Raw genomic sequence first — 280,664 nt, forward strand, 5'->3', positions numbered from 1 at the left:
GTCTAACATTAAAAAATCCACATTATTACCAATATCATCAATTATCACATGCTATTAATAATACAAATAACTACAGATAACATTTGAAAGTCCATGAAAATGTGCAAAAACATCAAACAAGTATCCATAACAATTTGCACATAATTTTTATGCAGTTATCATATTTTTGAAACCTCGAACTAATCGAAAAAAGTGAGGGCACATATGTCAAAAATATTAAAAATGTCAAGAATAGTCATATATAATAAAAGAAAAAAGTATAATAAATCTAAAAAATGCTATGTGCCATGCAATGAATAGTTAAAAATAACACATTTTATCCAAAAAATGTATCAAGGTGACATGCAAATTTTGTCACAAAAAAGACGGTACCGACTTCTGAAGTATAATTATTCACCGAAAATTGTCATTTTGGTAAATAAAGAAATTAAATATCGATAATGTATATTCGTTGGAAATGGAGTGAATACCACCAATATACCAACATTTTATACAAAGGAATACAAAAACGTTTTTTACATCAGCTCCCCTGATTGTTTACTACTTACACCGCCATTTTGATTTGGTTCCCGTATTCCTAATACTTTTCGATTGCACGACGGGCACCTGGTTTAGCTGATACCGGTCTCTTTTTGTAGAAAAGAGAATGAGGGTACCAGTCTAGTTTGCAGGGTCAGTCTTGAATGCCGGGATATGTGTGACGTTACACGGGGTGCAAACATGTGGTGTAGCTTACTATTGGATGTAGGGTAAAATGACTTCGTATGTAAATGGTATACTTTCATTATTTTTCATTATTTTGTTCAATAAAACTCACCAAATTGCAACGGTACAACTATACTAAGAGTAACACGCAATGTTTGTCATAAAAAAGGCAATAACGCGTTAAATACACATAAGCAGGTACTTGACGCCCCACATTCACGTAAGTAGTTCTGTTGCTACGCAGGTGGTGTGTATTAATATATTCATGTTCAATATGTCGTGTCAGGCGACTAGTCGCGTTTCTGAAATACCGCTCTCTAAAGACTGTCGGCTTGCAACCGACAGTCTAAAAACGACAGTCCCAAACCACCCAAACATATCAACAATGGAAGAAGCAACACAGACAAGAAACCTGTCGAGGAAACTGGTCGGACAACGCAGGAAGTTGATATAGGAGGTCCTTCCGAACTGGTTCCAAACACATCCAGTAAATGCGTTCCAAAAGCCGAATTCGGCTATCCAATTTGCTGCACAGGTGGCCAGAACCAGGATGGTGGAGTCGGACAGGGGTTGACGCCTACAGCTCCACTGCTCGTCAATGATGCGCCCGGAGCTGATATTGGCTCGATCCGTTCACACATTGCACCGACAGCTTAAGTCGAGACCCTAGGTGACAGCCAGATGGTCTACAATGAATCTACGAACGATATAGCTAATCGGATTGCTCGTTATAAATAACGGACCTTTGTATACAGTGAATGGAATCAAGGATGAATGACCATAAAATGGACTTAAGCTGAATATTGAATGCCACCCCAGAATTTTATGTGGTCGTCAGACATCTAAATTTGGCATTGAATATTGCAAATAGCTTGATGAAATAACAAACTGAGTTGAATATCGGATACATGAACTGAAGATGACAAAATGTGTGTGCATTTATACTTTCCATGTTATGTTTTGTTGAAAGTTTATAAAAGTGTATACTTTGTATAATGTTCATCGTTATCCAATAAATGAACATGTATATGATAATTTTGTATTTGGATGTACAATCAAACTCCGTTGGGTCGAACTCGCTTGGCTCGAAATTCTCGATGGCTCGAACTGGATGTAAAGGACCATTTCTTTATACTTAAAGTAAGCATACCCATGTCGGTTCGACTTTTTTAACGTCGAGATATTTAAGCCTGTCCCTTGGAGTTCGAGCCAACGGGGTTGGACTGTACTTAAATGTTGACTCGGTATAAAGATATTGTAGTTAATCTTGGTTTTCTTTCAAAAGAAACTAATCTGCTAATTTATTGCATTCACGTACATCAGCGTGATAATGCTATGCATACCACAGATTAGATTTATCATTATCAAACCCTTTATGAATGAGAATGAATTAATGTCGATATTTCAAATAAATAAAAAAAGAGCTACGTGTTCAGTTATGTTTTCGGATAATACATGTACGTCCATTAACATTAATTACTTAACCTAATCTTTGACCTATGAAAATAACCTGACACTACACTATCTCTACAATAAATTATCTTTGAAAACCTGTAACGTGAAATTTGTCTCGTTTGAATATCGCCCAAGGTCTTCACATCGGACTTTGCACCATGTGTTAAGCAAATCGTTACTCTTCTTAACACGGTTGAACCAAAAAAAGCAAAAATGAATGACGTATGTGATTTGGACGACGTGATATAATGCAGTTAGTATTGCAATGATTGGAGTGTTGAAAAAACAAGATAGCTGCATGTACTTGTTCTCTCTGAAATCAGGTCATTCTCCAGTGATAGCGTATTTATAATAACTTAACATGATGCGGGATAAATACAACTGGATGAAGTATTGATGTTTAAAATTGATCTGTACTTTATGAAAACTGCCTTTACATTCAGAAGTGCACGTTTGAAAGAGCTGTGGATTATATACACGTGCAGATGGAAAATAAGTGTGAAGAAATAACAGGGAATACACAATTACTATCTCGCAGTAAAGATAATAGATGAAAAAAAGGAGTCAATTTTAGTTTTCTTAAACGATGTTTGGTCGTTGGTATTAGATTTCAGCGAGTTCTGGTGTGTTTTGTATGAGCAGGAAAAAAAAAACATTTGAGAATAAGAAAGATTCGTTTCAAATCATAAGGGTGTAATTATATGTAATTTGATTCCGTGATGTGGATGTAATATGGTCTTAAATACTTGCGTTGCATACAAAGGCGCAATAATCGTTATATAATTTAAACTTGCATCAAGTGGACAGGTACTGATGAAATATCATGCCTTATATTAAATAGCGGGTTTATTGTACTGAGGATAATACGCGTACGTGAGCCAGTTCATACAACGCGCAAACAAAATAAACAAACGAGGTGACTAAGATATAAAGTTTCAAGAGACATACATCATCGCAACCTGCAGAGGAAAATATATGTTACTACGGTACTAAATGTATAAAATGTAATACTTGCACAATAAATTATATTCAAAATAAAGAAGTTTATGGAAAAAACCTCGATAGAGTTATTTACGAAATTAAGGTCCAGATACTAGGTATAAAATCGTATTCATTACGAAAAAGTATAACCACGGATTTCGTGCTGGCAAATGCAGGTGGTGACAGAATTGTATATACAATACGGACGCGATGAAATAACTGATTAGAAATATCATGCCGGAAAAGGACATTGAGGCTGAGAAGCCCCTGCAAAAGGGCGCCCGCGAGCCGCGGGGACGGCGGTGCAATATGGGTGGTGTGGATTTCCGGTGGGTGGCGGCGTGCGTCTCTCTGACCCTGATTGGCGTTGCTATAGGCTATTGGGTGGTCACGCCTATAGGGGCGGGAGTACCGCCCATTTGTCATTGTGAGAATCTACGCTTCTGTGAGCGGGTTACGGATACAACGAGAAAAGAGGTATGACAAAGAGCGGCATGAGAGAAATATCACTGGCTGAGGTAATGGCCGTGTTCTTAAATATGCACTCTTACTCCAAAATAAGAATTACCACAATTAATACAATTGTTTTAATATACTAAAAAGGATGAATAAAAGTAAAAAAAAATGGTTTTTATGAAGGATACCTAGTTTAATTTGAGATAAAGGTGCAAAAAACATTGTAATTCTACCGTTACGGTATGAGACGATAGTAAATATTTTATCACTCAATCAATCATTTAATATTTTTTGCGTTTTCAGCTATTAAATACACAGTTACAATCATTAATTCATATTTTTCATAAATGCATTATTTAGTAAGTAGTTAAATGTTTATCACTCAAATTTATGTTTGTAATACTGTGTAAGCATAGATTTTGAATAAGAATGTCACTTTAAGTTTTTGATTTGCACGTTCTCATTGCGGTCATCTGCGACCGATTGGGAGTCTGGATTTTAACGGTCGTATATCTAGACGTGGGTTGTTCCATAATATAACTTATCGTTTGTACCATGTCGGGGCTTGATTCAGGTGTTTCAGGTGTTCATGATTTCATTGTGGCGATACAAACCGCGCCTGTCGGGAGCGCTGTAATTGGAAGAAAGTGACCACGGTCGTAATGGTCGGATTTCTGTATGTACGGATGCTCCATGTTGTTACTTCTCGTATATATACCATGTCGGGGTTTGTTTCAGGTTACCATGTCGGGGCTTGTTTCAGGTTACCATGTCGGAGGTTGTTTCAGGTTACCATGTCGGAGGTTGTTTCAGGTTACCATGTCGGAGGTTGTTTCAGGTAACCATGTCGGAGGTTGTTTCGGGTTACCATGTTGTGGCTTGTCTCAGGTTACCATGTCGGGGCTTGTTTCAGGTTACCATGTCGGGGCTTGTTTCAGGTTACCATGTCGGGGCTTGTTTCAGGTTACCATGTCGGAGGTTGTTTCAGGTTACCATGTCGGGGCTTGTTTCAGGTTACCATGTCGGAGGTTGTTTCAGGTTACCATGTCGGGGCTTGTTTCAGGTTACCATGTCGGAGGTTGTTTCAGGTTACCATGTCGGGTCTTGTTTCATGTTTTCAGGTTTTCATTGCGGGCGACTGCGACCAGCTGGAGTGGAATGGCCACTGTCCATGATTATGATTGGATATCTGTAGACACAGCTTATGTTTTAACGTATCGCGTGTACCCTGTCGGGGCTTGTTTCAGGTTTTCAGGTTTTTCATAGCGAGCGACTGCGACCAGCTCGGAGCGTGGAGTGGAATGGCCACTGTTGTTATTATCGGATATTTGTAGACATAGCTTGTGTTTTAACGTATCGCGTGTAACCTGTCGGGGCTTGTTTCAGGTGTTCATGTTTTCATTGCGGGCGACTGCGACAGACTGGCAGCACTATGATTGGACCAAAGTGACCACGGTTGTAATGGTTGGGTATCTAGACATGGGGCTTGTCTGTCTCGCCCATGAACATGGTGCTCGGGCTGTTATCATTGGTGAGTTGGAAATAAAGTTATACTATAAACCAGAATCCCAATGACTTTGTTGTATCATACATACGGTGACTTATTTATGTTTATAAAGATCAGCGTTTGAATAATAAAGTACACTGTCTATTAACTTACATTTTCCAAGTAAGTAAGTACCAACGCTTGACCCATTAAATCTATTTTACACCATAGTAACCAATGTCTTCGTTTGACCACTATTGTACACCGTAGTAACGTATGTCTTCGTTTGGCCACTATTATATACCGTTGTAACGTATGTCTTCGGTCGTCCACTATTGTTCACCGTAGTAACCTTTGACTTGGTTTGACCACTATTTTACACCATAGTAACCAATGTCTTCGTTTGACCACTATTGTACACCGTAGTAACGTATGTCTTCGTTTGACCACTATTGTACACCGTAGTAACGTATGTCTTCGTTTGACCACTATTATATACCGTAGTAACGTATGTCTTCGGTCGTCCACTATTGTTCACCGTAGTAACCTTTGACTTCGTTTGACCACTATTGTACACCGTAGTAACGTATGTCTTCGTTTGACCACTATTGTTCACCGTAGTAACGTATGTCTTCGTTTGACCACAAGTGTTCACCGTAGTAGACTATTTCTTCATTGACCACTGTTATTAGACCACCGTTATCTGCCTTACAGGCGACGTGTCGGCGGACGTGTTTGTGAGTCCGGACAAGCGGAAGTCATGGATCGCCAAGCAGCTCGATGTCGTGGACCGCCACTTCCTGGACGGCCTTAATTTCGACTTCGAGAGCCCCATTCTTCCGAGCCAGTTTGACCTGAGGGACGGATATACCGCCCTCGTGCGGGAGACGCGCGCGGCCCTCGTGGAGAAGTTCCCATTTGCCATGGTAAGACTTTCTTTCTTTTTGCTTTCAACATATGCTTATTTTTTATTTAAGTGTGAACGTGTGTTGTGCGCCTGCCTTAATATAATCGCGTGTCATAGAACAATATATGCATGTCCGTTTAGAACGCTCATGGTTTTGCCATTCTGTACATCTCCGGCCCTTTCTTGACTTCAGACCCTGGGCAAACTTGGCCTTTTTAGACCACATGGCATTAGCGTTAACGTTCAATATTAATTTGAGCATATCGATGTGCACCGTGGTCTCATTTGACCCAGAATCGGTTAACACTGTTCCATTTACCGCCAAATGGACGTTCGCCATTCTGTACATCTCCGGCCCTTTCTTGACTTTAGGCATTCACCAAAGTGGGCCTTTTCTGACCACATGTCATACGCGTTAACGTTTACGATTAATTTGAACATATCTACGTGCCACGAGATCGCATTTGACTTAAAATCATTTAACACTGTTCCATTTACTACGAAATGGATTTTATAAACAAAAGCTGACAATCTACGTAGTACGTGAACCGTCTTATGTATGTGTGTTAAAGTAAAGTAATTAATTTATAAGAAAATGGTCATTTTCAATAGCCATACATCCCTTTAACCATTAAATGTCGTCCATTTGTGCAAGATGAATGATTGACTGTCTACATTATTAGACTCAGACTAATTACCAGACAGAACTTATGCAAACCGCGCACAAATTGTGTTGACAGAAACGACTTTTTTGGGTGCAATTAATTTGCGTTTCAAACAGGAGTACGTGACAGTAATTCAAAAACAATACACAAACAGTATACGGAACACCTACGTGTCTTATTTTCCATTTCTATGACAAATTATTTTGCCTTCTTAGACTTAGGCATACTGGGGCCATGTGACAGAAGCATTTTAAGCAGCTCAAAGCGACAAAGAACGCAGCCAAAACGAGGCTTTCTTTCATGTAGTGTATAAGATAATTTGCGAACCAAAGAGAATCGATTTTTTTTTATTTTTTGTCAAAGTGCGCTTCCGGCCCAGTCATGTCAGAAATACATTTAAGCAACATTACAATAGATCAAAAGCGCGTTTGGGAGTTCTAGTCACACGAGACATTTCGTGGAAAGTAAAAACCCTCACAAAACCCTCGCCGATTGTTTAATTCTGCTGCTGCTGAGATTCCTCCAGAAATTGAAGAACTGACGAACATTTCTTTTAATGATTTGCCTGAAGTTACAAATAAAAATGAAAGTAAAAATGAAAGTTTAGATCTAGGGCAACAGCTGAAAGTAATGACATGCCAACCATTCATGAACATAAACCACAGGGGCAGGTTGCGTTGTTTTGACACCGTTTTTTTTATAATCATTTTTAGTAAGAATATAATGTGGTTACTGTCACTTGTGATAAATGGCATTTTTTTTTATTCTATTATCTTTGTCATTATCAAAGATAATACTTCACGTGTCCTCAAGTCGACGATGTATTCATACGCGTGGGAAGGCTACATGCTACTTGGAATTATCGAGTGATGAATTGCGGTTCTTGGATAACAGCAAAATAAAAATGATCTTTTATTGTTTTATAGTTGTAATTATAAGTATTTAATATTTTTTTTGTGCGTTTCATTGATGTATGAAGTGTTGGAAAAATTATACATAAACATCTTTATGTTCAATTTACCCTTCCGTGTCTTACCTGCGCTCAATATTATTCCCCTGCAGGTTTCCGTGGACGTGGCATGGGGCGCCCAGGGCGTTGATGAGAGAAACTATGACTACCAGGGGCTGGCGGCGGCGGCCGACTTCCTGTTCGTTATGGCATACGACATGCAGAGTCAGATCCGGGGGTCCTGTGTCGCCGGGCCCAACAGTCCCTTCCCAAGTGTCATGGAAGGTAGGGAGATATCTACGAGGAAAAAGGATATAACAGGCACATATAAAGGATTGCATTTCACTAGGATTTCACTTTCATTTCACAAAATTATCAGACTATCCGTGGCTTTTGTAAGGGGGTGGGGGAATTAATGTATCTTACATAACCTACAACTACGAAAAGTTCTTGTTGTGTTTTTTTTTTAAACTATGCGAGTAAATTAGATAGTTATGTGTCTATATACGGGCAGACCTGTATCATGTCGGCAAAAAATGAATGACCAGTATGTGTTTTTGCAGGTGTACAAAGCTATCTGAATGCCAGTATCTCCCCCGACAGGCTGGTTCTGGGTCTACCCTGGTACGGCTACAACTACTCTTGCCTCGCCTTGTCCACGGTAGGTAACGAAAGTATACAGCTGGGGTTGTCCTATAATTATATGGCCTATGACATGCTTTCTGACAACTGGTTCATCTGAACCTTCCTGTCATATACAATCAAATAGACAGTGCTTTAATTGACCAATAAAGTTATTAGATTAGATGTTCTAATTTCTCAGAAATATCTGTTTGATAATTCGAGCGTACGATACGCGTGTTCATAAGATGGCCTTTTTGTGCTAAATCGCGGTAAAATAATAATAGCCCAAAAAGTTATAAATTTTGTTTTAGACGTAAGTTGTTATTTCGGCACATTTGAATTCATTACAGGAAAACGTGTGTTCCATCCGCGCCATCCCGTTCCGGGGCGTGTATTGTAGCGACGCGGCCGGTAATGAGATCAACTTCAATATCATTTCCAGTCTGCTCGAGTCTTCCACTTCCGGACGACTCTGGGACGAAGAGTCACAGACGCCATACTTTAACTATGAGGTGAGAATGTACATACTATTAATTACTTTAGTTATCATTTTTCACTTTGACTTGTCCGTGCAATATGAGATTTTTAAAATTACTAAGCTCACGACATTTCTCGTGTAACACCCATATCAGTTGGTCAACGGTTAAGGTCACACTAAGTCTTAAGGTCAACGGTTAAGGTCACACTAAGTCTTAAGGTCAACGGTTAAGGTCACACTTAGTCTTAAGGTCAACGGGTAAGGTCACACTTAGTCTTAAGGTCAACGGGTAAGGTCACACTTAGTCTTAAGGTCAACGGTTAAGGTCACACTAAGTCTTAAGGTCAACGGTTAAGGTCACACTAAGTCTTAAGGTCAACGGTTAAGGTTACACTTAGTCTGAAGGTCAAAGGTTAAGGTCACACTAAGTCTGAAGGTCAACGGTTAAGGTCACACTTAGTCTGAAGGTCAACGGTTACAGTCACACTAAGTCTTAAGGATCATTGGTCAACATTCCTTGTAATTTGACTTGTTCGGGCTTTAAGTTGGCAATGCAATTTGGAATTTTCAACAACCTTGTACATAAATGTTTACTATAACATGGGGGCATGTCACATGCAAGACTCATATAGGTGTGTATGTTTTAATGTTTTGTTTGACAGCACTCGCATGCAAATATACCAATCCACATTCAAACAATTACATTTAAAGTAATCAAACAACCTATCTCTGAATTGCTTCACAATTGTTACAGCAGCGGGCTCATCATTGTTGTTTCATTATAAGACCTTAAAATACTTCTGTTTCCGGTCACCCGACCCTACCTACGAACTAGCCGCCTTCCCTAACGGTTTTTATAGTCCGTCGGCTAAAAAAACACTGTTCGTATTATCTATGTTACGAAAAGTGTTAATATGTTTCTTAAAAAGAAATATATTTAAGATTACTTGTACGCCGCGCCCAATGATGACAAAAACGTTAACATAAACTAAATAAATCCTACCTACCCTTCATGATTTTGGACTAAACATTTGTTTTGCTTAGGTTGTTTTCTGATATGCCCTGGTATTGACCTGAACGTTGCGCGTATACAAAACATCCGTTATTCTAATGCCAACCTTGTTTCACAACATTGAAGCAAGCCCCTGGCTGCACTATTTGCTGATGTGTTAACATGTGCTGTACAGATCGTACATATCAACTTTGACCACTGATTTAACCATAGCCCCATAAACTTTCCTGGTACTAACGTAATTTAACTGCACCTGTAACCAGATATGGATGCTTGCAACATTTTAATGATAAGGAATCGACGGAGTCAGCGTAGCAAACGAGCCCTTCGTAATCATTCAGAATACTACTTCATTGGCTAACAGATTGTCAACACAAAATGTATTTCGGATAAGTGGCAGATTTTTAAACAACCGCGAAGGTCGGAGTCCCTAATGACTAAACCAAGTACTTAATGATTGACCCTTTCTGATATTTGTAGTCCAAGTTTACGATATCATTTCTGTTTTTGCAGATGCACGGCGAGTCTCTGCAGGTCCGATATGATGACCCAAAGAGCCTCACAGTGAAATATCAGTACGCGATAGACGAGGGGCTGCGGGGCGTTGGGGTGTGGAACACGGAGGCACTGGCGTACAGCTCCCAAGCGCCGCGCGACATCTGGGACGTCCACGAAATGTGGGCCGCGCTGCCTGACTTCCACGAGAATCAGCCTCACAACCACCGGAAACAATCGACGCGGCACGTAGGGCGTGATTAGACACAAGTGGTGGACATACGAACGGAAAGTAGAACCGGGACTGACTGTAATCGTAGATTGGTGACTCATTAATTGAACATGGTGACAATGATCGTGGATTATTTGGTGCTGCTCCCGATATCAGGGGAGATTGCGGGTACATTCGGAGCTCCTCGGCCATTTTTATCGAAAAAACCCTCGGATGTATCTGGACGGTTAACATACTCAGAAAGCGGTACGTTTAAGTCCGCTGCAAGTAGATCGCGTAGTAATTTTATTTAGAAGTTAAACTTCATGACTCAACTCTTGGGAATCTTAATTATGTTTGAAATAATACACTTCACTGGCAATGAATGTAAACCTAGATCAATAGATACAACTCTAAAGCTCTACATTCAATTAATGATATAATTAAAAAATACGAACTACTTCAACTGATATACCGGCATACATCCGAGGTTGTTTTCGATAAAAATGACCGAGGAGCTCCGAATGTTGTTGATACTGATGAAACAATGGGTCGTGGCATTGGCTTTTACCATATTCTGGAATAATAGTACACTTACGGTGATATACAGGCGACATTTTGGATCTAGGGCTTAATTATCTCTAAGTCGTGGCTACGACATACTAATAATATATGCCATATTTTTCGGTTTCCGATTAGATCCGTTGCCAGGTAACGAGGCTTGAGTTAGTAAGTCGTTGTCACAAGATAAGGAAGACGTTATTATGACGTAGTCATGAAATACCATATGTAACCTCTATGTTACCGTATTCTACATTTGTCATGGTAACATATTTGAATATTTTGTTCGAAACTATTAGTATGACACCAATATACTTACATTCCAACACGCTGTTAGTGTAACATTCATGGAAATTAGTCATTTGGATGAGCAAGCCTAAGTGCTGACACTGGTGCTTGGCATCACTTTTTTAACAAGCCCTGCTGTATAAAGTCAAAAATATAAGCAAGCCCCTAAGCAGCTAACCAATGCAGGGCTTGTGGCTTGTGGGTTGTGCTAATTTTGACCACTGAACTGTGCATTTTATGTATTTATTCTATGTGTTACGGTGCTATTCGTTTGGAATATACCAAATATTAATATAAAAGCGGTGGCATTCATTTCGCAAAATTCATCAAGATTTGTAATAATATATACTATGCATTATAATTAATGTATCTATTTACATGTATAAATTGCTCAAGACAGAATTGTTTGCGCATTCATTGTTTAGGGTTGTCAATGACATTTACACCTCGCTGGGTGCACCCATCCTCCCCGGTCCCATCTGTAAACTCAATATATAATTGTGCACATTTGACACTCATGTTATGTTTGTCTAAGTTCCGGTGCGCTCTCGTCCACCTAAAATCGTCCAAGTTGACCTTTTATTTCAGTGTAAGAGACAAAAAGTAATAAAATACGCCCAAAATGTACCATTTCGGACTAGAAATTGTTGAACCTAAACCCCCATCCGAACATATTTCGGTTCTGATGAAGGGCTACAAGTCAAAATGTTACGCCCCATAGTTACGCCCCCTCTACCGTCGAATCCTGGAGCCGCCACTGTATATTTAATACTATAACTGTAGTATATACATTTGTTTAACTCTCGGGAAATGCCGAATATGTATATATCGTCACCCTAGTGCAATAACTCAATAACTGCATATAGAAATAGAAGCAGATATTAAGTTATTGCACTAAGGTGACGATATATATTCGGCTAAATCCCAAGAGTGGAACATGACATTGTCACACCACCTGCATGAGGGATAGGCAGTGTTTTCACTCCTTTATAGTTATCATACTTCACTTATGATTGGCCAATGCGAGTCATATTATGCAATTGTGTTGTCGTTAAAAATATATCTGCAATATTGTATTGTCGTTAAAATAATCTGGGATACCAACATGATGAGTCCAGCCTATAAACTGGAAACCCAGACCATATGTTTCATCAGAAAAACTCCAGTTCATGCGAGGAAGCGGAGAAGGATAGACGACAGTGTCCAGCATGAGTAAGTTCTATTTATTTTCAATCAATTTGAAATTCCTTGTGCCTTCATTATAGAATGAAATTTAGATGTATATCGGAAGTATTGGACTATATATAAGTTGATTTCGTAACATTTTCACAGTCACATTAAAATAATTGTATAAGGTTGTGTGTTTTTTAAAGTATGAATTTTTTTATATTCAATAAAATAATTGAAGAAAAAGAATATTAGATACTATTAAGTTATTTTATCATATGACCAGTAAGGTACTTATATAACTTGACTTTAGATATGAAATGACTAAAGCTGTTAAATAGGCCTAAAAAAAAATGTTTGGTTAGGGTTACATCCTTTTCAAAAATAGGTAGGGTAGGTAGGCTTTTTATTTTTTTTATTTATTTTTTTATTAGGCTTTATATAAGAATATCATTTTCATCATTGGAGAATGGTGTTAAAGTTATCTTCTGTATAAGCATTTAAGGTTTAAACTACATATTGAAAGCAATTAAAAAAAAAAAAAAAACGAATTTTTTTTTTTTTTTTTTTTTTTTTAGTTTTTCCTTCTTTTTTCAAACTGACTATAAAAACGGTAGGGTCGGCGCCTATTCCGTAGGTAGGGTCGGGTAACCGGAACCAAATGTATTTTTTTTAGGCCATACCGGCCCAGGATTGTATAATTAGTTCAAGTTTCATTTTAAGTCACGATTCAAACAAGAGCTTTAAAAATGATGAGTGCTTTATATATATTATGCTTTCTGAATATAATTTATTGACACTGACATTTAGTTGTCGAGTCGAGCATTTTGTATAATAGTTTTGAAGAAATTATTTTGATAAATTTAGATAAACTTTTATAACAGAATTGGAATGAGGGAACCCACGTGACGTAAGCCTGCGTGTAGGTATTTTTAGAAGCGCTGTGTGAGGGACGTTCAATAAATAATGATACTTCCATTCAAATTTTCATACGGATGTGTTTACATAAAATATACAAATATAATTATCTACTTTAAATACTGAAAGTATGACCTTTTTACCACATGTTCTAAACATGTTGTCGTCAATAAATAATGAATGTATGGTACTTTGAATTTAATACGACGTATAGTGGACTGATTTCCAATTTCACTGATGAAAAACATTCAAATTCTTCATTTTCTTTCGGCAGCCATTTCTCAATTCCGAAACACTTTGTTTAAATGGTGAAAACGTAATGAAGCATAACAAATTATAAAGATGAATCGCAACCTCTAAAGAATAATTCTTTTGGAATAAGAAAAATAGATAAAGGTAAATTTGTGAATGCTTTGTCAGAATTTTTTCCAGAATACTTATTAACATTAGTCATTCTTAACTGCCAGGCTAAACGTCATTAAAAAGCATGGACGTCATTTTAGAATGACTAACTTTCATATACACTAAAAATGGCCTCATAAACCACTTTCAAGAATAATAAAATTTCGAACTGTTTAGAGTTTAAAGAAGATTGGTTGATTTATAAAATCAGTTTTAATATACCAAAGCTTTGAAATATTTTCGGAATCGTGACACCATTAAAAATATTGAACGCCCCTCGTCATAAAAAATGTGATATGATAACGCTTTGGGTTCCCATTTGGATAACTATCTATTAATAGTGCTCTAATTACGATATCTACTTTCAATGCTATAATAATTTCATAGTCATGTTTATTTGTCATATTAAACTGACAACTGATCTCATGGCCTCATTTTCCATTAAAGTCAATAAACAATTAGAAAATCTTGTATTAATTATGTGACCAAGGCAAAACAACGAACACAATGTGAGTTTGTTTGTAATTATTAGGTTTACCTTTTTATTTATCTTCTAGTCTCTTAAATATTCTATTTAAAGCATTTACGTCAATTCAAACACAAAGCTATCATAACTGGGACCAAAATATATAACTCGCCTGACCAAACTTTTAAGAAACAATGCCCTTATAACATGATCAAGCTAAACTCACTTTTATGTTTTAGAATAGTTTATTCAATATTCTTAATTTAAAGGGACTCGCTCATGGTTTGTAAAATGCACTTTTTTATTACGAAATAAAATATGGCAGATCATTAGTTGCGTTAAAACTAAAGGTACTGAGAGCTGGAACCCTTCAGCAAATGTTGATATTTGCTAAAATATCGTCTTTCAAGACATCAGTAGCGTTACTAACGGGGTTCAGCGATTCGTTGTTGCGTTATAGGTTGATTAATTTTATCCCGTAAAGCATTAGTTACGCGATTCAGTGAAAGGCTGCAGCGTGATTAGTTAATTGACATTATCACTTGATGCTACCAATAACGGTTAAAATATCCGTCTTCTAGGGTGCAAGTCCTTTTGGGCGAGTAGATATGGTAGCAGTTTTCGATATTTTCTTGACTGTTCCAGACGTGGGTTCGCTACCCATTTTAACCCGGTTTTATATTATACTTTACGTTTTATACTATAAGAGGTATCTTTTTCTGAAACTTCGGTATTAAAGAGTAAAATAATCACTATATAAGCGCTTTAAGGTGCATAACCGGGCACACTTATTTTTGGTCCGAAAACATGAGCAAGTCCCTTTAAAACCATTTTTTTTTTGTAAAATCAAGTTAAGTAATTTAAGAAATTTTGAGGAAATTGAATAATTGTTAAGGGAGGGGACTCTTTCTCATTGCCGAAGGTTCAGTTGTCTGCGCTTTTTTTATTTTGGCGCCTTTCTCACTTGTTCTTTAGTTTTAATCTGGTTCGTACGTGTGTTTTCGGTTTTGAAAACGACGATTCTTGACCCCTGAACTCCGTCATTGCGCCAACACATTGCAACAAAAATGGATGACCAGTGTTGATAGGAACCAAAATGGAGGTTATACAAATTGCATAGATTTGGTGTTTATTAGATCCGTGCTTGGCACTGGTGTTCCTTGTTTTTTTAATTAACATATGCAAATTAAAAAGAACAAAAATACAAAAGATTTCCTATTCAGTTACTGTAAGTGTTCACCGGCGTCTGATATTATTTTCAAAAAGTAGAATAACGTTTTCTTTATTGGATTTTGTTAAAGGAATGTGTTTGGCTTAATGGGATTTAAACACTAGATAATTTTGTGAATAGAATACAGGAATGGTATGTCTGACTGATTTGACTGATTTAGAGACAAATATTAAGACAGCTTGGTAATGGGATTCCAGCATATGACGTCATACAAGATAACTATACAATATATTATATATTATTTTAGGATATGATCCGATTGATGGGATTCCATCAAGTCCTTAAAGTAGATATATTGTATTTATGAATGAAAGTCTTGATTCGTTTCAGATAACATAACCTGAGCAACTGTCAAACGTGTTTTCAATTCAGCATGCAATCGTAGCAACTCGGCCTTCTCCGGCAAGCTTCGAGATAATCAATTCTGTCGGATACTGGCCGAGGTGTTCCGATTGTTCAGCATGTTGATTCTCGGCATTTTGTTCACTATTTAATAGACCTTTGCATTCAAAATACGTGTAAACACTTTTAATAGTAACACTAATTGTATCTGATTGTATCGTATGTAAATAACGGTATGGTTTTGGTGCGGAAAAAATAGCTTTGCATGTTTTTTTTTTTTTTTTTTTTTTTTTTTTTTTTTTTTTTCATGACATGGCTTTCAGTATTAACCTTTATTAATATTGACCCTTAACTCTCATAACTTCTTCGCTGCGTCACTAGTCAGCAACAAGTGAACATGTTTTGTTTTTGTTTTCTTATTTTTTTTCGTTTTGGCCATTTTGCTAGTAAGTAATTCATCTTGGTGTGTGTTTTGTATTATTTTATCTTTCTGTTTCATATAAAGATATTTTCCAAGCATTTCACACGCATATATCACACAAATAAATAAAGATTTGTCAGAATTATTCTAATACGAGTTCCTTCCATTACTTTAATTTCTTGAACACAGGGTGAAAAAGTCCAACACTTAATATAAAAATGAATTTATAAACTAAGCTTTAAGACTTAAATAACATTGAGTTACGTTTCATTCAAAGCTTTGGCGTCCCAACTTCCCTGGTTACCATGGATACTAGCTGTTTTTCTGCGGGTGTCACTGGGCAGTGTGGTATTCAGTGGAACACCCTGTTACACGGACATCTGTTCCACGTAAGTTAACTATGATGATTTATATCATTATTGTTATCACTCATTGCATTTGATGGTTTTGTTCTTGTTGCTTCTGTTGATATACATAATGCTAGTCGAAAAATTGTAGTTGTTAAATTAGTAATAATAGTATCAACCGTAGTAGTAGTAGTAGTAGTAGTAGTAGTAGTAGTAGTAGTAGTAGTAGTAGTAGTAGTAGTGGTAGTGGTGGTGGTGGTGGTGGTGGTGGCGGCGCGGGGGCGGCGGCGTGGTGGTGGTGGTGGCAGTAGCAGTATCAGCAGTAGCAGCAGTAATAGTAGTAGTAGCAGTAGTAGTAGAGTCGGAAGAGAAGTAGTTCTGGCTTCCATAACTTTAATGTAGATATTTTTATTTTTTGAAGTTTACAACATATTGAACACGTCCCAAAAGGTAATAAATAACGTGTTCGCTGACGTTCTTTAGCTAGAGGAGAAGTAGAGGTGGAGGAGACGGAAGATGAGTAGCAGTAGTAAAAGCTAACTAGTAGGAGAAGTAGTTGCGGTAGTGATAGCGGCAGCGGTCGTGGTAGTTGTAGTAGTATATTCTGCTGTTATCATAAAGCTATGATCTAGGTGATGGTTTCTTCCAGTGAGAAGTTCTGTGATGATGGAGTGCGGCACTGCCGACTGTGTGACGACATCCGGGATGACTGTATGAAAACGTCGCTTCCGGCGGACTGCATGTCATGGTGTATAGGTGAGTCATAGGAATTGTTGATGTTGTCAAGACAACGAACGAATCGCTCGTCTCGTAATTATTGCTTTATATAGACGCATTATCGGAACACTTCGGCCATTTTCAAACAAATATAATATATCTCGAAGCTTGCTGGAGATGGCCGAGTTGTTCCGATTAAGTAATTGGAAGGATTCATTTGATTGTTATACCACGTGATAAATTACGTCATAAATGTAACGTCGGAAGGCAACATTTTGCTTAATAAAGACTTAAAACAATGATAGATTTTCTTTTTCTTCATCATTTTAAACGGAACAATGGGCAGTCTATGCCACTTAAAGAGCTCCGCCTTTGTTTTATAACTTAGTTTGATTAGGTGATTGGTTTCCTTAAACACTTTGTCAAATATGTTTCCAAAATGATGTTTTAACAGTGTTCCATCAGGCGGCGGTTTTGTGAAAAGGTTTCATTTGTTTTAAGAAAGTAAACTCTCAATCAAACTCTGGTGAAATACCGAAGGGGCTCTGTAAGCGGCGTAGACTGCGCTATGTTTCATTTAAAATGGTAAAGAAATAGTAAAGTTATATTTGTATAAGTGTATTTTCGAAGCAAAGTGTTGCCTTCCTACGAAGCATTTATGGTGGTTAGCGCCCCCGCTTCTCGCCAATGCGACCCGGGTTCGATTACCGGCCCGGGCGCATGGTTGTTTGGTTGGTGGTCACCAGGACAGATTAGTAGGTTTTCTCCGGGAACTCTAGTTTCCCTCACAACACAAGACAACACTCTCGCGCGACATCGTACCAACGAGAGTGACTAAGTATAAGTTAATGTAACTTTCTTCACAATCGTTGTAAAATAAATCAAGTTTAAACGAAGCACTTATGACGCAATTACACTGTTTACACTTTCAGGCTATTTGACGAACAAAGGCGTGGAATCTATCATACAAAGAAACAAAGGTAAACTACGTGTATCTCAATCGTTTGTTTCGCTCATATAAGATACGTAAAAAATGTATGTAAAAGATGTGCCATTTGAATATTAAACCTCCTTAAACATATGGTACGCGGTATTCATTTTTTTCGTAGGGCGAAGGGGTAGGCAGAAAGTAAAAATGGACAAAATATGGTATACGCAGACTTTTTAATTTCTTTTCGCTGTCTTTGTTGTGAATTTGCATTCGGAACTCCTCCATCGAAAACAACACGGATGTATATGGACGGGTTAACAATGTCAGAAATATTAACACTTCAACTACGCTGCAAGTAGATCGCTTAGTAATTTCAATTTAGCAGTAAACTTAGTGACTTAACAAATGGGAATCTTAATCATGTTTGCAATAAAACGATTCACTGGCAATCACTTTAAGCTTGGAGATTCATATACACGTTAAAACAACTCATTTAATTAATAATATTATTTGAAATTTTACGAACTACTTCTGTGCCGGCATACATATGAGGTTGTTTTCGATAGAAAATGGCCGAGGAGTTCCGAATGGTGAATAAGGGGACGTAATTCGACCCCTGCAAGTTCGTCAACTTTGCCACAAAAATATTTCCCTACATTGTGTCAATGTTCCCCTTCAAACGTTTCTGTTACATGTGCTAATGGAAAGCAACTGACAAACATCAGTAGAAAGCATTAGAGGTGGAGATAGAGGCATTTTACTTGATTAAAATTACATGATTTAAGTAATATCATTCTCCTTCATCAGAGGTTTGATAATGATAAATCTGTAGTACGCATAGCATCATCACTCTGGTGAACGAGAATGAGTATTATTTGCCTGTATTCAAAATTCCCTTTTCTCCGGCCATAATCGATCTTGGAAGGGCCCCGGGCCCATTCCCCTAAAGCCAAGAGGCAGTCCTTAAACGATAGGATTGATTGATTCACAAGTCAAGAGAATAATACACCCCGCCAATGCATATGTGACTATAATTACACATCTTATAATTTATACGTCTCAGTAAAATCCTACATGTGTTCTTTAAATACAGTTGCCGACTGTCCAGACCTAGGCCCGCTTGAACATGGAAACTACATAAATGTTTCTAATTATCGTCACGGAAATACCGTTACGTTTACGTGTGATGAGGGATACCGGCTGGTCGGCATGAACACGTCAACGTGCGAGGACTTCAAGACGTGGTCCACTCCTGTGCCCGTGTGTGAAGGTACGTGGCATTCACATACTTGGTTGATCGCTAACATGTAAGAGCGTTTATCCAACCAATGTAGATTATAAATTTACGAGTCACATGCTGATCATGAACAAACGAATACACATGGAAATGGATTCAAAACATTTTTTGCTGATCAATTAAGTTATGCACCAGTCAATTGTAACCACGCCCCCCCCCCCCAGGTCCGGGGGTATACCGGGGATAGCCGGGGAAATGGGCCGTGATTTTACCTTTCAGGTGGCCCCGCAGTGCCGGGTGAATGCGGTGGTTTTGTATTCGCTTTAAATATAGCGGGGAATGGGCCTTACTTAAAGGGTCCCTGGGGTGCGGGGGCATTTGGCTGGGATTTTACCATCTGTTCGTCACCGCAGGGCGGGGATTTTAGCTGGGGTTGGTTGGACCGAAAGTCAAAGTCCCCGCTATTTTCCGGACCTGGGGGGGGGGGGCGTGGTTACAATTGTCTGGTGCATTATTATCAAGGGCGGTCCTAATCCGATTTAGGGTCATATAAATTCTGTTCGCAAACTACAGTCACGTTAACCAAAAGTTGTTAACAATACGAACATTATGGGCATGCCACTCAATGGACATCACACTCTTATGGCCCATGTATTGTCTGTGATTACTTGCGTATCTGGACATCTCTTTAACCAACTCTACTTGGTGCGCCGTGTGTTGAGTCCGTATTTGTATTTGTATACTATGTAATCGTTAGATGACATAAATTTAAATATCAATGGTTTAGAATTGGCGGAGTAAGCGTACCGAACTAGCCCTTCTTAATCAATAAGATTTAATTCAGGTCATCTAAATGACTTAGAATACAACCTCATTGGCTGATACATTGTCAACGCAAAATCTAACGTAGTGATTGTGTATCGGATGAGTTGCTGTGGGCGGATCTCTATACACCGGCGAAACGTGAAATTCTCAATGATGAAGCCTATCTGCTTAAATGATTGGCTATCTGCTATAAGATTGGCTGTAAACGTAGGTTGTATTTTAAGAGTAATTCGAACGTTTTTTCATCAACAATGTTTTCCTTACAGTTAATTTTCATTTTCAGAGGTTAAAGTGTTTGTTTCCGCCGGCTGGCGGAATGCAACGATCGTACAGGCGCCTTTCATCGTTATCCTTCTGATTATTCTGATCCTTATGGTGTACTATATTGTTCGTCTGCGCATGCGACAATCTCCGAAGGATGAAGAAAGTGCGGTCAATGGGGCAGCCCTCAACGCCGACAAAAGTGCGGTCGGTTCTGTAGTTGAACAAAAAGAAACGGATACAAGAAGTTATTCTTTGAAATCAAATAGTAGCGAAGATTCTGGGATTGAGAGCAGCCGGGAAAGCCGAACTGTTAGTGAAGAAAGAGGTGGTGCCATAGGAAGGGGCCTTGACACGGAGCGCGATACCTTATCTGGAAGAGACACACACGGACCCCCCAGCAGAGGAGCCGCAAGTGAACCAAACATAGATCAGGACGGCGGGATAGGGAGTGCTCCTTCAACGAAGCGCGCCGAAAGTGAACCCAATAGGGAGTCCCACCCCCGCACAAGAAGTTGTCACGCAGGCGAACGTCATTCAGGCGAAAGTGACACAGGTGAAAGTGACGCGGGCGAACGGCACAAACCCACACACGGCAACACCGATAGATCACAAGGTAAATATTATAAGTATCTTCCATGGTCGTGAGTGTAAGGTAGGTTCATTCCGACCCGAGCGTAGAGTGTTTTGCGGAAACGAGGTTACTTATCTTACACGAGCGGCTATGGTAGATGCTTTTTCTCCCACCTCAGTTAAACAAAATTAAGTAAAAATGTATTTTTTTGCTGGAACTCTTTTGTGCTTAGTGAAAATAATTGCGTACGGATATGCGATAATTCATGGTTGTCATGGATATTCGCGCAGTGATTCAGAGTATGTAAATGGTTTGATCGGTCTTTAAATAGTTCTAAGAAAAGTGAAGCATTATTTCTTGAAAGGTGCGTGAAAACTGTTTTCTGGTGACATTTGAAGCGAGAAATAATTAAATAGCGATCTAAATGTTGCCACAAGACAAGGTTTCCATGATGCGCTACAGACGACAGTCTTCAACAAGGGAGGTAATAACAATGTGGTGCCCATTAAAAGAAGTTCCATACGGGCATTTTATCTTCGCCCGTGGGCAAGATAAGAATTTCTAGCATGGTTAAATTAATGGATCTACTTATCTGAGTTGGGAGAAAAGAATATCTAGCATGGTTAAATTATTGGATCTACTTATCTGAGGTGGGAGAAAAATATGTATGTATTGTTAATACCACTGAGATAGCAGAGTTATATAACTTGGTTTTTCATTTACAATTCAATTGAGTATTTGTTTCTATTGTATTACTCTACTCTTTAGTATTTGCTTTATTTACGAACTCATAATTTAAACACTCATTTTTATTTTCTTTATCTTTTAGGAGATGGAGTGCCATACACGTATAATATTATTGATAATTCAACGACCGTTAGCAGCGTGGCGTTCCACGTGAATAGTAATAATATAGATATCCGTGAAACATTAAACTACAAATCAGGTGATAGAAATTCTTCGTCTGTGGCGTATAAATCTAACAACGACAGTAACAACGTCAGAAGCAACAACACCGAGAATGATAAAGACAACGTTGGACCTCGCAAATCGGAAACAGCGGCCGCTCCAAATGACGCATCTAGCTGCACCGGCCGAAACTCGCCACAAACCGGAAGTGTTGATCTCGCACGCGCCGCTAAGAACCAAGTTCCTGCAGACGATATTAAGTTCGGAACTCCGGAATCGAATCTGACAAAGTGCCAGCAGCCGGAAGAGCAAGGTGGGCCGTCTGAATTGATCACAAATTCAGAAAAATGTTACCACAGTAAAAGCTCTCCTACTCAGCTGAATGTCCAGCTAAGCGACGCGAGTGCCGCCCTCGGTGATAACGCTACGGATCCAGACAATTCCGAAAGGGACCCATTGCTCACACGCTAGCAGCGATGGCATTGTTTCACAGTTATTTATAATCAACCAATCCTTCTAAGTTGTGTGTATTCGTTTTATTCTATTCTACTTGCAGTGTCTTATTTGGTTCTTTTTTGAAATATCAGTTTCCTGTGATCGCCATATATACCCAGTTTTTTATTCAGCACTTTGTAGTGATTGATTTTTGCTTATATTGAAATGGTTTGAATGTTGAACTCCCATTTTAGTCTACACATTTTGTTCAAAGCTATCTGTGATCAAAAATATGTATGTGATATTTTTGCTCATTATGTTCAACTCACATTTTATATTAGCATTTTTAGTTGGTGTTGTGTAATTGTTTGTTTTGTTGTTGTTTTTTGTTTTACTTTAATTTTTCATTCCATTAAACCATTATTCATGTTCGGGCAGTTAATTCTTGTACCCCTCATTTGCTCAACAATAAAAATACACAATAATATTTATATATATTTGAAACACTTGATCGCGTGTAGCTGTGAACAATTCTTTACCTGGGACCGTAAAAATATCATCGAGTCAAGCAAACAGAATAAGTGTGAAATTCTTTCAAGGGACCACGAAAATGATCCACGAGAAATTGAGCCATCCAATCGAATTTTATATTGCTGCTGCTGATGATGATGATGAAGAAGATGAAGATAAGAATGATAAGATGATGATTGAGATGATGATGAAGATGATAGCGTTTTCACCGGTCCTTGGGAGTTCGATTGTATTTGGTTTGTTATTTTTTTCCAAAACTTACACATATGAGTAATAATTCATTTATATATTTTCATTTGTTGATTACTGATCTATCGATCTCCATGCATTTTATGAACTTTTTTTATATTTCGGCAATGATCATGGGTCATTTTGACCTAATTCATTGCGTGCATGTCATGTGTTTAGTTTGAAATAAGCGTCTGTTCTGTGACATGTTAACGTGCCAGTTAGACATAATCACACGTCGGTTCAACATGATAACATGCCAGTTAGACATAATCACACGTCGGTTCAACACGATAACATGTCAGTTGGACATAATCACACGTCGGTTCAACATGATAACATGCCAGTTAGACATAATCACACGTCGGTTCAACATGATAACATGCCAGTTAGAGATAATCACACGCGGTTCAACACGATAACATGCCTGTTATAACATAATCACACGTCGGTTCAACATGATAACATGCCAGTTATAACATGATCACGCGTCGGTTCAACATGATAACATGCCCGTTAGACATAATAACGCGTCGGTTCAACATGATAACATGACCGTTAGACATAATCACGCGTCGGTTCAACATGATAACATGTCAGTTAGACATAATCACGCGTCGGTTCAACACGATAACATGTGAGTTAGACATAATCAAACGTCGGTTCAACACGATAACATGGTAGTTAGACATTATCACGCGTCGGTTCAACACGATAACATGTCAGTTAAACATAATCACGCGTCGGTTCAACACGATAACATGTCAGTTAGACATAATCACGCGTCGGTTCAACACGATAACATGTCAGTTAGACATAATCACGCGTCGGTTCAACACGATAACATGTGAGTTAGACATAATCACGCGTCGGTTCAACACGATAACATGTGAGTTAGACATAACCACGCGTCGGTTCAACATAATAACATGCCCGTTAGACATAATCACGCGTCGGTTCAACATGATAACATGTCAGTTAGACATAATCACGCGTCGGTTCAACACGATAACATGTCAGTTAGACATAATCACGCGTCGGTTCAACACGATAACATGTCAGTTAGACATAATCACGCGTCGGTTCAACATGATAACATGTGAGTTAGCCATAAGCACGCGTCGGTTCAACACGATAACATGTCATCAGACATAATCACGCGTCGGTTCAACACGATAACATGTGAGTTAGACATAATCAAACGTCGGTTCAACACGATAACATGGTAGTTAGACATTATCACGCGTCGGTTCAACACGATAACATGTCAGTTAAACATAATCACGCGTCGGTTCAACACGATAACATGTCAGTTAGACATAATCACGCGTCGGTTCAACACGATAACATGTCAGTTAGACATAATCACGCGTCGGTTCAACACGATAACATGTCAGTTAGACATAATCACGCGTCGGTTCAACACGATAACATGTGAGTTAGACATAACCACGCGTCGGTTCAACATAATAACATGCCCGTTAGACATAATCACGCGTCGGTTCAACATGATAACATGTCAGTTAGACATAATCACGCGTCGGTTCAACACGATAACATGTCAGTTAGACATAATCACGCGTCGGTTCAACACGATAACATGTCAGTTAGACATAATCACGCGTCGGTTCAACACGATAACATGTGAGTTAGCCATAATCACGCGTCGGTTCAACACGATAACATGTCATCAGCCATAATCACGCGTCGGTTCAACACGATAACATGTCAGTTAGACATAATCACGCGTCGGTTCAACACGATAACATGTCATCAGACATAATCACGCGTCGGTTCAACACGATAACATGTCAGTTAGACATAATCACGCGTCGGTTCAACACGATAACATGTCAGTTAGACATAATCACGCGTCGGTTCAACACGATAACATGTCAGTTAGACATAATCACGCGTCGGTTCAACACGATAACATGTCAGTTAGACATAATCACGCGTCGGTTCAACACGATAACATGTCAGTTAGACATAATCACGCGTCGGTTCAACACGATAACATGTCAGTTAGACATAATCACGCGTCGGTTCAACACGATAACATGTCAGTTAGACATAATCACGCGTCGGTTCAACACGATAACATGTCAGTTAGACATAATCACGCGTCGGTTCAACACGATAACATGTCAGTTAGACATAATCACGCGTCGGTTCAACACGATAACATGTGAGTTAGACATAATCACGCGTCGGTTCAACACGATAACATGTGAGTAAGACATAACCACGCGTCGGTTCAACATGATAACATGCCCGTTAGACATAACCACGCGTCGGTTCAACATGATAACATGTCAGTTAGACATAATCACGCGTCGGTTCAACACGATAACATGTCAGTTAGACATAATCACGCGTCGGTTCAACACGATAACATGTCAGTTAGACATAATCACGCGTCGGTTCAACACGATAACATGTCAGTTAGACATAATCACGCGTCGGTTCAACACGATAACATGTCCGTTAGACATAATCACGCGTCGGTTCAACACGAAAACATGTCAGTTAGACATAACCACGCGTCGGTTCAACACGAAAACATGTCAGTTAGACATAATCACGCGTCGGTTCAACACGATAACATGTCAGTTAGACATAACCTCAACACGAAAACATGTCAGTTAGACATAACCACGCGTCGGTTCAACACGATAACATGTCAGTTAGACATAATCACGCGTCGGTTCAACACGATAACATGTCAGTTAGACATAACCACGCGTCGGTTCAACACGATAACATGTCAGTTAGACATAACCACGCATCGGTTCAACACGATAACATGTCAGTTAGACATAACCACGCGTCGGATCAACACGATAACATGTCAGTTAGACATAACCACGCGTCGGTTCAACACGATAACATGTCAGTTAGACATAACCACGCGTCGGTTCAACACGATAACATGTCAGTTACGGTTCAACATGATAACATGCCCGTTAGACATAACCACGCGTCAGTTCAACACGATAACGTCGGTTCAACACGATAACATCTCAGTTAGACATAATCACGCGTTTGTTCAACACGATAACATGTCAGTTAGACAACACGATAACATGTCAGTTAGACATAATCACGCGTCGGTTCAACATGATAACATGTCAGTTAGACATAATCACGCGTCGGTTCAACACGATAACATGTCAGTTAGACATAATCACGCGTCGGTTCAACACGATAACATGTCAGTTAGACATAATCACGCGTCGGTTCAACACGATAACATGTCAGTTAGACATAATCACGCGTCGGTTCAACATGATAACATGTCAGTTAGACATAAGCACGCGTCGGTTCAACATAATCACGCGTCGGTTCAACATGATAACATGTCAGTTAGACATAATCACGCGTCGGTTCAACATGATAACATGTCAGTTAGACATAATCACGCGTCGGTTCAACATGATAACATGTGAGTTAGCCATAAGCACGCGTCGGTTCAACATAATCACGCGTCGGTTCAACATGATAACATGTCAGTTAGACATAATCACACGTCGGTTCAACACGATAACATGTCAGTTAGACATAATCACGCGTCGGTTCAACATGATAACATGTCAGTTAGACATAATCACGCGTTGGTTCAACATGATAACATGTCAGTTAGTCATAATCACGCGTCGGTTCAACATGATAACATGTCAGTTAGACATAATCACGCGTCGGTTCAACACGATAACATGTCAGTTAGACATAATCACGCGTCGGTTCAACACGATAACATGTCAGTTAGACATAATCACACGTCGGTTCAACACGATAACATGTAAGTTAGACATAATCACGCGTCGGTTCAACACGATAACATGTGATAACATGTCAGTTAGTCATAATCACGCGTCGGTTCAACATGATAACATGTCAGTTAGTCATAATCACGCGTCGGTTCAACATGATAACATGTCAGTTAGACATAACCAAACGTCGGTTCAACACGATAACATGTCAGTTAAACATAATCACGCGTCGGTTCAACACGATAACATGTCAGTTAAACATGATAACATGTCAGTTAGACATAATCACGCGTCGGTTCAACACGATAACATGTCAGTTAGACATAATCACGCGTCGGTTCAACACGATAACATGTCAGTTAGACATAACCACGCGTCGGTTCAACACGATAACATGTCAGTTAGACATAACCACGCGTCGGTTCAACACGATAACATGTCAGTTAGACATAACCACGCGTCGGGTCAACACGATAACATGTCAGTTAGACATAATCACGCGTCGGGTCAACACGATAACATGTCAGTTAGACATAATCACGCGTCGGGTCAACACGATAACATGTCAGTTAGACATAATCACGCGTCGGTTCAACACGATAACATGTCAGTTAGACATAACCACGCGTCGGTTCAACACGATAACATGCCCGTTAGACATAACCACGCGTCGGTTCAACACGATAACATGCCAGTTAGACATAACCACGCGTCGGTTCAACACGATAACATGCCCGTTAGACATAACCACGCGTCATTTCAACACGATAACATGTCAGTTAGACATAACCACGCGTCGGTTCAACACGATAACATGTCAGTTAGACATAATCACGCGTCGGTTCAACACGATAACATGTCAGTTAGACATAATCACGCGTCGGTTCAACACGATAACATGTCAGTTAGACATAACCACGCGTCGGTTCAACACGATAACATGTCAGTTAGACATAACCACGCGTCGGTTCAACACGATAACATGTCAGTTAGACATAACCACGCGTCGGTTCAACACGATAACATGTCAGTTAGACATAACCACGCGTCGGTTCAACACGATAACATGTCAGTTAGACATAACCACGCGTCGGTTCAACACGATAACATGTCAGTTAGACATAACCACGCGTCGGTTCAACACGATAACATGTCAGTTAGACATAACCACGCGTCGGTTCAACACGATAACATGTGAGTTAGCCATAAGCACGCGTCGGTTCAACATAATCACGCGTCGGTTCAACATGATAACATGTCAGTTAGACATAATCACGCGTCGGTTCAACATGATAACATGGTAGTTAGACATAATCACGCGTCGGTTCAACACGATAACATGTCAGTTAGACATAATCACGCGTCGGTTCAACACGATAACATGTCATCAGACATAATCATGCGTTGGTTCAACATGATAACATGTCAGTTAGTCATAATCACGCGTCGGTTCAACATGATAACATGTCAGTTAGACATAATCACGCGTCGGTTCAACACGATAACATGTCAGTTAGACATAATCACACGTCGGTTCAACAAGAAAACATGTCAGTTAGACATAATCACGCGTCGGTTCAACACGATAACATGTCAGTTAGACATAATCACGCGTCGGTTCAACACGATAACATGTCAGTTAGACATAATCACGCGTTGGTTCAACACGATAACATGGTAGTTTGACATAACCACAAGTCGGTTCAACACGATAACATGTCAGTTAGACATAATCACGCGTCGGTTCAACACGATAACATGTCAGTTAGACATAATCACGCGTCGGTTCAACACGATAACATGTCAGTTAAACATAATCACGCGTCGGTTCAACATGATAACATGTCAGTTAGACATAATCACGCGTCGGTTCAACACGATAACATGTCAGTTAGACAGTCGGTTCAACATGATAACATGTCAATTAAACATAATTACGCGTCGGTTCAACATGATAACATGTCAGTTAGACATAATCACGCGTCGGTTCAACATGATAACATGTCAGTTAGACATAATCACGCGTCGGTTCAACATGATAACATGTCAGTTAGACATAATCACGCGTCGGTTCAACATGATAACATGTGAGTTAGCCATAAGCACGCGTCGGTTCAACATAATCACGCGTCGGTTCAACATGATAACATGTCAGTTAGACATAATCACGCGTCGGTTCAACATGATAACATGTCAATTAAACATAATTACGCGTCGGTTCAACATGATAACATGTCAGTTAGACATAATCACGCGTCGGTTCAACATGATAACATGTCAGTTAGACATAATCACGCGTCGGTTCAACATGATAACATGTCAGTTAGACATAATCACACGCGGTTCAACACGATAACATGGTAGTTTGACATAACCACAAGTCGGTTCAACACGATAACATGTCAGTTAGACATAATCACGCGTCGGTTCAACATGATAACATGTCAATTAAACATAATTACGCGTCGGTTCAACATGATAACATGTCAGTTAGACATAATCACGCGTCGGTTCAACACGATAACATGTCGGTTAAACATAATCACGCGTCGGTTCAACACGATAACATGTCAGTTAAACATAATCACGCGTCGGTTCAACACGATAACATGTCAGTTAAACATAATCACGCGTCGGTTCAACACGATAACATGTCGGTTAAACATAATCACGCGTCGTTTCAACACGATAACATGTCAGTTAAACATAATTACGCGTCGGTTCAACACGATAACATGTCAATTAGACATAATCACGCGTCGGTTCAACATGATAACATGTCAGTTAGACATAATCACGCGTCGGTTCAACACGATAACATGTCAATTAGACATAATCACGCGTCGGTTCAACACGATAACATGTCAGTTAGACATAATCACGCGTCGGTTCAACACGATAACATGTCAGTTAGACATAATCACGCGTCGGTTCAACATAATCACGCGTCGGTTCAACATGATAACATGTCAGTTAGACATAATCACGCGTCGGTTCAACATGATAACATGTCAGTTAGACATAACCACACGTCGGTTCAACATGATAACATGGTAGTTAGACATAGTGACATTTCATTGAGACATGAGGCATAATAGCATATCCGTTAGACATAGAAACATGTCTGTTAGTCATAATAGTATGCCATTTAGACATAATACTCGGTGCCCCCACCCCTTAAATCGTCCAAGTTTTCTTTTTATTTCAGTATAGGAGAAAAAAAGGGAAAAATACGACCAAAATGCAACATTTTAGACTAGACACTTTATTTTTTTAGTGAGAGTACCCCCAACCCCCTTCCCTACACTTCAAACCCCAAAAACAGGTCCTGAGGGAGGGGCGCAATTCAAAAGTTTCGCCCCCTTTAACGTCGACTCCTGGTACGCCCCTGTAATAGCACACGATGTCCTAAGATAGACAGTCGGGCGCTTCATAGAGATGCATTGATTTCTTTCCTGATTTACAAATTCCATATTATTTTTCACTTAAAGATGCACTATTACTACCAAATAAGATTTACTATATCGTCTAATATTGTTTTAATATCGCAAAAAGGATTAATAAATGTTAAAAACAATGGTTCTTATGAAGGATACCGAGTTTTATTTGAAAGAAATGAGCCTACAACATGGTATTTTACTTTATGAGACTATAGTATAGTAGATCACAGTAAATCTTTTAGCATTCACCAATCATTTAATATTTTTGCGCATTCTGCCATTAAATACACGGTTACAATCTTGTTATCAGTAATAACATGTTTGCCATAAATGCATTATTTAGTAAGTAGTTGAAGATTTATCAGTCAAAATTGATGTTTGTTTTACATGTGTATGTATCGATTTTGAATAAGAGTGCCACTTTAAATGTACCAGTCCTCAGATTGAAGTCAATGATATCAGCTTTTAATACGTTTTACAATTAAAACGTCATACTTGGGTTTCCCGCCTGGTGATGAAATATTCGGTTAATTGAACATACATGTATTGTCAACGTGTCCACCGGGATCCCGTATCAAATTGGAAACCCAATGTTACATAACTTCATCGTCTAAAGCATTCTAGAACATTTTTCTTTGCGTGACAAAATTCATTTTCTAGATCATTCGAGAGCATTTTTCTCTTCCGCGACGGACTGAGAACTATCAAGTGTGTGTGTGGCGGACTTGGAAACATCTATACGGAATGGGTAAGTTCTTTTACGTTAAATTGGCTAGCCCTTTAATTATTACATGACTCACTGAATTACGACTCCATTTATAACTCGCGTGTTATCACACTATTTAATAACACTTTTCGGTTTATGTAAAATGATGTTACTCTTAAACCAATCTGTCATTTTCGCCAGAAACTACCTTTGCTATCCAGTCGAACCCCGCTGGCTCGAACACCCAGGGACCGGCAAAAATACCTCGAGCCACGGAAAATTCGAGCCAAGCGGTAGTGCTAACCTTCAAAAGTAAAGTATTCGGTCCTCAGTTTTAACATCCAGTTCGAGCCAAAGAGGAATTCGAGCCAAGCGATTTCGAGCCAACGGGATTCGACTTAATTTAATTACATTTGTAGTGGACGAACCCTAAATTGATGTTGATGGTCGCATTGAATTGTTTTTATTTATTAATTATTTTATACCTGGAGATATTTGGAGAATGTGTAAGATTACGTGTTGTTTTTTAAGCTGTTGGGATCCCATTTTTAGGTGTCTTACCCTGGGTAATAATAATTTAATGACGTGATATGTGAAATTTGATCTTTTGTTATTTTTGCTTGCACAGCAAGTGCATGACAATCTTTGTGGCTTTTTAATTTGTTTATGTGCATACTATATATAACCTGACCCATAACTGGCTAAGCTGATCTTAACTTAGCTTCTTATAACGACATTAGTTGAGTACCTGGAGTTGATCATTCCCCTTTTCCATTACGACCCTTCATTGAACGATATTTATCTCTTGTTTTAATTACATTTTGGTAATTTTATGTTGTTGTGTTGTTGATGTTGTTGGTGGTGTTGTCATTGTTGTTGTTGTTGTTGTTGTTGTTGTTGTTGGTGGGGTGGTGGTGGTGGCGTCGTCGTCGTCGTCTTCGTTGTTGTTGTTGTTGTTATTGTTGTTGTTGTATATCCTTCCCCGTATCTAAAGGAACCCATGGATTGCGCTGTCACTAACACATAACAAACAAAAATTAGATGAGATAATTAACTTACACGTGAAGTCGACTGATCATACTGATTGCTGTGCATCTCTAGATATTTCTAAATGTCTATATAATAAAAAAAAAAGCCTGATATTAAAAGTTGTATGTATTTTCATTGACAGCTGTATAAATCCCACAACGAAAGTAAATCATTTATTTCTGAAGGTCGATCGGCGAAACTTTTCCTGGCGCCATGGTGTCTGGGGGTCGTGCTGGTGTCGGTGGTCAGATCTGAATCCACCAGAACCATCTGTCATGTAGACATTTGTGCCGGGTGAGTGAAATACTAGTATAAACTTTTAGACATTGAGTATATGCACCAGTCAATGGTAACCACGCTCTCCCCCAGGTCCGAGGGATAGCGGGGACTGGTGCATGAATGTCACAGAGATCTGATGATAACGAGAAAAAGATATTTATGTTTTGGTAAGTGATGCATTGATTGAAACCACCAACTGCCAATTAAGCAACACGCCCGGTTGTTCTAGTTGTTGTCGTTGTTGACAACTATTCACAAAAGACAGCGCCAGTTCAAATAACTAGATGTTGTTGTTCATATTGTTTTTACTATATTCTGTTTATAGTGACGAGTTCTGTGACGATGGAGCACGGCAATGCCGACCGTGTGACAACATCCGGGGTGACTGCTTGAAGGACTCACTTCCGGTTGACTGCCGAGCATGGTGTATAGGTTGGTTGACCTTTCCTGGTACTGAAATTTATTGGTAGATTATCGCAAATGATGTGTTATTCAAAGGCAGATATATATCACGTTCGAGTCCGAGGTCGTTTCTCCATGTTAGAACCCTGGGCTCATGTTTACTGACGTCATGGGTCTGTGTTTGAGACTCGGACTCAGAATACTATATACAGTCAAACCCCGTTGGCTCGAACTCGCTTGGCTAGATCTCCTCGTTTGTTCGAACTGAATGTAAAGGACCGATTTCTTTATCCTGAAGGTAAGAATTCCCGCTTGGCTCGAATTTCCCGGGGCTCGATGTATTTTCGCCGGTCCCTAGGAGCTCGAGCCAACGGGGTACGACTGTAAAATTAAAACGTAACTAATTTTGATAAAAGATTGATTATAGGACAGATTACTTGAAGCAGACAACACTTATCATTGTATTTGCTCTAGTAATAATGTGGTAACAACACAATAACAATTTTGCTTAAACTCAGACACAAGGCGCTATAAAATATGAACCAAGCGTTTAGTGCTCTCCGCTTTGTTATATATTTCAGGCTTTTTGGCTAGTGAAAAAGTTGACCAAGTCTTGCAGAGCAAAAGAGGTAAAACGGATATATATATATATATTTGATTTTGATCTAGCATGAGTACCAAATATATCTTGTTGTTGTTGTTGTTGTTGCTTTAAAATCCTTCAAGTAAGATAGTTAAAATTGCGTTTGATATGTAATCAGTTTGGAATAACTGTCAATGTTTGCTTTTTTAATTATCATGAAGGATATTAAATTGTTTGATTATTCTTTCATTATGGACAACTCTGTTTGCTTTTAACTTGTATACTTATTGAATTATCGCCCTTTAACACTTCTTATCAAACTCGTTTTCAGTCGAAGATTGTCCAGACCCCGGACCGCTTATAAACGGAAATTATACGCATGTTCCTAATTTTCGTCACGAAACTACCGTTACGTTTACGTGCGATGAGGGACACCGGCTTTTCGGCGCCAACACTTCAACATGCGTGGACTTCAAGACATGGTCCGCCCCTTTGCCCGTGTGTGAAGGTTAGAGGCGTTCACATACTTGCCCGCTTTATTTCATAAAAGTGTTTTAACATCCATACGCACTATAATAAAGACGAACACATGTTTGCATGGGGCAAGACTTCGATTTATTTTGGAACAATTTGGAGCAAAGAGGCACACACAAACTCATACAAACAATAGTTTTCCATTAAGTCTGAATTCTGCCGACCCATCCGGCACATGCCCTAGCTGACCAAACCTGTTGACCACCACTGACCACTGGGCATCAATAATAACAAATAGTTTCAAAGGTATTCTGCGTCTATATTGCGCCTCTTAATTCTTACTAACGGTGAAACAGGTTTCATCAAATATCCTTCATAGAAATGACAGCCGCACACATTATTCGTACGTTTCAGCAAAAACCTACACGTTTTCTGTCAATACAGTTACAGATTGTCCAGACCTCGGTCCGCTTTACCATGGGACCTACACACATGCTTCTAAGTATCGTCACGGAACTACCGTTACGTTTACGTGTGATGTGGGATACCGGCGTATCGGCCCCAGCACGTCAACGTGCGGTGACTTCAAGACATGGTCCAACTCTTTGCCCGTTTGTGAAGGTTAGAGGCGTTCACACACTTGCCCGCTAGTTTACATGAGAACGTTTATCTAATCTCTAAAAGACGTTTTTGACATTACTCCAATCCAGCCTACCATCCTTATATAAATATTTACTACACATAATTTGATTCAGCAAAAACTTACACGTTTTCTTTTTATACAGCTACAGATTGTCCAGACCTCGGCCCGCTTGAACATGGAAACTACACATATGCTTCTAATTATCGTCACGGAACCACCGTTACGTTTACGTGTGATGAGGGATACCGGCTTTTCGGCGCGAACACGTCAACATGCGGGGACTTCAAGTCATGGTCCGCCCCTTTGCCCGTGTGTGAAGGTTAGAGGCGTTCACACACTTACCCGCTATCTGACATGAGCACGTGTATAATATAATCTCTACCAGACGTGTTTGACATAACTTCGATCCACCCTACCATCCTTAAAGTTATAAACATATTTATTAAACATAATTCGTACGTTTCAGCAAACAATATACACGTTTTATTTTAATACAGCTACAGATTGTCCAGACCTCGGCCCGCTTGAACATGGAAATTATACACATGCTTCCAGTTATCCTCACGGAACTACCGTTACGTATACGTGTGATGTGGGATACCGGCGTATCGGCCTCAGCACGTCAACGTGCGGTGACTTCAAGACATGGTCCGCCCCTTTGCCCGTGTGTGAAGGTTAGAGGCGTTCACACACTTGCCCGCTAGTTTACATGAGAACGTTTATCTTATCTCTAACAGACGTGTTTGACATTACTCCAATCCAGCCTACCACCCTTATATAAATATTTATTACACATAATTTGTACGATTTAGCAAAAGCCGACACGTTTTCTTTTTATACAGCTACAGATTGTCCAGACCTCGGCCCGCTTGAACATGGAAACTACACATATGCTTCTAATTATCGTCACGGAACTACCGTTACGTTTACGTGTGATGTGGGATACCGGCTTTTCGGCGCGAACACGTCAACATGCGGGGACTTCAAGTCATGGTCCGCCCCTTTGCCCGTATGTGAAGGTTAGAGGCGTTCACACACTTACCCGCTATCTGACATGAGCACGTGTATAATATAATCTCTACCAGACGTGTTTGACATAACTTCGATCCACCCTACCATCCTTAAAGTTATAAACATATTTATTAAACATAATTCGTACGTTTCAGCAAACAATATACACGTTTTATTTTAATACAGCTACAGATTGTCCAGACCTCGGCCCGCTTGAACATGGAAATTATACACATGCTTCCAGTTATCCTCACGGAACTACCGTTACGTATACGTGTGATGTGGGATACCGGCGTATCGGCCCCAGCACGTCAACGTGCGGTGACTTCAAAACATGGTTATCTCCTATGCCAGAGTGTGAAGGTTCGTTGAGAACGTCCATTAGGTTGCCTGTTCTCTCACGTTTGTTAATTAACGGTGACTGGTCGAGGCTACGTTGACCTATTCCCTTCTCATACGCAAATGATGTTTACCAGAATAGCATACACAATAACAATCGGTAACATGAAGCATGAGATTAAATGACATCAGCTACTCTGAAGTTACGACATGAGACTCACAATGCGGGGTTATTCATCTTGTTTTATGTTGAGTAGACTTTCGTCTAAACGGTTTTCCCAACATTAGTACATGTATCATTTTCAGAGTCAGATGTGAACCTAGTCATCCCCTGGGAGATTGCCACCTTAGTACTGGCGGTTGTTGTTGTAATTCAGCAGGCCTTCATCTGGTACAGGAGGCTCCGTCCGCGCAGGCGACAGAAGGATGAGGATGACGAAGAAAGTGGCCCCGGAGGTTCCGCAAACTCTCAACAAACAAAGATGTATATCGGACGTGAAACTCCCAACTTGGATTCGAGTAGAGAGTCTGGCATTGACACCGCAAACGACAATGATAGCGGGGACGTTAGCGGAGACGATACTGCCGTGAAGCGTGTAAGCGGAACCGGAACGGTCCCGAGTAAGGAGCGTAATTATTCAAAAGAAAGGGCTTCTAGCAGCCACAACTACGGAGTTGAAGGGAATGACGTCACTGCAGAGCGTGGCGCGGGTACCGGCAATGGTTCTGAAAGCGCAGAAAACGATGGACGCCAGCATAACGATGGAGGCCAGCATAACGATGGACGCCAGCATAACGATGGACATTATCAAGGCCCTCAAGACAACACAAGAAGATCGGCAGGTAAAGACATTGTTAAGTCAATGCTTAACTGATTTATAAGTTATATCTTTATAATCTATATTGCCAAAAAAATATTTATAAAAAATAATGTTGATGATGTTATACTTATTTACATGTATCAATATTCAATTTCTCTTGTCCTATTTCAGGAGAAGGCCAAAGTGTCGTGATTAATCATATTTCAACTACAGTTAACTATAAATCAGGCAATGGGAATGCTTCTACTGTAGCATATAAATCTAACAACCAGAGTAACAACGTAGAAAACAGCAACAACACCAATAATGATAACGACAACAGTCATTTTGTTGATGCATCTCGATCAAACAGCAAACCGGAACCAGCTCCACAAGACGCATGCAGCGGCACCGAACGGAAGTCCGGAGAAACCGGAAGTGTTGATCTCACGCGCGCCGCTAAAACACAACTACCAGAAGAAGAAAACAAGTTCGGAATTCCAGACTCGGATCTGACGACGGAGTGTCGTCAACCGGAAGAGGAAGGTGGAGGGTATGAGTTGATCACAAATTTAGAAGAGTCTTATGACCTGAACCGCTCTTCCAGTCTGCTGAATGTTCGGTTGAGCGACGCGAGTGGGGACCATTCCGACCACGAGGGGCGCCCATTGCTTTCACCATCATCTATCAACGATGGCTGATATGGGTGAACGCATTTTGATTGTTAACAAGATTTTCAACGAAAATCGGGTTATAAGAATGAGGATGCCGTTGGGCATCCGGAGCTCCTCGGCCATCGAAAACAACCTCGGAGGTATATGGACGGTTTCAATGTGAGAAATCGGTACACTTTAAGTCTGCTGCAAGTAGATAGCGTAGTAGTTATGTCTAACCCATTCATTGTTTTTGCCCTGTCCGTCAGTCAGTCAGTCCGTCAGTTCGTCAGTCCGTCAGTCTGTACGCCACACTTCGTTTCCGCTCAATAACTAAAGAACACTTGCACCAAGGAACTTTATACCTGGTATGCCAGTTGATCTTGACTAGTAGATCACCCCTATTGATTTTCATGTCAGTAGGTCAAAGGTCAAGGTGAACTTGAGGTAAAATAACGTTTCCGCTGATTTACTAAACAACACTTTGGCCCAGGAACGTCATACTTGGTTTGCTAGTTGGTCTTGATTATTAAATGACCCTATTGATTTTGAGGTCAGTAGGTCAAGGTCAAAGTGGCCTTCAGGTAAAAAACAATTTGTTGGTCACCAGTCTGTACGTCACACTTCTTTCCTCTCAATAACTAATGAAAGCTTGAACCCAGACACTTCATAGTTGGACCCAGGAACTTCATATTTTGTATGCGGTTTGGTCATAACCAGTATAATAACCCCTATGTTTGTTCGTCTCCAGTCCAAAAAATACGAATTTCATGTCCATCATTGAGTATTTCTCACCTACGACCAAACAATGGGGGAGACCAGCGCTTTTTCAAAAAAGCAATCTCTAGTTTTATTTAGCAGTTAAATTTAATGACTTAACTCTTGGGAATCTTGATTATGTTTGCAATAATACACTTCATTGGCAAACAATTTAAACTAAAATCAACAAATACAAGCTAAAAACTACATTTAATTAATGATATAATTCAAAATTTTACGAACTAATTCAACTGATGTGCCGGCATACATCTGAGGTTGATTTCAATAAAAATGGCCGAGGAGTTCCGAAAGTGTCGTTTGGGTTTGTCAATCCGGTCGTCTGCTCAACACTTTAGTTCGGATAAAAAATGTTTTTAGTATAAGTAACCTCGAACTTGATCCCACAATCAAAAATGCAATCCTAAGGTAAGTCTCTTAAGAACCTGGCATGTCGCGTGCTACTGTGAAGACTTTCCTTGGGATTGCGTTTAGAATATGTTGGGTCATGGTCAAGGTCACTGCTGATAAAAATAAAAAAAAAACGGTTTCAATTCAATAACTTTAGTTAGGAGTGACGTAGAGGGATGAAAGTTGGTATGTAGCAAGCTCACGTGATGACATACATTGGAATTGTATTTTGGGTATGTGGGGTGAAGGTCAGGATTTTGGTTACTAAACATAGAAAAACGAGTCTTTCAGATAATTTTAGTGATGTGTAAAACATAGTGATGAAACTTAGCATGTAGCGGGTCAAGTTGGAGATGTGGAGAGGTAATGCATGTGGGGTCATTGTCAAGGTCACTATTAATTAAAAGGAACGGTTTCCGCTCAGTCGCGTTAGTGAAGAGTTACCTGTAATCATGAAATATGGCATGAAGTAAGCACATGTGGAAACACACAGTGGGATTGCGTTTTGTCAAGGACAGGTTTCTGTTTAATGCCCTTTAGTCAGGAATGGCAAATGGTGAAAAATTTGGTGTGTACCAGGCTCATTTAGATGTTAGCTGGTTATTGGTTGAATTGAGGTCAATATTTCTAATGCCGAAAATGGAAGATTAGTTATATGACGGTAATATATAGCCACTGGCGTAGCTCAATGTGCCTGCACATGATTTTTCAAAAAGGCGTTCTGGGCATATATGCCTCAGAAACAAGATATGTAATCCCGTCTTTCTTTTTAGCGTTCTTTCGATTGTTTTTGAATTTGTTGTTTTTCTATTCTAAGATGAGAACAAAATGCTTCTCAACGTACCCTGCATTAAAAAAGCCAGGCCTGCGCATGAATTGTGGTCTTGGTACGCCTCTGATAGCAATTTTAGTATTTTATTTAATAATATTAGTCATGTTTTTGAGAACACAAACTGTCTATTTAAAGAATGTATGATAGTTTTATATTAAAACCTGGTTTCGTCGCATTGTGGCGTTTCTAGCTTTATACTGTATTTACTATTCCATCTGAATTTCCAAAGTAAGTCTAATTTTGTTTAACATGCAATACTGTGTTTGTTTCCTTTTTAAAGAAACCAATTTGTATTGTTGATGGATTTTCGAACTAAACAAAATCAAGATGTATGAATATAGATTGGGTTTTGTGTATTTGTATTTTTTCCATATTACTAATACTGTTACACCTATCACTTGTTAATGTTATCATATTAGTCCCCGATTTTACCTATCATTTTAAAGTCATTAATTGCCATTAATTGCTGATATAGATTGGGGTTCATAATATATCTTTTACTATATACATTTTTTTCAATGCCCTTTGTGATCATATATATATATATATATATATATATATATATATATATATATATATATATATATATATATATATATATCAGGTCATATTGTATATACTCAAGTTAAAATTTCGTTTGAAATATTACAATCACTCAAGTTAAAATATCGTTTGAAATATTACACACATTTTTTTATATTAATGTGTATTTTTTCTTGTTGTGGATGTTTGTACAGATTATTTTTTGTGGTTGTTTGTACATGTTATTGTTTGTGGTTGTTTGTACATGTTATTGTTTATGGTTGTTTGTACATGTTATTGTTTGTGGATGTTTGTACATGCTATTTTTGTGGTTGTTTGTACATGTTATTGTTTGTGGTTGTTTGTACATGTTATTGTTTATGGTTGTTTGTACATGTTATTGTTTGTGGTTGTTTGTACATGCTATTTTTGTGGTTGTTTGTACATGTTATTGTTTGTGGTTGTTTGTACATGTTATTGTTTGTGGTTGTTTGTACATGCTATTGTTTGTGGTTGTTTGTACATGTTATTGTTTGTGGTTGTTTGTACATGTTATTGTTTGTGGTTGTTTGTACATGTTATTGTTTGTGGTTGTTTGTACATGTTATTGTTTGTGGTTGTTTGTACATGTTATTGTTTGTACAGGTTATTTTTTGTGGTTGTTTGTTTAGGTTATTGTTTGTGGTTGTTTGTACAGGTTATTTTTTGTGGTTGTTTGTTTAGGTTATTGTTTGTGGTTGTTTGTACAGGTTATTTTTTGTGGTTGTTTGTTTAGGTTATTGTTTGTGGTTGTTTGTACAGGTTATTTTTTGCGGTTGTTTGTTTAGGTTATTGTTTGTGGTTGTTTGTACAGGTTATTTTTTGTGGTTGTTTGTACATGTTATTGTTTGTGGTTGTTTGTACATGTTATTGTTTGTGGTTGTTTGTACATGTTATTGTTTGTGGTTGTTTGGACAGGTTTTTTTGTGGTTGTTTGGACATGTTATTGTTTGTACAGGTTATTTTTTATGGTTGTTTGTTTAGGTTATTGTTTGTGGTTGTTTGTACAGGTTATTTTTGTGGTTGTTTGTTAAGGTTATTGTTTGTGGTTGTTTGTACAGGTTATTTTTTGCGGTTGTTTGTTTAGGTTATTGTTTGTGGTTGTTTGTACAGGTTACGTTTTTGTGGTTGTTTGTTTAGGTTATTGTTTGTGGTTGTTTGTACAGGTTATTTTTTGCGGTTGTTTGTTTAGGTTATTGTTTGTGGTTGTTTGTACAGGTTATTTTTGTGGTTGTTTGTTTAGGTTATTGTTTGTGGTTGTTTGTACAGGTTATTTTTTGTGGTTGTTTGTTTAGGTTATTGTTTGTGGTTGTTTGTATAGATTAATTAATATCGAGTTCTAGAAAACGTTTGAAAAACAGGAGAACCATTTTTCTCCCACCTCAGATAAGCAGATCCAATAATTTAACCATGCTAGATATTCTTATCTTGCCCACGGGCGAAGATAAAATGCCCGTATGGAACGACTTTTTAATGGTCACCACATTGTAGTTACCTCCCTTGTTGAAGACTGTCGTCTGTAGCATCATGGAAACCTTGTCTTGTGGTAATATTTAGAACGCTAATTAATTATTTCTCGCTTCAAATGTCACCATAAAACAGTTTTCACGCACCATTCAAGAAATAATGCTTCATTCTCCTTAGAACTATTTAAAAATACCGATTTTGCTATTAACATAATCGTTATCAATGCGCGCATATCCATAACAACTACGAATATTCATACGCATTATTTTCACTACGCACAAAAGAGTTCCAGCAAAAAATACATTTTTACTTAATTTTGTCTGTCCGACTTAGGTGGGAGAAAAGCATCTACCATAGCCGCTCGTGTAAGATGGGTTCATCCCGACCCTCGCGCAGGGTGTTTTTCGGAAACTCGGTAAACCTCGTTTCCGCAAAACCCCCTTACGCTCGGGTCGGAATAAACCTATCTTACACTCTCGGCCATGGAAGATACTTATAATCTAATAATCGTAAAGTCATGTTTATTTATAAATATATATTTATTAAAAATATGCAACATTTTTTAATTTCAAATTATTCTTTTGCAACATTTTCTGGTTTAAAATTGATGTGTTTGGTTTTGGTGAAGGGGAAGTAATTACACTTGATTTTAAAAAGTAGTTCTAGAAGTTGATATATTTACTCCTTAGTTTGCAGTGAAAATATCAAATTGATATTGTCACTGTCGTTATTTCACTGATCAAACTCCATATTTCATCGAAAAGCATGAATAAACATTGTTATACCATGATGAATCGATATAAACAGTCGGAAAGCATACCATAAATTAAGGATGTGTTTGAAATGTCTTAGCCTCATTGAAATATCAACATCATTTATTAACATTTTAGTTTTTTGTCGTGTAGTTGTGCTGTGTTCTGGTTTCGGGAACAAATTTTGTTATTATTTACCACTGATTTAATGCTCACCATTGTTTTGTTTTACTAATAAAAACATAAACTAGATCTGTACTCACTTTGTTCTTGTGTCCTTCTGTTGCTCGCTAAAATATAATAAATGGAATACGCCAAAACACTGTACTAAAGCTGCTCTCTCACAGATTGACCGTATTGTCAACATTGTTTTTATTTCTTGAATAGGAATTCGCCCAATTTTTGCTGACAAAAATTCGGATCGCAGATTTTCATATTTCCGTCCAAAAAAAGAAAAATGCATAAGACGTCAATTTTGAACTTAAATATACAAATCCGCGATCTAATTGTTTGTCAGCAGTCTTATATGACTGTTGCCCATGTATGTTCCCATAAATTGGCTCGTCAAAGACACAAATAAAAGTTGTCAAAACGTTCAATCTGTGAGAGTGCAGCTTTAAAAGACGTCGCTGACATTGAATCCCAGCCCTTTCAGCCCTGATTTTTATTTAGGTAGCAAAATGGGCTTAAATTTCAAAGCAAAGTAAATATCAAATTGATATTTCAACTGTTAATCCTAATTTCACTGATAAATCTCTATACACGACCATAAAGCATATAATGAAAGAATCTGCAAACATTAATTACAAAAACAAGGATCGTGTGTAATAAAAACTCTAATCAAACAAGGCACACGGAACCACAATATTATTAAAATCAGATCCCAAATACAAGTTGCACGACGTTAAATTCGTTATTGGCGTAATAAAATGAAGTGAACGTCACGAAATGATTTTAATGATATTGACGTTGATGCATATGGAAGCCACCTTGCTTTTTATGGTAATCTGTGTTATTTTTAACTTGAAGCCTTTGCAGGTTTGTTTTGTTTCCGTTTTTCACGGAACTCATTTGGAAACCACTTTCACTGATTTGCGGGGGGGGGGGGCATCCTGCCTCTCCTTCACCATTTAATTCTCTAAGTTTACTTTTCATGTCAATATCGGAGAAAGAAGTAATAAAATAAGCTTCAAATGGACCATTTCGCATGTCAAAGTCTAAGGGAATGGAGAGTACCCCCCCTCCCCCTCCAGCCAACGTTTTAAACCATTTCAATTTCGGATCTGAGTGCCAAAAGATTATCCCTAAGTAACGACCCGTCTAACATAAATTCATGGATCCTCCCCTGGATATGCGTCTTGGTCGTAATCCGTGTCAAAATCCACGTGTAGCCTATGTAGGTTTGTAACGTTTTCTTTTTACAATTAAACGAATTACATTTGTAATCAGACCCACAGAGATTCGATTCCATTAAGCAAACATGATTTGAAGATTGACATACATTTATGTAAAGGCTTATCAGACATCACAAGGAGCCACTTAAAAAATCCCCAGAGCTTCTGTCATATCCAAATGCCAACCGAACTAACCTTTTCACTAAGCACGATTTTAATTATTTCAATATTTATTTTAAACAAGACAACTATGGATTGGAGAAGAGTTGATGGGCTATTGGATATACAGTAAAGTTCAACTGACCGTTAAGCGCAGAATTCAATAGACGCATTCCACTTTATATGTTTGTTTTATATATACATAAATATTTTGTCAACGCTTTATCGGTAACTTTACAAGTTCTCTCAATAAATACTCAGTTTTAACACTCCAAATGTTTAAAACCCGATAAGGTTTTAAGTAGAAAGTTTTACTCCGAGTGTTTTATAAGCCAGTGTGTGCCCTGTGACAGGCCGATTTTGTGTTTAGCCACTCAGGGTGTTGCCGAAATCTTGGTTGAAAAGCCCTGGCGTAAAACAATGGAATTGGTATGGATTTGAGCTCCTTAAATTCTTTCTTGGCAGGAATTAAGACAATCGTAAACCGCTGAAATCAAGGTTGTCTTTTGTGTAATGAAAAATCGGCTTAAATAAATCGCAAGCCGATCGGAGGAATTAAAGAAACAATTTTGTGCCGTTCATGAAATAGTTTAAGCATAATACGAATTAAACATGTATAACTTCAAAAGATCATTTGATTTGCATAATGAAAGTATATTTTCGTGTTTTAGACGTGCTTATAATGTTTAAAAGCAATCGGATATCAAACCTAATTGATAACAATGAAATAAATTGATCATTTGTTAAAAATTGTTAAGGTGAAATTGCCGCAGTGATCTACTGACGGTGTATTCATACTTGGATAATAGGTGCCTTTTAAAAACTGGAAGGTTAGTTTTATACTTCAAAACCGATCAATGTTGTGAAACTTCTGTCACTCTTTCAGTGTATCGCTCCTATTTGTCGACATACAATATATGGCAAGATCGAGTGAAAGAATTTTTGAATAATGAACAAAATTTGTAATTCTTCTTCATGAGTAAAATCTAACAAATCGAATGAGATATTGAATAAGTCTTTGCAATATTCGGATTACTGTTCTCAAAGGCTCCAGTGTCGCTCCAGTGTCGCGCATTAAACAGAAATGTTCCAATTAGATTCACTGGATTTGATCAATTGGACGTTATTAATGTTGTAACTGAACGATGTAACAGCAGCTGCCTGGTGCGCGTGTGTCGCTAAGCGCCGGAAGTTGCTTGTACCGGAAGTAGCGCCAATCAAGTGATCAGTCTCTGCCAAAGGATTGTCGCTTGAGTAGTCAGTGTCAGTACAAAGAAAACTGCAGCAGCAGCAGCAGCAGCAGGCACAGCAGAGGCTGCACGAGCAGAAGCAACAACAACAACAACAACACCATTGTTCATGACTTTACCAATGGTAATTTAGCGATTCATTTTTAGGTTGATATTTAATAAAATAGAAAAGGAACTCAAACATAGATGTTCACCGTACAAGACTCTGTGCTGACTGCTTCAAAACCTCAGTTAAAATCAACTGTTGGCGGACGGACGGAAAAACGTACACGTCAACGTAAGGTATGTAAAGACGTACAATGCTAACTTAAAGTCTTAAAAAATCACGATCAAAACTTCAAAATGTTTGGAGGGTAAAGTGTTACTGTTGTTCAAGGTTAAATTAACTTAGCGTTTGAAATTATATCTTGTCCTACGGGATAACAGTATTATTCAATCCTGCCGTGCATTTAATTTGGAAGATCAGCAATGATCCGTTCTTGATCAAGTGAATCATTATATTTAAACAGAGGTTAGGCAAGTAGACAAAATATAATATCGAACACTTACATGGTTGAAAGGTTAATAATATGCATTTACCAAATTGAATGGATATGTTGACAGTTGAACGTAAAATTAACTTAATACAATCCATATAAGAAATTTGTGATTTTTATGACTGGTCGAAAAATCGTTTATTTTACTCGATTCAGAGATTTAATACATCTTATTCAATTCAATTCAGTTCAATCGCTTTATTGCTACCTATTAAAGCATATTGAATATGATAATATAAAACAAAATAAATGTTCATACATTTACGAACGTGCTAATATATTGGCAACATATATAGATGATAAATTAAAAAAAAAACATGTTATATATGCAACAAAAAAATCAAATTCAATTTAATTAAAATTATAACCTACATTTCCAGCCAATGAAATCGCCTATCGGCCTTCAATTAGTACTACTTAAGATATGACGTCATACATACGTTCTCTGCAATATTGAAGTCATCACCGTGAGTGAGCCCTTCTAAATCATTAGAGTTCGAACTATTGCAGTATTACATGAATATGATTGATTTTGGACAAAATGAGGTTGAGGTATATTGCGAACAATATATGTTTAAATAAACACAGTTTTAGATATGTTTGTGAGTTATTGAAAACATTTAAATTGTATTCAAAGTATTCATTATTAATGAAAATAGTGACAATTGGTATGCATAAACATAGAATTGTTAAAATGTGTCAAATGCAGATTGATTGAAAAGTAGAAAAAAAAAGAAATACACATAAACAGACATTCAGGCAGACAGACAAACAAACAAAGGCTATGCAAGATTGACAGACGTACGAACTAGCAGTCGAGCAGATGTCAGTATGATTGGAACGACGGACGGACGGACGACCGACAGACCTACCGATCGACAGACAGACAGACAGACAGACATACAGACAGACAGACAGACACACGGACAGGACAGACAGACAAACAGACTGGTATACAGTCAGACAGACACACCGACAGACAAACAGACTGGCATACAGTCAAACAGACACAGACAGACAGACAGACACAGACAGGACAGACAGATAGACAGACAAACAGACAGGACGGACAGGGCAGACAGACAGACAGACAGACAAACAGACAAACAGACTGTCCTACAGTCAGAAAGACACACCGACTGACAGACAGACAGTAAAAAACGTATATAATAACACAGTCGGCAGATGTCAGAAGGTACGGAAAAACAGTCAGACAGAGAGACAGCCATCCCTTTATTTATAACAGACATACAGACGCGGACTGCACAAGATGACTAAGACGTTATCAAACTTGAAGACAAAATTAAACAATAAGTTGTGTCGGAAGTTTTGTTTTGACTGACAATAAATTGTTACATTAGAATGAAGAAAATAGTTTGATATTCAATGGTAGACCGTATAGAGCATGTATAGAATTTTATTTTTTTGCGAAGCATATCTAAGAGCTGATTGTTCAGAACTTTATTAAAGTGACACTCTTTTTCAAAATCAATACATACACATGAACCACGAACATAAATTTTGAGTGATAAACCTTCAACTACTTACTTAATAATGCATTTTTGGAAAATATCAATTACTGATAACAAGACTGTAACCGTGTATTTAATAGCAGAAAGCGAAAACATATTAAATGATTGGTGAATGCTAAAAGACTTACTGTGGTCTACTATCGTCTCATAAAGTAGAATACCGTGTTTTATGCACATTTCTTACAAATTAAACTCGGTTTCCTTCGTAAGAACCATTGTTTTCGACATTTATTCATCCTTTTTGGAATAGTAAAATAATATTATAAATTGTGGTCAATCTTATCTGGGAGTAAGAGTGTATCTTTGAAGTTAACAACGTGATTATGGACCTAGTTGTTTACTTTAAAACGTAAAATATATGGCGATGTGCTCTCATATTTAAATACATTGTATTAACAAGTACAGCTGGAACAGTTGTCTCAAATCTTGTAAGGATTTCATAATTTAAGCCCCATAGGCCCCAATTTCTCGAAACGTCTTAAGTCCCTTATAACAGGAATAAGCTAAACTCACTATTTTTGCTGTTCTATAATATGTGTTATATTTACTTTTTTTTTACAGTTTTTAGAAATTATATAAGAACAATCTGTAGGCTAATAACAAGAAACCATTTTTCTTTTATCAAAATTCATTTTTAGTTTGAATTTTGGCTAATTGAAATAAGCGACTTAAGCCTGTTAAGCTTAAGAAGTTTCGAGAAATCGGGGCCTGAGCAGTAACGATTTGAACATTAAAGCTGCACTCTCACAGATTTAACGTTTTGACAACTTTTTTATTATTTGTCTTGGAACGAGCCAATTTTTGCGAAAATCCATGGACACCAGATTTATAAGACTGCTGACAAAAAATAGATCGCAAATGTTTATATTTCAGTGCCTTATAAAAATTGCGATCTAATTTTTAACGTTTAATAGTAACGGTTTAAGCCATAAAACATTAATTTTCGAACGGAAATATGAAAATCTACGATCTGATCTTTTGTAAGCAATCTTATATAATTGGGTTGCAGATATGTACGCTCAAATTTGCTCTTTCCAAGACAAAAAATAAAAAAGTTGTAAAAGTGGTAAATCTGTGTGAATGCAGCTTTAAAGTGGCACTCTTATTCAAAATCAATACATACACATGTATAACATACATCTATTTTGAATGATAAACCATCGACTACTTACTAAATGATGCATTTATTGAAAATATTAATTACTTATAACAATAGTATAACCGTGTATTTTATGGCTGAAAACGCAAAAATATTAAATGATTGGTGAATGCTAAAAGATTTAATGCAATCTACTATCGTTTCATAAGCTAGCAATACTGTGTTTTCTGCACATTTCTTTCAAATTAAACTCGGTATCATTCATAAGCACAATTGTTTTCGAGATTTAATCATCCTTTTTGGTATATTAAAACAACTGTATTAAATATGTTAAATCTTATTTGGGAGTAATAGTGCAGCTTTAACAATGATGACGTCTACAATATTGTTTGTTAGCTTGTATAACGTTCTGAACAGCCAGCCCATAAAAATAGTAGCTCAAATTATCAAATGAAGCATAATTGGTCATTCATACCAGTATAATAAAAATAAGTAGACAAATAGACGTTACATAAAATCTCTTCAGACATGGTTTAGAATTCCTTATCAGACACGATCGATCCGTGCAGGTATGATATCATAATATTGGCAGTGGAATACGAAATATTGTCATATGATAACGTTGATACTATTTGAATGGAGGGTATTACAGCAATTCTTGTTTCTCCAAATACCTGGATGTGTCAGTGGGGTGTTAGTGGTGTTTGGTAGGCATTTATGACATATTTGAGATTACCGAAAACATGGAAAGAGTTTATTTAACCGCTTGAAACAAATAATTGAAAATTAGCATTCTAATAGTATTGACAGAAGTCATAATGGACGGATTTTATGGAAAGCATGCTGGAGTTCTTGCACATTCATTTGTGCTGTTATGAACGGTAGGTTCTGACCTGGTCTGTATTTGCAAAATAGGTTTTGATTGTGAATTTCAGTATATCAATAACTTGTAATACATCTTATGTGCAAGAACAACTACATTTATTTGTTTCGCAAGTAAACAAGGTGATACCATATTCTTTGTAAGTAACGTTTTGGTCAAGTTTTAAAAAGGGCAGGGTGCTGCAGAAAAAGGGCACATTGAATTCGGCTGGATAAAATTTGGAACATTATAACTGTGACAGAAAATGTAAGCAAGTGATATTAAATTTCAACAGCCAAACTTGTAAACTGTGTGTGTTTATCTATAATTATATCATTCCATAAGGGTAGAGGCTTGAAACAAACCGTTGTGTAGTTTTACTTATATGTGTCCCCACCCCATGGAAGTTTTTAGACGCAGGTCATCATTCTTTTAAGGTACATGTATATATATTGAATTTTCCATTATTTTAGATCGTCAATAATGAATAAGTCATAGATCTTAGCCGATAATCGCTGAAAACACGAAGTCAAAGCAAATCTTAATTTCCCGAAGGTGTTTTACCAATGCGATAATCCCTCAACGTCAGGCTAACTAACTTGTTATCTTAGCTAATAACAGCCATAATTTATCTTGTTGTGCGTGCTGCACAATATAATGCTGCCTTATCTGATATTTTAATTCCGACAGGTCATGTTTTGTGTTTGTTTTCCTAGGTGTGTGGGTTTTTTTCTCAGGCGAAATTTTAATAATTGCCAGTAACGTTATTATAGGATTGGTGCGGATACGGATTTAAAATCTTAAAAATTCTTAAACAGACCTGGTCAGTATCAAAATGAATTTGCAATCCTTTTAAAATGACTGTACAGCAGATTGGCACCAAAACAGTTTTTTCTGTAACGAATCTCAGGACAATAACCTAATAGAATGTGTTGCGCTTTGATATTATAATTGTAAAAAAAGTACCAAAATGTAAAAAAAAATGTGTCAGAGACCGGGTTCGAACCTGTGTCGCCAAAATTGCAGTCCAGCGTCGTATCCACTGAGCTACGACGCCTTACTCTTTTATGGTGACATAATTAAGCTATACACCTACCTCGGTAATATCACGTGATAACACCGACTAGCCAATCACGCATAAGGAATGAATTCTACCTGGTAGACATACCCAGTAATCTTTTTTTTAATGTAAAGTACGAAATAACTGCTGAACTTAAATAAATTGTAAACTATGTGGTACTTCAGTTAGTAAGTTTCAATGCATTGTACACATCGATGTCAAGTTTATGTCAGTTTTCGATAATTTTCTCTTTTTTCGCTATTTTATCATACGGAGTACAGCCCCTTTAAAGGTCATTTCTCTTTTTCGACTATACTGGATTTTAGAGTTTATGCTCGACAGCAATGACCTTAATGGTCTAATTGATATTACCACTCTGTTTCATATATGCATACACGTTGAAATTGATCATTCATTATGAAGATATGTGTTGTTGACGATGTACATTGTACAAGTCGAAATAAACTGTCTGTCTGTATGTCTGTCATAAGGCACATACATTTTTAAATGTATTTTTTATTATATTATTGATCGCCGGCCAGAGGGTGGCGACTCTGTTTTAATTCCTTTTTCATTTTGCTTATTGTAGGCGACGCTGTAATTCATACGATTACAATAAACTACATTTAATTGCCCCGAGTATGTAAACGTTTGTCTTTGTTATAAAAATATTTGTTTATGTTACATATTGTAATGCTATATATCGGATAATGCTTTGGTGTCTGTGATAACGGTTATTTTTAATAGTTTAATAATATTCAATTAGCGGTCATTGTTATAAAACGCAGAAAACATGCAGATATAGTAGCGCAGATTAGATTGCAAATACTTAAGAAACATGCACAAAGATGGTAGTGGAACACGCAGATATCATTTCTGTCTGTTTATTTGTCTCAAGTCAGTACTTTATACATGTACATTGTAGTTTTAATGTTAATTAAAGACCTCTTGATTGAAACACATGCGCAGTTTTCTTGCGACATTGTTGCCATGTATCAACTTTCTACGTGAAAAGGGTAGGGGGAATTGACATTATCAAGACTATTAAAGAATATTTTTGTCAATATGTTTTTGCTCAACAGTTACGAAAATTATTTGTTTCCGAATACGTTAACAGAAAAAAAGGCTAATGAAAGAGTTATGCTTGAATTCAAAATTTCAATTAGGCATAGGTGACTTTTTGTTATTGTTTTTATCCGGTAGATTTGTTGGCCTCCATTCAAGTGAAATTTCGTTGTTGTTTTTTTTCAATTATACTTTTATTAAACCATGTGTTGTTTTAACCAAAATCTAAGCAGGGTTTGACTAATGTGTGGACGATGTGACCAATATACGTACGATTCTTGGTACGTGGTACGTTTTGACAAATCTAGGTACGTTTTGACCAATCTTGGTACGTGGTACGTTTTAACCAATCTAGGTACGTTTTGACCAATCTTGGTACGTTTTGACCAATCTTGGTATGAACAATCTAGGTACGTTTTGACCAATCTTGGTACGTGGTACGTTTTGACCAATCTAGGTACGTTTTGACCAATCTTGGTACGTTTTGACCAATCTTGGTACGTGGTACGTTTTGACCAATCTAGGTACGTTTTGACCAATCTTGGTACGTGGTACGTTTTGACCAATCTAGGTACGTTTTGACCAATCTAGGTACGTTTTGACCAATCTAAGTACGTTTTGACCTATGTTGCAGGTACGATTTGACCAATCTTGGTTGACCAATCTTGGTACGTTTGACGAATTTGACAAATCTTGGTACGTTTTGACCAATTGACCAATCTTAGTTTATGGTACGTTTTTACCAATCTTTGTACGTTTTGACCAATCTAGGTACGTTTTGACCAATCTTGGTACGTTTCGACCCGATGACGTTCTGATTTTCGGACGCTTTGTCCAACTTTATGACGATATGGAGCACTTTGAGGATATATCGGTCGGGTTCTAACTCAAATCGTATTCCTGAAACTTTCACAAACATTTGATAAAGCGTTTTGAATAAAAGGGCGTTTTCCTTACAACAATTCTTTGAAACAAAAAAAAAGTTTAATCATCGGCGGTTTACAGTACGGACACAGACGAGTAATGACAACTATCGGTGCCAAAACAATACTATTTCAATGTCAATCACGCGTAAAAATATTTGAGAGAGGTAGTCAATCACTTCTATGAATATTTCAGATATTTGTGGGGAGCCGTAACTTTGATAGTCAAAACGCAGACATGAATTACTAATCAAAGGCAGGGCTGTCAGTTAATGAACAGATAATTAACACAAAAGCTTCACTGAGTTAAAACAGGCAGGACAATTAAGAGATTAGTTGATCTTTTTACGCTACACATTTGTAAGATTATCGCGAGAGATTATCTTGAAAAAGTCCCGATCAGTATTAGCAGTCGTTTAATCCCCTGTCAGAAATCCGCTGTAAGGAATTAGGCAATGTTCGCAATATATGTTAGTATTTGTTGACATGTAATTTTTCATTGAACGAAATAGATAACTGGGGATAATTGATTAGTTGATTGATTGATTGAATGGTTGATTGATTGTTCGAATGAATGAATGCATGAATGAATGCGTGAATGAATAAATGGACGAATGAATGAATAAACGAATGAATGAATGAATGAATGAATGAATGAATGAATGAATGAATGAATGAATGAATGAATGAATGAATGAATGAATGAATGAATGAATGAATGAATGAATGAATGAAAGAATGTATGAATGAATGAATGAATGAATGAATGAATGAATGAATGAATGAATGAATGAATGAATGAATGAATGAATGAATGAATGAATGAATGAATGAATGAATGAATGAATGAATAAACGAATGAACGAATGAACGAATGAACGAACGAACGAACGAACGAACGAACGAACGAACGAACGAACGAACGAACGAACGAACGAACGAACGAACGAACGAATGAATGAATGAATGAAAAAATGAAGGGACGACCGGACGGACGGACGGACGGACGAACGAAACGAATGATTTTATTATTTATTTATCGAACTAACGAATGAACGGACTATTAATTGAATAATCAAGCGGACGGACGAATGAACGGAACGAACTGGTTGGTTGAAAGATTGATTGACAGATTTATGACTGGCGGCACGTCGACAGACATATAAGGACTGACCGACCGACAACCAGATTAACCAATCAACCGACCGACTACCGACCAAAACACAGACCGGAAGACCAACTGGAAGAACAATCAACTGATATGTCGGCCTTTTCATTTCCCTTTCATATGTACTAACAGATAGGTTGGAAAACAGTTGGTCGGTTGATCAATTTGTTTATCGGCCATGTTGGCATTTTAATGAACTTAAGTTGGTATTTTTAAGAGCGTTTTGTTCTCTTCTTTCAATAATTAATAGCGAAAATCACATTCAAATCTAATTTGTATTTATGTTTCATTTAAATTTCGGTACATTGAAGAATGAGTCATTTATTTTTTGTTTAATATCTGTACCTGGGTGATTTATATACATTAAAATGACAAGAAATATTCATCTCATTTTTACAGATGTAAAAAAACGGTGCGATTTATAATTTAAATTTCGGTTCATTGAAAAGTGAGTCAGCTATTTTTTGTTTAATATTCTTTACCTGGTTGATCTAAATTCATTGAAATGACAATTAGAGTATATTCATTTCATTTTCGTTTTTGTACAGATGTAAAAAAATACGGTGCGGTATGAAATCATAAAGTATGAACACTCTTGTGAATGTAATCACCCGTACTTTGACACAAGAGCTTCAGTTATCACCGGTATATCGATGGCGCTTTGTAAACGAAATATAAAACGGTTTTACAATTAACATGGGACCCTTTAACCTACGTTTTCTATTAAAATTATATTAGAATGCAGTAATACCATAATTCGAAATTCACTCAAAAGGCGCGAGTACTAAAAATTCAGTGGTGCATTATTACGTTTTTTTGCAATGTGGTTATTTGTCATAAATCTTCTTGAACACAAAATTTTGTAAAGGCATTGAGCTGGCCTGTAAAGTTTAATTAAACTTCACAAAAGGTTGTCGTCATAAACGGAATGATAAAAGGAAATCATTGATAATTCAAGTGCGATTTTATTAACTTTCGAACAGATAAAACGGACCAATATCGCTTTTTCTGGATTTAAGGATTTAAGGATTTTTGTTCATTAAGTGCATTTTTGAAAGCACCTGTTGTGGATTGTTAAATGAATGTAAGTTTATTTTTTGTTCAAAAATATCATAAATAAATAGTGAAGTAAATGATTCTAGCTCAAAGCCACTATAGGACACTATCATTTTCAATGTCAACGTACACACAATCGAACCCCGTTGGCTCGAACTCCTTTGACTCGAATTTCTCGTTTGCTCGAACTGCATGTTAAAGACCGATTTCTTTATATTGAATGTCAGCATTCCCGCTTGGCTCGAATCTTCTGAGGCTCGAGGTATTTTCACCGGTCCCAGGGAGTTCGAGCCAACGGAGTTCGACGGTATGCAGTTCAATTTTAACAGACATACGTACAATATTTGTAATTGTAATGCGTACAGCTAAAGGATATTTAAGATTTTTATATATATATATATATATTAAAATTTCGTGACTTGCTTAATACGGTAGTTCTATTTGAAAATTGCATTTTGAAAAAAAGTTAACCAAGCGTAATGCGTACAGCTAAAGGATATTTAAGAATATTTTTTTTATATAATTATTTTAAAATTTCGTGACTTGCTTAATACGGTAGTTCTATTTGAAAATTGTATTTTGAAAATAAAGTTAACCAAGCGTAATGCGTACAGCTAAAGGATATTTAAGATTTTTTTTAATATATTTTAAAATTTCGTGACTTGCTTAATACGGTAGTTCTATTTGAAAATTGCATTTTGAAAAAAAAAGTTAACCAAGCATCTACTGAAACAGTTCGTTTCTAAAATAAATATAACGGTTACTGTTGATATTTGCTCAATAGTGTTTTAAAAACAAACACAATTAAGTCATATAACGTTAATTATGTATTTGTATAGGAACGGGGCCAGTGGGATACAAGCCGAAAAACCTGCCTATTTTTCTTACAGTGAACTCTTATTGCTCGTTTTCCTTGTTCTATTGATAGATTTATCGCCACTTTATTTGAAATATTGATAAAGATAAAGCCTTAAATAAGCTGTCTATACCTTGGGCGAATATTTCGGTAGCCTAAAACAAATATCCACTGTTTGAAAATGCAGAAATTTAGAAACTTAAGCCCAAACAGTAAATAAAGTGAGTTTCTATTAAGGACGCATATGTTGACTCTTAGGCCAAACATTGCTGGTCATGTGAGTTTGGTTCATGTCTGAATGTTCGAAAGCCCATAATTTAAACCTCGTCCAATAAACGATCGAAACGATCTTGTATCAATATACATAAGCTTCCTTCCCTGTCATTGTTAGACAAAATAATACGAAAAAAAAAACGTAACTAAGCAAAAAATGCTGCCGTGAATTCGATTCTCCAGCTTATGACAATACATGACTTGAGAAATGAGTAACGGATTTGTTCTATGGTTTTGCTATGTTTTTTTATTGAAGGCGGGGGGGATGATGATTGAGGGAGGGGGTTTCATTCCTATGAGGGAGGAAGGACATATCGGTACTATTAGGGACGGATGGGCTATCGTGAAAATAAGGGAGGGGAGGAGGGAGAGGATGGGGGGTATCTGTACCATTAGGGAGGGAGGGGCTATCGTCGCTATTAGGGCGGGAGGGTGGCGCTATCATTGCTATGAGTGACGGGAGGGAAAGATGAGTTTTCGGTACTATTACAGAGCTCCTCTCCGGCTAACGTTGCTACGATGGAGGGGAGGGAATGGCTATCGTTGCTATGAGGGAGGGAGGGAAGGGCTATGGTTGCTACGATGGAGGGGATGGAGTTAGGAGTTATCGTTACTATTACGGAGGATGGGGGGAGGTATGGGTAATACGAGATATTTAGAGACGGAGGGGTTTTAGTTTTATGAGCGAGGGATGTAGGGGTATCGATACTATAAGCGGGGGGGGGGGGGGAGGGGTAGGAAATGGGTATCGGTACTCTGAGGTATGATGGGAAGGGGTATCGAGGCTTTGTTTGAGTGATGATTGAAAAGATAGGGGGTATCGTTAATATCAGGGTAGGGGTATCGGTACATTAAGCGAGTGAGGAAGGAAAGGTAGGGGGTGGGTAGAGCGATGGGGTATCGGTACATTGAGGGAGCAAGCTCATGAATTACATTGGGTTCGCCTTTGAAAACAAAACCTGTTGCTGAGACGCAGACTTTGACGTAATCTAAACTTAAATTATCAATATTTGATTAATTTTAGACCTTTCATGAACTTACAAGTCAAACAATTCAGTTCAAACATCAATGACTTTCAGCTAGGTAGCTACTGTTTACAAACTAAATTTAGAAATTTGAATCGATTTTACACGGTTAATAAATAATTAGTGGGCAGGTGTCCTAACTTTTTCTATGGCTCGGAAAAAAGTAGAACTGTCTAATGTCGTGTACAATAAATATTGTTTTGAGAAGTGATCGTTATATACTCATAAACTACTAAAACACTTGTTTTATTCAACTGCAGGACTACATACATAATGACAATATAAATATAAATTAGAAAAAAAAATCATTCAATATTCCAAAATTGACGAGTGATTATACATAGGTGTGAAACTCGAATCTACATAAACAGTTGGTGATGATTTCTTCTTTTTTGCATACAAAACAAACGCCAAACAATGAGCATTCATTCTCAAATGTAGTTCTTTAAAACCTCAAAGATATAATACTTATACTATGTATTTAAAAACTGATTCACCGCCTTATAAACTAGCCAATATGATGTTTTCTTTTTCAGGGGTGACGTTGACCATTTGTTGCATGATCTGCTCGCCAACAAACCACTTCCTGTGAGCTTATGAGACAAAACCGGAAGTAGCGCATGCGTCATGACCCGGAACTCGACCGCAGTGAGTCACGTGGTCAGGATGAACCGCCGATCGAGCACCGGAAGTGGGTATCCCCTGTGGATGCGGACGCTTGAAGAAAAGTACCAAAAATTGCACAAGAAAATCACAGAAAATACCGGAGCGACGCGATTCACAAGTTATGTCGGCCGCTCGGTTTGTGACGCCCGAATTTCGCAGGCTATTAATAAGTACAGAGCGCTGGCACAGAAAAGCGCATTGCGAGCGGTGGAGCTCAAGGCTGGGGGAACAAACAATAATGAAAATAGTGATCTACTCTTTGAGAACACAAAGCACGATTTACAGAATCAATATTTGGATAAGACTGATACAAACTGTTGGGACAATGAAGGATTTGAAAACTGTGAAAATGGTGACGAAATAAGGCCCATGTCGCCATGTGAAAGTCAAGCAAATGATCAAAATAGGGTGGAGTGTTTAAGTGAGCAGTCGAACATTGACGACGATGAGCGGATATATGATGAAAATGACGTGGAGTGTATGAATGTAGAGGAAGCTGATGCGGAAGTAGTTGACGTAGAAGAAGTAGAAAACTTTTCTGCGGGCTTTGTGCCAGATCCTAAGGTGTTGGTGGGGCGTAATCTTGATAAAACCAGAACTGTCGTGGAAGGTGAACAGAACAAAATAAACAACGAGCGATATGATCGCCGCCATTTGCAGACATCACTGAGTAGGGCTAGTAAGACCACGTCCAAATCGTGCCCGGCGAAGATACAGAACCACCATCAGATTCACCACATTCACAAGCATCCGAGCAGCCACGGCCACGTGATCGGTGGCCAAGGGCACATGCACAGCGGCCAGGGGCAAGCGCAAAAACAGCTCCTGGCGACGCGGAGCCGGAGCGTCCACCGCCACAGGATGTTCACGCCCATGTCAGCGGAGGCGAAACACGCTATCACGGAAACCATTCAGGAAATGAGCATATCAACCGGACGTACCGAGATGGACGCAAACTTTGTGCCCAGCAGAGGGCGCGTTTGTGTGAAAAACTGGTCAAGTGGGAAGAAACCTAAACAAGCTTACAATACAAACGCTGTCTTAGACAATGCATCGCATTTTTTGAACAATATGAATAATGTGGAGAGTGCAAAACCTACGGAGAAGCCGCCTTCGTTAAACGGATCATGTCGCTCCTCTGCAGGGTCAGGGACGCTCCGGTCGGAATCGCGACTTCCGGAAATCCAGAACGGCAGTACGCGCGACCGTAGTAACAATGACAGACGACAATCTTACATCATCCCCGGTATCGGGAAGTACAAAATCTCATCGGAAGAGCCCGTCTTCGAGATAACGCCGCCGGGATTTGACATCCGGTACACGGACGTGGAGCCGCACGAGGAGAGGGAATCCGAGACGCCACCACCGGATATCCGGCAGCGCGCCATCGACAAGTGTTCCGAGTGGCTTGTGAAATATAACAAATGAGGGCAGTTTTATTCTTTCACCACGAGTAGGTTGATACAAAGACCTGGATTACGCAATCGAATGGGCATCTAGGAAATATTGAAGTGACACTCTTATTCAAAATCATTACATAAACATGTATAACAAACGTAATTATTTAGTGATAAACCTTTAACTACTTAATTAATAATAATTTATGGAACATATTAATTACTGATAACAGGATTGTTACCGTGTATTTAATAGCAGAAAACGCAAAAGTATTAAGATGATGGTGAGTGCTAAAATATTTACTATGATCTACTATAGTCTCATAAGGCAGAAATACCATGTTTTCTGTATCTTTCTTTTCAAATTAAACTCGGTATACTTATTAAACAAGAACCATTGTTTTCGAGATGTATTCATCCGTTTTGGAATATCAAAACAATTGTATTTATTGTGGTTCATCTGATTTGGAGTAAGAGTGCATCTTTAATTCAGTGCACGTACACACTACGGCTATAAGTGATTTATTCATGGGTATTTGAGCGAACAAGTGCTGTTTGTGGCGTAGGGTTTATAGTCTAGAACGTTTTTTTCTCTCAATAAAACGTGATTGAAGTAGCACAGCTGGCTTGGGTTGTTTAAGGTGGGCTTATCATCTTGTTCGAGGTGGGCTTATTCTTGTTCGAGGTGGGCTCATCATCATCTTGTTCGAGGTGGGCTTATTCTTGTTCGAGGTGGGCTTATTCTTGTTCGAGGTGGGCTCATCATCATCTTGTTCGAGGTGGGCTGAGCATTTTGTTCGAGGTGGGCTTATTCTTGTTCGAGGTGGGCTCATCATCATCTTGTTCGAGGTGGGCTGAGCATTTTGTTCGACGTGGGCTTATTCTTGTTCGAGGTGGGCTCATCATCATCTTGTTCGAGGTGGGCTGAGCATTTTGTTCGAGATGGGCTTATTCTTGTTCGAACTGGGCTTATCATCATCTTGTTCGAGGTGGGTTGATCATTATGTTCGAGGTGGGCTTATTCTTGTTCGAGGTGGGCTTATCATCTTGTTCGAGGTGGGCTTATTCTTGCTAGAGGTGGGCTTATTCCAGTTCGAGGTGGGCTGATCATCTTGTTCGAGCTGGGCTGATCATTTTGTTCGAGTAGGGCTTATTCTTGCTGGAGGCGGGCTTTGAATCTGTACAAACTCTTACTTCATTTATAAGTTATAGTTCACATGTAGTTATAGATAAAATGTTTCATGAAAAACGACACTACTGCTTCAAAAATACAATTTAATCATTTGTGTTATTATAAAAAATGTGTTATATAGTGCAATGACCCATTTTCTGCCTCAGTTGATTATGCAATAGTTCCATTTTTATCAAAATGTCTCTCGAATTGAAATTAGATTTAAAGCTGCACTCTCACAGATTGAACGTTTTGACAACTTTTCCAAAACAAAATGTTAAAAGAAGCCACTTGATTTGTTAAAGTGCATAGAAACGAGTGATATAAGACTTCTGACAAACAATCAGATCGCAGGTTTTCATATTAATGTTGAAAAATTGATATTTTATGCATTATTTTTCGGGTTAAAGCGTTATAAACGCTTTTGGCCATAAAAGATTGATTTTGGAACGGAAATATAATCATCTGCGATCTGATCTTTTGTCAGCAATCACCTCTCACCTCTATCACTGGTGTTCAGATATTTACGCAAACATTGGCTCATTTCAAGACAAAAAATAAAAGAAAAACTTGTCAAAACGGTAACTCTGTGGGAGTGCAGCTTTTATTAAGTCACCTTGTAAAAGAAATAAACACCTTTTTAACGTTGTCTTATCTATTTTATATGACTATTTTACTATGTCTTATGGGTTTATGTCCTGTAACAATTTTCTTTTTTAAAAAAGATCCTCGTTACACGGTTAACACCAGAAATAAATATAAATCAATTTGTAAGGAGCTTTTTGGCCTTTCGATTTCTAGCCAAAATCCTCCATATTATAAATATGTTTTTTTGAATAACTGTAATAACTTGAATTCAATATGTATGTAACAGTTTAACAATAGATAAATCATTTGATGACATTTGATAAAAACAACAAGTATTATTTTGGGGAATGTGTAAAAGTTGACATTCTATATCTAAGGGAATCATATAAATCGATCTGGTTAATCCGATTAATTAATTTTAAGATGAACATCAATATTCCGTTTCATATATTATATATATATATACACACACACTAGCTGAATTAAGAAACCGTGCATGAAAAAACATACTAGTTATGAAATAGCCCCAGAAATAGAATTGATTTTAAAGATTATTTAATCCTGAGAATTATCACAAGCTTTGAGGTAGTACCTCCTGAGAATTATCACAAGCTTTGAGGTAGTACCTCCTGAGAATTATCACAAGCTTTGAGGTAGTACCTCTATCTATTACAGTTACATTTATGTCTTAAACAGTTGAGGTAAGCCTCATTTTATCACCAAAAGGCTTGACGTTATTTTAGACCAATGTCGATTGAAGCATGGTTTCTTTGTTCCGCTGGTATAATTATATCCTTAGTCTAAAACAGTATTACAATATTATTGTTGTTTGTTTAATGTTTTACTTTTCATTCCGGTATTCAGCCGGCTGAGTGGACGTTGGTTTACATGTCTTTGCGTATTTCTGGTGTTGTCTAATTGTGATAAAATTACTACTCCTAAATCAGCAACAACAACAACAACAACAACACCAACATCGTTGTTAGTGACGTAAACCAATTTTCTTTGCATTCATGTTTTAACAACATAGAAAATGACAAATTATGATAAATGACAAATTATGATACCTATGCAACATAGAAAATGACAAATTATGATAAATCTGACTCAAATTGTGAATGTTCGTTGTCTGCAAAATATTTAGATTCAGTATTCAAATGTATATGGGCAATACAATTTTGTTCACGGGTGGGGACCATTGCCTTGCCTCGGGTGTACAGGGTCATCTTGTCGACGAATGTACGGCAAAACATCGTAATGTCAAGAATGTCAGATCAATATTAAATCATTGAATGGGGTTATTTTGTGAATCAAGTTAAATTAACCGACCTATACTTTACCTATGTATACTGACTGGTGGCCTAGTGGATATGGAGTCGGTTTTCTAAAAAAAAAAATCTTGACTCTACCGTAGTGGGTTCGCACCACACTAAAACCAAAATACTGTTTAATACTATAATTATATATTTTTTCTGTAATTTCGATATCACGGAGTAAAACAATTATAAGTGTTTTCAATTGTATTTACGGGGAAATAATTTTGATCCAAAAACATGCGCGAGTTTTTTTTTAAAAGGGACTCGTTCTCATATTTAAATGTGCGACATTTTCTTTCAAACATTTTTGAAAACATTGGAGGATGCTCGTTTAAAATAGTATTTTGTAATTCTGAGCCTTAAATCGTCCAATTTGCACAAAGCGATACTTACGCTTTTTCAGCGAAATATTATAAAACTATAAAGCTCTTGTTTGATTTTTCGATGAACTTTTATCATTTTACAAGCAATTTGTTTACATCTGACACTATCATTAGTTTTGTTGTATGACCCTATAGAACGTGAACAACTCCCTTTAAAGCTGCACTATCATAGAATTATCGTTTTGACAACTTTATTTATTTATTTTTTGATCTTTGAATAAGCCATTTTTGCGTAAGTGTCCGGAAACTAGTGATACAAGACTGCTGCCAAAAGATCAGAACGCAGTTTATCTTATTTACGTTCGAAAAATGATGTTTTATGGTGAATGGCGTTACTTACGCTTTAAGAAAAATGGAACTTGCTGCAGTTTACCAAACAGTTGAGATCTGTTCTAGTGTGATTTATCTAATATGATTGAATTGAAGGTACTGATGCCAATATCACCCGATTCCGTGACAAAAAACAACAACAAACAAAACAAAAAGTGTCAAAAGTGACAATCTGTGAGAGTGCAGCTTTAAATGACAGTAACTATTTATTTTCATCCAATATCCATCATTCATGTATTTTATTGTATGTTCTCCATGGTTCCATCTTGAGCTCATCATCTGTTGAATTTGTTTTATTATTTGTTATATTTTCATATTTTTCTGGTTGTTATACAAACTTCTGTGATATGAGGCCAATTGTTCACAACTTCGTTAATGTAAACGACCTTGTTAACGGATTCGTTGTTAACTTTCAAAAGTAAAATATTTATGATGCGCTAATATATATTTTAGTAAAACAGGCATAGCCGAATCAGGCCCCAATTTCTCGAAACTTCTTAAGCTTAACAGGCTTAAGTAGCTTATTTCACGTAGCCAGGATACATTCTTAAATTTGATTTCGATAAATGAAAAATTGTTTATTGTGACAATCATAGCATAATTCTTATTTAAAGTCTTAAATCTGTAAAACAAAATCGTTAAATAACATAAATTATAGGGAAATAAAAATAGTAAAATCAGCTTAATCCCTCTATAAATGCCTTAAGAAGTTTCGCGAAATTGAGGCCAATAGTTTAAATATTTGTATAAAGTACCGAAAATCACACGTGTGTCCATGAAAAACCTTCAGCGTATAAAATATTTGAAAGTTAACAACGACTCAGTTAACAACGTTGTAAACTTTAACAATGTTTCAGACAAGCGGCCCAAATTGTGTTTTGTAGACATATTAAATTAAATAAATATGAACCGAACTTAAGACTTGTGGGTTTTTTTATAAAAGTATATATACATGCATTTTCTGTATTCATATTGATTTGAACGGTTTTTGTTCGTTCAAGTAAGATTAAATGAGTCCATGTTCCGATAATCATTTAAGGAAAATCTGTATAGAAACTTCGATATGTCAACGGATAAATGGCCCTTTTCTGTCAAGGCAATGATAATAATAATGATGTGAACTGTTCCTTCTGAAATATTATTGTGAGATCTTCAAAAAAAGAAAGAAAAGAAAAAGGAATGTTTTGTGTTTCAAATCTCCATAGACGTAATGTTTTACATTTCATAAATAATGCCTTGATGAATAATTCTATATAAGTTTTACAAATATCATAATGCTATCGAACTATTTACTTATATTCAGTATGTCAATATCCCAATATCAATTTACGATTTTCTGTCATACTTATCAGACTTCGGAACAAATATTGTCGTTTTTTGACTGACCCCCATTCAAAACTCTTAAACCATAAAATCGGTACTCTTAAACCAGCCCACCACCTTAAACACATTGCACTGTTTGTATTATGCTAAGATTATATTGAAAGTGTCTTAAAATGTTTAATAGAATTTGATGTCTTAAGATATTTAATAGAAATACGAAACACTGCATAATCACGCTTGATCGTATAAGTATAAAGAGTAAATCTGGCTGATTCACGCAATCCTTTGTGAACGTTTTAAAAACCAGGTGCACATGAAATTGAGTTGATTGAATTGTACCCTGGTTACTTTGATACTCCAGAATTATAACGTTAAGTTGGTTCTCAACAAAAATAACAATCCAAAAGGCAAAACATACAAAAAGCTGAAAAAAATAAAATAAAAAAACCTAATCAATCGGAATACATCGGCGAATATCCAACATAATTGACTATCTCGAAGTTTGCCGGAGATGGCCGAGTTGTTACGATGGACAACCAAAATGTTATGGGTTATGGTACCCACGTAATATGGTAAAAAGAAATTAAGGATATTGCTATAAGTCGTGATAAAGCATTAAAGCCAAATCTAGCGCATTCATACAGAGGTCGATATGACAATAGAACTGCTCTCGTAAAAGCCATATTGACCACCGGTATACACTGACCTAGCTCTGACCTTGTGTAAGGCGGCCTTTAAAAGTCACATACCATATGGGCACAATAAAGAGGCTAATACGCCTCGCACATCAAGAAGTTTAATATATGGACAACATAATGTCCATAATGACTGTACAAAGTACCAAGATGGTAACCATTACTGTCCACAATGACCACACCAAGGTGGTAGCCCTTACTGTCCAGCCCTTACTGGCCACAATGGCCATACCAAGGTGGTAGCCCTTACTGTCCACGATGGCCACACCAAGGTGGTAGCCCTTACTGTCCACGATGACCGCACCAAGGTGGTAGCCCTTACTGTCCACGATGGCCCCACCAAGGTGGTAGCCCTTACTGTCCACGATGACCGCACCAAGGTGGTAGCCCTTACTGTCCACAATGGCCCCACCAAGGTGGAAGCCCTTACTGTCCACGATGACCGCACCAAGGTGGTAGCCCTTACTGTCCACAATGGCCCCACCAAGGTGGAAGCCCTTACTGTCCACAATGGCCACACCAAGGTGGTAGCCCTAACTGTCCACAATGGTCCCACCAAGGTGGTAGCCCTTACTGTCCACAATGGCCACACCAAGGTGGTAGCCCTTACTGTCCACAATGGCCACACCAAGGTGGTAGCCCTTACTGTCCACAATGGTCCCACCAAGGTGGAAGCCCTTACTGTCCACAATGGCCACACCAAGGTGGTAGCCCTTACTGTCCACAATGGTCCCACCAAGGTGGAAGCCCTTACTGTCCACAATGGTCCCACCAAGGTGGTAGCCCTTACTGTCCACAATGGCCACACCAAGGTGGTAGCCCTTACTGTCCACAATGGTCCCACCAAGGTGGAAGCCCTTACTGTCCACAATGGCCACACCAAGGTGGAAGCCCTTACTGTCCACAATGGCCACACCAAGGTGGAAGCCCTTACTGTCCACAATGGCCACACCAAGGTGGAAGCCCTTACTGTCCACAATGGCCACACCAAGGTGGAAGCCCTTACTGTCCACAATGGCCACACCAAGGTGGAAGCCCTTACTGTCCACAATGGCCACACCAAGGTGGAAGCCCTTACTGTCCACAATGGCCACACCAAGGTGGAAGCCCTTACTGTCCACAATGGCCACACCAAGGTGGTAGCCCTTACTGTCCACAATGGCCACACCAAGGTGGAAGCCCTTACTGTCCACAATGGCCACACCAAGGTGGAACCCCTTACTGTCCACAATGGCCACACCAAGGTGGAAGCCCTTACTGTCCACAATGGCCACACCAAGGTGGAACCCCTTACTGTCCACAATGGCCACACCCCTTACCGTCCACAATGGCCACACCAAGGTGGAAGCCCTTACTGTCCACAATGGCCACACCAAGGTGGTAGCCCTTACTGTCCACGATGACCGCACCAAGGTCCCTTACTGTCAACAATGGCCACACCAAGGTGGAAGCCCTTACTGTCCAGCCCTTACTGGCCACAATGGCCATACCAAGGTGGTAGCCCTTACTGTCCACGATGGCCACACCAAGGTGTGGAAGCCCTTACTGTCCACGATGGCCACACCAAGGTGGTAGCCCTTACTGTCCACGATGGCCACACCAAGGTGGTAGCCCTTACTGTCCACGATGGCCACACCAAGTAGGTAGCCCTTACTGTCCACGATGGCCACACCAAGGTGGTAGCCCTTACTGGCCACAATGGCCACACCAAGGTGGAAGCCCTTACTGTCCACAATGGCCACACCAAGGTGGAAGCCCTTACTGTCCACAATGGCCACACCAAGGTGGAAGCCCTTACTGTCCACAATGGCCACACCAAGGTGGAAGCCCTTACTGTCCACAATGGCCACACCAAGGTGGTAGCCCTTACTGTCCACAATGGCCACACCAAGGTGGAAGCCCTTACTGTCCACAATGGCCACACCAAGGTGGAAGCCCTTACTGTCCACAATGGCCACACCAAGGTGGAAGCCCTTACTGGCCACAATGGCCACACCAAGGTGGTAGCCCTTACTGTCCACAATGGCCACACCAAGGTGGTAGCCCTTACTGTCCACAATGGCCACACCAAGGTGGAAGCCCTTACTGTCCACAATGGCCACACCAAGGTGGAAGCCCTTACTGTCCACAATGGCCACACCAAGGTGGCAGCCCTTACTGTCCACGATGACCCCACCAAGGTGGTAGCCCTTACTGTCCACGATGACCGCACCAAGGCGGCAGCCCTTACTGTCCACAATGACCTCACTTTAAACACAGGTAACTTTTGTACAGATAAATTAAGTATTCATTATGGTTATTAAATAATCTTAGTACATTTTTGCCTTAATCGATATTGATTATTTGGTGGGGGCTTTGGTCATAGGGTAGTGGCATGACCTCTCCCCTGTACCAGAGTACCAGAATATAGACATATATGCATGGATTTTTCTTTGAATAATTCTTCTTAATTTCATCGGATTGTATAGCATAGTGGTCAAAGTTGAGGCTCGAAGTCTTCCTGGGGGTTTTACACATTGCAACCGAACCAAGGTGACATGCACAGTGCCCTGTCGGTCCCCATTTGACCGGGACTGACCATTCTTCCTTATCTTTTCTCGCTTGTGTAACACTTAAGATGACTTTCATCGTTGTTAAACAGCCACTGTTTAGGGGGTGGATTATTATCTTTGGCATTAAACCTTGTTCAATAATGAGCCTGATTTTCCTCCATTCAGCTACAAGGTTCCTCTTGGCACTTCACAAGGGATGCGGTGGAGTACGTGAAGCTATATGCAGTCAGCGGGCACGGGCAGACCTTAAAACAACTCCCTTCGAATGCGCCTTTCCGTATTTAATATGGGCCCAAATGAACCAAATTCGAGTACCCAACGATTTCATTGCGTACATTTGTACCTTATTTCGATTTATGAGAATTTCCATTTAACAAACTTCCCAACGAGAAGATATATCTCTTAAGCTGTTCAAATATTGAATATGCAATTCAATTATTCGCTAATTTGTTTGTTTAGTTGTCTATCAAATATTTTGAATTAAATCTTTAAGCGGACAAAACTAACTGGTTACCCAATTGACGTAAAAGCAAATCGCCCCTCGACAACGGTGTTTGATCATTTAATACTCTGATACGAACAACAAATAATAGCAGGGCACTCCGAACAACAGCTATACAGTCGAACCCCGTTAGCTCGAACTCCCAGGGACCGGCGAAAATACCTCGAGCTTCGGAAAATTCGAGCCAAGCGGGAGTGATTACCTTCAGTATAAAGAAATCGGTTATAGTTCGAGCCAACGAGGAATCGAGCCAAGAGAGTTGGAGCCAAAGGGGTTCGACTGTATTCCCGCCGCATGTAAGGGCGTTATGACCTTGAAATGGCATGGTTTAAACATGGGCTTTACATATTGTTTTCATGACTAAAACACGTAAGCAAAGTTTCATCACTATTTTTAATGCGTAAAAATATAGAACGGTCACAAAATGCAGGGCTTGGATCGGTATTATATGTGTACGGTCGCCGCTATCCGCGTCCGCAATCCACGTAAATTAAAATCCAACCAGTTTCATACTGTTGGTATAATCCGCCAACTTGAGCTTCCAATCCGCGTCCGATTTATGCACATATACCTGCAATGACAATCGTAACAACTCGGCCATCTCCGGCAAGCTTCGAGATAAACAATTATGTTGGATAATGGCCGAGGTGTTCCGATTGACGCAGTAAGTGAATTCAGCGGTTGATGACGCATAACCGGATAATTAAAATAGAAATAGTGCCAAAACCATTATTTCATTAACAATAAATGAATTTTAATGCACACAACACATTAAAAAAGAAAAACATCCGGATAATGAAACTTTAAAATGTAAAGTTTGTTCAATTGATCGTTTTTCAACATGGAAATGAAACATTTAATACAGCCTTTGCTATGATTGCATATTTAAACATTAAGTTTAAGTTTCTGTAAATGTGAAAACAAAAATGATTATTGAAATCAAATGAACAAATAATTAGTTTATAAATTTCTGAATAAAAAATACCATTATCTGTAGAAGAACTGGGGCACATGGAACTTGGAAGATTGTTTCTATTTTGTAATGCGGGCAGCGGGCAGTGGGCGCCGACAGCGTACTCTCTGAATACCGGCCTTAAAACTCTTGACCTTGTAAAGTGACCGTGACATAACTAGCGTCCAACGTGGGATATATTCGTCGCCTTGACGACGTAAACATGCTATCCAAATACTTGTTTGTTGATATATGAAGATCTATGGTGTTTATAAAGTGTATTTCATAGTTATGAAACAGTAGCGTGCTCGCCGAATTGAAATAACCCGAAATCGATGGCAACTGAGCCCAACATCCCAACCCTTGACTTCAGATAAGAAGCGGGAACGAAACCAGGGCTCAAACGCGTAAGCTTCTTTTAAAGAATAAAGGCTCAAATCCGAGTACATGTATATTGTTAAGATAGTACATGTGAGCAACAATGTTTTCCACTAACATTGAGTCATTGTTATTATATTTGGACAAAACATGATAAGAATTTTTTTTTTTTTCACATTTTTTAAACCATGAGATATGATTGGCCAATGGTAAGAGCGCCGCGGAGCAAACGAACGACAGCGATTATTTAGTGGTTTATATTAAGTCAATTTTTATTGTGCGTTTCGTCTCTGGCAACATGTGTACACGTTTTTCTTGAACGGTTTAAGAGTTATGGCCAAGGTCAACGTGCCCCTGTGGCCAAGGTTAGTTTTACATGACAATACCGACGCTATACCAATACCGCAATTTTTATTCTTCGAAAACGAGCTGATAAAGAATAATTTTATAAACATTCAGCCTATCATGATATTAATATGGATTTTAACTGTTGCCTTCATCAGTAGAAATTGTGAACAAATTTCATTTGAATCATTTAATATATGAGGTAACAACTCTCTAGTCTTATGAGGTGACCACTCTCTCGTCTTAAGAGGTGACCACTCGCTCGGCCAAATGAGGTCACCACTCTCTCGCCAAAATGGGGTGACCACTCTCTCGGCCAAATGAGGTGACCACTCGCTCGTCTTATGAGGTGACCACTCGCTTGGCCAAATGAGGTGACCACTCGCTCGGCCAAATGAGGTGGTCACTCTCTCGCCTTATTAAGTGCCAGCTCACTCAGCTAAATGAGGTGACCACTCTCTCAGCCAAATGTGGTGACCACTCTCTCAGCCAAATGTGGTGGCCACTCTATCAGCCAAATGTGGTGGCCACTCTCTCAGCCAAATGAGGTGGCCACTCTCTCAGCCAAATGTGGTGACCACTCTCTCAGCCAAATGTGGTGACCACTCTCTTAGCCAAATGTGGTGACCACTCTCTCAGCCAAATGTGGTGGCCACTCTCTCAGCCAAATGTGGTGGCCACTCTCTCAGCCAAATGTGGTGGCCACTCTCTCAGCCAAATGTGGTGACCACTCTCTCAGCCAAATGTGGTGGCCACTCTCTCAGCGAAATGTGGTGGCCACTCTCTCAGCCAAATGAGGTGACCACTCTCTCAGCCAAATGTGGTGGCCACTCTCTCAGCCAAATGAGGTGGCCACTCTCTTAGCCAAATGAGGTGACCACTCTCTCAGCCAAATGAGGTGGCCACTCTCTCAGCCAAATGAGGTGGCCACTCTCTCAGCCAAATGTGGTGGCGACTCTCTCAGCCAAATGAGGTGGCCACTCTCTCAGCCAAATGAGGTGGCCACTCTCTCAGCCAAATGAGGTGGCCACTCTCTCAGCCAAATGAGGTGGCCACTCTCTCAGCCAAATGAGGTGGCCACTCTCTCAGCCAAATGAGGTGACCACTCTCTCAGCCAAATGTGGTGACCACTCTCTCAGCTAAATGTGGTGACCACTCTCTCAGCCAAATGAGGTGACCACTCTCTCAGCCAAATGTGGTGACCACTCTCTCAGCTAAATGTGGTGACCACTCTCTCAGCCAAATGAGGTGGCCACTCTCTCAGCCAAATGTGGTGACCACTCTCTCAGCCAAATTAGGTGACCACTCTCTCAGCCAAATGTGGTGACCACTCTCTCAGCCAAATGAGGTGGCCACTCTCTCCGCCAAATGAGGTGGCCACTCTCTCAGCTAAATGTGGTGACCACTCTCTCAGCCAAATGTGGTGACACTCTCAGCCAAATAAGGTGACCATTCTATCATCCAAATGTGGTGAACACTGTCACAGCAAACTGAGGTGACCATTCTATCAGCCAAATGAGGTGACCACTCTCTCATCCTAATGAGGTGACCACTCTCTCATCTAAATGTTGTGACCATTTTCTCATCAAAATGAGGTGACCATTCTCTCTTCTAAATGAGGTGACCACTCTCTCATCTAAATGAGGTGACCATTCTCTCTTCTAAATGAGGTGACCTTTCTCTCATCTAAATAAGGTGATCACTCTCTCTTCTAAATGAGGTGACCACTCTCTCATCCTAATGAGGTGACCACTCTCTCATCTAAATGTTGTGACCATTTTCTCATCAAAATGAGGTGACCACTCTCTCTTCTAAATGAGGTGACCACTCTCTCATCTAAATGAGGTGACCACTCTCTCATCTAAATGAGGTGACCATTCTCTCTTCTAAATGAGGTGACCACTCTCTCATCTAAATGAGGTGACCACTCTCTCATCTAAATGAAGTGACCATTCTCTCTTCTAAATGAGGTGACCATACTCTCTTCTAAATGAGGTGACCACTCTCTCATCTAAATAAGGTGACCACTCTCTCTTCTAAATGAGGTGACCACTCTCTCATCAAAATGAGGTGACCACTCTCTCATCTAAATGAGGTGACCATTTTCTCATCAAAATGAGGTGACCACTCTCTCATCTAAATGAGGTGACCACTCTCTCATCTAAATGAGGTGACCACTCTCTCATCTAAATGAGGTGACCATTTTCTCATCAAAATGAGGTGACCACTCTCTCATCAAAATGAGGTGACCACTCTCTCATCTAAATGAGGTGACCACTCTCTCATCTAAATGAGGTGACCACTCTCTCATCTAAATGAGGTGACCATTCTCTCTTCTAAATGAGGTGACCACTCTCTCTCTTCTAAATGAAGTGCCCATTCTCTCTTCTAAATGCGGTGACCATTCTCTCATCTAAATGAGTTGACCACTCTCTCATCTAAATTAGGTGACCATTCTGTCATCCTAATGAGGTAACCACTCTCTCACCTAAATGAAGTGACCATTCTATCATCTAAATGAGGTGAGCAATTTGCAAATAAGGTGAGCACTCTCTTAGCTAAATGAGGTAAGCACTCTTGTTCAAAATCGGTGATCACACTCTGTCAAATGAGGTGACCACTCTCTTAGCCAAATGAGGTGACCACTCTATCAGTGAAACGAGGTGACCTCTCTATCAGTGAAACGAGGTGAACTCTCTATCAGTGAAACGAGGTGACCACTCTTTCATCCAAATGAGGTGACCATTCTCTCTCTTCTTGGCCTGTGTCAATAGAAGATGTTGCTGAACAACGGTAAAAAAAATATAAATGTTAAAACGAAAGAAATCATCGGTTCATACTTTTAATGAGTCACTATGCATATGTTATCATACATTGTACATCTTATGTGCAAATCTATATACAATGTACACAAAAAATAAGTTAATTTCAATAAGTAAAATGCTACATGTATATACATATAAATACACATCTAAAGTTTTATCAATAGGCTAAACATTTCTCATTGTAAATTCACTTTATAAGGAACAAAGTGATAAAAAGTTTTAGGCCAAAGTTTTATAATCCAGAAAGTTCTGAAATGCAACAAATAATTCAATAGGATCAAAGACACCTACTTAGTGCAGATCTATAAAATAAAAGTTTAATGCTCTGATGTCTAATGTTCAACAAATCTAATGGAATATCATGTATATTGTAGAATCATAGGCCTTTTTAAAGGATACAATTTCAGACAATTATCAAGATAGATAGACAATCATAAAATATTTAAGGCCTTTCTTGAGATATTTGTTTAGGAATATATGATGGAACTATATCGACATATATAATTGAGACTAACATTGCTAAAGAAAAACAAAGCTGCATAAAATATATGGACGGATTTCAATTCTAGTCAACATCGCTTAAGACAAAATACAACATATGTAAATCTCACAAAAACATAGCTAAAAAATATAATAAGTTTCCACTCAAACTTAACGTTACAGTGTTTTTCAATTTACATGTACATCCATTGAAATATTATCTGTACACACAGCCATGCTGAGCACAGTAATGGTTAATACAACAGCAAAAATACTTCTGTAACGATAATTTATGGCATAATCAAAGTGGCAGTTTAGGCTCATAAATATTACTGGACATATTGGCCCCTTGCTCAAACCAATAAATGTGACATTCATAAATTAAGAAAAAATGTTTTCAATATTTCCTACACCTAACACAAATGTCACCTAGTACAACTCTAGAACTACTTTCTAAGTGCAATAATCTAATATCACAGTTAAAACATTTCATTATTCTATAAAACATTATGCCAAATTTCTTGAGACATAATTTGTGTCCAAAATAACAATCAATTGTTCAATTCTAGAACTTTGACACACAATAAAATAAATGTTTAGTCTCTGCTTAAAATAATATGAACAAGAAAATCAAAGAATTTGATCCCTAGAAACCATCCACACTGTCACATGGTCACTAAATACAGCCATTATGGCTTGTTAACATTCAATTTGTCCTCCTTCCTGAAGTCAAAATGGTTTCGGGTCATCATTATAAGCACAAGGTGCCATACAGGAACCTGATACAACCTATGTATCCTAGCAACAACTTGACAGTATCTCCTAGCAACAAGATGTTTCTTGTCTCCTAGCAACAAGTTGCGCTTTGTCTCCTAGCAACCATTTGTATCTTTTCTCCTAGCAATCAATTGGCATTGTCTCTTAACAACTAGATGATGCTCGTCTCCTAGCAACAAGATGCTTCTCGTATCCTAGCAACCAGATGTTTGTTGTCTCCTAGTAATCCGGTTTCCTTTGTCTTTTTGCAACAACTTGAAATTGTTTCCTAGCAACTAGGTCACATGACATTCACATGACCCCAGGTGAACACAGTTATCTCCAAGCCTGTCTCCAGCTTGTCTTCTTACCTGCAAAATTAAGAGAATGTTTGTTTTATTTGTTAAAAGAGAATAATATCAAAGCAATTTTTAGTTACTCTGGTAATTCCACAGGGGATCTTTAGGCAAGAGCAAGAAAAACAAATTATTGTATAAGCGCCAATTTGAGTAGTTGAAGAAACTTGAAACAGACTTTAGAAACAGATATAATGTTTTGAAACAGAAAACAAATTAACAGATTTCAAAGTACATGAAGACAAGTAGACATTAAGCATTGAAGGTGACGACAATTATTGAACATCATTGACAGGGTTAAACCAAACATAACAAACAGTTTGTTAGTATGTGAAATATAAGCCATCTTAATTATCTGTAATCCCACGAATCGCAAGTCTAAACATATAACAAATATTAAAACTGGTCCCAAGCGTGAAACACTACTTCTGAGTGACAGGTAATAGAGAGGCGTCTTAAATAGCACTGTGACATTGTAATGCGTTTTTGAACGAGGTGCATAGCAAAACAATTTCAGGGATGTGACATTCTTTGCATCTGTCAATGTTTTCATGGTTCATGAACAATTTGGTAATACTTTTTGATAGTATACAAATCCAACAGACTTTTAAGGATTATAAAATATAGCACATGTGATTAACAACAATATGTAATCTTTAAGGCACACAACATATAAATTAATAGAAAAATATTAACAATATATTTGAGTTTCTTTCTCCTGGAGAATTTGTGGCCACGCATCCATTAATTGAAAAATACTGTACATAAATGCTAATATTTTATTATCTGTTAACAAAACATTTGCTTTTCTTTCTTTTGCTCATGAAAGTGAAAAGATAACATAATAATGCATTAAAATTAACATTTTTTTTACCATAATGTCAAACGCGTAAAACACAATAATGCGTTTAAATAAATATTTATTTTTTTGACATCAACCTATATTGATTATAAAAGTGAAATGAGTAAATCAATATTATTATTACCTGGTAATTGAAATAAACAATTTTTTTTTTTGCATCAACCTTTATTGTGCCAATTAAAGGGGATTTTAAGAGAGGAAAGATAAATCTTAAGAAAACATCACAATAGATACCCTAATTACCTCCCTTATCACATGAAATATTGTTTTGGTTTAACCTTCTTATTACATGTACATACCCTTGAGAGTTAAATTTTGAAAGTTTGAAGACGGTTTTTGAAAGGTAATATCATGGACAATTCACTTGTAGGATGAGAACTAAGTTAGCTATATAAACATGACAATCATTGGCGTTCTTCATATTGCCCTAAGCAAGTTTTGAACTTTGATATTTAGGTACAGAAAAGGCCGAGGATAATTTAGTAGGAGAACATTGACAGATGCAAAAACAGCTTGGGTCTATACACGCCCGGGAAACACATCCCTAAATATATACCAGTGGCAATAGAACTGGGAGTTTAGAAGTGTGCGCCACGCCCGTGTTGCTGAAAGTCATATATGCACAATTTAACCTTGCAAACTTTCCCATATCTTAATAGTCGTGTGATGAAAACAGGAAATGTAATGTACAAAGAGATATCAAAAGTAACAGTCCAAACTTATTAGTTTTCGACTCTTGTTAAGCATTTATTTATCACTCCAAAGAGAGTGTCATTTTGTCATATACTAGCAGAAAAAAGCTGAAAACGTCTTTAAATTTCTTGTACAAAACTACTTAAGAAATGAATAATCTTTAAAAAAAAAAAAATCTTACTTCAGAGTAAAATATGGTAAATATTTTTTGTGTGTGTTGCAATTCGGTACAGGTGCACTGATGCTTAAACTCTTGAAAATGAAAAGATTTGAGATTTCCCAGACTGCGAAAATATCATTCACTATTTTCTGTGAAATTCTTACCATCTATGGAAATAATTAGTCCTAGCTCTAAAACACAGTAATATAACTCAACTACCCTTACATTTAGATTCAATATTGTTAACTTAAGACATGCATTCAAAGATTTTAAACCATGCTGTTATTTCTGACACAATTATAATTAAAACAGGAGCGTGCGGAGCGATCGCTAAACCTTCGTCAATATTTTTACAGTCAAACAAGGGGCATAACTCAACAATTACTCAAAACCAGAGTTATAGGCCTTGCTGTTCATGTGGCTATTATCTCTGGCAACATGTGTACAAAGTTGCATTGAAATATCTTGAACAGAGGTTGAGATAAGGCGAAGATTAAACTTTCTTCGAAAATCAGACGAGCTTATAATGACCGTACTGACTCCATTTTAAATTTTAGTGGCATGCAACCATTGGTTAAAATCTTTTAATACTTCAGCCGTATTTCCAACTGTTAATTGGTGCTACACGCGTCTTTCTCTCAGAATATTCTACATCTACAGCCCCCAATATCACAAAAATACTTCAGACGTTTCTCAATTTCCATCTCAACTCATATTTTCCACAGAACAACATAGCAGGATTCAAAGTTAATTACGTCTACTTTTTAAGCTCATTCTATTATTTGTTACGTTAATAAACATCATTTTTAAATATTCCTTAAAGGGACAAGACACAAGATGGTCACTAAATCGGTAAATGCAATATTTCCACCAAACAAGCCTAGAATTGTCAATACACATATACACATGAGATATTTAATAAATTTGTGCTGTTTTGTGGTAAAATGGGTGAAAATTGAGAAACTGTTTATATATTTTAGTGATATAGAGTCCTGGAACCGTAAAAACATTTTCTGCTGCCATTATCGGTGTTATTTCTGTTTTTACTACCTACAAACTTGCCAATACATACCTAATGGCCTACAGAATTAAATTCAAAGTTTGAAAATGTGGCAATAAAATAACACCAGACTTCTTTATCTACCCTATACACATTCAGTAAACATTGAATACACAAGCCATCCATAAATCAACAATAAAAACCCTATATCTATGTCTAAATAAAATGAAAAAGGAAAAAAATTCTAGCTCAGCTTACTTAAAACGTTATGTTAAGCATGGAACTGCCTGAAAGCCGAAATACTCACAACGCTGGGTAAAAATGCTTAACATAATTTACTAGAAATTCTGCTAATAAGATGTATAAAGAATTAGTTATATTTTTTTCAAGCATTGTACAGTCACACTTATTTATATTTGTATGTGTAAGGTTAAAATCATTTTAAAACCGAATAAAGATGCAATATTCTTACAACATAGACCATGCAATTTGCTATAATACTGCTTATATGTATACATTTAACATGCATAATGGGAATGGTTTTACCGAAGGCAGCAAAGTAAATCTTTTGTATTCAAAACTATACTGATCATCTACTTCATCAACAAACAAGACATTTTAAATATGTCACTATAAGGCTTAATTCTGAGGGTTGCTGCCAATAAAATAAGCTGTAACCCAAGACATTTTTCTGGAATGATTAACTATTAAATTTATGAAAACATTGAAAGAAACCACAGTATAATGATGAATACAATAGATTAACCCCCTACTGCCCATCCACACTTCAAAAGCCTTGCAAAGCTAGCCTACCATTCTGCAGAGTGCCTAGACGAGTCTGCAAGCTCTCTAGCCGATTGATATAGTCGTCTGAATCACCTAGTGAGTCTCGGCCCTCGTCTGGTGTGAATCGCACCCGGCCAGATGAGAGGGCTCTACTTGGGGCGGGGATGCTCGCTGACGTTAGGATTTTCCTGGAAATGGTAAGGTACATTTATGTTACATGTTGAGGTGCCACTAATTTACTTCTTAATTGATGATGATGGTATTGGTGTTGGTGGTGGCGATGATGATGATGATGATGATGATGATGATGATGATGATTACAACAACAGCAATGATGATAATGTTGGTGATTATAATGATAGCAATGGTGACCATGTTGATTATGATGATTATAATGGTAAAGATGATACATTCATTGTTACAGGATGTATTCAGCAATATAGAATAATAATGTGATATAGGTTTAATGATATAAATGAAAAATATCAAGTTTAATTCTAAACTGTAGAATCACTGATATTTTTAAAGGTAAAACACTGTAAAATTAGTTAACAAATGCAAAATAGTTTTTCAATAGATCCTGATGTAAATTTCAGCATGAAGCCCAAGGGTCTTTCTTACAGAATACCTCAAAGTCAATTGAAGTTATAGTTATTGTCAAAAGGGGCAAAACTCATCGAAGATTGTTTTGTTTGTGTGATAAATGTATCTATTTCCAAAGCAAAAGATGTATAAATATTATCAGTTAAAACATAGTTTATTTGATTTTGCAAGCGAAACATTCAATTTGATTCGTAATGCTGACAGAATTTTTAACTGAAATTCTTTATCATACGATATTTTGTATTACGCTCTTTGAGAGATGGTCCGTCACGTAAGAATAAATAACGTAATGTTGCGTACCGTCTAGCACCGGATGAGGGTGAGGTATATTTGGTTGTGCTGCTGTAGTCTTTGGTGGGTGGGGTACATGGAACATTCGTCATAGAGAATGGCTGGTTGGACTGGTATGAGGACGATGAGTAACCGTCTACGTCAAACCTTGGGCTCAGGAAGCGACCTTGGTCTGAACTCAATGAACTTCCTGTTCAATGCAAGAGAAAATTATGCGATTTTATAATATAATCTCAAATCCTTGTTACAAATAATAAATTGTCCGCTTCCCATACTTAAGGTACTGGTTTCGATCCCCATCAAGGCAACTTTCTCACGGCCTCTCAAAATGGAAACAGGCTTAGGTTTCTACCCAGGAAACATACCCGAAGATGATTCAATAAGCTATCAACTTTCGTCAAAATCAAGATAAAAACCATTAGTGGTAACTTATCATAATATCAAGTCTATCAGACTGTTGAAATTTTAAAATTACATGCACAACAGTTATATTTTTCAAATAATCCTTTATAGTTATTATATGTTCTTTCAAATAACAACCTAACCATTTTATGCCACATGCATGGTGGTCATTCATACCACACCAAAACCCCTTCGAAGAGAGGGAAAATATGGGTGTGGAACATGTGCAAATGTGAACAACTAATGGGTCAGTTGAATATAAATAATTTTAGAGTAATTGATACTTTCTTTAACTGATCTCTTGCTGTTCTACCAGGAATTAAGTTTGTCCCGCAAGCAACTCGATGTGCAGGGAACAAGAGCTGATAAGCATCATAAGTGGGAAAATGGGGAATTAATATTTGAAAAACTAACCTGGGCCTCTGGCATGGTGGTGGTCACTGGTCCCATTATACTCCCTTGCTGGTGACGCCGTACGCGCTATGGCTGGTGATGCTGTTCTGGCAGGGGACATGTGACGGTATGCTGTATGGGTGGGAGGTGATGACGATGATCGGGCGTGACCAGGTGTAACACGAGAAGCATGCCCGTTACGGGGTGGAGAGTAACTAGCCGCATTTGGCACATAACCTGAAACAGTTTTAAAAATTAGGTAAATCTTGTTAGTTATTACATCAATTTTTGCAATCAGTTTTTGTTAAAAAAAATGTTTTCTTAAGCATTTGTAAAAATGTAGGCCAAATCTCTTTTGCCAACATATTTTTTTCTAACTTGACAGAATTACAAATTTAATACTTATATTCAGGATGTGTATCACAAAACAAAGGTCAACACCTACCATTGGACTGGTCCACTGATCCCCCGACAACTTCAGAACCAACCCTCGTAGCTCTGCGCCACTTCTTTACTAAGAACCTCATCCTCTGTATTGCAATAACAACCCTGACTGCTCCCCTGAATTTAGTGAGTGGCCGGGCATTATCTCTCAGAGACGAACGTTGCCGGGAATCCACTGCACCCATGCGCGATAGTAGTGCCAGCGTCGTTTCTTCTGTATCCTGGAACCCCCCTAGCAACAACAACAAGTATTTCTTCTGGTAGACTAACGCTTTCCGGAAACTCTCCGCTCTTAAGAACTTTCCGTACAACCTCTGGATTTTGACTTTGTCGGTATCCTTGGTTTCGGTGTTTCCCGCGGCAACACGTCTCTCCCGTTCTACACGTAGGTCGGTTTGCAGCAACCCAATTTCACGTTCTGCAGAAGTGAGCGCCATCTGCAGGGAGAGTCGCTCCTTTGCCCAATCTGCTCTCTCAGACAAGATCTGGTGGTCGGAGACCTCATTGGTTCGCTGCATTGCCTGGTAAAAAGATCAATTGAAGAATTATTTTAAATCAATATTAGACTAAAATCATACTGTAACAAATGTTTCTGATAAAAAATTTAAACCATAAATTAGCAAAATAGTTTCAAATACAATTCTCAGATACTGTTTCTCATTTCAAAATTGGGAAATTTGTTAAATTTTGCAAATTTTGTATAATATAAACTTAAAATACTCATGTCTTGATTTTAACTTTTAAACTATAAACATGTACTTTCCTTTACATGGAAAAATTACACAATTATGTAACATAAAAAGAATACAACAAAGCTAAGAAAATGGGTCTATCACTAATTATACTACTATACACAATAGTTATTACATAGTTTTTATAATGTATATGAAAACATATAAAATACCATGATGAAATGAAAAAAAAATGCCACAATATCATTATTTCAGTGCATTTTATATTACCTCAGGTCTATTGACTATACTGATAACTATTAAAACAATTCAGGACCATCTTGCATCTGTACCAAAGTAAGCACTTTTTATTTCAATGAGCAAAAATGATTGTGAGAACACAACTAAATAAAAGCATCTTAAACTTAAAGCAAAAACAGCATACACGACTGACTATTCTGCTGCTTTTAAGTTTAAGAATTGCAAAAGTTTGGTGAAACATGCATGGATAACTGTAAAATTTGATTACATGCAAAACTTTAACCAGAATTTATAAGCCAAATACCGGTAATGAAGGGGATTTTTTTGCATTATATGCAAGACGGAGTTATCATACTTGATTGTATAAAGTTTCAATGCATTACATCGAGTAGTTCCTGAGTTAGTGACGTATATCTCAGCTTACATGTGAAACCTTAACCAGCATTTTTAAGTTGAATAATAAAAGGGCAAATTAAATATTTTATGCAAGATAGAGTTATCAAACTAAATTATTTAAGAAGGTTGGATGGTTGGAAGGCCCTGTATAAACCAAAGTGTGAAGTTGATGCCAGGTTGAGTAGTATACAGCTTTCCCTATTCTTAAAATATTTGAGCTAAAAATGATTTTTTAGAAAAACTAAAGGCAAAACTACCATGAAAACTAGAACTGGGAAATTATACTTTTTGGAAGAGCCCCAAATCCTCCAATCCTATTTGGCATTAAAAATTGTAACAAGGCCAGGCATCTGAAATTCTGAAATAATTTGAGCAAGCCCTGCAAACATTTAACCACTGCAAGACTTTTGGGCTTGTGCTTTTTTCGACCACTGCTCCCTCATAAAAATGTTATAAATGATAAGCAAATGAAACAACAAACTTATACCAACCTGATATTTTGCATCCATCTGCCGATATCTCCATATCTCTTCTTCGAGCCTCGTCAGTGTGTTACGTAGCTCTGTTTTCTCCTCGCTGATCCTTGCAACGTAATTTGTCAACTCCTCGTTATGTCGCAAGACACGCTCGTTGACGGTTGACGAGGGGTGTGTCATGAACCCTCCTTCAAGTTCCTGGAGCTGTTTGACCTCGGAGAGGAGGTCGCGCAGTGAGCGCTGAAGCACGTTGTAGTCACTGGACTCGCCTGACCTCGATCCACTGTGTAGCAAGAATATAAAGTTTACAAAGAATCAAATACAAATTTGTTAACCTCTTCATCAAACTCAACACATGCAAGATTACAGTAGGGGCGTACATTAGCCTGATGACATATCAAGCTTAATAAACATCAAACTTATATCGGGAGGGTTTCAAAGTTTCGTAACATTTTCCTTAGTTTTTTTCAGCCACCCAAACCTGGATTGCATAACTGAGCCTTTTCTGACACACCAATTTTGAGGTAGTAATGGCTCTGACATATAAGACATTATATTTAATATTTTATCAATTAACTAAAAGTGGCGACAAGTTTAGAAAAGAAAAATCCCATACCTATGGCTGGCCATATTGAGCTGTTCGCGACAACGCAGTACCAGATAATGTAAACTCTGACACATGGACTCCAGTTGTGAGCGGTACACAGACATTTTCTCACGCTGCTCAGACGTATCAAGATCCATCGAGCTATCAATGCCTTCACCTCTTCGTGGGGACGTTTGGGCAGATACCTGAACACATTTAAAGACACCTTCGGTAAAAATGTAAACCTTTTTAAGCGCAAAATAGACTACATTTTGAAAAGCTTTCCATGAAAAAAATGGACTCCTTTTTTTAAAGACTTACCATGAAAAGTGCTTACTTTTTTAAGGCTTACAATGGCAAATGGACTACTTTTCAATGACTTACCATAGCAAAGGACTACTTTTTTAATGGCTTACAATGACAAATGGACTACTTTTAAAATGACTAACCATGGCAAATGGACTACTTTTTAATGGCTTACAATGACAAATGGACTACTTTTAAAATGACTTACCATGGCAAATGGACTACTTTTAAAATGACTTACCATGGCAAATGGACTACTTTTTGAAAGACTTACCATGGCAAATGGACTACTTTTTGAAATGACTTAACATGGCAAATGGACTACTTTTAAAATGACTTACCATGGCAAATGGACTACTTTTAAAATGACTTACCATGGCAAATGGGCTACTTTTTGAAAGACTTAGCATGGCAAATGGGCTACTTTTTGAAAGACTAAGCATGGCAAATGGTCTACTTTTTGAAAGACTTACCATGGCAAATGGACTACTTTTTGAAAGATATACCATGGCAAATGGACTACTTTTTGAAAGACTTACCATGGCAAATGGACTACTTTTTGAAAGATATACCATGGCAAATGCGCCAGTTTTTTAAAGGATTTCAACGGCAAATGGACTACCTTTTTAAAGGCTTAAAGTGGCAATTGGACTACTTTTATTAAACACTTACCATGTTGTCATGATGTGACTGATGTTCATCAACCTCCAGGCGCAGTTTCTCTAAATCTCGTACAGCACGAAGCTCATGTTCTTGGCTTGTTGCCAACTGATCTTCAAGACGTGATGCTTTCTTGGATAGGCGTTGAACTTCTAACTCTTGCTCACGCTAGAAAATAAAACAAAATTATAACATAAAAAAATTGATGTAATTACTTTCTGATATGAAACAAAATCCTTTTTTTCTCATCAGAAACAGATCTATCCTTTATCCCCACCAGAAACATATCTATCCATTTTCCTTGCCAGAAACATATCTATCCTTTTTCCCCACCAGAAACATATCTTTCCATTTTCCCCGCCAGAAACAGATCTATCCTTTTTCCCCATCAGAAACATATCTATCCATTTTTCCCGCCAGAAACAGATCTATCCCCTGCCAGAAACAGATCAATCCTTTTACCTTGCCAGAAACATATGTATCCTTTTTCCCCACCTGAAACAGATCTATCCTTTATCCCCACCAGAAACATATCTATCCATTTTCCCCGCCAGAAACAGATCTATCCCCCCCCCCCCCCCCCCCCGCCAGAAACATAAATTATCTATCCATTTCCCCCCGCCAGAAACAGATCTATCTTTTTTCCACGCCAGAAACATATCTATCCTTTTTTTAAGAAACACATCTGACTATGACTTAAATGGTAACACCCAAGCAGTCTTAATTTAAGAAACACATCTGACTATGACTTAAATGGTAACACAGAAGCAGTCTTAATTAAGAAGTCTGCCACTTGATCCAGATGATTTGTTCTTTCCAAAGCAATGGTTTTAACTGATTTCAATACAGCTGTTAAAATAGCAACATAATTACCTTTGTGATCATATTCCTTGCCCTAAGCATTAAACCAAGAAAAAAAGCTAGTGTTTCTGATGGAGTTTAAACCAAAAAAGGAATAACACTAAAAAATATCATTTAGAAGTCCTGCATCTTACAAACTAAGTTGGTTATGAATTACTGAAGAGTGTTCAAAGAATGTTTGTTATGATTTGGGAGTTAAATCTAATTACCAGTTTGATCCTGGACTCTTCACGATCTCTGTCCACCTCGCGTGCAGATTGTCTTCCCTGAAGCCTCTCCTCCTCCCGCCGATGTTCCCTCTCAGATTCCCGAGTCCGAACAGTCCGCACCTCCTCTGTGAGGGCGTCACGTTCACCCTTCATACGGGCGTACAGGTCACGCTCCTTTTGTAAACTGTTGATTGCTTCCAGACGCTCAAACTGGAAAATGTTGGTTATACATGAGGTATTTTAATATTTTAAAACTATTTTCTTTCTTATGCATCAAAACAAATGATTAAAATAATTATATCAAATCCCTTCTAATATTTCCAATTCACTTATTACATAAAAACACATGGGATATCAATTTCAATAAATACCTTCATCTTTCATTGAAAGATCGATAAAAATGCTTTTGGTGAAAGTTCCATTGAATGATTTTCAATGAAAACTATTTATAAAGACATATTTAAAAATATATATATAAACATGAGTGTTAAAAATTACATCAACATTATCAAAAATTTTAATTTCAGATTTAAGTAGTGGTTGTATTTAAAAACATAATGCAAAATTGTTTTAAATATCACAATATTCATTTTATAATAATAGTTCTGGATGAAACCTTTGAAATACAGTATACATGGTCGTTCTCACCTGAACTTTGTCCAGCTCATGTTTTATTTCTTCATTCAGCTGCCGTTCCTGACCAAGATGTTCCTTCAACATCCGTCTCTCTCCCTCCACATCTTCTCGAGCCCGTGTTTCCCGTGCGAGGGCGGCACGTGTGTCCTCCATACTCGCTCGCTCCGCCTCCAACTGAAGTGTCACCTCAGATACGGACACGCGATCTCTGCCAGCCTCGCGTTCTGAATCCAAGCTCTGTTGCAGCTGTTGGATGAGGGCTCTCTCACGCTCCAATGCCCTGTAAAGAAACGTTAAGTAAGCAACCATTTTTATTTTCTGAGCTTCGTAATGACCCACAATCCCTTTACACTTGAAGCTCAAAGGCCCTAGAAGAAATTTTAAAAGCATACTTGCTTTTTTTTTCTCCTAAAACAATTCAAATTTTGTTTTCACAGCAGCATTAAAACAAGAAGTTGAATATTAATGGATTAAACAACAAATGTTTATTAATATATTTATTTGAATGGTGAAATGTTAAACAAAATCAATGCAATCATACATAAAATGTTTAATCTATAATTATATATTTCACTCCTCCATCAAGCATTTCATACCTGGCAGTATCAGCCTGTCGCTGTTCTTCGTTGATTAGAGCCTGCTGCAGCCTGTTGACCTTGGCTGAGAGCTCAGCCTCAACGGCATGCTGGTGTCGCCGCGTCATGTCCACTTCCTGTTGCAGGTTGCCCACGGTAACAGCATCAATCTCATGCTGGGATTCGGCAGCACATCGACGGTCTCGCTCCTCCTGGAGTTCTGACCTCAACTCCTGGTGTGGACAATACATGATGTTTTGAATCATTGAATGAAAAAAATCTTCAAAAACTATTGAAGACTTTTATAATCAAAAACAAATTTGTGAGGTTTTACAATTACTATGTACCATCAAGTCATGATCTCCTTGGTAATTTTTGTATGTTTGGTTATCAGACACTATTTTTGCATTGATTCACCCTCCCATGCCCCGGGGGTCAGTCAGCCCCTGTTGTTCCGACTTTCAGAAGGTGAAGCCAAACGGGCCCTTTACTCATCAAACAATACATAAAATCATACACCTACCTCAATTGCCCGGGGATCAGCCAGCCCCTGTTGTTTTAGGGCCTCCAACTCGGACTGTACCCGCCATAACGTCTGGCGCTCGGAGTCCAGAAGGTCTGATAGGTTCAGGGACTTGGATTTCTCTTCTTCCAGGGCATTTCTGTAATAAATAACTTAGGTAATTTGATGCATAAATAAGCTTGCAAGTGTTTTGAGCCATTCACAATAATGGTAAATTTTGATTCATGGTGACCCCATTTAACTTTGGTATCAGTTGAAAGGGTATTTCTCACTTGTATTATTATCAACGATAAATGAATGAGGATACATTACTGATAAAAAAAAATGTAGCGCAATTTTGCAATATTTTTCAGAATATGTTTTACAATCATGTTCTTTCTCTTCTACTTAATCTGTTTCAAATGATATCAACGAAATATGAAGTCACTAGGCATCGAAATTGGCATTATTGTACACAAGATACCTTAGAGGGGCTAGACACCAGATGGGCCAAAATCGGCAAACATGTTATTTCCACAAAACAAGCCTAGAATTGTCAGCACAAGCTAGTATGAAGCTGATAATATATCATTTTACATGATTATAAGAATATTTTGTCGCTATCTCAGATGAGGTATCCTGTCACGTTATTAGTACAGATACATATACCCAAACTATTTTTATATTTACTGGAATTTAGGTGGTCGACAAATCCAGTAAATTTTGAATTGGAGAAATACACAAAATTGCCAAAGATACATGTGTCTTAAACTAATGATGTCATGCAATGTGTTGTACACAATGATATCAATTTTATGTAAGTTTTTGACAAATTTCTTTTTTTCTTACAATGGCATCATTTGTTATCTAGTCCCTATAAAAACAATTCTGTCATGTCTATATATGGTCACTGGTTATCATTGGTCACCAGCAGCCAATAGAATTAAATTGGTTAATTCTTTGGATTGGTCAAAGTTAGCCAAAGCGATTATTGATTGGTCACTATTTTTCAAATTATGACTATCAACCAATCAAATCATTCAAACATGCATACTAGCCTAATAATAACCAGTAGACAAAATATCATCGTTTTTACAATTGACTGATGGATGATATTAAATTATATTTTCAGTTTGTTCACTTTTTGCGGGAAACCATCAGTTCTCCATAACGTTCTGTTTAACTGTAATGCACCAGTCAATTGTAACCACGGCCCCTGCAGGTCCGGGGAACCACCGCATTCACCCGGCACTGCGGGGCCACCTGAAAGGTAAAAACACAGCCCATTTCCCCGGCTATCCCCGGTATACCCCCGGGCCTGGGGGGGCCCTGGTTACAATTGACTGGTGCATTAGTGAGCTTTGTAATATTTTAACTTGACAACCTAGGTTCTAAATCAATTTTATTGTTCATAACAATTTAAAACAATTATGTAGGTCAGTTTTTAGGACAATCAGTTCATGATTTTTTTATATTGTTCCAACATACCCATTACAAGAAATAAAGATTTGCAATGATAAAAAAGATTAAACATACTTATTACAAACCTACTTAAGATGTTTTTAATCCATCAAGATTATAATGAAAGTATAATCCATGACAAAACAACAGCAATTAGCAACACCCTTCATAGGCACATACTTGGACCAGAACCCAGTTTAACACTTCAATGTACTTAATTCGTTAATAGATTAATCCCCCTGAATTTACAAAACATACTGGAAACAATTGACTATTCCTTTCTGAACTATTTGCAACATTTTAGATTTGAATGAGCCAATTTTGCGTAAATGTCTGGAAACCAGTGATATAAGATTGCTGACAAAAAATCAGATCGCAGTTTTTCATATTTACGTTCAAAAACTAATGTTTTATGCAGATAAACTTAATTTTCTTAAAGTGTTAGTAATGCTTTTAGTCATATAACATCATTTTTCGACTGTAATTATGAATAACTGCCATCTGATTTTTTGTCAGCTGAGTCTAATATCCAGATATTCACAAACAAATTGACAAATTTCAAGACAAAAAATAAAAGTTGTCAAAACAGTCAATCTGTGAGAGTGCAGCTTAAAGGGTTAAACAAACTTGCAAAACTTAGCCTAGAATTAGCCACTACCTTTCTACAGCATTCTGAAACTGCAGAAGCCTACACTTTCCCTCATAAATATTTGCCGTACACGCAAAGTATATTTCCGTAGAGTCCTGTAACTCCCCATCCGATGATGTTTCCCCAGTTACCCCATCCCCATTTTCCCGTGGTTGGTGCTCACAGATACAGTTTATATAGTCACATTCCTCGCAACGCGGCTGTTCAGTAACTTCCTCCGAACTCATTGTGCAAACTTGCGATATTCCTAGAGTCATGAGCGATTCTGTGGTTCATAGTTTTCCCACACTTCTTGTTCTTGTCACCCCAAGCATCTGTACTCAAAAATCTCTTTCTAAATTCCTATCAAACTTAATTTTCAAACATGCCATGACAGTGGCATTGTACATCTTTGTTTCTGTCCTACATTCTACCTTTCCTAATCTTCAACATTCTCAGAATTAACAACTATATTATCCTTTTTTGTTCAAACTTCTGTCTCTAAATTAAAATAGCACACCAGTGAAACAGGTCATTCTTTTTTCTTGGGGCAAGGGTAAAAAAATATTCCCAAGTTTTCCCCCTTAATAATTCATATACTCACAAATTAAATGCTACTTTATTGTCAAGGAGTATTTTATATTCTGGATCAATACCTAATCACTCTGTGCTTCTCTAATTATGAACAATTACTTTAGACCTAAATCTCCATTTGTAATGCTTGACTCAGTTAAATTACGCTTTTAGTCCAATTCAGTCCTAAAAGATGCAAGTCACATACACTAATTTGAACCGTATTTTACTGCAAACATAAGATATTTCCGCATTTAACAAACACACCACCATTTTCTATTATTTCCAACAAAAGCATTAAGGATGACACTTATACAAGTTACTACAAAACAAGACGCTCTTAAGAACAAAACTTTAATGACATAGGGCCAAATATTACTGTTGCCAATTTTTTGGCTAAATCACAGATCAGCACATTATGGAATGGAATAATAATCTTTTCAGCGCTAATTCATCGAGAAATATTTAAATCTCTTCAGCAGACATGACTGTCAGCCTGCCAAATTCCTGAGCATAGTTGAGTTAAGCTGTTAAAGCGGTCAAAGTGTAATACAATTAACTCCCAGTTTTTCTTTATCTTGATTAGGCTATTGAGGACATTCCCGGTTTTTCTTTATCTAGATTAGGCCATTGAGGACATCTATGTGCATTGTCTTTTGTTTTTTGCAAACAGCTCAAAGTGTCCTTGTAAGTATTTATTGTTCGAAAAATGTCATAATTAGAAGATATAATTGTTCTTTTTTAATAGGATATGTACTTTTTCAAAAGGGTTTAACTTGACCAACATTTGAAAAAAACTAAATATTTATAATTACATTGCTGAATATATGTCGGACGCATATCACACCTCCAACATGAATAACGCAATGCCATTGGTCCAAGACTGATCACGCGGTGACCCAATATTTGGTCACTAATCTTTATATCGAATCAAAATTAAGTATTTTTTCTGATTCTGATGAATATTTTAATGAAACATTTATCGATTTAAACAGATTGTTGACGTGCTATATATGTTACGGGAATAATACATGACCCGATATGGGATATACCGGGCAAAGCAAACCATATTCAGATTCGAGCTCTCACCTGATATGGTTTCCATTGCCCCTTTTATACCATATCAGGTCACCTTTTAACCCCTAACTTATAATATATGTGCGTATCATCATTTTGGAAAACTGACAGAAAATGATTACAAAATTTCTTTACTGGTAACTCAGGTCTACCTACACCCATGATACAAATAAAAAATATAACACCCCTTAACAACATGAATAACACAATGCCATTGGTCCAGGACAGGTCATGCTGTGACCGCATATTTTCCAATACAGGGTCATAATTCTAATCTTTATATCATGCCTAAATAGATATTTCCGATTAGGATGAATAAATGAAACATTTCCCAGGTAAGGTTGGGGATATTGATAAATGTAAACTGGTTGTTGTTGTAATATAAACATTACAGGGTGCTCTGTATATTCCATATCAGGTCACATACTAACACGGTTATTTACAATACCTAACCACTTTGGATTTAATATTAATAAAGGATTAGATACTAATCAATCAATTCACATTGATACATCAGGTTTTCATTTTTAAATCTTTCAAAAAACAGCAATCAACCACCACCAAATATCCAAACTGCAAAGTATCAAAACAAAGTTTTTAAGATTTCTGGCAAAAACAAATAACAACCAGAAATGTAACTGCAATTTGCTGATTCTGGCAATCAAGAAAAGCAAGTGCTGATATGTACAGCCAGATGAAATACCATGCCTTAAGTAATGTCAATACAGTTTTATTTGAAACCATCTTACTTTCTACATTTTTTACATTTGAAGCAATGTTGAGAATATCTAACTTGTTTGCATTTTTAATTACTAAACTTGGTATTTCATAAGCAAAATTGAATATGACATACATAATACATATGGCAGTGACATGATTATAACATGTGATATTATACCGTTAACCCAAGTTTGTGAATTATATTTTTTGGTTATGAATACGAACTGTGTAAAGGTAGAATAATTACATTAGCAACCTGTGTTTGCAGATGCTATAGAATTATCTTCCTTTTTTTAAATAAATGACATGTGATGATATATTTACTTGTACATGTATAATGTCCGACTCCCTGTCAAAGTGCAAAAACTAACTTCATCGGTACCCTAAGGATATATATTTGAAATGTTTATTCTAAAAAAGTTTCTTTTCTTTTTTTAAATATGCAGTTATTTTTTTCCTCTTTCTTTTCAAGATGGTGGACAAAATTGCCGCAATTTTTTTCTATAGAATTGGGAGCCGTACATTTAAATTATTATTCATTATTTATAGAGTAACAGGGATGACAAATATTTTTAAATTTTAGACTGGTACAAGAGTATGATAGGTGAAAACACTGAAGAATGCTTGGCAGCTTTAAGCCAGTCAAACTTACACCAATGAATTCCACATAAGCCTGTGTGGGTGGGGAAAGCAAAACATCTAAAAATCTAGAAAATCTAAATAACTTACACCAAAGTAATGAAAACATTTTTTACATATGTATCTATATATTGTGCAACTAAAACAGTTACTAAGCTAATATTATGGCAAATTATAATTTAATTTGTCACATTAAGACATTATACATTATTGTATGCCTTCCTCAATGACCTTAGAGGAACTTGTTCACGTTTCTACGGACAGACACAGAATTTTTTTTTTGTGTGAAATAAGAACAAAATGTTTGATACGTTGATAAAAAATTTATCACTTGATCAGATAAGAGCATCTTGTTTATAATTCTTTAAAAATGTGATGGAAAATGCTCATCTCTGCCAAAAAGTATGTGTATATATATATATATATATAATTTAAATGAAATTATGTTTGTCTCGTAAGTAAAATTCTCTAAGTAAGTGCCTTTAATAATATCTAAGAATGTTAAACAAATTTAGAACCGACTTTATGAAAAATACATAACTATTTTTATTTTTTATTTTATAAAACATGAAATGATTCACAAGCTTTGATTCAAAATAATCATTTAAAAATTACCTTAAAAGTCTCGTTCTGTACCTAATTATCGTTTTAATTTTCCTTAAATCCTTGAAAAAAGGCATTGCCTCAAAAACACAATTTGAAACTATTTAAAGTATTATCAAACAGATACTGATAGAATCCACTCCGTCCAAGAAACCATCAAGGCTGATTAATTATTGAGAGTTGATGGATATTTGAATACTTGAGGAGTTTCCAGCATCATATTTTATTCACCCTGAGTAATTCAGGAAATCCATTTGAGTATTAAGCAATAATTATTCATGCACTAAGATAACTACTGAAGAGAAAAAATGCCATATCTAAAAAAAAATGTTTTAAGATGACGAAATTTGGACATATTTTACACAATATTGAAAATAAAACCCGTCATCATATTTAAAATGTGTATCAATTATCTTGTATAAAAGGTTTTGGATGAATCTTATTTTTAAAGAGCCTCATTCATGCATAAGGGTTCATCGAAAAAAAAAATGTTTTGCTTGAACTGTCCACAAAACTCTGTTCTAAAATGCCAGTTCCTGTTTGGTGTTTGTTCATAAAAGTTATTCACCATTAAATTTTGTAAAATATACATTTTAAAATGCAATGCCTTCTTTCAATTCAAATCACATAGGAAAATATCTGTACTGAACACTGTAAACTACATGTATGTATGTGAAAAGATAAAGGTCATGTTCTTGATTAACAGAAGCTTTAATATAATCTTTAGACTCTGACTAAGCACAAACTGTCTCGTGTAACTTACGTGATGGAGACATATCGACTCTGTTCCCGCTCCAGTCCCTCCCGCAGTTTCGCGACCTGACCCTGCAGAGTCGAGGCAGCCGTCTGAAGGTCAAGATTGGTAACCTTCTCACGAGAGAGCTGACCGGAGAGGTCAGACGTGTTATGCCGCTCCGTGTCCAAGCTCGTACGCAGGTCTTCTTGAAGAACCTTCTCCTGTTGGATCTTGAACTCGAGAAGCTGCACTGTAATACATACACAAGGGAGAAGTATTAATACATGGGTTATTGGTAGTAGGAAATGTGCGGAAAAATTGTCCAATCAGAGGAAGAATAAAATATGCAATGGGATTATTATGTACACAAAATTAATTGATATGTGCAAAATTGAATTAAATACCAATTAAGCTTCAATTGCATGCCTCATGTGAAGAATCTGAATCAAACTGCAATGTTTTGTAAAAATTGGAAAATGATAATTTTATTTCCTTTGCAAAGCGTCCATGGCTAAAAACATTAAAATGATAGTATATACATAAAATTCTACGAATCACATTTTTATGAAACAGTATCAATGGAACAAAATTATCATCATCAATCGCTAGTCAAAAGATTTAACAGTTTAAAATTACGGTAGTGCCAGATGACATGGTGTTCAAGATCGCGCGTCATGACAACATTTCCCCCGGTGATGTCTTTAACAACTTGCGTCAATGAATCAGAATCCCCACTCGGCATTTTGAGTGCCGAACTCAAAACTTTATTTCCTAATAATTCATTTTACAAATTAAATTTATTCTCTTAAAATTTTATTCATTTAAAGTAAATCCTTCATTTTAATTATAAAATGAATATTTCATCCCAAAGTCTTGTTTTCAAGAATTGCTATTTAATCATCACATTAGCCTCCACTTTCCTTTAGTAGTCTAAAGCAATTTCCTCCACATTTTTGCTGGGTAGCTTCTAAATGAATTTTTTATTCACCAAATTGTTATTTCATCTACTAAGTAACATGGCTTTCTTATCAAGCACTTAACAATTCCTAAGCAAGTTCTATTTGCTTTATCATCTTCATTTTTTTCACTTTAAATCCTCTGTTTATGAAATATCAATTATTAACACCTAATTAGCTGTAAAAATACAAATTATATACTCTAATTTTGTACTTTTTTAAACTAATTTTGAAAAAAATTATTTAACAGAAAAAAAAGACACAAATTAAAACGGAAGGAAACATGGTATCATATTGATTGCTAACAGCTTGTGATCTAAGATTTGAAGCAGAAAAATGCTAAACTTAACTTTGTCAAAACATTTGAAAGATTTGCTTACAAGATTAGTTGAGCATGAAAAAGATCGCAATAAATCTACGATCAACATCGCTGACAATAGGTTCAACTTGTCAATACATAAAACAAACAGTCACCGACTCCGTTTTCCGAATTTTCCATATACCAGGCCTAATGAAGATTCAATAATAGTTGATAAACTGATCCCAAAATCAATTTAGTGAGAGAAAAAATTGTTACTTCAAACGATTAAGAAGATATAAGTCATTTGTGTAGAATTTTTAATATATTCTATTTGAAAGAGTGTTGTTTAAATATAGGCCAATATATGTATCAAATATTAGCACAGATAAAACTTTCATACAGTTATTAGGAAATATTCGAGACAGTTAATTTTCTCTTCTGGGGTATAATACTTTGTTATCAATTAATTATAATCTAACGTGAAAATATGGAATAAAACCACAAAGTGATTATTAATTATGATACATTTAACATATTAAACATTCATATTTCAGATTAACTAGAATTCTACTACATGTCTGTGTGTCTGTCCGGAAGGCGAATAACATTTCTAGTAAAGGTCACTTATAATGACCTTGACTTCTGACCTACAGACCCCCTTATGAATAGGGGACCATCAACAATATGCATACCAAGTTTGGAGAACAATTAACTAAGTTGATTGGAAACGAAAGTTGACACGAAGACATGAATGACAACACTAAACAAAGAAATCCCTAATATGACAGCCATGCTTCGGATTCGACCAAACATTTTAAAGAGTTAAAAACATTTTAAAGGTTCAATTTTGCTAACACTTTCTTTTAATACACATATAATACACATATAAAACACATATAATACACATATAAAACAAATTTGTTTCCTTAACACAAATACCCAAACATCATAGCCTGCTATCTGTATACCCACAACTGCCTAAACATAAATTTTATGACAAAAACACCAACCACAAAGTTAGACTGTGCTACAAAACACCACAAAAATGTTGAAATTTCAACCCCATACCTATCTTCACTTAGTGTTTGAGCTACCATAAATACTGAATTAACTATGGGCCGATTGTTCAGAACTTCATTGTTAACATCATCGTTGTTAACTTTCAAATCTTTACTTTTCTGTGAAGTTCCAGAACACACTTGAGATCTACAACACTTTTTACCATTCTTGATGCAAATTTTTTCAGCTCTTGTATTGTTCAAGAATATCAGCACATTATAATAAAAGATTTCACTTTTAAAATTGAACAATGATGCAGAAATAACCACATTGTTCACTTCGCAGTTCAAAACAATCAGCCACCTGAATGTAAATTTTTCCCTTTTTTCCCGCTACATTTCTATTCGTCAAAACAATCGACCCACTGAATGTTAATTAAACCCTTTTTATCTCCTATATTTCTATTTGTCATTTATTCTATCTATTCAACCGATTCAACTGTTAAACTTTTCACACCAATGGCCTATCTAGTAATTTCAAAAACCCTGATACTGTACAAATTGTCTCGAAAAAAATGTCTAAGCTATTAAGCGAAAACGTTCGCAAAAACAGTTTACCCTACCCATTCGTAATATAGGCAGAGGCTCTGCTAATCCTGTTTGATAGAAAGAGTTCAATGGTTTGAATCATTCACTACCATATTTCATTTCAACAACAAAGTCATTCATTACAGAAAAATGTTCACAGCAGTGAGAACAGTTGCTATTCTTTTTAACTACAAAGTGAAACAATTTCCTGCCTCTGAATACTCTTCAACATAGCAAATAGAGGTGGGGTGCACAATTCCCTGCCCCTGAATACTCTTCAAAATATCAAACAGAGGTGTGGTGCACAATTCCCTGCCTCTGAATACTCTTCAACATATCAAATAGAGGTGGGGTGCACAATTCCCTGCCCCAAAATACTCTTCATTATATCAAATAGAGGTGGGGTGCACAATTCCCTGCCCCCAAATACTCTTCATCATGTCAAATAGAGCTGGGGTGCACAATTCCCTGCCCCCAAATACTCTTCATCATATCAAAAAGAGGTGGGGTGCACTCCTCTTACCTCCTGCAGAGATTAAATCAAGCGGTTCGGGTTCTTCAGGCAATTCTATAGTCAAAGAAACGCCAAATTGTTTGACCATTGAAAAACTTACAATTTTAGAAAAGAAAGTACTAAACAGCTAAATTCTTTTGTAGTTATGTAAGACTAAGCTTCAGAATGGCTCAAGGTTTATTTGGTATTGGGGGAAAATACTTTATAATTCATTTGGATTTACTTTGCAGAAAATTATATCGAATGTTAATATTTTACAATTATTTTTTTACTGAAAAACTGTGTGTAACCTACTGTATAATACTTCAATTGAAAACATAGCATTCTGTTACTATATATTACAAAGTTTAAGTGTTAAAGGCAAATATCCTTGAGCTTGGTTTTTCTTTTTTCTCTTATGAAATCACAATGTTTTCATAGTTTACGCACACAAAGTCCATGGTCATAATATCTGCACAACTCTGTGAGGTCCTTTAAAGTCTATTTGCAGATCAACTTGTTTGATGGTCATTAGCAATAATCTGTGTCTATTGATTAATAAAAGATATCTTGATAAATTAACTATGAGGGCCTCAACCATTTGTATCAATGCTGGGCAAGATATAGCTAACCCTTTCCACAGTCCTAATTCCTTGCATCACAAGGGATATTTGCCTCTAAATCATAGATTGACAGTCTAACACTAATTCTGGGTCACCACGTAATCGAGAACTCAAGATTGATAAAACATTAATAATTATGTATACACATTAAGTTAAAAGGTAATATGAACACAAAATTTAGTAATAAAGAATTAAGATTGAATATACTAATAGTAAGATGAAATGAAGTAATATATTAATGATTAAGAATGGGTGGAGTGAGGGTAGTGAGCCATTCTTAATCATTAAAATATTACTTCAGCTCATCTGACTGTCTTAGAATACAACCTCATTGGTCGAACACATTTTCAACGCAAAATCTGACGCTTGTGTATTGGATGAGTTACAGAAGGCGAACCTTTAAGCACCCGCGAAAGGTGATTTTTTAATGTTTAAGCCCAGTTCTTAATGATTGCATATCTGCTATTTCATTGGCTAAAAATGTAGGTTGTATTCTAAATAAATGATTGTATGAAGGTATAGTAGATTTGAGCATTAGAACATACAAATACATGTAGAGTTAGAGGAGGGTAAACTCTTGTGACCCTTACCTTGGTATTCAGACAGACTGGTTTCTTCCGAGTCTTAAATTTACATACAGTTCCATAATACTATACTTTAGATACTGGCAAATATGATGCAAACTTGAGTGTCAATACTATCAACAAATAAAGTAAAAACTAAAAGCAACTAGTTTACTTTAATCACTTAAGAAACAAATATTTGTTTTCTTTTTTGGTCCCAGGAGCCATTAGATTAACGGAAATCCTTGGACAAATAATATCTCTGTATTATACACTAGAATGATTTTTCTTTTCTAAGTGTTTAGTTAAAAACATAACGTATATGTAGGATTGTTTTATGAGATGCCAGTTAATACAAAACTTTATGAAACAAAATTTAGAAAAGTTATAAAGCGATATAGATTTTGTTAATTTTTCGGTAAAATTTTGACACTAAATTTGTAGAGCAAAAGAGAAAAAAACGCCAATGTCAAGTTGTATTAGACTAGTGTATAATAAGAAAATATGTTTTGACTGTATTACAAACAAAAAAAACAATGTTGTGCAAATAAATTACATACAATATGCAGTTAAATGATATGAATTCTCAAGTAACTAACAAAAAAAAAAAGACAATACAATAAAGTGTCAAAGCCATACAACACAAATAGTACATTTTTTATCAATGATTAAGAAAGTCATAGTTATCAAACTTATCTGATAATAATCTATCAAAATGCACCCTAAAAACTTCGTAACTCCAACAATGATTCTCACCTTGTCGTTTGAGCTGACGTTCCTTCTTCAGGGCGTTGTCCTCGGCATGTGCGAGTTTCTCGTGCAGCCGGTCACGCTCCTCCTGCTGTTGGAGGCGGGCAATTGTGGCATGTGCACGGAGATCTCGTAACTCCGCCAGCAGGGATTGTCGGTCCGCACTGAATATCTGCTCCTGGGCTGATTGGTGCTGGGACTCCTGGAAAATATTAGATGTGTATTAGAAATAACAAAAACTCTATAAATGTCATCATTCAAGTGGAAAAATTGGTGGAGTCAGAACCTCATACAAAAACATTGGATTAATTTTCATCTGCTTCAGGCTTTCATACTTGAAATAAATCAATTTTACAGAAACCACATCAAGTGGGGCCAGTTCTTTTTCACATTTAAGACATCAAACCTTTGTTGTAAATCTTATCTACTTATATGTATCAAGTCTACGACTACAATGTACTAAGCCCCGTCTCATACCATATTCCTGATTTTCTGTTCAAGTCTCTGCACCTCGTCGATGTTGGTTTCTGGGAATGCCAGGACGTGAGATCGGAGTTGGGCAAGCAGCGTCTCACGCTCCTTGGTGAACACATAGCTGATGGCACGTAGAAGCTCCGCCCTCCAATCAGATCCCTCCAGGCTCTGTAACAAGAATTTTCATTGGTTAAGCAAGGTTCTGTAGTTTGTTACAAGAGTTTTCATTGGTAAGTCATATTTAAAATGTCATGCAAAATGAACTTTTCAGCATTTCCAATTGACCAATCACTCTTATTTCATTCATGCCACCTATATATGTAGTTAATTGGGATTTAATCAGAAAAATAATTGTGTTAGGTTTTTTTGTGATAAAATTTTGTACATTTTTCTTGCGCTGCCTTAGGCTGTAAAGGATAGCTATTACATTCATAACCCAAGGAGATATGTATTTAATACATAGTATCGTCTATATTGTGTGGGTGCGTAATGTTACTGCCGCTACTAAAGCATGCATACATTGGCCAATCATACTAGCTAATGTATCATTTTTTTACATAATACTTTAAACATACTAATACATAACTATAATACTTTAAACGTTCCAATAAATAAGTTTATTAGGATTAAGCGAGTTGTTTATGTTACAACATACATGCATTTAAAACTTGAACAAAAAACATGATATTTATAATTTATGGATCGAAATTTGGATACAAACATAATGAAAGGAGCATGCTTGCATATCAAAGGATTCAAAGGTTAAAATCATTGCCCTAATCTCCATATATAACACTCCAAAAAATACACACAACCAGTAGACCCCTACAATGTATTTCCTCAATAAGAATATTACTAGAACAGCCTGGGTCAGTTAATGGTAACTTTCGCTCATTATAGCTAAAGTGAGCGAGTTGGTTCCACGCTTGCAGAGTATGCATTCCAATGAATCAGGGATACAAATAAAGTTAGCTAATGTGAGGGACAGTTAGCCTCAACTGAACGCATGACTGATCTTTTGTGCCAAAAGTAAATAAAATGCTTTATTGTTCTACAATATAACATTTAATATAGCAAACTTTAACTCACAAAATTGAATGCAACGAAAAACCCAAGTTTATACAATTAAAATAAAACAGTTTATAAACTGCACAAGTTAAACAACAGCAAAGCAATTCAAGCAAAATATGTGGGTGTGACACACAACGAGGAATGTTCTTTTAAAAGTGATCATATTTCAAGTATTCTCATACAGCATTTCTTTCTGAATGGAAATGTGGTCAAAATTTGAAATATTTTAACAATTCTAAGGGCCCAGCTGCTGGCCCCATTCACAAAAAGGTGAAAAAACACTGTTATATAATCTTCTTCATTTAAACAAGGGCTATAACTCCACATTTATTAGAGCTGGAGTTATGGGCTTTGCTATACATCTATGTATTGTCCCTGGTGCAGTTCTACCAAGTTCCATTGAATTCTTTCGAGCTATGACCAATTTAAAAGTTTTTGCACATCAAAACCAACGCCGACACCAAGATTATGACAACACCACCATTTTTTTCTACAAAGATAGATGAGCTTATGTCGTAACTCGAACATTTAGACCAGCTGGATTGTAGCTACCGGTATAAGCTGATATGAATTATTCCCAAATCAGTTTCCAGTATAGCAACCAGTACAAATGTCCATTTTGAGTGTCCATTAGAAAGTGGCTCTGTTGAGGCTAGATCCACGACCTTTTGGGTGAGAGGTGGTTACACACATTTTTGTATACCACTAAATAGTCAATTGTGTGTCACTAGGCAAGTTAAAAATAAAATTTATGAGAATGACAACTATTTAAAATGCATATGTTGGCAAGCTGTAGAACAATTAGTAGACAAAATTGCTTGATCAGGAATAAATATCTTAATACCGTTTAAAAAAATAATAATTTGTTTAAATTGTGTGTCACATGGCAGGTTAAAGCATTGGCCGGTATTTATAAAACACCTTCAGCTGTTTCTGAACAGTTGTTTTCCTAGCTCAAGTATTTCACTGGTCATTTATAACTTCGTAACATCTCAGTTACATTATCTTCATTGATATTATCGAAAAAAAACACAACTCTTATTCCAAAATCACTTATACTTTTCTTTTAATTTGACAATGAAAATTTTAATAAATTGACTTAACTTAAGAAATGTCTTAAGATGTTTTATTAATACCGGCCATGAGTTATGACAATGTTCAATATTATGACTGTAAATGTCGGCAGGTAGTGGAACAGTGAATTTTACGTACCTCGTCCTCATCATCATCTCCGTCCTGTGTATGTGAAACACGGTGACGTTTATAGGATATATATGTACACATATATGCATATGCCGGATACATTATACACACATAGGACACCATGCTTTTTATCATCATGGGTGATGAAACTAACAGATTTTTGATACTGTTTATTTGTATCAATTTCTGTGATTTATTTGTTTTTACAGAGTATTGAATTTTTGTCAACAGAGGCCTTTTGCTTGATGGAGGCCTCTGCGAAGCAAACTTTACATACAGCAGGTGTGACATTAGTGCCAGCATTTAATTTTGAAACAAATCTTTGAAATATAACAACATGGCATTTATTTTCTGTTTAATTTGATATTGTTAAGAACTGATATAAGCAACTTCAAAGATGAAACATATGAAACACTAAAGAAGTATATGAATGGAGGGAAAGGAAGGCAAGATGCACAGAATGCTCAAAATGCAGATACATTATATTCCAATGTAATTAATCAAATCAATAAGCATGTTAAGGCAAATATCCCTCTTGTAAAATGGACTAAACACCAGATGGTACAATTGCATGAAATAAAGAGAATTGTCAAAAACTTTCATAAAATTGATATTGCTGTGTACAGCGTATTGATTCTTACTGATGTATCACATTGCTTAGGACATATCTTTCGCAGTTTTTGCTTATTTTTCCAATTCAAATTTTACTGGTTTTGCCTACCACCTTAATCCCAATAAATTGAAAAATAGGTTTGGTATATGTATCTGTAGTACTCATGTGACTTTAACATGCAAAATATAGACACTATAAACTCGGAAACCATTATGCACATTTTTAAACAGGTAACCTCAGCTAAAAGAGCGACAAAATATTCTTTTAATCATGTAAAACTATGCATTATCGGACTAATACTAACTTGTATTGACAATTCTAGGCTTGTTTTAAGGAAATAATGAAAATTGCCGATTTTTGGACCATCTGGTGTCTAATTCCTTTAAAAGGAGCAATGACATTCTCATGGATTAGCTGTACTTCACCCATCACTGTTTTTTTCACATATTTGGGCCTTGACAGTTTATTTATAATATAAACATCTCTTTATTACTGAATGATCACAGCTTATTGACAATGTCTTTTACATAATTTAATCGATTAATATATTGTATCAAAGCATCAAAACTTGTGCTGCAATTATGATCATTGAACTTGGGTATCTAAAAGTGAAAATTATGCATACATTATTTCATTAGAAATAGAAGGAAACACAATCTAAGGGATATTTGCCTTTAAGCCAGTCTACAAACTCTCCACTCTCTGTCCATACAAAGAATAGATAGAAGAAATCATTATTCCAAGAAAGAAACAAAACCCTAACCTTATCGAGCCCCCTGAGTTTGTGTGTCTGAGCAAGCAGGTCCTTGAGGGCCTGTATGGTTGAGATCATTGACTGGCGCTCGTTCTCCCACCCAGCACGGAGTGATTCAACATCCGCATCACGGGGAAGGCTTGCCGAGGACTGAGAACGGTTCAGATATTCAAGCTCAGAGATTGTTAACACCTGGACGCCCTCGCGGTGGAGTTTTCGCAGTATGCCCTACAAAAAAATAGGGATATTTGTTTATTCAACAATATTGCCAAACTACTAACGTAAAATAAGGTTCTAGTTGAAAATAAGGACATGTAGCCGAGTTCTAGCTGACAGGACTTCTGGGCTATGTCAATAAAATATTCCAATCGCATTATCAATTATTTATTTCATGAATATTCCTGGTATATTATTTACTTTTGCTGTAAATATGGCATTTATATAACTTGTATATACCTGTAGCTTAGCAGACATGGGCTCAGCTCCGTGTCCATTAACGAGCCCCATCTCTGCCCCCACCCCGTCCTGTCTCTGCCTGGCTTCCCGCTCATGGACGGATGACTCATCTAGGAAAGGAATGGGTGAAACTATTAATAAAATGTTGATTAAACATGTATCAAGAAGCATTTTACAGGACTGAAAGAAAACAGCTTAGTTCATAACTCAAGCCAATATCAAACCCGCATGCCTTAGATGTTAATTTTAGAGGGAAATAATGTACAAGATACAATAATTTCAGAAATGTGTCCATTTCACATGCCATGTATTCTATTGACAAAATTAATCGAAAGAAAGTAAGTTTTATACTTGCTATTCAATACATGCTTAACCTTTTAAAATGATTATATTTATCAGCATTTTTTAAAGCCAAACAAACTCATATATATATAAATAGTCACAATGAATATGAAAAAATTAATATTTAAAAGAATTTTTTTCTAAGCCTTACCAAAGTCGAGCCCTGCTCGTGACTTCAGGGCAGTTATCTCCTCCTGGTGTTTAACCACCAGCCTGTTCGTCTCTGCCTTGTACTTGCGCTCAAGTTTCTGCAGCTGGTCATGTAATTTCTCGTCCACCTCCCGACCATGAAGTCGTTTCAGATGCTCTATTTCATCGGTGTATTTAATACGGAGGGCTGCTAGCTGAGCTTCGGTGTCCTGGCTGGCACGCCGGGTCAGTTCAGAGATGTGACGTTGATGTTCTGAGCTTAGCTCGTCTTTAAGGCTCATAACCTTCTGTAAGTTGTGTTGATAGATAAACATTATTTACACACTTTTGCGTTTATAACGTTTAAATATGGTGAATATCACAAGTAAGAATTAAATTAAGCTTAAATCCATTTTTCAAGTATTAATTGGCAGAAAAAACAAAATACAAACAGAATCCAATCAAACACTCCACAAAACTAGTTAAATCATCTTAAACATTAGTTGCTAAAGCATTATAAGTTAGAAACACACAATTTAAATACAAATCCTTAAAACTGTAAAATAGCTGTCAAGAATTAGTGCAACCAAACCCTGCATTTAAAGAATGAAGACCCTGCCATTAATATCTAAAATTTAATGAACAAGCCATGACCCTCACACTTGCCTGCACAAAATCTCGTGCCGAGAGGTTTGTGGAAGTCCTGTAGAGGTCAAGTTCTTCCTGAGCCTTTTCTAGTCTTTGTCGGACACTGGTCAGGTCAAGGTCATCAGATAGTGGTTCATACCGGAGTTCTGCCTGTTGACTTGGAGCACTAGTGATCCTAAAATCACCCTGACCCTGATCTAGAACTCTCTGAGTTTCCATGGCAACTGGATATAACCTTGGACTGACCTCATCTGCAACCTCAAGGTCACGACCTTCAGGAGGCTCACCTCCATCAAATCTCTCTCCTCTTTGTATCTGCATAAGTGCTGTTTTGGTGATGAGCAATTCTCTCCTTAGTTGTTGAATGTATTTTTCAGCCTCTGAAGACAAGCTCTGTGCCGCCTCTGGTAAGACCTGATCTCTCTGTGAACTTTGATCTTCACTCTGACTCTGGACCCCATGTTGTACCTCAGTGGGTTGGGAATAGCGAGGTCTCAGATTGCCATCTCGATCATACAACTGTCCATCTTCACCAATGTACCTCTCAGATTCCCCAGCTCCCTGCTGGCTGCTGGGTACATTGTATACCAAGTTTTCTGTGTCAAGGGTGAAGGTTCCTACCTCTGCAGTTCTTCCATTGGATGACCTTCGGCTTGAATTTGACCTCTGGCTTGGAGATGACCTCTGACCTACTAGTGTGGAATTCCCATCTCTCGGAGAACTTTTCCTGGAAGAGTGTCCTTGGCTATCACTTGGTGACCTATGACCATCTGACCTGTGACTTTCACTTGACGACTTGCGACCTTGCCTTAGAGCTTTGTGGAATTCACTAGGTGACATATGGCCTTCTGTTGGTGTTTTGTTACCTTCAGTAGGTGTTCTGTGGCCTTCAGAAGGTGTCCTGTGGCCTTCCCTCAATGACCTATGAATCTCACTTGGTGAGATGCGGGATGTTGGCGACAACCTTTGACCTTCAACCTGCTTTGACCTTTCATCTTCACTTCTCTGGGCATCCAGTTCAGAGTGACCTTCACTCGGGGTTCTCCCATTCTGTTCTTCTGCATCCACAGGGGAGCTGCTCTTTAATGATGACCTTGAACGGGCTTCGCTTGTCTGGGTGACCATCTGGTACTCAGGCCCGTCCCTGGTAGGAGGACTGGGGCTTGCCGCCATGTAGGCTGGAACTACCTCCCTTTGTAAGATCTCTACCTCCTGTGGTCTCAGTTGTCTTGGTGACAGGCTTTGACCCTCAGGGGACTCTGACCTTAAAAGACTCCGTTCTCTGGTGCCACTAGGCTCAAATGACTGGTGCCCCGAATCTTCCTGGTCCTGCATAGTCTGTACCGCCTCAAGGAAAGTTTGTCCTTCAGTACGGAAACTCTCATCTGAAGCCCTTCTGGTGGCATCACCAGGAAGTAATGACACGTCAGGGGAGCTTCTGAAATCTGCACCATCTGTTGGTGAGGGACGTCTTCCCTGTGACTCTCCAGATCTATGACTTTGACCCGTCTCTGAGCCCTCAGAACTGAATTTCTTCAGTTTAGTCAGGGCCCGTAACTCTTCCACTTCTATTTGCAGGTTAGAAATCTGGCTGTGCATAGCAGAGACAGTTTCTGCTTCCTGAGAGTGGGTTTCGCTGGCTAGGTGATGAATGTCTGAGATTTCTGTGTCACGCTCCTGCACTGCGGTCCGAGCCTCATTCAGATTAGTCTCAAGGGAGATAATTACTTCTTCCTGATTCTAAACAAAATAACGCCACAAAAATGTAAGATTACAAAAACCCTAAAAACCACTGAATTCATAATAAAATGAGATTGTGCTATGACCGAAAAACAAACTATTAGTAACTATGATCATCCACTGCGTGATTCCTGCTCTTTAAAGAAAAATTATTTAAGACCACTACAAACCATTGCATTGTTTTGTCTAAGCCATTAGTGATATCTAAAGTTAGAAGCCTAACCATAAGCCAATTTTTTTCAAATAAGCATGTACCACTTCAAACACATGGAAAAACCTGAAACCCCATCAGTTAAGTACCTAAAACCCAATCAAATTTCTACAGCACACCACACCAAGAGAGACAAATCTGCCTACCTGTAGCTGAGCTCTCAATGTAGCAATAGTAGTGGTCTCCCCTGACTGCCTTGTCTGTGCAACCTCTTCCTTCGCCTTGTTGGCTTCTTCTGTCACCTTGATAACTTCTTTCTGTCTTTGCTCGACATCTTGTTGAAGTTTCTTCATTTCTTTCTCTTTTTCTGTGTCATTTTAAATATTTAAAAAAATGAGTAATCTTTCAATGATATTGAATGAAATTATGAAATTCATACAAACAAAAGAAAATATACAAGAGAAATAATATTTTCTTTACGATTTCTTTATATTCTGAGCATCGCTGAAAACAATATTTATGCACCAAAGAATAAAGACTACTCAATCCTATCACTCAAGCATGTTTAAACATAAAATGATATCAACCCTGAATTTGAAGTCCATAGGACCATGCATATTTAAATTGCAATACAGTGTATAGTAAGTAACCCACATTTGTTTCCTTCACTGGGTCTTAGTTAACTACAGCGGGTGACAATTTTCAATGTTTCCCCCTTCTCATTACTTACCTTTTAGTTGGTTCTTCTGTTCCCTGATAAGTTTATCCTTCTCCTGCATGGAAGCCTGGATGTCCAGTTTCAGCTGAACAAACTCCTGGTCCTTGCTTTCAGCCACCGACATCTGTTGTTCCCCCATTTCAACAGCTTCTCTAAGGCTCTTGCCAACCTAGGGGAGGTAATTCATGAATCAATGCATAACAGGACAGTAATTCTACACACAAAGGCAAATAACTCCTGGTCCTTGCTCTTGGCCACCGACATCTGTTGTTCCCCCATTTCAACAGCTTCTCTAAAGATGTTGCCAACCTAGGGGAGATAATTCATGAATAAATGCCAAACAAGGGCAGTAACTCAACACACAAAGGGCTATAACTCCTGGTCCTTGCTCTCAGTCTTGGACATCTATTGTCCCCCCATTTCCACAAATTCACTAAGGCTCTTGCCAACCTAGGGTAGATAATCCATAACTGAATGCCTAACAAGGGCAGTAACTCTACACAAAAAGGGCAATAACTCCTGGTTTTGCTCTCAGCCACAGATATCTGTTGTTCCCCCATTTCCATAGATTCTCTAAGTCTTTGGCCAACCAAGGGGAGGTAGTTCATGGATTAATGCATAACCAGGGCATTAATTCTACACACAAAGGGCAACTACTCCTGTTTTTGCTCTCAGCCATGAACATTTGTTGTTCTCCCATTTCCAATGCATCTCTTAGATTCTTGTGAACATATGGGAGGTATTTCTATGATAAATACATACCAAGAGCATTTCTTCTACATACAGAGGGTTTTAAAACCTTGTCATTATTCATACATAACAGGTTAATTAACTCACAAAAATGCAACCTACTTCATCTAGTTCTTTCTTGGTGTCTGCCAGCTGGGCACGGAGTCTGTCAGCCTCCTGTGTGGTCTGTTCAAGTTCCTGATCCCTAGACCTCAGCTGATCCTGTAGTCTCTCTACCTCTTGTGGGGATATATTGCCGGACTGTTGATAAATAAATGTACAGTTTTGATTAAGCATGTTTAATAAAACTAGGTGACAATCAATTGTAAAATCAATTCTTAAGACATTGTGTCTTAGTTTGGTTGCAATATGTCAACCTTAACTTATTTAGTTTTTCAGTATGATCTGTTTTTTAAAAAAATTTAGCCAAAAGTTACGTGACCCTAGGGGCCCAAAATGCAATCCCTTGCAAGGTCTCTATATGTCAAACCTTACTTAAATTATTCAGAACCAAATGTAAGTTTGACGTTGCCTGCCTAAACAAACAACAATGTATGTCATTCTAATAACCAGGTTTCATTTTTTCAAAACCTGGTTAATAAAAACTTATAAAAAATAACTATATCACTGTAACAGTAATGTTCCCGCATTCACTAGAATTACCTTCACTATAATGTAATTATAATATAACCAAATACTGACAAAAACTACTTCAGAAAATGAAGTACTAAGTTACACAAAATAAACCTTGATCAGAAAATTGCTTAAAAAGGTATGTTAAGTAAATGCTTCACTTTGTTTTTCTTTGAAACAAAGTATCAGCTTGTAAACAAAATGGCCTCACCTGCTCAGCTGGTGGGTGTTGCACTTCACCCTGCAAGTGGAGAATTTGATCCTCCCGTTCTGACACCTGCCCCAGCGCCTGCCGCAGTCTCTCCTCAGTCTCCTGCAGCTTCGTGCTTGTTGCTGACAACTGGCTGGACGTCTTCCACAGATCCTGCTGTAGACCTCTCATCTCGTCTTCCCGAGCTGCTAAGTCTGCACTCACTTGCTTCAGACTTGATTCTGTTTCAGCGAGATGTAGACCAGTTTCAGCTAGTTGGTCAGATGTCTTCTCAAGGCGATCTTGAGTTGCATGAAGCTGGGTCCAAACATCTTTGTCAGGCTGGGTTTTGAAAGATTTAAGTTGTTCTTCCAGCTTGCTCACTTCTTTCTTCATTGTTTTCTGTAACTGTTCATGCTGGATTTCTAGCTTCACAAGCTGAGATTGGTATTTCTGTTTCTCACCTAGAATTTCTTTCGCCTTATCAGCATGTTGCTTGAATTGAATAACCTGTTCTTGCAGTATTTCCACATCATTAGAAAGTTCAAATGATCCCTGAGACCTCAACTGTAGCGACTTTGGACTAGTTCTTGCTTCTGCACCAGTTCCCTTGTCTTCTATTCCATACTGCCGTTTGATGACAGTCAGCTCTTCATTTAGTTGCTTAATTTGAATATTAAGTTGTTTTTCTTTAGCCATCTTTTCTTCCAAATCCTGTTCAAGTTCCTGAATTGTTTTAAGTGATCCTCTTCTTTCTCTTTCTTTCCTTTCTCTCAAGTGTTCCAAATCATTAATTGCTTCAACAGTGTCTAATCTCTCTCTAGCTAGCTCATCTTTAGTAAGTTGCAGTTCTTTTTCAAGAGATTCAATCTGTTCATTGTCAGTTTTCCCTTGCCTCTCTCTAGTAAATGTAAGCTCTCTCTTCAATTCTTCCCTCTCTTTTTCAAAAATTTCAGTTTTAGCCCTCAACTGTTCATTCTCTGCTCTGAAGAGTTCAACCTCTTCTTGTGCATCCTCTAGTTTTTCACTATTGGCATTCTCCAGTTGCTGTTTGATAAGATCTATCTGAACCTGCAACTGTCTGGTTTCAGAACACTTATCTTCATATTGCTCCTTGTAGAATGACATACTCCTAACCAGTTGTTTAGGGTCTGATTTTTCATCAGTTTTGTCCATTTCCAAACTTTGAGACAAACTGCTCTCTTCTCTGCTTCTGTAAGTCTCCAATTCAGCTTGAAGTTCCTCAATTTCATCCTGTTTTTCTTTCAGTTCTATTTCATCTTCATAAGCTTTAACCTCTTTGGCATCTTCCAAAGCTTCTTCTAACTTCTTAACCCTTTCTTCCGCTTCCTTTAATTTGTTCTCTTTCTTACTCATCTCAACTTCTTTTTCCTGGACACTTTCTTGCAGTGAAGTGGCTGAACTTGAATTCAAAGAGTCTAATCTAAGTTTAACTTCAGATAACTCTTTCTTCAGAGTCTGAACTTCCATCTCTTTCTCTTCAATCACATTATCTTTTTCATCCTCACTCATTGGTGGAAGTGGTGGTGCAATTTGTAAAGCAGCTTCGACTTGTTTCTTCAACTTAACAATCTCTTTCTCTTGCTTTCTAATAACCTGAGATGCCTCATCTTCAGTTCTAGGAACACCAGTTTCAACTTGAGTTCTTAACACTTCAATTTCTCTTCTCTGTTCATGTATTAGCTGTGTCTTTTCATCTTCTTCCATAGGTGGAGAGGGAGGTCTAATCTTCAGGGCTGCATCAATTTGCTTTCTAAGAGTTTCATTCTCTAGTCTGAGATCGCGGATTAGAACAAATTTATCATCTTCAGTAAGGTTAGCATCCATAATCTGCTGTTTAAGTTTTTCAATCTCAACCCTTAATCTTGTAATAACATCAGCTTTACTTTCTGTGAAGTTTTCACCAGGAGGTGATGGAGGTCTTCCAAGCATAACAGCATCATCTATTTCATCCTCAGACTTTGGTGGAGATGGTGGTCTTCCAAGAAGTTTCTGAACTTGCTCCTTAAGATTTTCCAACTCTTCTTTCTGTTCTTGTATTATACGAGACTTTTCGTCCTCAGAGGCAATTTCAATTTCTCTCCTCAGTTTCTTTATTTCTTTGTCCTTTTCAAGAATCTGTTCATCATTGTCTTTCACCTGTTCCTTGTATTTGGCAATGTGCTGTAATAAATGAGTGATGTACTTTTTTAAATCAAATTCTTCAAAATTTTTAAATGATCTGGATTAAGTTGTATCAGCATGTTCAAATGTATTGACTTTACATAAATTACAAATGTAAATGTTACTTAAGTTGAAATACTTATTTGTAATGATAATAATGCATTAACTGGTTTGGACAAACCATTTTGATTATAAATTATTGCATATATAAAATTTTTACTAAAATAAATTACCTTAATAAGAGACCCATTACTATACAATAAAGCTTACTACAAAAACTTGAACACTGGCAAATTTTACATAAATAAATTCTTCTTATCCATGAATAACAGGTTCCAGTTTTCTCTACCTGTAAAATTACAAGTGGAAATACCACAAAACTGCCTACAGTAAGCCATCTAATCAATCTACTACAGCTGTTTCTACACCTAATAAGCAGCACTCACAGATTCAAGGAGTTCTACTTTATCGCTAAGTTCAGCTAACTCCTCAAGCTTTTCTTCAACAACGTTATCTTTCTCCCGCAGGTCTCTTTTTAGGCGGGCAATCTCCACCTCGTGTTTTATCTGTGGGTGGGGAAAGTATACAAGTGTGAGGGGGCGGGGCGTGTCTTGTTAGCACAGCAGATGTTTGTTAAAAAACCAATAAATCGGACAAAAATGTAATTGGTCAATTATTGAATATTGAATATACAATTGGTTTTATATAATAATATCATAGTTTAAGGGATATCTTTACAAAACTAGTGGATGGGATATTATATATTGTATTTGTGTATGTGATGTTAATATGTTTGTGTCTATAGTTCATTGTTGTTTGGGCCCTTGCCTTGTGTCTATAGTTCATTGTCGTTTGGGCCCTTGCCTTGTGCCCATTAAAAAGGATAATTTTTAAATTTTTGACTTCTCAGCTTGTCCCTGTATTTTTCATTGTATTATTGATATTAATAAGAGCACCACAAGGGGATGCAAGCACTCATTTTCTTTTCTCATTTCAACAATTATTAAACACAGTGTTATAGGCCTGCTACACATATCTCTGGCAACATGTGTAATAAGTTACATTTGAACACCTACAACAGTTTTTGAGTTATGACCACCATTAATAACAATAACACGGCTATCACAATACCTCAGTTTTTTCCCCCAAAATAACAAGCAAACAAAATTAAATTACTGTCATATTGCAGACATCTATAAAATTCAATGATGAACTGATGAACCATTCATGTTTCAATGGGATATGCTATGATCAGCCTATACTTGTGCACTCTCAGAATAGGCCTCTTTGCGGGTATTGTTCAAAAGTGGAATTTTCATCAGAATCCTACAAAGACAGTGTTTAAAATGGCGAGCTCAGCGACTCAGGGGAAGCTATGCAGTGTCACATATGACAATAGGCAGTGTCCGCAAAAAGGACTATTGAAAGCTATGACTTTACACACATTGGCACAGGTTAGAAACAATTCAGCAAGTGTTAACATAGCAACATATAATGAACAACCTCAACCACTGACTGTGTTAGATCAGCAATAATATCTTATGGATTTTGAGACAACATGGATTTTGGGGAGTATTCCATCTAAATAGGTATTTTTTGTTTGTTTAAAAACATCATTGTAGAAAATTTGAAAATACAAGAACCTTCACCCATTGCCATAGTAATGAGAACAACAATTATATATGATATTGAAAAACAATTGAAATTACACAAATCCTCCACTTGTTAGATGAAACACACATGAGAATCAAACTATTCCACAAAATCCCCTTGTCTCAACGTGATTACTGTAATCATTGTGATGTAACGCTAGATATATTGTGAGGTTCGCGTACCACGAGAGCATGTTCCTCGGACGCAAAGTCGGGGGGTCGGTCTGTAAGTGACTCGTTTTCACGTATTTTGTCTTCCAGCATCGTCTGAACTGTCTCGTAATCCTCTTGGAGTTTTAACTAAATAAAACAAAAGGCTTACAAATATAAAAATAAACAATATATATTTAAGAATGCACTTATACTCTTAATTCAGCAAGTCCACAATTTATACAATTGTTGTAATTTACCGAAAAGGATAAATGAATATCATAAACAATTGTTCTTATGAAGGGTACTGAGTTTAATTTGAAAAAAGGGGGCAGAAAACACGGTATTTTCACCATCTGAAATGATATATTTCATTGATATAGACTCACCATTCATTTTTAACATTTGTGTGTTTTCAGCTTTTAAAGACATGGTTACAATCTCGTTACCATCAGTAATTGATGTTTTCCATAAAAGCATTATTCAGTAAGTAGATAAAGGTTTATCACTCAAAATTGATGTTATAAGTTGAAGTTATATTGATTATAAATACGAGCATCACTTTCAACACGAGTGCTGCATTCCAATGAAGCTGTGAACATGTCCAATGTTTTCTTCTTTAAGGAATCAAGGGGCACAACTCAATAATTATCAAAGCAAGAGTTATGGAACTTGCTACAAACATATAGAATTTACCGTTGTGAAAAATGTCATATGTACAAAAGTTATGATAAAAGATGTCTAACTTCATATTTTTTTGACAAAGGCAAATGGCCACACAACGAACATGTTGACATCATCACCAACACAGACATTATTTCAACTTTTTCTCCTATGAGAACATATCTTAAAGTAGACCTACATGTACCTATCCAAAATATTTAAGGCAAAAACTGTTACAGTATAAACAGGGACTTAATGGGTCATTCGAAACATTGGATCACTCGAGGTTTTAGCTCGGTCCCCAGCGTCCTCGAATGATCAGTTTTACTGTATACAAAAAATCATTTTTTGGAAAAAAATCATTTTTTGGATATATCATGTTAAAGGCAACAATTCCAATTTTAAAGTTTTGCGGTCAAAAAAGAGGAAATCAGCTTAAAAGAGGAACATAGGCATCCCTCAACTGTCTGTATTGCATATGAGCTCAAAACAATCGCTCCAAATACCTGGAAGTCGTGAAGGTCAGTGATCTCGATCTGCATGCTTTCCACCTCTGCAGTGAGCTGTCCAATCATCCCCTCCTTCTCTGCAATAGATGCTTGCATATGGCTGGCCTCCTCTAGGTCCAAACCCTCCTGTAATAGTTTCTTTAGTATAAAGTATAATTAATTAAGCAAAACTGTCAATTGCCACTTAGCTATAACATTACGAATTGCGCTATCTAGTGTTGTTCTGAAGATAGCTTAAAATCGAAAATCTATTAAAACAATAATTGGCTACTATTGACAATGATTTTGTCTGAAACAATTATTGACAAAAGAACCTTAAGAGTCATATATAGACAATTTGATCTCATTTGTTGTTTCAAAATTGATACTTGCTCTTAGATTGACTTGCTCTTTTTAAATTTATTGAATTTATAATCAAAGCTTTATGAAGAATGATGATAACATTGTGGTTATAAAAGAATGAATCCAAAAGGCAAATCATATCAAATGTGATAAGCATTCCATTGACAAGGCATTGGTGTCATCAAACTTGGCTAGATTGTTCTCATACTTGAGGACTTTGTCTATAAATGTCAAAGGTTAATAAAACCATGGACCTATAAACCATGGATTGGCAACTCTCATCTGTGTTAATGCGATAATCTCAAACTCACGCGTGCAGCGGGAATTCATTCCGAGATCTTACCGTGTGGTCATTTTCGAGACGTCCGACATCGGCCAAATATATACATGTAGGAAAACATTAATCAAAATTGACTCATATGCGCGGTACTTTCATTTGAGTTGATAATAGTCCAATTGAATCTGATTAAAATCACAGTTATTAATTATAGTTAAATCTATAACGAACAAGGCATTATTAGCAGAGTTATAACCAAAGATCGCCGTTAATCACCGACCGGAGATTCGGCAGAGTTTTCCGATATTTGCCGAGCGCGCGCTAAGGATTGTGGGTAATGCTTTTTTTTTTATACCTGTACAGGTTTATGTTGCAAGGCCTCAATTAGCTCATCCTTCGATGTGACGTCTTCTTTAAGGGTAGCTAACTCCTCCTTCAAGGCAGCTAACTCCTCCTTTAAGGCGGCTAACTCTGTCTCAAGGGAAACAGCCAGGTCTTCTTTTGTCTGCACTTGGGATTTAAGGCTCTGGACCTCAGCTTCTAGACCAGCGGCCACACGGGCTGTCACTGTTTCCTCCATTTCTTGGGCAATACTTGCCTGTAAATATGGATAATCAAAATATTTCTTCAAGGGAGATAACTGACTCAAAAATTTATCCTTGCTTTGTCTCAACAAGAGATTAAAGCTCCATTCTCACAGATTGACTGTTTTGACAACTCTTTTAATTTTTTGTCTTAGAATCAGTCAATTTTTGCATTAATGTCTGGAAACCAATGATACTAGACTGCTGACAAAAATACCCAACAGAATGCAGTTTTTCATATTTATGTTTTAAAATTGATGTTTTAAAGCTAAAAGCGTTAGTGTTTTTCGGCAGTTTTCCAAACAATTGAGATCTGTTCTAGTGCAAGTTATCTTATGTGACTGAATTGAAGGCATTGATGCAAAAAAAGCTGATTCCGATAAAAAAAAAATCAAAAGAACGGTCAAAACTGTCAATCTATGAGAGGGCAGCTTTAAAGGTGTGCACCTCACTGTGAGACTGGCGGCTACTCGAGCAGACACTATTTCCACCATTCTCTGGTCTATACTCACCTGTGGTCAAAACTAATGTGTTAAGTGGAGATTAAACATGCATTGTGTTATTACTATTGGAAAAGATATAAGTAGAACTAGAATTATGTTAATGAGACAAAATGACATAAAACTATAGTTTTTCTGCCATACCCAACAAATATACAATAAAATCAAATCTACCACACGATTTGCTAACTGATGTTAATTAACCATACCCATGCATATTTGTCATTCATGTTTTAGTTCATTCAGTTAAAAGTGAGAAGGAAACAGGACTAAAAATGTTACTTCTAACAGATGCTTCTATCTATCGTTAATTATATCATGCTAAAACTGTACAAACTACATGCATTAAAACTAGCATACAATTTTTATGAAAGACTAGCAGCGACTTATGTAATTCACAATTGGTACTCCTCAATATCCAAGCCTTACTATTTTTGGGAAAAAGTCGCCAAATTGAAAAATCATGTTTAAAATAAAATTAAATTTGATTTTTTATAAGTCAGATGTTGTGTATTGTGGATTATGATGTCACTGGAGTCTTTCATTTATTTTGTTGTCTAATGAAAGTGTTTCAATGATCTAGCTTTTGTCCATCAATATTTTGGCGAAAATCTAAAGTGTGAATCATGAATATTCTCCCATACTGGTGCGTATTTGTACCTTGTCCGTAAAAGATGCCCCAACATTGAGCAGACTGGAGTCAGGGGTTAGTGAATTGTCTGTGAATGCTGCAGACACGCGGACGGATGATTGCAGCTCCATGATCTCTCGATCCTTCACGCTGACTTCCTCACGTAGAGCTTCTAACTCGTTATGCTGTTGGGGTAGGGGGCGATGAGAAAGGGCTTGGTTAAAGCTCTATAGCCAGGTTAATGAACTTATGGTGTCTAGCCAATACTTTTTATCTAATTTTTTTTATATATTTACTCTTTTTTTTCTTTTTCTTTTTCAAAATATCAAATCAAAGCACTGAAAGTGCTGAAAGACAGGATGACAGATGAATATGAATGTCTCTCACATTTTACAGGACAAGATCGTGTGTAATGTTGACAAAATGCATGTTTCAATGATAAAACATTCCAAAAGTTCAAATAAGAGCACTACACTTAATACATACTTAAAATTGGGACAGAAAATGCTTTACATTGTCAAAAAGCATAAGAAGTCCTTTTGAATTTTGTATAATTGTTAGGTCTGATTTAAAAAAAAATATGTTCAAATGAGTATGTGCCAATTGCTGTTTAGTGTTTAATCATAAAATTAAGTAAATTAAATCAATTTCAACTATGTTTAAAAAAAATTTGGCAACATTAAAATTGTGATTGAATCCCTTTAATCAAGATCATTATCTACAATACGATGGCAAAAAGAAGAATTAACAACTGTGTCACTTGCAGTGTTGATTCTTTTTTTCGATTAAAAATATTTTGGTATCATTACAAATTGAAAGAGTTACAGATATTTAATCCTGTTGTGCTTTCTCGACCACCATAGATTCATTTGCCTGGCTTTACACTAATTCATTTCCATTTGTTAGATGCAATTGACATGTTATATGCGAAATGCAAAGATGAAAGATTCTTTTTACAAAATGCAAGCATGAAATATGAGGCTATATATGTTACTACTATTATGCCGATTTCAAGATGCAGCATATCATTATAATAAAGCCTATACACCAAAGCACATGAATTCAACAAATTGTTACACATAAACAGTTAGTATGACAAGTACATTAGCTTGTACATTCAGCATTCAGTCATGTAAAAACTATGCATTAAACCATGCACATGCGTTAAAATGGTTATTTGCAACCCACAATTACTTTGCAAACACAATGTTTGAGCTTCAAGTCACTCATAGAAAAACAACTTAATCAAATAATGGTACATTGACGATATAGTTAAAACTAGATGTTCACTGAAAACTGATACTTCAACTCATGCATTTAGTGACATATAAATTTCTACTGTCTACTATATAAGAAAATAAAATATGGACAATCAGAAAACCTTTTTTCAGCTTACAGTCACACTGACCTTGACCTTTGACCCACTGACCTCAAAATCAATAGGGTTCATCTGCTGGTCATGACCAATAAGCCTACCTAGTATGAGGTCCCTGGGTCAAAGCGTTCTCAAGTTATTGATCGGAAACCGTTTTTCATGTTAAGGTCACACTGACCTTGACCTTTGACCTCAAAATCAATAGGGTTCATCTGCTGGTCATGACCAATACACCTACCAAGTATGAGGTTCCTGGGTCAAAGCGTTCTCAAGTTATTGATCGGAAACCGTTTTTCATGTAAAGGTCACACTGACCTTGACCTTTGACCCACTGACCTCAAAATCAATAGGGTTCATCTGCTGGTCATGACCAATAAGCCTACCTAGTATGAGGTCCCTGGGTCAAAGCGTTCTCAAGTTATTGATCGGAAACCGTTTTTCATGTTAAGGTCACACTGACCTTGACCTTTGACCCACTGACCTCAAAATCAATAGGGTTCATCTGCTGGTCATGACCAATACACCTACCAAGTATGAGGTTCCTGGGTCAAAGCGTTCTCAAGTTATTGATCGGAAACCGTTTTTCATGTAAAGGTCACACTGACCTTGACCTTTGACCCACTGACCTCAAAATCAATAGGGTTCATCTGCTGGTGATGACCAATACACATACCAAGTATGAGGTCCCTCGGTCAAAGCGTTCTCAAGTTATTGATCGGAAACCATTTGGTATTCCGACCGACCGACCGACAGACAGACAGACCGACCGACCGACCGACATGTGCAAAACAATATACCCCACTTTTTTCAAAAGGGGGCATAACTACCGTATTATATCATGCATAGGACGCACTTTTTTACCTCCAATTCTTGTCTTAAAAAGGGCCTGCGTCCTTTCTATGCTATTAGAATTGCATCTGTTTTTTTCCAAGTCCATTTCAGGTCGAAAATATCGGACCGGGGAAGAACACGGTAAAAGTAAGTATCTGTACTGCGTCACCGAAGAGAACAACTGACATAGGTAAAATCACACAAGTTAACACACGCAGAAATGTTTACTTTAAAATGATTTATTAAGAAATAAATTGAAAACAAACATGAGTGTTTACTTTTTTACAAAAGGGACGCTACTCACAAAAAACTCGATGTGAGTCAGCACTTTAACTGGTTTGAGTTATAACGGCAACGGAAAATCGGGAAAGGAGGTAAATATCAATTAATCGTTGTTCATGATTTTAATGTTTCGATATTTTACAAAACATTTTGTTGTATCTTACTGTTTTTAAAAAATAATAAAAGAATGTGCATAACGCAAAGTAGCATTATTGTCACTATCAAATCTTTTTCAAATGTGCGAAGGTGTGAAAAACACCCGCTGTCTGTCATTAGAAAAACATCCATAGAACGAACTATTGAGATGTTAATACCGTATGGTTGTTTGTTCGCACTTCGACATGCTTTAATCCGCGCAGCGACAAGCCTTATCAAAACAATCATCAGTTTTGACAATACACAGTTTTGCAACGGTTGCAACGGTTGACTGTCATTCAGAACGCATGTCGGAACTATTGCAACGGTTGCAACGGTTGACTGTCATTCAAAAGGCATGTGGAACTATTGCAACGGTTGACTGTCAGTCAGAAGGCGTTTCAGGACTATTACAGCATTTGTATAAGTCTTATAATATGCGTGAATGTTCTCAAAATGTCAAGACTTATATCATTGTTGTGTACACTAAATTACCGAAATACGACGATAATTATCGAAATACACAAGACAGTTATCGAAATATGCCTTATATACATTTTTTTTTACTTCAATATATGTTATAAATACTTTACCAACCTCAATTTTTCGGCTCCGATTTTGACATTTTTTCGCTGCGTCCTATCTTATATATTAAGGGTTTTTACCCGTTTTTTCAACTATTTTTTTGCCTGCGTCCTATCTATGCTAGCGTCCTATACATGATATAATACGGTAACAATTTACTTTTAAATACATGAAGAAGGGTTTCAAATACATATTTTCATTTGTTTGGGAAAAAAGCTTATAGCTTGAATAAATAGGCTAAATCTGTGTTGCTTAGATATCTAGATGTGTGTCATTTAAACACCAAAAAGGTGGAGCCCGCCACTATCACAATCACTTATGAAAGAAGTTTGTTCATTGACTTTCACAGTAATTTATTTTAAATCCCCCAATGCATGGCCATGTAACAACCCAAACAGGCTGATATTGGGCAGACACACTCTGACACATCTATATACACCCCCATTGTGACTACTATGTAGAGCTGATGGCAAGCAGGTTCCACAAAAACCATAACTGGATAAAATCAGCTCTTGTCTCTGTATAAAGACTGCCCTTTTCACCTGACAACTTCTCTTTAAGCTTTCACAACGTCTTACACAATCACATACCAGGTGTTCAACGCCTCGTTCTGCCTTGATGTCAGCAAGGTCAGCCTGTAGTCGGGACAGTTGGTCAGATAATTGGTCTATCTCCGCGTTCTTCTCTTCAATCAGACCTTGGCTCAACCCTGACATGTCACCAGCAAAACTGGCCTCAGCAAGCTTCAATCGCTCCTGTACAGGACAAAATGTGAATTTGAATATTTGCATGAATCTATCACTATTTGTAAATGAACGAGAGCTCTTTAAATGTACTTTGCTTGCCTCTACAAGAAATGACTTCTCCTGGACAGGACAAAATGAATGTGGATAATGTTCTTTTTCTTAATGAAAACACCAGCCTTCTTAAGCTTCTTAGACTAAAACACACAATTTGAATAAATGTGGATTTAGTAAAATATTTAACCCATGAATTATATGGTTGATGTTTTATCCAGCAGAACATATTAACAGGGAAACAGTTTTTTGAGCTGCTTTACAATTAATGTCACTTTTGATCATATCACTTTCTTCCCTTGGTATATTTACGTATATAAATTTCATAAGAAAATTAAACAAATCATTGATGTCAATCTGCTGAAATAAATTTAAGAACAACTTTGTTTATTGGTTATTTGTAGGGATGCAAACGAATATTCGATCGAACGTTTGGTATTCGAATGTCAAAATAGGTATTCGAATTTTCGATGTTTTTGTTGAAATAATAAATTAATACACTTTTTGCCTACAACTGTCATCTTCGTCTGTCTTGTTTTTACAACGACCCCTAATGCCATAGGTGTGAACTTGATGACACTATACACGCGTCATATCGGATATATCGCCGGGAACTATAAACAGTCCCCGTAATTTTGCATTTACTGGCTGTTAGACAAGTGACATAAAACACATTCCAATTATTTTGGGTACATTTAAATGACCATGCCAATTAAGGGTTTAAGAGATCGGCCTTTATACCAATGTTTTGTCTTCACTGCTAATCAAGCTTGGCGATATTGCTCAAATCGCCTTGATGATACGAAGGACATGTGCTAGTTACTGTTTCCATGTTTTCAATATAACGCTCTTGCGTACAAAAATTAACTGAAAGTGTATGGTTTAACGTTTAAGGATATATGTCCTGTATTGTTGTACAATACCTAAGACAAAAGTGACGTTTAGACATGGTGTCGTTTTCTATAAATATATTTCGTAAACATCAATCCCAGAACGAGGCTGCAAGTCCCACGTTGGCGCATATCGTCATTTAACCGGGACAAACGCAATTCCCTGATCTTATTTTGCATTTTTTACAAAAATGAACGCAGAGGTTTGTTTTTTTGTTAAAGATATATTGCTTTTTCTTGGGATATATTTTGTAAATGGGAAATTCAGAGGCTAATTTGTGGAACAATAAGGGTCCGTCGCGTGTACCGAATACGACCAGGAAGGGTAACAGGGCCCCCACTATTACTTTAGTGAATAATAATAGTTTACTACAATTCTTAAAGGTTCATTTTGGTGTTCGAATATTCGAATATTCGATCGAAAGAATTACCGAATATTCGAATATCACTTTTGCCATTCGTTTGCATCCCTAGTTATTTGATTTGTCCACACGTTCATAACCACAGTGCTCAATCAGTTTGTCCACATTGTCATTACCACATGTGTAGACGTACCTTAAGTTGTTTGTTCTCCCTGTTGAGTGCCTCTAGTTGTCTCTCTGTGTCCCGATCTCTCTCGTACTCCAGAACGCTCTCCGTCGGTGATGTGCGATGGCGCGCACGCTGTTCTCGTAATTGCTCAATCTGTTGGTCGCGATTACCTAAAGTCTCCTTTAGTTCCTCAATTTCTAGATTCAGCTCAGATATCTGCAAATAAGACAATTGAAATACATCCATAAAAATCTCCACCATTCCTGTCCCTGCCATTTTGCATTTCAATTGTCATTAATAATTAATAGATTTTACAATTCCGTGAAAAAAATCTCAGAATTTGTTTTATCATCTTAAAGATGCACTCTTACTCACGATTACCATATACCACAATGAATAATTTGTTTTAGTTTTCCGAAAATGATGAATTATCATTGAAAACAATGGTTCTTATGGAGAATACCATTTTTAATTTGAAAGAAAGGTGCAGAAAAAACGGTGTTTCTACCTTATGAGTCAATAGTTGATCACTGTAAATCTTTTTGCACTTACCAATCATTTAATATTTGTGCCATAAATCCATTATTTAGTAAGTAGTTAAAGATTTATCACTCAAAATTTATGTTTGTTATACATGTGTGTGTACTGATTTTGAATAAAAGAGTCACTTTAAATGAAAATCATTTCTCTGAATATAAAATGAAGATCAGTACGACACTGTTTTAATCACTTAAAAAATTCATTTAATTTCTTTTCTTTCAACAATTTCCATTTACAGTTGAATAATAATTTATTTCACTTGAAATCATCTTAACCAATCCTACCTGTTTATCTTTTTCCTCTGACTTTTCCCTCTCTGCATCTAGACGTTTCTCCGAGTCTGTTGGTTCTCCTATCCCGCGTCGATGCCGCATCTCATCCAGCTGGTTACGTAGGCTCGAGAGTTGTACAAGGTTGTCATTAACAGCACACTGGAGGGTGAATTTCTCCCGGACTAGCTCCTAAATTACATGAAAGACAGAATAATATAAATGTGGACAAAGACCATATAATCATTCATTCCATCAATGATTTTAAACATGAATCTTGGTGAAGAAGGCTGCAAGCAGAAATCACCGAACTTTTCACTGCGGCCCCAGGGACCCCTTTAAACTAGTGAATTTGAAGAATTTTAAGAGCCTAACATTGCATCTAAAGATATCTGTTATAGTTATTTAGACTTAAAAAACACTCGATTCTTTTTGAGTGGTGTTGGAGGCCCAAAAATATTCAGAAAATTAGCGAATCTGCAGAAGATTCACGACCCGATGTATGCTCACATCAATAACAGCTGGTAACGAGATTCGCAAAATTGTACCTTTCTGGTATAATCTGCTTAAGAACCTTCTACAAAACATAGTTTACGCATATTCAATGTCCTATTCAAAACATCAAGTATACAAAAACATAGAATAACTATTGTACCTCCTAAGTCTTGTCAATTGCCTGTCATATCTCCTCTTCGACAGTCATGCAAGCCCTCATACAAGCATCTCAATCCCCAACAACTAAAATGAGACTGTATTATTTAATGTATAAAATGAGTACATTACCTCCTTAGTTTTGTCAGCGGCTTGTCGTATCTCTTCTTCAACAGTCATGTGAGGCCCTGATCTCTCATTGCGTCCCTCAATTCCTGACAGCTCAATCGAGTCTGCAGGACCCTGAGGACGGGCCTCAGACTTCCCACTGTCTGATAACTCATCATCCTGGAAATCTCCTGTACCCAATGTAGCCTCAAGCTTGGAAAGTTTCTGCAGGCAGGATGATAGAAATATATGTAGTTTAAATAAAATCTTTGTTTTCTAAAAGACTGGGATCACATGATTCTCTAATATATCTTAAAATATTACTGCCTATATAAAACTGGTATAGATGGAGGCAAAGTAGAAAAAAATTCAAACAAAATCAAATGAAATTTAAAAGCCAATGAATAGCCAATATCCTTAAACCATTGCATTTTAAATACCGAAGACCAACATCTGTTGCCAATACATTCATGAGTTTTACTTTAACTTAAAGCACATCATCTCCTTTACCTCTTTAAGTCGTTCAACCTCCAGACTCTTCTCCTGTAAGTCAAGGTCAAATTGTTCATTAAGAGTCTTCAGTTCACGGACAGACAGGTCCCTTTCCTTGAGCGATTTTTGCAGACGGTCAGACTCCTGGATTGCCGTCTCGTGGAGGTCAATACGGGCCTGGAGCTGTTCGGTCAACTCATCGACCTACAAAGTGTAAAAGTTGATTGTACCAGCATTGTATGTTTCATACAAGGATCTGATGGCTTTAAAGAGGTGAAGGATGATACTTATAACAGTCATCGAAATTAGACTTTAGGATGAACAGGCCGAATTCTTAAACTGGAATCAAATTTTTTAACAAGAATTTGAGCGAGCCCAGAAGACCATTGCAGGGCTTGTGGGCTTGGGTTCATTTCGACCACTGTTATAACCTAATAGTCTGATTTTGTATAGATCATAAGATGGGTTATAGCGGTCAATAAAAGTAGCTAAAAGAATTATAACTGCTTAGTGACATGGTTCTCATTTGCACATAGTCCTTGGAATCATACTATTGCTTTTATTTGGGGCCCACACTTTTTAAAAATTCATACCAAACAAAGAAGGATGCATATTTTAAAATATTTACATTCACACTGGATTTTCTGAATATTAAATTTGCTTTTATGTTGCCAAAGTTTCGCAAGAAAGACCATGGCCATGCATATGAAAAACATGAATTAAAAAAATTTGATAATTTTTTTTGATTAACATGAAAATTAATAAAACAAAACAACAAATAACCAATAAACCAAAACCATTACTTCCATAAAATATAATGTAAAGAAAAGGGGAAAATATAAATATAAGGATTTATTTTTATAATTGTAAGTTCATGAAGTATGAACACTCAAATGAAATTGTTCAAATTTTCCAAGAAGCACTAGCACATGGCTTTGCAAAATCACGGCAGAGCGCTCATACGGCATGAACTCACTAAAATTAAATATTAATCCTTAATTCAAGTGAGAACCCTGTCTTTTGACTTATGATTTTATTGGAGTAAACAACTGAAGATAAAACTTACAAAAACCTAATTGAAGACTCTGTACTGAATCAGACGTAATAGAAACGATCAATTAAACAGACATTCTATATAATCACAAAATGCAAATTTGTTGAGTTCTACATATAAGCAAACTGTATACGTCAGTCTGAAGTCGTGACTCGGAGCCGTTGTGTTTCTCGAGATCGTGCACGTTTTTCCGCCATTTCTCAATTTCCCGCTGGTACTCCTCATGCTCCTGTTCACGCTCCGCCGACTGCTCCTATGTAGGGGAGAAAAAAATTAAATATTTCTACTCTTTCTTTATGGTATAGTTTTCTATTAACAAGATAAGGGTTTTATATTAGGTTGCTGCACCCTGTTTTTTTCTGGTAATGCTCTTCTGCCTTTATGCAGACCAGCTTGTGCACCCTTCTGCCTTCAGATATTTAAATGCTTAAGACAATCAAATATTGTACGTCCTTCTTTTTGATTATAAATACAAATTCTCCTTATTTGTCAGTTGAAACCTAACATTACTTCAATAAAACACAATTCCTAAGTTTTTTGTGAACTGTTCAAATTCTTCACAGCTCGATGCAATGTGCCCGTTGTCTTCATTAACATCATATCCTTCCCCTGCCCTTTTTAAAACGGGGCTAAAACCCTGAGGTTTTTGTTTATTGACAGCTTAGTATGTTTAGCTACTGTTAAACATGAAACAAAATACAACCAGCTTCTGGTTAAATTTTAACTAAGGATTCATAACTCGATGTAGCTTCAGAACTTTTTATCTTTGTGGTATATTCTTCAATTATGATTACGACAGTTTTATTTCTAAAAATTGTTATCATAAGATTCTTAGAGCTAAGAGTGCTATGTTTTTCAATTTTGACAGTTTTATTTCTTAGGATTAGTTTGTTAAAATTCTATATGCTAAAAGTGATATTATACAGGGACCTCTTTCAATAAGCCTAATTCCTTGACCTTACGCTACTGAAGAGTGACCAGGTACAGACATTAAGTAAAAGCCATAATCTATGCGAGAAATGTCCTAACGATATATTTATAGAAACACAGTTTATGTCAAAGACTGAATTACACCTGGAAATTAAGGATCTTAAGCCTTATGATCTTTATTGAAACAGGGCCCATGCTAGGAGATTTTTTATTATTTCAATACTGATGTCAATACCTCAATAAACTGCTTCTTTGCCTTCAGCTGTTTATCGAGGGCATCAACCTGCAGACGAAGGTCGGCCACTTCCTGTTTCTTGTCGTCAAGGAGTTTTCCATAGTGATGTTCCATATCTTCTCCGCTAGTCTCCAGTTCGCGGACACGATACTCGTAACGCTCGTGAGTCGTGCGAACCTGCTCCTCCCGCTCACGATTCTCGCTGTTCAGCCGATCAACCTCCAACAGGAGAGCTAGATAGAAAAACACATAATAAGGTGTGTGTTAGTTCAAGGTACGTGTAAATGATGTTTAAATCTATTTTAAGCATATTTTTCATGATTTTGAAAATGATTTGTTCGACACATTGAATAATCTTTTGCGAACACTAGCTGGAAACTACCCATCATGGATCGTGCTGAAAGAAATGTTATTAGCATCTTAATTACAAACATAATTCTATTTCTTAAGTGATATTATGTTGTTAATCTGAAAAAAAAGAACATAAAATGATGTAATTCATTATTTTTCTTCAATTTAATAAAGGCAGTCTCACAATGCATGTTATTCACGGCATTCATAGGGTAAACATACCGGATACAAACTTCAATTTATAAAAATACACATACGATTATTAACTGCTTAAAACAAAGCTTTAACTTGAGTTTAAAGATGTCAAATTATATTACCAGATTTTTAAAGCGTTTACATAAATTTAATGACAAATTTTTGTTGTCTGAGTTATACTGAATAATAAGACAACATATTTAATTTTTCAAACATTAGTTCATACCTTAAATGAACAAAATCATCCATACTTTTGCTATTGCCATTAATCCAATTTGCAAACACCTTTACACCATGGCACACTTGCAATCAACTAGCCACAATAGTAAGTACTTCCGAAAATAAGCTAATTCCATTTGTATATCACGTCTTCATTGATTTCTCTTAATTAGTTTGTTCCTAAAATCACTGAATCATACTTTGATTTAAATCAGAAAATCATTTTTGTTATTATTACTTTTAAGAATTTCATTTTGTCATTATTATTTTTACAAATTTCGGTCTTTTTTTTTAATCATGAAAAAAATGTATATATAGGTGATTAACATATCCTATACAGCAAACGTAATGTCACTTATTGTTTTAAGAAATTTAATCCCTTAAATCTTAAAAGTGAAAAACCTGATATTCAATGACTTACAAGTGAAAACTCGCTAGCAATAAGATACTGGTATGGATAGCCTATAAGTCAAGAAAATCGGGCCATCTTTTGTCCACACCTCAGCCATAAAACAATGCCACTAATCGTTATTTGTCAATAAACTTTACAAGGATAATTGTGCACAGATAATAGCTAAATAAACAAAAAAGGCTTGCGTGCATATATCTTTATTTAAATCTATATGTAGTCAAAATTCTATGATTTATAACAACTTCAAAATTGAACCATTTAAGGTCAAGTGTTTTGGGTCATTAATACTTTGTTTAAGGTCTTCTGTTCTTATTTGCATTATCAATAAAATCATGACCTTTAAAAGCATCACACTGATTAATTCTGATTTAATTTATTTGATAAATGATACACTTTTCTTGAAGACATAATAAATGAGTGTTGAAGAATAATTATCAGTTTAAACAGAAACTTTGTAAGCCCTAAAAGACATGAGAGTAAAGGTTTATATGGCTACCTCTTATGATGGTTTATGGAGAAATTAGTTTATTTGCTTTTAAAGTTTTGAGTCAAGACAGGGCCACAATAAATAAAGACTTTGGTTGGCCTTATCCAGGGCGGAAAACAAAAAAAAACTTATTTAGATTGTAAAAAAAAATACTACAAGGAAAATCTGAATACAGGGATGTGATTAATTTGACCTGGCAGCTCAAAGGCTGATACCATTTCAGTGATGGGTGTAGGGGTTCTGGGGCCACTTTCAGGCTCCAATGGGGTGAAGCCCTGTCCAGATACAAGCTGGCTTTTTAGGAGGCTTTAATTGTTACAAATTAAAGCAAACTCGGATGTCAATCAATGCAAAAACAAATAAGGTAACCATAAGCATTCAATTCTATTTATTGACCATTCCATTCTATCAGGGATGCAGATATTTTTTGTTTAGTCAGTTGATAAGGCAAATCAATCTACTTATTAATTTTGACCTTATCTTGGTTTGGGGTCCCTTGGGAGAAAATATTATGATAAAGACCGCTCTGCTCACGACTCGCTTTAGGCATTCATGTCAATAAGGATGTATACGGTAAAACATTAAGGTACAATTTGTGCCATGTATTACTTTCTAGAGCACCCCGAAAACCAAATACAATATATCTTGTGTTCTATACAGAAAACCACATTTAATAAATTCATTTTTTTCTAACAATTAACTACATATTTTAACCAATTCCAAACTATTTACATATTCAATATCTATTATCATTCTAGTTCTACACTTGTGCGAAAGTTACCCATAACGTTTCCTGCAGAAAAGAAATAAGAACACATAATCAAAACTTTACATCAAATATTTAGACTTAAAACACAGGAGAATTATGAGTCAAGAACTAATCAGCATTCAAGTGCTCCAGTACTGAATTTTACTGTAGATAGTTATATACTCTAGGATAAATAATATGCATAGGGGAAATAGTGGGAAAAATCGAGTCAGAACTCTTAATATTATTTTTATTACACAAAAAAACAAACTGAAACAATTTATTCCAAGTTTGTTATCTTCATCTTTAAAACGCAGGCAATGATTTTAATCGTATTCTAGGGAGAATAACTATCTATTGTAAAATTCAGTAATGCTGTTTTGTTCCACAAGATTTGGAGGGTACACACACATGCAAAAGGTATTTTGTGATTAGCATGACATGGTCAAGGATGACACTTACTCATCACTGACTTAGTTAAGTATTAACTTAATGCATACATTTTTCAACCTTTCCCTGTAAACAGTCTGAACAAATTGAGGTACATATTGGATTATTCCATATTTATTATATTTATATCTCCTCATTACAATACCAAAACTGGCTTACATTTATTGTCCCGTATTCAATATTGATCTTATCCTGGTGTGGTATCCAATAAGCAACTTAGATTAAAATTAAAATTAAGACTAGAAACTCAGTGTTTTGATTAGACTGTATAATTAGCTGACCAATAGGCTGAATGAAATCACTGAGGCATGTATAAGGATAAGGATAAGATCAATATTGAATACTGGCCCTTATCCTAAGACATGCCTCAGTGATTCCATGTAGCCTATTGGTCAGCTGAATCAAATTATCTAAATTTCTTAAATTAAAGTGCTTATTGAATATGGCCCGTGGAAAACACAATCAAGTGCATGATCAGCTGTCTGTGTCAAATGAGTAAGCTCAAACCCCCTCATACCATACTAATCACATTCATTTGTTGGAACCATGCAAAAGGAATGTTGGGGTGGAGCCATGCTTTCATCCATGCTTACACGGCATCAGAATATGTGCTACCCTGTAAATCTAATATTCAAATTATTTCGATCTGGAATACAATATGTAATCCAAATAAATATCATGTCCATTTATATAATCATGCATTTCTGGCAACACTGCAAACATTTCAACAGATTATAAATATACATGTTGTTTTTTTCTTCCATTTTCCATGCAACTGTTTCCATTTTTCATGCATGATATTGCATAAATGTGGTATTTAAATAAATACATGTACATGTAATGATATCAAGTCATAATCATAATAATGCATCTACCACAATCGTTCTAGCATTCAAACGCAGTTGCAAACCATAGCTGTATTCTAATCACATTCTATTTATAGACATTCTATTTTTAGACCAACCTTTGCCACCAGATGGCGCTATAGTTGAATCTTCAGCCTTGGTTGCTGCATAACAAAAATCATGCATATTAAATATGGAGGCAATTTATGCTAATTACTTATTTCAATCCCAAAATGCACTTAATTTCCATTCAAAGAGAGTATTTAAAACAACTGTCTTGTTTATTACATAAAATGCAATAAATTTAATTTATAATATCTTCTTTTCTTAACTTAAGTTTTAGAAAAAGAAAAAGATTGAAAGAATTGTTACAGCTCGTAGAGACTAGAAAATTTATTCTAAAAATAAATAAAATATAAAACAGTCAACTGAGATGTTTTCAATAAATGATTTCAAAGTAATTTGTGTTAAATTTTCTGTATACATTTAAGAAAAAAACTGAAAAAAAAACCAGATGATTAAAAACTGTGATTGCGTTACAAACTTCCGTTAAAATGACCCCAGTTATTTGAAACGTTCATGCAAATTCCTGCATGCTTTTCCCGTGTTAATATTCTGTTTATGGATATATACATGTATGGTTGATGTATATATAGCCACAATCTGTTAATAAGAAAGAGAAATGCTTCATTAAAAGAGAAATAGGTACCTGAGTACCCAATCTATTTATAACTATTACTCCATTGAATACCCTTGGCAAAATGACTGCAGAAACCATGTACTAAGTCATGAATAATTAATGAGATGAAATCCGCACATTTGATTGGAAGCCTATGACACCCCATAGAAATTTCCAAGAAGTTACGGTAAAATTATGAATTTTCATGCATAATAATGGTTCGCTAGCCTATTTTCCCCATGGTATTTTCTGTAGTGTGAACAGAATAATATAGTCTGGGTCCGCTGATGTAGAAAACTCATTTAATAGGATACTCATTAACAGCAGAGCTTTAACATTAAATGAATTTTCTTTTTAACTATCAGGAATAACAAGAAAAGATTGCTGACATCCTGACTGTGATATACATGTAGTTAGAAAAAATAAAATTGAATACCATACAAAAATAAAATCCAAAATAAAATTTGATTTTCTGAGCTGTGATCCATAGTCAACGATTTCTTGCCTTTATTTTTTATTTTTATTTTGTTTTACAAACTTGTATTGTCATATGTAGCTGAATCTATTCTTGTAGTTCCTGTGTTTTTAATAAAAGAACTTTAAACAGGAATTTGCCACGTAACATAATATATAAAGAAGGAAATATAACAAAGAGCTCGACAGATGTGTCATAATACAATTACATACAACTACATGATATATCACACCAATATCTGTTTATTAATTATGTTATATGGCAACCTTAGAATACAACCTACAATTTCAGCCAATGAGATTACAGATAGGCAACTGTTCAGTAGTAAACTTAATCATTAAGAATTTCAACGTTCGCACGTGTTTAAAGATCCGCCTACTGCCAATCATCTGATACACACTACCTGCGTCAGATTTTGCGTTGACAATGTATCAGCCAATAAGGTTGTATTCTAAGTCAGTTAGATGACATGAAGTGAATTCTTAATGATTAAGAAGCACTCGTTTGCTTCGCTCACTCTGCCCATTCTTAATCATTAAGACTTTGCTTCATGTCATCTAACTATTACTTAACAAAATAATTCTAACATACAAAGGTCTATTTCACATAAAGAAAATATACACAATATACTGGTGTAATTAGTGAGGTTCAATATGTAATGTTCTGTTATTTTTGTTATTTTTTGTTGTGTTTATAGGGAAAAATAAATGAAAGGCTTAAGCTTTTAGCTTTCTAAATGAGGTTTTAATAGTGAATTAATGTAGAGTTTTGTATGTCAGGATGGCCAGACCAATTTTATGTAAATGCTTAGTTTTTTTAAACTAAAATACAGGAAAAAGTCTCTAAAATATCAAAATTTTGGGAAAAAACTAACCTCACTACTAAATTGGCCTGGCCTGAATAAAACTAAGAAATTATACAACAGTCACAGTATAACAGCTAACTGGAAACAGAAGTTGACATTAGTAAGAAAAATACAAACTAACATTTAAAAATAAAGAGTCAAGTAAACAACTCAAATTCAGATATATCTGCATACATAATAGTAAGTAAAAATCATATCATAATGACCATGTAATGAAATAAATATATTAACAAAATCTCTAAACTGAGAAATGACTAGTAAATGTGCTAAACATTTTAACCTGGAAAAATACTTATTGCAAATGTTTTATTTTTTAACCTTTAGTAAATAGCATTAAATTAATGCAAAAAATGTTTTTAAAACATTTTGATTGTCAATGAGAAAAATTAAAGAAGTATTGAAATATCAATTTGAAACAGTGTTGTTTTTTCTCAACCATTTTGGAAAAGGGGTTGGGGCATATTTCTTATCAGCAAACATTTGTCAATTTGACTAAAATTGGGAATTCCGATGTTGCCTAGAAATGAACAAGAATGCTTTAAAAGGCTGAAAAGGTAAATTAGTGTGATAAAAGTTTGTTTCTTTAAGAACATACTAATTATTCCATACAAAACTGGTTTTGTGGTCCATTCTTTATGAAATATACATAAATATATATAACTATTTATTATATACTATTAGCTGATGTGCAAAAAAAATATTGGAATCTTGTTTTCACTTTTGGGAAGAAAGTATATGTTTTAGCATTGGGAATATGATCAAACTTTGACTCCAAATTGGTCAGAAAAAAACACACTGTAACATAAATGAATAACAACACCCACATGCAGGACATCCAAACAAAACAGAAACAGTGATTATAACAAGCATTAGCAAGGCATTAGAGATTAAACATGCATTTTCCCCTTACTGCCGTTACAAAGAATACCCACAAGCCACGAGTTATACAGAAGGTCCTGCAATTATTATGTGAATTAATACAGAACTTTTTTAGGTTTCCCAAATGTACTTCCATCTTTACCCGCGTGACATCAGCAAGAGATATTACAAGCATTTGCCCTCAGTGAAGTTACAAAGAAAACCCACAAGATATACAGAAGGTCCCTCACAATTATCATGTGAATTAATTAAATGGGTAACATTTTCAGGTTTTGCCAATTCAACTGCTAAACAATAGCCAGAGCTTAAAAATTTAAGTCTTAGTTTTGAAGATAAGATTTGAAATTTAAATTGTTTCAAAAATTATATATACAAAAATATTTACAGACTTTCAAAAACGAAATTACTTTAAACGGTTACAAATTAAAACCATAGCTCTCAAAATTTAAACTCAGGGATCCCGCACCTTTCAAATGGGTTAATTCAAAGCAATACTTATCTTTTTTACATTCAGCTAAAGGTATTTTATTCCTTGTTCGAAGACATCCTATTTCCCTTCTCATTTGGACTGATCTTGGTGCTCAGAAATGCATTACTAGTGTTTTCAGATGAGCTTAGCATTTCAAGTATTTGAAGCATTGAAAGAACATTGCCTTAAGTCTGCCCAAATCTGAATTTCAAATAAAAAGCAGCATCTATTGCCAGTCGATCGATTACCAACATCAAAAGGAATGGACTGATGTCATCAACAATTTGGCTTATATTTTGACATTAAACTGATTTCTCAAACTAGTATTTGGCGTTGTTGCACAAACATTCATATAATTTTCTGATTTTTTCACAACTAAAGTTCCAACATAATTTTCAACATTTTTCTTACATCGCTAAGCAAATCTATACATTTTAAGAGGAAAATAAACACTTTTTTAAACACATTATTTTTCATTCAGACAAACCATTTGCTATGTTTAATGTTATGGAACTAAAAGGATAAATATCATAATGCTTGCCGAGCAGATATAGCTGATTTTTGCAACAATTTGGTCAGCATGTTATGAAGATTATTTTTCATTTAGCATCCGTGGCCGAGTGGCTACAGCGTTTCCCTACGGAGAGGTCGATGGTCTAAGACTCACATGGACCTTGTTCTTTTAAGGCCGGTTGCCGACGGCGACCTAGCAGCTTATTTAAATAATGGGTACCAAATGCCTTCCTGCCCGGCGCCGGCATATATGATAGGCATTTGGAGTAACGATGTTCATAAATCAAGGTGTATCATAAGTCCAGCAAACTTGCCCTTAATTGAGCAGGGTAACAATATAATAAACAAACACTTTATACTTTACATAAATGATATCCCAATAAGCACAAAACAGTTTTACACACATATGTTGCTGCAGAAAAGTCACATGCTAATGCTTGCTATAATCACAAACAGGCTAGTTAGAAAAGTAACTGATATACAGATGGAGATTTTTTAAGAGTTAGTAAATTTAAGTCTTTGACTAAGATTCTAGTGATACACAACACAAAGAGACTAGTGCATTCGCTTTTCCATTTTATCCAGTTTAAATGTCATCCCAGACTGATTTTATGTGATTATTATTAAAAACCTGAAAATCAATCAGTAATAATTCATTTGATAATCATTTTAGATTTTTAAAGTTTAACCTTATGACAAAACAGGAAATGCTGAGATTTTCTGTTAGGATCATACTCATAACATTATAGAGTCTGGGTTTTTTGTCCTCTAAGCAATAATTAATGTTTGATTAAATACATTACCCCATATTAACAAATTTGAAACTTTCCTAAATTACATCAAAGACATAGAAAAGACCCAAAAAAGGTAACAAATTTCAATCCCATTTGGTATAGACCTTGAAGCAACCAGCACTCAAGACATGAAAATGACCCCAAAATGTAACAAATTTCCATCCCATTTTGTATAGACATTGAAGCAACCAGCACTTGAACCATTGATTTCAAACAGTTATATAAATAAGTCAAACAATAACTTTTAACTGATTTTAAATTGACAAGTACACAACTTTAAATGACCCAAGTCCCCTGCCCCATACAGAACATTGCCAGCATTTCTTACAACTATAAATTACCTAAGTCACTCCCCTCCTCCCAAAAAACCCCATAACAAATCACCAGCATTTCTTACAACTCTAAAATGCCCCCGCCTCCAAAACCCCCAGCGTTTCAACACTCTGATGTAGAATAGAAAAGTCTGTGTAAAAGATAACAGCTAACTACGACAGTTAGAGGCACAACATAGCGTCGGAAACGACGTAAACCTTGCGCTTCGTCGCCAACGTTTGACGTCATCAGCTCGCGCTGCTCTTTCATCTCTTGTCGCAGTTTCTCATTCTCAGATTTCATAGATTCAAGATCGTGTAGTTTATTTTTAGTAGTTTCAAGGGAAAGAACCAACGTCTCCTTCTGCTCTTCAAGGTCGCCTATCTTCAGTTCAAGGGTTTCGCGTTCCGACACATATCCTTCGATCAGGCCTGTGTATAAAAAGTGGGGCATTCCAGGAACGTGAAATGAACATGCAGATCGAACACCATAAATGAATCAAACCCATTTCATGTTAGTTAGAATGAGTTTGTTAAATGATTTTGATCAACAACAAATTAAAATTCATCTTAAACTGATGGTGATTCAAACACAAGCATTCAATTTAAATTCCAAATATCACAAAGTTTCTGCATTCAACTGTAACACAGTAACGAACATCATCGCACCATTTTATCATGCAAAAAACATGTTTAATCATATTAATGCTTTGACAACTAATACACAACGCTCAAGATGGATTCCGCAATCACAAGACCATTAAACCATGTCCATTCAAGTTTGAAAAAAAATATGCCACAACAGATTTCTTTACAAAAATAGCAAAGACCAGGCCCCAGTTTCTCAGAAAATGCTTAAGTAATTACTCAATAATTAGCTCAACCTATTTATTTAACCCAAATACTTGTGTGATTACTCAATAATTAACCCAACACATTTAACACAAATACTTAAGTGATTACTCAATAATTAACCCAACTCATTTAACCCAAATACTTAAGTAATTACTCAATGATTTTACTCCACCATAACCACAATCTACTATGTTGATAAACATTGTTCTTCAATAGTAAAAAAAAGAGGACTTACTATTACTCGAAAAATAAACATTGACCTTCATTGGGTCCTGGGCTCTCAAAACAACTGGAGTCCAATTAGTAGCAGGATTAAGCTAAGCTCAAATTCTTTTGTTTTTATTATAATTTGTGCAATGTTAACATTCTTAAAAGTTCAAGGACTTTAAAAGGAAATTATCCTTATGAATCACAATAAACTAATTATAGATTTAGAGTAGGAAATCTGGTTTAAAGAAAGAAGCTATTTAAGCTTGTTACACTTAAGAACTTTCGTGACATTGGGGCCAGAAGGAATACAATATTTTCCGTTCTTAAATGGTAACATAAGCAAAAAGAATTAAAAAATTAAATATAGAAAGAAAGAAATTCCACTCATTTTGCATTATTCACTGGATTTAAAAAGTGTATTCAGTCGAGTAAGTACTTGCGAATATTAGGGAAACTGGGGCCGGAACTATTACAGCTGGATTTTTAAAACTTGATCCTAATCCAGCCAAATATAGGAACATAACAAGGAAAACCTAAATCTCTAAAAAAGTATCAACTTCTCATGTACATAGTATGACGTCCTACCTTCTGCCTTGTGTAGCTCGAGAGCAAGGAAATCTTTCCGCTCAACTTCCTCTCGTAATCGATCCTCGAGGTCAGCACAGCGGGCCATGAGTGATGAGAGGTCATGACCCGTCCCCTCGACCGTGTCAGCAAGTTGCGCCTGGGTGGAGCGTGTGTCAAGAAGTTGGGACGTGGTCTCCTCAAGGACTTCAAGTAGGTGGGTGACAGAGGTCCGTAGTCGACTTCCAGAGTCTATATGGGAAATTTTGTTATGATTTTTTCCATATTTTTCCAATTATAATTCATATTTCTTTTTAATTTGCACAGAGATGTTTTTTTCCACAAAAGCCCAAAGGATAATTGATTTGGTGAGGTTATTTAGTCATCTTTCTATATAGAAGCAGTGGAATACACTCACAGATTGACCATTTTTACAACTTTTTATTATTTTTTAAGAAATAATTGTAAACCAGTGATATAAGACTGCTGACAAAAAATCAAATCACAGTTTATCATATTTATGTATGAAAATTGATGTAATGCCGCTAATTTAATTTTTCTTGAACATTAGTAACGCTTAAAACATCAGTAAACATGAATAATTTGATTTTTTGTCAGCAGTTTTATATCACTGGTTTTTATTATCCAGACGCTCACGAAAAAAAATGGCTCATTCCAAGATAAAAAACAAAACAAAACATGTCAAATTGGTCAATTTGTGAGAGTGCAGCTTTTAAAAACATAACATACATCCATACAAACGTAACACCATACTAACCTGGAAAGTCTATCACATCATTTTCATCACAAAAGTAAAAGTTATCCATCACAAATTAATTACAAGAATAATGATTGTGAACACAGCTGGTACTAAAATGTTACAGTAAATTTACTTCCTCAAAAATATTAACACACGTCATATCTGCTCAGAGTCTGAATTTCTCTCGTTGAACAGGATTGACAAGTAATAATCATATTTTCTTGACAAAAAGGTTTAACACAGCACACCAACGCTGGGAAATCTCATTGCTTGAAATATCACACTCGTGAAAAGTAATCCCAAATCAGCTTTCCGTTTAAATATAACACAGATGATGCTGAGTTTACTGTTAAATAACTCAGTATGCTAAAGGAAATAGAAATAAGGCCAAACACAGATAATGTTGTGGTTCCTGTTACATGCTTAAAAAAAAAAATAGGCTAGGAAGGTAGGGAAAATATTTTTGGAAAATTATTGTATAGTGTTAATGTTTGTTTTAAGTATTTATCCTTGTGCTGTTTATATACATGTATGAATACACATTCTGACATTACTGTTGCCAAGAAAGTTACAAAATAAATATAAAAGTAAAATCTATCTCCTTACACAAATTATAGTGCTACATGGATTATATTTAAAGGATGTATGTTTTTTTTAGGGGTGTTTACCAAAAAAAAATAGAGTCCGCATACTACAACCACAGCATGTTTTTTGTCTGGCCTAAGCCACTTATGGAGATGAAGACACTTAAGTATGGGGGTCACAAAGTGAGGTAAGGGCAGGATATTGCTCACATACTTTCATATTCATTGTGCGCTTGTGTTGTTATTAAAAAACCTAGCACTAGAGCCAATTCTTAACCGGGTGTCAATCATTTGTATGACAGAATGACAGTAGAAATATATACATCCCAAATTTACTGCTGTTTGCACATGAACTTAGCATTACAAGAGTTTAAAGCATTAAATAATCATTGCTTTTGCATTGTCAGAATATGGTGGGTTCCAAGTTAAGTCCAACATCTTTAGCCTGTAAATCAATTTCGCACATCAAAGAAAGCCGACTGCCACCATCAGTGATTGAGCGATTGTTTTATGTGTCAGACCAGGAGACACTCAAACTGAAGAGGCTCAAACAAACTAAAATCATCCATACATGTACAGTATGCACTGGTCTCACATCAACCGGCCAATTATATCACAGCCTTAAATTATGCTCACAAGATCGCATGGTGTGAAGCGAATGTTTTAGAAATTTTGCAACTGAATGCCACATTGAGGCGGTAAAAATTAACCGTTTCTACAGTGTAAAATGACAATGCGATCATGCTTTCTTAAACTGATGGATTAGCAGGTTTCGCTAAGTTAATTTGCAAACAGTAGTATAACAAAGACAAACTTAGGCATTACTTTTTGAGTCGAAAAAAAAAATCAATTTACATTGACGTTAGTTCTTAGTACACTGATTAAAAAAATCTTACAAATAGCTTGGGTATGAAAAAAACACCTTAAATTGTTCTCAAGTGCTGGTAGTTATTTCACAGAAAAAGGGGGGTAACTAGTACAAAGCTTACATCTTATATAAAGAGAGAGAACTGTTGTTTCATCATCATTATCCTTTTTAGCTAAAATTTCTGAATACAGAGAAAAAATATAAAAGTATTGAACAATTGCTTAGGGAGAGGCGAGTATATAGTTATTTCATAGGATTATATAAACAAAACATGATGCTGAAAGAATGGTGGAATAAGTGACATGTTATCAACAAATGTATTAAACATTCGATTTTCAAATGGCTTTAATTCTTAACAGTAATGAGAAATGTTTTGATACAAAAGGGATATTTTTCTTATATCTTTTTTTAAAGTTCAAATCTTAATCACTTTTCTGACAATTGCTTAATAATCAACAGAATTTCTTTATCTTACAATAATTAGTTATACATCTGTTGATAACGTGGACCCATTATTAACATGTAAATAGCACGGAAAACAATCGAAAATTAAATCTTACTTTTACTTCAAGGGAGATAACGTTGCATGCAAGTATTTAGTGGATACAAGAGAGGAAAAATATATGAAAAGCCAAAAGGAGAAATAATCCACTATCAAAAGTAGTTTCTACACAGACTGTATTTAAAAGGTGATTATTTATTTTTACATGATGTCTTTGAAAGTGGAAAGAAAGTAAAAGAGACATGAAAGACAGATAATTTAATTTCATATCTATACAAGGGAGATGACTCATGAATTGTTAAAAAAGGCAGTAACCTGTGCACCTATAAAAAGTTTATCTTGACCAATCTAAAAGGTTTACTTTCAATGCATTCTTTTTGATGAAAATGAAATAAGATATAAAAGGGAGATCATTAAGTTTAAAGTATAAGGGAGACAACTACATGTTAATAATCAAGGCGGGTAATTCACGCACCTATAAGCAGTTCCTCCTCCTCTGATGCAAGGTCGGGACCCTGGAAGATGGAGTCACATATTCGCTGGGAGAGATCTAGGCCCTCGTCAGTAATATTGGATAAGATAGAAGTCTCCTGGAGATTATCAGCATCTGTAATATAATACATTAAATTTTGAATGGTTAATCAGAGGGATTAGTTTCCTGGTAAGATAAAGGCACATATTTGCTGGGAGAAATCAATCTCATGTCTGAAATATGGCGGTCTCCTGGAAATTGTCATCATTTGAATGGCAGATCAAATAAGTCCTATTGTTTCCATGCCTGGGCAGAAAAACCAAAGTTTCACATGTTGAAATAAATACTCTCCGTATCTAGAGACGTGATTGACTTTTCAGCTGATTATGGCAGAAACCATTTTGGCATTAGAGCCCCTTTGGCTATTTAGAAGCCCATTTAATGACTCTCCTGGCTTCTAATTTAAAGCAAACTGTAGTGGCATTTTTTAGAGCTTATAATTTAACATCCTGTTTGTTGTTGTTGTTTTTGTTGTTGGGGGGTGGGGGGAATTACAGGAGCCATTAGATCCACAATCAAATTACATCCTTGATATTTAAGACAAATTCTGCAAAAATGAATTGTTGGAATATTTTGTTTTTACCCTTAATTGGCTCTGACTAAGCTTACCCTCTGCTCTAGCTGGACTGAGTCTCCCCGGGGAGGCACTGGGTGACTTCTTCCCTGGAGGTGGGGTCCTCTTGCCTGACCCTGGGGCTGGAACTTTGACGCCTGACTTCTCCATCATAGTCTTCATGCGTCTCGTGATACCCTCGTCCACAGTCATGTATGTCTTTACGGAGTCGGATAACAGGCTAAGAAGGTGCTCGTTTGTGGTTTGCATAGCCTCCCTTAAATGATGAATATTCCTTATAAGCCATTGGCTGTCTTTTAATTTGAAGATGATGTTGCAGACATCAGGGCCATTTTTTCAACATGCAAAAAAATATTTTATTATGGTATCATCAGAAATGTTATTGAAAGTTTTACTTGCAAATTTAACAAAACCTTTTTCTTTCCGGTTCATATTTGAATTTGTTTCAAAATGCATGATATCTACTCAGTGAAACTGATTTTAATAAAAGTTATTGAATGAAATGATCTTAGATAAAAGGGTCCCTAATTAGCCCAGGGTCCAATAAAATTAAAACTGCATAAATATCACAAATTATAATATTTTTTTTTATATTTTAGGATTTCATCTCTTATTTTATATTACCGAAAAATTATTATAGCTTTATTATGAAGACAGGTAAAGCTGTATAGCTGATATGAATAACTCTTTTCCATTTTCTGGGTAGAAACCAGTACTGGCGTCCTTTTTGAGAGGCCATGAGACAGTACCCCTGCTGGAGATTGAACCCACAACCTCTTGGGAGAGAGGCAGAAACCTATTCCACAAGACCACTCTCAGTCTGGTGGGGCTGAAACCACAACCTCTTAAGAGAGAGGTAGACAACTATTCCACTACATCCATCCTTTGGGTTTTATTTTCAAAAATCAATCATTCTTCTTGAAAGAGTATGCTTTTATTGAAAAACTTTTAAACAGTTATATAAAACTGAATTCTCTTCTGGTTCAAAACAGTTGTACTTAAGATGGAGTTTTACCTAATCAAAAACGATTATCTCACACACCTGTCACCATTGAGTCGTTCAATGTCCTCTCGTAGCATGGCCGTCAGGTTTCGCTCCTCCTGTTTCTCACGATCAATGCGTTCAAGCGTATCCCCTTGTCTCTCTAACTCCGCCCCCAGCCTGGCTCTCAGGTCTATCACCTCTGCCTCCAACTAAAACACAAAACAACAATAATACTGAAGTTTTGTTCTGTCTAATCTTCATGCTTTATTCATTCATGCATGCTATCCTGGCATTCTAGGTCATCCCATCACCTGGACAGCCAGTGTTCTTAGTATTTTCTGAAACACATATTGGTAAGCTTTAATTCTGCTCAACTCTCAAATCTCTTTTCAAAGGCTGTTTGCAAATGAATCATTACATATTGATGCACGTATTTAGTAATGTTCAGATGATCAATTATAATCGAAAATTGATTGGTTGGGCTTGAAATTGGTGACAATCATTTGTATTTGGTCATAATTGATCATCGATTCAACCAGCAAGTTGTTTTTCAGCTTTTCTCTCGTTAAGTTCTGCCAATTTTCTCCTTTTGAGTTCATTTATACATTCGGAATTGTTAAGTTGATATGGTCTAAAGCAACAATAACACTACATAATTTCAAACATAACATTCAGTTGTTATCATCAACAATATGGCCAAAAGCAACAAAAACACTAAATAAATTCAAACATACACATAACATAAGCATAGTTAAGGTTACGATTTATTGCACAAGAATAATACTACAAATAAGGTGTTGTCAAAAAATATTTCTACTATCGATAATCGGTTACTGGAGTGGAATGGATAATCGATAGTCAAATGGGAACCGATTACTAACACTACCTATATCCTCATTTATAAAACTCACGATTAAATTTTGAATCACATTGTTTTGGTAGACAGTGGTATTCTGATAAATGTTCTAATGGAGGTCTTACCCTAGCAATTTTTCCGTTCATCCTGAACACACGATTGTGCAAACTGACCTGCAGACCATTCATTTTCTGAGCTTTGCTTCAACCCATTTCCTAACTTCCTATCATTTCACTCCAACCCCACCACTACCATCTATATCCAAAGGATGCAACCGTCCATTTCTCAATTTCCTCTTTAGTTCATAACAATGCCTTAATTAACTATGCGCAGAGAGTTACAGATGCCAATATGAGAGAAAGATGGGTTTTTACATCAGCCAAAGAGAAGTCATTGATTAATTTTAATTATGCATAACAGCAACTTGAATTATAAGCTAAGAAATTTGGGTTACTAGTAATACCCCGCAAAACTCCTTGAAAACTTTCTTTTAGTCCCAATTGCTATTGTAAATACTTAAAACTGCTGACTGTCAATCTTTATTGGAATAAAAGCCATGAGATTGTTTTTTCTATCTCATTTTCCATATCTAATGAAAACAATGGGCAGATTGTTCAGAACTTTGTTTGTAAGTTAACAACTTTTTTAAATATGATGGTTGTTATTTTTTAAATTTTTACTGCTCTGGAAGTTTCATAGGGACAGTTGTTATCTGCAGTACTTCTAACATATTTAAAGACTACCATTTCAGCTGTGCCAGTTTTATTGAACTATATGAGCACATAATACAATATTTAACAATGATATTGTTAACAACGTCGCTAACTGTAACAATCTGTTGAACAAAAGGCCCCATATATACATGAATTTTACTGTTTGACCACCAGTTCCATGATCATAACTGAGGCACACTTTTTAAGGCCTTTCAAAAAATATATGTTAAGGTTAACTTTTTGAAATACATTGGCAATAACATTTGTCCATCGCTTGATAAAAAATTATCTGGATAAATGAACTGTGAGGGCCTGAAATATTTTTATATGTGATGGGTGAAATACAGGTTATTCATAAGACGGTCTACATTTCTTTTATCAACATGGTTATTTGCCTTCCAATAAAATAAGGACAATTCCTTCTCATTTAGAGCGAACCTAGAAATCTTAATTAATAGCCATAATGACCATCTTAATTCTAGTCTCTGTTGATTTGAGTTAATTCTCGTGCTCAGTCAGGCTAGGAGTCAATTAATCGGGAGCTGTATCATTTATAATTCATGGAGACTTGCAAAAGTCAACAAGCAGAGATTTCATGCAGTACATAAAGCCAAGAATCTGGTTCAAATCTATTGTGTTTTAATACAATTTAAGACAATTGCAAATTTTTGGGTGTAACACATATTGAGCTTGTTATTGTCAAAAAACATTCGTTGCAAGAATATTCGCAAATATTGGCTATGAAAAATTCAAGTTCCCAAATTTATATACAGCGAAAAACCAGAATTCAATTATAAAGCTTTACTTTTAATATTTAGAAGCAACTTGTCATGCAACAATAATTCTGCAAATTGAATCAATAACGTCAGCATCGAGCATGCTCATCATAAATGAAAATAGCTCTGACAGTAAATATTCACAGGTAGAATGCATGCTACTGGAAAAATGTTTTCAAACCCAGCAACAATCTTTTTTTTTTTAATATTCAAATACATACATATTGTCCTTTTCTAATTGGTCTTGAATCGGTTCCAGTTTGACTATTAATTATAGATTACACTCAAGAAACCGATTACAGATAGTACAATCGGTTTTTGACAATACTTAATTGTAGATTCATTCTTGTACAATAACACATTCTTCTTAACTATGATTATGTTATGTGTATGTTTGTAGTTATTTAGTGTTGTTGTTGCTTTTAGCCAAAATATTTTGTTAATGATATTAACTGAACACTTCCCAGCGTGTACAAATGAACTTAAAGGAGAAAAATCTAGATTATAATCGATCATCAGAACATCACAATTTGTAGCCGTACCTCTTTAACCCTGGCCTGCAGCTCCTCCCTATCTGTTCCCCGGAGGGACGAGTCTGTTGTGTCATCGAGGGATTTCACAGTTGGTTGAAGTTCGGTGCCGTACCCCAGGGTCTGTAACATCACGGGAGGGGTGCTACGCCCTGTTTTTCCCGTGTCACCAGCTATGAATAAGGCATAAGTAAGGTATTACAACTGTGTATTAGTTACCTAAACAAAAGCAGAGCACTGCAGAACGAGCACCATCATACAAACAAGAGGCCTAACTCAATTATCAAAGCCAGAGTTATGGACCTTATTTCGCATGCTAGCAACGTGTATATAAAGTTTCAGTTGAATATCTTGAATGGTTTTTAAGTTATGGCGAAGGTTCAATTTTTGGCACAATGAAAACACTGACGCTGCAAACAATCAAACCAAGGCTATCAGTTAAATTACACCCTTTTTCAGCAAGGTTAAGTATTAACACTGCCATGATGCAATGAACACGTCCATATTCACAAAAGGGAAATCACAAACTATCGCAACTGCAAGTGAGAATAAAATTATGCACGAAATTTTGCAAGTATAGAAACTCTCAAGATGATAGTCATCATGAGTTAAAGGAAACACAGAACTGACTTTGAGATACTAACCATCCTGCATAGACCTGTCTGTCTCACTGGTCTCCTCGTCCTCCTCCTCAGAGAAATGTATAAGCTCTGTATCAGCTGTCGTGTCCACACCCCGCAGCGTGCCTCGTGATTGGTCAAGTGAGGTGTCAGCAAGGGTTGCTGGGTCGACAGACGTATCCAGGGAAACAACCCCTATACCCTCCAGCGTACCACCAAGGGAGGCTCCACCAATGTCAGAACTTTCAGTGATCTCCTCTTCCGCCTGGGCTTCAAAAGCCTGTTGAAATATGAAATTTAAGTAAAAATGTTTATTTTAATACCTTTTCTGTTTCTTTGTAAAAGAATAGGCAGAATATTTTTTGTAAAAGTTTAAAGTGCAGCAACAATTTTGGCTTATGCTAGTGTGACATTATGGAGAGGAACAAACATAATACATGGGCATAGATACCTGAGACGGTGTCAGAATGATGAGGGGGCTGGAATGCTCTGACTGAGACTTTAAAGCCACTATTGAACACATATCTGACTTATTTTTTAGATTGATTCATGAGTATACATACCTTGGAATGGTGCTCTCAAAAGGATGCAAGAGCTCTGACCTGGGCTCACTGTCATTAGACACCAGAATTAAATCAAATCTAACCCTGATCTTATTTCACCTCATGGGCATACATAATAAGTCTGCTGGTGTCAAAAGGATGCCAGTTTTGGAAGGGCTTTGACTTGGGCTCGCTGTCAAGGGACAACAGGCTCCTAAGACAGCATTAAATCAAATCTAACTTAGTTCTTAAAATATATCACGAACATACATACCAGGGTCTAGGAGGTCAGAAGGATGCCAGGCTTGGAAGGGCTTTGATGTGGATGACTGTCAATTGACCACAGTCCTTAAAGCCAGCATTAAATCTAACCTAACCCAATCTTATATCAGCTCATGAGCATACATACCTGAGTCTCGATGGTGTCTGAAGGCTGATGGGCCTGGAATGGCTCCGACTTGGGCTCACTGTCAGTCGAGGACAGGCTTTCTCGGGCCATAAAGTCTTCCTCATCCTGCCCTTCCGTGATCTCTCCATGGAACTAAAAATAGGGTAGAAACATTGAATAGGGGCTACAAATGCTAGTTTAGAGCACCTTGTTTGGCATAAGGCCGATTGTTTAGAACTCTATTAAAGTTAACGATGTTGTTAACAGCATCATCGTTAACTTTCAAAGGTGATATATTCTAAGACATGCTCAAAAACAAGATGGGCTAAAATTGTTCTCGCACATAACCCGAGTAGTAACGATTTAAAAGATAACAACATTGGCCAATTTTCCATTCAAAACTCAGTTAACGTTAACAACGATTCACTTTTTATCATTAAACAGAGCTCTCACAAAAGCCTCTGACAACACACAACCACATTAATTTCTTTTCAGTCATTAATTAGTTTTAATTATTAAGTGGGTTATGTAAAAGTTTGTGCATGTGTTCAGGCTAGTATAGAGACATTCTCCGCTGAACACTAAGAAAATTAGTATTTATTGAAGCCTTCTAAACAATAATTTTTTATTAGACCAAAAAATAAAACATAACTGTAACAAAATGTTTGCAAATAATTACACACTCACAGAGAACATATTAAATCACACCATTTCCCAAAACTGAATACTCAAGCTCAGCTTGGCTTAAAGCACTGCTATAAATGAACACAAATTCCACATTTATTTCATGTTAAATGCCATAATGCACTTATAACCACTTTTTCTCCATAGATAACCATAATTGCACAAAAAAAACTATCTACCAAGCATACAATTGACATAAATGACGCATAGAAATCTTATACAAAATATTGGAAGACAAAAATATTTCTCTCTGATTTTTATATACATAACTATAATTTGAAATATGATCCTGGCTTTAACAATATGGTCAGGAAGGCTTGAGAAGTAGACTCAATATAAATATATAACGAACAATCGGTGCATTATACATGCACTCGAGGAATGGAGCTCAACTTTATTAGGCCTAATAATAATAATTGTTTGGTTAGGGTTACATCCCTTTCAAAAATAGGTAGGGTAGGTACGTTTTTTTTATTATTATTAGGCTTTATATGAGAATGTCATTTTCATCATTGGAAAATGGTGTTAAAGCCATCTTCTTTATAAGCATTTAAGGTTTTGAACTACATATTGAAAAGCTATTGAAAGTTTTTCATTTTTTTCCAAACTGACTATAAAAACTGTAGGTTCGGCGCCTATTCCGTAGGTAGGGTCGGGTAACCCGAACCAAATGTATTTTTTTTAGGCCTTATGATTGATAAGCTAGATTACAGTTTAATGATAAAATCATGCTAAAGAGTACAGAGTGATTCTTATTTTTGCAATAATTCTTTTATCATTTATGATATAGGTATGTTAGCATTTAAATCTGAGACTGACTGTCTCAGCTCTGTAAGAATATCATGGAATGGGCGAGATAAACAATGACCTTCGATCATTGGAAGAGATATACGGTGAATAATGACTACCCTTGTTGTGCCATCAAAAATGCAAATATTAAAGAAAAAAAAAAAAAAAGGACAGTTGTAACTTTGTAAGAAATAATAAATTAATATGACTATAATTATATAAGTCCCAGGGAATTCAATTTGAAAAGGTGTATTTAAAATATGTTCAATAAGCTGCACACAAATTGGGTCTTTTCACAGATATCATTTTTAATACAAATTTTGCATTGAAGTTGCTACAAAGACTGTCTACATCCGGATGATTCCAAATTGTGATTTCATTTTTTTAAACTGGGAGCAGATGGTCATTGAAATTGAGATTTTTCTTCAACCAACTGGAATAATATATGTTCATATAATTGTATGTTTTATAGAACAAGCCCACATATATATACATATACCAAAACGTAAAACGTAATCCAATCCTAGGGTTGATTTACGTTTGCAAACTTTTGTTAATTTTAATCACTGAACCAAACTACCCAGGCGAAAACAAGTAGAGTAAAATGTATCAAGAGGCAGTTCCCGCGAAAAGAACAAAAAAATAACAAGTTGATCTTTGTTTATAAGGAAGCAAGAATTTTTTGAACAAGAAGCATGACAGGAATACTGCCAACAAAACTGTACATATTATGGAGCAGATGGTAGGAATTGATTCCTTGACTAATCAATCCAGTCAATAAAGAAGATCGACCAAAATCAGAAGCAAGGCTGACCTCTACCAATCATTCAGGCCATGCAATATTGATGCCTCTCTTACTACTAAGGGAATGGTAGGAAGGTCAAATTTACTACTTATTTAGCCATCAATACTGAGAACTAGTTGGGTTGTTTTTTTTTTGTAAACAGTGCAATCTGAAGTTTTGGATGATCTTTTAATAACGGAATTTCACTTCTTATTTCAATTTTAATTCAGGTGATTAAAAAGTTCACTTAATTTGATTGAAGTCTAACTTAAAATAATTAGTTATTTGCCAGATAATTGTTGTAAAACTGATTTTTACTTCAGTACAAAAATAGCGGGGTTATAATAATCAGGAAAATACAAAATATCAATGCAGCAAAAAACATTTAAAATTATCAATTTTGCAAGTTTCTAAATACACAAATCTTAGAGCCTATGACCATCCATTCATTCATGGAAAGAGTTCAAGTTTAAACTAGACTTATACCAAACAAAAGAGCTGCGGACTGAATAAGTCTTTGCTGTGTATGTGCATATGGTCTCTTGGAACATGTTTACCATGCGAGTTTCATTCCAATATTTTGAGCTATTTTTTTTTAACTATGACCAAGGTTTTGCACACCGCAACACTGATGAAACTGAGGCTATGACAACACCTCTTTTATTCTTCAATAAAACAGTGTGCTATAAAATGTGCTCAAAAAGGATTCTATCTCTTGAAAATCCCCTCCCAAGAGCTAAACAAAACACCTAAAATGCATGCAATCTTGTGCATGAAAATTTAAATTATCTGCAAAATCCTTCGTGAAATGTCAATCTAAAAAAAGATAAAATATCTTGTAATCACCTCCCACGAGATGCCCCATTAACAGTGTGTGTATACCACGTAATAAATTGCGTCATAAATGCTACGTTGGAAGGCAATATCTTTATTTGAAAAAAGACTTTAAACAAAGATAACTTCGCTATTTCTTCACCATTTTAAATGAAACATAGCGCAGTCTACGCCACTTAAGGATCCCAACCTTTGGTCTTTTACCAGAATTTGATTGCGAGTTTAGTTTCTTCAAACACTTCCACAAACCTTTTCACAATACGGCCGTTTGACGGAGCACCGTCAAAACATTATTTTGGAAACAGGTTTGTCTAAGTGTTTAATGAAACTAATGACCTCATCAAATTTCGGAAATAAAAAATGCAGGCTATTTAAGTGGCATAGACTGCCCTTTGTTTCATTTCAAATGGTGTTAAAATGAAAAGTTATCTTTGATTAAAGTTTTCATTTTAAGCAAATTTTTGCCTTCTGACGTAGCATATTATATGACGTAATTTATCACATGTTATACACACACTGTTGATCATTTACACCAACAATTCATGTAATGTTGTGCCAACATGCATGACTGACTTACAAATTCCTTCATAAAAAGTCAGGTATTGAGAAATCCAATGTAAAACTCAGTGATTTTTGGATCCCTGGTGACCCCATATTAATTTGTTATCATTTGGACAGGGGTGATATGTACAAAAAGAATAAGTAAAAATTATATCTAAAATAATGTAACAAACAGGTTCTTTTGATTTTCAATGATTGCATCAAATTCATCATTAAGGTTAAAAACAAACAACCCTTAAGCAAAGTTTTTGGCACAGGAAATAGAGCTATCAGAGAACTAGCTTATTTTTTGGGTCATATTTCTTAAGTTATTACTAAGATTTCACTCACACTGGGAAGTCTTGGGCTGAGGGTATCCAGGGATTTCTGGGTTTCTGCAAGCTGGGATTTAAGTTCTGCTATCTCTGACTGAAACAGGAAAATGTTGTTATGAATACATTTCAAATAGTCCAATCTATACAGCGGCTGTATTCAATATCCTTCTTTTCCTTGTCCTTAGACACACCTCAGTGATTCCATTCAGTCCCCTGGTCAGTTATTTTTACAGTCCAATCAAAACACTTTGATTCTTATCAATTAACTTTTTTTTATCATTCATGACTATGCTGGGCCGACCCTTTGGCAAGCTGCAAGACCAGTAACTAGGCAGACCTTGGTACTTGGTACTGGCTTCTGCACATGCCCTTGGGTCGGGTATATTGATCTGCCCTCCATACATGTGGAAGACACTTAAATTCGGTTACTTATCAAGAGGAATGAATCAGTCTTATGCCGTGTCATTTGACTTGCTGCACAATCTATTTACATGCATGTTGTCAAAGACTCATGCCAACCTCGGTGATAAGTTTTATGCCTGTGTATCTATAACTGCCTCAAAGAGACTAGACACCAGATGATACCATTGCAAGAAAAAAAAAAAAAAAATTGTCAAAAAATAAAGAAAATTGGCATTGATGTGCACAACGCATTGAATCATGCTAACTGATGTATCACATCGCTTCAACACATGTACCTTTTGCAGATTTTGCTTTTTTATCCAATTCAAAATTTACTGGGTCTCTTAACCACATATATCCCAGTAAATTCAATTTGCAGATTTTGAGACCATCTAGTGTCTAGTCCCTTTAAAGTAACGACCAACACTTCATCAACTTTTAATTAAACATGTTTCAACTCGACCTCTTCCCACCCTTGAACTTACAGCGTGTCCCACCCTTGAACTTACAGCGTGTCCCACCCTTGAACTTACAGCGTGTCCCAACCTTGAACTTACAGCGTGTCCCACCCTTGAACTTACAGCGTGTCCCACCCTTGAACTTACAGCGTGTCCCACCCTTGAACTTACAGCGTGTCCCACCCTTGAACTTACAGCGTGTCCCACCCTTGAACTTACAGCGTGAGCCTTGTGTAGACTGTCCAGTTTAGATTGGTACTGTGTCTGAGCATTGTTCAGCTCATTCATGTGCTTGTGAACCAGTCTGTTTTCCAGGTCAGACAACTCCTGCTGGTGGGCCAACTCAAGGGCTTCAGTTGCTTCCCCTGGAGCATAGAATTGAATGATATAAAGCACTGAATTTCAGGTAGTTACCTGTTTCTTTCATAATAGTTCATAGGAGCAATGAAACAAATAAAGAACTATATAAAATTAGGTCATCAAAATGTTCCCTTTGAAATTCATGTATATGTATATATTTTGTTTTATTTTAACAGGTAAAGTACTTGTTAGAAAGCCGTTGTTTTAATATTCATTAAATTTAAAAAAAAAGACAAAGTATTAAAAGTCAGGGAGAGAATTTTTTTTTCAAATAATGTCTTTTTTGTTGTCTAAATATTCTTAACACATCTCTTAGATTTCTAAGACTTCAAGACAAGTAATTTGACAGTTACCGGTAACCATGTGAAAAGATAATAAAGAAAATTGGCATGATTATGTATAATTATGGGTGTTTGTTTTATTTTCAGAATGATAGATTTGCTGACGTACATATCTGACATTGAGAATGCTTTTTCTTAAACATTGATCTAGAAAAGATTTTCAATTTTTTATTTTTGTTTTCAGTAGAGATATTTTATTGTAAGGAGGTTACAAATTAATTCATTATTAAGTAGTCATTTTAATTCAGCAAAAAGGTGTTTGCTAGAAATGTTGGAAAGAAGATATTTAAGCCAAGTGGGTTTAGCAACTGCAAAGAAATTCTAAAAAGAAAAAAAGTCCCTCCAAATCAGATCAAATGTTTTTAATTTGATTATTCAAGGCATAAAATAAAAGTTGTTGTCCAGCCGTGAGTTAACTCAATCATGCATAAGCCCCAAAAAAGTTTGGTTAGGGTTACATCCTTTTCAAAAACAGGTAGGGTACCAGTAGGTAGGCTTTTTTATTATTTTTTTATTAGGCTTTCTGTAAGAAGGTTATTGTCATCATTGGAGAATTGTGTTAAAGTTTAAAAGTACATATTAAAATACACACTTCATTTTTTTTTACCAAATATCTATGAAAACTTTAGGGTCCGCGTAGGTAGGGTGGGGTAACCCAAACCAAATGTATTTTTATTTAGGCCTTATCATTCAAACAACTGTTAACAACAAGACAAGAGTACAGAGAAGCCCATGCTGGTCTCTTGGTGAGTAATTGTTCTTTTTTTTCATTTGAAAAAGGTGCTTAACTATAATCATTAAAACCAGAGTACCGTAATGGACCTTGTTGAACTTGTTCGTATTGTTTCTAGGTTTTCATCTTTTCTTTTTTTAAAATGTCAATGTTGAAGTTTTTGCATTTTAAAATACAGACAAGCTAAATATCATCAAATGCCCCATAGTGATACCTTCTCTGAGATTTTCTATTTCCTCATTCAGTGTGGCAATCACGACCTCGTGTGAATGCTGCAGTTTGGCCTCCTCTTCCATATGTTGGCCTTCAAGGGCGGATAACTCCTCTGTCAACTGGCGTATCTCCTCGGCGTGCTGGGTTCTCAGCTCAGAGATCACAGCTTCATACTCGGCAGTCTGTGAGAGAAATACATGTATATTGCTACATTCAATAAAACTTAAAGCTGAACTCTCACAGATTGACTGTTTTGACAACCTTTTTTATTTTTTGTTTTGGTATGCACCAGTTCTTGCATAAAGATCGCAGTGTTTCATATTTATGTTCGAAAAGTTATTTATGGCTAAAAGCGTTACTAACACTGATGAAAAATGGAATTTTCGGCGTTTTTGCGAACAATTGAGATTTGTTCTATTGTGAGTTATCTAACATGACTGAATTGAAAACAATGATGCCCACATCCGCTGGTTCTGAGACAAAAACTAAACAAAATGTCAACACTGTCAATCTATGAGAGTGCAGGTTTAAAGTGATACTCGTATTTAAAATCAATATACCAAACATCAATTTTGAGTGATAAACCTTCAACTACTTACTAAATAATGCATTTATGGAAAATATCAATTACTGATTACGAGATTGTAACCATGTTTTTAATAGCTGAAAACGCACAAATATTAAATGACTGGTAAGTGGGTCCTAAAGATTTACGGCGATTAACGATAGTCTCATAAGGTTAAAATACAGAGCTTTATGCACTTTTCTTGCAAGTTAAACATGGTATTTTTCATTAGAACCATTGTTTTCAACATTTATTCATATTTATTCATCCTTTTCAGTAAATTAAAACAAATGTATTAATTGGTGTACTGTTTATTTGGGGGTAAGAGTGCATCTTTAAATAAAATGCAAAAGCTTTGAAGCCCATCAAAATAATTCCTTTTTCATCCATTTCCTTACATGTATATCATTATAAGTTTTTATTATTCTAATTTGATTGAAAAAAATGCTACTAGACTTTTCCCCAGGTAAAAACAAGCAGTGCTGTTATTTAATATCATTCAAGGCTTCAAACAGACAGGGTTAGAAATCAAGGGATTCCAAATGTCAGAGACTACTAAATTTTGTCACAAACTCCTAGATTTTGGAGCTTTGGAGTCTATCAGACTCCAACTTGAGGCAAAAAAGACAATATCAATGAATGTTATTCTGGATCTATGTGTTCTTGGGAGTTTCTAGAACCTTCAAAAACTTTCTCACAACTATCCGGTATTATTATGAAGCTTATAAAAAAAAATGTTTAACATTGAAATTTTCCTCATGCTCTTGAACTCCTTGATTTTGACTCGGTCTCCTATAATTTGTAAGTGGGTAGTCTGATGAACTCCCTCACACAGTTGGCAATTAATTGTAGAAACTTTTTAACAATACTTATTTAATTGGCAATGTGCGCATAAAAAAAAATAGAAATGGGGAAAATGGAGTATTAGATTTGAACAATGTGTTCAATGCCTGTATGGGATTAGTCTGTATGTTGAAATTTTGTCATATTGAACCATTTTCTCCAACAATTCATTGTGAATTTTGGTATCTTATACTGAAAAATATATACTTTTTGGCTATGTCAATGGGCTGTAAAAACTCCCCTCAACCAAGTCTCTTGTGACATATACATCCCCAGACCCCACTTTGTCCTGCCCCACCCACCTTCTTTTCCAGCTGCTGTCTCAGTTCAGCAACTGTGTCACCAACCGCCTCCCCTGTGGTTGTGTCTGGCTGGTCACCGTCTGAAAAAGAAACAAAGTTAGAGCAAATGTAATACTCCATTTATTAGTTTGTAAATGGATATCTGTGGATACACATCAATCTTCAATAAAAGAATGTATACAAACTGAGAGGGACAGATCCCTGTTATTACAAGTAGATAGGACAGGCTCATGTTTTAGTTGAATTTCACCTATCACTGATACAAATATTTGAAGCCCTCCTCATTATTTTATTTTAATTTTTAGATATCTTTTAAATAATCAATCGTTCCAGCTGATTGCCATTGACCTTCTTACAAGATGGTCTACAAATAGATTTTATCATAGCTTAGTTTGCAACAAAAATGATCCTGGAGCTTGTCTTTTTACCAGTTAAAACTATGTATATAAAATAAAGATACATGTTTTCATTAGCTATAGCAGGAAACCCAATATTAGGGTGATTTACCTTCCGGAGCTTGTAGTAGATAAACAGCACCAAATCTTAATCAGAGAAGATTTGAGGGAACTCTGAGTATAGCAATGCAGAAAAAAAACTACTGAGTCAAGATTTAAAAAAAAATAACCATTGATTCCTACCTTGCTCATGAGAAATGTCATGCTGTTCCACCTGCAAGTCCTTGTTGTCTTGTGTAGAGTTGGGTGTTACTTTTGCTCCACCCGCTCCTCCATCTGTGTCATCATCCCCATCCCTGTAGCGCCCACCCGCTCCTGTGGTATCCACGTCTTCCTCCTCCTCATCTTTCTCACCTTCATCCATCTTTGTGGAGTCAATAGATGCAGTCGACCTCACTGCTTCACCTTGACTGCCTAGTCCAATCTCGTGAGTCCTTTTCAAATCACTTAAATATTCTCCACTATCAACACCAGTGTCTTTTTCAGTGTCTTTCTTCTCACTAGCAGACTCACTAACACCTTGTGCCAGTTCAGCAGCTTCTAGATTATCTTGGAGTGCCTGTATAGCAGCTTGGTTACTACTTTCCGCCTCTGCAAGTTGGGCCTGGTATTGTTGTAGCAGGGACTCACGGAGTTCAACCATCTGGGCCTCATACTTGGCACGCTGTTCCTCTATCTCTAGGTCTTTCTCTTCACCAAGACGAGACTGGAATAAGAGTTTTACAAGTTTATAGATCAATTTAAGAATTCCTTCAGGAGTAAGAAAATACTCACCATCATTTGAAACATTTGTATCCAAATACACCAGTTCCTACAACTATTCCTAAGTGCAATATTCTAGTACGTTATGAATAGGAGGTCATTACTTTAAGAACCAACAACATTCACTTATTAATTTACATATTTTTGTGCACATATTCTAATTCTAAACATTCTTTTTTCCTTTAATTCCTTATTACTTTTACCAAATATCATACAGTGTTTCACCATAGCACACCCATAAATCCAGGAATTATAAATTCAACAGCATTTCCCAAAACTCTCCAAAAACCCTCCCAATCCAAAAAGTAACCAACCACCTAGTGCCATGATTGCAGTCTCGAGTCTGACATCAGACTCAAGTGGCAAAACTGCAAACCTTCATTTCATTGTAACTTTTCTTCTAGTTGAGTATCGGTGCTAAATTTCATTACTATTTGAAATTGTCAATTATTGTGAAAGATGATTCTTCGTAAGTTAGAGAAAAAGCTGTTCTGGGTCTATGTCTAGACTCTGCCTTGAGACATTTCGTAATCTTGGCCCTGGTGAGCATCTAGTGTCTTCTCGCTCTCGTGAGATCAAGGCAACATTTCTCTGAACCAATGACTCCTTCACAATAAATATATTACTTTTTAAGGGAATGACCCTTTATTGTCACATAAACACCTACCAGCTCAGCATCCAGTCTCCTCACGCTCCTGAGTTATCAGGGACTTGGCCTTTTCAAGTTCAAGGTCATATCTTACAGAACAAATCACCCCTCCCCAATCTATATATTACTACTCAAGGGAATGACTCTCTATTACCACAAAAACACCTACCAGCTTAGCATCTAGAGTCTCCTCACTCTCCTGTGTTATCAAGGACTTGGACATTTCTAGTTCATATCTTTCCGAACACAGGACCCCTCCCCAATCTATATATTACTTTTTAAGAGAATGACCCTTCATTAACACAAAAACACATACCAGTTCAGCATCCAGTGTCTCCTCACTCTCCTGTGTTATCAAGGACTTGGCCATTTCTAGTTCAAGGTCATATTTCTCCCGAACCAACTCAGCAACCTCGGGTGTTTCACCTTTACGGAGGCCTGAAAACACCACAATTCTATCAATCTACAGGCCTCAAATCAAATCTCAATCTCAACCCATTTCACCAGTATGATTCAAAATCTTGCATGTTTTATGATAAAAATTAACAAGCTAAAAATAATTTTCTCATAGAATTGTTGATTTTGTCAGTTTAAAAAAAAAATCTTGTTCGGACTAACTCTAGACCAAAAATTATATTTGAATCATTGTACTCAAATACCTTTTGGTTATAGAATATTTTTACCCTTGGAATCTTGATCCAAGGTTTTATTATCAACATATCTTATTGTACAGTGCACTTTTAAACGGAGTGTCAACATATATAATTTTCAATCAATTTCGAGTCTTTGTGGTAATGTGGTATTTATATAATGAGTTGGGACTGAGATTGATATTTGAGCATTTTTGGGATTTATGCAATCTAATGCCATCATGGTAAAATCTATCATCTATGATTAAGATACAATTATCTGTAGAAATGTTCACATTTTTTTTATTCTTCATGAAGTTAAGGTCACAAGTTTTAACTAGTTGGATTTCAAACTCTAGTTAGGTACACACCATAATGATTAAGGTATTTGCATAGTTTAATTAGTATTAGAATTATCCTGGAAAGAATTTGTACACGTTGTGTCAATTTTTTCTTGTTACAAGATGGTTTTCCTGTTGAGTGTAAATTGGCACAATCTATAGGTTGATGCATAATAATAATAATAATAATAATAATAATAATAATAATAATAATAATAATAATAATAATAATAATTTCATTGCAATATCATTTTTAACTCATTTGACTTTATTGATAAAAACAAAACAATAGTATATGATTAAAGTTAGTATAGAAAAAAATATTAGCCTACATTTATAATAAATAGGGTTATTGATTTTTTAGCTATGGGGCCCTAAAATCCCCAGTTAAAATAGGGCCGAAATATACCTTATATTTTTAATCTGTACCTAAATAATAGGCATTCTTTTTGTTTGGTCATTAAAATCAAATGAGATTTAAAAACATGATAATGTATTAAATTTAAAATCATTAAATTTTGCATCAACTTATATTGTGTGCCTTTAACAATTCCAGTTCCAATACTTACTTTCCATAAGGTTCTCATATCTGTCCTCTGTGTCAGCTATCTCCCGCCTGTGCTCCTGCTCCATCCGCGTCCGCTCCATGTCAAACTCCTCCTGTAGCTCCTCCTGGTACAGCTCCATCTTCTCCTCATACTCCTTCCGCATCGCTGATATCGCCTCATCATGCTTGTGCTTCATCTGCGATGTCACCTCCTCATGCCAAACAAACATGTCTGCTTTCACTTTCTTCTCAGCTGCAAGTTTATCTGATTTGGATTTTTCTAATTCTGTGTTTAGTTTGCTTACTTCTTCTTCATATTCTAATTTAAGTTCTGCTATCTTTTCTTCATACTCTGCTTTAAGTTTTTCAATCTGTTCCTCATATTCTTCACTGATTTTGTTTTCAATATCACCCTGTGTAGCACTATCAGACTGTAAGGCATTTAATTTATCAGTAAGTTCTTCTAATTGAGCTTCATAGTCTTCCTTTAACTGATCATAAGAAGCCTGGAATTCAGCATGGATTTCATCATAAACCTGCTGTCTTAACTGGGGTGACACAGCTACAGAACTACCTGTCACTGAATCTGGACTAGCTTTCAAAGCTTTAGTTCTATCACTGTCTGTTGTTGAACTAGAAACAACTTGAGCTTTTGAAGTTAAAGACAACAATGGTGACAAAGGCACTGGTCCTACGCTGGATTTATACTGGGCTATCTCTCTCTGTAGGGAATTTATCCTATCCTCATATCCTTTTCTGATAGTGGATACAAAGCCCTCATAATCCGCTGGAAGTTTGGATCTATCCTGAGAAGGCATACGATCAAGAGATCTTGATCTAGCAAGCACATATGGTGGTGAAGATTGTGTTAACTGCTTAGTAGTAGCTTCGTTTTCTTTTCTTTCACTTTCTTTCTTACTATCAAGTATGCCCTGCAGATGTTTCAATTTTGTTTCATATTCATCAGTCACATTCTGCAGTTTATCTTTAAACTCTTGAGCAATTTCTACTCTTAGTTTTTCCTTAATGTCAGATTCATCTTCACTTTCACTAGATTCAATCTTTTCTTTGGTTTCCAATGATTGCAGTTTAGTGTTAAGATCACTTATCCTTTCTTCATACTCATTCTTAAGAGAGTCAATTGAATCCTCATATTCTTTAAGTATTTCAGCCTTCAATTCTTCCCTCAATGTTGCTTCAAGAGATTCTCTATCCATCGTTTCAGTAGGAGAAACCATTTGGACTTCCATAGTTTCCTGGACTTCAATTGTTGGTTCCACCACTCCTTGACTTTCGCTTTCATACTTTTCCTTCAGTTCATTCAGTTGTTTCTCATGCTCTGTTTGAATTTCATCCAGTTTTTGTTTCAGCTCACTCTCGGTCTGTTTAAACACATTAAGCTCCTCAGCTTGTTGTCTTAATTCATCTTGCATTTTATTGTCCAGCTCTTCAGCCTGCTGTTGTAATTCTTCTTCTAACTGAATCTTAAACCCTGCTTCCAACTCTTCAATTTTGATTATATTCAAGTTTTCCATTTCTTCTTTCATTTTGACAATAGCTTCTCCATGTTCATAAGACATCTTATTTATTTCATCTTTGATTTTAGCATTGGTTTCCTTACTAGCACTTAGTTCATTTTCCAGTGTTTTAATTCTCTCTCTCAACTCTGCTAAAATCTTATCACCAGACTCAGACACACCTGTATCCTTTTCACCCTTTTCTTCCAAAGCAGCTTTCTCACTTTCCAAATCAATTATCTTTTCAACTTTCTCAGCCAATTCTTTCTTGAGATCCTCAATTTCATCAGCTCTTGACTTCAAAGACTCCTCCATGTCTTCTAAAGTCTTGTTACTATCCAACAGCTTCCCATGTAAATCTTCCGCACTAGTTGTTTCAGCTTCCACTCTCTTCTTCAACTGATCAATAATCTTCTCCTTATCTTTAAGCTTACTCTCAAGGGTTCTAAGTCTGTTTTCAATCATACCATCATCTCCCCCACCAGTGGGGGTCGTCCCAGGGGTAGGGGTGGAGGGCGGAGACTCGTCCTCGTCTGAGATTGCTGTGAGGGTTGTGGTGTGTCGCACGTAATCGCGGTGTTTGCCTGGGGACATATGGACTGTGGATGGCAAGTCAGATCCGCCATTCTCCTGCTGTAGGCGAGACAACAGCTCTGCATGCTCCTAGATTTTAAGAAAACATGATTGAAATATTGCTCGTTAATTTTCATCATTATACATAGAATGAATCACTATAACTGAAAGAGAAACCACATTGTGCTTTTTAGATCATATTGTTCTGAACATGAGTAATTCTCATATATAAAAATGCCTAAAAGATGCTAAAGAAACTAGTTATTTTAACAGCATTGAACAAAATGTATAATATTCTGAAAAAAATAACAACATTTAGGCCTTTTTTTATTTCAACTACCTGTTTTTACATTTCTAAACACACAAATCATAAACCATAATTGAAGCTAAGTTGTTGGTCTGGCCTCAATTTTATGAAACTTCTTAAGCTGCACAGACAGTAGCTTTTGTCAAAAAGTCATAATACATACTTAAAAACTCTCAAAAAAGTTAATATTAAGCAAACTAAAGAAAAACAAGTTTTTGATCGTAGCTTTATGCAGCTTTAAAGCTGCACTCTCACAGATTGAACATTTTGACAACTTTTTTTGGGAGGGGAGGGGCTTGGAATGAGCCAATTTTTGTGAAAATGCATGGAAACCAGTGATATAAGACTGCTCACAAAAAATCAGATCGCAGGTTTTCATATTTATGTGAAAAAAAAAATTGTTTTAAGCAAGATTTCTTAAAGCATTAGTATTGCTTTTAGCCATAAAACAATAATTTTCTAACAGAAATATGAAAATCTGTGATCTGATCTTTTTTCAGCAGTCTTATATCACTGGTTGTCATATATTTACGCAAAAATTGGCTCATTCCAAGTAAATCTGTAGGAGTGCAGCTTTAAGGGACAAGAAGATACGAGAAATTGGGGTGTGGGTAGGAATTATTACCTCTCTAAGCTGATCCATATCTGTGGTGATTTCAGACACTTTGGCCTCATAATAAGTTTTCATCTCCTCGAGGTCACGTGCGTGTGATGAACCCAGCTCAGAGCGTACTGCAGACTCTGAAAAAGATAACGAATACATGTCAGACTTATTATTATTATTTTGAGACTTTTCTATTTGAGCATTTTGTTAATTTTTATCAAGCTGATGTGCATGTGCCAAGCCCAGCTGTAGAAGAATGGCCCCCTCTCAAAAAAAACAAAAACTTAAGTTATTGGGCATACACCATTGATTGACGAATTCCGCCCACCCATCCAAAGACATCCTCATTCTTATAATCTGGTTTTTGTTGGTTAAATATACAAGAGCTAATAGGGGACACCATTTGGCTCCAGCCTTGGAAAATGCAATATGTTTCATGGCACACCCCATTATGAGAGGCAAATAATCATGTAGTGACTTACACTGAAAATAAGGTTTTGTACAGAAATTTAAACCCAGACATATGCTTGATATTATGCATAATGGTAAACCAGTTGACATTCAGTAGGTAGAAGGGATGTTAGAGTTTCTAAACATGCCTTTGTTTGAAAGAATTGTGATAAACAACTTAGTTTACATTTTGATGTCGTAGCACAGTGCTTTATAATGCAAAGGGAAGTAAGCGCTTTGTGGTATTTTCAATCGAAAGTTCTGCATTAAGGATCAAGACCATTATGTATGTAAAATAAATGTATGTTTGTGATTCAATGTGCGAGTACACTTTATTGAATGAGAACAAGGTGTACAATACACTTTACAAAATAACATAAGAGCGTATAATACACTTTAAGTACAACATTATCTTAAGCACTGTATACCTTTGTCCTCTGATGCCCAGTTTCGATTCTGAAACTCTCGAAATTCTTTCATGAGGTAATCCATTTTGCTCTCAAAAGCTTTGAAGACTTACAGGCAAAGCTTTCTTAAATTGTCATAATCATATTGTAAGTCTCCACAATTCTCCAAACTCCTCTTGGTACTGCCATGTGTGTTATGGCGACAAACTTATTGCGAAATATATTCTTGAAATTCATTCTACACAATGCGACTTTGCGCCTTTTTAGAAAATGTTCACAGATCTCTGTAACATAACACAAAGAACCATTTGAAAAGAACATTTTTTTCCCAAGAAAACTGAGAAAACTATAATTATAATGTGAAAGAAGATATGTGAAGCATTAGTCCATCAATAAAACACACATAACCCTTTAAAATCTTGAAATGACTCCAATTTCAAGAAAATTAATGTCTGAACGTCACAAGATAGCACCATCAAATGACCGCTAATAGTCAGAATTTCTCCAATTTTATTCCACATCAAGCTTGGGAAGACGAGAACAATATGACCTGAGTCAGAACTAAAGTGAGTAATTCCATCTCAAGATGTCACCAGAGTTAAGTCTGGAATCATTAGCAAGCATGCTGAATCCTGTCATTTGATAAAATGAGATCATTAACATGCATGCAGGCACCAACATCTACAGATTTTTACTTTGATGACCTTTCCAATCATATCATGTTGTTGGAGTTACAGTAATTATTTGTAGATTGGAAATTGACAAATAGATCAGTTAACTGCTCTTGAACATTCAGATGAAGGAAAAAAATAGTATTAGTATAAAAAATGATGTTTGCTCCCACCTTATAATCTAGAACATAACCATGCCAAGAAATAACTGTAAAAACTGATTTTTTTTTTTACTTAATCTCCTTGAAGAAATACTGATAATCCAGTTAGCTTAAATATGAAACACTAAAAAGTTATAGAAAGGGGGTGCCCTCTGTCCTTTTTGGGGGTGCACTGCCTTCTGCCCTCATTGAGATAACATGGGAAGCCTTCTGTCAAATATATCTTCAGTTTTGATTAAAACTTACAATACAATTATAAATACATGCAAACTTCACTTAACTTGCAGCTAAAACCTAACAATTAAACATAAGTCCGAACTTTTTCTGTCAAATTCATCATGTTCAAGTTCTTCACAGGCCAAAACAAAGTGCCTTTTCTCCCTCAGCACCCTGTCCCTCTTATGTAGTACCCTGTACTTTTTTAAAACCTAACTTAAACCCTAAAACACGTTTAAAAGTATAAGCAAAGCACTGATCCAACATAAGCGTATCCAGAAGTTCTGATTTATCTTGAAGAAAAGTGAAACAAACTAGCTGATCATTGGTGGAAGCCTTTGAAATCTCTAAGTCTAAAATTCTACTACATTCTGATGGTAAAGATTGGTATTTTCCTTTAATAAGATACAACCTTGAAATAGATATAAAAGTTTGATAAGCATAATAACGATTCAAAAGGAATAATCTTTTGCAAAAGTATTTGCCAGTTTTATTTATTTAAAACACTGATTTAAACAATATTCTTTATAAATGTAATAAAAACAATATTTTATTAATAATTTTATTGTATTTTTTGTGTGTATATTCTTAACAAAAATATATTTTCTGCTTTAATAATTCCTAATAATGTTTTTGAATAAGACTTTATTATTATTATGTCTGCTCTTAGATATATCTTAAAGGGACATCTTAACTAAGCTCATGTTTTGTAAATTGCATTTTTCTTATAAAGAAATAAAGTATGGCAAATCATAAACTATATAAGATACAGACAGCTGGAATCTGTCAACAAATGTTCATATATGCTCGAAATATTGTCTTTGAGGGTTCAAGACTTTGATAAGCGTTATTATCATGCATTTTAGCAAAAGGCTTAACGATTAAATTATTAATCAGGAGATTAAGTAAGAGTCCTTGTGGACGAGTGGTTTTGTTGTCAGTTTTCTAATTTTTTCTTGACTTTACTGACATGGGTTCGGCATGGGTTCGATCCGCACTAAACCAGGTTTTGTACTATAATTGTATTTTTCTCTACAATTTCAGTATCAGAGAGTAAAATAATTAAAATATAAGTGTTTTCATATGCATTACCCAAAACATGAGCAAGTCCCTTTAACCAAAAAAGATAATAATCATTGATTCCCATGTGAAAATTGTATAATACCACAGACAGCCTTTCTATGCGGATTAATTAATTCCAAATAAATCAAATCTTTCAATCGAAGAGTCAAAAGTTCAAACCCAAACTGTCATTTCCTAAATAGAAATGTTGCAAATCACAATTTCAAATTACATGTTATCTACAATACCCTGTAATTTATATTCAAATTTCTTAATTGCAACTGTAATAAACTCATTCCAGGTTTACAATAAAGCTATTATAGGGCATTAATATGAAGAAAAATCTTCATTTTTATTTCAAAAATCAATACCTAAATTTTTAATTCCACTTGAAAATTATTTCAATACCCTGAGAAAAACACATTACATGAATCTCAATCTTTGACAATTGACTGGCAGTACTTTAATTTAATTTTCATAAGTATAATGTTCCATGCGAGAGTGTATCCTTTGTTTTGCCTATACAGTAACTACCATAACAGAACAGATACAAGTAGGCGGAGCTTAACCGTTCAATAACTGATGTGTGCATAAATTAGGCTATTCTCATATAAATACCCCATGTAAGTTATTGAACATTGTCCCTGACAACATGGTACAAAACAGTTACCCCACCCACTACCCTCATGCTTGCACCACTCATGTATAATTTCAATAACTCAGGTTGTGGGTGCACATGCAATAACTATTACAAAACAGTTTCTGATGAAATCATTTATTCTGAAGTCACGGGTTGAAAATGTGCAGCCAGACAAGGGCTCAAACCCAGGACCCCTTGCAGACAGGGGTGCTCTACCAACTGAGCTACGTGACCGCTTACGTACCCACCTCCTCAACACCATCAACATCACTAGGTAACAAGACCCTGACAATTATCTCAACATCAGAGTCATATTAACAAACAAAAAAACTTATGATCCATATTCACAGAATTCAACAGAAATAATAAATTCCAAATTCCAAATTCCAAAATTCAAAGACAGAAGACACTGAAGATCAAAGAAACAACACATAACAATAACAAAGTTAAATTAGTATTCAACACAGAAGCCCACCATGTATGTATCCAAAATAAAGCCAGAACTTATAATTTCCTAATCAGAATTACACAAAGCCTTTAACATTGTTCAACACCTTTTGAACTTTCTCAAAACACAAGAATGAAAACACTATAATCCATGATGATGACCCAATTCCAACTCCAAACACTCTCCATAGACTATACAGTCAAAGACTTGTACATCAACACTGTATATACTAAACCAGTTCAGCAAATACATGGGAAAATTCTAAATACAGCCATTTACCAATACTAGTGAGCTGCCATTTTATTAAGAAACATTCTTGCACTGTATGCCGAGTCAGGTAGTGGCTTGTTTTCCTGGTTTTACCAATTCTGAGTTGACAATAGACGAGCCTATTTTCTAGCATTGGACGTAATTTCTACATGATTGATTTGCCGTCATCAGGGAAAATTGACTTGAATTCATATGAAGTGCAACTGCACCTTTATTGATAAAATAACACTGATAAAATATTCAGGAAATACAACTGCTGCTTTGCACATATTGATTAACTGTTTATTGTGACATGTTTGGATTTTCTCGGAAATTGTACCCTAACGACACAACAATGTATTGAACATTTTTTTACACTTTCAGAAAACATAAAAATTAGGAAGATTCTTAGCAGAAGAAAGGTTAATAATATAATAATAGGATGATGGTTCAGAACTTTGCCAAAGTTAACCCGTTGTTAATCACATCATTGTTAACTTTTAAAGGTAAACTAACCAGTGATGTGCTCATGTATTTAAATGAAACGACTACAGCTATAACATAGTTGTCTCAAATCTGGTTAGAAATACTGTAGTTCACAAGCATGTCTTTGACACTTCAAGAGCAGTATAGTTTAAAGTTAACAATGATCACGTTAACGATATTGTTAACTGTAACAAAGCTCTCAGAGCAATCGACCCAATGTGTTTAAAATATGACATTATATCTTTCAATAAATTAATTAGTCTTACCTACATTGTATAATTGTTAGAATTCTTGTAAAATTTCAAAATATGTTATTTGCATTAACGACAAACAACGTAGTCAAAATATCCCATTAAGGCGGCCTTTCTGGTTTTTCCTTAAAAGATACATGAATAACCAACTTGCAAGTATGTAATTTAAGGTAAATCATTATAAGCATTCAAGATTTAATCTTTGATAAAATCTTGTCTCAAAACAACTTTCCCTGAAGACCTGTGATTGCTTAATCAGAAGCCAGTTATCCAATAACAGATGCTAATGTGATTAAAACAGGGGCCAGATGGCACAGAAATCCTTGGAAGACTATGAGTAACATAGAACTAATGTGCAGCTGCCGGGATGCTTCATTGCATTTTCTCATTTATTTTATCATCATTGCAACATTTCCAGCTTGGGAGAAGGACTACACTATTTAACAATTAACAAACAGACACAACCCTATGCATGGGGGCATCCAGGAATGCTGTTAGTGGGGGGCATAACTTAGGGGCGCAACCTTTTAAAATGCACCCCTTCCTCAAAACCCAAATTTAAATGGTTGATAATGCTACCTAAGACTCCATCAAGAATTTTATTAACAATTCTAGTCAGAAACAGTGGATATATAGCATATTTAATTACCTTTTTTCTCAAAAATTGACATTAAAAATAGATTATGACAATTTTAGGGGGTGTGCATACAGATAACTGTATTTTAGTTCAGTCGCTGCATAGAAAATGGGCATCAAAGTGAACTGTAAAAACATGTGCATATTCAGGAGGCCGGGCTTAATCTTACCTCCTTTTTTGTATTGGTTGACTTAATCTATTTTAAACCAGATAAGGTTATTTTGATTAAGGTCACTGCTTAGATAAACAGGGCTCTATATGTGATACTTTGAGATACTGCTATGCCGATAGGGGCGGAGGGGGGCATAAGAGGGGCATAACAATGTTGACCCCTGAAACAGTCTACAGAAATCTTTAACAAGTTTTCCCAAAGTATACAAAGGCTTTGTTTGTATGAAGCAGTTGGGGAAACTATGTGTCAGTACATACCAGGGATATGAGGGGAATGTCCATTTACACCGTTGATGCCATTCACACCATTGACCAGCTGACCGGGGCCATTTACACAGGAGCGAGCTTCATGCTTTTCTTGCAGAAATCGATCCATCACATAGTTTACCTTATACATTGTGTGTGTTTTACAAGTTGAAACAAGGTCAAGGTTTTTTTCTCCACCAAACTAACACCATGTCCAGTCAAAATTCCACCACTACGTTGCTTAAGTTACAGTATATCCATCAAAGTATGCAATAATCAAATTAAGTTTCTTTTAACAAATCTCCACAACTCTCTCTTTGTTTTCTGTTCTACACAGACATATCTAAGAATATTCAAATATTACATTTCATCCCACTCGAAGATATCAAGCCTTCACCATAATATGCAAACATGTTTATTTCTGTACACTCACTGAATTAGCACTTCAACATTTCTTCATACGTCAAGTACATGAAATATTCCTCAGCATATCAAAAAGCTGTCAGTCAAGTTTTCACTGTTTTCATTTTTTGCCTTAGCATTCAAACGGTTCTACGTTTTCTACTGGTAGACCACAAAAACAATGAAGCATCCTGAATTTTCACAAATCATGAATATTTGCATATCTTCATAGTTCATGAATATGCTCATCCAAATATAACCTCAAATTCTAATTTAAACATTCACTTATCCATCAAATAATAACCATGATAATCAGTCTCCAAACAGTTTTATCAAATCCAGGTCAGGGTTTCCATTGTTTTGGGAAGATACAGAAAATGTTACTGATATTTCTCCACATGTCAGAAATTAGTCAGTGCATGATAAAAGTCTGGCTCCCAGCTACCCAACTTAGCTAGGTAAACAGCCTTGGGCTTATCAGTTAGGAATAGGCTCCAGCAGCTGGCAAGACAGTCTTAAACTGATCTTAAAAATATGAGTTAACTTCTTTGTATAAATAGTGTAGAAGAAACAACTTAAAAAGTAAAAAAAAAAAAAATGAACAAAAAAAACAAAGCTTCATAATACATCTTAAATATTGCAAATAAATTCATATTCTGTTGTTTGCAAATGAACTTAGCATTTCAAGGTTCTGAAGCATTTAATGATAGTGTCTTTTGCTACATCCAACACCACCAAATAAATTTTGAATCTAATGCAACATCCTTGGCCTGCAAATCGACTTCAACCGCCCAGTCAGCAATTTGGCATATTCTTTTACGTAGCAATTGTAACTAACTACTTAAGAAGTGATCTCATTACCCACTAAAGCATCCATGACATTCAGTCAGCCAATTAAGATTATCCTCACAAGAATGATACACAAAACACTTTGAATCGGTGAAACTGGCCATTGAGGCGGTACAAACCGACTGTCTCTTTGGTGCAAATGGCATTACAGTCGTATTTTGTTTAACTGATTGACAAGCATTTTTAGATTACTAAGTGTATTTGACAAGAGTTGTAAAACACAAGAATATAGATCAAGAAAAAGACAGCAAAGTGTGAAAGAAGCCAGTCTATAAATGTAAAATATAAGATTAAAATCTTACATACAAAAAGGGGAATTTTATCGCTGAAGAAATTGCCATTTCACTTAACTTTTCAAAAATCTGATCAGGGGAAAGGATACCCCGGGGACTTTGGGGGGTTTTATTGGACGTTTTAGATTTACAGACTGATTATAAACTGTGAAAGCAGTCTACTCTGGTGAAATGTTGATTTTTTTTTTAAGAAAAAGACAGGTGAGAAAAACATCCAAAAATATTCTTGCATACACACATGGCATATATGATTAAAAATCCGCATAACTCTTAAGTACCATGATATAAATTGTAGTAACCTGGACAAATTCACTGTTGATGATAATGATATTATTGCTGTTGATGACTTCGTAGATAACACTGACGATGTTTACCAAATCAGTGGAGAAATGCAATAATATTTTTTCTAAAAATAAAACATTTTAAAAACAAAAAAAAGTTCTTAAAGAAGCATAAATTTATTCTAAAATTATTGATTTACTTCAGACACCATAATTCAAACATATAATACACCCATAAACAATTTGTAAGTAAAAGATGATAACAGACTGGAAATCTAAGGATGAGTATGGAAATCAAATCAAGGTTAAAGGGCATAAACCCCTGTTGAAATTGTTTTTAAAGCACTAGTGGATTAAGATGGGTGCGCACCCTCTTATGTTATTCCAATATTCGAGAAACAATAAGGGAATGGAATTGAATGCACTATAATTAGTACATATTTTAATGCTGACGATCTCAAGCCCATTTTACCCCTGTATTGTTAGAATTCCTTGGGAAGGGGGTGTACGTCCCTATATGCCCTCCCAAACTGCGCCACCCTCTAAAGCGAAAACCAAATCTGCTCCTGCAAAGCCATTCATATCAATTTCAAGGCACTTCTTACATTTTCTTATACTATGGCCAGCAAAAGAACAAATGACTAATAGTCTGAAATTGAAATCTTCCAATCCTGATTTCAGAAGAGACACTTCTATTTCTTTCCCAACCATCACCTAACATCAACCAGTCTGCCCATTAAATCACACTTACCAGTCTGTTGTTTGACTTTGGTCTCGAACTCATCCATCTGTCCGGCGTAGTCGCGCTGAATGGTCTCCATTTCTCGCTGGAGCTGCTCGACCTCCGCAGACTGGCTAGACATTACCTCAGCGCGGACCGACAACATCTGTTGGTACTCGTTTAACATGCGGGCACGCAGGGACTCAATCTCCTCAACCTGGGCGGCCAAGCTTCTCTGGACATCTGCAGAAAGATGAGTGGGATAGAAATCAATTAAAGAGGCACAGTATAGGTTGATGTCCAAAATACCATTTTTAATGCATTAATGTATTTAAATCATTTCACTTCTATGATTAAAACAAAAAAGCATATGTTTCTCGACTGGTGAAAGAAAAAAAGCAATATTTTGGCGCTTTTTTAAGTGCCAAGGAATTTGTGACCACATACACATGTAGCTTAAAAAAATCAAACTTCATAATCCTATATTTTTCCCCTTAAACCCTTTCTTTCATACACAGATAGACAGACTGAAATGTTTATTGTCATAAAAATGTTATAAAACACACTATAATATGCTTATCCCTTCATAACATGTATAGAGTAACATCAGTTGCCTCGTGTTAATCCCCTTGTAATATAACTTTAGGGTAAAACTATGTATCCATGAGGCTATGTATAGAGGAGTAAAAAGGCGTACCTATGAAAGAATGTGGTAAGGGAAATTAAATTCAGATCCCCCCCCCCCGCAACCTCCCCACCCATTTCTGATTTTATTAAATTTGTGAATTCTCATTCATCCTAGAAATCAACTCTTCAACCCACCTTCAGCCTTATTCAGTATGGCCTTTTTCTCAGCAGAGGTGACAGGCTCCGACGTGACACTCACAGTGTCCTCCCTGTCTGTCTGTCCATCCTTTGACCGACCGCGGAGCTCCAAGTCAGCCTCTATCTGCTGCAGAAGAACAGGAGTCAGATGTTTAACACAGCTGAGTATTTGAATTATTGTTAATAACTGCCATTTTATGGCATCATGCAAGGCAACCTTTAATTTAACCAAGGGGCATAACTAATAATTTGAGCCTATAGAGGCTTAAGTTGTTGTAAATATGACATTTAGCCAATTGTTTAATATTTTGTTTAAGTTAACAACATTGTTAACAACATCATTGTTAACTTTTAAAGGCAAGCTATTTTATTTATTTATGAGCTAATATATTTAGATAAAACAAGCATAGCTGAATCATTTGTCTCAATATATGTGACAAGTACTGCTGATCACATGATCGAGTGTACATGAAACATTTTGGAGTACTGAAAATTTTACAAAAGTTTACTGTCTAATTAACAACATTGTTAACTTAAACAGAGTTCTGACCAACAAAGTTTGCAGTGGTCGAAATTAACACAAGCCCGCATTAGCCCTGCACTGATAAATTTTTTTTCCTGTCTTGCTCAAATTCTTAATTTTATACAGCAGGGCTGTTTTCAAAAACTTGATGCTAAGCAATAGTATATGCTTCGGGCTTGTTCATCCAAAAGTCTAATTTCAATGACTGAATTTGATGTGAAAGTGTTCATATATAATTATTCCATAAAACGCAATGATGTCAACATCAATGGTTGCACAACAACAACAACAACAACAACATAAGAGATATGATGATACAATTGTGACAGATGAGATACATACCTGAATGATTTGTCTGTGTTCTTCCGTAAGTTTCCTATTAAGTTGGGTAATAAACTCAGCACTTTCCTCTTTTCCTGAAAAAACAACAACAAAAACTTGTGACTTATTTCAATGCAGCTGATTAAACACTAAGATATTTTCTTCATCTCCATTTGTTTTATATACAATAAGACTCCATCAATCTCTTGACAAATATTCCAACTTGCTGGAACAAACATTTGTTAACGGATCATTAAGTGAAAGAAGATTTGAAATCTTATCAAAATCTCATATATTAAGAAAGTGTCAAATCCCCACTGCATAAATAATGAAGACATATTTTTTCTTAACTATTTTTCCACATTTATAAAGCAATGAAAGAGTGATTATTCAAATAATTTGTTCCACCTAGGATAAATGGATTTCCACCATAAACCATTTATAATAAAATGTGCATCTGCTATAAAAAATATATATTTCAGGCTTCTGAATTACACAAAAAGTACTTCCTACATTTAAATGCAAAGTAAGTCCACTATACAGATAATAATTTATATTATGATTATTGGTATAATGTTAAAGCTGCACTCTAAGAGTTTGAACGTTTTGACAACTTTTTTTTTTGTCTTGGAACGAGCCAATTTTTGTGTAAATCCATGGAAACCAGTTATATAAGACTGCTAACAAAAAATTAGATCGCAGATTTTTATATTTCAGTTAAAAATTGATGTTTTATGCATGTTTCTTGATCAGTTAGTAACGGTTTAAGCCATAAAACATCAATTTTTGAACGGAAATATGAAAATCTACAATCTGATTTTTTGTCAGCAACCATATATCATTGGTTTGCACATATATATGCAAAACAATTGCACTTTCCAAGATAAAAAATAAAAAAAATGTAAAAATGGTAAATCTGTGAGAGTGCAGCTTTAAGAAAGCACAAAGTTACACAACTCAGTGGTTCTTATTAAATTATTCTTTATCATATCTAAATACTATAATACATAAACAGCAGTATTAGTCAGATCTCATGACAAATACCTTTCTTAATATAATAACATAAATAATAATGATGTTATTATATATTAAGGTAAACATCCATCATTAGGTATTAACATTGAGATTATTTCTGTGTTTGTTTTATATTGATTAATCACTATATTATTTTTGCATGGATTACATATATCTTAGCCATGTTATGGCATAGTATTTGTTTGTAATTTATAAATACATTGTAAGTTTGTAACTATATAATATAAACTATAAAGCCTCATGATAAAATAGTTCAACTTGTTCTTTGGAATATGTGTTAGGGCTTTCACAACAAAAATTCAACTTGTCACACTTCCATAGCTTCAAAGAATTGAGATATCAGTTGCCTGATATTTCAGAGTCCATCATTGTTCAGTCAATGTGACCGTCTGATGACACGGGTACTTATTCGTATTTGGTGCCGGACTGTGCCCCGCCTAACCACTTAATGATTTAGAAGATATAATGTAAACAATAACTATTACACAGTTTTAACACTCTACCTAAGCAAGAGCTCATATTAATTTTCATTTGTGGTATTTCTTGTTGAATCAAATTACAACTTATGAGATCTTTCTGTTAACTTTGCTCCCCACTCACCAGAAGCCATCATTTCTATGACAACAGGGGGTGTGTTTGACCCTGGTAACTGGGTCAAGGTTTGGGTCAAGGCCACCTGGGTACCATCCTCGTACACGCCCAGCCCCTCCACAGGGACCAGCCCGCTCTCGATATATGCAGAGTGACGACGACTCGACTCTGCACCCATTGCAGGTAAGAAGATATAATGTAATTTGCCCTCTTTTGTTCAACCATTCACGGAGCTTTAATTATGCTTTTGTTCACTTATAATCAAACAAAATGTGCACAATCTGTAAAAACCTGTTACTCTTTCTCATTTGTCAGTGGTATGACAATGATTAATTTTATGTTAGGTATACCCATACCATCATCCCTTTGGTGTATAATAATGTCCTGCAAACTCAGGCCAGCACTTCTTAAAAGTGTAGAACTTGATGCCCTGCATAGTTTTTAAAGAAATCCAGATTTTTCACTTACAATTATATTTTAAATGTTTTCTTTTATAATAATATTTCATTTATAATCCATTTACAAAACATTCTACACTACTCAGTTCAGTAAAAGCTTTAAAGCGTGTAACAGTTGTTACGCAATAAAACATTCTAGATTCATTTCCCACGAGCAACATTCAGTCATTTAAACAAAAATTAGAAAAATATCCATGTTTTAAGTCAATGAACTTTAATGCTTTAGCATTCTACAATAAAATGCCACAGTATAAGAAATCCGAGAAATTATAGCTTCTGGTAAAGAAATCCCAACTTTTAAGGCCATAAACTAACGAAACTAAATATATTTACGAAACTAAATCCAAATGATGATGTATCAAAAATATATATTTATACATCTAAGGATGCAACGGAGCAAATGAAATTTAAGTGTAAATTTCCTTTAGAACTTGGCAAGCTTTCACTATTTAATACATAACGAAATTCATTAAAGTTCTTTCAAAGAAGCTTATATACAACCAGAGTATATATAAATATTATCTTTCCAGCTCGAAGATTTTTAAATCTGCAGAAATCTAAATCAGTCAAGCGCATAAATTGTCTACGTGTGCTTATTATATGTATATGAAGGTTTTAGCCAGATTTTAAAATGGGTATGGTGCTAAAGAAAATGGACAGGGTGCTGAGGGAGAAACTGGCAGTTGTGTCAAGCTGTAAACATAAGGTGTTTTAAAGAAAGTAAAGAAAGTATGGGAAAATGTGGTAAATTAAAGTAATTTAAGGTTTCATCTGCCAAATACCTCAAATTTGTATGAATTTAAAATCACATTTAATTTTTAAATCAAACAATAAATATTTTGTTTTCTCATAGGGGGCAGAAACAAATTTTATTTTTTATTTTTTCTAGACTATATTCTATATAAGTATATACTGTATAGACTAGAAAAATAAATAACAATTTGTTTCTTGGGGATGCCAACACAAACTTGTATAAAAAGTGGAAACTGCATAGTATAAAATAGGAGTATCCCCATCAAACTTTATACAAAAAATAAACTTTTGTATAGATCAGACAAAAGGCAACAATTTTAATTTTAAAGTTTTGCAACAAAAAAAGAGGAAATCAGATGAAAAGAGGAAAATTGCCATTTCTGTTTCTGCCCTCTGTGATCTTAAACATTTATTTCTATGAAGGCAAGAGGGTGCACATGCTATGAAGGCAGAACGGTGCAACCAAAAAAGGGCCGGGTGCAGTGCCCTTTCATAACTCATTTATAAGCTAAAACCCTAGTTAAGTATATATATAAGTTTGTAATTGTTGTTGTTGTTGTGTTGTTGTTGTTGTGTTGTTGTTGTTGTTTTTTTTGGGGGGGCAAGGCTGTTTTTGGATCAGCAATCTGCATCCCTGGAAATAGGGCATGTTGATCTAAACTTTTATTTTGCTGGGCCAAGATTTGCAAATGTTATATGTTAAATAAGTGCATGATTAGTTAAAGTTTCTGAATTAATGATCTTACATGTGCGGATTAATGATAAAGTGCTTATTTATTGTTAAAGTCTATCTTGATGTCCTGGTACTGCCTTGCACAGGCCAGAAGGTATGTGAGTTAACCAAGCCGGTTAGCCTATTTGGTAGAGCTCCAGTCCTGGGATCGTGCCCGTTTATCCCTTGCTTTCAAGTCAGATGCTCCATCAACCAAGCCATTTAACCAATTTTACTCACATACCCACTGTAGCCTGATCTGTACAAGTCAGTATCACGACATCACAATTCATTGTCATCTATTATCTGTGCCAAATGACACAAACAAACAAGGTAACAGAGAGCCATTTGTTAAGTCTTAATTTGGTATTATATTCAACTTGCACAAATAAATCTATCTATTTATCTTACTTATGCAGAGACATAAATTATTCAAACAAACATGTGTATGTCATGTTCAGCACATCATTGCCTCAATGAATAGCACTAATGCACCAGTCAATTGTAACCATGGCCTCCCTAGGTCCGGGGAAAAGCGGGGACCTTCGGTCCAACCAAGTCTGCCATAGTAAAAAAACTCGTCAAAAGGCTCATTGACGGCCATTTAGGTGGACTAATTCCACGCTATATTTGACGTGAAGACAAAACCATCGCATTCACCCGGCACTGGTGCATAATAGCAGCCTAATTAATTTTACATTGAAAAGCGTTATAGTTTTCATATTTGGTTAAAACTGTATTGGCAACATATTAACTACAATGATACATAAATGATACAGTAACTGTCATGTTATTACTATTGCTGGTACATGTACAGTATTCTATATTTATTACAGTTTTCCCCCTGACTACTCACCAGGCGGCAAAATAGCTTCAACTACTTGCACTATAGCTTTGGAGCAAATCATCAATTCAGAAACAAAGTACATGTATGGTTTGCTAACAATATTTAATTATCTCAATTTTATAAATAAAATATGTTCATAAAAGAGGGAAAAACAATTGGCAATGTGAAATTGAATCTTGACAGATTATGTTCGACGCAATTATCGTCAGAAAGATAAAGAAAATGATGAAACAAAGCACAACTTTTACCTGCAATTATCGGTTCTGAATTATACATTTGTATGTAACATTAGTTTGAAGTAGTTTTAACGCAAATGTCATGTTTGTATCCAGTCAATAAGTGAATAACAGTTTGTTGACATTTTTTTTAAATCGCCACTTTCCAACCTCCAAATGAAGAGTATTCTTAGTATAAACAAAGGTCTCACACTGAATCTCGGAGTAAACTGCTCTTTCGTATTATTTTCTTGTTTTACATAGAAAATATCAGCATATTGACAACAATCCAGCCAAGTTCTTATTATTTATGATAATGCTTTACTATATATGATAAATTCAAATAAAAAAATCACAAATTTAAATATGGCATTGATTTTTTATACAATGAAAATTGTCCTCAAAACTGAATAATAGTTACAATCTCAAAGAAAGTACTACTTATAATTATCATTCTAAAAATTTCCAATGAAGAAAATCAATTTTCATCCTCTTTTCATAGATGACCAAGGGGAATAACTCAACAATTACTTCAGTCTGGGTGACAGAACCTGCTTATGTTGAAAAAATGTTGTTTTGAACACATGAACCCAGTTTTATGATCATTTTTCACAATTCTTGCTGAATGGCCTTCATTAAAGTTTTTGTATGATGACAACAATGTTTAAAGCCCCTTTTGGTTTTTCACAATACCATACAGTTGTTTTCAAGAAAAAAACAACAGACAAAAGTAGAATTTTTTAAACAAAAAGGCCATGGCTAAAAAACTGGCTAAATAATGTTCATGCACAATATGAAAGTAAACAAAGAGACTTACCTATATATGTTCCCTGTGAGTACTCCCTCTTCAATTCGTCCAGTTTATCTGTATGTTCCTGTTCAAGTTTCGCTATGTACTCCTTGTGTTCGTTTTCAAGCGTCTGTCTCACCTGAAAGTAACGTTACATTGATGTACAGGTAAAAAGCTCTGCAGAGCTTTATAAGGAATGATCATATTTACAGATTTTAAATCAGCAACATACTTTTTTTAATGATCTTGTATTTAAAAAAACTTAAATCATTTATTACAGCAGTACTTTTGTTTGGAAATCCATTTTAAATCAGTTAAAGAAATCACTTCAAGTCAAAAGTTTTATCCAGCCAAGGAAGAATGGTGTTTGAAATTTTGATTTTAAGCAAAATATTAAGTACCTGTATTTGAATAAAATGTCAGTGAAACATTAAAAGAGGGCATCACTCAATAAAAGTGAAGCAGAGTTGATGGCCTTGTTACACAGGTGCGCATTGTCTATGGCTACATGTTCCATGGGAGTATCTTGTTAGGTTTCTGAGTTCAAGATTTGGCTCAATGCCTATGACACCAAGGCTAACACAAAACCTTGACATTTTTTCTTTAAAAAAAATGATTATCTTGCTTATTCATTATCATCAAATCATTATAAGATAATATCTCACCTGAAGCAAGCCAGCATGGTGTTTCTGTTCCAGTTCAGTCTGCAGTAGTTCCGTCTGACTTTTGTATATCTCCTCCAGAGTTCCCCTCATGGCACAAACCTGAACATCTACATCCTCCTGTGGGCAGGGGAGATAATTCATGAAAATATTTTTATAGAAAAGATTTAAAGATTGTTAGGGAGTTGAGAAAACTTTGTCTTAATCTGTCTGACTCCAGTAAATCTTCTTCCCCCAGCTTCCCCTACATAGCACTGAACTGCTCAACTACATGCTATGGGCAGGTGAGAGGAAGGGGGAGATAATTCTTTAAAAAAATAAGATAATATTTTCTTCCATTTACAAACATGAGTGAGACCAATTTGGCTTAAATTAGCATACTGCTTGAGATGTGGACACAGAAATATTTCAGTAATTCAATTAATTAAATTCATTAAAAGTAAGTATGTTGTTAACAAGGTGAGCATTGCGCAGTGAAAATCAATGCTTGCCTGTTTTGTTTGTTTTTCTCAGTTGAAGAAGGGGTATAACTTGTAAATTATCAAAGCCAGAGCTATGGGTCTTACCTTACATGTGGGTATTGACTCTTACAACATGTAGGTTTCATTTAAATATCTTGAATGGTTTAAGAGTCATGGCCAACATTAAAGTTTTTGCACCATGCGGACACAAAGGCTATCACTATACCTCTAATTTTTTCTAGGAAATACAGACAAGCTTATGAAAAGAAGATTAAGATGACGTTATATTTGATATGCCGGGGGCTTACCACATGTTGCCTGTGCATGTCTTCCAGCTGAGCCTGGTACTGCTGGTCCATGTCTTTGACCAGGGACTCTAGTTGATCCTTCTTGTCATTAGGTAACCCTGCTCCTAGCTCCTGAATCTGGAAAATAAAATAATTAGGTTCTTAACCCAACAAAACGGATTTTGTCAGGAAAGTAACTCCTGCTGGTCCATTTCTTCGACCATCTACTCAAGTTGATCTTTCTTGTCACTGAACAAGCTTGCCATTGGTTCCCTTAAAACTTTTCCTTAACTTTTATTAAATGGCAACTCATGCAAGTTCCAAAATAAGCTCAGCTCATTCCGTTTTGTTTGACCACAGATTCACATTGTGTACTTTGATATTTAATCAGAACTTTGTCATGTTTTGCATTAGCCCCTTCAATGTTGTTTTCTTATTGAGCATAATTATATACTGCACACATACTATTTCTCAGGCTGGTCCATCAGTTCCGCTTACAATTTAACACAGATATATACATTTTAAATAATACTTTGACTTTTTTCTTCGACAATCAGATAAGACAATACTAAATCTGTATACCTTCTGTAGGGGTTCATGTGTGTCAGAAAGTGTTTCACCACTGCCCCCTGTCCCGTCATCTTCCCTACTTCTGCGTCGCTCGCGAGATCGCTCGATTTCTGACTTTAGTCCCTCAAGCTGGGTGTCATATTGGCCCTTTAATGTTTCCAACTGAAAAATACACATATAAACTTTACTTATCATATATATTTGTAAAAACGAATTAAATATTTTTTTTATATATTTTAAGATTTATTTCTAAAAAGTTACTTAAAATTATCCTAAAGAAAGCCAGTTAGTAGTAAAATATATTTGGTTAGATTTTAACAAATTTGTCACATACTGGAAACCTTTACAGTTATTTTCTTTGAATAATAGCAGTAATATTAAAAATTGTCAACATTAAAACAGTTTTCTTTAATTTACCATGCACTTATATACCACACCCAAACATGCACTATTAATTTCTAAGAATTACATGCAACAACTTATATATATATATATATGTAATCATATTATATTGAGTCATGTTGAATATGTACACTTAATTAAATGTTCTTATTTTCATTGTTCATACAGCATGAACAATTGTCATTGATTTTGCAAATCCTACTGCATTTACAAGCAAAAAAGGAATTAATCCTTATATTTCCATTTTTCCCTTTTCGTTACAGTATTTTTTTGTGGTAATGATGATTTTGGTTATAATAATTTCCGTTATTTTTTTTTTTATCAAGTTTTTTTAATTTGTGTTTTACATATCCATGACCCAGATCTTTCATGCAAAACTCCTTCTACAGAGGTCCCAGAAGGCAACTGGTTTATCCCAAATGAAGACAAATTTTATTGTACAGAAAATCAAGTGCAAATATAAATAAATTATAAAAAATAGGGCAGACAGAAAATGAATTAACTAACTGGTGTTATCAATGCCCTTTTTGGATGTAAATTTCATTACTTTAATTTTGTTTCGGTTATTCAAATGTTATTCCACAAGACATAGATTATATGTATAATCTTAAGACTTCCAACACTTCAACCATAAAATCAAAGTCTTATTAACGCCTTTTTACACATTTTATTTTTCTAAAAGAAATATTGCCCTATACATTCAATAACTTTTTGATAAATTTAACACTCCATAAAAAATATATGATGCCTAATTAGAGTTGAATGCCATTAAATGCCGATAGGTTCAAATATTTGGCACCCTTACGCATTGTCCGTATTTCTTATTTAAAATAATTGGGTCGGGCATAAATTCATTCATACAAGACTGATAAAATTCTTTAAAAGATACACAGAAAGATATATCCATATCTTAAGTATAAGTAGCAAAGAAGTGCTCAATACACTTCAACTAAAACCAATCCAAACATTCTAATTTATGACCATTCCCCACTGCAGATATATCTCTGCTGTGTTAAAATATTCAAGTTTCAATACAGGAACATTGTTCACAAATAAACATCAAAAGAGCAAAATAAACAGTATAGATCTATGATACTAAATTTATCTTGTATCCAAATAACATTATACTGTTAAAGAGAAAGTACAGCACAAAAGTTTATATCAATTTATTTAAGCATTGGAGAGGAGAGTGAAAAATCTTGACCATCAATACATTCTTGAGCCGTAATCTTATAAGTGGAATTCGAACATATTGATTGGACAGTAAGATTAATTGGCCAATAGTGTATAATTCCAAAAAAAAAAAAATAGAACTGTGTTGAATACGACCCCATACATGCAATATCCCGCGGCAGCGAAAAAATCCCCTGGAATTCCGACCTATTCCCCAGTCCCCCAGCCGGGGATCGATATCCCCTGGATTTTTTTCGATTTTTTTTTCAAAAACTAGACCAAGGTTGACAGTGTAAGCATCCATAACATGCTGAGTGTAAAATTCAATGAACACAGAATTTGCAGCTTTTTTGTATGATCAAAGACCATGTTGACTAAGTCTAAAAATTGTTTTTATAAGATTGTGTATAGCTGGAATTATTTCATGAATGATACAATTAAAAGTGAAAAGAGTTTATCATCTTGCTCAGTGCTGTAAGAATTGACTTAAATGAATGTGTTAAGTAAAGTTTATAAACATTCTAGTAATGTAAATTCAAAAGATCTTGTTTTCTCTTTATACAATGCTGATGTATTATATATAAATTTGCTATGAATTGACACTCCAATGATGATTTCATAATATTTGTTTATTCTTATCTTGTATGTATATATGAGCAATAAATAAATGTAAGTAAAGACTCATTCAGATTTCTGTATTTCGTCTTATATCATAAATGTTGATATTGCGCTTATTTTGCTGCATAAAAATTCCCTAATCTTATACAAAAATCCCCTGGAATTCAGACCAAAATCTCCTGGGAAACCTCTCCGAAATATGGCATGTATGCGACTCCAGAAAGGGATATCATCTGAAAACACTTAAACTTCATCAAAAGTTTTAATTTGATTTAAATTGTTCATGTTGTTCATTGACAGTAGTGTAAAAGTGCACCATGGAGTGTACCCCAACACCATGCCAAGTTTTAGCCAAGTTTTAAAAAGGGACAGGGTGCTGCAGAAAAAGGACAGGGTGCTAAGGGAGAAAAGAGCACACTGTTTCTGAGGTGAAGAACTTGAAGTTCATGAATTTGACATAAAATGTTAAGAATTCTGTTTAATTAAAGTAATAATAGATTTCAAATGCCAAAATTCAAAATTTGTATGTATTTATAATCATAGTATAAGTTTTAATTAATAGAAAGGAAATATTTTATTATCATAAGAATTAGATTCTATGAAGGCAGAAGGTTGCCCATGCTGGCCTCGGCGGGCATGAGGGCAGAAGGGTGTTAACAATAAAGGACATAGTGCAGTACCCTCCCATAACTCGTTAGCTAAAACCCTAAACACTCACCCGTTTTTGAGTCAAATATGGGACAATACTTGACAATTGTTTTAGCAGGCATTCTAGGCCTTGCTGTACATGAGCATAATCAGTTCTGGCCCTGGGTACTTGTACAAGTAAAGATACAAGTAACTTTTATTTAAAGTTGAGTGTATGTTAACAAAAAACATTAACTCAATTAGCTAAGGTTCAAGAATCAGAGAATGACCTTTTTGTGCGTGTGTGTGTGCGCGCGTGTGTGTGTGTGTGCGTGTGTGTGTGTGTGTGCGTGTGTGTGTACTATGGTTTGTGAATAATTATATAAAGACACATACAATATGTATTGCTACCTTTTGTGTTGCCATTTCTATAAGAAACCCCTCTGGTTGCCATCGCAGCACCAGACCTTCGTCCCGGTCTTTTTCCAGCCCATGAAGGCTCATTTGGTTGATACGAAACATTTTAACACACTTGTGTCTACTTTCACTTCTACACTACCCTTACCACACCTTTCATGCACTTCAGTGCTTTGATTTTTCACTTCATTTTCCAAAAAGGTGTTTCAAATCTGTTGATTTTTAGACTCACCAGATTTTCTAATCAATAGAAACTCAAATAAACTTAGGTCTGTTTAGATAAGGAGATTATAACTTAAATTCACAAAGTCAATCTTTAGCCATTCCACTGATCTTTACTAATACTTTCTGTGGAATTAGTTGAATAATTTAACTTTCTTATATAATGCTTTGTAACTACTAAAGTAGTCTAGTCTTCTGTCATTGTATATTCAATTCAGCAGTTAAAATGAGATCCTTTGTTGTATATAGAACATGTAAAATAAATATCCTTGAAAAATATATCTATATAATAAATAACATTTTTGTATTTTGTATATAATAAATGTTTGCAAAAATAGCACTTCATGTATTTCCAAATTTCCAAATTGAATAAAGTCACAATTCCAATTTTCTTATTTAAACTCTTTTCTTTAATTAAAATTGTTCAATTAACTGTATTATTCAAATTTCAAATCCATTTATTTTTTTCATTGGTCAAATTGAAATAAAACCCCATTCCCCGATATAATCCATCACTTTCCCCAGCCCTTAAACAAATGACCACCCATTTACTGTTTTCTCCCAAATTAAGAAACAGAAGTTCTTAATCAATTATTAATTGTGCTAACTGCATAATGGTTGTAAATAATTAATTAGTTTCCCCACCTTCTGGCTACTGTTATAGAATATGTCCTTCCTCACCAGAGATTCTTACAACATTTCCAATATCTCATAGGAGACCATATACAGGTATCTTTTACAATGTTATAATAATACATCTGTATTTATATCCCTTTTTATTTGCTATTAATTGTTAGAACTCCCTCTCTGTTTTCTGTAATTTTGAATTAGAAAAACAAAACATTAACATCCTTCATATAAGGATGTATCTTTATAGGGTTTATTCTACAAACATCTTGTTACATTTTCCCCTGTGGTACTAACTTATATGATTATTTGGTGATTTGCTTTTCGTTGAACTCTCTCTCTCCCTCTCCCTCCCCCTCTCCCTCTCCCTCCCCCTCCCCCTCCTTGTATCATTATATCCTCTGATGCTTTGTATTTAAAGGTTTGAAACTTCAAACCAGAAATGCTATTCATCCCCTATCGGGCAAGGCAAAGGTGATATACAAATGGTCTCTGCCTCTTATTGAGGAGAATTGAAGTGCTCAAGAAGCATAAAACTCTGGTTGCAGTATCTCTTTAGTTATTGCCCTTTGTTCATATATTTGTCCTCAACTCCTATCATCTCCCAAATTGTGATGGAGTCTAATATACTGTACTCCATTTAGCAGGGATATGGCAGACAATTTTCATTCATACATAACGGTCTTGTCTATAACAAAAATATAAAAACACAAATGTACGAAATTGCAGATTAGAGCATTTATCTCTTATATGGGATCATTTTAAGTTAACTAGTTAAAATGGGACTTTCTCTGGCATCAGACGGTGACAAGCTCATTTGCTTAAAACTAGAATAATCACGACAAAGAATGTTTTTATATACTGTTTAGTTGATACTGCCATAGAAGTATACATACATGCTGCTGGAGTAAACGAATCAGGGACCAAGAATTCTATTGTTCCTTTATTACTTTCCTTAGATATGGGAAATAACCCTTGTTGTTCAATGGTATTTATCATTTAATAATATAGAGTATACTCTGACCAGAGTAATTTAACATTAAAATCATCAAAAAACTCAGGCTTTCCTATAGAGGGCTGGTTCATAAGGCAATGTCTACTGTAAGGTACTCCATCCATTATGTGTAAGTGCATTTTACATATTAATTAACATCAAGATTATTTATATGTTTAATTTATTTGTTAACCATAATATTAATTTTGCATGGATAACATTTTGGAATAACACCATAATGATGCTACTATTGTGATATATATTAAAGGGAGGTAATAAAGCAAAATTTTACTCTGGTACGGGTAATCTAGCAATTTCATTAAATTGTTTTTTAAAGATGCTCTCATACTCCCAAATACAATGTTTTGCAATCAATACAATTGTTTTAATTTACTGAAAAGGATGAATAAGTATCAGAAACAATGGTTCTTATGAAGGATACCATGTTTTATTTGAGAGAATGGTGCAGAAAACACGGTAGTTCTACCTTGAGATGATGGTTTACCATTGTAAATCTTTTAGGACCCACCAGTCATTTAATATTTGTCAGCTTTCAGCTATTAAATACATGGTTACAATCTTGTTATCAGTTATTAATATTTTTTATAAATGTATTATTTAGTAAGTAGTTAAAAAATTATGTTTTTTGACATATACTGATTTAAATATGAGTGCCACTTTAACTGTTTCTGAAATAATGAGATGGCTTATTAAAAAAAATGCTTTCAGTGAAAATTTAAAAATATTCATTTTGCAACTTTAAAATGAAACTTTCCCAGTAGCATTTGTTATAATGATGAATGGACTACCTTAAATAATTATATAGGTATTTCATAAGGAGTCTTTGATCTTAAATGATCTGAGACGGAAAGGTGAGAGAAATGGGCCAATCAATGAGCCCCATATGTCCAGTTTTGGTTTCTGCTACTGAGTGAATATTAAATAAAGCCAGGTAATTATCAATCAACCCTGCCATATGTCCTATAGAAACTCTGGGCCCTGCTAGATTACAAGTATTATATATTTATGGATTAGGAACTTTTGTAGTTGTTTTAGAAACAGGGGCTGAATTTAATTATCAATGGATTTAAGTCATGAAAAAAGGCAATCTAAATGTAAAGTGATTACAATAAATTGTTGTTGTTTTTGCTGTTATTGTTGTTTCTTTTTTAATCTTTGTTTGAAGGTCTGCACACCTCTTATGACCTGATACCAATGTACCCCGAGGAAAAAAAACTGTAGGGGTAATTCCACCTCACCAGGAGGTGAGTTATGAAGCTGAAGGGGGGAATTTACTCTCAAGAAGGGGGAAATTATTCTCACCAAGGGTTGATGTTCGAAGCTGAAGGGGAATTTACTCTCATCATGGGGTGATGTACCAAGCTGAAGGGGAATTTACTTTCACCATGGGGTGATGTACGAAGCTGATGAGGGATTTATCCTCACCAGTGGGTGAGCTGTGATTCTGAAGGGGGAATTTTATCCTCACCAGGGGGAAATTTATCCTCACCAGTGGGTGAGCTGTGATTCTGAAGGAATGAAGTTTCACATCACCAGGGGGAAATTTATCCTCACCAGTGGGTGAGCTGTGATTCTGAAGGGGGAAGTTCATCCTCACCACGGGGTAATTTATGAAGCTGAAGGGGAAATTTATCCCCTCGAGACTGTGATTTATGAAGTTTACGGATGAAAGTCATCCTTGCCAGTGGATGAGATATGAAGCTGTGATAGAGGCTCTGAGTCTATTCAGGTGCTACAATTTAATATAACTGTAAAATTAATTGAATATTCTATTTATGAGTATGGTTTCAATATTGTGTTGTTTTCAAATATAGTATATTTATGGCAATAGTAAAAAATAATCTTTCTTCTTTTTGTCTCAATTATTCATTCAACCAATTAATGACTTTTATTACCTGCCTTAGTAAAATAATATGGCTCCAATCATTAAATAGGAATTTTTCATTAACATGGAAGATTTTATGAGTTGTCAATATTTGCAGTCCATCCATTCAGGCAGACACATGATGTCACAATTCTATTGGTTATTATTCCTGTGGGAAATGATCTATTAATATTTAATTGTTTTCCCTGTTATTAAATTACCTAATAAATTAACCCATTAATCCATATCTGAATACAATCATTCCTTATTTAGATATAAAGCAAAGTGTATGAAAAATAAAAAAATAAAGCAAAATGAATACTTTTCCTTGTTCCTCTAATAGGTTTCAAAGTTAGTAAGTTTACCTTTGCAGACTTTCGGTTTTAATTTGAGTTTAATGTTATTACATAAAACCATTTTTTTAGAGAATATGATCTCTTACATTGTGATGGACATCGGACCCCGATTTCTTGAAATTTCTTAAGCTTAACAGGCTTAAGTAGCTTATTTCAATTAGCCAAAATACATACTTAAATTAAATTTTTAGAAAACTAAAAAGGTTTATTGGGATTATCATTAAGATAATTCATATCTAAAGTATAAAGAAGAAGTGAATATTCCGCAAATTATTGAAAAACAAAAAATAAGGAGCTTTTTGGAGGCTAAAAATATGTTCAGGTCTCGGTCACTTTTGTCAGTCAGTCAGGAAGCATGGAACAAACAATTTGTTTTTTTGTGTCCTCATGAATTGGTAACAAATCTTGTATTTAAAGCTGCACTCTCACAGATTTACCGCTTTGACAACTTTTTTTTATATTTTGTCTTAGAATAAGCCAATATTTGGGTTAATAACTGCACACCAGTGATATAAGACTGCTGACAAACAATCAGATTGCAGAAGTTTATATTTCCATCTAAAAAAGGAATGTTTTATAGCTTAAACCCTTACTAACGGGTTAAAAAAAAAATCATAAAACATTGATTTTTGAAATTACCGTAAATTATAATGACAATCTGTGATCCGATTTTTGTCAGCAGTCTTATATCACTGGTTTCCATGCATTTTCGCATAAATTGGCTCATTCCAAGATAAAATATATTAAGTTGTCAAAACATTCAATCTGTGAGAGTGCAGCTTTAGGACCAATGTTGTAAGGCTGTGATTGTTTCAAATTCCACCATTCCGGATACATTCCTTTTAGACAAAACAAAGTGCCTTGATTGAAGTATCAAAAATTCAACCCACTTGAGATCATTTTGAAACCAAGGTCAATAGGTCCTTAAAACTGCTGATATAGCTGATTTTGCAAAAAGCCATTAAACTTTGTTGGTAAGGACCATATAAAAATATACCATTCAAGATATTTAATCTTGGACACAAAGGGTCCCATTGTAATTGAAGCCTGTTCCAATATTTAAAATTCTTTAATAACTCCATTTAAATAAAAACATTTAAATTTCTGTTTCTGTTGATATAAGGTAAGTATAAACTCCTTCTTTTGTTTATTTGTAAGAAGATCAACTAACTATTTTTTTAAGTCAATATTGGATTTAAATATGTTATTCAGTATAAAAAAAGTCATGTTTTATTTTTAAAACTTCGGTTTTAGACGAGACATTTTAACTTGATAAAATATTATTGCATGGGCTTAATAACGTTGTAGAATAATATTTAAGAATTTTTTAGCTCCGTTCATAATAAAGTTTGCCTTTAGATTTGTATTCATATTTGGTATGTTTCAATCATTAAGGTCAAAAATTGCTTGCACAGGCCTTCATAAACCTTGTAATAATGCTGAAGAAGGTTCTAAATGGCCATTACAAAAAGGGTGCCATCTAAAGCTCTGGTCACACCACGATGCGACCTTGAAATGATCTCTTTGTGAGAAAAAGAATTCACAATTGCCTTTAGGTCTTTGTGTTCTTTGAAAGTTTGTGCCAAGATTGCCTAAAAGTTTCAGAGCGGTTGCAAACTCAAATCGGCTGCAACCAATCTTTTGAGCATGTTTAAAAGACTGGCTGTGACCAATTTGACTCATCGGTTTCTTTTGCCAGCAACAGGTCTCCAAGCCATTTTATTTTAATTTCAGATTGGATTCCACTGTGCAGTGAGCGTTTTTTTTAAGACAAGATGAGGGTGCAAGCGGTGACCAACCGGTGCTTCATGTGGACCGGTTGCCAATTGGTTGCAAAGTGGTTTTCAAGCAAATATTGATCATTTGCTATTGAGCTTGCAATATGTCACTGTCTAATGCCAAAACCCCTAATGTCTAATGTCAAAAGCCCTGGTCTTCATGTCAAAATCCCCTGGAATTCTTAACAAAAATGTCAAAATCCTCTGGAAATGTCTGCAGATATAATATGGCATGTATGGGAGATTTTTCAAATAGTCACTGACTCGTCCACGTTCAGTTGCATAAAGTCACAGAAGATTTCACTGACAAGTTACAGATCTGTCCCAACGAGGTTCAAACCTATCACTAAATCTGTGCTGAACAGTTCCTGATACTTTGCCGTTCAATCATTGACAGGTGACAAAACCCATCACAGATTGATCAGCGATCGTACCCTTATTCCAGATATGGACAAAAATGGCAACACTGGTCAGTCTGTTGAAAATAACATCAGTCATTTACCAGGATTGATACTTAATTGGATTTAAGAACGATGTAGCTAATCGGATTGCATGATATAAATAGCCGTCATAAACAGTGAATGAAGTCAATGATGTATGACCATAATATTGACTTAAGTTGATTATTGAACCAGCGCTTAATAGTGAAAGTAAATGCCTAAGAGACCCATCGAACCATATTAGCCCTTGCTATCCAAAGACTTCTTGTTTAAGAGGCATAAACCTACCTTTAACATACTTCAAACTTTTGGTGATAACAAGGTTTGGGACATTACTTATTTCTGATTTGTAAACACAGCATGTTCAATCTCTTTAAAAGGCGTATCAATCTGTGGCGGAATGACTCAACAGTTTCGCTATCAAAGTAAGTATGCACCTCACCTATGTTTAAAAGGACTACACTGACATTTACTTTAATCAATTTAGGCAACAAACATGGCGCAAAGCAAAAATAATCTAAGTGACATTAAATGCAGAAGTACTTGAAACATATTCTTGAACCAACCCTCGATTATGCAATAAAATACCATCTTGGTGGCCAACTCTCATGTTTGACCAAAGTTTTAGAACCAAGGAGTGTCAATATACAAAGTCAATATTGAGATAGAGCTTGCACAGACCCTCCTTCAAGTGACCAATTGGTGTATTGACCTGTCGAACAATATAAAACAATGGCCTCGCTTAAGTGTTTAGCAACCGCCCATTAACTGCTTCTGAATGAAGGTGAATGACGATTCTTCCCAAATAACCGATTTCTCCACCAATATTTAATGGGTTATTCAAATATGGCAGGCTTTTGAGAAATGATATACACATGCAATTTATGACACTAAAGTATCTGTTCTGAATGTATCTGAATTCCTATTTCAAATAGAAAGTCAGTTATGATCAAAGTCTCGTTTCAGAAAATATGTCACCATAAAACATGCCTACTTGTCATTACCTTGCAAGACAATTGAACCATTCGACCCTATATTAATACAAAATCAATCTATCAATACTCCAATATCAGATTTCCACTTAAAATATCTCGAAGACATAATGGCATTTTTACGGAACACTTTGTTGATTGTTTGTTACAATGTCTTCTATAATGGAGAAAAAAACAAAGGCCGTTCTGAAATATTAATGTTATTTGATACACAGAAGATAAGGTTACCAAAGAAGGTCTTGAGTCTATTATCGCAAATTTTCACATACATATTTATAAAGGAAACCAATAATTTGTTAGTGTCAGATACACTTTAAAGCCTTTAAACGAATATTGAACACGGCTTCTAATTAACACTTATACTCTTGACATTCTTTAACACTATTTAAGAATGACTGTAGCTCAATATAATTTTGGAAAAAAATCAGTCATGGTCATCAAATTCAGAAGCATCATTTTGGACACATTATGAAGCCATGAGCTCGGCCAATGGACCGACATTAAAATCTGAAGCAAGCTCATCTGGAAGAATATGAAGCCATGATCTATGGCAATGGACCAACATTAAAATCTGAAGCAAGCTCATCTGGCAGAATATGAAGCCATGATCTATGGCAATGAACCAACATTAAAATCTGAAGCAAGCTCACCTGGCAGAATATGAAGCCATGATCTATGGCAATGGACCAACATTAAAATCTGAAGCAAGCTCATCTGGCAGAATATGAAGCCATGATCTATGGCAATGGACCAACATTAAAATCTGAAGCAAGCTCATCTGGCAGAATATGAAGCCATGATCTATGGCAATGGACCAACATTAAAATCTGAAGCAAGCTCATCTGGCAGATATAAAGCCATGATCTATCACAATGGACCAACATTAAAATCTGAAGCAAGCTCATCTGGCAGAATATGAAGCCATGATCTATGGCAATGGACCAACATTAAAATCTGAAGCAAGCTCATCTGGCAGAATATGAAGCCATGATCTATGGCAATGGACCAACATTATAATATGAACAAGCGCATCTGGCAGACTATGAAACCATGACCTACAGCAATAGACCAACTTAGATCTGAAGGCAACATTTCTTGCTCATTATAAAGCATGATAAACTTTGCCAGTAGACAAACATTAAAATCTGAAGGAAACACATTCAGCACATTATGAGGTCATAAACAAGGCCCATAGACAAGCACTAAAATCAGAAGGTAACACATCTTGCACATTATAATGCCATAGACCTTCACCAACCTACGCTGTAATAATAACAGTGCTCCCAAATGTCTTGAAATTGACATAAATACAGATGAATCAAATTCACATAATGAAATTGACAACTATTTTTTATAGTACACAATGGAAATGAAATTGATGACTCTGCAATATTGCAGGATATGGACCAGAAATATTTTTGCAAATTGATTTAGCAATGAATGTTTGTAAGGACAAATATAAACATGATAATCCAATTCAGAGGCTTCCATTTTATTGAAAAATAATGTTTTTAAGACAATTATGTGATCTCTCATTTAATTTTGTAAAAACAAAAGATACAATACTAGGTACAACTTCAAGAAATCATAAGTGCCACAGAGCAAATGCCAATGTTCCTGTCAGGGATGTGATTGACCTGGCAACTGGAGGGCTGAAACCATTTTCGGCCATGGGGTCATGGCACACTTTAGGGGTCAAAAGCACACTGCCATAAAAAAAAAACTGGCTTTTTAGAAGCTCTTTTGACGGGTTTTATGTTTTAAGATTTAAAGCAAAGTGGAATGTCAACTGGAACAACCAAAAGCACTCTAGTTACTTTTTAAATCAGCTGAAAAATAATATTTTTTTTTATTTTTTATATTTATTTGGGTTTTTTTTGTTGTTTTTATTAAAAAGAAATTGGGGGGGGGGGGGGGCCTGGGGCATTATATCCGCGGATGTCCGCGGACAAATCACATCTCTGCCTTTTCATTTGGTCAGACAAGGTGCATATATCTCAACAACTATCATAACCAGAGTTATGGGACTTGCTATGCATATGTCTCTGGCAACATGGGTACCAAGTTTCATAATGAATATCTTGGAATTGTTTCGAGTCATGTCAAAGGTTGAAGCTTTTGCATAACGGCAATGCCGCTAAATGCTGACGGCAATATCCAAGCTATCACAATACATTTTTACTGAAAAAAAGACTTTAAAATTGGAATAAAAAGAAGAATTGCATTTTCATATATATTCACATTTCTTAATTAACAGTGTGAAATGAAACGTAACATAACCATCAATCTAACAAATGCTTGGATGTTATGGATTTCTTATAAAACCAATTATGCTGAAGCATTCAAGACTGTGACAACTATTTGAATTTAATTGCACTTTAACATGAAAAAAATGAGCTCATTCAACATAAGTAAAGCTATAACCTTTTGATGTATTGTTAAAGTTGTGCTCTAAATGACCAATAGATAATGAATTAAGAAATGAGTTAAGAATAGGAACAACATTTTAATATAGTACATTCTTTCAATGCCTTTTTCGTTGGTATGTAAATTCATGGTCAACTTTTTGTGGGGCTTTAATAATGCCGGTTCTTTATTTTGATATTGTTTGGTACCTTTTGGAATTTACCACACAGAGTTAAATATCAACCATTTCAACCTAATTGCTTTTAAAAACATCCTATGAAAGATTGTCTGAACCCAACATTATCGTCAATCTTTGAAGCTGCACTCTCACAGATTGAACATTTTTTTTTGTTTTGTTTTTTTGTCTTGGAACAAGCAAATCTTTGCGTAAATATCTGCACACCAGTGATAAAAGACTGCTGACAAAAGATCAGATCGCAGCTTTACATATTTCCGTCCCAAAATTGATAATTTATGCATTTTTCTTAAACCGTTAGTAACGGTTTAAGCCATAAAACATGAAATTTGGAATGGAAATATGAAGATATGCGATCTGATCTTTTGTCAGCAGTCTTTCATCACTGGTTAGCAGATATATACGCAATTTTTTTCTAATTCCATGACAAAAAATAAAAAAGTTGGAAAAACGGTAAATATGTGAGAGTGCATCTTTAAGAATACTAAAACAGCTCCAGAACCTGATTTCGGTAAAGTTGCCAATATGCTGTCTCTTTCTACATAACATTTATTTCATAAGCTCCACAATACTGAATTCGTCCAAATTTTCAAGGTTATATAAATTTTGCATAATGTTTACATCTTTTGCGCATAACGTTCTCACAATGAATAGGCCTCGCCCAAAATGTGAGAATCAGAAATTTCTCTCTCAGTGTCCCTAATGCAGAACTTTATTAAGCAAACTCAGTCTCTCTAATTAACGTTGCCAATGAAGGGCCATTGCCCCAATGTTGGTATAAGGAATCAGTCGCACTCTCCTTTTCAAGTATCACACCAAACTTAGTATCTCTAATATTCAATGTCAGTAAATTGGCCTTGCCCAAATGCCAGTATAAGAAACCTTTTGTACTCTCCCTTTTTCAGTATCATAGCAAACTCAGCAGCACTTATTAACATTGCAGATTAAGTTAATCCATGGATAAACCTTGACCATTAATTTCCAATTAGGAGCCGGGAGTAAATCAAAATAAATCCGTTTAATCCATACAGTCATTCTGCCCGTGCCACAGTTCTCAACCTAACAACTAAGTGCACTTTACTAACAATAAACTCAAGTTTGTTTTGTAATTCTTGCTTAATTACCCGCCCATTTTTTTAATGTTTAAATCTTAACTGGACCTCATTCATGTTTTAAAGGGTCAGATATAAAAAAATCTAGCTGAATAATAATCATTATAAATAATCATTTCAGAATGTGACAGAAAAAGCTATATCTTGTTAAAAAAAATCATAAGTAACGCTATAAAATGTTATGGACTATTTAAGTCTTGAATTGACAACATTTTGTTAAAATGGGTATTTGCCAGTAACTGCATGTTGATGATTGCTGTTTTAAATGTCAACAAAGTTTCAATCCCATTTTTTTTTCAAACTGCAAGCAAACAGCCCACAAGTTAAGCTAAGGCATGTTAAAGCTGGATTCTGTGATCTACCACCCAATACAACCAACTTCCACAATTTCTGAGGAGCTCATCACTACACCTTACTACTAGCTTACCTTCTCCTGAATTCCCGCAGCCAGCAGCCTCACGTCATCTTCCCGCGGGCTCACAGATTCCTCCGGCCCGCTTACATCCATTTTTTTTTATTCAGTCTAGGTTCTTACCACTCAAATACATTGTTACCATTAATTTCTTAAAACAAAGTTCCTTTAATATCCAAATTTTAGTATGGCTTAGCTTTGCTTTTACAGGCTCATTCCATGGCTTAGCTTTGCTTTTACAGGCTCATTCCATATTTTCCCCAACTAGATGTTGCTGTTTTTGTTTTTCAATTCCGTAATATAGTTTATCATGAATCCTACTTTCATTTTATGTTTTCGAAAACTGAAGTCTGATTTCACCGATATCCTTTTTTTGTATTCAAAATTGCTCTGTCAACAAATCAAAAATAGATGTTTTATTCTCGTTTTTCATTAAACTGAAGTGGTAGCTTGAATACCTATATACATCAACATTTGTTGACAATAAATGACTCGAACAATATATCATAATCCAATTCCAATCCTCGTTTTACGATTCCCAAACAAACTTGTACGTCCTTTCACTTTAATCAATAGACGTCGTTGACTATATCAACTATCGGCCCAATATATTAACTGTTTGCTCCGCAGAAGTTAATAAATTTATTTACCATAGATAAATTAATATTTTTCAAATGCAAATATTGTCATTTGTCCGAAAAAGTACCCTAAGCAATTATAATTCAATAAATCTAAGTACCCGCAAATTCAATTAGTAAGTCCCGGCGTTATAAAGTCCGAAAGTGAATAGTAAGTCACCGGTAGCGAAAGACAGCAAAATAGTAAAAGATTAGGGTACTAAAATCGAAAGAGTTATTAGTATAGTATTCACAGACAATATCATTCAATAATCTATTGAACAGGATTAAAATATACAAACAAATTTAGACCTGTAAACTTGGGCAGTATTTCACCCCTCAATCGATAGATCAATACTTAAATCAGGATATAAAATTCCAACTGTAGGTACATATTCTGTACATTAAACTTATCACTGCATGGGTCATACTGTCGTGTCAAATGGTTTTAAATTTCTTTTAAAGTTTCAGAGGTGCTAATAAAAGTCTCTTTGACGGAGGCTGTCAATAAAATCAAATACATTTTTTGAAGAAACAGAAAAGAAAATGTTAAACACCTATACTTAGAAAAAATATTTTAGTTTTCATAATTTCTACAGGGTATATTTTGCATCTAAAAAGGATAAATATAATGGAGGGTTTTAAATATATGAAAATCATTCAATAATTTGGGCAACATCCAAATTTCATGCTTTATTTATACAAATAGTTTTATTTATCACCAAAATATTTGTGTCTATTCAAATATTTCACTTTACATATTAACTCTTCGTAGAAAACAAAGACAGTAATTTATTCACATCAAGTTTCCACATGTTCCTGAAAGTCCCTCCAAAACTTCGCCCATTCACACCCCAACGACCAGTGCTAGATTGTTCCTGCCCTAAAGTGCCATGTTAACCACTTTCATTCCAAGCCTATTCAATGACTGAATGATATCAAATAGCATAACAGATATTTAACCCTTCAAATACCATTCATTGTACACGATAAAGCATTAATTGTGATAGTAGACAGTTTTCAATCAATTGAATTATATTTTACAAAATAATCAATCAATATTTTTATTTCTTCAAAATTTAAAATGTCAATGAAAGTGTACTATATAAACCACTAAAACATGCAGTTTTCATTTGTTTTTTTAAGATACATCTATATTTCATTTACATGTTTGCAATGTAACCGAAGACATTTTATGTTCTTTAGATTTGAATACTTCTGTTGGTCGATCATGTCTTATCTGAAAGACTGTCATATATACAAGTATATCAATATTTAAAATGTAACTTTTTTACTGTACAATACGTTTGTATATAAAGTAAGCCATGTAACATTAACCCTTTGCATGCTGGGTAAATTGTCGTCTGCTCAAAAATGGCGTCTGGTTTATTCTAAATTTCTTTCAATTTACTTAAAACTTTGGGCATATATTGACTGAGTGGCAAACAGCTTGGAACCTGACCAGGCGCCGAGTTACTCGGCGTCTGGTCTGGTTCCAAGCTGTTTGCAAAGCCTTTAAAATCGCCATCAGCAGCCTAAGGGTTAAACAAAAATATTCTGCTTCAATAAATTACCCTTGTAGTACTTTCAATTTATTCTTAATTTTAGCTCGATTTATATGCAAGCATACAATGAAATACAAGAGCTCTGAGAAATGACTGCCAACGCTCATCCTTTTTAGTCAAACAATGGGAATATATTAACAATTATAAATAACCCTTTTGTCTTTGGCTACATGTGAACAACAGTTTTCGAGTTATTGCCAAGGTTAAAGGTTTAGCATGACATCAACAACAATGCCTACAGCGACGCCAAATACAGTGATGCCAACAGCAGCGATGCCAACAACGACACCAAGGAAATCACAATAGTGACAATACCTAGCATATCTAAATTCTTCAATGATCAGATGAGCTGAAAAAGTTCTATCTGTCCCTAAGTTTTAATATTCTTCCATATAATCAGATTTCATTCAACATGATGGTACAAAACCGATAAAATTCCGTTGCCTAATGAATAAAATATAAATTAATAAAAAGTTGAATCATGTCAAAATGATATTCAAGTCTATACTTATATCCGTTCATCGTGAATAATTAACGGTTATTTCACAGATCATTTTCACACTTGATCAGTTGTGAAATGAATTGAAAAAGGCAAGCATTGTCCCTTCGCAGTTTAATTTAACGGAAGATGGTTCGAAAGAATATTATAGGGAAACACCCTTAATACGCATTTCCATTTTATCATCGATTGCCATAGAATTCATCTCACAGACGATTTAACACCATTCACAAGACAAAACAAAGGAACTTATTATTATATATAAGATAATGATCGGGATAGGCTTACAAGTTCTTACGACCGATATAAAATTACGAGACAGCAGTAGCAGATGTGAGAAACATATTTTTTCTTATTTTTTGTATGAAACTTTCTGCAAATATTTAAAACCTTCCAATCATAGAATATAATAAAGTAGTCATAAAAATGTTTTTTACACTTATGGCACAACTTTATTTTAAAATATGGTAATGGTATCAATGTACTTTGAACAAGTCTAAATAAATTATCTGTTCAGTTCTTAAAGCTGCCCTCTCACAGATTGAATGTTTTGACAACTTTTTTTATTTTTTGTCTTGAAACAAGCCATTTTTTGCAAAAACCCATGGAAACCAGTCATACAAGACTGCTGACAAAAAATTAGATTGCAGATTTTAATATTTAAGTTCAAACATAGATGTTTTATGCATTTTTCTTAAACCATTTGTAACGGTTTAAGCCATAAAACATTATTTTCGAACGGAAATATGAAAATTTGCGATCTCATTTTTTGTCAGCAATCTTGTATCATTGGTTTGCAGATATTTACGCAAAAATTTGCTCCTTCCAAGACAAAAAATAAAAAAGTTGTAAAAATGGTACGGTATATCTATGAGAGTGCAGCTTTAAAAGTGCACACTATAGGTTGATGCAAACATTTATTTTTAAATTTTAATGTATTTTCATGTTTAACTCATTATTCAATGATAAATAAAAGAAAAAAAAACAGATAAAATATCAGCCTTTATCAATGGGTTTTTGGAATTTATATCTATGTGCACTCAAGTTCCCCAGATAGAAAAGTGCCAAATTGTCACTTATATTTCTTTATTTGTACCTAAATCATGTGCTATTTTTTGTTTTGATTATTCAAGTGGCTAGACAGATGGTCCCAAAATCGGCAAATACATTATTTCCACAAGACAAGCCTAGAATTGTCGATACCAGCTAGTACGAGGCCGATTACATCATTTCACATGATAAAAATAATATTCATGTGGCTGTCCCAGCTGAGTTTACCTGTTTAAAAAGAGCGCATAATGGTTTCCCAGTTTATAGTGTGTTTATTTAGCATGTGAAAGTCACATTGGAAGCAAAATGTGAAAGTCACATTATTAATACAGATACATATACTGACGTTTTTTTTTAAATCAACTGGTTTTTAAATGGTTGACAAACCCTGTAAATTCCAGATTGGAAAAATACGCAAAAATTGCGAAAGATACATGTGTCATAAGCGATGTGATACATCAGTAAGTAAGATTCAATGCGTTGAACACAACGATATCAATTTAAAGTAAGTTTTTACAAATCTCATTTTTCTTGCAATTGCATCACCTGGTGTCTAGTCCCTTTAAAGTGAAATGAGTTAAACATGAGAATGCGTTCAAATGAAACAAAAATGCATCAACCTATATTGTGCGCATTTAGCATCTTTGAGACAACAGGGGCCGTATTGAATAAGCATCTTAGTGAATAATTTTAATTTAGTGTGAATATTTGCTAATTTTTGACATTGATTATTTGAAATAACTGTTATTTTACATCAGATTTATTCATATCATCATTATGCACATATAATTTGTACCATTTTCTTGCTTACTTTCATATTTTTGGTGAACACATATTGTTCGTTTTCTTAAAATTCAAATAAGAAAAAAGGCAATTGTTCACCAAGTTGAATATTGTTACTAAGATGCTTTTTGAATACGGCCCAAGCACTGCAAGCAGGTGTCAATGCTCACAATATTTACTCAAGGGGAATCACTTGGCAAATATTTTCAATAGAGTTATGGAACTTTCTAATCCAGTGTATGAAATGAACATGTGTTCCAAAGATGTTCATGTTAATCCCTAAGTTGATCAAATTATGGCCAAAACAATTAGCAACAAATCTTCTACCCCCATTGCTACACTTTTCGACAAAAAACAGGCCCCAATTTCTTGAAAAATTAAGTTGAATGAGCTCAAATATCTTAATTTACTAATTCAAATAAAAAGTGATTGTTTTATCGTGATTTTCATACAGATTATTTCCATTGATAGTCCAGAACTCCTCAAAATGAAAATGTTACACAAATTATACCAAAACGAATTGTGTTATAATTAATTTTGTCATAATGTTCGAGAAATTTGAGCATGACTAGCTAATACAATTGTTCCTTAATGACCATCCCTTTCCAATATAATAATTGGTATTCTAGATTTTTACCTCATATTTGAGAAATGGACAACTCTATATAAATTTATACATTTCTTTATTAAGCTAAGAAATATTCATCATAACAATAAAATAATAAATTAATTTAATGTTAGTACAATTTTATCACAAATTTAACAAACAACTTAAAAAGTTTTCTTCAATAAAACAATGGTTCAGTACATACAAAATTACATTTTATTTCATTTATACGGACATCAAAATGTAAAAAAGGGAGGGGAAAGGCACATATTATCACAGTGTAATCTCCCTTTGATTAAATGATTAGCAGTTTAGTTTAGACAGAGTTATCTCCCTTGATAAAATAATCATAGTGCGCACATAGTTACCTCCCTTTGATAAAATAATCGTAGTGCACACAGTTATCTGCATTCGATAAAATAATCATAGTGCACACAGAGATACCCCTTTGATAAAAAAAATCAGTGCACACTGAGTTATCTCCCTTTCATAAAATAATCATAGTAAACACATAGTTATCTCCCTTCCATAAAATAATCATGGGGCACTCAGAGTTATCTTCATTCTATAAAATAATCATGGTGCACACAGAGTTATCTGCATTCGATAAAATAATCATAGTGTACACAGAGTTATCTGCATTCGATAAAATAATCAGTGTACACAATGATAAACCTTTGATAAAATAATCATAGTACACACATAGTTATCTCCCTTTCATAAAATAATTATAGTGCATACAGAGTTATCTCCCTTTGATAAAATAATCATAGTGCACACATAGTTATCTCCCATCAATAGAATAACTAGCAGTAAAAGGCAACCAGAATGAATACAATAGATAAGAGATTTTATGAAACATGACGTGTATGATTGTGTTCTTCAACGTATTGCTACCCATACAGGTTAAACTTTAAAAGTTCTTTGCGCAATTTCTCTTAAACCTTTCTCTTGTAGGATCCCTGTTACTCACATAAAATCATTTGCTCTTTCCTTATTGTACATGTTTAAGTTCTGTTAATATTGTACAATGTACAAGTACCTGGATGACATAGCCCACAAAAAGTTCACACATACACATACCCATAAAAGGGTTCGCTTGTACAAATTTGTACCACTGAATGATTAAATGGAGTTTGATTGTTTTTTAAACAAGATTACATGCAACATCAAGGAAAAAGTATAGGTCAAAATTTTGAAAAAAGAAATCAAAACATAGCCAAAATTCATTGAAAATACAGGTCTGAGGTTTAATCGCTATAAAAAGGAAAATGTCAAAGATAAAAAAATAACCTGCATAAAAACCAATGTAACTGAAAGTCCAAAATTCAACATGTCACATGCTTAGCTAGACATTACTATGGTAATTTACATGCCAATATTTCAAAAAGATTTGCTTTTAAAACAACAAAAACAAAACTGCATGATTACAGTACATATCCCTTATACCTAAACATGCATAGTTATACAATTGTTTGATGCATACAAAATGGGTAACATGGTTTAAAATGGTTCAACGCAATATATATAAGCTCATAGAATAATAAAATATAGTTTTGGCAATGTTTGAAATCATCTTTTACAGTTAAGGACCATTATACATAGCACATTTCTTCAAATATGAACAAACTTTCAATGTCATTCTAAATGAAAATCTATGAAACCCAAGAAAAATGGCACACAAAAGTGCACACAAACAAAAAGATGATATAACTTACACAAATGTGAAATACATTGTTCCTTAGCCCATATAAAATTACAACACTAAGTGTAGAAGTAGTCATGTGTGATATGATTTATGCACGTGCATATTGTGTTGCTCAGGTAACCTTATTTGAGACGTCTTTCTTCGCTTTGTCCAGTTCCATTCCGTGGTGTTCCTTCATTTTCTGTTCCCGTCGTTTATATTTCGACTCCAGTTGTTCCTTCAGAACGCCCACGGCAACAGAGTGCTGACGCTCTACCTCCGCTAACATAATTTCTAAACGTCCCACATTCCGATCTGCAAATCCAGTCAGTTCGGTACTCACAGTAGACATATCTTCATCATGCTCTGTCAATGATGCACGACTGGTAGTGTTAGTCACTCTAAGTTCTTCTAGCAACCTATTTTTCTCATAGTCTAAACTTTCTTCCTTGTCCCTAAACTTAGCCTCAATTTCTCTCAGCTCTTCTTCCAACAGTCGTTTTTGCCTCATCAGTTGTATTTCATTCATATCTTTTCTGTAGATTGTTTCCTCAAATTCTTGTTCTTTTTCTCTCTGCTTTTCCAACAACATTTTTGATTCTAATAACTCTTTTTCAACCTGTTCCTTTTCTTCTAACTTAGCAGCTAGGTTCTGTTTTTCTTTCCTTAAAGTTTCTTCAATTATACCCTTTTCACCAAGCTCTTTCGACAAGGAGAAGTATTTGACATCTGTGTCTTTTAATTTGCTTAATAGTTCTTCCCTTTGTTTCTGAAGTAATGCCATTTGCCTTCCAAAAACCTCCTCAGTTTCACCATACCCACTTGTATTTCTAGCAATTCTTTCTTTCAAGTCAAGGACAATCTGTTCCTGTTCTTTGAGTCTCTCTATCCATTTATCATTATCAATAATCAGCATTTTGTTCTCTTCTCTTAGTCGTGCAACCTCTTGTCTAAGTTTCAGAAAATCTTGGGCCACATTTGATTCCAAACTTAGCCCAGATGCATGCCTTTGTTTCATTTCCTTAGAAACTCTCTCTTTAACTAACTCTTCCGACAACAGTTCTGTTTCTTTAGAATACAAAGCTTTGGTCTCTCTCAATTCTCTTCTAAGAGTTGTTATTTCACCTACAAGTTCATACTGCTTCAGTTCTAAAGCCAAATGTCCATCTTCATCTGCTCTTAGCCCAGACTTTATTCTTTCAATTACTTCAAAGCTGTCATTCAAGCTTCCTGATCTCACCATCGAAGTTTCAGGTGACAGCAACGAACCAGTTAAGGTTCTAGCTGGTTCTTTTAATCTCTCTCCAAAGCTTCTATCTGAGGACATGTTCTGACCTGCATCACTTAAATGTAAAGAGTTTTCAGAATGCTTGCCAATCCCTGTTTCATTTTCCTGAATGCTCTTAAAGCTTGTGGAAGGGCTAAGGACATGACTATCGCAATCAGTTTCAATATCATGACTGTATGCTCTTCTGCTTAAATTAGCCAACCTTGATCTCTTCTTGAATATTTTGGACAAAATCGGACTGCCTCTACTTGCAAGAGGTCTCGGTGTTGATGTTAAACCAGGGGAATCTTTTTCAGCCAGAAGAAAATGATGTTCCAGCTGCTTAACATATATGTCTTTTTCTCTTAAGTCCCTCTTAAGTTTATCGATGCTGTTTTTCAATTGTTCCATGTCCTCTACATCTTCATCTGTGAGCTCTCTGCTGTGATCCAGATCCACTGATCTTTGTGGACTCAGTGATTCCTGTTCTAAGAGGTCCTTTAACACATGCAGCTCTATCTCTAAGTCATGCTTAGAGATCACTAGAATCTCTACTTCATTTCTTAGGTCATTGTACATCTGCAGGACCTCCCGATTTTCCTTCTTTAGAGAATCTTCTTGCTTCTTTAGTTTTCCTCTCAATTTATCATTCTGAATCAAGAGTTCTTCTATTTCACTTTGCAATCTTTTATTGTCACTTTCCAGAGTATCAGACACTTCACTCTTCTGCCTCACCATTGAAGCTTTTTCAAACTTTAATGTCTTTATAGCATCCCGCATATCTTCAAGGATCTGTACATCAGTGTCACTTTCCGACCTAGCCTCTATGCTGTCGATTTTTTCTTTCAAACTTGAATTTTGCCTTTTCAGAGAATCTACTTCTTCTTTAAGACTAATAACATTTTCACTACCTTGGTAGGGTACTGCTGTTAAATTACAATCAATGCCAACATCAAAACTGCCAAAGGTGCTGTCCTGCTTTTGCAAAACAAGGAGATCATAAGTGTCAGTGCTACAATCAAAGCTTGGCATTTTAAACACTTCTGTTTCAGTTGCTTTGTCCACACTAGATGTTCTAAGGTCCAAATTTTCAAACTTCTTTGTTCTCTGCTTCTTAAAACGTTTTCTTTTTTCTACATGTGGCTCAACTTTTTTCAGATCTAATGCAGCATTATCAGGTGGTTTGTCATTTGCGAAGACTGTGACAGCTTGTATGTCTGTTTCAGCATCATCAGTTTTTGAATCATAACTTGCTGAAGCTTGATGTCCTTTGACTTCATCATCTTCCTTTCTTTCTACAGACAAAAGTGTACCTGTTTGTATTGAAACAGAAGATGCATTTCTAATGGTGTTACCTTGGTTGGCAATTTGTAATGATCTTACCTCATTTCTAAGATCACTTAAAACTAATTCATTTTCTTCATTGCTTCTATGTAGTGTAGAGTTCTGTTCCTTTAATTCTTCAATTTCTTTCATAGATATCTCTTGAAGTTCAATGACATTAGTTTTGTCACTTAACTGTTCTAGTAGACTTGACTTTTCAGTTTTTAAATCATCAATTTCTTCCTTTAAAGCATCATTCCAGGAGACATATTCCTTCAGGTCACCATTTTCTTTACTCAAATCACCAACCTTATATTCTAGTTTACTGATTATAGGCAACATGGTTTCCACTTTATTTTCTAGATCACTAACATGAGCGCTAAGTGTTTCATTTACAGCAGTCAATTCACTTACAACTTTTGTCTTCCCTTCAAGAAACTCAACAAGCTGTTGTCTGTTTTTTTCAATTTCTTGAATTTGTGTATTTAACTCTTCTTTCTCACATTTCAGTAACTGTATAGTCTGTTGATAACCATTATTGTCACTATTTGATAACTCCAACTTTTCATTTAAAGCAGTCATCTCAGATTTGAGATTGCAAACTTGTTTAGTCAAGTCATCCTTTTCATCAATAACTTCTCTTTCAGTTTGAGTCTTTTCTTGAAAGGCATTTAGTATATCTGCCTTCTCCTCCATAAGATCAGTAAAGTCTTTTTCAAGTTTATCATACATTTCGGCATGAGCCAACAATGTTTTCTCCAATCGTTCTTTCTCTTCTATAACCAACCTGCCTGCATCTTCAAAACCTTTCTTTAGAGTTTCTTTTTCATTTTCAACTGCTTTTATTTGATCTTTTAGAGAATGATTGTCTTTAGTCAAAGTTGAAAGTTGAGCAGTCTCTGATTTTAATGAAGAGTTTTCTTGCTGAAGTGATAGTAGCTCATTTCTAATTATCTCCATTTCATCTCTATCTGTCTCTACTTGGGAACTTACTTCTGACTTATCAACGTTAAAAGACTGTTGTAATGTAATCAAAGCTTCAGTCTTCTTTTCTATTTCATCAGTGACAAATGCAATATCTTCTTTTAGTTCATCAACTTCTTGCCTTAACCTTTCATTTTCTACAGATAGCGGTGCTAGATTTTCAACATCAATGTTTAACTGCTCATTTTTCTTCTTGAGCTGAAATAGTTCTGCTTTAACATTTTCATTCTCTTCTTGAACATGCTCATATTTACTTGCCTCAACACCAGAAACCCTTTGAATTTCTTGATCATCATGACTTACTTTCTTAAGCAGTTCATTATGATCATCTTTCAGTTTTTCATAATTTGACTGTAACTGCTTGTACATTACTTTGAGATCTTGTAAATCACTTTCAACAGGTAGGTCACTAAACTCATGCGTTGTTTGTTCAACGTTAGTAAAATTTGGACGATAAAGAAGTGAGTTTTCCCTAACATTCTCCGGAACCCGACTTGGGTCTGTCCCTGGACATATTGCATTTAAAATATCAAACACCGCATTCTCGTAACTCTGCCTTCCTTGATCAACTGATTCTGCTGTTGATGACCGGTCTCCTTCAGCAATGTCTTTTTCTTCACTTAAATCCCTTCTTGGACTCTTAGAATGAGAAATAAGGCTACTGTCAAGAGTTCTGTTGTTTCTTGTATCAGTTAATGGAACAGTTTCAGATACAAACATTTCTTGAACTTCTTCAGGACATGGCATCTGTTCTCTACTAGACATATTTGTTTGATTAAATTCTACTGGAGTAATGGTTTCAAGAATGTCACCAGAGTCAAATTTGCCATATTCAGTATCTATATTGGTATCTTCATCCTTGCTATCCTCTTTTACAATGTCCACAGGCCTAAAAGGTCTTATTTGCTTTGAACTATTTTCTTCAAAGAAATCACCACTTTCCTCACCAGTTTTGGAGTCAATTGTAATGTTCATATTGAGCTCTTCAGTCCCTGGAGGTTTCTCTTCAGAACTTAGAAGTTCACTTACAAACTGATCTGTTTCTAGTTGACTTCCTTGGGCATGAAGAACTTTTTCTAAAATTTTCTGCTCGCTTTCCTCCAAAATTTCCGATGTAAATACTTCTTCATCAGATAAACTTTGAGGATCCTCTATTTCATCTGCAGCGTGTGCTTCAAATACAAACTGGCCCTCAGCATTATCACTTTTGGATGTGTCAATTTGCTTAAACACTTTGTCATCTTTTTGTACTGCATCAGACTCAGAAAAATGTCGTTTCTTTGGGGAAACAATATCTATGTCCTGTTCATCTTCTGAAAAAAAGCCATTACTATCTGCTTTTGTCACAATGAAACTTTTAAATTTCTTTCTCAATTTATTCTTCTCAGTTTTTCTTGGCAGATATGATCCATCAAGCTTTTCATCATCATCATTGTCCGTTTCATTTTCTGAAAAATGTCCTTCTTGTTCCACTACATTTTTAGATTCTTTCACAATCATATCAACAATGTTGTTGTTGGTAACATTGTCACCAGACTCAGCAACAAAACCTTCATTGTCCTTTCCCTGTTTAGATTGTGGAAAACAATGTTCCAGGTATTGAGAGGTAATTCTTTGCAGCATCTGACCGTCATCATCTACATTTTCTACAAATTTATCACCATCCTGGTCATTTGAAAACCCACCAGTTGAATTTTCTTCTTTTGGTTTAACAAAATCTTCTTTACGGTCTTCATATTTTGTAGTCCTTCTGAATGTCAAAAATTGCCTGATTTTGTCCATCAGGGTTTCATACTTTGTTCTTACATTTAAACATTCCTTATTTGAACATAATAATGATGGATCAAAACTGCTTAGATTATGGAGACTGCTAGATCTTCTTGTACTTCCAAAAGACAATTCTGGGGCCATTTCTCTCTCCAGCCAAGATGATGCCTGCTGATCACTGGAATCCTGGGAATTATTACTTTGTTCACCCATAATGCCAAGCAGGTGTTCAAAAAGTATTTCCTGTTCCTCATGTATCACCTCTATTTGATGAACAAGGTCATCTCTAACTGAAGCCAGCTCCTGAAGAAGAAAAAAACATACATTTTTATTCTAAATTGGTAACAGTTAAGAAAAAAATACATTTAGAAACAATATCAGCAAAGTCCTTTCACCTTTGTTTCATTCAATTGTTTTTGCCATTACATGACTTAAGTTCTAAAGCCTGCAGCTGATACTTGAATACAATATGTTCCAAAAGCCATCTTTGAAAAACAAACAGGACTTAAATTACTCCACTTAAATTAAATATGAACATACCGGTAATCTCGTAATCTAAATCATTCCCCGATAATTTTTAATAAAACTCTACTTTGAAGAATATTTGGATGGATCCGAAAGGTACTTAATAAAATAATTTTCTAACAGATATGAATAATATTTACCAGTTATCACATAAGATCCATTTTGTAAAAGAAATCTGTGATTTTAATATCATCCATACAACATTTGCAAACAAACTCACTGTAATAATATATTACACAATTATATTTGTGTCAAGTGGCACCAGAAAACATCTCTTATAATTTATGTACATAAAGTACTGATAGTAGGAGATAATCGTTAATCAAATTTATGTTCTTTTCTTCACGATATCGTGACCTATATATCTATGAATTATTAATCATACAATGAGCTTGATATGATTCAGAATGTAACAAGGTGTATTAAAGATGCACTCTTATTCCCACATAAGATTTACCACAATTAATACTATTGTTTTAATGTTCCCAGAAGGATGAATAAATGTCGAAAACAATGGTTCTTAGGAAGGAAACCAAGTTTAATTTGAAAGAAATGAGCACAGAATTTCTACCTTAATATGAGACTATAGTAGATCACTGTAAATCTTTTAGCAATCATCAATCATTTAATATTTTTGTGTTTTCAGCTTTTAAATACACGGTAACAATCTTGTTATCAGGTATTAATATTTTCCATAAATGTATTATTTAGTTAGTAGTAAAAGGTTTATCAATCAAAACTGATGTTTGCTATACATCCGTATGTATTGATTTTGAATAAGAGTGTCACTTTAAATGAGGATGGCAGAGTGCTATGTAATAGTTAAAACATGTTGTGTAAAATCTTACTGATTTGAATGAACCAAGTGAGAAAACTTTTTATTAAGATTTTACACAATGTGTTCGAACCATCTACAATCTTAACACATTTTCACTATGCCTATGGTGTGGAATTGAAAAACTATGCCTATGGTGTGGAATTGAAAAACTATGCCTATGGTGTGGAATTGAAAAACAATGTTATTTCTGTGAAATTGCCAAACTGCAATTCTTAACAATTACACATAATACTCATTAAGGGCGAATTTCATTGGCTGGAAATGCAGGGTTATAATCTTAGAGTTTGTAATGTAAGCACTATCTTTTTTTAGGTTTTTTAGAATGCTTTTTTTGCATTTTGATTTGTGAAAAAAAAAATCACAGTCTAGGAAAGCTAATACAGGGCAAACAGTGTACGCTCAAATTCTTGTATCTCAGCTGCAGGCTTTCATCAAATTACTAAAAAATATTTTTTGAATTTAAAGCATTACAAAATGAAAGAAAATTAAATCTCTACATTATCAAGATAATAAAGGAAGTAAGATGCGAAATTGAACTATCAATTTACATTTTGGACTTTCATGTTTAAAAACTGTATACAAAACATAATTATTTTTCTAGCACGGTTATCAAATATGAACATTCATGATTTTTTTTATACATTTTTTTTTTTAAATTAATCATTTAACTATATGAAAATAACACTTTTCATAGTACCAACCTGATTTTCTTGCTGCAGATGGTCAAGGTGCTCCCCCATATCTCCTTCTGGTCCAAGAGCGGACTGTTCTTGACCTTCTGTTGCTCTGTCACTGGATACATGTTGACGACTTCTACGACTTCGACTCCTCTCTTTTCTGTCAAAGTCAGCCTTTACTTTCTGCAAAGTCTCTACAAACTGTTGATCTTTCTCCATCTTTATTCTTTCTATTTTTCTCTCCGTTTCCAAAGTCATTTCCTCAATAGCTTTTCTTTTCTTCATTTCACATTCAAGAGCAATTTCAACTTCTCTGTCTCTGACTTTTTGTATGTAATTATCTTCTATTTCATATTCAATCTGTTTCATTCTTGATTCAAAGTTTTCCTCAAGTAAAGATATGTTCTGTTCTCTATCTTCATATTTCTGCAGGAGTCTTTTTTCAATTTCAGCCTCTTTTTCCCTTAGCTTTACTTCAAGTTCTGCAGTAGTTTCAGCAACATCAGCTTCATAGGACTCATTATCATTCAGATCTTCATTTGAAGGACTAGCATCAGTCTGTGTTTCTCTGTCTACCATTTCAAGGAATCCAGAAGCTGCTTGTAAATCTATTTCACCTATTACTTCCATTTCACCCGGAACTGTTATTTCTGATTCATTATCTGATGAAAGCTCTTGTTCAAAATGTTCAGCAACTTCAAAATAGTCAGTCTGCAGCAGAGCTGTTGAAATGATACCACTATCTGCTGAAATGATGGATACATCTTCCCTACATTGTTCACTGTCAGAATTGTCACTATCCTGACCCCCATCTGCCCCAGCATGGTGTCCAAAATTGAGTCCTTGTTCATGATCATGTGAGATGTCATACTGACAAGAAGCATCTACTGTCCTTGGATGATGTTCTTTTGAGATTGAGGAATTATTTCCCTCTTCATTTGCTGAAACAATGATACCAGTAGTTTTGACCCCTTGTACATATTCAGTATCTGCTGATCTTTCACTCATCATGATTTCATCAATATCTTTTTCACTGTCATCTTTTGTTTCATTCTCGTCAAAGAATTCATCCATTTCTTGCATTTCTTCAAACTGAAGAATTTCCTCAGTCTGGATTTCAGCATCAATGGTACAAACATCTTTACAATTTTCATGAAATCCACCATTATCATCTAACAAGAAAGCTGAAGACTCTGATTCTGCTATTGTAATGTTTGTTTGGGTAAATTTATGGAAACTGGAGTCATTTGATCCAAGATCAAGCATATGGTATGCTCTATTGAATGAAGGAATGTTATCATCTTCCACTTCTGATTGTAGATCATATGCCTCATTGAGATCTGCAAGAGATTCTGTCATTGCAGATATTGCTTGAGCAAACTGAGCAACTGTAACCTGCTGACTTTCTTGTTCACCCGCCACATTATCATCATTGTTAGAAGCAGTTTGTGCTGCAGTATCATTGTCAGGTATCACTCTTGCTTGGACTACTTGGACATTCTTCGTATTTTTTTGTTTTTGATTAACCATTTTCATGTTCTTCATATCCTTTTGCTGTTTGTCATCTAATATTTCTTCAAGTCTTAACTTTTGCTCATGAAGTTCATTTAGCCTAGATTGTTCTCTTTCCAGTTTTGCTTTAAGTTGAAGTTTCTCTTCTGCGGTACTGTACATTTCAGCTTCCATAAAGTCTAACATCTTCCTCAGCTCACCAACATCGCTATTCATTTCCCTAAGCTGGTTTTGAAGCAGATGAATTTCTTTATCACAATTTCTTTTTGTTGACTCCATTTCAGATTTGACTTCTTCATATTTACTTTGCATGTCATGTAAAGTAGTAGTGAGTTCTTTTGTTATCTTTTCAAGCGATTCCTTTTCCCTCTGTATACTGGCTATTTTCTTGTGTAATTCTTGAATCTGAACAGACATGGTGTCATCATCAGCCATTGCCTTTGTCTGCTCAAAGATTTCATCCAGTTTCTGCATTCTCTCTTCAAAATTACATACTCTAACCTGTAACTCCTCATTTTTCTCTCGTAACTTTCCTGCTTCGTTATCTAATGTTTTGTTTTCTGCTGTTAGCTTCATATTTTCATTAAGAATAAACTGATCAACCTTTTCATTTTCCAAATGTGATATACGTTCTGTCAGCTTTCTATTTTCTTCCCGCAATGATTCATTTTCTGAAACATCCCTTTTTAACTCTGCCACGACTTGCTGCAAGGACGCATTTTCATCAGAAAGCTGTGAATTCTTAATGCTTTGTTGATCATTAACAGCCACGATTTCTGCATTTTCTGTTTGAAGTTTTTCGACTGTGGCTTTATTTTCATCTGATTCCTTTTTACATTGAACCTTATAATCTTTCAACTGCTCATTTTCCTCTAGAATATTGTCAAACAAAACATTCAACTTCATATTTGCTTGCTCAATTTTTTCAATAAGCTTGATGTTTTTGCTATTCTCATTTTTCATTTCATCATTTTGCCTTTCCAACTCTTCAACCCTTCCATTACTATCTTCCATTTGTTCCTGAAAATGATGTAGTTCTTTGTCCAGGATTCTTTGTGTTGTTTCCATTTCTGAATTCAGATTTTCATATTTTTCTTGCAGGGTTTCAAAAGATGCTCTTAAGTCCTGCTCTCTTTTTTCAAGTGCTGCTTTCTCAGTTTTGATTTTGTCAATATCGATCTTTAGTACTTCAAGTTTTTCATGAGCAGGGTCATTATCCTTCAATGCCTGTTTTTCAACAATAGCATCCAGCCTCTCCATTCTTTCTTCAAATGAGGTAACTGTTAGATACAGCTCTCTGTTAACTGCTGTCAATCTTTCGACCTCCTGGACTAAAGCACTATTGGCAGTATTCAGTCTGTGGTTTTCAGACATCATTCCATACTCTAAACTCATACTCTGATCAGTATTTGTTTCACCAATAGTCTTTAACTCTGATATATGAGCATTTAGCCGTGCATTTTCTTCTTTCAGTGCCTCCATTTCCACATCACCAGAGGTTTGTTTCCCATTTTCTTGCTTAGATGCATTTTCTTTTTCTTCTTTAATAACCTTAAGTTTGTTTGCGAGATCTGAGTTTTCAATTTTAAGTTTTTCATTTTCAGCTTCGATGCATGTCAACGATTGTTTCATCTGATCATTAATGTCTGTCTGTTCATGCAAGAATGTTTCTAATTGCTCTTTTCCTGCCTGCACAGTTTTGTTTACCTTACTCAAATGCTGTATTTCTGTTTGAAGACGGGACCGACTATGCTTTAAGCTATCACATTCAGATTTTACTCTCTCTTTCATGTCAAGTAACTCTTTATTTTCTTCTTCAAGTTTGTCAAGCATTTGATTGGCTTTCTTAACTTCTAACTCCAATTCATTGTTTTTGCTTTCCAAATCTTCAATTCTTTCAGTTTTGTCTTTGACTTCTGATTGACAATGCTGAAGTTCGTCGGTAAGAAATCTCTGAGCTGCTTCTAACTCAGTGTTCAGATTTTCATATTTTTCTTGCATTACTTGCATTGATGCAGTCAACGTCTGTTCATGCTTTTCTAGTGCTTCTTTCTCCTCTTTGAGGTTATTAACATCTATCTGTAATTCTTTAATTTCTTCAGAAACTGCACCGTCTGGTCTTTTAGTCATTTCAATTAAAGTATCTAATCTTTTCATTCTTCCTTCGAAACAGTCAATAGTTAAATACAGTTCCTTGTTTACTTCAGTTAACCTTTCAACTTCTTGAACAAGAGCCCGGTTGGCAGCATCAAGTCTATTGTTTTCTGTAAAAAGTCCTGCCTCTATATCTGATTGCCTATCATCAGTATTAACTCCCTGCAATGATGCAGACTGATGTTTTTCAAGAACTTCTTCTTCTTCCTCTACATTACCCTCATCAGTTATTGGAGCCATGTGTTTTTCTTGCTTTTCATCTTTCTCAATACTGTCTTCCTCTTGGAGTTTCCTTATTTGTTCCATTAATTTTCTTATTTCTTCCTTGAGCTTGATATTCTCTTGTTCTACACTATGTTGTTCTTCCTGAACTTGTTTTACTCCTTGTAATTCTTCCTTAAGCTCTATATTATCTTTGTCAAGACATTTTATAGTTGTAATAATGTCAGCCCGTTCAAGCTCAAAAGTTGTGTTCTTATTCTGCAAAGTTTCCTTGTCTTTAAGCAATTGCTTTATTTGACTTTGTAAGTCATTCAATTCAACACTAAAGCTATCATGTTGTATATTTTGTGCATTATTTAATTCTTCATTTTTACTCTGTAATGATTGCATAAGTACTTGTTCTTGTCTTTTAAGCTGTTCATTTTCATCATGATGTTTTCTTATCTGATTTTTTAATTCCTCCACTTCTTGTCTGTGAGTTTCTTCACTTTCTTGTTTTGTTTCAGTTCCTATCTCCATCTTACTTTTCAAAATATTAACTGTTACAGAAAGCTCATCATTGAATTGTTTCAACTCTGCAACTTCAGTTGTAAGGGAATCATTTTGTTGCCTTAAAGTTTCATTTTTACCACTGATTTCTTCAACTTTACTTTGTGATTGGACCTTTGATGCATATTCTTTGTTCATTTCATCATTAACTTCCTTCAAATTTTCATTTTCAAGCTTAACAGCATCAAAGTCTCTTTCAAGACTTTCTACCATTGAAATCAAATTGGAATTTTCCTCTTTGTACTCTGAACTTATTTGACTTAGTTCTACCACTGAAGTTTCTAAATTGTTCTTTTCAGAAAGGAGCTGTTCAAACTCACCATTCAATGTTTCGAGATCAATCTGTTGCTTTCTGATAATCATTGTTTTCTCATGAAGAGTAAGAGAAAGTTCATTGCTTTCTGCAGACAATCTCTCAACTTCAGCTGAAAGAATATCAACCTGAGTTTTGACATGTTCTCTGTTCATTGCAATGAGATGTAACTGTGAGCCTGATTCTGAAAGTTCCTTATTTAGTTTTTCACAGGTCTTTTCAAGATCTTTCTTTTCAATAGAAACTGCTTGTATTTCTTTTTTTAGGGCTTGCTTCATATTACTTTCCTGTTCCAACTCAGAAGACACAACGCAAAGCTTTTCTCTAAGTTCTTTATTAGATTTTGTATGAGTGTCAATTTCTCTTTGCAGTTTTATCACGGTGCTTTGCATTTCGTTATTTTGTGTTTCTATTTCCTCATACTTGATCTGAAGTTTTCGTAGATCGTTTTCAACTTTCGTTTTATACTTCTGTTCAAGTTCAAGCTGAGAACTGATTGCATCTATGTCTTTGTTTTTCCCATGTCCACTTGCCATTTGTTCATATACTTTTATTTGATCTTTAAAATACACCTCCTTTTGTTGCATATCAGACACAATACTTTCCAAGCTATTACATTTCTTCTCAAGTTCAGATAATTCCTTTGTGAATTTCAAAGTTTCCTTTTCCTTTTCAGACATCATGGTTGAAATTTCATATTCAAGTTCTTTTAACTTAACATTGAGCTTGGCATTATCTGCAGTGAGTTCATCTTTTTCATTTTCACAGACCGTTTTTAGTACTAATTCATCATTTTTTTGCATAACTAATGTTTTTAGAGTGGAGTTTTCTTGATCTAGTGCTTCTAACTGCATTTCATACTTTTCAAGAGCTAATCCATGGCTGTTACCTTTTTCGTTCAACTCTTGCTTGGCATATTCAGCAGATTCTAACAATTCTCCTTTCTCAATGTCAAGATCCCAGACAACTTTTTGATATTCCTCAACTTTATCGAGAAGTATTTCATTCTGTTCATTTGCTTCCGACAACTTGTTCTGTAAATCCAATATTTCTGAAACATTTTGTTCATTTTCAGTTGACAGATCTTTAAATGTTTCTTCAAGTTCAACATTTCTTGTCTTTAAGACATTGGAATCTTCAGTGAGTGCATCTAGACTTGAAATCATGTTGTTTAGCCTTAAAACCTCATTTTTAGCAATATCAAGTTCAGAATTCTTCATTTGCACTGTAGTTTTGAGAGTAGAATTTTCTTCCAAAAGTCCATCTAACTCTCCATTTAACTGATCTTCAGCTACTTCTCTTTCATATCTCATACTTTCAATTTCACTTTCTAATTCCAGTTTCTTTTTCTTTGAACTTAAAACTTCATCCCTGAGATCTTCCACTTCTTCTGAAACCTTTTTAAAGTTTTCAAGAAGAACACCATTTTCCTTTTGCATCTTTTCCAGTAATTCCAGCACTCTCTCATTCTCATCTAACTGTAATGAAAGTGAACACTGAAGCTTTTCATTTTCTTTGGATAAATCCTCTCTATCCTCTTGCAGTTTATCCACTAAGTTTTTGATTTCTATCACATCAATTTCTGATGATTCAAGATATTCAAGTCTGTCTTTGACTCTGTTCAATTCTTCTTCATATTGCACTTTTTCAAACTCCACATCACATTTGTCTGCCTTAATTGATAAAACTTCCTTATCCAGTTCATCAACTCTTATTAACAGTTCATCTCTTTCCCACACTAACTTCTCTTTTTCACTTTCTAGTTGAGATCTTACAGAATTGATTTCTTGAATCTTAGTTTTCAATTCTCGATTTGTTAGTTTCAATGCTTCTATCATCATGGCATTTGAAACATTGTCTTTACTAATGTCACACACATCTTTCTCATCTACACTAGTTTGTGTACACTCCTTATTTGCATCACCCATTTCTTCTTTACCAAAAGCGCTCTGTATTCCAAAGTCAACCACATCATCATTGCCAGTTCCTGCACCAGCGCTTATGTCAGTCTGAAAAGTCTTATTACGATGAACAAAATCAACTGAAACATCAACAACACTGTCACCAGGGGGAACATTCCCAACAGAAGAACTAGCTAACGGAATGACAACATCGCCATGGCAACTTGGAAAGGAAGAAGCATGCAGGTTGACCTCCTGGTCCAAAATCCCACCAGTAAACTTAACTCCACTTACCTCAGACTTTTCACTCTCAGTTAGATCTTCGTCAGAGGTAGTGGTATTTGTCTCTTTATTTTCCACTGTCTCACTGGAATTACTCACATTCACCTCTTTTGACAAACTGGCTTCTTCTAAATTGCTTGTTTGATCAATAAGTGGCATATTATCAGATTTTATAAATGCAGGGTTGTCTACCTTATGAATGTCTTGCGACATTTCAAGTGCTTTTATGTTGTCTTTCAAACATTCACATTCATTAAGTTTCTCTCTGAGTGCATCTCTCATGGTGTTTAGCTCAAGTTGTAAATGTTCGATGGTTTCTTGAAAGTTTACATTTTGTGCCATGGTGTTTTCTGTGGAGGACTCGTGTTGCAGGGAGACATATGCTGTATCATTCATTACATCAGCCTTTTCATCTCGTGAGTTTCTTTGGTCACTATTTTCAGTGTTCTTATGTCCAGAAATGGTATGTTTTTGAACACATTCTACATTTTGAAGTACATCTTTAACAACAGTTTCTTCTTGCACTGGTAAAAACTGGTCATTTTGAGCAGGTACATTCACCGGATGTGATTTCAAGCTAGAGATCTCTTTATTTAACAAGACAATCCTATTCTGCAAATCATTATCCTGTTCTTTGTACCTCTTATTTTCATCAGAAAGAGTGTCTATCTGAGATCTCAAGGCTGCTATCTCAGTTAAACATTTGTCTTTGTCTGTCTCCAAATCACCATTGTCCTTCTTATAACTTTCCACAGTAGATGTAAGTGATTTGTTCACTTCAACATGTTGGGCATTCTCTGTTGTAAAACTGGCAAGTTCATTCTTAAGTTCTGCAATAACATCTTTCTGATTGTTGATTTTATTATTCAACTCATCATTTTGAACACGTAGGGAATGGTTCTCTTCCAGAATGGTGAACCCTTCATTTATTTTAGCCTCATAGTCAGAAATCTGAGACCTGTATACACTGTTATCATCCAACAGTTTTTGATTCTCATCACATACAAGCAATATATCCTTCTTCAAGTTTTCAATTTCTCCAGCTAACATCCCATTATCAGTAGTAAGGACAGTATTTTCTGCTATGATCTGTTCCAAGTTGGCACTTTTTTGACTCAATTGATTGTTGAATTCTTGTTTTAAAGCCTCAATTTCTTGACAATGATCTTGCAATGACTTCAAACTTGCTTTATTGTCTTTGTCAAACTGAACTGCTTGTAACATCTCAGAATTTTCTTTTTCTAACTGTTCCATATAAACCTTTATTTGACCATTTTCAGAACATAACACGGATATTTTACTTTCCATTTCCCTAATGTTTTCAGTGTTAGCTTGTTCAGAAATGGTTCGTTCATCTCTTAGTTGTTGAATCTCCAAATCTTTGTCAGCTAGCAATTCCTCATGCTTTTCTTTCACTATGATTGCTGCCTTTTTCAATGTTTCACAGTTTTCTGCTAAACTTTCTTTACTCTTAATAGTTTTCTCAAGAATATCTTTCAAATCTGCCATATCCTTTTCACCCTTCTGCACTTCATTTGTCAAGTCTTTAATTCTCCCTTCATAGTTACCCTTAAATTCCTCAAACCTTTGTTCCAATGTTCTAACCTCATTCTCATGTTCAGCAGTCAACACTTTCACTCCTTCCTTACTCTTCACAGTGTCCTCTTTCATTTGTGCATATGTCTCTTTGAGGGCGCTATACTCAGTGGATATAAGAGTCAGTTTCTCTGCAAGACTGGTTACAAGGTTCTCCTTATCCTGAATGTTGCTCTGGAGTGTGGTGATATCTGTTCTGGCTTGTAGAAGAGCTGCAGCGCTTCTCTCTTGATTGTCTACCTGGCTGCGTAAGGCACTGTCACTCTGAAAAAATACACCATGATTTAATTATGATTACCAAAATAAAGTTTACAACCACTAAGAGCCTCGCAGATGGATGTTTATGCTCATTTGTCTTCCTTCCTTAGTCAAGGAGCAAAACTGAATATATTCTATCAGGGAAGTGGGATTGCTATATGTATATATAATATGCCATAATAGTTGTAACATGTGTAATTAATTTTAAGTAATGTTTTTAGGTTTTTTGAGTTTTTACTAACAGACATGAATTTGTTTGGACAAAATGTGAACAGCTACATTGGAAACAACACCTAGGCTTTTACAATACGAATTAATTTCATAAACTGTTTTTTGTCAAGTTTGTATGTCAATAAATAAACAATGCTGAGGTCATATTTTGTTATACATTTATAGAGAGGATGATTATTTGTTTCAGTGAAGGATCATAATATTTCACCAAGTGAGCACCAAAAGGTTTATTGTATTTTCTTTTGGTGTTCACAAAAGGAAATATATATTTGCATACTTTCACTAAAACAAATACAATTTCTTTTAATTATATGCCTATTAATGATGTAAAATGACATTCAATTGTACGAGTAGTTTTTCAGAAAAATGCACTAAATTGTTTGCAACCTTTACATCAAGAAGAGCTGTCACAGAGACAGCGTGCTCGACTATTCCACCGCTTTTCAATGTAAGGACTGAAAGGTTGTGGCGAAACATGCATGTATCACTGTTAGATTAGATTTCAATGCAATACATGATGTGCTGAGATATTAACATAAATGTGGTTACATGGAAAATTTTAACCAGAATTATTAAGTCTAATAATAAAGGGCCATTATTTGCAAAATACAGTTATCTAACTTGGTTATTCAATTACGTTGGGTGGTTGAATACCATTGTATAAAGTCCCAGTGCAATACATCAAGAAGTTGCTGAGATATTTTCCTATGTGTGCTAACATGCAAGACCTTAACCAGAATTTCTAAGTCTTATAATAAAGGGGCAAAAATTACATAATATGAAAGATAGAGATATCTTACTTGATTAAAGAAGAAGGTTAAATGGTTGGGAGCTTGTGTGTAAAGTTTCAATGCAATACATGATGTATTCGCTGAGGTATTGACTTAAAAGTGGTTACATGCAAAACCTTAACCAGAAGTTCTATGTCAAAAAAGGGGCCATTATTTGAATTTAATGCAAAAAAGGGTTATCTAATTTGGTTAATTAACCCTTTGCATGCTGGGTAAATTGTCGTCTGCTCAAAAATGTTGTCTGGTTTATTCTAAATTTCTTTCAATTTACTTAAAACTTTGGGGATATATTGACTGAGTGGCAAACAGCTTGGAACCTGACCAGGCGCCGAGTTACTCGGCGTCTGGTCTGGTTCCAAGCTGTTTGCAAAGCCTTTAAAATCGCCATCAGCAGCTTAAGGGTTAAGTAGGTTGGATAGTTGAGTACCATTGTATCAAGTCTCAATGCAATACCTCAAGTAGTTGCTGAGATATTAACCTATGTGTGCTTGCACGCAAAACCTTAACCAGAATTTCTAAGTTGAATAATAAAGGCCTTTTATTTGCATTAAATGCAATCTAGAGTTATCTAACTTGGTTAATTAAGTAGGTTGGATGGTTGAGTACCATTGTATAAAGTTTCAATGCAATACCTCAAGTAGTTGCTGAGATTTTAACCGATTTTAACCTATGTGTGCTTGCATACAAAACCTTAACAAGGGTGTGACGCGGGCGCTTGGGTGAGTAGTATAGCTCTCCATATTCTTTGAATAGTCGAGCTAAAAATGACAAAATTAAACTGTTTTTTAGCTCTGAGCACACTGAGGTTTGATTTGAAATTGAAATAAAACAGCGAAAAATATCAAAATTATCACAGATAAATCTCTACAAATCACAGGAAAGCATTTAAAAATCATAGTACAGAACTAATTACAGTATTAACGTTTTCACTAAAAATTGTCCTACATAACATGAAAATGTCCAGCGTAGACTTTAAAGCTGTCAGACCAAATGTCTTTCATGTCCTAAGATACACATTCATTTAACATGGTAGAACTAAAGATAAAATGTTTCCCCCTTTCCTTATTCTTATTCAAAGTACCCAACTATAAGCGCTTAACTCTTGCATCAGTGGTCAAAATTAGCACAAGCCCTGCACTGGTAAAATGCTTTCCGGACTTACTCAAATTCTGGGTTTTATACAGCCAGGCTTATTCAAAAATGTAATGCCAAGCAGTAGTATATGAATTTGGGCTTGTTAATCCGAAAAACTAATTTTGATGACTGTTGCATTGGTAGCATTGATCGCTTAATCAGTGTCGCTAAACACCGTATATAGCGTTTACCACACAATTTGTTGCCTTGTTTACCGTAGTTAGCTGAAGCTGCAGCCACTGAACAACATGATGTAGCTCCTGAATCTCGTCCTCCTGATTTTTATCCACAAGTTCTTTGCCTTGGGATCCATTAATCAACTGCTGGGTACCAGTATTTGTGCAAAATGGCAAGGACTGGTCTCCAACACCCATACTGTTAGACCCATTAACAAACTGATGGGAACCATTTTCTGTTTTTGTTATGTCCTGGGAACCAGTATTTGTGCATAATGGCAAGGATTGGTTTTTGACATCGGTAAACATTGGAGACTGCTGGGAACCAATCGCAAAACCACCAAAAAAATGTTTTTCTGATTCTTCAGATTTGTTATTTGGATTTCCAGTAGATCTCTCGATGTCTGTATCTTTGGTAGTGCTAGTTGAAAGACCGTATATAACAGAGTTGACCGCCTCATTAGGTGGGATGTTCTGTTGGAAATCAGTGACTCCTGAGGGTACCTGTTGAAAAATATTGAGAAATAGTCTAAATATTAAAATACTTAAATTCTGACATTCTTAGAAGCATATTTTGTAGTTATTTCTTAGTAGAATAATTTGTATCCCATGATGTTTGTTATTAGTGTAATACAACCATTTCATATTTTCTTATATTAAATTAGTGTCATTCAGCTTGACATTGACATCAATCATTTTGCCCTCCTATTCAGCGTCAAACCTTTTACTGAAAAAGTGAATAAATCTAAAACTATCCTTAATTTAAAGAAATCTGACTTTTCTTTAAGGAGAGTAAAAGTAACCATGTTTTTGTCCAAAATCATTGTCACTATTTGGTTATAAATCAACTTTTATATATATCATTGCAAACCAAACACAAAGTCAAATTCTTGTGCTTGCCTTCAATTAAATGCCTAATATAATCCAATATTTATGTTTTTACTTGATGTTATAAATTCATACAAATTGACATTATTACTTCAATTAAGCACAATACTTAATAATTTCTGTGAAATTCAAAAGTCTTTCACAGCACAATACAATGCCCCCCCCCCCCAGCACCCTGTCCCATTTCTGCAGCACCATGTCCTTTTTCAAACCTGGCTATTCCTGCTTAGTTAAGGAAAGAATTGCAGGTTGATGTCATTATCGGGGTATGAACGCAATTGGGTTGGTCAATGTGTGTGGAGTCCGAAGGACTCCACGCGTACTTTGACCAACCCAATTGCGTTCATATCCCCAATAATGACATCATCCCCGCAATTTATTCCTTATATTTACACCAATAGTTCATTATTTCATTCAGGAATTGTTAAAAAAATACTTAATTTCATTTAAGAAAACCTTTCAGTAATCCATTCTTACCCATTTTGTGAATAGAACGGCCCGACTATAACCGGAAACATTTTTTCAAATGACGTCACAATAACGCGGGAAAAGATCAACCACTTGAAATCACTTTAAAACGTAAAAATTGAAACACTTCTGGCACCAATATATTTAAAATATAATAAACTAACACTTTCTAAAATGTTGATCTATATTTTACGGGACCTGCCGACACAATACAACCAATAACAAGATCAATAGCTTTCATGTATATTGTTATGCAATGAATTACGATCCGAACATATCCGAAGATGTTGCGTTCATCGATTGATGAACCCAATTGCCGCAAGGCAGTTCATTTAAGGAATGGAAGTTGAGGTGTAAATATACCCTAATAATATCAATGGTTTAAAAGTCATGGCAAAATAACAGGTAAGTTTTTGCACAATGACAATAGACATTTACAATAGAGTCTATCTTTTCCCCACTAAGGGAATGTGGCAGGGCATTTCTATTTCGGAAACATGTGTTATTTAGACGAAAACTGGAAATTCCAATATTACCTAGAAATGAACAAGAATCCTTTAACAAACAGACAGAAAAGATAAACTAATTTGATAAAATTTGTTTCTTTACTACACCACCTTTTCCATACAAAAAAAAAAGAGTTTGTGGGTGCTTGTTTAAGGATTTATATTCACATTTGTGAAAAAAAAATTGTTTTAGCATTGAGAATGCAAATGAATTTCAGCCCCAAATTGGTCAGAAAATCATACTGCGATGCCATAAATTATCCAAGACTATGACAATTCACTTTATGAAACATGGGACCTAATCATACCTGTTGATTTCCATCAGGGTGAACTGTACACACATTGGTGGGATGATGTTCTTGCGTTGTCAATGGAATGGGTTCTACCGTCCAAGTAACTCCATTGTCTGCAGCTAACTCAGCTACTGTCTCCTGGTTAACAAAGTAATCTTGTAAGCAAGTTTACCTAACAGGTGTAATGGTAGAAAAGAAAGTGTAAATATGTACTTAATGAGCAAATTGTATAGAATTACAATTGTAGTTAATATTTTGGTTTGGTCAAAATTAGCTATTTGTTTATGATTATCCAATGGCTGATCTTTATCCAGTTATAACTACATGTATTTACCAATCAAATCATTCAATTGTGCACATTTACCAAAAGAAAACCTTAATACAACTTGTTAAAGTTTTAAACAATTGGCAGCTGAAGATAATTGTAATATCCAGATTCATTAGCAACCATAGCTCAGCTAATAAGCCTATTGGAATTTTACTTTAATATACAATAGGTGTTGACTTTCTTTAATTATTTCATTAACTTCCTGTTGTTCAAATTTGTTGAATTTTTTTATATATATGTTTAAAAAAGTAATAAAATTATCTTTTCAATGATGTAAAAATTGTTATGCTTAAATATTAAGCCTGGCATACATCGATTGATAAATCAGTTGTGTATTGGTAATTTAAATGGCTGCCAAATGTGCCCGGTCAGGGACAGCAGGTGTGTGTTTTCATATTCAAATGCTCATGTTCGTAAGAGTTTGAAAAACCTATCTTACCGACCAGCCCTGAATGGGACTGGTAAAAAAGGTGTATATTTACTATGATATTCTTTTAGCGAAAATAATTTTTTTGATCTGGTATTATTATTATTATTATTTACCAAACTTATATAGCGCCCTTTTCATATACACGTTCAAAGGCGCTTTACAACGATATAATCTGATAGTTAACTACAAGCAATATCATTAAAATACTAGACAGCTTTTGAACAATAATGTACAACATACTAAAAAATATGAAACACAATAAAATGAAATGTGGTATTTAACTGGTCGTCTGAATTAAAAACAATAAATATCAATATCATACGATAAAAAAATAGTCTAGCGAAACTTTGAAAAAATTTAAAAATGATATTAATATAATTTACGCCTGACATCTAAATTGCATTTATATATTGTATCAATAGTCTAAAACAGTTTACATAGGATATGTAACTGTACTAAAAGATCATGGTAGAATTAAAACAGGTTGTAAAATTATGTTTAGAATCACATAATGGTCACACAGTCTTCGGGAATCACTGTCACAGATCATTCCTGGTAAAAATGCTACTCATACGCCTGTTTGAAATAGTGTGTTTAAGTGCACGTTTGAAAGAACACAATGAACTTGCGTCTCTCACACCGGATGGTAGGTCGTTCCACAGTTTCGGAGCTGCATATTCAAAACGTCGGTTGCCGTAGGTTACAGTTTTACTTTTTGGTATCACTAAAGTAAGTGCTTTGTTTTGAGATCGCAGATTTCTTCTTGGTTTGTAAACACATAGCATTTATTCCAAATATTCTGGTGATTTTCCGTTTAAAGCTTTGTAGGTATGCGTTAAAATTTTAAACTGAATTCTGTATTGCACTGGAAGCCAATGTAGTTCTTTAAGTACAGGTGTGATATGATCGTACCGCAAGGTTCTGGTGATGATGCGGGCAGCTGTATTTTGAACGATCTGCAGTTTGTTGACTAATGTTTGAGAAACTCCATACAGTAGTGCATTGCAGTAATCTAGGCGCGAGATAACCAATGAAGTCACAAGTTGTTTAGATGCATCAATTGTCAGATATTTCTGAATTCTGCCTATTTGTCTAAGATGTAAATAACATGATCTGCATACTGAATTAACGTGATCTTCCATGTTCATGTTTGAATCAAAGATGGCACCTAAATTATGGTATGTTATGGAAGATATTTGCATATGTTTGCAGTATCTCATTTCAGTGTCAGATCCCAAGATTTGCAACGCCAAACATTTCTGAATCTGTGATATATGTGTAATGCAGAATATTGTGATACAGCAAGAGCAATGGGATTTGCCACATGTAGACATATGACTATTAAAACACTATATCAGTTGTCAAAATAAACACAAGCCCTGCACTGGAAATGTTTTTCAGAATTGCTGGAATTCTGGATTTTAAAAACATGTAGCAGGGCTTGTATAGAAAATTGATGCAAAGCACTGTAAAGCATTTGGGCTTGTTCATATAAAAGGCATGTCTGTGACAACATCTCGATTTTTTCCACAAATTAAAAAAAAAGTGGGTGTATTTTAAAACTATTTTCATCTGTAAAAAAGATCATTACCTCCCCAGGTGAAGTGTATTCTCCAGGTGATGTGTAGTCATCCCCTTGGCAACCATCACCTTCTCCAGTCTCCTTTCTTCCATGGGGCCTTTTCTTCCGCTTTTTCCTCTGAAACTGGGCTAACTGAAATTTTAAACAAGTATACATTTACATGTATATTGAGTTAATTCCAAACAAGCGATTGTAAGTTTTTACAAATTTATCATGAAATCTGACATTGCAGGCTGCACGAATAGCTGCAGCCCTACATGTAAATCACACACTTATCTCCAATTTTCAGTGTTTTGTTCAAAAAAGGCATCATTTGATTGCAGTGTAATAGGTTTCCTTCTCCATTCTCCCAAAGGAGTTCTAGAAAAGTCATTTGGATATCCATACAAAAAAGAAAGTTTACATAACTTAAACAAAAGTCAAATGAGTTAAATACAAGAATGCATCAAAACTCAACAAAATGGACTTCAACCCATTTTGTGCTCCTTATAAGGGTAACAAGTCATTTTTCGTGCAAGTAAGTCTAAAATTATCGAAACAACATTATAATAGAACAGTATCCAAATAAAAAAAGAAATTGAGATACAGTTGGAAATTCTTTCGCCCATCGGCCGCGGAGGGGGAGCGAGTGAAAGTGCCAATGAAAGCAGATAGCATCAAATTATATTTCATGTCTGTGATGCTGATAATCTGCCTTAGGAAAGTGGAAATTCTGCATGGGGAGTACTGCCATATAATATTCATTTAGTTTGAATCCAGATGTATTATTTTTTAACAATTAAGCAACTGGGGATTCAAAGAGTTCATGTTTAGTATTTATAGATGTTATAATTTTAACCACACCAAAATAACAGATTATCGCAAACTTCGGAAACAATTTACTTTCCACAAATTCTTTAAATTTTCTTCGCTAACAATAAATTGCAACACCAAGTAATAGGTATCATCGCACTGTTGGTAAAAAATCTGGACACACAAGGGAGGGTCTATATTTATTTAACAGAACTTGTTGACAATTTTTATGCAAGCACTTGTGAATTGTGTAACATTGTTTTCCGGCCAAGTCCAACTTTCATGACTATTTTCGATAAAACATCTTCGTAAGCAAACTGTACGACAAACAGACATTTAAATAATTACTATATAAGGCATACACAGTGCTAATATATCTCTATTTTCTATGTTTTGATAACTTTCGTTTTCCAATCCTGATTTTTGGCCTTTAGTGTTTGACTAACAATGCTTTGACATGTAATGAAATATTTTAGTCTGAACCAACGCAGGAATTACTTTTTCTTTTCCGGCCTTTAGTTTTTGGTCTCTGTTATCTTCTTCCATGCTGCACAGTCAAACATTTTCCATAAAACATAAAGGTTTGTGTTGACGATGACAGGACTTGTACTTCCTTCCGATAGATGGCGTTTGTAATAAATGCGCCTCCGTTAGAAGAGCTCTTGCCAGGGGACGTTATCAGATTAATTCGGAAACCTCGGACTGTTTTCGAAGCCAAATGGCCGAGGTGTTCCGAATGTTTAAGATTTGGCGCGCTGGTGCGGTCTCACACAAGTTCTTTTCTTTCAATGTTGTAAGAAAAGAACCTATAACCCCGCGCGTCTGTCCGTTTCTTGTATTGGTTAGGAGCAGTCCCGGGAGCCTGGGGCGGAGTAATAAGTCGTGTCCCCCCCGTTAGAAAAATATTTGGATTATGTCTTACTCTACGATGTTACCTGGCGGACCTTGAATTTTATCATTTCAAAGTGACAAACTGCGTAGCATTGCTGTTTCCGCTGTCACCACTGATGTACCCGTTGTCACCTTTGCTGTACCCATTATCAGCATTGCTGTTCCCGCTGCCATCATCAGTGCTGTTCCCGCTGCCACCATTTCTGCAACCGTTGTCACCATTTCTGTACCCACCGTCACCATTTTTGTACCCGCTGTCACCATTGCTGTATAACCCGTCACAATTGCTATACCCGCTGTCACCATTCTCATTGCCGTGCCAGTATCCCCATTGGTTTTCCCGTTGTTCACATGGCCATGCCGGTGTCCCCATTGGTGTTCCCGTTGTTCACATTGCCATGCCGGTATCCCCATTGGTGTTCCCGTTGTTCACATGGCCATGCCGGTATCCCCATTGGAGTTCCCGTTGTTCACATTGCCATGTCGGTATCCCCATTGGTGTTCCCGTTGTTCACATTGCCATGCCGGTATCCCCTTTGGTGTTCCCGTTGTTCACATTGCCATGCCGGTATCCCCATTGGTGTTCCCGTTGTTCACATGGCCATGCCGGTATCCCCATTGGTGTTCCCGTTGTTCCCATTGCCGCATGCCGGTATCCCCATTGGTTTTCCCGTTGTTCACATTGCCATGCCGGCGGACGTCCCAATTGGTGTTCCCGTTGTTCTCATTGCCGTTCCGCCAGGCGTCCCCATTGGTGTTCCCGTTGTTTACATTGCCGTGCCGCCGGGCGTCCCAATTGGTGTTCCCGTTGTTCTCATTGCCGTTCCGCCAGGCGTCCCCATTGGTGTTCCCGTTGTTTACATTGCCGTGCCGCCGGGCGTCCCAATTGGTGTTCCCGTTGTTCACATTGCCATGCCGGTATCCCCATTGGTGTTCCCGTTGTTCACATTGCCATGCCGGTGTCCCCAGTGGTGTCCCTATTGGTGTTCTCGTTGTTCGCATTGCCGTTCCGCCAGGCGTCCCTATTGGTGTTCCCGTTGTTCACATTGCCATGCCGGTGTCCCCAGTGGTGTCCCTATTGGTGTTCCCGTTGTTCGCATTGCCGTTCCGCCAGGCGTCCCTATTGGTGTTCCCGTTGTTCACATTGCCATGCCGGTGTCCCCAGTGGTGTCCCTATTGGTGTTCTCGTTGTTCGCATTGCCGTGTCGGCGTCCCCATTGGTGTCCTCGTTGTTCGCATTGCCATGCCGGTATCCCCATTGGTGTTCCCGTTGTTCCCATTTCTATTCCGACGTCCCCATTGGTGTTCTCGTTGTTTGCATTGTCATGCCGGTATCCCCATTGGTGTTCCCGTTGTTCACATTGCCGTTCCGCCAGGCGTCCCTATTGGTGTTCCCGTTGTTCACATTGCCATGCCGGTGTCCCCAGTGGTGTCCCTATTGGTGTTCCCGTTGTTCGCATTGCCGTTCCGCCAGGCGTCCCTATTGGTGTTCCCGTTGTTCACATTGCCATGCCGGTGTCCCCAGTGGTGTCCCTATTGGTGTTCTCGTTGTTCGCATTGCCGTGTCGGCGTCCCCATTGGTGTCCTCGTTGTTCGCATTGCCATGCCGGCGTCCCCATTGGTGTCCCCGTTGTTCACATTGCCGTGCCAGTATCCCCATTTGTGTTCCCGTTGTTCACATTGCCGTGCCAGTATCCCCATTTGTGTTCCCGTTGTTCACATTGCCGTGCCAGTATCCCCATTGGTGTTCCCGTTGTTCCCATTGCTATTCCGGCGTCCCCATTGGTGTTCTCGTTGTTTGCATTGCCATGCCGGTATCCCCATTGGTGTTCCCGTTGTTCACATTGCCGTGCCGCCGGGCATCCCCATTGGTGTTCCCGTTGTTCACACTGCCATGCCGGTATCCCCATTGGTGTTCTCGTTGTTCGCATTGCCGTGTCGGTGTCCCCATTAGTGTCCTCGTTGTTCGCATGGCCATGCCGGCGTTCCCATTGGTGTTCCCGGCCATTGGTGTTCCCATTGTTCGCATTGCCGTGCCGGTATCCCCATTGGTATTCTCGTTCTTCGCATTGCCGTGTCGGTATCCCCATTGGTGTCCCCGTTGTTCGCATGGCCATGCCGGCGTTCCCATTGGTGTTCCCGGCCATTGGTGTTCCCATTGTTCGCATTGCCGTGCCGGTATCCCCATTTGTGTTCCCGTTGTTCCCATTGCTATTCCGGCGTCCCCATTGGTGTTCTCGTTGTTTGCATTGCCATGCCGGTATCCCCATTGGTGTTCCCGTTGTTCACATTGCCGTGCCGCCGGGCATCCCCATTGGTGTTCCCGTTGTTCACACTGCCATGCCGGTATCCCCATTGGTGTTCTCGTTGTTCGCATTGCCGTGTCGGTGTCCCCATTAGTGTCCTCGTTGTTCGCATGGCCATGCCGGCGTTCCCATTGGTGTTTCCGGCCATTGGTGTTCTCATTGTTCGCATTGCCCTGCCGGTATCCCCATTGGTGTTCCCGTTGTTCACATTGCCGTGCCAGTATCCCCATTGGTGCTCCCGTTGTTCGCATTGCCGTGCCGGCGTCCCAATTGGTGTTCCCGTTGTTTGCATTGCCATTCCGGTGTCCCCATTGGTTTTCCCGTTGTTCGCATACCATGCCGGTGTCCCCATTGGTGTTCCCGTTGTTCGCATTGCCATGCCGGTATCCCCATTGGTGTTCCCGTTGTTCACATTGCCATGCCGGTATCCCCATTGGTGTTCCCGTTGTTCGCATTGCCATGCCGGCGTCCCCATTGGTGTTCTCGTTGTTCGCATTGCAATGCCGGTGTCTCCATTGGTGATCCCATTGGTGTTCTCGTTGTTCGCATTGCAATGCCGGTGTCTCCATTGGTGTTCCCATTGGTGTTCTCGTTGTTCGCATTGCAATGCCGGTGTCTGCATTGGTGTTCCCATTGGTGTTCCCGTTATTTGCATTGCCATGCCGGTGTCCCCATTGGTGTCCCTATTGGTGTTCTCGTTGTTCCCATTGCCATGCCGGTATCCCCATTGGTGTTCTCGTTGTTCCCATTGTCATGCCGGTGTCCCCATTGGTGTTCTCGTTGTTCACATTTCCATGCCGATGTCACAATTGCTGTTCCAGTTGCCTTCGTCGTCACAATTGCTGTTTCATTGTTCACATTGCCGTTCCCATTGTCACAATTCCCGTTGTCCCCATAGCTGTTCGTCATGTCCCTATTGGTGTTCCCGTTGTCCGTATTGGTAATGCCAGTTTCCATAATGACGTTGCCAGTGATTAGATTGCAGCTGAAAGTGTTAATCTTAATTTCAATTTCTCTTCCCGTTTCCCCCCATCGCTGTTTCTGTTAACCCTATAGACGTTCCCGTGTATGCATTTTCATTCCCGGTGTCCTTATTCTCGCTTCCGTTGTCATCATAGCCGATCCATTTACTTTTAACCAGGATCTTTTTGCATGAAATATCTTTGAACAATAATATTGAATGGTCAATAGTACGCTACAAAACAGTAGTCCGTCCGTCCGTCCGTCCGTCCGTCCATCCATCCATCCATCCATCCATCCATCCATCCATCATTCATTCATTCATTCATTCATTCATTCATTCATTCATTCATTCATTCATTCATTCATTCATTCATTCATTCATTCATTCATTCATTCATTCATTCATTTATTCATAAAACATCTTAGTTAAGTCATTTCTTAACTTGATTCGATTGCATTAAGTTTTCGTAGTCAAGTTAAAAGAACTATGCAAGTGATTTTAGAATTAAAGCATGTTCGAGTATGTTCACTGGCCTATCCATGTCCGGGGATGGGTCTGATACATTGACGTGCGATAGCGTGTAGGACTTTCACAGTGGACCCCCGTTGTCCCCCCCCCCCACCCCGGAAGACCCCACCCCCGCCCCCGGAAGACAGTTGCGTATTTTCAGTTGCTCAGTGAAGCTTGAAGTCGAACCTGCCAGCCCTTGCTTTACGAATTGACGAAGCTTGTCGAAGTTGGCCGAGTTGTTACGATTGTACTGTCAAGTGTCTTTCAACTAGACCACGGATCCGCCACTCTCTTTCGAGTGACTATGAGCTATAAAATATATAACAATGCGGTTTTTAACGTTTGTATAGATTTTAGAAATATGTTCATGTATATTCCTCTATGTTCTATCGAGTTATTAGATAGGTAAACAATTTGAATAAGTTTTATGTTAACACAACTTTTTATTTGACTTAACAAAGTTGTACGATAAATATTTATTTTTAATAATTTTATGTTAAAACAAGCTTTCAGATGACGTAACAAACTGCAAAAGTCTTTAAACCGTATTTCATTACAAATGATATTAAGCATGAAAATCGATATCTGACTAGGACTTAAATAAACAATTCAAATTGATCAATGTATATTATACAGAGGTTTGCAACAACTTATTATTACGATACCTGCATGACAACGTATATCGAAGTCGAATACTAGTACTATAAGATTTAAATTTGAAATAAACATGAATGGATATAATAGCTTCTCAGTGTATTCTTATCAATATGATCTATAACTAAATATTGATCAATAAATCGGCAGAATATTAAATATCGCAAAATAACAAAACGTTTGTGCGTGGATCAGTAAGGAATACGATTTAGCTGACGTTAATCATGGAGGTCGCCAACACGAAGTTTAAAGACAGGTAAGATGGATTTCTTTTATGTTCAAATTAATTAAATTCCTTGATACAGTGTGGCTCTATTAAGTGTCCGCTCTTCAAAAGGAGGGAAGTTTGTTTGTTTATGGAATATTTACACGTGGCTTGCCATGGAAACCGGATAAACAGTTGAGCGACAACGTGGGAAAAGGTATCCTTGTTGGTTTTCATTCCGATGATTTTTTTTCTTTCTGGATATGACGAGTTTTTAACGCTCCACTTTAGGGCGTGTCGGTGCACAGGATGGCCGAAGGGCCCGGGTGTCCACAGGGAGTGACGTCACACATTCCTGTTACCAGTATGACTCACTAGAACCCCAAACACCAAGCTGGTGTAAAACATCAGTTGGTGCATTAATCCGACTTTCAAGTTTCTGTTATTTGCCTCGTTCTATTGCCGTTTTACTATCCAACAGAAAATTTTCTCCCTGATTCAAAACAAAATTAATGAATCGTAGGCGTGTAAAATGGTACATTCTGGTGTATTTAAGATGCATTTCGGTATCATTTCGACATAAAGGGTTTCCATAGAATGTTTAAGTGTCCGCCAGTGATATGTTCAGTATAAGTAGTTGACAAGACATATAATATGTCACTTGAAGTCAGCTCTTGTAAGTTCTCCAAGAGCGGGTACTTTGCCTCCTGATATTCCACGGAAGACGGGTAGCCGGGGTATTGATCATCTCCAGAGTGAATCAATAATTCAGCAACATCACAGTGATCTCGCCATGTTGTCTTTTTTTGTCAGAAGGATTTTTTTTAGATGATACCACTCGTATACACAGTTTGAGAAATAGTATTGATGTTAGTGCCATGTAGAGCTGGTGTCAATTGACCACAAAACTATCTTAACACGTGCGCACGCACTGAAAAATGAAGTGTATTAGCATAAAGCTGTAAAGCATCCGTTGCCTGAATTTGAAAGCTACCTCAAACTAATTTATAACTTTATAAACGAGCGAATGCGACGCCTTTTAATCAATCAATTGGCTGCTACGTTATCAGTTGTTTATATCCGATCAATACTAGAACAGTTAATCAGTAAAAATTTTTTTTTTTATTTATGAAGGCTTCCGGTCCATATCCACATTATGCATATACAATAATTATTTATAGCAAAAAATCATAACTAAGAACGAAATAGGTTTAAAACAAAGATTTCCTTGACAGTAAATCGTGGCTTCCCTTAGTTTACAACATTTTCAATGCCTGCTGCAGCCTCGGTCTCTGTCACAGCAGCGTCGCCCTGTGACTGCTAATCTGGCTGTACCAGCTGGTCTTGTCGTCTGTGATTTTCATACAAACAGATGGGCAGAGAAAGCTGTACTACATTTAAAGCATGGCCCCAAATTTTCGAATGATCCCTTATATCCGGATTAAGCTAAACACAATATTTTTGATTCGGTATTATTTTTATTGAAGTATTATCTCTTTAAAGAGGGTTTTGAGACATTGAAAGAACAAAATCCTTTTGATAATCACGATAAACTACTTTTTATTTGGTTAAATCTAGTTTAAAAAAGTTTGACTAATTGAAATAAAGTTCTTAAGCTTATAACGCTTACGAATTAGGGCCCTAGTGTTTCAATGTTGTAGACAAGGTGACTACTCTGCGAAGGGTTTGTTTTGTAATTAAGTATCAAGAAAGAGAAAGATCGGTTTTTCAATTATTGTTTGATACGCTTTTTCACGTTGAACTAACACCGGCTCTAAAAGAGACCGAGTAACTGTAACTTGGGTTTTCATAATGTTACATCTTTTATCAGCGTCTTTACCAATATTCTTGTCATTGTTGACTTATTGACTTGGTGCACAGGGATTCAGAAATGAACTGATGGTACCTCGTTTTGAATTCACTTCGGATCCAATCAAGCCTAGAGCGTATACATACATACATACATACGTGATGTAATTATAAATATTATTTCAATATCGGCATGGCGCTGTAATGAATATTGGAACATCAAAGGCCGGGCTGTATCACTGATCATCACTGCCTTTTGAGGACTTTAAAAGCTTGAAAAGTATCCTGGGTGGACATGCCGTATCTGTTTTAACGATAAGACGGTTTGCTCACCAGAGTCGGTATTGTTGTGGCGTTAATAGGATCTAAATCTATTCAAAGTCATTCGCAAGGTATCAAATTTGATTTCTTTTGGGTACTTCTTACTTGAATTTTGTACAGGTATACACTTGTCATTGAGTTCGTTGTTTGAAGATATTTTGTTACATATTTATGTTCAATGCATTCAGTTCTTTTATTTCGTCTGTGTAAATATGAAGTTTATTGTGTGTGGAAATGGGAATGCCAACGTAGTTTCTGTACCACAACAACATCATTATCAGCATCAGCAACTACAACAACAAGAACAACAGCAGCAGCAAGAACAACAACAACATCAAGAGCTAGATCAAGCATGTGGTTCACACACTCTGTGAGTGTGGAATCATTTTATTTGTGCCAAAGGATTTGGGATTTATTGGGAGTCTTTTGTCAGAATGTTGAAATTAAAGAGCTTGCGAAACCCTACTACGGGAACGTGTTCGTGTTGGCTACTTGTTATACAATGTACGCCACAATTGTACATGTCTAGAATGACATGCACGATAGCACGAGGAAATTGACTGATGCGGTATAGGCGGGCCTTTAACTGAAAGTTTAAAGTGAAATTTCGCAATGGACTTTTAAATTAATCCGCATCTCGTACACGTACAGGAACACATACAGCTACATGTACATGTACACGTTCTGGTACACGTTCAGATACACGTACAGGTACAGGTACAGGTACACGTTCAGATACACGTACAGGTACAGGTACAGGTTCACGTACAGGTACACGTACAGATACACGTACAGATACACGTATAGGTACACGTACAGGTACACGTTCAGATATACGTACAGGTACAGGTACAGGCTCACGTACAGGTACACGTTCAGATTCACGTACAGGTACACGTACAGGTACACGTACAGGTACACGTACAGATACACGTACAGATACAGGTACACGTTCAGACACACGTACAGGTACAGGTACAGGTTCACGTACAGGTACACGTTCAGATACACGAACAGGTACACGTACAGCTGCAGGTACAGGTACACGTACAGCTGCAGGTACAGGTACACGTACAGGTACACGTTCAGATACACGTACAGGTACAGGTACAGCTACAGGGACACGTACGGGTACACGGACATGAACACGTACAGCTGCAAGTACAGGTACACGCACTGTATTTTGCAACATGTATTGTCTTTATTGTGTTACTTGTGTTTGATAGCTTTGTTCGATCCATTCTGCTAGTTGATTAAGGTAGTCATCGTACATGTACGTATGTATGCATCGATTTAAACTAAACGACACATCTACTTGCTACAGTTGTAATTGATTTGCTCATAAATTTTTCATGACGAAAGCCATTGAAACAAATCCAATAGCATACCGTTCTGAGGTTTATAAAATCATAAAACGTGCCACGTCTCATTGAATGCTTGGCTAGGATTTTACTTATCAAAACGTGCTTTAAATTTAAATGCAATAGAGTATCTATGCAGCATTTCAAATTTATGAAAAATACCTATCTTTTTTCTATTTAAGTAAGGTAACACTTTGTCTGTACTTGTATTTTTCTCTTTTTTCAGCGGCGGGATGACGTACGACCCCTCAAAGGTTGACTTGCGTGACGTCGACCCGGTGTCGGGGGTTCCTTATCTCCACGAGTCATTTATCCTGCATTCGTTCGTCCCAATTCGCTACGTTCGACGTCAGAAGCCGTTCGATGACGCTAACTTCGTTGGAATGTATCCGGAGGGCTACCGTATGCCTACCATACTGACGTGAGTTGAACCTTAAGTTATTATAACTAAGACTGTAGTTTAAGAATCAAACGTATGAACGACCGTTCCATACTCAGTCATGTCAAGTCTTACGATTTCGCCGTGAGTCTCGCGATTCTGGCAATGAAATCGCGGTCTCACGCTGACCATAAGCGGATTCAGGGAGGACGCACCGCCCCCCCCCCCTTGATTCGTCCGAGTTTACTTTTTATTTCAATATAGGAGAAGAAAAGTTATACAATACGCCCAAAATGCACCATTTCGGACTAGAAATTGTTTAAATTTTCGGGTTAGGACCCAAAAATTCCAAACCCCCCAAAATTTCGTTACTGATGGAGGGGCGCAAGACAAAAGGGTCCCCTTAAGTTACGCCCCCTCCGACATCAAATCCTGGATGCGCTCCTGCTGACTATGTAATTTCATGCATTTTCATTAAAACAGAATTCATAAATAATACTAATAGAATATATAGGATATTTTTACTGTAATATCATGTTGATGTGAGATTTTTTAGTTTATTCCATGGCCGAGAGTGTAAAATAGGTTTATCCCAGCTCGAGAGTAGGGTGTTTCGCGGTAACGAAGTTAACCGTGTTTCTGCCGAAAACCATGCTCGTGGGTTGGGATAAACCTATTTTACACGAGAGGCCATGGTAGATGCTTTTTCTCCCACCTCCAAGTTCAACAAACTATAGTGTTTTCACTATTTTTGTGTTCATGTACATGTACAAGCAAACATAACCATTAATGTCTTTTCAAATACAGCATTTAGATGGTTTGCCAAAGCATGTTTAATGACAAAAACCTGTCAATGATAGGTATGCGACTTGAACAGTACAAAATTCACTCAATAAGTTTGGTCTGTCAATACTTGCTCAATTTCAATCCATTTAATTACTCGTATGTTCGAAGACCCATTCATTTGATAAACTCTTACTTAATTATACAGTATGTGTAATGAAGACTTATCAGTGATCGTTTCACCCTTTTTTGTGAATTGGGCTTGGGACCTTAGAATTGTTAAAATAGCGACAAAATGCCTAATACTGTGAATATAGCATTTTAGTATATTTCATAAGAAAAAAACGCTAAGCCCCCTTGAAGATGCTGGGTTTGAAGAAAACTTAAGACAATAGACTGTATTAAAACCTATCTGTATAAGTTGTGGAAGAGTTGGACAAAATTTGAGTCCACATACACACACAATATAAGTTTAATGGCGACCATTTTCATTTTCGATTCCAGGAAGGATGCGAAATTCAACGTCGTAAAGAAGACATCATTTGATGATGAGGTAATCTGCTTCATGGTCGGCACTGAAACGGTCGGTCACGACGAGGAAAAGCCGATAGATTGCGTCACCAACCACAATTCAACGCGACCCGGATATCTCAACCTCAACGCAAGAGGCACCGCGCGGCAGTCGAAGAGCGCGCCTGCCATGACACGCGAGCGGACGAAAACGATGCTGCAGACCGCCGTTACTAAACGGGGAACGACGTCTCGCACGTATCTGCGCGATCAAAACCGTAAACAGGAGCAATCGGAGATCGTTGAAGAAGCTGAGCCGCTCACGCCGCGGGCGGTCTCTGCCAAGCCGTCTGCTAAGGTTAAAAGGAAGAAACTTCCGGATCAAGTTGAATACGCACTGGCCTTGAAGCATCCACAGTGGCCGGAAGTGGCTAAGGAGTGGGAGACCCGGTCAAGAAACGTCGGATGGCCGGGCAAGAGAGTCGAGAAGAAAATCGTGTCAGAAGGTTGCCACGTGACTCCCGGGGCGCACCCAAAAAGCGAAGATCCAGAACTGGAATGGGAGTACAATTTCTTTCAAGCAGAACGTATCCTTGACAACGAGGCTGTCTCGTCCGTTCAACGCCAATGTTTCATCATTTTCTGTCTGCTATGCGGTGAATGTCTGGAGAAGAGGTCTCTCTCACTGAAACAACTGAAATCCGTGTTTTATTTCGTATGTGAGACTTTAGATCCGAACATTTGGCGGAGTAATAAGGCGGTGTGCGTAAATATGCTGATCGACACTCTCCTTGAGAGCATTCAAAGCGGAAACCTGCCGAACTACTTTATGCCGAAGAACAACACTCTGAGTCACTTGGAGAAGGAAACCATGGTGTCCATTAAAGATGAGGTGGCCAAAATCCGTGAAAATCCTGTATCACAACTGTTGGAGCTAACTCAGACATGTGCCTTTGTTAACATTTTCCCGTTTTATTGCAATGTTGGCGAACTATTTAAACCATTCATGGCTGACGCGGAAGAATTCGCAAAGCGGGGCGAAGTCGAAAAATCAGTGCGCGCTTTATGTACAGTAACAGACGAACTTTGCAATAGTTTCTACATGGATTCGGGTTTTGAAAAATATGCAGAAGCATACGAGGAAATCGGTGTGTATGTATCATCATTGATCGCTCACGGCGTATCTGGTTTCGAGGAAAGTATAGAATACTTTATCAAACCGCTACAGGGCGATTCAGAAGCCAGCAAACATCTTGATTTTCTCCCCACACTTCTGAGCCAGAAGAATATTTCACTGAGCGAGAACTTGCCTCATTCTGAGATATGGCGCCCAATTCGAATGTGTCGTCTGTTGATACAGAAATTTGCAGATGCCAAAACAGGATCGCACTTGTATGACCATCTAGGTTGTATGTATCACTCCGCTTCCAAGGGGAACGATGAGCATCGCAAAGACGCTTTACAAAGAGCAGACGCGGCGTTCAAAGCGGCGCTTGGAAAGGAGGATTGTGGGATAGGTACGTACGTAGACTATGGACGCTTTCTGTGCAAAACCAAGCGTTATGGGGACAGTTTACCTCTTCTACGAAAGGTGATCATGAAGGAATCTCAAAAACCTGAGAGCTTAAACTTCTATGGCAAAATGGAATCCCTCGTCGCGGATGAGTTTATGACACGAGAAATAGACGCTTTGGACGGTGTTGAGGTTTTGTCATGTGCGTACGCATATTACCTTTTGTGCGAATGTTTTATCAAGATGAAGAAGAAAGCGGACCTGTTGAAATCATTGAAGCAATTCGAGGAACTCTGTGTTCAGACGTCAGACGCACGTTCGTATTCGTTGCTAGGATACGTGTACATGAAGCTACGTCAGTTCAAGAAAGCATCAGTTCACTTCAAAAAGGTGCAAGAACTTCAACCAGATAACAAACTCGTTGCGGCAAACATCATGGCGTGTACGAAGTTTGAATCAAAGAACGTATCAGATGAAAGTCTAAACCTGGAGAAGAAAATGGAAAAGCTGAGCCTTTGGAAATGATTTATAAGAGAGTCTAAACCTAGAGTAAACTTGAAAGTTGAGCCTTTGGAAATGATTTGTAAGAAAAACAACAATAGTCCAAACTTGGAGTAGAAAATAGAAATGTTGAGCCTTTGGAAATAATTTGTAAGAGAAATAAACCTGGAAAAGTGGGGGCAGTTTAGTCTTTGGAAATAGTTAAGAAAAAAACACGATTTCTACGAACCAGTATGCTTGAAGTTTCTGGTCATATGGTCTTTGTAAGGAGTTGTTCTACAGCACAATAGTTTATAATGAAAAATACGGACTGGGCTGACAATAAGAAAGGGAAGAAAATTACGAATATGTATTCATTGCAATAGTGTTACGGACAGTATACGAGACGAAATATCATGCAGCCTTTCGTGAGCTGAACAAAAACATCGACCTGTCTAAAGACGAGTCAGATGAGGCCGATTGTTAAGAACCTTGTTAAAGTTAACTGCATTGTTAACGGTCTCGTTGTTAACTTTACGAGCTGATATACGTGTTTATTATGTGCTCATTATTAGTTAAAACAAGCATAGCTGAATCAGTTATATTAATATTTGTGGCTAGTACCGTAGATCAAATGTGTGTCCATAAAACTTTCCGAGTATTACAGATTTGAAAGTTAACAACGGCACAGTTAACAACGTTGTTAACTTTAACAATGTTCAAAACAATCGGCCCAATGTCATCATTTCATGCCATTTGTGTTATGTCAGGATATTTCACCAAATCAGGGTACCAATTAGCTTTTAAGCTCAGTGCTTTTCTGTGTTTTCTAATTAATTTATCTATATTAGATATTGATTCAGATATAAAGGTAAGCCATCCATTATAAGGATAAAAAGCTATGTTGGTGCATTTTATATATTAATATCGAGATTATTTCTAGGTCAAATTTATATCAATAAACCTTTTTTATTTTTTTGCATGGATTACAAACTCGACTCAATTATTAAGATCTGATAAATAAAGGGAGATAATAATACACAATTTTCTACGATTAAAAGCAATTCTATTAATTTGTTTCTTTAATAATTCAATATATATATAGAAGAAAAGCTCTCGGTGAAAAAATATTCAAAGTTTAATTTTAGAACTTTAAAATGAAACTTTACCATAAGCATTTTTTTGTATTAATGATGGATGAATTACCTTAAAGTCATGTATTAACATGTCGCAGTGCAATGTATGTAATGCTTTATACTAGATCAGAATAATAAAGTGTGTTCACAAGAAAGTTTAGGATGTGTTCCTTTACCTTAAATCATATCTACGACCATTTGAAGACCTAACAAGAATCGTACGACCCAAATTCGCCAGAGAACGAATTTCGGATTGGTGATACGGTATTATCACAAATTTAATTGAAAGTTCTACTTGGAAAACTCACATAAAAACATTCTTACGCCTTCATTTCTAGAATCTATTTCAAAACTAGATACCATTACTACTCAAAGATGCTGAATCGAAATCCAAAGTAAAATACCCACCCTGCGGTGACAAACTGCTGGTAAAATCCCAGCACACCGGGAACATCCTAGGTAAGGCCCATACCCCGCTTTTTTCGGCGCGTAAACAAAACCATCGCATTCACTCGGCACTGCGGGGTCACATCGAAGGTAAAAACAAGGCCCATTTCCCCCGCCTTCCCCGGTATACCCCCGGACCAGGGGCCGTGGTTACAATTGACTGGTGCATAATATAAAGCAAATCACTGTTTACGTCAGAGATTAAAGTACACAAGGACCTTGGCATCCTTACTTGAAATCAATACCCATCAACGTAGATAAAATTTAAGCCTAATAGAATAATAATTCATAATCAATGAAACGTCTTAATCGCATTGGGTGTTTCATTTCAGGTTTAATATTCATCTCCTACTGTCATAGATTGACGCGTAAAGCTGCACCCTCAAAGATTGACAGTTTTGACATTCTTCGAAGTTTTTTTGTCACAGAACCAGCTTTTCTCGTTTCAATGCTTTAATTCAGTCATACAAAATAACTCAAAATCACGGATCTCAATTGTTTGGAAAATTGCAGAAATCTAATTTTTCTAAAACCGTTAGATAAACATCAATTTTCGAAAAAAATATGACTGGCGTATGGTGTATTTTCGCCCCTCCGCATGGCGTATTTTCGCCCCTCCGCACGGCGTATTTTCGCCCCTCCGCACGGCGTATTTTCGCCCCTCCGCACAGCGTATTTTCGCCCCTCCGCATGGCGTATTTTCGCCCCTCCGCACGGCGTATTTTCGCCCCCCCCGCACGGCGTATTTTCGCCCTTCCGCATAGCGTATTTTCGCCCCTCCGCATGGCGTGTTTTCGCCCCTCCGCATGGCGTGTTTTCGCCCCTCCGCATGGCGTGTTTTCGCCCCTCCACATGGCGTATTTACGCTACTCGCCATGGCGTATTTTGCCCCTCGCCATGGCGTATTTCCGCCCCTCACCATGGCGTATTCCCGTCCCTCCACATGGCGTATTTCCGCCACTTCAGACGGTGTATTTCCGCCCCTCACCATGGCGTATTCCCGTCCCTCCCCATGGCGTATTTCCGCCACTACACACGACGTATTTCCACCCCTCACCATGGCGTATTTCCGTCCCTCCACATGGCTTATTTCCGCGCTCCACAAGGCGTATTGCGTATCTCCACATGGCGTATTTCCGCGCTCCACATGGCGTATTTTTGCTCCTCCACATAAAGCATTTCCGCCCCTCCACATGGCGTATTCCCGCCCCTCCACGTGGCGTATTCTCTTGGCGAGCTAAAATGTCACACTTGTACTTGAGACATAATGCTCAAATTTTTGTGTGGGATATTTTGTAACATTTTGTTCAGAAATAGTGTAGGTAGAGAGACAAAATCTACGGCAATTGGTTGGAGCATGGAACACAACGACGACATAAGAAGCACCAACGTTGGATCGAAAAACGAACAAACCACTGACGAAAACGCATAATACAATGTAGGATAACAATGCTCGTTTATTTTTCAACAATACAACAACTAACATGGTAACACTATAAAATGAAAAGTTAGAACTGCAAACAATATTAAAAGTTCTCAGATCTATATCACTCCTTAGATCTACATGTTTGTGATTACAACGTGGTTAACAATACTTTGTAAATGGGTTTTGCCATAAAATCACACATTAAAATTCAACATTAAAAATAACCACTTAAAAATAAAACAACATAAAATTGGTTCATTACCTCATGAATACAAACATTGTGTCATAGAAAATACAATCGAACAGGGTTGTTAAGTAATATGTAATGTGATATAAGTTAACTTCTATATATTTCACATACATGATAATTCATATAAAACCAAGGGCGTATTACAGAAACATATTTACTTGAACTTTTACATTCCCTTAAATTTGGCAATTTCAATGCAAGTTTTATTGTTTTGAAATGAATATTGATTTTTTTAAATGGTAAAAAATGATTTATTTCTTTATTAAGTTTCTTCAAGAAATACAACCTTTCAAAAATGCCTTTGTTTTCTGACAAGAAATGAGAGTTCAGCTAAACACTGAAGATTTCTGTATACCATAAATTTAACCATAATATATTTATATCTCACCACCAGCATTTTCACTTTTGGCAATGAAGGTCATTAAAAGAAACATATATACAACCTGGTAAAGACCAAGTTTCAAAATTTGGATAAAACCAATGCGGACGAAATGTTCAGAACATTGTTAAAGTTGACAACATGATAAACAACATGGCCTATAACTATTCAGCGTGAAATAAAGTTAACAATGTGAAAAACGAAATCGTCTAAAACTTTTAACGTGAAAGTTAAAGTTAACAACGCGATAAAAGACACCATGTATAACTTTAAAACGTGAATTAGTCGTTAATGTGCTTACATATCTAAATATAAACAAGTACAGCTGAAACAGTATTCTAACATCTCGTTAGAAATACAGCAGATCAAAAGTGTATCCACGCATCTTCCAGAGCAGTTAAGACTTAAAAGTCAACAACGATGACTTTAGAGCATTGTTAACTTTAACAAGCATCGATGACTTTAAAGGCATTGTTAACTTTAACAAGCAACGATGACTTTAAAGGCATTGTTATCTTTAACAAGCAACGATGACTTTAAAGGCATTGTTAACTTTAACAAGCAACGATGACTTTAAAGGCATTGTTAACTTTAACAAGCAACGATGACTTTAAAGGCATTGTTAACTTTAACAAGCAACGATGACTTTAAAGGCATTGTTAACTTTAACAAGCAACGATGACTTTAACAAGTTCCGAACATTTGGCCCATTGTCATAATAAATGTTTTAATGTTGAAATTGTTCTTCTGTTATTATTATTATTGATATTAAAAGAGTAAAACATTATAGCCTGTCTTTTTTTAAACTTAAAATAAGTTGAGATAAGGCCTTCATCTTTTTATCTAGGCCTGACTCATCTGAATCACCGAAAAACACATGATATTTTTATCATCGCAACCGGAACTTAAATAACATATGCGCTGTCGTGTGCCTAAAAACGACTAGAACTTAAAAGTAAACTATCATTAAACTAACTAACATACACCCTCTAAAATGCACTTCCTTTTATGCGGATAATGACACATTCATCAAATGATTATTGGTTAATAAACATGTCCAATAAGTAGTGGAATTATCACAATCTGATAGTTGACAACACAACGAATAGCATAAATAAGCCATTTAATTGGTAAGGATGTATGTACGTTATGGCCCGCACAGTTAAGACAAAATCAACTTAAATGTATAATAAAAGGGCCACTTCTGGTCCCAAACCTATGTGCCACATTTCATTTATCGTCGCCCCACCCCCCTCTTCCATCTCTCCACCATTCCCTCACTTGTCTAGTCGTAATGATTGTTCATAATGCTAGGCAGGACAATACCCACGTAGACTCCAATAAAGACGACGGAGGCAATGATGCTGAGGATCCCGGCCGCCCAGCTGATCCTCACAAACGTCCGGGCGCTGTCCGACGCCATCTGTGCCCCAACCATATCTCCACGCGCCCTCGCGTTCCGGGACTGAAACAGCGAGAAATAATTAGAAAAATAAAAACATTCACAAGTATAGCCTTTGTATTATATTTCTATACAAATGCAACTGAACAAAGGCCAAGTTTCGTTATGACACAGGGAACAAGTCAGCTTCGTACAATATACATGTAAGTCTATTATAAGCTTCACCTTATTCCACAAAACAACACCTAGGTTGGTATTATTTTCACAGACGTGCTTATACATCCAAGGTCCATATAGGTAAGACCAAGGTCTAAACATGTTACACATAGATCTATAAACGTTTCACATAGGTCTTTATACAGTGCACAAAGGTTCATAAACGTTACACCAAGGTCCATAATTTTTTATACATTACACTAGGTCCATGTATGTTACACCAAGGTCCATATACATAACACTAGGTCCATGTATGTTACACCAAGGACCATATACGTTACACTAAGGTCCATAATACGTACCTCGTTCGCCTTCATGATGGCTAGTAGGCCCGTTGGCCAAAAGCAACAGAGACATGCGATCCAGGCCTGGGTCGAGTAGTCCGTGGGAGGCGGCCCCGTTGTCTGTGGGACCTGAAATGATGGAATACAGCATTTTGAAAGGGACTCTACACCCGTACATACACAATAAGTTATAAAAAAGGGCTAATCTGCTTTTTCAGTAGATTAAATGTTGAAACCAGACGTTTTGGCCTTCTAATAATAAAATGAAGACTACAGCGACGAGCCCAGTAATTGCATGTGTCCAGTCGATAAAATTCTAATAGACCTAAAATTACACATACACTATCTGGTAAATTATTCGAGAGTAAAAGAGCAATATAAACAGGCACAACAGCTGTAACCAAGAAAACTCGATGTATAAAATTTCTCCGCTTACCAACACATGGGCCGCAGCATCTCTGCTGACCACCTGTATAGGAGGAGCGGCCCCATATCCGTAGCCCGGGGGTGGGGCGGCGGGGTAGCCGTAACCACCGGGCTGGGGATAACCCGGGGGTGGTGGGCCGTAACCCGGGGCTGGGGGTCCCTGTGTGTAGCCTGGCGGGGCTTGGTCAGGCTGTTTGTAATCACCGTCCGGGTATAGCTGAGGGTTCCCTGCATGAATAAAGGAAAAAAAACAGGATTTATTTAACGTCGAAATGACAAAAATGTTATATAATCTCCGATGGGCTTTTATGAAGACGGAAAAACATTTTATACTTTTAAAACAGGAGAAGAGTTGCCTGTCAGAAGCGCTTAGCATAGTTCTAATCAATGTGGGTCATATATATACCATGACCATGTGCAGACGTATCCGATCTTGTTCAAAAGTTATTGATTGAAAACGAAAGGGAAGGCCTACTCAGGCTTTTGAGATTATTCTTTAAGGTGTGTTTTGGGGCGAAGTGTAATCTTCTAACATATTTCAATTGTGATTTTGCATGCAGTCTCTTAAACAATTTCCTGTGAACTCGTCATATAAATAGTTAAAAAGGATTTAAAAAAAAAACGTTTTTAGTTTTGTGACGATAATTTGAAAATTCTCGATATAATTTTCTTTTTACAAAGCCTGCACCGGAAGTGGCTGCTGTCTAGTATTGTCGCATTTCATTTACTCGCCGCTTCACAGCCGAACAGTGCTTTGTTATGCACCGTTCAATTGTAACCATGCCCCCCACACACAGGTCCGCGGGTATAGCGGGGATATAGGAGTGAATTGGCTCGCAGGTGGCCCCGAAGAGCCGGATGCGGTGGTTATGTTTATGCGCTGAAAATAGCGGCAAATGGGCCTTACCTAGGATGTCCCCGTGTTGTTGGGGCATATGGCGGGGTTTTTTTTCCAGCAGTTTGTCCCTGGAGGACGAGGATTTTACCTGGGATTGGTTGGACCGAAAGTCCCCGCTATTCCCCGGACCTGGGGGGGGGGGGCGTGGTAACAATTGACTGGTGCATTATTATCAACTTTCATCATTCTCATTCATCAGAGGTTTGATAATGTAAGCATAGCATCATCGCACTGGTTTACAAGAACGACTTTTATATGATGTAGAATTAAATTTTCCTTATTTGAATATCGGTGTACAAATTGGATTTTCGTAAGAACACACGAATGTGTATAAACCTTCACCGGCAGTGTATGCGATCCATTATTGTCGATTTATATCTAAGCTCGCTATGGCATATGAAAGGTTATGTTCCTAGCTTGTTATCGGTGTATAGATCCTCTAGGATTATATAACCCTGGAGGATATTTTGCTTCGCTATTATGTGGAAACATTGTCGTGGAATCATGATAAGTTGTTAAACAAGTATGTCCCATGAGTGGTCAACCGCCCCAAAATGTGACCCTGCGTCATACAAGCTTGTGTCTTTGTGATTTATGACTTGTTATCTTCTCCTATGATGATAATATATTATAGAGTATTTATTTGTCCAAGCTGCAACTCATAAACATACGCAGATTTTTAGCTTTTCAGCATTTGAGGACATTCCAGCCCCATATCCTTCCGGTCGAGAGGTGGGGTGGGGTCATTTAGGTCAGAATGTTGTTTCAGCGTAACAGCAGCTGTTAGGTATCTGATATACAATTAATAGTGTGTGTATACCACCGTGATAAATTGCGTCATAAATGCTACGTCGGAAGGCAATATTTTGCTCCGAATGATGACTTTCTTAAAACACATCGACAAACCTATTCACAATACGGCCGTCTGACGTAGCACTGTCAAATCATTAGTTTCACGGGAAACAGGTTTGTCGAAGTGTTTGATGAAATTAAACATCTAACCAAAACGAAGGCAGGGCTCTTTAAGCGGCATAGACTGCCCTTTGCTTCATTTGAAATGACCGGTAGTAAAATAAAAGTTATCTTTGATTTAAGTCTTCATTTTAAGCAGAATGTTGCCTTCCGACGTATGATATACGACGTGATTGATCACGTGGTATGCACACACTGATTAAGCGTCATTTTGATGTCAACAAACGAATGGCAATACTGATGCATAATGTGGATGCATGGTGACCTCGTATGATGTTGTTATTTTTAAAAAGGCCTAGGGTAACTAGTACGGCTTGCTTATAACAGGTAAAATAAATCACTGAAAAGAATAGATAAGTTTAATATAGTTTGTGTTTTGTTTTATATATCAACCAACACTAACACGGAAGTAAACCCACCTTTTGTCCAATATTTCAATGACAATTCCTTTTAATGTTTAGTTTGGTACCAGGTCAAGTATTCATCTATATTTTACATATTCATGACTCAAAAATAATATGGCTTAACGGGGCATCCTAAAATCAGATGATATATACATATGGTACTTTTAATGCCGCGAGCTAATGAACTTTATCATGAATACACACTACTGTATAAATAACCATTTTGGGACGTGTTTATGTGTAGGTAAACATCAAAATATAAATACCTTCATTACAGTAAAGTTGTGGAAGCCAGAACTTTCTTAATGCAGACACCTGTCTGGCACATATTTAGGTATATAAGTATTAGTACTTCATTAATTTGCAACATTCTGTACATGTATTTGAGTGACTTGAAATATAAATATATTCGATATAAAAATAAACACAAAGATGACGAAACCAAAAATAAACAAATTTGTTTCTATAAGTGACGTTTAAACAGATTTGAGATGAACCTGACACCAATAACAAACCCTTAAAATGATATCATATAGGTTTAAATATGAATTCGCTGGTGTGCCGAGAATCATTCTAGTGTACTAGTTAACGTTACTGTACTCACAGGATGGACAGGTGAAGGAAACTACTTCAATTAACAAATACTAGAACTGACCGAGACAGAAAGTTTTATCTTATAACTAACATGTTTTCACATTACATGTTCAACAAAATATTTTATCAAAGTGTGTATTAAATATTTTAGAAATGGCAGTGTACGTACCTTTCTCCGACATTTTCCGTGTTTGATAGTGTCTGTCAAATGCTAATAATAACTATCGATCAACAACACACACAAACCTGTGACGTAGTGCACTATTTACACATGCTGATCTGATGAGTCAGGCTCCACTGCATGCATTATCGGTGTCCATGCGCATACATTAAACAAGCCAATGACAATCTCAACTCTTGTTCGATTAGTTGATTTATATTTTATATATATATATATATATATATATATATATATATATATATATATATATATATATATATATATATATATATATATATATATTGTGTCCCTGTAATGTACATTGTGCCCCATTAACATATAGTGTGACCGATCAACCCAGTATTGTGTGCCTTTAAAATAAACTCTCATGTGATAATCATATCGCCTCAGACATCTAAACGATGTAAATGCATATATATATGTAATTAAAACTACCGTTAATGACTTTTTTTCGGAGATATTTTGTAATTAGTTTAGTCATCATAGATATACGTGAAGTATGTAAGCGGACTAGCGGCGTGAAATTTTAGCGGCCGCTTTCATAGTTTTCTTTTTGAAAGCAGATTTCGATTGCGTTGTTTTTTTCGAAAATCATAACAAATAAAAACGTTCTTTATGCACAAGTTAAAATCTTATTGCGATTATCCGTTTTTTTTTTAAAAATAAATCGACCTAGTAGCCTGCTGGTGGCCTGAAGTTAGCTGCCCGGCAGCCTAGCAACCTTGACACCAAACGGCCCTTAATTGTATTCTTATTAAAACCATTTTTTTGAAGCGTTGTCTAAAAAACAATAATGAATAAACGTTTTTTAAGAAACAAAACAAGATTGTGTAGCGATTAGAAGCATTTTCCCAAAAGGTTGACCTTACAGTCTAGCGGCATGGCGGGCTTGTGGCGCTAGGCCGCCAACTTTAAACAGTTAGGCCGCCAGCTACGCCACTGGACTTGGCCTAATTTATTCAATATCCTTTTTATCAATACAATATCATCGAGGAGGCAAAAGACAATGCTGATAGAATCGTCTGGAGAATTTCGACATAAACCATATATTCATGACACTCCTTATGCAGTGGCGGTTCCAGGATTTAACGTTAGAGGGGACGTGAATTAGGGGCGTAACCTTTTGACTTCCGCCCCACCGTCAGGACCGAAATATACTTGGTTTAAAGTGTTGGCAGAGGGGTTTGGGGGTACTCCCACAATAATATTTGGACAATTTCTAATCCGAAATCGTGCATTTTGGGCGCATTTTATTACTTTTTGTTCTCCTATATTGAAGTAAAAAGTAAACCGGACGATTTACTAGATTTCACTGGATCCGCTAGTGTTTTGACACCAAAACTCGAGGATGCATGTTTTAATTTTGAAAACTTTTCAGTTACCCAAAATCTAAATAAGAAAGAAGAAACGTTTTAATGATGGGCTTTCTCCGACCACTTTATGGTTGTGGAAGGCCCTTAATATGATGCTTTTCGTGACAATTTTATCATCATCACCACCACCACCACCACCACCACCACCACCACCAACATCATCATCACCACCACCACCACCAACACCACAACCATCATCATCATCATCATTATCACCACCACCACCACCACCACCACCACCACCATCATCATCAGTTTGACGTGTCCAAAGGTAAGGCCACCGTCAATCGGTTTTTATTTCACTTTTTTAAAGGTTTTACGCAACAAATGATTAAAAATATACGTACATAAATTCGATAGTTTATTAAAGTCTCATCAATACAACATATATACATCACATAATAAATATACCTTAAAACATGCATTGCCACTCAATGTATGAATTATAAGAGACTATAGCACACAAAAATTATACTATACATAACTATACAACATCTTAAATCGATATGTATATATATATGCAACAAAAAGTATTACACACATATTGTGAAAAGTGACAAATTGTTAAAGATAAACGTCTTCTGAGTAGTCTAGTTTTGAGAAGATTAGAAATAAACAATAACTATAGAGTTTGCTATTTTGAACCTTTCTGATCATATGTAACATCTTACATGTGAAGCAAGAAATAAATTAACAGTGGCTTAAATGTGGAATTACAATGTGTTCATAGTTCATAGACTATCAACATTATATGTATATGTCCAAGGTATCAGTGTATGATGTTGCGATAGATAGTCATTTTTTTATTTCAATAAAATAAATTGTATTTGTATAAATGTATTGTAAAGACAAGTTTAAAGATACATTCTTACTTCCAAAAAAGATTTACCACAATTAATACAATTGTTTTACTATACCAAAAAGGATGTACAAATGTCAAACACAATAGTTCTTATGAAGGATACGGAGTTTAATTTGAAAGAATGTCACATCAATATATATGTTTCTCTTCAATTGAAGAATGTCAGATCAACATTAGAATGTCACATCATAATTAGAATATCACATCAATATTAGAATGTCACATCAACATATATGTTTCACTTCAATTGAAGAATGTCAGATCAACATTAGAATGTCACATCAACATTAGAATATCACATCAACATTAGAATATCACATCAACATTAGAATGTCACATCAACATTAGAATGTCACATCAACATAACTGTTTCACTTCAATTGAAGAATATCACATCAACATTAGACTTTCACATCAATATTAGAAGGTCACATCAACATTTATGTTCCCCTTCGATTGGAGAATATCACATCAACATTAAAATTTCACATCAACATTAGAATGTCACATCAACATTTATGTTTCACTTCGATTGAAGAATATCGCATCAACATTAGAATTTCACATCAACATTAGAATGTCACATCAACATATATGTTTCACTTCGATTGAAGAATATCACATCAACATTAGAATTTCACATCAACATTAGAATTTCACATCAACATTAGAACGTCACATCAACAAATATGTTTCACTTCGATCGAAGAATATCACATCAACATTAGAATTTCACATCAATATTAGAACTTCACATCAATACAAATGTTTCACTTCGATTGAAGAATATCAGATCAACATTAGAATTTCACATCATAATTAGAATGTCACATACACATGATAATGTCACATACACATTAGGATGTCATTTCAATTGAAGAATATCACACCAACATTAGAATTTTACATCAATATTAGAATGTCAAAAACATTAAAATGTCACTTCAATTGCAGAATATCACACCATCTTTAGAATGTCACATAAACATAAGAATTTCACATCAACATTCAAATGTCAATTCAATTGAAGAATATCACATTTATCACAAGAATGCCAAATCAACATTAAATTGACACATAAATATTAGATTGTCACATCAACAAGAGTCCATGTTTTAAAAACTTGAATTTCCATTTTCTTCTTCTCGAAAGGCACCCATTTATTCCCTGAAAGAAAACAAACATAAGTAGGATAAATGTTCTAACGTTCTTCTTATTGCTTGAATTGAGGTATTCGATTTACAATAGGTGAACTTTTCATACCAAATAAACCAGTGCAATTGGCGAATATAAGTACAATTTCAATGATTTTTTTTAGAAAGCAAATGTAATTCAAACTTAAAGTGAAATTACAACTAGTTTATTACTAGCTTATATGTTCCTCGAATACCCAACACAAGAGTGTCATTGTGGCCCCATGACGCCCACCTGAGTGTATTATCTTAAGTAAAACAGGGAGATATTTAGAAAACTTAAACGGGGAGAACACCAGTGTGTTGTTTTTTAAGTCAAATAAGGAATATAACTCTAACATTATCAGAGTCAGAGTTATGGACCTTTCTATACATATGTGCACACTGTCACCGATATTACGTGTACACAGTTTCGTGTTAATATCTTGCACGAAAATTAATGCAAAATTAATCATCATCATCATCATCATCATCATCAAGCAACAAAAATGATCACAAGCCATAAGATTCTTAACCTTAGTATACTGTAAGCTTTTTTATCTTCACTATTACCATAATATATGTATTTACCGATCATATTAAATTTGAAACAAAACGCTTACCTAGTTGATCATGTCCAGCCATCAAACAATTGCGTCCTCAGTCATGTGTAACTCTTCGTGTCATCAGTGAGGCGGCACTCCATTGCTGGTAAATTCCAGAAACGCTCTATGGGGAAGACGTGTCTGCCAAAAGAAATATACCCCAATCATATTAAGTTTTATGATCACAGCAAGAAATACCTACATTATCTTTCAAAATATCAACAACAACATCATCACCGACAGCACACTAATCATCTTAAGCATCTTCTTTATCATATCTTCAATCAGCGTTATAATTTTAATCATATTCTTGAAATATAATTATATTTTATTTCTTCATATTGCATCAATGACATTCAATCTAGAGTGCTATTTCATTTAATGATGTTGAATTAATCAATATCTTCATTTGTATTATAAAATGAAATCCAATAATGAATTGTTAAGAGCATACCATGGCCAGTCACAGATTGTGCATCACTTCAGGTTGCAAGGGGGCACCACTTCCGCTGACATGGAGGGACACTTCCGGTACCGGGAACGCTGAAACAAGGCACAGATACATGTACTTTTATTTCAATATAAACTAACTAATATATACTGTGGAAGTCAGCTGACGTAGAGAGAACGAATTAGGTGTACGAGCGCGTCAATGAGTCGGACAGAAGGATTTGTTGATGGAACATCACTTCCCAACGGACATTACTTCCGGTCGCATGGACTGGATACTTCCGGTAGCGTGGAGCCTGAAACTTTAACCTATTCATATACCCTAACTTCAATATAAAGTGCATATAACATATCACAATGAAACAAACACACGTTGAATAGAGAAAACAGTTTGTTATAAACTAGTATTATTCAATATTGATTGAAATTGGTTCATTAAAGAATAACATCGTAATGCTTAGATTATTTCGTATGTTTCATTCACTTCACATTGCCTAAGCCTTTCCTGAGTCAAACCATATGCTATTACCGATGCACACCGTGGCTGGCCTTATGAGTAAATACGTATTTAACAAAAAGAGGGTGGCCCCTTAAATACATGACAGAGTAACCATGAGTGGCTCCATAAATTAATATGGCCTTATCCCCTTGGGTCCATCATTAAGAATAGAGGTCCTCTAAATAAATATTTTGTATTAAGCATAAGACGCTGGTCCCTTGGATACATACATAGATACCCGAAGAGTGGCACTTTACATTAATGCGGGCAATACACATTGGGTCCATCCGGAGGCAAACACGAAGATACTGCATCCATTACTCAAATTGTGAAACATATCTTTTGGGCTTAAAAAAAGTTCAAGTACAAAAGAGTGAGCAAAAAACCCTTATCTTTCATTGTTGTTGTTGTTATATTGTTGTTGTTGTTGTTGTTGATGGTGTTGGTGTTGTTGTTGTTGATGGTGTTGGTGTTGGTGTTGTTATGGAAGTCAGCTGGCGTAGCGAACGAGAGAGGTAGGTGTACGAGTGCGTCAATGCGTCCGGCAGGCGGTTTGGTTGATGGAACATCACTTCAGGTTGCAAGGGGCATCACTTCCGGTAGAGTGTACGCTGGAACATCGAACGGATTCATATACTTTACTTCAATATGGCGCAAGACCATAGTAATCTGCCGCCTGCCCCCCGTTGACCAATTCAAAATAGATTCATTAATAAACAGATATCGTTTCCCTATATTCTTTCTTAAATAGTTGTCCTGTCTTCATATTTCATCAGATTTTCCTACTGTTAAGTAAAGTATTAACCCCATTCTAGACTGTATCATTAATCTCATACAAACGAAGCACCCTACGAGTTTTCCAAAATGTTTACACTAATGTGCAATATTACAAACATGTTCATTAATCTACACGGAAATGAAATACATACTTTCTGTTACCCATGTTCGGTTCAAGAAATCTTGGGAAATATGCTGGCACCTTTACACTTTCACTTTAAAATTTCTCAAACCAACAGAAAATGCCTATTTGATGTCCGTGTTTATGTTAATTTCAGATCTTTTTGAAATATTAATACAAATAATAATATGATTAGTTTCTCACATGTATTGATTTCATAATGTTCAAACAGTATTGACGCACTAAACAATCACACTTCATTTTTTTGAGATTCAAGATAAGTATATTTTTCTGTATTTAGATAAATGTTACTTCAATCATTTTAAGCTTGTTTTTGTATCGTCCGTTTTCAACCCTCGAATTTCGTTTTGACTTTAAATGCAGAATCGATTCATTATGTTCCAACAAACTTACAATACACAAAAGGCAGTGATTTTAAACTTATCTTAAAAGTGTCGACGGTAGCTGGCCCGAAGGGGGGTTTTGAGGTTTCGGCGTGCGCCAAGTTCTCGGGGAGGAGGTTTCGTTGATGGGACATCACTTCACAACGGACATCACTTCCGGTCGCATGGACGGATACTTCTGGTAGCGTGGAGCCTGAAACTTTAACCGATTCATATACCCTCACTTCAATATAAAGTGCATATAACATATCACAATGAAACAAACACACGTTGAATAGAGAAATCAGTTTGTTATAAACTAGTATTATTCAATATTGATTAGAATTGGTTCATTAAAGAATAACATCGTAATGCTTAGATTATTTCGTATGTTTCATTCACTTCACATTGCCTAAGCCTTTCCTGGGTCAAACCATATGCTATTACCGATGCACACCGTGGCTGGCCTTATGAGTAAATACGTATTTAACAAAAAGAGGGTGGCCCCTTAAATACATGACAGAGTAACCATGAGTGGCTCCATAAATTAATATGGCCTTATCCCCTTGGGTCCATCATTAAGAATAGAGGTCCTCTAAATAAATATTTTGTATTAAGCATAAGACGCTGGTCCCTTGGATACATACATAGATACCCGAAGAGTGGCACTTTACATTAATGCGGGCAATACACATTGGGTCCATCCGGAGGCAAACACGAAGATACTGCATCCATTACTCAAATTGTGAAACATATCTTTTGGGCTTAAAAAAAGTTCAAGTACAAAAGAGTGAGCAAAAAAACACTTATCTTTCATTGTTGTTGTTATATTGTTGTTGTTGTTGATGGTGTTGGTGTTGTTGTTGTTGATGGTGTTGGTGTTGGTGTTGTTATGGAAGTCAGCTGGCGTAGCGAACGAGAGAGGTAGGTGTACGAGTGCGTCAATGCGTCCGGCAGGCGGTTTGGTTGATGGAACATCACTTCAGGTTGCAAGGGGCATCACTTCCGGTAGAGTGTACGCTGGAACATCGAACGGATTCATATACTTTACTTCAATATGGCGCAAGACCATAGTAATCTGCCGCCTGCCCCCCGTTGACCAATTCAAAATAGATTCATTAATAAACAGATATCGTTTCCCTATATTCTTTCTTAAATAGTTGTCCTGTCTTCATATTTCATCAGATTTTCCTACTGTTAAGTAAAGTATTAACCCCATTCTAGACTGTATCATTAATCTCATACAAACGAAGCACCCTACGAGTTTTCCAAAATGTTTACACTAATGTGCAATATTACAAACATGTTCATTAATCTACACGGAAATGAAATACATACTTTCTGTTACCCATGTTCGGTTCAAGAAATCTTGGGAAATATGCTGGCACCTTTACACTTTCACTTTAAAATTTCTCAAACCAACAGAAAATGCCTATTTGATGTCCGTGTTTATGTTAATTTCAGATCTTTTTGAAATATTAATACAAATAATAATATGATTAGTTTCTCACATGTATTGATTTCATAATGTTCAAACAGTATTGACGCACTAAACAATCACACTTCATTTTTTTGAGATTCAAGATAAGTATATTTTTCTGTATTTAGATAAATGTTACTTCAATCATTTTAAGCTTGTTTTTGTATCGTCCGTTTTCAACCCTCGAATTTCGTTTTGACTTTAAATGCAGAATCGATTCATTATGTTCCAACAAACTTACAATACACAAAAGGCAGTGATTTTAAACTTATCTTAAAAGTGTCGACGGTAGCTGGCCCGAAGGGGGGTTTTGAGGTTTCGGCGTGCGCCAAGTTCTCGGGGAGGAGGTTTCGTTGATGGGACATCACTTCACAACGGACATCACTTCCGGTCGCATGGACGGATACTTCTGGTAGCGTGGAGCCTGAAACTTTAACCGATTCATATACCCTCACTTCAATATAAAGTGCATATAACATATCACAATGAAACAAACACACGTTGAATAGAGAAATCAGTTTGTTATAAACTAGTATTATTCAATATTGATTAGAATTGGTTCATTAAAGAATAACATCGTAATGCTTAGATTATTTCGTATGTTTCATTCACTTCACATTGCCTAAGCCTTTCCTGGGTCAAACCATATGCTATTACCGATGCACACCGTGGCTGGCCTTATGAGTAAATACGTATTTAACAAAAAGAGGGTGGCCCCTTAAATACATGACAGAGTAACCATGAGTGGCTCCATAAATTAATATGGCCTTATCCCCTTGGGTCCATCATTAAGAATAGAGGTCCTCTAAATAAATATTTTGTATTAAGCATAAGACGCTGGTCCCTTGGATACATACATAGATACCCGAAGAGTGGCACTTTACATTAATGCGGGCAATACACATTGGGTCCATCCGGAGGCAAACACGAAGATACTGCATCCATTACTCAAATTGTGAAACATATCTTTTGGGCTTAAAAAAGTTCAAGTACAAAAGAGTGAGCAAAAAATCACTTATCTTTCATTGTTGTTGTTATATTGTTGTTGTTGTTGATGGTGTTGGTGTTGTTGTTGTTGATGGTGTTGGTGTTGGTGTTGTTATGGAAGTCAGCTGGCGTAGCGAACGAGAGAGGTAGGTGTACGAGTGCGTCAATGCGTCCGGCAGGCGGTTTGGTTGATGGAACATCACTTCAGGTTGCAAGGGGCATCACTTCCGGTAGAGTGTACGCTGGAACATCGAACGGATTCATATACTTTACTTCAATATGGCGCAAGACCATAGTAATCTGCCGCCTGCCCCCCGTTGACCAATTCAAAATAGATTCATTAATAAACAGATATCGTTTCCCTATATTCTTTCTTAAATAGTTGTCCTGTCTTCATATTTCATCAGATTTTCCTACTGTTAAGTAAAGTATTAACCCCATTCTAGACTGTATCATTAATCTCATACAAACGAAGCACCCTACGAGTTTTCCAAAATGTTTACACTAATGTGCAATATTACAAACATGTTCATTAATCTACACGGAAATGAAATACATACTTTCTGTTACCCATGTTCGGTTCAAGAAATCTTGGGAAATATGCTGGCACCTTTACACTTTCACTTTAAAATTTCTCAAACCAACAGAAAATGCCTATTTGATGTCCGTGTTTATGTTAATTTCAGATCTTTTTGAAATATTAATACAAATAATAATATGATTAGTTTCTCACATGTATTGATTTCATAATGTTCAAACAGTATTGACGCACTAAACAATCACACTTCATTTTTTTGAGATTCAAGATAAGTATATTTTTCTGTATTTAGATAAATGTTACTTCAATCATTTTAAGCTTGTTTTTGTATCGTCCGTTTTCAACCCTCGAATTTCGTTTTGACTTTAAATGCAGAATCGATTCATTATGTTCCAACAAACTTACAATACACAAAAGGCAGTGATTTTAAACTTATCTTAAAAGTGTCGACGGTAGCTGGCCCGAAGGGGGGTTTTGAGGTTTCGGCGTGCGCCAAGTTCTCGGGGAGGAGGTTTCGTTGATGGGACATCACTTCACAACGGACATCACTTCCGGTCGCATGGACGGATACTTCTGGTAGCGTGGAGCCTGAAACTTTAACCGATTCATATACCCTCACTTCAATATAAAGTGCATATAACATATCACAATGAAACAAACACACGTTGAATAGAGAAATCAGTTTGTTATAAACTAGTATTATTCAATATTGATTAGAATTGGTTCATTAAAGAATAACATCGTAATGCTTAGATTATTTCGTATGTTTCATTCACTTCACATTGCCTAAGCCTTTCCTGGGTCAAACCATATGCTATTACCGATGCACACCGTGGCTGGCCTTATGAGTAAATACGTATTTAACAAAAAGAGGGTGGCCCCTTAAATACATGACAGAGTAACCATGAGTGGCTCCATAAATTAATATGGCCTTATCCCCTTGGGTCCATCATTAAGAATAGAGGTCCTCTAAATAAATATTTTGTATTAAGCATAAGACGCTGGTCCCTTGGATACATACATAGATACCCGAAGAGTGGCACTTTACATTAATGCGGGCAATACACATTGGGTCCATCCGGAGGCAAACACGAAGATACTGCATCCATTACTCAAATTGTGAAACATATCTTTTGGGCTTAAAAAAAGTTCAAGTACAAAAGAGTGAGCAAAAAAACACTTATCTTTCATTGTTGTTGTTATATTGTTGTTGTTGTTGATGGTGTTGGTGTTGTTGTTGTTGATGGTGTTGGTGTTGGTGTTGTTATGGAAGTCAGCTGGCGTAGCGAACGAGAGAGGTAGGTGTACGAGTGCGTCAATGCGTCCGGCAGGCGGTTTGGTTGATGGAACATCACTTCAGGTTGCAAGGGGCATCACTTCCGGTAGAGTGTACGCTGGAACATCGAACGGATTCATATACTTTACTTCAATATGGCGCAAGACCATAGTAATCTGCCGCCTGCCCCCCGTTGACCAATTCAAAATAGATTCATTAATAAACAGATATCGTTTCCCTATATTCTTTCTTAAATAGTTGTCCTGTCTTCATATTTCATCAGATTTTCCTACTGTTAAGTAAAGTATTAACCCCATTCTAGACTGTATCATTAATCTCATACAAACGAAGCACCCTACGAGTTTTCCAAAATGTTTACACTAATGTGCAATATTACAAACATGTTCATTAATCTACACGGAAATGAAATACATACTTTCTGTTACCCATGTTCGGTTCAAGAAATCTTGGGAAATATGCTGGCACCTTTACACTTTCACTTTAAAATTTCTCAAACCAACAGAAAATGCCTATTTGATGTCCGTGTTTATGTTAATTTCAGATCTTTTTGAAATATTAATACAAATAATAATATGATTAGTTTCTCACATGTATTGATTTCATAATGTTCAAACAGTATTGACGCACTAAACAATCACACTTCATTTTTTTGAGATTCAAGATAAGTATATTTTTCTGTATTTAGATAAATGTTACTTCAATCATTTTAAGCTTGTTTTTGTATCGTCCGTTTTCAACCCTCGAATTTCGTTTTGACTTTAAATGCAGAATCGATTCATTATGTTCCAACAAACTTACAATACACAAAAGGCAGTGATTTTAAACTTATCTTAAAAGTGTCGACGGTAGCTGGCCCGAAGGGGGGTTTTGAGGTTTCGGCGTGCGCCAAGTTCTCGGGGAGGAGGTTTCGTTGATGGGACATCACTTCACAACGGACATCACTTCCGGTCGCATGGACGGATACTTCTGGTAGCGTGGAGCCTGAAACTTTAACCGATTCATATACCCTCACTTCAATATAAAGTGCATATAACATATCACAATGAAACAAACACACGTTGAATAGAGAAATCAGTTTGTTATAAACTAGTATTATTCAATATTGATTAGAATTGGTTCATTAAAGAATAACATCGTAATGCTTAGATTATTTCGTATGTTTCATTCACTTCACATTGCCTAAGCCTTTCCTGGGTCAAACCATATGCTATTACCGATGCACACCGTGGCTGGCCTTATGAGTAAATACGTATTTAACAAAAAGAGGGTGGCCCCTTAAATACATGACAGAGTAACCATGAGTGGCTCCATAAATTAATATGGCCTTATCCCCTTGGGTCCATCATTAAGAATAGAGGTCCTCTAAATAAATATTTTGTATTAAGCATAAGACGCTGGTCCCTTGGATACATACATAGATACCCGAAGAGTGGCACTTTACATTAATGCGGGCAATACACATTGGGTCCATCCGGAGGCAAACACGAAGATACTGCATCCATTACTCAAATTGTGAAACATATCTTTTGGGCTTAAAAAAAGTTCAAGTACAAAAGAGTGAGCAAAAAAACACTTATCTTTCATTGTTGTTGTTATATTGTTGTTGTTGTTGATGGTGTTGGTGTTGTTGTTGTTGATGGTGTTGGTGTTGGTGTTGTTATGGAAGTCAGCTGGCGTAGCGAACGAGAGAGGTAGGTGTACGAGTGCGTCAATGCGTCCGGCAGGCGGTTTGGTTGATGGAACATCACTTCAGGTTGCAAGGGGCATCACTTCCGGTAGAGTGTACGCTGGAACATCGAACGGATTCATATACTTTACTTCAATATGGCGCAAGACCATAGTAATCTGCCGCCTGCCCCCCGTTGACCAATTCAAAATAGATTCATTAATAAACAGATATCGTTTCCCTATATTCTTTCTTAAATAGTTGTCCTGTCTTCATATTTCATCAGATTTTCCTACTGTTAAGTAAAGTATTAACCCCATTCTAGACTGTATCATTAATCTCATACAAACGAAGCACCCTACGAGTTTTCCAAAATGTTTACACTAATGTGCAATATTACAAACATGTTCATTAATCTACACGGAAATGAAATACATACTTTCTGTTACCCATGTTCGGTTCAAGAAATCTTGGGAAATATGCTGGCACCTTTACACTTTCACTTTAAAATTTCTCAAACCAACAGAAAATGCCTATTTGATGTCCGTGTTTATGTTAATTTCAGATCTTTTTGAAATATTAATACAAATAATAATATGATTAGTTTCTCACATGTATTGATTTCATAATGTTCAAACAGTATTGACGCACTAAACAATCACACTTCATTTTTTTGAGATTCAAGATAAGTATATTTTTCTGTATTTAGATAAATGTTACTTCAATCATTTTAAGCTTGTTTTTGTATCGTCCGTTTTCAACCCTCGAATTTCGTTTTGACTTTAAATGCAGAATCGATTCATTATGTTCCAACAAACTTACAATACACAAAAGGCAGTGATTTTAAACTTATCTTAAAAGTGTCGACGGTAGCTGGCCCGAAGGGGGGTTTTGAGGTTTCGGCGTGCGCCAAGTTCTCGGGGAGGAGGTTTCGTTGATGGGACATCACTTCACAACGGACATCACTTCCGGTCGCATGGACGGATACTTCTGGTAGCGTGGAGCCTGAAACTTTAACCGATTCATATACCCTCACTTCAATATAAAGTGCATATAACATATCACAATGAAACAAACACACGTTGAATAGAGAAATCAGTTTGTTATAAACTAGTATTATTCAATATTGATTAGAATTGGTTCATTAAAGAATAACATCGTAATGCTTAGATTATTTCGTATGTTTCATTCACTTCACATTGCCTAAGCCTTTCCTGGGTCAAACCATATGCTATTACCGATGCACACCGTGGCTGGCCTTATGAGTAAATACGTATTTAACAAAAAGAGGGTGGCCCCTTAAATACATGACAGAGTAACCATGAGTGGCTCCATAAATTAATATGGCCTTATCCCCTTGGGTCCATCATTAAGAATAGAGGTCCTCTAAATAAATATTTTGTATTAAGCATAAGACGCTGGTCCCTTGGATACATACATAGATACCCGAAGAGTGGCACTTTACATTAATGCGGGCAATACACATTGGGTCCATCCGGAGGCAAACACGAAGATACTGCATCCATTACTCAAATTGTGAAACATATCTTTTGGGCTTAAAAAAAGTTCAAGTACAAAAGAGTGAGCAAAAAAACACTTATCTTTCATTGTTGTTGTTATATTGTTGTTGTTGTTGATGGTGTTGGTGTTGTTGTTGTTGATGGTGTTGGTGTTGGTGTTGTTATGGAAGTCAGCTGGCGTAGCGAACGAGAGAGGTAGGTGTACGAGTGCGTCAATGCGTCCGGCAGGCGGTTTGGTTGATGGAACATCACTTCAGGTTGCAAGGGGCATCACTTCCGGTAGAGTGTACGCTGGAACATCGAACGGATTCATATACTTTACTTCAATATGGCGCAAGACCATAGTAATCTGCCGCCTGCCCCCCGTTGACCAATTCAAAATAGATTCATTAATAAACAGATATCGTTTCCCTATATTCTTTCTTAAATAGTTGTCCTGTCTTCATATTTCATCAGATTTTCCTACTGTTAAGTAAAGTATTAACCCCATTCTAGACTGTATCATTAATCTCATACAAACGAAGCACCCTACGAGTTTTCCAAAATGTTTACACTAATGTGCAATATTACAAACATGTTCATTAATCTACACGGAAATGAAATACATACTTTCTGTTACCCATGTTCGGTTCAAGAAATCTTGGGAAATATGCTGGCACCTTTACACTTTCACTTTAAAATTTCTCAAACCAACAGAAAATGCCTATTTGATGTCCGTGTTTATGTTAATTTCAGATCTTTTTGAAATATTAATACAAATAATAATATGATTAGTTTCTCACATGTATTGATTTCATAATGTTCAAACAGTATTGACGCACTAAACAATCACACTTCATTTTTTTGAGATTCAAGATAAGTATATTTTTCTGTATTTAGATAAATGTTACTTCAATCATTTTAAGCTTGTTTTTGTATCGTCCGTTTTCAACCCTCGAATTTCGTTTTGACTTTAAATGCAGAATCGATTCATTATGTTCCAACAAACTTACAATACACAAAAGGCAGTGATTTTAAACTTATCTTAAAAGTGTCGACGGTAGCTGGCCCGAAGGGGGGTTTTGAGGTTTCGGCGTGCGCCAAGTTCTCGGGGAGGAGGTTTCGTTGATGGGACATCACTTCACAACGGACATCACTTCCGGTCGCATGGACGGATACTTCTGGTAGCGTGGAGCCTGAAACTTTAACCGATTCATATACCCTCACTTCAATATAAAGTGCATATAACATATCACAATGAAACAAACACACGTTGAATAGAGAAATCAGTTTGTTATAAACTAGTATTATTCAATATTGATTAGAATTGGTTCATTAAAGAATAACATCGTAATGCTTAGATTATTTCGTATGTTTCATTCACTTCACATTGCCTAAGCCTTTCCTGGGTCAAACCATATGCTATTACCGATGCACACCGTGGCTGGCCTTATGAGTAAATACGTATTTAACAAAAAGAGGGTGGCCCCTTAAATACATGACAGAGTAACCATGAGTGGCTCCATAAATTAATATGGCCTTATCCCCTTGGGTCCATCATTAAGAATAGAGGTCCTCTAAATAAATATTTTGTATTAAGCATAAGACGCTGGTCCCTTGGATACATACATAGATACCCGAAGAGTGGCACTTTACATTAATGCGGGCAATACACATTGGGTCCATCCGGAGGCAAACACGAAGATACTGCATCCATTACTCAAATTGTGAAACATATCTTTTGGGCTTAAAAAAAGTTCAAGTACAAAAGAGTGAGCAAAAAAACACTTATCTTTCATTGTTGTTGTTATATTGTTGTTGTTGTTGATGGTGTTGGTGTTGTTGTTGTTGATGGTGTTGGTGTTGGTGTTGTTATGGAAGTCAGCTGGCGTAGCGAACGAGAGAGGTAGGTGTACGAGTGCGTCAATGCGTCCGGCAGGCGGTTTGGTTGATGGAACATCACTTCAGGTTGCAAGGGGCATCACTTCCGGTAGAGTGTACGCTGGAACATCGAACGGATTCATATACTTTACTTCAATATGGCGCAAGACCATAGTAATCTGCCGCCTGCCCCCCGTTGACCAATTCAAAATAGATTCATTAATAAACAGATATCGTTTCCCTATATTCTTTCTTAAATAGTTGTCCTGTCTTCATATTTCATCAGATTTTCCTACTGTTAAGTAAAGTATTAACCCCATTCTAGACTGTATCATTAATCTCATACAAACGAAGCACCCTACGAGTTTTCCAAAATGTTTACACTAATGTGCAATATTACAAACATGTTCATTAATCTACACGGAAATGAAATACATACTTTCTGTTACCCATGTTCGGTTCAAGAAATCTTGGGAAATATGCTGGCACCTTTACACTTTCACTTTAAAATTTCTCAAACCAACAGAAAATGCCTATTTGATGTCCGTGTTTATGTTAATTTCAGATCTTTTTGAAATATTAATACAAATAATAATATGATTAGTTTCTCACATGTATTGATTTCATAATGTTCAAACAGTATTGACGCACTAAACAATCACACTTCATTTTTTTGAGATTCAAGATAAGTATATTTTTCTGTATTTAGATAAATGTTACTTCAATCATTTTAAGCTTGTTTTTGTATCGTCCGTTTTCAACCCTCGAATTTCGTTTTGACTTTAAATGCAGAATCGATTCATTATGTTCCAACAAACTTACAATACACAAAAGGCAGTGATTTTAAACTTATCTTAAAAGTGTCGACGGTAGCTGGCCCGAAGGGGGGGTTTTGAGGTTTCGGCGTGCGCCAAGTTCTCGGGGAGGAGGTTTCGTTGATGGGACATCACTTCACAACGGACATCACTTCCGGTCGCATGGACGGATACTTCTGGTAGCGTGGAGCCTGAAACTTTAACCGATTCATATACCCTCACTTCAATATAAAGTGCATATAACATATCACAATGAAACAAACACACGTTGAATAGAGAAATCAGTTTGTTATAAACTAGTATTATTCAATATTGATTAGAATTGGTTCATTAAAGAATAACATCGTAATGCTTAGATTATTTCGTATGTTTCATTCACTTCACATTGCCTAAGCCTTTCCTGGGTCAAACCATATGCTATTACCGATGCACACCGTGGCTGGCCTTATGAGTAAATACGTATTTAACAAAAAGAGGGTGGCCCCTTAAATACATGACAGAGTAACCATGAGTGGCTCCATAAATTAATATGGCCTTATCCCCTTGGGTCCATCATTAAGAATAGAGGTCCTCTAAATAAATATTTTGTATTAAGCATAAGACGCTGGTCCCTTGGATACATACATAGATACCCGAAGAGTGGCACTTTACATTAATGCGGGCAATACACATTGGGTCCATCCGGAGGCAAACACGAAGATACTGCATCCATTACTCAAATTGTGAAACATATCTTTTGGGCTTAAAAAAAGTTCAAGTACAAAAGAGTGAGCAAAAAAACACTTATCTTTCATTGTTGTTGTTATATTGTTGTTGTTGTTGATGGTGTTGGTGTTGTTGTTGTTGATGGTGTTGGTGTTGGTGTTGTTATGGAAGTCAGCTGGCGTAGCGAACGAGAGAGGTAGGTGTACGAGTGCGTCAATGCGTCCGGCAGGCGGTTTGGTTGATGGAACATCACTTCAGGTTGCAAGGGGCATCACTTCCGGTAGAGTGTACGCTGGAACATCGAACGGATTCATATACTTTACTTCAATATGGCGCAAGACCATAGTAATCTGCCGCCTGCCCCCCGTTGACCAATTCAAAATAGATTCATTAATAAACAGATATCGTTTCCCTATATTCTTTCTTAAATAGTTGTCCTGTCTTCATATTTCATCAGATTTTCCTACTGTTAAGTAAAGTATTAACCCCATTCTAGACTGTATCATTAATCTCATACAAACGAAGCACCCTACGAGTTTTCCAAAATGTTTACACTAATGTGCAATATTACAAACATGTTCATTAATCTACACGGAAATGAAATACATACTTTCTGTTACCCATGTTCGGTTCAAGAAATCTTGGGAAATATGCTGGCACCTTTACACTTTCACTTTAAAATTTCTCAAACCAACAGAAAATGCCTATTTGATGTCCGTGTTTATGTTAATTTCAGATCTTTTTGAAATATTAATACAAATAATAATATGATTAGTTTCTCACATGTATTGATTTCATAATGTTCAAACAGTATTGACGCACTAAACAATCACACTTCATTTTTTTGAGATTCAAGATAAGTATATTTTTCTGTATTTAGATAAATGTTACTTCAATCATTTTAAGCTTGTTTTTGTATCGTCCGTTTTCAACCCTCGAATTTCGTTTTGACTTTAAATGCAGAATCGATTCATTATGTTCCAACAAACTTACAATACACAAAAGGCAGTGATTTTAAACTTATCTTAAAAGTGTCGACGGTAGCTGGCCCGAAGGGGGGTTTTGAGGTTTCGGCGTGCGCCAAGTTCTCGGGGAGGAGGTTTCGTTGATGGGACATCACTTCACAACGGACATCACTTCCGGTCGCATGGACGGATACTTCTGGTAGCGTGGAGCCTGAAACTTTAACCGATTCATATACCCTCACTTCAATATAAAGTGCATATAACATATCACAATGAAACAAACACACGTTGAATAGAGAAATCAGTTTGTTATAAACTAGTATTATTCAATATTGATTAGAATTGGTTCATTAAAGAATAACATCGTAATGCTTAGATTATTTCGTATGTTTCATTCACTTCACATTGCCTAAGCCTTTCCTGGGTCAAACCATATGCTATTACCGATGCACACCGTGGCTGGCCTTATGAGTAAATACGTATTTAACAAAAAGAGGGTGGCCCCTTAAATACATGACAGAGTAACCATGAGTGGCTCCATAAATTAATATGGCCTTATCCCCTTGGGTCCATCATTAAGAATAGAGGTCCTCTAAATAAATATTTTGTATTAAGCATAAGACGCTGGTCCCTTGGATACATACATAGATACCCGAAGAGTGGCACTTTACATTAATGCGGGCAATACACATTGGGTCCATCCGGAGGCAAACACGAAGATACTGCATCCATTACTCAAATTGTGAAACATATCTTTTGGGCTTAAAAAAAGTTCAAGTACAAAAGAGTGAGCAAAAAAACACTTATCTTTCATTGTTGTTGTTATATTGTTGTTGTTGTTGTTGATGGTGTTGGTGTTGTTGTTGTTGATGGTGTTGGTGTTGGTGTTGTTATGGAAGTCAGCTGGCGTAGCGAACGAGAGAGGTAGGTGTACGAGTGCGTCAATGCGTCCGGCAGGCGGTTTGGTTGATGGAACATCACTTCAGGTTGCAAGGGGCATCACTTCCGGTAGAGTGTACGCTGGAACATCGAACAGTTCCAGCTTTCCATGACACTCGCAATAAACCTATCCATGAATTAAAACAAATTAACAAATAACTACCAGATTATGGAAAATATAAATGTCATTTTTTACTTGATTGATAAATACAACTTATATTGCAATCAAACTTAATTTAATGATTGTTTAGTATGTTGATAGTTTAATTAAAGCACCGCTCTAATTTGATTCAATCATAGAAGTCTTTAGATAAAACACCCTTCAAAATGATCACTAAAAAACCGTTTCTAGTTCTTTATTTCTGCAACAAACAAATAAATGTTTTAATCAATTTTCTTTTCACAAGTTTGATTCGTTTGATTATCGCGCGACAGTCAACCCACAGCGCAATCATCATTATCGATTATCGTGTAACATAACATCACAGGTGTAATATTTAATGACGTACGGCTGTCAAAACAAAGTGACACGTGATTCGCGAATTCCTAATACACAGAATTATTTTGACACGTAATTTTACTCAAAAATACATCGCGATCAGTCTTAAATTATTGTTATAAGTAAGCAAAATGTAAGAAAATAATTAACATATTTTGGTAGTATAACAAATCATTTCTAATTTAGCATGATATATATATATATAATAAACTATTGAGTAACATAAATTATGGCTTGTTACTAGTGAGAATTTGAGTAATGTCTTCCAATTGGTGTCTTGGTTGCCTGTGCCATATACATCCAGGTTCAAACAATACACTTAACGAGGTGCTAAGTGTACTATTTATCACCTGTTAAATGGTGGTTACCATATGAGCAATTGATTTCTTGACGGTTACGAATTGACTGACAAAATGGTACGAAATAACCAAGATTCAGCAGTTACGAAATGGTAAGGTTACGAAATGACCAGATCCCGTCAAATGCCCCTGGGGAATCCTAGGTTAGGCCCATTCCCTGTTTCAGCGCAAAAAAACAATAACATGCATTCACTCAGCACTGCTGGAAGTAAAAACATGGCCATTTCCCTGCTATCCTGGTATAAACAAGACCTGCTGGGGGCAATTGACTGGTGCATAACTGTGGCAGAATAAGGGAAATATTTTATTGTTGCATTTATTATCAAATATGAGAATTTAAGACACATGCAAAGAGCCACAATACGAATTGGTGATAGTGTTCGTTCTGTTCTGCTATTTAAAGCTGGTGAGAATGACTAATGACACGACATTGACAAACAAAATGTATCATAAGGCATTTGAATGTATCATTTCGTCTTTTATTTATTAAAATCTGAGATGTTAAGGGAGCAAATCCCTTTTAAGATTGGAACATACCAAATAATAATAAGCGACGATGTAGTGGTAAAACCAAGTTTGTTAATCAATCGAGTTCTCCAAAATACAAGTAAAACTTACACCGGATGTTGATACTAGTGATTAGTTTCGGATGAACAAAATCCGGATAAATCATTTGCTTTTCATCCAAAGGGTGGACGATTTATACTACTGTACAAAAGTCATAAAAATAAACGAAAAAAAAACGTTGAATATGTATTTTAAACACTTACCAAGTTACCATTCTCTTTCCGTAAGAGATGAACGCCATACTGCATAATTGCACGGAGATGGTACCACGGAGATACCCGAAAATTTCCGTTATATTCCGGAAAGTTAAATTTCTGTATACTTGAAAATTTGGATGCTGATGGTACACGAAATATCGAATTTTCTTATTTCTGTTTTTTATGGAATGAAACTTCGGGATAATATACAATAGGCTTTAAATAAAGTAAAACAAATAAAAAATGGTTAGTATATAGCTATTTTTGACCAAAATTATGATTTTTTCCCTGGTCGCCTTAATAGCTATTTTTATGGATACACAAATATACACACACAAAAGTTTAAGAATATTTTTTTAATATTAAAAGATAATAAGATTTAAAACAATGAAATGATCTCGTAAATAAACATTCAAGCTTATCAACTTACTGTCAATGGACATTTTATATTGACATTTGATACATCAAATCTGGACTGAAAATATTAAGGAGACCAATTTTTGTCGCCTTAATCCAGCGGTCCCCATAATGCCTAGATTAATATATATATGGTCACCTTAATATCTGTAGTAGATATATATATATATATATATATATATATATATATATATATATATATATATATATATATATTGTGTCCCTGTAATGTACATTGTGCCCCATTAACCTATAGTGTGACCGATCAACCCAGTATTGTGTGGCTTTAAAAGAAACTCTCATGTGATAATCATATCGCCTCAGACATCTAAACGATGTAAATGCATATATACATGTATATGTAATTAAAACTACCGTTAATGACTTTTTTTCGGAGATATTTTGTAATTAGTTTAGTCATCATAGATGTACGTGAAGTATGTAAGCGGACTAGCGGCGTGAAATTTTAGCGGCCGCTTTCATAGTTTTCTTTTTGAAAGCAGATTTCGATTGCGTTTTTTTTTTCGAAAATCATAACAAATAAAAACGTTCTTTATGCACAAGTTAATATCTTATAGCGATTATCCGTTTTTTTTAAAAAAATAAATCGACCTAGTAGCCTGCTGGTGGCCTGAAGTAAGCGGGCGGGCAGCCTAGCAACCTTGACACCAAACGGCCCTTAATTGTATTCTTATTAAAACCATTATTTTGATGCGTTGTCTAAAAAACAATAATGAGTAAACGTTTTTTAAGAAACAAAACAAGATTGTGTAGCGATTAGAAGCATTTTCCCAAAAGGTTGACCTTACAGTCTAGCGGCATGGCGGGCTAGTGGCGCTAGGCCGCCAACTTTAAACAGTTAGGCCGCCAGCTACGCCACTGGACTTGGCCTAATTTATTCAATATCCTTTTTATCAATACAATATCATCGAGGAGGCAAAAGACAATGCTGATAGAATCGTCTGGAGAATTTCGACATAAACCATATATTCATGACACTCCTTATGCAGGGGCGGTTCCAGGATTTAACGTTAGAGGGGACGTGAATTAGGGGCGTAACCTTTTGACTTCCGCCCCACCGTCAGGACCGAAATATACTTGGATTAAAGTGTTGGCAGAGGGGTTTGGGGGTACTCCCACAATAATATTTGAACAATTTCTAATCCGAAATCGTGCATTTTGGGCGCATTTTATTACTTTTTGTTCTCCTATATTGAAGTAAAAAGTAAACTGGACGATTTACTAGATTTCACTGGATCCGCTAGTGTTTTGACACCAAAACTCGAGGATGCATGTTTTAATTTTGAAAACTTTTCAGTTACCCAAAATCTAAATAAGAAAGAAGAAACGTTTTAATGTTGGGCTTTCTCCGACCACTTTATGGTTGTGGAAGACCCTTAATATGATGCTTTTCGTGACAATTTTATGCCCACTTCTTTTATCTAAAAGATGATCATCATCATCATCATCATCATCATCATCATCATCATCACCACCACCACCACCACCACCACCATCATCATCATCAGTTTGACGTGTCCAAAGGTAAGGCCACCGTCAATCGGTTTTTATTTCACTTTTTTCAAGGTTTTACGCACTAAATGATTAAAAATATACGTACATAAATTCGATAGTTTATTAGAGTCTCATCAATACAACATATATACATCACCTAATAAGTATACCTTAAAACATGCATTGCCACTCAGTATATGAGTTATAAGAGACCATAGCACACAAAAATAATACTATACATAAATATACAATATCTTAAATCGATATATATATATATATATATATATATATATATATATATATATATATATATATATATATATATATATATATATATATATATATATATATATATAAACAACAAAAAGTATTACACACATATTGTGAAAAGTGACAAATTGTTAAAGATAAACGTCTTCTGAGTAGTCTAGTTTGAGAAGATTTGAAATAAACAATAACTATAGAGTTTGCTATTTTGAACCTTTCTGATCATATGTAACATCTTACATGTGAAACAAGAAATAAATTAACAGTGGCTTATATGTGGAATTACAATGTGTTCATAGTTCATAGACTATCAACATTATATACATATGTCCAAGGTATCAGTGTATGATGTTGCGATAGATAGTCATTTTTTTATTTCAATAAAATAAATTGTATTATTATAAATGTATTGTAAAGACAAGTTTAAAGATACATTCTTACTTCCAAATTTTTTTTACCACAATTAATACAATTGTTTTACTATACCAAAAAGGATGTACAAATGTCAAAAACAATAGTTCTTATGAAGGATACGGAGTTTAATTTGAAAGAATGTCACATCAATATATATGTTTCTCTTCAATTGAAGAATGTCAGATCAACATTAGAATGTCACATCATAATTAGAATATCACATCAATATTAGAATGTCACATCAACATATATGTTTCACTTCAATTGAAGAATGTCAGATCAACATTAGAATGTCAGATCAACATTAGAATGTCACATCAACATTAGAATATCACATCAACATTAGAATGTCATATCAACATTTATGATTCACTTCAATTGAAGAATGTCAGATCAACATTAGAATGTCACATTAACATTAGAATATTTCATCAACATTAGCATATCACATCAACATTAGAATATCACATCAACATTAGAATGTCACATCAACATAAATGTTTTACTTCAATTGAAGAATATCACATCAACATTAGACTTTCACATCAATATTAGAAGGTCACATCAACATTTATGTTTCACTTCGATTGGAGAATATCACATCAACATTAAAATTTCACATCAATATTATAATTTCACATCAACATTAGAATATCACATCAACATTTATGTTTCACTTCGATTGAAGAATATCGCATCAACATTAGAATTTCACATCAACATTAGAATGTCACATCAACATATATGTTTCACTTCGATTGAAGAATATCACATCAACATTAGAATTTCACATCAACATTAGAATTTCACATCAACATTAGAACGTCACATCAACATATATGTTTCACTTCGATCGAAGAATATCACATCAACATTAGAATTTCACATCAACATTAGAGTTTCACATCAATATTAGAATGTCACATCAACACAAATGTTTCACTTCGATTGAAGAATATCAGATCAACATTAGAATTTCACATCATAATTAGAATGTCACATAAACATGAGAATGTCACATACACATTAGGATGTCATTTCAATTGAAGAATATCACACCAACATTAGAATTTCACATCAATATTAGAATGTCAAAAACATTAAAATGTCACTTCAATTGCAGAATATCACACCATCTTTAGAATGTCACATAAACATAAGAATTTCACATCAACATTCAAATGTCAATTCAATTGAAGAATATCACATTTATCATAAGAATGCCAAATCAACATTAAATTGACACATAAATATTAGATTTTCACATCAACAAGAGTCCATGTTTTAAAAACTTGAATTTCCATTTTCTTCTTCTCGAAAGGCACCCATTTATTCCCTGAAGGAAAACAAACATAAGTATGATAAATGTTCTAACGTTCTTCTTATTGCTTGAATTGAGGTATTCGATTTACAATAGGTGAACTTTTCATACCAAATAAACCAGTGCAATTGGCGAATATCAGTACAATTTCAATGATTTATTTTAGAAAGCAAATGTAATTCAAACTTAAAGTGAAATTACAACTAGTTTATTACTAGCTTATATGTAGATCGAATACCCAACACAAGAGTGTCATTGTGGCCCCATGACGCCCACCTGAGTGTATTATCTTAAGTAAAACAGGCAGATATTTAGAAAAGTAAAAAGGGGAGAACACCAGTGTGTTGTTTTTTTAAGTCAAATAAGGAATATAACTCTAACATTATCAGAGTCAGAGTTATGGACCTTTCTATACATGTGCACACTGTCACAGATATTACGTGTACACAGTTTCGTGTTAATATCTTGCACGAAAATTAAGTTAATGCAAAATTAATCATCATCATCATCATCATCATCATCATCATCATCATCATCATCATCATCATCATCAAAAATGATCACAAGCCATAAGATTCTTAACCTTAGTATACTGTAAGCTTTTTTATCTTCACTATTACCATAATATATGTATTTACCGATCATTTTAAATTTAAAACAAAACGCTTACCTAGTTGATCATGTCCAGCCATCAAACAATTGCGTCCTCAGTCAGGTGTAACTCTTCGTGTCATCAGTGAGGCGGCACTCCATTGCTGGTAAATTCCAGAAACGCTCTATGGGGCAGACGTGTCTGCCAAAAGAAATATACCCCAATCATATTAAGTTTTATGATCCCAGCAAGAAATACCTACATTATCTTTCAAAATATCAACAACAACATCATCACCGACAGCACACTAATCATCTAAAGCATCTTCTTTATCATATCTTCAATCAGCGTAATAATTTTAATCATATTCTTGAAATATAATTATATTTTATTTCTTCATATTGCATCAATGACATTCAATCTAGAGTGCTATTTCATTTAATGATGTTGAATTAATCAATATCTTCATTTGTATTATAAACAGAAATCCAATAATGAATTGTTAAGAGCATACCATGGCCAGTCACAGATTGTGCATCACTTCAGGTTGCAAGGGGGCATCACTTCCGCTGACATGGAGGGACACTTCCGGTACCGGGAACGCTGAAACAAGGCACAGATACATGTACTTTTATTTCAATATAAACTAACTAATATATACTGTGGAAGTCAGCTGACGTAGAGAGAACGAATGAGGTGTACGAGCGCGTACTTCCGGTCGCAATGATGGATACATATACTTTACTTCAATATGGCGCAAGACCATAGTAATCTGCCGCCTGCCCCCCGTTGACCAATTCAAAATAGATTCATTAATAAACAGATATCGTTTCCCTATATTCTTTCTTAAATAGTTGTCCTGTCTTCATATTTCATCAGATTTTCCTACTGTTAAGTAAAGTATTAACCCCATTCTAGACTGTATCATTAATCTCATACAAACGAAGCACCCTACGAGTTTTCCAAAATGTTTACACTAATGTGCAATATTACAAACATGTTCATTAATCTACACGGAAATGAAATACATACTTTCTGTTACCCATGTTCGGTTCAAGAAATCTTGGGAAATATGCTGGCACCTTTACACTTTCACTTTAAAATTTCTCAAACCAACAGAAAATGCCTATTTGATGTCCGTGTTTATGTTAATTTCAGATCTTTTTGAAATATTAATACAAATAATAATATGATTAGTTTCTCACATGTATTGATTTCATAATGTTCAAACAGTATTGACGCACTAAACAATCACACTTCATTTTTTTGAGATTCAAGATAAGTATATTTTTCTGTATTTAGATAAATGTTACTTCAATCATTTTAAGCTTGTTTTTGTATCGTCCGTTTTCAACCCTCGAATTTCGTTTTGACTTTAAATGCAGAATCGATTCATTATGTTCCAACAAACTTACAATACACAAAAGGCAGTGATTTTAAACTTATCTTAAAAGTGTCGACGGTAGCTGGCCCGAAGGGGGGTTTTGAGGTTTCGGCGTGCGCCAAGTTCTCGGGGAGGAGGTTTCGTTGATGGGACATCACTTCACAACGGACATCACTTCCGGTCGCATGGACGGATACTTCTGGTAGCGTGGAGCCTGAAACTTTAACCGATTCATATACCCTCACTTCAATATAAAGTGCATATAACATATCACAATGAAACAAACACACGTTGAATAGAGAAATCAGTTTGTTATAAACTAGTATTATTCAATATTGATTAGAATTGGTTCATTAAAGAATAACATCGTAATGCTTAGATTATTTCGTATGTTTCATTCACTTCACATTGCCTAAGCCTTTCCTGGGTCAAACCATATGCTATTACCGATGCACACCGTGGCTGGCCTTATGAGTAAATACGTATTTAACAAAAAGAGGGTGGCCCCTTAAATACATGACAGAGTAACCATGAGTGGCTCCATAAATTAATATGGCCTTATCCCCTTGGGTCCATCATTAAGAATAGAGGTCCTCTAAATAAATATTTTGTATTAAGCATAAGACGCTGGTCCCTTGGATACATACATAGATACCCGAAGAGTGGCACTTTACATTAATGCGGGCAATACACATTGGGTCCATCCGGAGGCAAACACGAAGATACTGCATCCATTACTCAAATTGTGAAACATATCTTTTGGGCTTAAAAAAAGTTCAAGTACAAAAGAGTGAGCAAAAAAACACTTATCTTTCATTGTTGTTGTTATATTGTTGTTGTTGTTGTTGATGGTGTTGGTGTTGTTGTTGTTGATGGTGTTGGTGTTGGTGTTGTTATGGAAGTCAGCTGGCGTAGCGAACGAGAGAGGTAGGTGTACGAGTGCGTCAATGCGTCCGGCAGGCGGTTTGGTTGATGGAACATCACTTCAGGTTGCAAGGGGCATCACTTCCGGTAGAGTGTACGCTGGAACATCGAACGGATTCATATACTTTACTTCAATATGGCGCAAGACCATAGTAATCTGCCGCCTGCCCCCCGTTGACCAATTCAAAATAGATTCATTAATAAACAGATATCGTTTCCCTATATTCTTTCTTAAATAGTTGTCCTGTCTTCATATTTCATCAGATTTTCCTACTGTTAAGTAAAGTATTAACCCCATTCTAGACTGTATCATTAATCTCATACAAACGAAGCACCCTACGAGTTTTCCAAAATGTTTACACTAATGTGCAATATTACAAACATGTTCATTAATCTACACGGAAATGAAATACATACTTTCTGTTACCCATGTTCGGTTCAAGAAATCTTGGGAAATATGCTGGCACCTTTACACTTTCACTTTAAAATTTCTCAAACCAACAGAAAATGCCTATTTGATGTCCGTGTTTATGTTAATTTCAGATCTTTTTGAAATATTAATACAAATAATAATATGATTAGTTTCTCACATGTATTGATTTCATAATGTTCAAACAGTATTGACGCACTAAACAATCACACTTCATTTTTTTGAGATTCAAGATAAGTATATTTTTCTGTATTTAGATAAATGTTACTTCAATCATTTTAAGCTTGTTTTTGTATCGTCCGTTTTCAACCCTCGAATTTCGTTTTGACTTTAAATGCAGAATCGATTCATTATGTTCCAACAAACTTACAATACACAAAAGGCAGTGATTTTAAACTTATCTTAAAAGTGTCGACGGTAGCTGGCCCGAAGGGGGGTTTTGAGGTTTCGGCGTGCGCCAAGTTCTCGGGGAGGAGGTTTCGTTGATGGGACATCACTTCACAACGGACATCACTTCCGGTCGCATGGACGGATACTTCTGGTAGCGTGGAGCCTGAAACTTTAACCGATTCATATACCCTCACTTCAATATAAAGTGCATATAACATATCACAATGAAACAAACACACGTTGAATAGAGAAATCAGTTTGTTATAAACTAGTATTATTCAATATTGATTAGAATTGGTTCATTAAAGAATAACATCGTAATGCTTAGATTATTTCGTATGTTTCATTCACTTCACATTGCCTAAGCCTTTCCTGAGTCAAACCATATGCTATTACCGATGCACACCGTGGCTGGCCTTATGAGTAAATACGTATTTAACAAAAAGAGGGTGGCCCCTTAAATACATGACAGAGTAACCATGAGTGGCTCCATAAATTAATATGGCCTTATCCCCTTGGGTCCATCATTAAGAATAGAGGTCCTCTAAATAAATATTTTGTATTAAGCATAAGACGCTGGTCCCTTGGATACATACATAGATACCCGAAGAGTGGCACTTTACATTAATGCGGGCAATACACATTGGGTCCATCCGGAGGCAAACACGAAGATACTGCATCCATTACTCAAATTGTGAAACATATCTTTTGGGCTTAAAAAAAGTTCAAGTACAAAAGAGTGAGCAAAAAAACACTTATCTTTCATTGTTGTTGTTATATTGTTGTTGTTGTTGATGGTGTTGGTGTTGTTGTTGTTGATGGTGTTGGTGTTGGTGTTGTTATGGAAGTCAGCTGGCGTAGCGAACGAGAGAGGTAGGTGTACGAGTGCGTCAATGCGTCCGGCAGGCGGTTTGGTTGATGGAACATCACTTCAGGTTGCAAGGGGCATCACTTCCGGTAGAGTGTACGCTGGAACATCGAACGGATTCATATACTTTACTTCAATATGGCGCAAGACCATAGTAATCTGCCGCCTGCCCCCCGTTGACCAATTCAAAATAGATTCATTAATAAACAGATATCGTTTCCCTATATTCTTTCTTAAATAGTTGTCCTGTCTTCATATTTCATCAGATTTTCCTACTGTTAAGTAAAGTATTAACCCCATTCTAGACTGTATCATTAATCTCATACAAACGAAGCACCCTACGAGTTTTCCAAAATGTTTACACTAATGTGCAATATTACAAACATGTTCATTAATCTACACGGAAATGAAATACATACTTTCTGTTACCCATGTTCGGTTCAAGAAATCTTGGGAAATATGCTGGCACCTTTACACTTTCACTTTAAAATTTCTCAAACCAACAGAAAATGCCTATTTGATGTCCGTGTTTATGTTAATTTCAGATCTTTTTGAAATATTAATACAAATAATAATATGATTAGTTTCTCACATGTATTGATTTCATAATGTTCAAACAGTATTGACGCACTAAACAATCACACTTCATTTTTTTGAGATTCAAGATAAGTATATTTTTCTGTATTTAGATAAATGTTACTTCAATCATTTTAAGCTTGTTTTTGTATCGTCCGTTTTCAACCCTCGAATTTCGTTTTGACTTTAAATGCAGAATCGATTCATTATGTTCCAACAAACTTACAATACACAAAAGGCAGTGATTTTAAACTTATCTTAAAAGTGTCGACGGTAGCTGGCCCGAAGGGGGGTTTTGAGGTTTCGGCGTGCGCCAAGTTCTCGGGGAGGAGGTTTCGTTGATGGGACATCACTTCACAACGGACATCACTTCCGGTCGCATGGACGGATACTTCTGGTAGCGTGGAGCCTGAAACTTTAACCGATTCATATACCCTCACTTCAATATAAAGTGCATATAACATATCACAATGAAACAAACACACGTTGAATAGAGAAATCAGTTTGTTATAAACTAGTATTATTCAATATTGATTAGAATTGGTTCATTAAAGAATAACATCGTAATGCTTAGATTATTTCGTATGTTTCATTCACTTTACATTGCCTAAGCATTTCCTGAGTCAAACCATATGCTATTACCGATGCACACCGTGGCTGGCCTTATGAGTAAATACGTATTTAACAAAAAGAGGGTGGCCCCTTAAATACATGACAGAGTAACCATGAGTGGCTCCATAAATTAATATGGCCTTATCCCCTTGGGTCCATCATTAAGAATAGAGGTCCTCTAAATAAATATTTTGTATTAAGCATAAGACGCTGGTCCCTTGGATACATACATAGATACCCGAAGAGTGGCACTTTACATTAATGCGGGCAATACACATTGGGTCCATCCGGAGGCAAACACGAAGATACTGCATCCATTACTCAAATTGTGAAACATATCTTTTGGGCTTAAAAAAGTTCAAGTACAAAAGAGTGAGCAAAAAAACACTTATCTTTCATTGTTGTTGTTATATTGTTGTTGTTGTTGTTGATGGTGTTGGTGTTGTTGTTGATGATGGTGTTGGTGTTGGTGTTGTTATGGAAGTCAGCTGGCGTAGCGAACGAGAGAGGTAGGTGTACGAGTGCGTCAATGCGTCCGGCAGGCGGTTTGGTTGATGGAACATCACTTCAGGTTGCAAGGGGCATCACTTCCGGTAGAGTGTACGCTGGAACATCGAACGGATTCATATACTTTACTTCAATATGGCGCAAGACCATAGTAATCTGCCGCCTGCCCCCCGTTGACCAATTCAAAATAGATTCATTAATAAACAGATATCGTTTCCCTATATTCTTTCTTAAATAGTTGTCCTGTCTTCATATTTCATCAGATTTTCCTACTGTTAAGTAAAGTATTAACCCCATTCTAGACTGTATCATTAATCTCATACAAACGAAGCACCCTACGAGTTTTCCAAAATGTTTACACTAATGTGCAATATTACAAACATGTTCATTAATCTACACGGAAATGAAATACATACTTTCTGTTACCCATGTTCGGTTCAAGAAATCTTGGGAAATATGCTGGCACCTTTACACTTTCACTTTAAAATTTCTCAAACCAACAGAAAATGCCTATTTGATGTCCGTGTTTTTGTTGAATTGTCTTTTTCTTTTCTTTTTCAATATTAGTGTGAATACTTTTCTCGCACTTATTGATCTAATTTTATTTTGATTAAAACAAGAAAGTTCACACTTGTTTTTGATGATATTTTTAATTATTTTTAAGTTTTTTTGAACACTATTTTTCGAAAAAGTTGAATTTTGTACTGCTGAACTGTTAACTGTTTAATTTTTGTCGTAACCTATAATGCGGAACGTATTGTTTGGCTTTAAATAACTTTTAATACACAAACGTGGGCATTATGAAACTTATCTTTTGTTGTTGTTCTTGTCGACGTCAGCTGGTGCGATGACATAGTTGGTAATCGTGGTAGGAAATGCTAGCGACAATGATGACATAGTACGAATGACAACGGTTGGTCCTTGGAGAGGAATCAGCCATCAATAGCTACGCCAAGCAGAACGGTGATGTCTCGAACCCCGTTATGGTGCCGGAAGTACGTGGTCGATTATGTTCGATCCGGCAAGTAAGCGGCGGTGGTTAAATGGCCATACCGTTGCAATGTTCGACTTTAAACAAAATTTTATTACCTGAAGAAAGGCTAATGTAGCCACTTTTAAACTTTGCCTCAGCCTGGTGAAAACGATTGTATAAATTGGATTCACAAGAAATCCAACAAAGCACACATATAAAAGAATCATTTGCAAAGAACTGGGAAAATTCTGTATGTTTTTACCCTCTCCCCCGTAAAAATACGTTTACATGTTTGTATAATAACCACGTTTAGAAATCTTATGATAAAGCTGATATACTTGTAGCTGCAATGCTATTTAGCAGGTCTTTATAGAATGATTCGATGGTCTGAACGATTTGTCTATTAACAGCAATTGCAAGAAAAGCACAAAATAAATCGAAACAAATCGGCACTCTCTCACAAGACATTTCACTATACTCCCAACATGCATAAATAATGTAAAACACATACCTGTAAACATGTACGTTTGACCATGTGCGCCATTATGAAATATTGTCTCGTTTCTCGACTTTAAACTGATCACTGTACATGCAATGTTGACCAATATACATGTTAGTGTGACCACATATGACTCCGTTCACTCAAACCTATTTATATACATTTTCGCGAGCTAGAGGGCATTATTCGAATACAATAGAATCATAACACGTCCTAATTTCGCTTTGAAACTTTAGAATTGATAGTTTGTTTTGTCCTGGCGGGGCGAAGATGCAATGTATATGCATTTTATTAGGAAAATTGTATTATGTGTGGTTAAACTTTCGATGGGGCGTAGTTGAGGTATAAATTATTTTATTTAAAATACCATTTCGTTTTGAGTTGTCAAATTTTCGGCGGTGCGTAGCTGATGTAATTTATTTGATATACAGTTTGATTTTGATTTATATTTTTTTTGGCGGGCGTAGCTGATGTTTATATGTATCTTTTTTAATATATTAAATTTCAAATACAATTTCATTTTGATTTATTAAATTGTCGACAGGGCGTAGTTGAGTTATATTTGTATTTTATTCAAAAAACGATTTCATTTTGTGTTTTTTTTTTGTTTTTTTTTCGGTGGGGCGTAGTTGAGGTTTATACATTTATTATATTTAAAATATAATTTCATTTTGTGTTGTTGAAATCCGTCAGGGCGTGGTTTAGGTATACATGTATTTTATTTAAAATACAATTTAATTTAATATATGCTTGTTTAATTAGTTGAGTGTTTTTAGGCTGCTGAATGCAATATGATTCATTGATATCAATGCTTGAGGCGAAGCCAGCGTGATGGCAATGATTATAATCAACACGGTATGATCAAGGGCGTAGCTAAACAAAAGTGCTACACACGTGGGTCATGAGCCATTTGGAACACTTCGGGCTTTTCCATCGAAAACAACCTAGAATGAATATGGACGCTTAATTATGTCAGAAATCTTTGAATTTAACCACGCTGTAATTAGATCGCGTAGTACCTTCAATCTAGAAGTTATAACTAATTACTTTTTCTATGAAATCTTAATTAAAAATCCGAATTAATACACTTCTCTGGCATTCATTTTAAACTTCGATATACATAACACTATCTTTTTAAAAAAAACTACTTCAACTGATGTACTGGTGGTTAGGTTGTTAGCTCTACTGGCCAAAGACCAGAAGAGCTTATGCGATGGTAATGTGTACGTAGTATGTGCATCCGTGCGTCCGTGCGGTCGTGCGCCCGTGCGGTCGTGCGTCTGTAAACAATTGTGAACACGATACAGTCTTCAGTTTTGATTGTATCTCGATGAAACTTGTACAGTATCTAGATATCCATTAGAGCTCGGTTCCTTTCGAAAACCAGCCAGATCCGCCCATGCATGCCTAGATTATGGCCCTTGATAGTATAAAAAATGCTATTTTGTAAACAATTGGTTGTGAACACGATACAGTCTTCAGTTTTGATTATATCTCGATGAAACTTGTACAGTATCTAGATATCCAGAGCTTGGTTCCTTTCGAAAACCAGCAAGATCCGCCCATGAATGCCTAGATTATGGGCCATGAAAGTTTTAAAGAAATGCTTTCTATTTTTAGCCAGGTCTGCATGAGCGAATTCTATTTTTAGCCAAGTTTACATGTATATGTTAATTCAAGTCTAGAGTTAAGGGAGACAATTTGCAAGTCTAGGATTTTGAGAGACAATTTGCTTTTTGCTTCTGCAGTTGGTTTTGTGAATTACTCTGCCTTGTTCTTGTTGAAAGCCCAAAGGCTTTAAGTTCTGTAGTTTGCGCATTCATCTTAACAAAATTGATTGTGAATGTTTAAGTTATGCACCTGGTGTCATTACTGGCCACACCCAGGGTTCACAGGTTTGGTAAACATAAATCTGGAAAGGTTTGAAAATCTTTTTGTGTGTTCGTGCATCCATCTCAGCACAATTGATTGTGAATGTTTGTTCAAATTGATCAATGTTGTCCTAGGATGCCCTTGACTTTGACCTTTTGACCAACTTTTTTTTTAACTTTTAAAACTACAGAAAATATTACTATGAGTACAGTTTTGAAAACATTTTTTTTGTCAGATGACTTTTACTTGGCACATATTAAAATAGTTCATGCAACTAATCTGCTTACAATACTTTCTGGGCTCAGATGTTGAACGTGCTACGTTTTCAGGTAATCCAAACACAAAACATAAACTATATGTCTGTTGCCTTTTACCCATACATACATGCTCTGGATTGATATGACCACAAAAGCCATGCCAGTAGAGCATAGGCCCTTTTGGGCCTCTTGTTTTTGATTGAAAAGGGCCTAGGCGTCTCGAATGGATCAGCACCATGTTCCTGCCTGTCGGCAAAGACGTCTGCTTTAAAACTTTGAATTCCGCCCTGCCAGGTTTGAGCAGCTCGAGGAGCGTCCACAGCACGGGCACTGTGGAATTAATTTTTATTACATGATTTGAAGTTCAGCGGCTCAACGTTCAAATCATTCTACAGAACACACATTTTGAAAGTAAACCGGCCTGTTATAATGCAATTATAATGGGTTTAAAAAGAATAAATGAAAATAAGAAGCATAATAAACTCAATTTAACAAAACTCTGTTAATAAGATAAGCTTCTTTCTTTATCAATGCTTTTAAAGCTGCACTCTCACAGATGGACCATTTTAGCAACATTTTTTTTTTGTCTTGGAAAGAGCAAATTTTTGCGTAAATATCTGCAAACAAATGATATAAGATTGCTTACAAAAAATCAGATCATAGATTTTCATATATCCGTTCGAAAATTAATGTTTTATGGTTTACTAACGGTTTAAGAAAAATGCATAAAACATCAATTTTTGAACTTGAATATAAAAATCTGCGATCTGATTTTTTGTCAGCAGTCTTATATAACTGGTTTCAATAGATTTTCTTGAAAATTGGCTCGTTCCAAGACAAAAATAAAATTTAAAAAAATGTCAAAACGTTCAATCTGTGATAGTGCAGCTTTAAGATAAGATACGTGGATGCAGGAATCACTCTATAAAGACATTCTGAAAGCTGCATTCTCAGAGATTAAACGTTTTGACAACTTTGACGCTCAAGCCCGGATATGACCTCAATTTCTCGAACCTTCTTAAGCTTAACAGGCTTAAGTAGCTTATCTCAATAAGCCAAAATACATACTTATATTAAATTTTGATAAACGGAAAATGGTTTATTATGGTTATCATAAAGATAATTCCTATCTTAAAGCTGCACTCTCACAGATCGAACTTTTTGACATTTTTTTGTCTTGGAACGAGACATTTTTTTCGAAAATCCCAGATCGCAGATGCTTGTATTAAAGTTAAAATATAATGTTTAAGGCATTTTTCTTAAACTGTTAGGCCTAACGGATGGAAATATGATAATCTACGATCTGATTTTTTTTGTCTGCAATTTTATATCATTGGTTTGCAGATATTTATGAAAAAAACTGCTCTTTCCAAGACACATAATAAAACAGTTGTAAAAATGGTATATCTGTGAGAGTGCAGCTTTAAGTGTTAGAACTCTTAACGAAGTAAATAAAAAAAATATTAAACAAATTATTGAAAAACAAAAATAGTGAGGTTAGCAATCCTGTTATAATTAACTTAAGAAGTTTCGAGAAATTGGGGCCGGATTTCCAACTACTAGTAGTTCCGTAATGTATATATATATATCACATTGTCAACTATCACATTCCCAATCCGTATATGTGATCAATTCAGGGATATCCTGGTTTCTTTTCACCGGAATCAGAAAAAGACGCCATTTTGTTTTTTACCTATATATAAATGATATTGTCGTAGGTTCAGCCAGCTTCACACAATAATCCATTCTATGCAATAGTCTAGTCATTTTTGGACAAAAATTATTTGCGATTCAACGACATTTAAATTTACAACTATATATTGTGGTTTGTCGAACCACCTCAACATTCAGATAATAAAACAAGCTCAACATTTATTTCTTAATGTCGATTGTCGAGCCAGCACGCGCTTCATTTCCGGAATGTTTGATGTCATGTTGCATGACATTAAAACGTAACCATCTCTAAGAAACGCAATTCCAATTGTGTATTTTTTTTAAAGTCGGCTCCACATCCATTTTCAGAATGTTGAGTGTAGAGTGTCGCGCAAGCTTTGTATATATTTGTTTTCCAGTCTGCTCGAGATTATTTCTGGATGTTGATTGTCGTTTCCTGAGCGGGCTCAACTAGACGTGTGCACAAAATAGAAACAGAACCTGATAAAATACATGATTACGTGAGTGTTCTGTGGAAGCGTATATCGTCTACACTGATGACGTGGTCCTAAACTCTTTATGAAAGCGTATATCGTCTACACTGATGACGTGGTCCTAAACTCTTTATGGAAGCGTATATTGTATATAATGATGACGTGGTCCTAAACTCTTTATGGATGCGTATATCGTCTACACTGATGACGTGGTCCTAAACTCTTTATGGATGCGTATATCGTATATAATGATGACGTGGTCCTAAACTCTTTATGGAAGCGTATATTGTATATAATGATGACGTGATCCTAAACTCTTTATGGATGCGTATATCGTCTACACTGATGACGTGGTCCTAAACTCTTTATGAAAGCGTATATCATCTACACTGATGACGTGGTCCTAAACTCTTTATGGAAGCGTATATTGTATATAATGATGACGTGGTCCTAAACTCTTTATGGAAGCGTATATCGTCTACACTGATGACGTGGTCCTAAACTCTTTATGGATGCGTATATCGTATATAATGATGACGTGGTCCTAAACTCTTTGTGGAAGCGTATATCGTATATAATGATGACGTGGTCCTAAACTCTTTATGGAAGCGTATATTGTCAACACTGATGACGTGATCGTAAACTCTTTATGAAAACGTATATCGTCTACGCAGATGACGTGATCGTAAACTCTTTATTGGAGCGTATATCGTCAACACTGATGACGTGATCGTAAACTCTTTATGGAAGCGTATATCGTCTACACAGATGATGTGATCATAAACTCTTTATGGAAGCTTATATCATATGTAATGATGACGTGATCATGCAGTCTTTATGGAAGCGTATTATTATGGTATATAATGATGATCATAAAGTCTTTGTGGAAGCATACATCATAAGTACAGATGATGTGATCGTGTATTCTTTATGGAAGTGTATATCGTTTATACAGATTATATAATTATGTAGTCACGTCGACCAATAAAAGAACAAACATTCAGATATGTGAAGATATGCCTGGCTGCCTAACGGCGTGAAAATAGCGGCTTAGTGGCCTGTCTGCCTTATGGCGTGAAATTAGAGGCCTAGCGGCCTGGCTTTCTTACGGCTTTAAAATAGCGGCCTAGCGGCCTGGCTGCCTAACGGCATGAAATAAGCGGCCTGGCTGCCTAACGGCGTGAACTTAGCGGCCTAGTGACCAAGCTGCCTTACGGCGTGAAATTAGCGGCTTGGCTTTCAAACGGCGTGAAAAAAGCGGCCTAGTGGCCTTGCTGCCTAACGGAATGAAATAAGCGGCCTAGCGGCCTGGCTGCCTAACGGCGTGAACTTAGCGGCCTAGTGACCAAGCTGCCTTACGGCGTGAAATTAG

General features: G+C 36.2%; 8 protein-coding genes across 29 annotated transcripts; 5 read left to right on the forward strand and 3 right to left on the reverse strand.

The window, feature by feature from the left end:
• Positions 1–2,475: 2,475 nt before the first annotated feature.
• On the forward strand, positions 2,476–11,667 carry LOC128239805 (di-N-acetylchitobiase-like). The gene is made up of 7 exons (XM_052956245.1): positions 2,476–3,618; positions 4,984–5,128; positions 5,798–6,009; positions 7,718–7,889; positions 8,168–8,265; positions 8,579–8,740; positions 10,232–11,667. Exons 1-7 carry the CDS (start codon positions 3,376–3,378, stop codon positions 10,475–10,477), a joined length of 1,278 nt encoding a protein of 425 aa, XP_052812205.1. The 5' UTR covers positions 2,476–3,375; the 3' UTR covers positions 10,478–11,667.
• Positions 11,668–12,385: 718 nt separating this feature from the next.
• On the forward strand, positions 12,386–22,887 carry LOC128240009 (uncharacterized protein DDB_G0287625-like). Of its 2 annotated transcripts, XM_052956492.1 has the most exons (8): positions 12,397–12,485; positions 13,325–13,362; positions 16,498–16,609; positions 17,217–17,323; positions 18,217–18,264; positions 19,309–19,485; positions 20,561–21,154; positions 21,942–22,887. In XM_052956492.1, exons 4-8 carry the CDS (start codon positions 17,281–17,283, stop codon positions 22,490–22,492), a joined length of 1,413 nt encoding a protein of 470 aa, XP_052812452.1. In that variant the 5' UTR covers positions 12,397–12,485; positions 13,325–13,362; positions 16,498–16,609; positions 17,217–17,280; the 3' UTR covers positions 22,493–22,887. The 2 variants fall into 2 exon arrangements, with proteins under 2 accessions (XP_052812446.1, XP_052812452.1); XM_052956486.1 differs by lacking the exon at positions 13,325–13,362 and having other exon boundaries at positions 12,386–12,485.
• Positions 22,888–31,039: 8,152 nt separating this feature from the next.
• On the forward strand, positions 31,040–38,525 carry LOC128238430 (P-selectin-like). Its single transcript, XM_052954386.1, has 12 exons — positions 31,040–31,176; positions 32,349–32,457; positions 32,768–32,874; positions 33,426–33,473; positions 33,759–33,935; positions 34,346–34,522; positions 34,687–34,863; positions 35,042–35,218; positions 35,387–35,563; positions 35,742–35,918; positions 36,201–36,737; positions 36,887–38,525. The coding sequence occupies exons 1-12, from the start codon at positions 31,173–31,175 to the stop codon at positions 37,393–37,395; spliced, it is 2,376 nt and encodes a 791-aa protein (XP_052810346.1). The 5' UTR covers positions 31,040–31,172; the 3' UTR covers positions 37,396–38,525.
• Positions 38,526–44,849: 6,324 nt separating this feature from the next.
• Positions 44,850–63,139, forward strand: LOC128242755 (uncharacterized). Of its 5 annotated transcripts, XR_008262740.1 has the most exons (3): positions 48,700–48,977; positions 56,921–59,088; positions 59,180–63,139. XR_008262740.1 is itself a non-coding variant. In XM_052960155.1 (2 exons), exon 2 carries the CDS (start codon positions 57,012–57,014, stop codon positions 58,476–58,478), a length of 1,467 nt encoding a protein of 488 aa, XP_052816115.1. In that variant the 5' UTR covers positions 44,850–45,211; positions 56,921–57,011; the 3' UTR covers positions 58,479–63,139. The 5 variants fall into 5 exon arrangements, 4 of the variants coding, with proteins under 4 accessions (XP_052816115.1, XP_052816037.1, XP_052816197.1 ...); XM_052960155.1 differs by lacking the exon at positions 48,700–48,977 and adding an exon at positions 44,850–45,211 and having other exon boundaries at positions 56,921–63,139; XM_052960077.1 differs by having other exon boundaries at positions 56,921–63,139.
• Positions 63,140–71,810: 8,671 nt separating this feature from the next.
• On the reverse strand, positions 71,811–191,191 carry LOC128230612 (A-kinase anchor protein 9-like). 12 transcript variants are annotated; one of them, XM_052943069.1, is made up of 64 exons: positions 190,411–191,191; positions 175,751–175,900; positions 175,190–175,306; positions 174,424–174,540; positions 173,786–173,897; positions 168,379–168,452; positions 167,511–167,640; positions 166,719–166,931; positions 158,069–158,184; positions 155,069–157,226; positions 153,846–153,967; positions 152,302–152,824; positions 151,664–151,743; positions 149,955–150,135; positions 148,526–148,671; positions 147,463–147,540; positions 143,502–143,633; positions 142,575–142,830; positions 141,943–142,103; positions 139,113–139,264; positions 138,106–138,326; positions 137,440–137,571; positions 134,272–134,502; positions 132,841–133,053; positions 127,756–127,800; positions 123,930–124,162; positions 122,898–123,017; positions 121,729–121,914; positions 121,243–121,443; positions 120,475–120,651; positions 119,675–119,866; positions 118,023–118,187; positions 114,254–114,409; positions 112,865–113,107; positions 111,888–112,016; positions 110,752–110,868; positions 109,363–109,482; positions 106,754–108,916; positions 106,033–106,170; positions 105,193–105,349; positions 104,669–104,829; positions 102,590–104,311; positions 101,946–102,231; positions 101,453–101,562; positions 101,006–101,224; positions 99,639–99,662; positions 97,359–97,523; positions 96,888–97,083; positions 94,976–95,020; positions 91,637–91,859; positions 90,284–90,304; positions 85,194–85,332; positions 84,692–84,903; positions 84,108–84,375; positions 83,460–83,669; positions 82,402–82,557; positions 81,454–81,629; positions 80,853–81,120; positions 79,035–79,554; positions 78,611–78,826; positions 77,804–77,984; positions 76,928–77,088; positions 76,373–76,401; positions 71,811–73,414 (listed from the first exon to the last, which is right to left on the reverse strand). In XM_052943069.1, exons 1-63 carry the CDS (start codon positions 190,489–190,491, stop codon positions 76,373–76,375), a joined length of 16,146 nt encoding a protein of 5,381 aa, XP_052799029.1. In that variant the 5' UTR covers positions 190,492–191,191; the 3' UTR covers positions 71,811–73,414. The 12 variants fall into 12 exon arrangements, with proteins under 12 accessions (XP_052799029.1, XP_052798997.1, XP_052799043.1 ...); XM_052943037.1 differs by lacking the exons at positions 76,373–76,401; positions 94,976–95,020 and adding exons at positions 75,279–75,305; positions 96,159–96,191; XM_052943083.1 differs by lacking the exons at positions 76,373–76,401; positions 127,756–127,800 and adding an exon at positions 75,279–75,305.
• LOC128230692 (uncharacterized) lies at positions 170,126–234,972 on the forward strand. 6 transcript variants are annotated; one of them, XM_052943158.1, is made up of 3 exons: positions 170,126–170,166; positions 230,238–230,432; positions 231,678–234,972. In XM_052943158.1, the coding sequence occupies exons 2-3, from the start codon at positions 230,245–230,247 to the stop codon at positions 233,719–233,721; spliced, it is 2,232 nt and encodes a 743-aa protein (XP_052799118.1). In that variant the 5' UTR covers positions 170,126–170,166; positions 230,238–230,244; the 3' UTR covers positions 233,722–234,972. The 6 variants fall into 6 exon arrangements, with proteins under 6 accessions (XP_052799118.1, XP_052799099.1, XP_052799132.1 ...); XM_052943139.1 differs by lacking the exon at positions 170,126–170,166 and adding an exon at positions 226,365–226,571; XM_052943172.1 differs by lacking the exon at positions 170,126–170,166 and adding an exon at positions 226,716–226,737.
• LOC128230681 (golgin subfamily B member 1-like) lies at positions 195,584–221,598 on the reverse strand. The gene is made up of 6 exons (XM_052943128.1): positions 221,489–221,598; positions 220,208–220,330; positions 217,874–217,996; positions 215,743–216,207; positions 204,609–213,377; positions 195,584–202,847 (listed from the first exon to the last, which is right to left on the reverse strand). The coding sequence occupies exons 1-6, from the start codon at positions 221,534–221,536 to the stop codon at positions 197,337–197,339; spliced, it is 15,039 nt and encodes a 5,012-aa protein (XP_052799088.1). The 5' UTR covers positions 221,537–221,598; the 3' UTR covers positions 195,584–197,336.
• A 1,726-nt stretch (positions 234,973–236,698) lies between the features above and the next one.
• Positions 236,699–242,770, reverse strand: LOC128238497 (proline-rich transmembrane protein 1-like). The gene is made up of 4 exons (XM_052954511.1): positions 242,680–242,770; positions 239,653–239,870; positions 239,235–239,345; positions 236,699–238,779 (listed from the first exon to the last, which is right to left on the reverse strand). Exons 1-4 carry the CDS (start codon positions 242,690–242,692, stop codon positions 238,600–238,602), a joined length of 522 nt encoding a protein of 173 aa, XP_052810471.1. The 5' UTR covers positions 242,693–242,770; the 3' UTR covers positions 236,699–238,599.
• Positions 242,771–280,664: the final 37,894 nt, after the last annotated feature.

The sequence above is a fragment of the Mya arenaria genome, chromosome 1, assembly GCF_026914265.1.
Source record: "Mya arenaria isolate MELC-2E11 chromosome 1, ASM2691426v1".
Lineage (NCBI taxonomy): Eukaryota > Metazoa > Mollusca > Bivalvia > Myida > Myidae > Mya > Mya arenaria.

Coding starts and splice junctions, on each gene's coding strand:
- LOC128239805 (XM_052956245.1), top strand. CDS start 3,376: ATGCCGGAAAAGGACATTGAGGCTGAGAAGCCCCTGCAAAAGGGCGCC. Junction 8,266..8,578: donor CTTGCCTCGCCTTGTCCACG/GTAGGTAACGAA, acceptor AATTCATTACAG/GAAAACGTGTGTTCCATCCG. Junction 8,741..10,231: donor CGCCATACTTTAACTATGAG/GTGAGAATGTAC, acceptor CTGTTTTTGCAG/ATGCACGGCGAGTCTCTGCA.
- LOC128240009 (XM_052956486.1), top strand. Junction 16,610..17,216: donor TACACGGACATCTGTTCCAC/GTAAGTTAACTA, acceptor GGTTTCTTCCAG/TGAGAAGTTCTGTGATGATG. Junction 17,324..18,216: donor CTGCATGTCATGGTGTATAG/GTGAGTCATAGG, acceptor TTACACTTTCAG/GCTATTTGACGAACAAAGGC.
- LOC128238430 (XM_052954386.1), top strand. Junction 32,458..32,767: donor CATGTAGACATTTGTGCCGG/GTGAGTGAAATA, acceptor TTCTGTTTATAG/TGACGAGTTCTGTGACGATG. Junction 36,738..36,886: donor CAACACAAGAAGATCGGCAG/GTAAAGACATTG, acceptor GTCCTATTTCAG/GAGAAGGCCAAAGTGTCGTG.
- LOC128242755 (XM_052960155.1), top strand. CDS start 57,012: ATGACCCGGAACTCGACCGCAGTGAGTCACGTGGTCAGGATGAACCGC.
- LOC128230612 (XM_052943037.1), bottom strand. CDS start 190,491: ATGGATGTAAGCGGGCCGGAGGAATCTGTGAGCCCGCGGGAAGATGAC. Junction 157,227..158,068: donor ATATGGATCAGCTTAGAGAG/GTAATAATTCCT, acceptor CTTAAAATCTAG/GAGCATGCAGAGCTGTTGTC. Junction 101,225..101,452: donor CCATGTCTGCTAAGCTACAG/GTATATACAAGT, acceptor ATTTTTTTGTAG/GGCATACTGCGAAAACTCCA.
- LOC128230681 (XM_052943128.1), bottom strand. CDS start 221,536: ATGGAAGAAGATAACAGAGACCAAAAACTAAAGGCCGGAAAAGAAAAA. Junction 216,208..217,873: donor ACCCTGATGGAAATCAACAG/GTATGATTAGGT, acceptor ATTTTTCAACAG/GTACCCTCAGGAGTCACTGA. Junction 202,848..204,608: donor ATCTGCAGCAAGAAAATCAG/GTTGGTACTATG, acceptor TTTCTTCTTCAG/GAGCTGGCTTCAGTTAGAGA.
- LOC128230692 (XM_052943139.1), top strand. CDS start 226,540: ATGGAGGTCGCCAACACGAAGTTTAAAGACAG. Junction 226,572..230,237: donor AACACGAAGTTTAAAGACAG/GTAAGATGGATT, acceptor CTCTTTTTTCAG/CGGCGGGATGACGTACGACC. Junction 230,433..231,677: donor CGTATGCCTACCATACTGAC/GTGAGTTGAACC, acceptor TTTCGATTCCAG/GAAGGATGCGAAATTCAACG.
- LOC128238497 (XM_052954511.1), bottom strand. Junction 239,346..239,652: donor ATGCTGCGGCCCATGTGTTG/GTAAGCGGAGAA, acceptor CCATCATTTCAG/GTCCCACAGACAACGGGGCC. Junction 238,780..239,234: donor CCATCATGAAGGCGAACGAG/GTACGTATTATG, acceptor TCGCTGTTTCAG/TCCCGGAACGCGAGGGCGCG.